This window comes from Temnothorax nylanderi, unplaced genomic scaffold, assembly GCF_030848795.1.
Source record: "Temnothorax nylanderi isolate EJ_2023f unplaced genomic scaffold, tnyl_v1.0 TNYL_tig0068_pilon, whole genome shotgun sequence".
Taxonomy (NCBI): domain Eukaryota; kingdom Metazoa; phylum Arthropoda; class Insecta; order Hymenoptera; family Formicidae; genus Temnothorax; species Temnothorax nylanderi.
Window position 1 is genome coordinate 1 of NW_027249130.1, and position 266,587 is coordinate 266,587.

Sequence of the window (266,587 nt, forward strand, 5' to 3'; positions counted from 1 at the left end):
AATAGGGGTAGAATTTCCGGGAGGCCATAGTGGTATAGTTTTTTGAGTACGATTTTTCTGGAAACCGGTTTTTCTAATTTTTTCGATTTTCCGGAAATAATTGACCGTATCTCAAAGATTGTACATGAAGTAGGGGTAGAATTTCCCGGGATTGCCATAAAGTGTATAATTTTTCGTTACCGATCTTTTTGGAAGCCGTATTAGAAATTTTTCCAATTTTTCGGGAATTAAGTGGATCGAATTTTTACCAAAAGTTTTTGAAATAGGGGTAGAATTTTCCCGGTATTAGAATTTTTTCCAATTTTTCGGGAATTAATTGGACCGAATTTTTACCAAAAATATATGAAAACTATAAAGTGTATAATTTTTGTTACCGATTTTACATTTTTTGGGAATAATTGACCGAATCTCAAGAATTCCATATCATATGTGAAATAAATATAAATTAAAAAATAAATATAAATTTAAAAAATTAACAAATGATATCGTTCATAGGTCGAGCAATTTTAAGTGAATAGAAACCGGTTTTTTTAATTTTTCCAATTTTTCGGGAAATAATTGATTGAATCTCAAAGAATTATACATGGAAGTAGGGGTAGAATTTCCCGGGTAGTGTATAAAGTGTACTATTTTTGTTACCAATCTTTTTGGAAACCGTTCCGAATGCGAATCTCAAAGAATTGTACATAAAGTAGGGTAGAATTTCCTGGGGAGTGCTATAAAGTATATAATTTTTCGTAATTAAGATAAATAAGTACCAAATAATCCTGTTTTAGATTAAAAAAGTTTGTGGACGGTTTAGCAATGTGGCCAATTGTACACCCACTCATTGACGATAGATCACGTAACAAGGTAATTATTACCGATAATTATGAGGGACTACGTTGTTAGAATTCTTATAGCTTGATGACGAATTATTATTTATTAATACTAAATACATGCTTTTAATTAACCGAACAATTTTATTTTAGATAATGGAATGCATAAGAGATGACAACTACATATTAATAGATGCAATGATTTTTAGGAAAGTTATGCTTCTTAAACTCAAAATAGAATACGCTCATCTGAAATAATGCGACACGTACATCACTTTCGAAATTTTAATTCATAAATCTATATTAATGTGGAATCTTCATTAATAATTTATATAAATATAATATATCGGGCTAACATAATTTAATTAATGTTAATTAATCAAAACGTCAATGTAATGTTTAATCAATATTAGGTTTAATGTGTATACATCTATAATTATTATATGTATATGTATATATATTATTTATAATTTGTTAATATATAAATATATATACATTTAATAAATTACTAGTCCTGTTATATACATAATATACATCCTGTATTATTACATGTATATTATACATCTATATTTAATATAATGTATACATGGCATCTATATATTGTTATAGCTGTATACATTTATACTTGTTATATGTATATTTTTTATAGACAAATGCTTATAAGACAATATAATATAATATAAAGTAAAACTTTTTAAATTTTGCAGAAATTTGAGTTTTGGTATAAGTTTAATTTCTTGAAGTTTTAAATTCTGTGAATTCTGAATTTAAACTTTGAGTTTTATGTTTTGAATGTCAATATAAATAAAAAAACAATGTAAAACAATGTATTGTACGGAATCTAAAGCCTTAACATAAGATTAAATATATATATATATATATACATATATATATATATATATATATATTATATTTGTTGCAAATACTACACTGCTCAATACATGTTTATTCAAGTAAACGTTCTTATAATGAAGAATATTCATGAGTATTTTTCGAAAAGTTATAAAATAATATGAAAATAGATTAGTATAAAAGAAACATAATAGCGATTAAAAGGAGATTACAATTTGCAATGTGCAATCACAGTATTACTTTTAATACGATTATGAAATACATATAATAAAATCATGATATAATTAAGAAACAAGAGCTGTTTATGTTCCTGAGAGCTAACGATAAAGGAATAAAATGTAATTTTTATTTTTAACTAAAAATAATCTTTCTAGCTTTTTGACAGAAATTATTATAAAATCCATCTAATTATATTGAGTGATAACATTTATTAACTAATAATTGTTAACGACCCAGATAACACGTACGCATATCTTTACGACTTTTTTGAAGATATCTTGAAGACATTTTTGCGATCATTTTTAGACATACATGCTATCCAAAACATTTATTATAATACACCAAAAACGTTGTTAATTTTCGGTTATTTCTTAAAAATGTAAAATCATGATTGTGTAATATTCTGATATTAACTTCACTCTTTATTTTTACGTTTCTTCCGGTTATTGTATCGTCTCAAACGTGCCGTTAATGCCACCCGTTAATGGCAGGTACCTGAGATTATTTTGAGATGAAAATTCTAATACTAAAATGCCAGGCTATAATGCCCGATCTACAATAGCTGTAGTAAGCCTCAAGATGTAAGAAATTGACCAATTACAGGCGAATGTGAGGAGAATAATCGACTGTGATTGGTCAATTTCTTACATCTTGAGGCTTACTACAGCTTACTACAGCTATTGTAGATCGGGCATAATAGTTTTTTAAATAAGAAGTGTTCAAAGTTTAAAGTTTACCAATCTAATGTGTTCGAAATTCGCGCGCTCAGTTATGCACGGACACAGACACGGGGTCCGTTCCGTTACACACACAAGTGGTATGGCTGCATTCCGATATTCACTGTCAGTACTGCAAATCTATATTTTACGTCACGTATACTATAGATTTTCAGGATGCCGTCCCATGCAGGACGGAATTTCGGAAAACGGAATCTCGGAATCATTCTGATTGGTTAGCCTCATAGGGCTTGTACTGTACCCCATGAGGCTAACCAATCAGAATGATTCCGAGATTCCGTTTTCCGAAATTCCGTTCGCATGGGACGGCACCCTTTTAGTACTGAAAGTTGCTGACAGTGAATATCGGAACGCAGCCTTTTATCGACAGTGCCAGAAAATGGGTATGCTAAATAGTTCCAATGTTGAAAATGGATGCGAGTGGCGTTTCAAGCAGTTCAGTATCCAGTAAAACGATACACCGGCGTGGCCCCTCTCAGCTTTCTCTCTGATTATGCTTATCGTGTGAGATTTCATTATTTATCTTAAAAAAAGCAGTAATTTCGCATGTTGGTGATAGCATTTCGTTATTGATTAATTCTGGCCGTCACTGTAATTTAATCAAGGAGCAAATGGAGAGAAAACCGAAAATTATCGTCTTTGACTTAGGTACAGGCAAAATCGTACATGTTGCATTAACAATTTAGATGTGTAACAAATTCACAATATTCTTTTCTTTCTGTTGCAATAAAAATTATTCAGAGTGTGATTTCTGGAAAAATGGAAAGAGCAATTGAATTTCAGATTACACCTTGTGGCCGTTTTGGGTTGATACTCATGTAGATCCGCCGTTTAGAAAAGGGTGCGTGCATTATAAAATAAGAAAACTAATAAAATAATGTATTTTAAGAATTTTTATCAGACTTATATAAGAAAAATTTCAGTGCACAAAATAAAGTAGTAGACGCACATAGTCATACCGTACGCCACTACTCTGATGTACCTGATGTAATGAAACAATTATCAGGAGAAGGATACGAACTCGGTGTGGCGTCACGTACATCAGAAATAAAGGGAGCTAAGCAATTATTAGATCTATTTGGCTGGAAGAGGTACTTTAAGTACGTTGAAATATTTCCTGGTAGCAAAGTCACACATTTTTCTAAGTAAGTCTCGTATAAAACGCATAAAGAATCGTGTTGTACACAATAGCTTAAAGCTATAACTTAACTGAATTGTTTTCAGCATTCATAAAAATTCTCATATTGATTATAAAGATATGTTATTTTTTGACGATGAGGCCAGAAATATCATGGAAGTTGGTAAACTTGGGGTATATGCTGTGTTGGTTGGAGACGGTGTGAATCGTCGTGTTGTAGAAGATGCTCTGCGATCATTCAGCAAGCAACCGTATAAATATTAGTATAATTTGTCTATGTTAATTTATAACTCTGTTTCGTAACATATACAAAATATTTATTGATAGGATATTCTTCAACAACATGGATTAAACAATAATGAATACTGACAAGGATAGACAGTATAAATTGTTATATAAATTTCTCAATATAGGAAATTAAAATCTATATTAATCAGCCATTCTTTGGTAGTATTGTACCGGACTTTTGATAGTGACATCGTTAACGTCGTCTTTGCGTACAAGTTTCAGAAATGCAGTGCAGAGAACTTCTGGATCTTTAATAGATATATTATTTACAAATTTCTCAATTTCGCCTTCAGTTAATGAAGCTCGTAAAAGATTTCTGAGTGCACTCATATCAAAATCCTTGAAAGGACAACCACCCTCGTACGTTGCTCCACTAATACCAGTCTACAACAGTTTCGATGTTTGATAAAAATAGCTCTAATTGTGAAGTTTGTATAAAATTATAAAAGAATTTCTTATGGGTGCGTGAAAATTTTTATACTTACGCAAATCAGATTGCAGTCAGGTGTCTTATAATTTCTCCGTGATCCCTCCAAACCGTACATATGTCTGATACTGTATATGAATTTCTTTTCATTGGATTGCCAATTATGCGAGCATACTGAGGTGCAAGTGTGTGGCTTGGAATATTCCTGCCTCCAAAATACAATTGAATCTTCCAACGTCATTCCTATTTCTTTCAGAAAAAGGCTGTAGTATAAGCGCGCGTAGTGACTGAGACGATGTCTACTTCTTAGTAGAGAATGCAAATGTTGCATGCACAATGGGAATTTCTGTGCTTCCGTCTCTATGTTATTAACAGTTACTTTTCCATGAGCAATGCCTTCTTCGAAGAGATAAGATTGAATTTTCTTATTCAAAATGTGGAATCTAAGGTCGTATTTTACGGTGTGTTGCGCCTGTCTCTTCATGATACTCATTTCACTAGTTACATAATTACTAAATAATGATTGAAGCACTTTTTTCCAATTTGAACAGTACGTGATGATATTTCCATTATTAAGGACTAGTTCTCTCTCTTTCACCAAGTCCGGTACTATCTCGAATCTCACTGAAATGTGAAATAAGAAATATTAATTAGCTTATTTGAAAATCTCTTGTATGCAAGTGATACTCTGTACTCGTACATACCTTTGTATTGAAAGTCATTGCAATCGTGACAATTTGACACAAGATGTTTAAAAACTAAGGGTTGCGAATAAAATTTGCATAACTCAATCAGAGTTGTGTCAATTGCATTTTTCTTGTCTTTAAACACTTGCAGCTTCCATATAATTTGCTTTAATAATTTATGTAATTGTCTAGGCGATATATTATCTAATCTATGCTTAAATAACAATGATTCTTTGGCTATCCAATACGTACATAAATCTGACGACGTGGAAGCTAATAATCTAAAACAAAAAATGGCAATCGTTAATTAATTAGAAATATACAATATTTTTACAATTCTGACAGTTGTTCAATTCTATTATTTAGAACACAAATTTTTCTTTATTGTATATTACTATTACTGTTACTAATATTACTTATCATCCTTTAAATATTCAAGTCATATTGTATTTAATATTAAAGATTGATATACAAAATTGTAACATGTGCTTACCGTAATACAAAGTGTCCAATTTTATCGTAAGCAGAATTTTCTAATAAATATTCGAATTTCCCATCAAATCCATTAGCAGATCCTTCACTCAGAAGCCTTAAATAATCTAATCTGGTCAAAATACAATCTTCCAAAACATAAAGTGGTATCTCACCATTTGGTGGTATGATATAAAACATGTCTATGTCTATGTCAATCATATCAGATAACTTCAAGTTTCGTTACACATGAAAATACACAATATTTATAAAAATGCTCCAAATTTAATTTTTGCGAATGATATAATTTTTCCTTCGGAGTAGAGATGAAACAGCCTTTCTTTTTCTCTTTTTATGAATTTATAAGTTAACTCGTATTTATAAGTTAACTCGTTTTTGCAAGCATTTAGTATATCTCGTCTTTTACACGTGCATCGTGTATACGTCAACATTCTCATTCCGAGTTTTTCATTTACATCCTATTCAATTTTCCTACGATGAATCAAACCCATTTCTGTAATTCATGGATAATATTCTTAAGATTACCATTTCTTCAGTTTATTATAATAAATAAACAAATTTTTTAACAATACATAATAGATATCTTCTTCTTCAGAAAGACCAGCACTCAATTCCCAAAAATTCCAAACATAATTGATATGTGTGACGATTCATGCATTCGCTCACTCAAGCATCGAGTGAATATTATTAAAGATCTGCCAGTCGTATGAGTCGCATAGCTTGAAAATCTGACGCCCTGAAAATCTAACGCCCTCTCGGCAAATGTTGTAAAGGAAGAAGCGGGAAACCAGAATGAGCACGAATGATAAAAAGGAAAATAAAATCCTCTTCTTCTAAAGAAGGCATGAAATCTCGAACTCGAATGTATCGAAGTCTTGAAGCCTCTTTTCGGGATGCTGACTGATCATCTCGCTTGTGTGTTGTGTGCACGACTTGCTTCGCATGTCATCGCGCGAGATTTACTTTTGACAGTTTGACCGAATGTCGGATTGGAAGATTACGCCCGTATAGAAATAAGGTATATAAATTTTTACGTCGATGATGAAGACGCGGTGATAGCATTCGTCCATAATATTAATTCTGTTATTCTTCGTGATGAGGGTATCATTAATATAAAGTTAAAGAAGACGAATAAAAGAGGAAGAAGACGAGAAAAATCTGCTTAAGAGAAAGTAAAGAGAGAGAGAGAGAGAGAGAGAGAGAGAGAGAGAGAGAGAGAGAGAGAGAGAGAGGGAGAAAGGGAGAGAGGGAGGGAGGTAAATATTTCAAAAATATTCAAATTTATATTGTGTATATATATTTATATTATGTATATTTATCTCATACTTAATATGTTATATTAAAACAATCACGTCAAATTTGTTTATTTCTGACAGATTAACTTTACGTCCCAGTCGTTACATACATTATTTTTATCAGTTATTACTTTAAAAATTTGTATGTTATCTCGATCGTGTTTAACACGTTGATTGTCGCGTCAGTCACCGGTGATCGATGATCGTAACCAACTGTGTATAATATTAAGTTAAATATATAGCTGATGAGATAGAAAGGCAATGAAGCGATCTAACCAAATATTATTATTATTAATATTATAATCCAAACTTGAATTAAGCCTTAAATTTTCATTTTTTTTTAAAATAAATATATCAATTTATTATTAATAAATAGATATTAATATATTTATGTAATTAACTAAAATAATATCTAATACATACAATTATACTGTATATATTATATCACATGTTATCATTTTTATTAATTTTATAGAATAGACAATGTATAAGTACGATATAAAATAAATAACTTCCAGGCACATGAAATAGGTGATTTTCAAAAAAAAGTGCCAACAGTACGCGGTGTTCCCAAACGGTCACCCATTTAAGTACTAACCGCGCTCAACGTTGCTTGACTTAAGTGATCGGACGAGAACTTGTAGATTAAAACGTGATTTGACCGTTGGCGAAAGTGTCTTTCTTCTAAAGAGATGACACACTTCTTCATCAATTTTCATGTTACATTTATTATATTTTTTTATAGATATATATACATATATCAATTTATTATTGATATTAATAAATAGATATTAATATATTTATGTAATCAACTAAAATAATAATATATACAATTATACATATTATATCATATTATCATTTTAATTAATTTTATATAACAGACAATAATGTACATGTGTTAATGTATAATTTACTCTTAAAAAAGCGTTAAATCGAATCAAATCCATTGTTATATATGAGAGAAAAAAAGAAACGACAGAAGATTGATAACTATACATATAGAGGCAGGAACGAAATGAGAAGATACCAGCATTAAGGAAAGGATGGAGAAAGGAATTATAAAATATGCAGAGATGGAGTAGAGGACATACCTATATAATATAATATAATATAATATAATATAATATAATGCATGTCCTGACATTGTAAAGCAACAAAAGACAAAATGCAAATAGAGGAGTTTTTAAAAGAAAGATGGAATATTTAATTTTATTTTCGATTTAAAGTTTCTAATAATACGTTTTTGTTTTTTATTAAAGACAGAAGTATAGAGATTAATAAATTACGTATATTTAAGTTAATATTATAATGTGATATTGTGTTTATTTCATGTTTCAATTCAACTTTTAAGCGAATTTAAAAATTTAAATATTGATACAATAATATATTCAGAAGTTAAAATAGGAAGGAAAAATATTATTATGGATTAGTATGTTATGTTTTTGTATGTGGAAACTAGAAGTCATTTAAAGCATCAAAATATATATATGTAATATATAATTAATTACACGTGCGAATATATAATATACATGTTATTAAAAACATATAATACTCGAAAATAAATAGCGCGCGCAAAACGCGCGCTTTGTAGTATTCTAGTAAAAAATAAAATAGAAAACAAAAAATATATATAGGAAAATTGAAAAAATAATTTCATTTTCTGAAAAAAAATTTCGTTATTTTCAAACAGCATGCATTCTGTATTTCTCAGCGCAATTATTGATTGTCGTACAAATCAGCAATATAAAATTAATGCAAAGAGAGTTTGCGGGATGATAGGACTTCCATGAAATAAGTAGCGTAACTTCGACTTTCCAATACAAATAGATTTTATCGTTGTGCTTCATGAATAATGGATAATGGAACTTACAAGTTGTATGTTGTTTCTTTAATGATATACACATGGTAATTATATAAATGATGTGTTCCGGTCTACGACGCACAAAAGTTTGCGATCCTCGGTAGAATTTGCCCGCACCGTATACGCAGCGATCGTAATCGAGCCGAGTAAACTTTGTGGCAAAATCGAAATTGATAATAATTGCTTGAAAAGTTCGACCGTCACCGATCGTATCAGTATAATGTATCTTTTGTCACCTCTATATCCAAGCAAGAATAGTCAAAGAACAGCACACGTTGCATTTTGCATTTGTTGTCAGGGATACACTTTAATTTATAAAGTGTCGTACATGACTAGTTAGATTCTAGATGTATAGTATATGTATATATATGTATAATATATATATATACACGGCTACTGAATAACATGTATACTTTTATGATTTGTCCCTTAATTGTCGTCTTTTTAATACAAATAATTCCTAGATCGTTGTACATTGTTACGTTACCGATCCGCTCTTACGCGAAATTTACTTACAATCCCTTCGCTCGCTGCCTTACGACTAAATAAAATATAGATGTATTATAAATACCTGTATTTATATATATATATATATATATATATATATTTATACTTTTTTCCCCGTTTATATATAGTCTACTTAAATCGAGTTTGTTCAAGCTTTATTACTCATAGACAATCTGCTTGATATTTACAGAGATTAGATACAAAATTATAAACAGTTCTTAGTACAAAATAATTTTATGACTATAACGATCAAGGTTCGATAGCGTAGAACAGGCATGGGCAACCCACCGTGGCCAGTGGTCAGTTTCGCTGCGATTCTCCTCTTGTCCGAGACCGAAGAGTTTCTTTTCACTGAGTCAATCCCGAAAATTTCGTCTATCGGATAATTTCTCTTAGGAAAGAAATGTCTCCAAAATCATAGTGCAAAACGTGGTCGTAGCCGAGTGATATGGCCGTGCGCGTTGCCCCTGCCTAGATAGAAAATACAACTAGATGAGCTCTCCCCCCAGTTTACCCACGATTACCTGTAAATTCCTCGCAATTCCACCATAGAGGTCAACAATAGGGTATATCGAAATTATATTTCGCTCATGTACGAAAGAAAAATTTCATCCGACGTTTGTATATTAATTCCATTGCCACGATCTTTAATCATGATGATATACCACTTTGTACGATGCAGTTTAAGTTCATCTGAAATGACATCTAAATTAAGCATAACGCTCGTATACAATATACGCGAATGCATGATATTAATGCGTATCATTATGTCATCCATCATTAATGGAGCTATAAAACGTCCGTTTCTATCCTGAAAACGTGATAATTGAAATTATTTTAATTAGTATATTATTCGGCTGTCACGTATGAAAAAACTTAATGATTTCCTTCGCGCTAATAAAACTATATTTGTTTTCGAGACTCAAAGTTAATGACAAAGATCATGATCGTGCCTTAAATTATTATAAAATGTCAATTCTGTTAGTGATAATCGTATTTTAAAAAAGTCGCGAGATTGGTACTAAATATACATATTTTCTAAATTCCGAGGCAAGCGTGATTGTCAATCATACGCATATAAAATGTATATCGAAGAAATCAGCAATGTATACAGCAAACGATAAGGATTTGGAACTATCGTTGCAATTAAAATGATAGCTGAAAAATCGAGCTTATCGATAAATAGAGCTTTCTTCGAGAAATAAAGTTTCACAACGATCTAGCGTGTTCGTACCTCACAATGCTCGAACAAAATATTTTTACTCGTCCCTGACACTGTAGTTCCGAACATTTACCTCCAGTGATGCCATTGACAGAGCTCGAATTGTCCGCAAAGAATATAATTAACCACCATTGGAAAAAGGGCACGCTAGGTAGAAGTAAGTTGTCTAGGTCATAATAGCGAATCTTTGCATAGAGAAAGGATTATGCATATCTTCTTATCTCATATTAGCCTCACTACGCGCGACTTCTAATAAAATTATGGAGCAGCTGCATTTTGGATTTATATGGTGAAGCTGCTAGATCCTAAGGTAGGATCCGTATATTCTTCATCATTCCTTACAATTATCAAAATTTTTACTAAGAGAATCGATTATGCCAATTTTTTATCTGAACTACTACGATCTATAATAAAAACAACGTATATTCGGAATAATCCTTTCGCCATGAAGATTTTCGAATTGGTATAGGTACAGGTAGATACGTAGAAATATACTAAATTATCACATGAGTAGACAAGTAAGTTACTCGTTAGCAGTAAAGGGCAACAATATAGCCAAAGGCAGCGTTATGCTTATATTGGCGAATCTAAACGCAACTACAATTCATTCTCTAGTATCATCTAGAAATACAATGGCAGTCTGCTTCGGACTAAAAGTGTATCGACGATAGATATTATTGTTTCAACTCAGTCACAACCGGTGCGAAAAATCGATTGGCCAAAAATTTCGCGATAGCACGAAATTATACAATACGTCTCTGTTGATCCGATACTCTTACATGCAAAATATAAATTAGACTTAACGATCTTAGGCTTAATCGATTGGCTATTTACTATTTACCTCCGGCAAGATCAAAAATTGGTATTGCCTATTTTCTATTACCTCGTAAATTTATATTACGCGAATTCGTATCTCAGTGATTCTCCTCCGCTCGCTTTAGACTAGACGATCTTGATATCCCGGTGATATAGAAGCAATTCCAGTTACGTTTAAATTCAACGCGTATATTTTAACTACATATGGCTATGGCCTCCGTACCGTCTCTACTCCTTACGCGGTATTACGTTAATTTATATAAATAGTATTTTAATGATATAACGGTAACATCGCCTATCCGCTAAGTATCGCATAAGTTATAATAGTGTCCATCTGGTATATAAATACACGAAACTTAAAGTCGAAATATATTATCGGAGTCGAGAGTACACGGTGAAGACGCGCAACGGGCGTAAGTCCATCTCTTCTGAATGTTTCCATGTTACGACCACTTCTCTGTCCTCCGCGCGTTTTTAAGTTTTATAAGAAAAGTACGTTCCGATATGTCAAACTTTCGCGTCAACCTTATTACCACTCGCTACGGACAACTTATCGGAAGCTAAACAATTGCCATACGTTTCCACATTAATATCAAATTACAAGCGAGCGTGTTAACGCTATCTCAAAGATAATTCGATTTTCACCCGTCACTCTTAAAAAAATGTGATGATGACACTCCTTACTACGGTACGCCTATATATACAATATTCTAATTTCATTGATCCCGCCTATCATATAAAGTTACAATTATGATGTGTCATAGTCATGATACGTAGTCTATTACCGTCTTCCAATGCAGAATAGATGAAACATTACCCTTCGCTTCTACCTTACGCTTATGACGTATGATACTCGTCTATGTTATGACATTAACAAATCCCATTCACGTTAACTGCGATTGCGGTAGCTATATTCGTTCGAATAAACATGTACTATCGAGAAATCTTTACAGTCACTTGACTGCTTCTGAAATTTAACGTTCTCACGTGCGTTACGTTTCCACACAGATCTCTGTTCAGACACGAACCAAAAGCAGCGTTGAAAAGACATTAAATTTCCACACTATCGGAAAATTCGTCGTTGATGCGCGATAATCATTTCGCCGTTTTGCGATATGTCCTATGACGATAAAGAATTTCGCGATGTAAATCACACATGTAGATTCGTCTCACAAATAGGCCCAGAGTGTCTGGGCGATACAATATACGTTGAAAGAGAGTAAAGGAGAGCGATAAAGAGAAAGGGGGGGGGGAATAGGCACCCATACGTTCATAAAACACACTCAGTTATAATGCTTCACGATATTAACTCGAACAGTTGTGCCGTAGCGTCTAATATCGTAATTGCTATATTGCCGTACGTCGAATGTGATTCACACATTTCTTTTTTTTTGTCATCGAACCCTTAATCAAAATGATATAATCCCGAGGAAACCTTAATTATTCTCCTTAAGTAACGACTCTTCCTATTTGCGTAATTGTCTAATTGCGCAGTATAGGTACCCATCCGTGCAGGAATGTTCACAGCTGTATTACAGTTACATGGTATTGCTCCTAAGTTCCCGACGATTGCGATAGGATCTTTCACGGTCCTCACAAAACGTCCAATCTCCATCAAACGGTCATCTACGACGGGCCAGGTTTTATTTCGCTCTCGTCCGATTGTCGTGTTTTTACAAATTCGCGTCCGTTCTTGTCTTTCTTCACGTCTTCGAAGAAGAGCCTATGCCTACCCCGGGGGATAGATCTTCGCGCGATACTCCGCCGCGAGTATTCGCGTCGAGATCCAACACCCTCGTGCCCTAAATCGATAAGATATGCCTCGAACAGTCTCTCGCTACTGAGAATTCTACGGAGATCAGTTGCATTCGCGGCACCCCGAACTATTTGTACGACAAATCCGGGTATATCGTAAGATATTCTCAAAGCCCGCACTTAACTCTTTCTACCTATTCTAACTTAGTTTCATGTCCGCTAATACTCGTTGTCCGAAAAAAAGGTATACGAATCGAAACGAAATTGAAGGACGATCGATTCCTGTCGTAAACTCCAAGTTCCACACCCTCGTTTCGTTGACGGACAATAAAATTCCATTGTTGTACTTATCATTTCGATGTCGCGATACATAATTGTCCTTCGTTCTTTTCTCATCAGTCGTTCCTTCCTCTCACTCGACCGTTACACTCGCTCGTTCTCGTAATTCCTTTGAGAACGTTGACCGTCGTTGCACGCTCGTCGTTCCATTTCGGTAACGAGCTTATTCCGATTCGCGGTATGACTATTAAGAACGTCGCGCTCGCTGAAATTCGGGGCTCAATATCAGGATGTTGGAGCGTATCCAAGATTTTTCCGCTGCAGAAAGAGCGATATCTCACGGAAGGTCGGCCTCTCGGTCTCCTCTCGTTGCCAGCACTCGAGCATCAGATCGTAGATGTCCTTGGAGGAGGCGGTGGGTCGCGGCAGGTAATCGAAGCCGTTTCTGGAATCCTCCTTGCAACTGTCTTCGGGATTGCCGGCGTTGCCGCAGTCGGCAGCGTGATGCAGCTGCCGCAGGCACTGCACCACTTCCTCGTCGGACAGGTGCTCGTAGGGGACACGTCTGCCGAGATTCAAAATCTCCCAGAGAGTGACCGCGAAAGCCCACACGTCGCTCTTGGTCGTGTACTTCCCCTGGAAATCAGACATAACGCACGTTACTCGAGCATTTCGAGCAATTGCCAACAATTTCGACATATTGCGAAATATACCGTGGGTAGAATACAGCCCTATTCCTATCGCCTCGTCCGCCCCGATAAGAAAATATTTATAAAATTATATGACGAAATCTGGCTGAAATTGGGAATTCTGCAATTGTCTCAATATTTGCAACAATACTAGTAGAAATTTAGACCTTTGGGCAAATATTGATAAATATTCGCACAATTTATTTCTAAATAGTACTTCAGTAAGACAGCAATGTTATAAGAAATCAACTTTGCGGAATATTTGCAAAATTAAATTTGGAAAGAAATTGCGAAATAATTGAGAAATATATTTCAGTTTTATTACTGTGTGTTTTATAGTTGTTACTCCTGTATTACGTACACTGAGAAAAAAAATTTGTTAATCTCAAGAAATATTTAGTCCGATACGTTCAACTAAATATTTTAGTTAGTTAACTAAACATTAGTTGAATTAATTAATTCTTGATTAAAGAAACTAAATAAATTGTTGAAACACCTAATATTTAGTTAACTAACTAAAATGTTTAGTTGAACGTATCGGACTAAATATTTCTTGGGATTAACAATTTTTTTCTCAGTGTAGCATATTCTGTGTTTGCTGGACCATCGATAGATCCTTTTTCGTACGTAAAATATAAACGGTTGTATATATGTAACTGTTATATATCGGTGTTTGTTGGAGTGATTTTGCTTCAAAATATCAAAATACTTGTTCAAAATTTAAACCTAAAATCGAATATCTCAATTTTTGTGCAAATATCATTCAGAAATTTCATGCCAGCAAGAACACTACGTTATGACGAATCATCTTAGCGCAATAATTGCAAAATTCCTTTCAATTGAATGATGCAATTATTGTACAATATTTACGCAATTTTCCTATCGGGGCCGAGGTCACAACTTACCAAAAATATTGACTCCCAGGCCATCCATCGCACCGGCAGTGGCATAGTTCCGTCGACCTTGTAGTAATCGCAGGCGTACAGCTCGTTGTCCGTGCCGAAGTCCGAGATTTTGATATGATAAGCCTTACCCACCAAGCAGTTTCTACAAGCAAAATAATGACGTGTGAAGAATGCGGAATTATTTCATCTGTTATCGCGTCGAGGGGGGAGAGATTCGCGCCGTTTTACATTTATTTTCGCGCTGCTCGATAATCTTCGCGAATCGTCGATCTCGGCGCCCGTACAATCGATGGGAATACAACGCCCGGACTTTAGGATAGCTCGAGTATTTCTAGAAACTGAACGGAGCGATTTTTCCGTCGCGACTCGCACGCGCTAGCGTGCCGGATTGATATCAGCCGGATCGAATATTTTTCCGAACGGCTTGTCTGACAACGAAAGAGGCGCAGTCAGATTGATCTCTCGCCGTGGTACGTGGGGCGCATAGCGCGCCCGCCAATCTGCATACGCGTACGCATTCTGTGCATGGCAGTCAACCGGAAGCGAGAATGGTTGTCTACATGTAACATTTGCTTGCATATGTGGTCGGGCTGCGTTTCCTGCCCAAATACACGCGGGTATGCAATTATACTCGACGCGTCGAATAAACTTTCTCCGCGTCGAATTATGGTGCAGCCATTATCGTAAATCGTTTCCTACGAGAGAAAGGCTTGATATCAATTCATCCGTTTGACAGTATCCGCGGAGATAGTTATAGTATTATATTATACTGGTGTTTCAGGTCAGGTCAATAAAACTTCAGAGTTTTATAAGAAATTGAATTTGGAACAAAAAAGTTCTTATAAACATAAGTCCGGAAACGCTTCGTTAAAAAGTTATAGCTAAGAAACTTCAAAAAATCACATTTTTTAGTGATTTTTAAAAATAACTAGCTAATTGTTACGCTAAAGCGAACGCTACGAATGCAGTGTTTCCAAAGATCGTTGAAAGGTGGTTTTTTCAAGTTTCTGCTTTTTTCGACGTTTTATTTTGTACTCTTTTGTACGCCTTATCAGAATTAAATAAAATTGGTAATTTAGTTTGTTATTTAATTACTCCTCAGATTTATTTCGTTTTTTTTTCAAATAAATAAAAAGGGTTTTAAAGGGTTATTTTAAAAAATGATAAAAAAAACGTGATTTCTCGAAGTTTATTAGTTATAACTTTTCAATGAAGTGTTTCCGGGTCTATGTTTACCGGAACTTTTTTGTTCCTAATTCAATTTCCTATAAGACCCTGAAGTTTTATTGACCAGACCTGCAACAGCCTGTACATCATACATAATAATCTTAATATATGGATGTAATTACTTAATCTCTCTTATCGCAAACGCGTCTGATATTTCATCTCGTTTGTCCTTTGAGCGCGGGTTCCACTGGAGATAGAATTCGAGCATTTCCCTGAGGAGAACTCAGAGACGGATAGACATTCATGCAACTTCCGCTCAAAGCCTCCAGACATTGACCAGTTCACTTTAAAGACGAACTAATCTTCGCCATCTGAGAGACGACGACCAGTCAAAACGTTGTTCCGTAGTAGCGCATGGGTATGGAATAGATAGAATCAATTAATTTCGTCGCCGGAACAAAGCTCCAATTTGGCGGCAGAACCTGGTTAATTAGGGGCGCTTTATCGATCATTGCTATTGGCTACTTCGCCATCGGGCTACTGCGTCGATGGGGCTGACCCCCTCTCCCGGTCCTCCCTATATTGTAGAGTACGACGGTAATGCAATAAGCCGCGTTCACGCCTCGCATTGAAGCTGTTGCAGTATAAATCAGGTGATGATCTCCGCTCCCCGCAGACTGACGGTTAGAACTCTGATCGCTTGCATTAATATCAAAAATAATAAATCGTGATGACAAAGATCCAAAATCTGTGTAAAATTTATATATCTTATAAAATTTTAATTGCGTAATATCCGGATTAGGTAGTAGTGCTTATTGCTAATATATTATTTGTAATAGTAATCTTAGTAATCTATTATATATTATATTACTATATTCGTAATATTACGATATAAATTTAAATAATTTTGTCTGACGACTTCAAATATCTTGTAAAAAAATTTAAAAACATTAATAGAGATTTGTTGCTACATATATAGAAATTTTGCGCGTATATTACTTAAATATGTATATTAATACACTGAAAAGTACTATACTTTATGCAAAGCCAAACTCATTAATTTCTACTATCTAAATTTTAATAATTCATGAGATTATGACAGCAATTATTCAGAATTCATGAGATCAGAGAACAATTATTTTAATCTTCGTTGATTAAAATAATAATAGGATACAATTAAAATAATGTTAGTTTCTCATCTTATTTTATTTATCTTTTATTTTACGTGTTACAAAAGGGAATTTTAATCTAAAATTATTATTATTGAGGAACGAGGATATCAGCGACATTACAGCTGCAGTTGTGTTATGAAAATGTAAAGAAGCGAATGAAAAGAAAAAAACGGCCCGAAATCAGACTATATAACGAGCTATATGACGAAAGGCCTCCTTCGCGTCTGTAATCGAAAGCGGAACAAAGGCAGGCTTTCTTGGCGGAGAGCGGAATGTCTACATTCAGCTTTCGCGACGACTTCTTCGGTGGATAAAGAGAATCACCTCTGTCATTGTGCAAGTTGCAAGTCGAAGTTAAACTCGGAATCACTTGGCCATTTGACGCAAGCACGGGCGCCATTGTCAATAGGAATAGAAACGTTAAGTGTACTTGGCTGATTGACGCGGTTGTATAATTGAAGTCGAGGTTCCAGCGTATCAACATTGAAGTCGGACGTTCGGCGGCCCTCCCCCCTTAAGTTAGATTGAAAGTTGAATATTGGATATGCGTTGCGAGAGAGAAGGAAACAAATGAACCATCGAAAGGTTTTTCAGGCAGAAATACGGCGGAGAAGAAGCCGAGACGCGGAAGAAAAGCCGTCTTCTTTGAATTTTTAACCGGTTGTTCGAACGCGTAAGCTCTCGTCAGCGGAGAATAAAATTCTTCTGCGCGCCAGCCTTCGGTATTCTCGAGGGTGGATAAGGAGAATCGTGCGGCCTCCTTTATCGCTCGAAGTTGCATTCTAAATCCCAATGTTGGGATCGGCGAGGCCGAATGATTGCATTACGAGTTAAAAACGCGCAACATTTTAGTATTAAAGTTTGCCTATACTCGCTGCAAATAGAAGCTTACAGCTTTGCTGCAAGAGAGAGAGAATACGAACGGAAGTATTTTCGGATCTCTTAGTAAAGCATCTGAACGTATATTTTCCGCGGAAGAGCAGAAATGTTCATATCATATTTTTGGCTAAATGGAAGTTAGAAATTGCAAAACTAAATTCTCGTAATATTTTGAATGTAACAATCACAATGGTATAGAAAATATATTAAACATATTAATATTGAGTACTATCTCTACACTTGTTGTCAGAAAGGAAAAACGAAAGAAAACTCGTCCGGTACATTTGCGATTCAAAATAGGATGAAGGAAATCTCTTTTACCGGAATGCGAAATACCCACACGCGGGAATACAGAATGCCAGGGCTTTTGCTATTCCTGCTCCTTTAGAGCAACACGTTTATTCGCAGGATGCCCATGCTATCGCCAATCTCCGATGTCGCACATTAATAGAGTAACATTATCAGCGTTATTGGCGAGAGTCGTATTATAACGCGAGATTTTATACCGTCGTTCGTATACAACACCGATCCTGATGTTTCTTCCGGTTGGACAAACACCCCTCGTAACTGCAAATCCACTATCCTTTCCATCTTTAAAGCATTACATAGAGCAATCGATCTTCTCATTCGTCGGTATTCTTTTTCCATTCGAGCCAATTGAATTGCATTACCGTTTGATCAGCAATCGATCCCTTTCTCCTTTTTCACTCGACTTGGCCCCGCCAATGACTCTATAGCTATACCGCGCGCTCGCGAATGAAATAAGAGGCTACGATGGATTGGCAGTTTGTCTCGGACGAGAGAGGAGTCGGTAGAGAACATTCTCTCGGTATACCCGACCGACCGGTTCCGATAACGTTTTAAACTCTATAGCACGGAGAATCCCACGCCGGGTTCGATTTAAATGAATAAAAATGTTTCGCTTCGCTCTTTCTCGTTTATCGCGCGATAGATAAATCGCGCGCAAAGGTCCTTCGATAGAAAAGGGTAAAAATGCATTTTGAAAGTATCGCGCGCGCACCATTGATACCCGCAATGTCCATTTCTCTTTTGACGCCGCCAGTCACGGAAGAATTTATGCCCCACGGTGGAATTCCCATACGGTCGCGTATTTCACTGAATATCGTCGGTTCGTCACGCTGACGTGTGCCATCAAAGTGGAAGTTCAGCGGTGGTGTGCCATTAAATTCTGATTAAATTTTGATTAAATCCCGGCGCCTATACAAAAGGCATCGATCTATTTGCAACGCGATCGGATCGTATCCCCGCGCTTTTTTTTCCTCGCAAAAGCACAGAGAGGGATAACGCGTCGCAGTTTTGACGCGAGTGTCGCTTAAATTTTATAAAAATTCCGCGCGCAGCTTGTTAAAAATTTAAACAAAGGATTGGCCGCCGCGATCTCGCAGACGTCGACGTTCCACGAAAATATTTTGAAATTTGCAACACCATTAGCACTTTGTCATGAAAATGTGAAACAGCGTAAATTAAATATCTCATTTCGAACATCAACCAGCATATTATAGTACCTACATATTATTAGTATAAATTTAAAATTATAACTCTGAATTATACATTTCAAATTACTTATATATTTCATATTTCTATTAATCTTAAAATAAACATTTTATCGGTTTAATTGTGCATGACGGTGAAGTACGTGAGACAGGGGACGACACAAAAGTTCTGACGACACTACTGAACGATATTTCTGCAATCGACGGGTCGAATCGGTGTCAAAAGCCCTCAGGAATGCTGACAGGGCTGATATCGTTCATGAAAGCTTCGCAGGAAGTGTCTCTCGCTATACATTAAGATTTACGAGCGAGGCGTTTGAGAGACACTGTCCAGCCGGAAACTAGGTCCCACGTGCTACGAGAGCTCGGCGGTTTGTGCGCGAATGTGCGTGTGTATATGCGGAAGATATACATATATGCACATATGTGCATCTAAACGTCCTATCGATTCGGCGAGATGGCCATTGCATTTCAATAACAGCCACGTAGATGGACTTCGTTCCATATACGATGTGTACTTTGTATTCGTAGATCGATGATTACCGATACCGGTCACTGTATACGTTATGTGCGGCTTATGAAGATCATCATAAATTTACTTATGCAATATCAGAAGAGCTTGGAAATTAAATGGAGCTCGCTTGAAAGCATACAGAGAGTACGAAGAAAAAATATAAAATGTACTTTTCAAAGTGTGTCGCGGTAAAATAATTAATTAATTAATTACGCAACTTGTGAAATTGATTCAAAAATTATAATATCTACGAGGTAGATCGATCCAGCCCACATTTTATTAACGCAGTATTTTCATTAGTTTTACTGACGTCTGCGCGTTACTCGTAGTCAATGGAAAATTCAAGGAGAATAATCGGCAAGTTCCGGCATTAAAATTTCACTACTAGCACAGGCTTCTTAAATTTTAACCTCTTGTGCTTTTAAGTTTAAGACGCGTTTGGATCGAAATGTATAAAAAATACACGCGCTCCTTTTTTCAGACAATATCTCCATAATCGGCCCTTCCCCGACAATCTCGATTTATACTTAATGCGTACGAGGGGCGGAGATTCCTTTTAGTGCCTGAAAGGAAAATCGACCGCGAACGTGACAAATATTAGGCCATTATATTGGACTGAGAAAGGTGGCTATTGTGTGCTCGAAGTCGCGCGCACTTTGGGATTGCTCCTGCGAAAAACTCCGGAGGAATCACTCCGCGAGCAGTCTGAGAGGGACACAGTATTAGAAGCTGATCCGAGATGGCTACGACGATTGAACGCGGTCGAATAAAAATAAAATAAAACGTAGAAATTTTCTACACACCGAGGCCCGGACTACCGTTCGCAAACTAGCTGGCTGCTCTTCTCGCTGCATTCCTCGCGACGATTCACTAACAAATCGTTGATTTCCCATGCGGTTCCCGGCTCCGTTTGTTTTGGGGCTTATGGAAATGCACTGCGGGGGTTGGTATAATTCAATTTCATCGTGAGAGTGTAACGGGGGGGGGGGGGGAGAATCGATATCGGTGCCCCCGTCTCCCGTTTTAACAGGTTCTCGACGTGGTAAAATCCTCCCTCCACACGTATGTACACGTTCCCGGTGTACAACCACACACCGCGAGAACATCTCTGTTAGTTATTAGACTGTGCCAATTAAAGCGGACGGCACAATCTCTCGAGCGAGATCGCAGCGAAAGGGGGCACATATCCGTCGAAAGATAATCTCGATTCGCGACGATTTAAAGTCGATAGCACGGACCGCGGAGAGTCTTGTTAACCCGATGAAGCGGGAAGCGAGACGGGGAAAAAATACGCCCGCGGGGGAGAGGGGTGAGTGAATTTACGTCAGGAGATAAATCAAGAGCGGCAACGGATCCCATTTATCCCTTCCGCAATAACGTAAAAACCATGCCGCGACATTCGCGCCATACCTCTTCCGTGCGTTTGATTTCGCGACCGACTTTCGAAATTACTTTTCAATAAAAATCGCGTACGGCGGGGGGGGGATATACATCGCGTTTTTCAACCGGTTCCCCTCGCGACGGGGATCATCTCCAGGGGTGCGCGTTAGGAATTATAAATCCTGCTGCATATTGTTGCCGCGCCACGGAAGCGTTTGTAATTTTCCTCGCGTCACGTCGACCGAGAAGATTCCCTTGTAATCTTACATCTCCTCGACACGCGTCGATGCATTCGCGCGAGAAAAAGCTTCATATTCACGTCTGTATTCAAATCTCTGACTCTCGTTTTCCAATTTCGTTTAATCTAAGGATCGCATGCGGAGTATAACAAGATTTTTACACACACAACCGTCTATAGAAGATGTGATAAAAAGATGTATGCAATATAATCTTGATTTTTAACCCTAGCTAGCCATACTTATTTTCGAGTCTTTCATTCGTCACACGCCGGTCTGTGAGACCGCTCGACTTCGTCACATTGTCATTTTAATTTTAATTATAATATTTTTAAGCTTGTACTGTAGAAATTGGAAATACAGACTTTGAATAAGATGTTTATGATAATATCAGGCCAAGAAAATGATTTGAACTTAAACTGAACTTGTTATAAGGAAACTAGAAAATTGTGTTATTATGTGAAAACTAGAAAACCGAAAAACGTTCAGCGGTCCGCTGGAGTGTGGCGAGCTAGGGTTAAAATTATATCAGATAATTAATATGTAAGAAAATTCTTATATAATTAATATATAAAAAAAATTATATAGAGAATTAATAACGATCGTTTGCCCACAAGCTTGTGTCGCTTAATGTATAAATCGTATACTATGCAAACCGAAGGCGAGAGAACCCGAGTGTTTAGATACAGAGTGAATACTGGTCGAGGACGATAAAGCCTCCCCGTATACGTAAGTTTATTCTCGAAAGATGAAAGCGAATCCGCGGGAGATTTGTTTCGGCAAAGTCCCATTGTACTCACCTAGTAGCCAGATCCCGATGAACGAAGTTCAGGTTCTCCAGATACCGCATGCCCGATGCGATCTGCGCCGCCATGTAGATGAGACAGTTGAAACTGAAACGACGACGAAGCGGCGTGAGTTTCCTGACGACGAAGTTAAGGTATTCGCGCGCACTCGAATACGCCCGACCGCCGCCGTCGCCCTCGGAGGGATTCTCCTCCGAGGTGTAGGTCGACGGAAATCCAGGGGGGGGGGCTGCGTCAGGACGCTGTGCGTCGCTCACGATTAATAAACGCGTCAAACTCTCTCTCGCGCGCGGCGCGCGGGAGAAACTTATTGCGTGTTAACTTCAGCGACGGCAGCTCGTTGGAAATGAAACCGAGCTCCGGTTCGTTAGAGACGATTGCAGCACTTCGGCTGCCGTAATCTTGAATACTTTAAGCTCGGTAACAACAGCGCGTTGCCATATCTACATACATTACGGTAGTATACTCATATATCTCAACGTTAACATTACAACAGACGAGTCATCGAACAATTCCAGAGTTAATGAAGAATCGGAATTTCTTCTCGGATTTGTACGGCTAGATAATGTAATTAATTTTTTTCTAAAAAAAATTGCGATTTTCTACGACACGATATGACGGTCTTCGAGATCTCAACGACTCGAGATTAGACAATATGAATTTCTCTGATAATTTTCAAGCAGAATACTTGTGTCGGCGTACACATTACGACATTTGATATTTTTAGAAGTATTGAGAGCATTTGATTAGTCGATTTCAACATTTTTTTTATCTTTCACGAGACTTCGGCGGAATATCAGCAGTTTCAACATGCAAAATTAAAAGGTCGATACCGCGATTTTTTATTGGTGCTACAAGGAAATCCGGAATACGTAAATTGGAATTTATAATACCTATCGTCGCTAAAGACGCGATCGTGGATTTTTTAAGTACTTTGATGCGAGGTAATGAGGAGATTAATCGTCATGATATTAATATTTAGCTGCGTTTTCAGGGAACGTCTCATATAATGATCGAAAATCTTTATATCGCATTAGCCAAATATATACATACATGTATATATGTATATATTTTAACAAAGCGGGATATTGCTTTCAAACGCACATAGATATGTGCGTTTCATGACTTTTTCACAATTTTATTCACGAAAGGTACTCCAATTTGATATTTTTTGAAGATATTGCGTTGCTTTTATTTGGGAACGTTCAATTTCCGCAGCGATCGTTACATGAAACATCCTGCACGCGTGCCATTTTTTTCGGAAAAACGACAGCGAATGTTTTGATAAACATTGCTCTTTCACTATATCAATAAAATAACAAGTCAGCAGGAAAATAATTGAGAGGGCGATACAGTAATTTTAACGAAATAAAAGAATATAAATTTATAGTGATTATCACGACAAATTCAAGAGTAATTTGTCTCAAATTTAGAAATTAGCGATTAATAGGCATTAATACTAATTAACAATTTTAAGAAAAATTAGTCGTATATGAGGAGGATTATACCGAGTGCCGAGCCTTGATTAATCCCAAAATGTGTCGCTGGAAAGTTACCTGAGTGTCTTGACGCCAATTGGCATGGAATGCGCGTCTTCGGCAGTGATATGCGTCTTGAGGAACTGGCAAAGATCCCCGTGCTCCAGATATTCCATTACCACGCAATACGGTTCCTCGCGGTAACAGGCGCCCAGGACCCGTGCGATATTGCGATCTTCCAGAGCAGCCAGAATCCTCACGTCTCTTTGGAAGTCCAACCTGTGCGAGATTAACCCAGTTCTTCGATGACTTATCACTAATACTGTAATTAATTAATCTCGCGGAAACTTCTCAGAATGAAAGAAGTCTAATTTCATGTTCGATTTTGCATCAATTATTGAGATGATTACGTTATACAATTTTGAAGACAGATCTTCAACCCTCCGTTCTTTTGCACCCTCGAAGTGTACACGTGGGTCTGTCACGTTCGACGCTACAAACGCTATTTTTCTCTACCTTAAAGTATTTAAAAAAATCTGAAAAAATTCATGAAACATCTGCCTACATTACATTTGACGATTTTATAGTCATTTTGATAAACATCGTTTATTTAATATTTTCTGGCAGACTTGCAAGTTTTACAGTTACGAGCAGAAATTATTTTGGCTCGGACGCCGTAGACCCACGTATACAGACGGAGGATTAAAACGCGAGACACGAAATGTATATTCATGTGTTTAGATATGTGAGAAATACGAAATATATAAATATATGTGCAAAATAACAAGGCAACGGCAAGTAAATTTGATATTGCGTTAAAGCAACAAGAATCACCGCGTTGTCCGTCCCAGATAATGACTCTCATATCGCGTTGCGCGCTCTCTGCATTGTGATCCCGACGCTCGTACAACGTTAACGACCGCAGTCGCCGTCCAGTTCGTCGGGTCGCGTACTTCCCGGATAAGGGAAGGCGCTTTCCAGCGCTATAGAGTACACATATGCGCGACGCGCCTTTCCACGCACAGCATCGTTACTCCGGCCTTACTTACGATCGGCTTGATAATGGCACTCTCGCGTGATAGTTTAACGCGACCGTTAACAAAACTGCGGCGCGCGGCGCCCTGCGTATCGATTCCCCGTAAACTAAGAATCCCGCTGGCGTCGCGCGCGATAGTCCTTCGAGCCCGGCAGCGTGGGCGAAACACATGGTCCTGTCGTTGGCCACTATATGCAAAGTAGCCCGTTTAGCGTTACCGCCGCTCCTAGGGCAGGTTAATGACTTCGCATTAGCCGAAAGTTCGTATTCGCGGTTCAATCTTCCCTCCTCTTGTGCCGCTGACATCGGCGGTTATGCAGAAATCCCCCCGATTCTGCATGCGTTGGTGGTGTTCACGGTACCGCAAACGTGATGCCGAATTCGTAGTTTAATTTCGATCTATGACTGCGAGAATATCCTTTGTCTTCTCGACAACGATTTTTATCTTAATGGCATTATAATAAATATAAATCTACAAGAGCATTGTACTTAAGATAATTATTAACTTAAGGCTATTATTAACGGATAACTTTCGAGAAACGGTATAAAAGCATTAAAAAAATTGCACTTGGATTTAATTATAACTTTTTGAGTTACAATTCTTGAAGTAAAAGTGGAACTTGCGCGTAGCAAATAGATCTTAACGAATTAGCAACTTCTAAAGCGACGAAACTTTATCATTGTGATTTCGATAGCTCGCGGAGATAACGAGTGATAACCCGTCGAGTAAAACTTTTGTTTAGGGAAGGCACCTCCAATGACCTTGTCCTTCACATTTTTTATATTATGAAGATTATCCTTCTAACAAGTAAACTTCTAAAGGTTTTAGTCGTTGCTCGTTGTTTATTAAAAAGTTGTTAACGAAAAAAGTTAGAATGCTATAGTATACGATATGAATCAAAAGGACAAAAAGAAGTAGTCTTGTTTTTTATACTTTATACAGTTTTTAATTTTATCATACAAATAGTAAGTACTGTTAAAAAAAAATAAAGCCAAACTTTTGTAATTTTCATAACAAAACGATATACTTATATAATAATATATATTCTATATAATACATTCTTTAATGTACAAAATAATATACGTACAAAACCAAAATTTTAAACTATATTTGATCAATCTAATGGACACATAGAACTCATTACCTCAAAGAAAGCATCGATGCGTTCATCAAAATCGTATATTTTTTGAAATAAAAATTCTGCAAGATAAATTGCGAAATAATACAATGAGATAAACCTTGTTATAAAAAATTTGTAAGTATATTTTTGGGCAGGACAGGATGCGAAGTATATCTGTTGCTTGTTAAGATGTAAATTTATACACGTACATTTTTAATGAGTAACATTAATGTCACAATGATATAGGTTGAGTTAGGTTATATTTTATAGCCAAAAAATATACTTACAAATTTTTTACAAACAAGGTTTATTATTGTACGATTCACGTATGTACGTAAATATTTTCTTAAATGTACATGTGTCAGAAAATTACGTTCTACTCATCAAATTTATTTTGTTAATAACTTTTTAATAAACAACGATCGACGGCTAAAATCTTTTGAAGGTTATTCTGGAGGGTGACTGCTATAATATATGTAATATATATATGAAGGACAAGATCATTGGAGGTGTCTCTCTTAAACAGGAGTTTTACTATCCGTCGTTTGTCTCGAATGAACACAAATCGAAGCAATCGAGCCGATGCATTATTTTTAATAAAGTATCACTGCGCGAGTTGCGCACTGTGATACGCATGGCGTATAAAACATTTCTTATCTATCGTTAGCATAGCGGTAGATGCGAGCATCCCTTGTTGTACCTTTTTTATTTATAATCGCGTAACAGACCCTTACGATCACCTGTTAGACTCTACGCAACGATATGCAGGCAATGTAAATTTTGCAAAAGGATCGATAAAACGCGTAACAGCATAAATAAAAAAATCAATCTCAAATATATTCAACAAAGTTAGAATACAAAGTTAATTATGCAGTAAAAATGTAATTAATATTAGGATAACGAATTGACACGGCAAAGATTCCCTTTAGGTATCTCTCGCGACATGTTGCATGCACTATTAAAGGATGAAATTTAAACCAATGTACTTTGAGTTAAATAATATTTTGTCAGTTTTAATTACCATGTGTGTTGAAATTTATTATTTTAACACAGAACAGTATTATTTTAACTCCATTTTAGTTAAATTAACATTGGTTTAGTTAAATTAACGACATATTAAGTAGAAGAAATGATTAAAAATGATTCAAATTGAGTATAATTCGACACTACAAATTTAACGGCGTACGTGTAAGAGTGCGGATTTGCAGTTCCCATACGTCGCAGCAGTTGCTCGCGTTTCGACGCGGCGGGCGAACTCGCCGATGCAGTCACGAGATGCTATAAGTCATCCGCGTGATAGGAGCTTGTTGCGTGAGCGGATGTTGAGGATACACCGAAGATCTTTTGAAGATCTTTCTCGCGCGCGAGATAAAATACGACGGGTCTCGGAAACAGTATGTGTATCTAGTCGTTATATACGGGATCGACAGAACTGTCACGATTTTTGTCCGCGCAGATTGTTCCGGCAATCTTGAAAGTTGATCTTCTTTTAACTCAAATGTTCAATAAATTCTTTACATTTCTTTACACTTAATTATTAGCACCGATTAACATCGATTAGTTAAATCGATTATCGGTTTAAGTGGATTTATTGTTCCGACAAAACTTAGAGCTGTGTGTTTCAAGACCAAAAAATCTTCGGCGCGCAGTTCACTGAATTGGAATATAAAATAAAAATCACAAAGAAATATTATTAACGACACAAACATCCTGTCACGGCTCTAAGCCCTTTGTTATTTAAGTGATCTCAAATGTTCAGATTATACCTATTTATTGCTCTCGCTTGAGTTTCGCATTTTTGTAAAGGTTTAACAAATGGATTAATTATGTGAAAATTGATTCTCCCGGAACTAAATAGCGAAACGTCGATAAAGCGTGTCGATTGAGGTAATGGTTAACAATACATAAATTAATCACTTTCGTAAGATGCTTGTGCAATCACTTCGCACACAACGTGATGCATCATGCCGGTGCACTCTGTTACGGAATTGCAATATGCAGCGAAACTCCTCGTACAAGTAGACACACTCTACTGCACGCTAAATCAGCCAAATTGCTCGCTATTCTCCGTTCACATCGTCTGAGACGTCCGACAGATTGCTCCGTGGACGGAGTCGACGAAATTTCTCTTCGGCTTCGATGCCAGGAGTGTACACCGGGCGGTGCGGTATCCAATGGGGAGGGCCGTCGATTTTCGTCGATGTTCGTCGGTGGGAAGCTTTGTCATCTCCGCTACGAGGTCTCCCGCCCTTCGTTCCGCGCAACATCGGCCCGTGGTGCGCGCCAAAGTCGGACCCGATACCCTATCTCCCTCCCGGTCATTGTATGCAAATCCGTTCCATTCGTGGAATCGAACTGGCCTTTTTCTGATGTCTGACGCGAGATAGTCGCGAGAACGATCGTCCGGGAACGGTATATCCGGACGTTTCGCCGCCGCGGGGCTTCCTCGGCGGACGTCGCGCCGCGACGCGGGTCGTCGCGTGCATTCGGACGGAGAACACGAACGGGGACTGCTCGTTCTCTATCTCCAAATTCGATGTATCACGTGCTGTTACCACGAGAACGGTCGCTCTCGTATAATTTAGTTTGCCGCCCTCTTTTTCCGCATTTTTGGACATGTGCCTTATGCTGTTACGCGAACTCCCGTTTCCATCTCGCGAGAAAATACTTCCTCTTATGTAAATTTCGATACCGCGGGCTATCGAGCTGAAAATTGTTTTCAACTAACGCGCGCGCAATGGCCGAAATAGTTCTCTAGATATATTTCGAATGTGTATTCCGAGAATGCACTATTATACATTCGTAGTGTCAAATTATACACAAATTGAATACTCAATTTTAGTCGTTTTTAACCATTCCTATAGGTCGCCATTACTCCTATTCAATTTTAGTCATTAAGTTAACTAAAACAATGTTAATTTAACCAAAATGGAGTTAAAGTAATACCGTTCTGTGTTAAAATAATAAATTTTGACACACATGGTAGTTAAAAATAACAAAATGTTATTTACCTCAAGGTATTGGTTTAAATTTCATCCGTTAATATTTATTAGTGCATAGATGTTATCTAATGCATAAAAAGTTTACTAAATCTGATGAGTACTTCTTCATCTAACATTTTACGATCAATTTGTCTCACGATGAGTCTGGATCGCATTTTTTTAACGTCGACTATCGATCGTATCTGTTCCGGGAGTGAAGTAACTTATGATCTGTGTGTCGGTCGATATCAATAACGATACATAAAAGTCGCGAATGCGATCGGATAGCAGACGTGGAAACGCGTCTCCACATAATGGACGTAAAAAATTTATCGTTGTACACGTGAGAATGAAACGGATTAGAGAAAGGCATGCTCGCGTTCAATCGAGCGTCACCATAACGAAACAGAATGCAAATTCCCGGTTCCACATGGACGTGTATACTCACTTTTCCTTCTCGCTGGCTTCCGGCAGTAAAAACTTGACGGCGACGAGTCGCTTGCCGAGGGTAGTCGTCGTTCCGTATTCCGGAATCCCTTCAGCTTCCGCCACGTATACCTTTATATGCATAATTTGTTTGAATTGCGTTATGTACATGCATGGAAATTACTCATGATCGGGGTAAATTTTGTAGAAATAACCGAAATTCTGTCGTAATTTCGGTGAAATCTCGTCGTACGTGATTTTGCATAAAGTCAACTCTTTGCTAATTTTATTTATCGATTATATTTTATCCGTTTAGATAAATAACAATTTTGCAAGATCAGTAATTTTTACTTGGTTTTTCAATTATACAACAAAGCCGATTATACTGAAAAAATTCTTTTGTTCGATATTAAAAACAATAACGTGCAGTATCGAAATTTAAAAAAACTATTTTTTATTTAATAAAAAAAACTATTTTTTAAAATGTTCTTCTCTGTTTTTAATCTCAGCGTATTATTTAAAAAAAAAATGCAATACAGTAAAATTTAAATAAATACAAACCAAGAGAAATTCACACAATTTACTCTCATATTTTATAGTTCCAAGAAAAGTCTGTCTTGCAATTTTATCCTTCCCTTACTTTACGATTATGATAAAATTATGATGCGATTATGATAGTCTTTTCATTAACCGATAATATATAAAACTACATTCAGAGAACTTTCTGAGCCGTAGTAATCGTAGCCTACAAGTCTAGAACGGAAGTAAAAAAAAATGATCGATTATCGTATGCATCGCGTAACACATTACGATTGTATCCTTTTGCGACTTCCGCGTAAGAGATTCGACGATCTCGCAAGTCGACCGGGACTCAAGATCGACGTGACCGATCTTGCGTACTCGTGGGAAGTCTCGCACGATCGCGTCTGCATGCGGATGCATCCGCGTCCACGGAAGTCTGACGCGGCAACTGGCGAACTGTGCGAAACGAACGAGCGAACGTTTCGGCGATCCTCCTCCTCCTCCTACTACTCCTCTTCCTCCTCCTCCTCCTGCTCGCCTGTCATCATTAACGACGCGTCGGTACCCGAGGCAGGAAACAAAAGGGAATTATTAGCCGCTCTAACGCATCCTAAACTGATTATCCTCGACGACCCCGACGAGGTGCCATTGTGCCGGCGAAGAATAACGCGTCCCGGGCACTTCATTAATCGACGTATTGTTGCGCATCCTGTGCACGTTGAATTGCCTGTGCGCGCTGCGCCGCGCGGCCAACAAACGGATTGATTTCGCGATCGTCGACGGAGGAGTTGCGACACATCGCGCAAATTCACGCGGGATAGGACGAACTTGCTTTATATTCGTATACAATTATACGGCAACGGATAACGCTGATAAATTAATTGTTATAACGGCGTAAGGCGTAACAATTTTTCTACGTTACACTAAAGTAATTCCATGTCTCTCAAAATTACACCAGATAATTTTCAAAACAAATTAGAGAGTATAAGTTATAATATACTAGATGCACAAATAGTCACAAAGCTGTTTTTGCAAGTTTCTAAAGTTGCAGTTTCATCAGCATTAACTTGGTAACGGGCGCCTGGGGTTTTTACACCTCAGTATCAAAAAATGAAGTTCACGTCACAGTAATTTTAATGTGCTTCTTTTATTTTTTTAAAATATTTTTTTGGTTTTTCTTACTTTTTTAAAGAAAATGTTGAGTAAATCTATATTATCCTTAAATACTAAAAATCACTAATAAATCACTATCAAATACTAATAAATTATAGAACAATAAAAAATATACGATATGTAATTAATAACAATAATTTTTAATTGGGGTGTAAAAATCACCCCAGTGCCCAATCACGCAAAAAAAAATCAAGCGTCCGTGCGATTTATTAGCGTAACAGACGTTACACTAATCAAGGTTCGCTGATGGATAGTTTATCGATTTATCCACTGCCCGTGTCTAATTGGGAATATATACTTATTATTCGCGGGGTGTAATTGTGTAATAACAATGTCAATTACCGTTCCGAAGGCGCCTTCGGCGAGTTTAGAGAGCATGCGAAGGCGATGCCGTGGGAAGAGCGGTACGCTGGTCTGCTCCAGACGTCTCTTCAGGGCCGAGAGTACCTCCTGTTGAGTCGGCGACTGCAACACGAAAGCGCAAATGCATTGTGCGGGCTATCCGACGATAATCAACGATCTGTGATCACGCTAGTCCCGCCAGGGCGCACATCGTGGGTATCGCAGAATCTATCGGCCGTCATTCGACAAACGGCCTTATCCCCTTCGATCCTTCGCGTTCACGTCTGCGGATTATCGAGTGCACGAGAGAGCGAGCACGCGGAAACTGTAGCGCAACTTACAAGTGTTCTATTGGTCGTGAAGTATTGTCGATTGGTAAAAGCCAACTCGTAGAATGTTAGATGATAAAACGCGATATATCTCGCTCGCTACTTTCATCGAAATACTTTTCCGCTCTTGGATTATAGAATATTTCAGTGAGATACGTGAAAAATTATAGGACATTGCAATAAAGCGTTTTAAAGTAAAGGGAAATAACATATAGAAATCTTGTCGGATCTCGTGGGTCGTTTGAAGGATCGGAATACACGAGATTTATAAATATTCCGTTACACGAATTGTTGCTCACTCATATGGAAAATGGACGCACTCGTGCAACGTATGGTCAATACGCTGTGCGCGATCGTCTATTTTCATTCGGGGGATACGTATACGTAACTGATCGCGGAAGTCGTTCTGAAACCTGATGGTCTCTCATAAGTGAGAGTGACATGAAAAGAAATATTGTCGAACGCGTCCGGGTGTATACCGCCGAGTAATCCCCCGTTTTACGGATAACAGTGAATCCGCCCGGAGAAGGATGATTGGCATTGCTACGAAGCGTCAAGGCCAGACTCGGCGCGACACGGGGTGAAATGTTTTGACTGTTTCGAGTGGCGCTGTCGGGTGTCAATCACGCGCAGACGTCTCGACGTAGACACGGGCACTTTCGGATCTGGAGCGTCCCGTCCCGGGGAGCATTGTGCCCGGATCAATCTCGATTCACGCCGCGGAAACGCCGTATACGCAAAGCGCGATTACCAGATGTGTCCATCCGCGGGACACATCGCGTATCTCGGCGCAGAGAAAGGACTCACTCGACAGTGAAGAAGCTGTTCGTATTCATGGCTTCGAGGGAATCGATCGTGGAACAGGGCGGCAAATATGCTTATCAAGTATTCTCCCTTATATCTCCCATAGAATCCCGATCCAAGGCAGAATATTGTGCAATAAAAAATACAAAACACTTTGAATGTCTAAGCCGTCCGCCGCGTGATTATAAATCGAGCGACCTCTCGCATTCGTAATAAAGTAATAAAGATTGTCACAATAAAAGGAATTAGGTATGTTACGCTCGATGAAAGTAACAGCTAATTAAAGCGAAAAACGGCCAATTTTCGAGCAATAATAAAGGTGTTAAAAGATAAATTAAAACAAACTTGTTTATTAAAAATTTGACAGTTAGAATAAGCTGTTTCGGTTTTCCAGTCTTCGCGTAATAACATAATTTTCTAATTTCCAAGATCAGTTTAAACTCAAATCATTTTCTTGACCTAATATTATCTTGAACATCTTATTCAGACTCAGTATTTCCAATTCCTACATTACAAACTAAAAATATTAATTAGAATGAAAATGACAATGCGATAAAGTGTGGCTAGCTAGGGTTAGAAAAATAGAAATAAAATAATTACGTCTATTATAATTATATCTGATTTAAAAAAAACGAAAAAGATTGTCACAATTTTTCATCGAGAAATATGCGCGATATATTTTACTTGGTGACTGTCGAGATTTTCTTCATGAAAATGCATTAATAAACAGATAGTCGCGCGCAATGTTATTTCTAAAATATATAATTGTATATACAATTAAAAATCAGCCATTTTCTTCTGCGGAAAATAATTCATCTGTAACATGTACCTTCTGTATTTTGTCGCCACTTTAAGACAAATTGGGCGTCACACGGCTCTTAAAACAAGAGATTACTTGCGTCATAAAATTTTGTACGGGCCGTATGCTCTCGCCGACACTCGATCCCGGGATGGTTGGCCGTGAAATCAACCCCTACCGCGCGATATTTTTGCAATGTCGACTGGATGAGCTTCACCGCTGGAGGCGGGGAGGCGGTTGGAAACGTGATTACACGACGCGCTTTCTCTCCGCAATTAACGGAGCGGACTGAACCGAAAGCCACTGAACCGCGTAATGATGATACATTCCATGAGGGTTGCAGGTTTGCAGCGGCGGCGGTCGTATCCGCGAGAGGACCCCTGTCGACGTGTCCTGTCGACGGGAGTTCGTTTACAGGCCGTGCGACGACAGCGATCAATCGATCGATTTCGCGGACAACCCGTTGACTATGCCGCCAGTCTCCGGCTCTATTTCCGACGCGTGTGGGACGAGCCGCGATAGCGATTTATCGTCTAAGCAGAGCGACGTCACACGCCGGCTGTTTTGCCGCCCGTCCCGCGTTCGGCGATTTGTTCCAATTACCCTTTTCCGAAGTCACGTCGCTCCTGTCGCGTTAATTATTTGCGTTGTGCTAGGCGTGGAAGTTACAGTCGCGCAGTTAGGTATACTGGGAAAACATGACGAAACAATTATTATTTTTATGTGTCAATCACGGATACTGAAAGTGATGAAGATAACGATAATTCAACGAAAGTTACGGAGTTAGTTAACAGTAAAAGTTCAAAAGATTTCAATATGTTTAATTTCGACAATGTAAATAATTATCTAAACGTTTCTTTACATTTTTTTAAAGATTAGTTATAGAATCTAGATTAAAAAATATTACATATATTTGAAAAATCTTATAAGACTCGTAGAAACCAAGCATAACTTTGATGCCAAACACCAATACAGATTCGACCGTTGAGTATTTTTTATTCAGAGATCATAAAAAGTTAAAAAAAATTTAATATGTTTAATTTCGACAATGTAAAGTTATCTAAACTTTTTTTACATTTTTTTTTAGAGATTGATTAAAGAATCTAGATTAGAAAATATTAGATACATATATTTGAGGAATCTTGTAAGGCTCATAGAAAACAAGCATAACTTTGATACAAATTTCACCAATACAGTTTCAATCGGTTTTTATCCAGAGATCATAGTATGTAATTGCATGATAGAAGGAACGTCAGATGATATTACTTATAATATATTATTCCCATATATAAAAGGTGCGCATAAACTCGAACGGACATTTCAAAGAGAGCTTTTACTGCATGTGTATCAAGTATTGCCGGCCTCCAGCAGCGAACGGTATCGCCGTATTGTTGACACCGAAGAAAAACATCCGTCAATACCGATTATACGCTCGCTTTTAACTTGATCTTCGGCCGCGATCCCGTGATTCTTTTCATGTCGATAGAGAGCCCAGGGGATCGTCTCGCGTGCTCGATGTCGGTCCGGAGGGGTTCCCGCGCTCTTTTCCGCCCTCGTATAGCGCTCTGGCATTCTGGCATTCTGGATACGAGCTACGTTATACTGTACCCACGGGAGGTATATCCGCCCCAAATGTTCCGTTCTCGTTCCACCATATTGATTTAAATTATTAATTGCGAATTTATCTCCGACCGGTGGAAAGTTACGTTTAATGGCACGACAACGGCGCGCACTTTTATTCGGCTTTTTATTTATAGAGCGCACATTAAGATCAGTCGGCAGTATTCGTTAAACATTAATGCCATCGCCTTTCCTTTTCTTGATTAATATAGATTCTCATCGTCTTGCAAAACCCATAATTATATAATATACCGTGCTAATTAAGCTAAAGATACTTTTTCTACTCTATTTATTGGATAAGTAAAATATAAATGTTAAACGAGAGAGATAATATTAACGTATGTGTACATACAAAGAGCCAAAAAATATCTTAGGTTTTTTCAAGCCTACGTTTTCTAAAGCCAATTAATAAAGATAAATAATTTGATTTATATTAAAAATTGATATTTAATGGAATATTTTTTCTGCATCGGATCGTTATTAAAGGACCCCGCACGATTTATATGAAAAAAACGTTTTCGGTCAATTTTTTTGAATTTTTAATATGTTGAAGTACCTAATAGCGAATAACAGTTAATATAGTAAAAGCACGAATAAAAGCCGCAAATTTTCATAGAAGAAATGCAACCATAGAATCAATTGAATGAAAATCATGCACCCCATTTTCCTAGATACAAGGGAATGTTTGGAACTCATCGGTCTCTCACCGATTTTGGATATGTTTGGATGGGCTTTGGATATGTTTTAGAGTAGAGAAAAATAACAAACGCGTATTTTTTTATCGGCTTCGAAGCATATTTAGGAGTTAAAACAACCCCTCGAAAAAACTTTCATGTGTTTGATTACGAGTTGAATGTGTCTGACACCGTGAGGTACATGAAAAAATGTTTTAGACAAAAAAGTTAGGTGTATTTAGATATTTTTAAATGTTGAATTTTTGCAAAAATAACACTGAACGGTGAACGCTATTTTCAAATGCCTATAACTCAGAAACTAATCATAAAAAGTTGATAAAATTTGTAACTTTTCATCAGAGACACAAGTGCTACAACATATTAAAAATTCAAAAAAATTGACCAAAAACGTTTTTTTTCATATAAAATATTATAAATCATGCGGAGTCCTTTCTTTTATAATATTGATACCATTAAAGTTAACGAAAGATTTCATCTTGTTCATTTTAAAATTGCAAAGTTATTTCTGTTACATTCTGGTTTTCGAAATCTAGGTTCGTGGGCTTGACGCATATATCATTAATTAAGGCTCCTGGGTACTCGTCGCGGCCATGTTGGAATGTGACGTCAGAAGCGAGAAATGACACGTTGAAAATTCTTGCGTAGTATTTCCAAATAAAAAGATATTTGCTTAAAATAACACTACAGATCACTTCAGCACACTTCGAAAATACTCCGAGTTGAGGTTAAGTCTACCCCTTTCCCTTGACAATTAATCAACAGCCGTAAAACGAATGTGATACGATGCAGGCTTGTGCGCAGGCGCATGACTAGATTTCGTATTACATTCATTTTACGGCTGTTTATTAACTGTCAAGGGAAAGAGGTAGACTTAACTTCAACTCGGAGTATTTTCGAAGTGTGCTGAAGTGATCTGTAGTGTTATTTTAAGCAAATATCTTTTTATTTGGAAATACTACGCAAGAATTCTCAACGTGTCAATTCTCAACATTTCTCGCTTCTGACGTCACATCTCATGAGATGTCGGGAAAGAGCCCAGGAGCCTTAACGTCATTAAAAAACGAATATAAAATTATCTCATAAAGTGCTAAGAGATATGAATCTGTCACCTTCTTGTCCTCGGTCTTCGTGGCCCGCGAGCTCTTGGAGAAGAAGCTGTCTTGATCGCCGGTGGCGCTGGAGACGGTCGCCCCGCGGCCGGCGCCGGCATCCTGATTGAGCAGGGGCACCGTGCCGAGTTCCGGTACCGCATAATCGTACGACGTGTCAACTGCACCGTTCGCGTACACCGCTGCGGATGATATAGCAAAGGAGAAGCGAGCGCAGAAGGGGATGGCGTATTGATTGCGGTCAGGGCGAATGCTTTGTTGCCGGGACCGTATGTAGGTGCACGGCCGTTGGCACAGGAGCCACGGCCGTTCGAATGTGTGTACGCGGAGTGCGTACATATGTGTGTCTGCACGAGCGTGCGCGAGTGCGCGAGTAGTCGCGAGTAGATATAGGTATATGGATGTCGTGTGTAGATGTAGGTGTAGACGCGTTCGAGCGCCGCATACCTGAGTGATTGATGTTGGTGCCCTTGTTGTTCAGCATCATGTCTTTCATCTCCATAACGACGGTGCTGTAGCTGTAGTACGGCGCGTACTTTAGCGCCTGATACGGCTCTTGGTAGTCGTCCAACTTCACGATGTCTAGGAGACGATTCCCGAGATCGCGGGGCAAAGTCGGCAGAGAACCGCCCGCGTATCTGAAAGAGGAGCGATCGATTAATAGCTCAGATCGCGTTCCATCTCTCGTCAGATTACGATGGCTGATAATTTCTTAGCTACGTCACTCGCGCTCTCCGATTATAGTCGCAAAGAAATAACGGTGCAACATGTATTCCCTTTTGGACATATGTGACTTGATACTTGATATATTTATCATATAATCTACCATTTATTTACTCCAATTGCAGTAGGCATCTTTTATCAGTCCCTTACTCGAGCTGTGCATATAATACATAAACAGCCTCACTTAAATCGTAATATCAATGCGGTCGGATATTACATTCGACCCGCCTCGCATTTAAAGAGAATTACATATACAAAATGTATTGGAATAACTCCGACTTTGCGGATTGTACGGATCTTTGGTTTTCAAGGGCAGTATATATTTTCCGCTCGAGAATTTTAGTATCATGTGTGCGGAGCACACGCGGTCCGTCAAAGGACCGGCGGCGCAACATTCGCACGCCTACTTGAAGTTACACGTTACACGTTCCTCTCTTTCGCTACGAAGCTCGCAACCTGCAATATCGGATTGCACAAAGCGGACAGGAGGGGGGGGGGGGCTCGGGAGGGGAGGGATCGATGCCGAAACCTGGTGCGGGATGCTTCGGAGTTACGAGGCGGCCGTAGGATCTCTCCTTTGGAGACATTCGTGCCGCACAAACTCGATATATTGCCCGAGGATGTCCGTTATTGGACGTTATTGGACGTTCGCTAACGAGCACGGTGGATGGAAAGTTTATTGGAAGGCCGCTTCCGTCATCTGAGCGTGTGGACACAAACTTGGAAGAAATGAGGAGAGCACGGCTTCGTACGACGCGGTCGTGTATTATCGTTAAACACGCTTCGCGATGCAAAAGCGAGTATTCGTATGGTCCTATATCCGGCTGTCTAGACATCCATGGTCACGCAATAAATAAGAACCGACTAAAAGTAATAAACATCATTCAAAGTTGCTCCATCTTACTAGCTAACAAATTTAATTATTATAAAGTTATTTTCTATTAAATTTATATTTAATTAATTACTTAAATTATTATAAAGTTATAATTATTCAAGATATTATTTCATATTTCAATTCGAATATTGTGGCTCAATGTTGAAGATTATTTTAAAATCATGCGATTTTATTTTATCTTTCAACAATTCGCGTATTTTAATCGTAAAAAAAATCTATTAATATATACGCGACAGAGAAAGAGAGAGAGAGCGCATCGAAGAAATTACATCCCGGGTTTTTCTTACGTTGTCTAGGATCGCACTGTTCTTAGCAATTTCGTTTCCTCTTTATACGTTATTTTTTTTCTTATTTTTCAACAAGTAATCGATTGTACCTTTCATCGTCCTCCAAGGTGTACGCCATCAGAGCCGCGCCTTTCTCGACGGTGGCGCAGGTGGATCCTAAATGCGATGGGGCTTTACCGGTCATAGGGCTGGCGAAGCACTTGCGTTGCCTGTGTCGCGAAACAATCAGAAATATCGCCACGGCGAGTGAAAGTATTACGGCGGTCAGCACGCCGATCACGATCGCCATGTACGTCGGGTCGTCGTGTTTCGCCGTCGAAACCGGAAGCTCGCCCTCGGCGGCGCCGTTCTTCTCGACGAAGACATCACTCTGGATAGGCGATTCGGTGGTCGGGGCCTCCTCGGGCGTAAAGTTGCCGTGCGCTATATCTAAATTAGAAAAGGAAAAAAATCAGTTTCTCTCTCCTTCAGGATCCTTGAAATATACATCATATATCTGTGTTTTCAGTCTCGAAATTTTGTTGTCCAAATTCACGAATTCTTCAAATATATTTAAAGGATTCGACATATTTAAATATATTAAGAAGTATAATATGTATTTATGTATACTCGAATTCTTCATTTTTTAATACATGATTTTCTAAACACGCTGAATGATGTAAATAGATAATCCACTGTAGCGTACAGCGAAATTTGATATACGGCAACGCTTTGTGGTATCATTCGTAATTATTATGCCAGTACGATTGCAATTAATAACTACCATTATTGTTACATACAGTGCTATTATCTCTGTTATTATTATGTTGCCTGTTATTATAATGTTGCACTACGTGTATCACTACGTGTGTCATTATTATTGAAACGCATCCTGAAGTCCTTGAGAGATATTATTAGAAAAAGTTTGTTTTCCCATCATTTAACCATTTAACGCGAGTGGATAGCCACTGGATAGGTATCGTTGACTTGAACTTTGTGTACATAGCACGAGCGTTAAGCAGCTCCCCTCACAGAAGGGTGAGCGTCTAATATACGCGCGGAGAGATCAAACTAATCGTGCATAAGGTGCGCAAAGATCTGCCTTTGAGGACTAAGGATTACAAAACATATGCGCGCGAGATAGATATAGGTGCGTGGGCCGTGTGTAAAGAGCGTATGTAGAGCGTATAATATAATTAACCTATACCTGCGCTTTGACATACGACTTCACTAAGGATGCTTTGCGAGGATACACGAAGGTTCGTTACGGGGAAGGGTCGTTTGGTTTACTTCTCTCGTAAACGCGAGAGATAACGTTCCCTATTTATTATCATCGCGATATTCGCATGAAAGAGAGACCCCGGGCGCGCAGCTTTCAACGTGTAAACATATTATATTACGCTTTTGTCGATGGGCTGTTTTGTGCGCAAAAATTGCGTAATTAAACCCCCCGCTGTTTGTTCTTTCAGAGCGTAATTATACACGTCACTCTCATGGTGTTTAATAATGCGCTTTAACGAAAAACGATACGCGTCCTCTCGTCACCGGTAGCAGGGGGATTACGTTTCATCTTGCCATAATTATGGGGAGAGAGAACGAGAAAGAGAGAGAGAGAGAGAGAGAGAGAGAGAGAGAGAGAGAGAGAGAGAGGGGGGGGGGATAGGGAGAGAGGGAGAGATAAGGATTATTGCGTTAGAGATAAGGATTATTTTTCATGCGAAAGATGCATTGATAGTATACACGCCTCATGTGTGCACGTTCCATTATTTATGATTTGTCTGTCTCGATTTTTCATTTTACAAGATTAACACTTGGACGCGTCGAAGATAATCCCCCTTCTGACTCGTCTCTATTCAAATACTTGAATTATTACTTTTTACCTGAATTATTACCTCTCGATACGCTCGACGATTTTTAAATCCCATTTTCGTCACGGTCGACGTGCGCCGTCATTTCGTCGAATACGTGGTGTCACCCCGTTTCTGTCGTTGCATTTCGCTCGCCCGGCGCGGCGCGGCCGACAGAACAAGAAATAACATACACAGGAAGAAACGAAAAAGAATTACGCACACGGGAGCAACGTGTGGTGCACGGATTCACGGCGTGTAGCCTCCTAGTTTGCCGTTGGAGCCTTTTTGTTGCAGCATTCGCATGTGGAATTCACCAGCGAGTTCTTGCTCGAATTTTTTTACGCGCGGGAGCGCGCTACGAAAACTCCACTTCGTCGTTTTACGCGCAGTAAAATAACTTCGTTTTGATGCAATTTCTGCAAGATTGGGTCGGATTATCCTTCTAACCCCCGCTATTTCCTAAAGTTTCGGAACAACGTGTTTTCCGTTAAAATTGCGCATATTGCGAGCCAAGGAGCAATTAATTAAATTGATTAATTGAACGCGTTAGCATAATCACGATTTCTACCGGTGTATATTTATATGTCGACGTTTCGCATATATTAGTAAATCGAATAAAGCATATTATAAACGTCGGTAGTTTTAGTAACTCTTCCTGGTGCACGTTATTTCATTTATCAAATAATTTAATATTCTATAAACAACGGTAATTGGCATCTTTTTAATTGGTCACAACTAACAATTCATTTAACAAATATAATTTCCAGGCAGATATATGCTGAATGTGAGGAGAAATTAAATTCTGCTGCCGGCGATGTTTGCTTAATCGACTAATAAGCTCGTAACGATATACATTTTATTGACGGTTTATGCGTAACTTGGAATCGATTCCAACTTGATAAAAATTTGACGGAAAGCCATTACTGCTAGAGCTTTCTCGTCTTTCACCGTTAAATATTTTAGTAATTGTTAAATAACGAAATATTTTATTAATCCCCACTCGAATTTGAAGAACATTTTGCCATAATTTACAACATATCGACAGACGTGTAGGAGGTGTAGGATCCATCCCACACCATTTTATGTAATTCGTGAATATGGCATGTGCGAGTGCTGCTATTCTCAGTGCCTTTCCAGGAACGTAATTAACTTCTTCCGAGTCACTTCGCATTCAGCTTGTAATTACACAAAAAAAAAACATTGCAAACTAGACTGGGATATAGTATACACCCCACGCGACATAATCTGTACAGTGAAGAATAGACAATACATGATTACGGTAAGTGTCTCTGCCATTGAATGTATATTTATTTGATATGATAACCTGTCATATTAAAACATATGATATAACTTCAATGTCGTTACATTGTAATATTTACATAGCATGGTTTCATTTGTGTTTTCATATTTTTTTTACTTTATAGGCTGTACGGAAGGTTTATGTGAATGAATTATTAAAAACTATATGCGAGAAATGTATAGAAATAAGTAAGAGTGATGATTGAAAGTTTATTCATTCAAAGTAAAATTAACTTTTCGTTTATTTCTTTTATTTTTGTAATAATTACGACTTTGTTACTAACAAAGAAACCTACGGAAGTGTTCCTCTCCGATTTTGATGAGCTTTTAGTATGTTGTTCTCTAGATAAAAATAAGAAACACATATTTTTTTATATGTGTTCATAGCGTGTTAGGGGGTGAAACATTCCTTTGAAAAAAATCGGTTTTTTTTCTTTCTGGCTGAATATCTCTGGAATTATAAAAGATAGAAAAAAATTCGTATAGAAAAAAATGTTTTAAACAAAGTTTGAATGGTTTGAAGAGTAGGGGAGACCCCGGGGTGGAGTTATCATTACAATTATCTCGAAATCTGTATGTTGTGTGAACTCGCCATTAATATTGTAAACACTACTTATGGTGCCTATGTGACTAACGGAGTTTAGTAAGATTATATGCCATGTTGTAATTTTCATTAAGGCAAACGTGTTTTCGGAGGTCAAAAGTAAAATTTTTTGCGCGTCAAAAATTTTAAATATTTTAAATATTATTTTCTCTCCGAATCTCGAGATAAGTGATTCTGAAGAGTAATGCATGCTAAACACAAATCCAGTAAAATTTTTTTATTTTCGTTGATTTCTAATATTTCATGAGCGATTAAACTTAAAATCTGTGTCCGGGGCGAAGTCATCACCAAGCCATATCATGGAGGCTTCGGGCGAAAATCAAAGTCAAAGAAGCAACAATGGTCGGATTCGGGCGAGGACTTGGATAATATGTGCTGCGTGTGCTCAGAGGTGACAGAATAGAGCTGACGAAAAACAGTGCATTTCGAGCGTAGGGCACAGTGCGAGCGTAGGGCACATAAGTGTGTGCGCTTTTCTTGTAGTTATTTTCCGCCATCGTGTTTTTAATTAATGTTTCCATTTTTCTATTAAACAATAATTAATAAAATGTATCCTATCATTTTTCATGATCGGAATTATGAATTTTTATTTAAAATTCAGTCCGAGAATGGAGTGACGACTCCGCCCCGGCAATTTTGACATTTCAATTTTTGTACCTTTGTCGTTTTCACTTTATACCAGTTGAACAAAGCGACGTAGACCAAAAATGTCCGTATAAATTTTGTAGCCAAGGATTCACTCTTTACAACGGTATACCACATTTTACTAAAATTATTTGTTTTGTTGTTAAAAATCGGCACCGAAAAAATAGTGACAACTTCGCCCCGGTCTGCCCTACATCTTATACACTTTTCAAGCAGAAATCGGTAATCCCTTCACCGATCCTCGCTAAATTCAATAACAATCTTCCTTTAATGATACTCTATATATAAGATTACACGTATAACTTGTACACTTTTTAGGCAAAAATCGGTAACCCCTTCACCAATCATTGCCAAATTCAACACCAACCTACCTTTAATGATGCTCTATCCATAAAAAAAATTAAGCTCAATATCTCAAAATTTGCGGAAATTATAATAATCATGTAGATTTTTTTAGATAGAAATCGGTAACCCCTTTATTATTAGCAATTTTTCTAATTCTATTATATTCTTCAGTTTTTTCTACCCCTATTTCATATATAATTCTTTAAGATTTGGTTAATCAGTTCTTGAGTTATAGAAATTTCGGTAAATTTGGCACACACATACACACACACATACGGACATTTTTTAAAATTGCTATTTTCCGACGTTTTAGAACATTCTGAACACATTGGCATTGAAAACTAAAAAAACAATTTTTTCTTCGGTCTTTTCTACCCCTACTTCATATATAATTCTTTAAAATTTGGTTGATTAGACCTAGCTTTATATGCGATCAAAGGTCCATATACGAAGTTTATGAAAACAAAGCTTCCTCTATGAGGAAGCAAAAATACGTGCCTTATTTTCATCTGGAGAACAACATGCATACTAAAAGCTCATCAAAATCAGAAGGGGACACTTCCGTAGGTTTCCTTGTAAGTATATCTGTTATTTTATTATCTTTTTCTATAAAAATTTTATATCTATACTATATTTTCAAACAATTTTACAGATTTTAGAAAGATAAACTACAATCAACATGTATGTATGGAAAATGTTCGGTTTCTAAAGCAATATATAATTTTTATTACAATTTTTAACTTATTTTTAAATTCTATGTTTATTTTATTTTTTTCCTAATAAAAATTTTGTATTTGTAATTTACAATAATTTTACATAACTTCTAAATATGCAAACTATGATTAACAAAAAATGTTCTGTTTTTTAAATTAATATATAAATTAAGATAATAAATAAATATTTATTATTCATAATTACATGTATTGTTTTGTTGAATCTTCTCCTTTATATAACAGTTAAAAAAAGTTTTTATAGTTAAAAACGTAGATATTATTTTCTACATAATTATAAATACAGCAAAAATTGCGAATTTAGTGCTTACTTTAAAAAAATGTATCCATGTTTCCATAAATTAAACATCTCAAGATCGATATAAAAACGTTAAAGTCTTCTAAATATATGTCCAATTGTTAGGTATATTTAAAAAAAGTAAAAAATATTAATTATTTGTGCCACATATTGCATATTTTACATGAAGTGAACAATACATCCTATGCGATCATTTATGTTTTAAACCGCGACTGTAGAAGGGTTAAAATGATTTCCGTTTAAAATGTTTTTGCTATAATCGCTATAATTCAAGATACCGTTTTATTAAAAGAGAACTGACATGCTTTTAATTCCCTAGAAATTTCGAATTCGTTTTCGAGGTACGTCACAATTTCAGGATACCCAGCGTTATCGCGTTTACATATTATTTTCAATTATATTAAACATACTTTCGATATCCCGCAAAGACGTTCCTGCAGGAACGTTGGAACGTCCGCATCGCGTAGCGGCAAGATTCTAATTTAAGAAAAACGCGACGCACGCGCCGTACGCATACTTATTTTCGCGAGAGGAAGAGAGAAAGGAGAGATACGTCTCTCGAGAAGAAAGCATAACTCGTCGCCCGTCCCCGGATTTTCCGCGCGAGTCGTCCTGGAATATCCAAGCCCAGGAATATAAATTTCTTCGGATGCAATCCCGACGCGCGCGCTTTGTGAGTCGTCGTCGTCGTCGTGATCCGAGACGGCTACCTAGAAGGACGAAGCGTAACGTGCGCAGGAGCGCGAAGGGAGACTAGCCGGAGAGATGACGGGAGGTCCGAAAGGAGAAACCACGCCGGAGGAGCTTCGTTGCGGGGCTCTCTCTCGCAACCTCGGAATCTTCGCGCGCGTGCGGTATTCCGTCGCGGAATTCCCGGCGGGATTTACGCCGGACGGAAACAAAGCCGTTGTCGCGTTTGATATGGCTGGCCGGGCATCATTCATGACGGCCGCGGCGCGGCGGGACGACCCCCGACGAAAGGCCCGTTTTCTCAACGCATACCCGCATGAAATCTGATATTAAACATTCTTTGCGCCGGCAGGTGGTCGTGTGGATTTGAATTGAAAAAGGGTGGCTCTGCCGCCGGTGTCAAGATATCACCGCGCGATCTCACAAAATTTGACCGCGCGCGGTTGCGATATCGATGATGCAGAAACTCGTATTTAAAATGTTGACGAATTGTTGGCGGTAAGAGATAAAAATGCGGGAAGAATGATCATCCCTGTGATCCTCGTATTCGCGTTTATGCGAATGAAGCTTATCCCATGGAATTCGTCGTGTGACGGAATATTTTCACATGCGTGCTGTAATCGAAAAGAGATTTCGTAGTCGCGAATAAAGAATTCTATAGCGCTTATATTTGCGGAAATATCAAATCGGATTACAGCAACATTTTTTTCACAAGGGTAGATTAGTAACAAAAATTCTCTAGCAACTGAAAAAAATAACAAGTATTATTATAATATCTTACGTTGACAATTGATATTTATAAAACATATAATATTGTTTACTGTATCGAATACATAACAAAATATAATATTACATTGTTTAAAACATTTATCTTACTTTTATATTTTGATTTAAAATGTCTGTTACTAATTTAGTTTCGCTTATAGTTTTAAAATATGAGAAAAAGCATTTATGATATAAGAAAAATTATAAGATGCACTCAAATCTGTTGTCAGAAAAGGGAAAGAAATATATGTTGCAAATTTGTCTCAACATATCAAGATGATCTTGGCGATTAGTTTGCCATTACCTTCGATTGAAATCGAAAAAAAGGAAACAGACGAAATTTGCATTTAACCATCCGATAAGTGTGCTTTTACCTCGAATAAATATTTTAAAAAGCATTGTGAAGCCCGCACAATATCGATTATCCGTTTAATTATAGCATTACGTCGTACTGCGATTATTCTATCATCTCAAAACAATATCCTATATAAAAAGAAAGAAAGATAAACACTATCTCTCAAAAGTATTTGCCATCTTAAAGAAATTTGATCAGAGATGAGTTTATTAATAAAATGTTAATGAAAAAATCAATAATTTGCTACATGTCTTTATTGCATAGGTAGTTACATGTTATTTAAATAATGTTAAACAATGATTTGACAAGAAAATAACATCATTTTAAATTTTCGCCTTATTAATGTGGCCATCACGTTTTTTTTTATTACAGGCTTACACAGTTTTTGGCATCCTGAATTTTGTAATTGATTTTTGGCTTATTAAATACATCAACGTGATGGTCTCGGAAAATGTATTTATTATTTGAGATTTTCCGTGCGCAAAATAATTACATGAAATTAGGAAGTAAGGAATTAAAGGATAACAACATAACATAACAGTTTTGTATAAGGTAACAATGAGTACATGCCATGCAATAATCTCTACTTTAAATTAAGTTTGATGCAAAAAACTAGAATTTTTTCTATTTTTTCTGGGGTGGCAAATACTTTGGAGCGGTAGTGCATATGCATTTACACTGTGTACAAAGATTGTATTTAACTAGATTTACGATTGATCATGTTAACTGATCGTAACAGGTGGATCGGTAAATTACGCCAATCTTGCACATAAAACATTGTCAGAGAATACGCAAGTTTTCTTTCTTTCCGTGTTCTTTTTACAAGAAAAAGAAAAAGTAACAACAAGGAAAATCGAACGACGCGACGGTAGAAGAGAGAAAACGCATGGAATCCGAGACTCATCGTCGTATCGCACGTGTTCGCGTCTCTTTTGCAGCTTAGTCGAGCGTGGATTCGACGCTGACAAGACATGGACATCGACGACGACGACGACGACGACACGGTGCACATACAAATGTGCGCGGTACGACGCGACGCAACGCGACGCGACGCGGATGCAACGCGACGCGACGCGGATGCAACGCGACGCGACGCGGATGCAGCTGACGTTTCAACGTCAAATGCAACTAAATGCGCGCCTTGATCTTGTGTGCCCGGTGAGTTTCTCTACGCCGCGCCACGCCGCCGGCATCGCCCCGCTACTTTTTTAACCCCGTTGATTTACCGTTCGAAATGACGGTGCAGCAGCGAAGCTGCTTGACTCCGCTCGTGACCTCGCTCCCGATCCAGAGACCTTAATCGTGGCGGCGATCTCGTCAACGTGGGATAAGCCCGATTGTCCGACGAGATCACCGCCGGTGTTCCGATCACGTCAAATATGTCACCGGCAATCGGTTGCCGCTTTTCGTTCGCTCGCGCCTGACTCACTTTATATTTTATTCCCCCGACATCGGATAACCGCGTTGGATAGAGCATTGTTTTTGGGCCGCCACCGCGCCGTGGGCACGCGCGACGGTTCGCTCGCTAAAAAATAACGCGCGGAATGATATGCGGTTGTCAGTAGGTCAGTATTTTCGAAACCCGCCACGCACGAGTTAATCCTTAAACTCGCGACATTACTACAGCGTTCTATTTCCTTCGCACACAGATAACGTGAGGATATTCGTAAAACCGTTAATCGAGAGGTAAGTATCTTAACTGGGAATTAGATAAGCGTTACTAATACGTTCAAGAACAATAAAATGAAATAAGAGCATAATATGGATGAAACTAGATATTGCGAGTTAAAGTTTCAAAACAACGCTGATGTTGTTTTCCGATAAACACTGCGATCGATAAACTGTGGACGGTTTACAATGATTCTGTCTGTTTAAAAATAAGCGCAAGCAACGCCGTTGGCTCCGCGCTCGGCTAGTCGTTATCGGTTGCCACGATACTTCGGTCTACAAAGCCGCGCAAGAACGCCGAATAATTACGCGGTAATAATCCCCGTCCGATAAGGATAAATTAACTTCGCCAGGAGCGCCGCAGAGCCTTTACGCAGAGCGGCGGAGTCCATAAGGATAATATTAACGAGCCAAGTTTAAGTACATTTTTCGCGTCGCTCCCGCCTTTGTCAATTAATAATCGACTACCTGGAAGAGAGAGCGCATTAAGTTAGCCAGATGAAGGGAGTTCTCCCTCCGATAACGCTCGAAGCGACGAATCGCCGGATGTAAGAGCTCGTGATATATCGGGACAGGGGGGGAGGGCACAATATTTAGAATATTTAAGGAAACCTCCGGCATGACCGATCGTCGGCGGTGAATTCATTTTTACAACGGACTGAATAATCGCGATAGAGGAGGCGGAAAACGACGTGGCATATGCGAGAAAGAGAGAAGGAGAGAAAGAAGAGAAAGAGAGACGGTGACTTTGGCTCCACGGAGGAAATCCATGGCCAGTCTCCTCGTATTTCTTTGTCCAATTATGTCTGTCGACATTGGGGCGAGGGGAGAAGGGGCGGGTGATGGGGTTGGAAATCCTTGCAGGACCCCGTACGCGAAGAGGAAGAGGCCGCGGGAGGTGCATCCATTATCTTCTCTCCTTCGGCTGCATCCGGAGATGCATCCATTATCTATCTTTCTCAAGGCGGAATCGGACGATATATATATCACTCGCCCGGTAAATTGCGAGAAAATATACGAACGATGGTCGATAAACTTTTAACGAGTTCCTTTTGTGTTCGGGCGCGACAGAGCCGCGCGAATATCTATAAGTCTCGAGGATCGCGGATCCGATTTGATGAAAGTCCTCGTTGACTCTCTCTCATAAAGAGGGTCACTCGTCAAATGCTCGAGGCATAAAATATTTGTAAGTTTGAAACAAAATTTTTTTTCTCCTCATGAATGAATAATTAAGAGGAGAGAATCGCAGTTTGACATAATTTACTTGATAACTGTAGTACAATGTAATTTATATCTAAAGATATTTTATATCGTTCCGTATTTTTTGAAAATGTTGGAAAAAGATCTAGCTTTAAATGCGTGTAACAAATATTAATAATTGTTCACGTTTACTATTGCTACTTGCATAACAAAGGTACGTCATAACGTCAACCACGATACCATAACATCTACTTTTCAACGCGAGAGAAGTTGTGATATCAGAGGGTAATCACGGAAAAGTCTTGTCATTCCCGTATGAGAAACGGATACCTACATCTTCGTAATGTCGTTTCATAGCCCGTCGTGCTGCGGGCATTCGTTTGAAATATCATAATGACATGCTACCGGAACCCTTCCCTTCCGATCCTGCGCGACCTTGCGAAAATCCCCACAAGGGAACTCGAAATCCCACCGAGGAATATGATTTCCTCCCTCGCGGACACGAGTCGTAATTTGCAAACATCCGTCACGGGGCGGTCATACTCGTGGGATGTGTCGTTAGCCTGTATCATTTTTCTTCGTCTTCCGCTGGTCCGCTGCCTCCCGCCGGTCCCTCCTGTCTGTCCCGCAGCCAGCCCTTTTCGAGGCTGTATGTGTCCTTTTCATAAACGAATTCGGGGCGATTCGACGCACAAGCGATTTCACGCTGCGTACACGAGAGAGAGATTCGCGCAGAATTATCCATCGAGCTGGGCTGGCTCTCCGAGGGTGGTCCTCGGTTATCGTTCGACCAAAGATCGTACGACCAAACTGTTGAAACGAAGATTGAACGAGGCGCTATTACGATGGATCGCTGCATCGAACGTGCAGGTTGCGCGATTCGTCGCACTTACCGAACTTGTAAGATGCATCGATTCCACACGGAAAAAAAAGATTAGCTACTATAGCTAAAATAGTCGTAATATATGGATAACTAACATTTTTTGCAGCGAGAACAAAAGGTTTTGCTACTATTGCTAAACTATAGCTCTCGCTGCAAAAAATATAGCTCTTGCTGCAAAAAATATTAATTATATTCAAGTCTCGTTCTCGCGATTAACCAAGTAGTACCGCCTTCCACGCTCAGTGGCGCCACAATCTTTAGAGTGATTTTTATTTTCTTAGGTTGTCCCTACCCATGCCCGATGCCATGCTTCATAACGTTCTTTGTGCTCGTAGGAGTCACAACACAGAGTGTAGAAGAAGCCGCAATCGGTGTTTTTTTATTGCGGCACAATGTCCAAAAGGAAGTTGAGCGACGGAGAATTAATGAATGAGGTAAAAGAGCAGATGAGGAGTCTGCGTAAAAAATTGAGGAAGCTCAAGCGGACGACTGGGGAGGTTAAGGAACCGCCAGTCGCCGCTATCGATGCCACGACGCAGAATCGTGTGGAAGACAAAGAGAACGGTGAGTATTAACAAGCCTTGCCTCTTTCGTATGTGTCCTGGCGATGAGCCTTCACCAGAGGAAGGACAGATCGCATGTACGGCGATGAGCCTTCACTTGAGGAAGGACATATCGCACGTTTAAAAATCTCGAGCCTTCACTCGAGGGAGGACAGATCGCACGATATAGCGAGTCAGCTGCTTAATTCTTGTTGGTATTGTGGTAGCTGCCACGAGCGAAGCAGGCGCTGTCGTGGAGGAGGACGCGAGCGAGGAAGTGAATCTCGTGGAGGACGACGTAAGTGAGGAAAAGTCGAGTTCCTCTACGTCGGCAGAGGCATCAGAGACGAATGAAGAGGCAGGAATTCCCGAGGACGCAAAAGAAGCAGCAGAGACCGCTGCGAGCCTCAGCAATGAGACTCGACAGACGCTTTGTTTAAAAGCAGAGCCGGCTGAATCGACTGATGTTGCCTTGCATCCCGAATTAGCGGCCGAATGGTCAAATTGGATACGAATAGGCCTTTATGGAGGAGACGAAAAAGATGAAAAAAAAGGGAGGAGGAAGAGAGTAAGATACGGGAGGAGATTATGAGAAAATTCCCTAGGAAGGGGGTTCTACAGGTAGAAGCCCCCAAACTCAATCCGGAAATCATAGCATACATGTCAGGGGCGGCGAAAAGCAGAGACAAACATTTCGTCGCCTCACAGAATGCGGTAGGTTCAACAATGATAGCAGTGGCTAAAAGCATCTCTCTGATCCTCGAGCTTGAAGAAGGCGAGATCTCGAGTACGCTCTTAAAGTTGTTAGGAAATGCAGGCAAGTTGCTAGCAGGCGTGCACTACCAACATTCAGTAATGAGGAGAGCGTTCATTCTACCTGGCATTGACGAAAAATACAGGGAACTGTTAAAAAAGTCAGACATAACGGACGATTTATTCGGCAAGGACTTGTTTAAGAGGCTCAAGCACACGAAATCCGTGAGCAAGGTAGTGGAGGACCTCACTTCTCATCGGCAAACCAACCTCTGAGGACTTCCAACTGGGGAAACCGAAAAGGCCTGCCGTCGAGTTCCAAGGGCCATTCGCAGCAGGCTCGGAAATGGCCGCACAGCAGCGGGGTCCCACAAAGATTGCTGCGGTACAAGGATTGGCAGAGAAATTCCCAGTGGAACAAACACGCGACCACGAGGTCGACAAGGCCAAGCCAACGCAGTCGCTAGAGGTGAGAGGTGTAGCCGGACGTCTAAAATTTTTTTATAACAAATGGAAAGAAATTACTAAAAATAAATTTGTGCTTAACTGCATTAGAGGTTACGAAATCCGGTTCACGTCTCGGCCTTTTCAGGCAGCGATACCGACAGCACCGCTATTGCAGGGTAATCAATCTCTTGATGATGTTAAGAAAGCAATAGATAACCTGCTAGTTTTAGAGGCCATTAGACCTTGTGTCTCCGAGAATCCACGGTTCGTGTCCTCTTATTTCTTAGTCCCCAAAGCTGATGGAACTTTTAGATTTGTCTTAAATTTAAAAAAGTTGAATGAATTTATCCTAACTAAGCATTTTAAATTAGAAGATGGCCGCACAGCAGCAAAATTAATCTCCGAAAACGATTTTATGGCAAAAATAGATTTAGAAAATGCTTACTTTTTGATACCTGTAGACGAAGGTTCTTCGAGATACTTGAGATTTATTTTCCAGGGCCAATGTTTTGAATTCCTGTGCCTGCCTTTCGGTCTCAATGTGGCTCCCCACGTATTCACCAAAGTCCTGAGGCCAGTAGTGAATTATTTGCGTAAAGAAGGGTTTGCGTCAGTGATATACTTAGATGACATGTTCCTCGTGGCGTCATCAAAACGGGCATGCGCAGCTAACATAAAAGCTTCGATAGAACTTTTAGAAAACTTAGGTTTCGTTATAAATTATAAGAAGAGCAGCTTAGATCCCAGTCAAAGGGCGGAATTCCTAGGCATAACCTATGATTCTTGCAAAATGGCATTAGAGTTGCCAGAACATAAGAAACAAACATGCTCAGCCTGTTAAAAGAGTTTAAGCCAGGGAAGATTTGTTCTCTTAGACAGTGGTCGAGTTTTGTGGGGTCAATTAATGCATGTTGTCCAGCGGTTAAATACGGGCGTCTATACACGAAAGAATTTGAACGTATCAGATATTTAGAACTTTTGAAAAATAATGACGACTATGACGCAAAAATCTGTCTTCCGAAAAACCTCGAGTCGGTTTTCAAATGGTGGGAAGAAAATATCCCCGTTTCTTCGAACCCTATTAGGCAAGGTAATTATAAACTCGAAATTTTCTCGGATGCGTCCACCACAGGGTGGGGCGCCTTTTCTGAGGGAGAGAGAGCTGGAGGTTTTTGGACGGAAAACGAACAGAAGCTTCATATTAACCGTTTGGAACTCAAAGCAGCCTTATTCGCCCTGAAAAGCTTTGCTAGTGAGTATAGGAATTGTGAGATACTTTTGCGCATAGATAACACCACGGCGGTGGCTTATATTAATAAAATGAGGGGAGTACAACATCCGAACTTACACAGGATCGCGAAAGAAATCTGGCAATGGTGCGAAGTAAGAGATATTTGGTTAGTCGCCTCATATATCAAGTCTGAGGATAATGTAGAGGCCGATCGAGAGTCTAGGGTAAAGAATATAGACACGGAATGGGAATTGGCAAGTTATGCTTTCCATCAGGCTGTGAGAGCGTTTGGGCTTCCCAGAGTTGATTTGTTCGCCACTCGGTGCAATACAAAATGCAAAGAGTTCTTTGCATGGAAAAAAGACCCAGAGGCATTAGCAATTGACGCTTTTACCGTCAATTGGGGTTCGCTTGGTTTATTTTGGGCGTTTCCGCCATTTGTTCTCATATTAAAAGTTCTTAAAAAGATCATAGTAGACCGGGCCACAGGCATAGTGGTAGTTCCTTACTGGACTAGTCAGCCGTGGTTTCCCTTGTTTAAAAAGCTATTGATCGGAAAACCACTGATTTTTAAGCCTTCGCCAACTTTATTGTTGTCCCCTTGTAAGTCCATTCGACATCCGCTAGCAGAGAGGCTGTCCCTGATTGCAGGCAAATTATCAGGGAGTCGTTCAGAAGAAAAGGATTGCCGGACCCCGCCCTCGGCATCTTCGAAGCTTCGTTAACGGAGTCGACCCATAAACAGTACGCAGGGCCTTTAAAACAGTGGTGGTCCTTCTGCTTAAGTCGGGGACTAGACCCCTACCAGCCGAAAGAGGGGGACGTCATCCAATTTTTAACAGAAAAATTTGAAGAAGGGGCGGCGTACGGATCCTTGAACTCGGCGAGATCGGCGATCTCCTTGATTAGTGAAGGGAATTTAGGTCAGAATAGGAATATCGCTAGATTTTTTAAAGGTATATTTATGCTTAGGCCGGTAAAACCAAAATACGACAGAATTTGGGACGTGGATATAGCGCTTCGGAAAATCGAAGAGTGGTTCCCCCTGGACGAGTTGTCTCTTGATCAATTGTCCGAGCGTCTCGTGTTACTACTGGCATTAGGCACAGCGCACAGAGTGCAAACGTTGGCTTCGATCAAGTTACCGAACATTAAGCGTAACTCTGAGGGGTATGAAATAGAGATACCCGATCGAATTAAGACCTCTCGTCCAGGAGCATACCAGCCCTTATTAGTTCTACCGTTTTTTCCGGAAAATCCCAAATTGTGCATTGGGTCAACGTTAGACACATATATCCAAGAGACAGCGCAAATAAGAGGAAAAGTAGATAATCTCCTTTTAACAACAAAGAAACCATTCAAAGCGGCATCAAAAGCAACGATAAGTAGATGGATCAAGACAGCGATGTCTCGCTGTGGGATAAGCGGAAGATTCACAGCTCATTCCACGAGGCATGCGGCGACGTCGTCAGCTTTGAAAAAGGGAGTAAATTTGGAGACAATTAGGAAAACGGCAGGGTGGTCAAAAAACTCGCAGGTTTTCGCCAAGCACTACAATAAAATTGTTGTTTCGGCAAGTAGTTCCTTTGCGGAAGCTGTTATGCATTAAAAAAAAAAAAAAGAGTAAAAGAGAAAATTCCTTGCAAAAGCGGTTATGCACCAACGATGTGCAATATGTAAAAACTATGTTTGTTTTGTTCGTTTTAAGTTGCTAGTCGAAAAAGTCGTTCTTTCTTTTCTATAATTGGTAGACAAGACTAGTCATATTCCGTACTTATTACCAAAATATGTAACAAATAAAAATTACTTGCTCTAAACATCTACTTGGTTAATCGCGAGAACGAGACTTGAATATAATTGAAAGATCAAACGATCTCATAGAGAGATGTTCGATCGTAATTATATAAAAAGTCTCGTTCGAGCGATTATTCCCACCCGTTGTAAACACATACTTCCCTACCCGAATCGTAAGATAATTTTTATTTGACAATAATGAATTCATTGAGCTCTAAACTTTATGAAGCATGGCATCGGGCATGGGTAGGGACAACCTAAGAAAATAAAAATCACTCTAAAGATTGTGGCGCCACTGAGCGTGGAAGGCGGTACTACTTGGTTAATCGCTCGAACGAGACTTTTTATATAATTACGATCGAACATCTCTCTATGAGATCGTTTGATATTTCAAATGTTATCCATATTTTACGAATATTTTAGCTATAGTAGCTAATCCTTTTTTTCCGTGCACGAATTTTTAAAATGTAGTTTCGAAAAAAATGGAAATTATATTAAAATATTGCACTTATAAAAAAAAAATAATCGAGATATTTTGCGGCATTAAAAAACCACCAAAAATTATCATCTTTTAATGCTACAATAGTGTTAAGATATTACATGTAAAATTTAACGTTAATAAAATTTCCTCAGTAAGCACGTTGTTAGCAAATATATAAGTTTTCTTTTTTCCGTAAAAGGCTCTTTCGATTCTTACATCAATTAATGGATTTTGTGCAATATTCTTCTCATGACATTAATGTCTTTCATCTATATACCGACCCGCCCTGAAAGACGCGTATTTCGATGGCATATTATGACGTACAAGGCGTAGGAACATTATGAATGTACTAGGGGCAAAGAGTTTCAGATTCCCTCGCTCGGTTTATGTGATATCTTGTTGGCAAATCCGCTTGACAAACAACCCTCTATACGCGAATATCTTGAACGAGGGCAGGATGCTCTTTTATGGAAGCTTCCTAGTTACATCATTATCGAGTAATAGCTCATAGTTATCTATGAGTACATCCCGCCGGAAGCGTACGAGTTTCTTCCGTGAGACGCTCCTTCCGAGGTTGTTATCAACGGATACTTTGAATAATGACGGACGTTCCCCGATGGCGATCATTATCGGTGTAATTCGGCTTTCAATTATAATCCATAATTCGGAGAATATCGCATTTGCGCGTCCACCATTAAATGTCGCCGAAAGAGACGAGAGAGAATGGTGATTCCTATTAAATTTCCTTTGTGTTTATATATGTACGAGATTCATCGCCATCAAGCGCAGTCGATGACAATTCGCGATTGTGAAGTATAACTATATTAATATTGATTGTCCGGGTGTTCGTTACCGCAACGAGCTTGCTGTATTATTTGTTCCCGGCGTGTATGGCAGGTCTCGGAAAGTTTCTTCTTAATTATAAAGCGATTTGTGTTGTAGGCAAACAACACGGTATACCCAGTAGTTCAACACGCACTAGAATCGATCGGATAATTAAATTACCGTAATGACCGCGTTGGGGAACTGTTGAATGGGTATTTTGCATGTTAACGTCATTGTTCTTATTGCGATTTGCAATGCATTTTATGCGCCTGCGAAAGCGCCGTCTGGCATGCATTTTTGCATATACTCCTTTGACGTGGAAAAAAGAGCGCGGAGCAGAAGGAAGGCGGCCAAAGAGTTTCGTGCCCGCTTTATGATCTCGTCGCTACGTCGCTAAGTCCTCTCGACAAACGACCCTTTGTACGTAAATACCTTGAATAAGAGCGGGGATGTTCTTATCTCCCATTAGTTCGTCGCGTAATTTCTCATTACAATGCGAAGATTACGGTTTCCTCAGCACATTTCTGAATTTTAGTCACCTTCTCTCTCTCGGTTAATTTTACTTCCGCTCGAAAAACGCCATTAGTACGTGATCTCTTTACACTGTTATAATTTATAGGGTTAAATTATACAAATATATACATATGTATAATGCAAATATAATTCTTCTAATTAACGAACGCTTTTATATCGGGATGACTCAGACAAGTAAAGAAAACCATCTTCCTTCGACACTTGTATCGATCCGGATTTCTTGCGCATCGCATATTCGCATCTCTGGGAAAAATAAAGACGGTTATAACCCACTTTGGGGCCCACGATTATAGTAATCAAATTATTTGGATATCGTAACCCTAATTATGGTAAAATTTTGGTTAGTGCCCCTTAAGTGAAAATTATCTTTGCGTAACTGAATATCGACAGAAATAATTGAGAGAATTGACTAGTATAACTTAAAAATCTTTGAAATAGATAGAATAGCTAATTACGACTTTTAGTTACGCGTAATCGTGGACCCCAAAATGGGTTATAACCGTCTTTATTTTTTCCCAGAGATTATTCGTCATTTATTTTCTACATTGAAATTTTTTCTCAACAGAGTAAAAGTACAGCGGAGATAGTAGAACGTGTTTAAAACGGTTTAAAAACTCGTGTTGTTATTATGTTGTCTATACAGAGTTACGCGGTACGATTAACAAAGAATTCTACGCGCGAATCGAGCGGAAAAATCGAGCTCCGTGTCATTAGCGGTCTGTCATGAATAGAAGTTTTTGGCGATATAAAAGCCCCCTAAAGTTACCCTTGTCACGAACGATGTATCGGATTTATCGAAAATTTCGTGCCGTCATTGCCGTTCGATGACTCGCTCACCTGCGCGAAAGCTTCCCGTGTGCGTTTCCGTGCGAAAGCTCTTCTTTTGTCAGGGGAAATTGAAGGGTGACTTTAAAGGATGAGGGATGATCGCGATCTCCCACCTTTGTGTCGCGTTTCCGCTACACGTTTGCTACGTATCGTAACACGCGACATCGCTCGTAGAATTACTAATACACGCTTTTTTACAAATCAGACTCGGCAAGCAGTGCTTCGACGATTTTTCTATGGTATATTTATCATATTTATGTCGTTTTAGTAAAATAATTTACGCTTTCGTAGTATTCGTGTAATGAGAAGCCATGTTATACCGAGCGTGTATTGATTATTGATTTGCAGAATTCAAAACTATTTATATACATGTAGATACGTTCGAGCTTCTCTCAAGAATCGGACACTGAACCGCGAGAAATAAAATTCATGCTATGTCTCGTGACAAATTTCATCGGAATTCTTAAACTGAATCCCGATTGTAATGTATCGAAAATCAATTTTTACGTTTTATTTATTGAACCGTATCTCTAGATTGATTTCAGTTGAGTTTTGCAGCGGGCTATAAATGCGACTATAAAAACGGAGTTTAGTCATGGTCGTTTGTTCCATTCGTTTGCAGATAGATTTTCTTTTTTTTTATAAAAAAATGTTTTACGATAGGACAGAGAGAGAGAGAGAGAGAGACTTGAAGAGGTAAAGAATAATTTCGCAGTTTCGCAACGTTTTGACCTAATTGTTCGATGACCCAACTGTATTATTTTTTTACATTTGTGACTTCTCAATTGGTAAATGTGAGTGTTATGTAAATCGATGGAGCGTACAGTTTCGCTCATATTGAATTATTTCAAAGATTGAAATATCATGACCTGATTGCCTAGTTTTAACATTCTCGTAATATCACTCTCTTGGTTCTATTATTCAAGCTGTCCCGGAATTGTCCCAGAATTGTCGTTCTTAATTTCAATTTGAGATTATTTGAGATAATGCGCGATGTATTATCTATATATATGTAATGTTCCCCCGAGATAGTTTTGTGCAAATAGACAACTGCGAAATACATTACGCAATTTACAAAGTGTACGATGTCAGTAATATACATATGTCCCCTGCATTCTCTCTACTCTACCTTGATTATAAATCCTTTTTATTCGGCAGTCGCATCGTCCTGTAAATGCGAATAAACTCCTCGTAAGATGCGATTCCCATCGAATCCGTGTTAAATCAGACGGAATGCGAGAACGGTGGGACGAGGTGAAAGTCGCTTTTCAGAGAATCGCGCACACTCGATATGGAAACATATCCCGCGATTTATATCTCCGCTGATAAAGCGCCGTCCCCTCTGTCTAAAGCTCGGTCTACATAGGCCGCAGTTCGCAAAACGCAAGACACACGCACAGTCTACATGTCAATCTAACCTCTCTGTGTATAGATGTTAGATTGACATGTAAACTGTGCGTGTCTTCAGTGTCTTGCGTTTTGCGAACTGCGGCCTATGTAGACCGGGCTTAACGTTCACGCCACGCAGCGTTTCTTTCCCTCAGGAAGCCGATCGCGCGAGAGGAGGGAAGTCGATTTCAATCAAGTGAACGTTAAATCGAATCACAGTCGACTTTACTCACTTTACTGTACGCATGATGTCAAAACCGGGGAGAGATGCCGCGTAAGGAGACACGATATAGATTATTTGCATGCACCTCTCTCTCTCTCTCTCTCTCTTTCCACCCCGCGAGCACCGTCCGTTTTGAAATCGCTGCCTGGCAGATATACGATAAGCCATTGTCAATTACCGCACGTATCGGTTTAAATCAAGTTCGAGATTTATTTTTTCGATGATTGACAGGCAGCAATCGGTAGCCGAGGGAGCAAAGACGGAGAGAGAGAGAGGGAGAGAGAGAGAGAGAGAGAGAGAGAGAGAGAGAGAGAGAGAGAGAGAGAGAGAGAGAGAGGGAGGCAAGTGGGATGGCGCGGAAGGTGGGTTACGGCGGTTCGGTTGCGCCGAATTGGAATGAAATGGCGGAATCGCAAAAAGAAAATACATTCTCCATCGGCCATCCCTTCCCCGCCGCGCCGTCCTTGCCAACTACGGTGAAGGCCTGTATCACGAAACGATTTCGCGTCACGAGCAGAAATTTTCGTCTCTAGTTACGCCGCGACGCGATGTCCCACGGCTCTTTTTTCCCCCCCGGCCATTGTTTTTGTCCGTTATGGCCGCGCGGATCAGCGTGGAAATATATCCTCGTTCGAGGGTTTTAATGTATTCCGGAATTTCGACCGGCACGTCCTGCTGGGGGTAGCTGTCACGGGACGGATGGACGAGAGATGATGGATTCAGTGAAATTAAATGACGGATCGCGCGGCATCTCTTTTTAACTTCGTCATTCTTCCTCCCTCCTCCTCCCCCCCACCCCCACTCTCGCTCGTGAAACATCGAACGAATAAATTTCTATTGCCCTAGTTGCTTCGATCACATATTATGGAGATTTGGAAACATTGAATTTAAACTGTACCGTTTGTGTCAAACGGTGCGCGCGCGTGAGTGGACTGCGGAATAAAGTTTCATAAATTCCTTAAGGGAAAAACGCTGCGCGCGTTTTCGCTGACTTTGCGTTCAAAGATAATGCACAATTTTCTAAATTGGTACGCTTCTTACATTTTGACGATTTCATTAGGCGTTATTATTTCTTTCTTGAAACTAGAAAGACGGAAAATTATTGTCCATTTAAAAAGGTTCTCTGTCTTGTGTTTAAAGAGAGAAAGAATTGTTTTTAAGGGGAAAGTTTTGTTCTTCTCTGTGTAATATTAATTCTCTCTAATATTAATTAAATGTCTGTAAAAACGTAGATTCCATAATTGATGAGGAATTATTTACTGAAAGGACTTGCAGAAAGATAACATATGCCCACATTTTTACGCAAAGTGTATACAAAGAAAAATATTTTGCGGGATACAATTAATTGTCTCACCAGAATCGAAGGTTACTTCGCTGACCATGATCCATCGATCCGAGAAATGCAGTCTCAGCTTAACGAATTTCCCGACTCGGTGATGAAGCTTGATCGTGATGTTTCGAGAAGTCTCGAAGATCTTGTCTTCCATGTACGTGTAGGTAATGGGTTCCCCTGTGTAGTATTTCCCGCCAATACTGAAGAGTATGTCAACTTGTGAAAACACCTGTAATCCGAAAACACATGAAGATATTCCGAGTGTTATACTTCTGAGCGTGAAATAATCCTTAAGTACAGCGAGAAAATTCAGAGGATAATTCCTGAACCAATTTTGAGACGAAAAGCTCAAATAAAGCTTTGTCCTTAACGACTTCGTTTCGGAGATACAGTGTGTTTGTAAAAAAAATTTATTTTCCTTAATATTTCTGAAATGCATTAAGATTTTTTATGAAACTCGGTGTGCGTAATGAGTACTCAAAGAGTATTTAATTTTTTTTTATTGAACACTGTATCTCCGAAATAAAGTCGTTAAAGACAAACCTTCATTTGAGCATTTTGCCTCAAAGTTGGTTCAGAAACACGGAAAAGAAATTAGCTACCGTAGCAAATCTAGTCGTAAAATATAGACAATTAACATTTTTTTGCTGCGAGAGCATATTTTTAGTAATAGTAGCAAAATATTTTGCTACTATTACTAAAAATATAGCTCTCGCAACAAAAAATGTTAGTTGTCCATATTTTACAACTCCTTTTTTTCCATGAATCACCTCCTAAATGTACTTAGGCTTATCCTATATAGAACACACATATGCAAGCAGATACGAATAACTGCGTGAAAGTAATGCAGGTTGCTGCAGTTAATCGAAGGAATTGTTTATTAATAAATAACCCTAAGCCACGAACGGTAAGGGTATACGGATTACACGGTGAATAAGCCAGCTCGAGTGAAATTTATCATACGTATTACGCGCATGAGTGTCTCTCGTCGGCGTGAAAGGGGGGAAAAACACAGTACATATTTCGCAACGGCAAAATTCCTATTTCGCCTCTCCCGAGCTACTTTTTCACCTCCTGAACAACCGCATCGCATGCCCGTAAATTTTTGACCGCGGATAGCATTTTTCAGGGTCTGACTACTTTCGTGGCCCGTAAATTCACGGACGACGACCTGACAGGAAAGGAATTTCGTCGTCACGGAATGCCGGGCCCTTATACTTGCGCCGCTCCCTCGAAGCGAAATTGGGGTCGATGGAGATCGCGGTCGTAAAATCGCGCGCGCGCCCGAAATCGATTCCAATATTGATCGTCGTATTTGTGTGATTAACTGCGACCGCGATCGCGCCGCGCCGCGGCGCGCGGAAAAAATGATTTCTGCTACGGTTAAGTGAGTAGAGCGCAGGCTGATATGAAATAAAACGGATTACGCTAGTGGATATTAGGTAAAATGGGTGCCGTGTGCGCCGCGCGACGTTGATGGATAGAGCCGACTCTCGAAAACCTCACCGCTCGCTCGAAGAAGATTTACCGACAAAGTAGAGTGCGGATCGTTCTCCGCGCGCGCGGTCGGAAGTATCACGAAAGACCGTTATACTTTTGAGAACGTTATAAAAGTTTAATGTGTCCCTAAAGTTCGATGGAGTATATGATCTGACCATAAATCACTTATTATCCGAGGTATTATCCGTGATCGCGCGAGCTTTTTTTGTCAGTGGAAAGAGTGTGTATCGAGATTGCATCCATACAATATACTTCTGCTCGTTCGCCGGGCTTGACTTTACGATCCGTTCTTTCTTCCCTTCGTGTTGTTTATTTCTTTCTTTCTTTCTTTTTTTTACAAAAGTCCACGTAAAAATATCATTTTTCGCGTCAACGCGCGAGTCGCGATCCATTGGTGAAGCGCGTACGAAATCGGATTTCACAGCGTAAATGCTGGCGTCGAGTCGGGAAAGCGCAGCGCGATTGTCTAAACAATATCGTGTGCGAACGCTTTTGCGTCGAGTGTGCGAAGTGCCTGTTGAATATTCGTAAGTCACGGTCCATTTGAAATTCCGAATATCCGGCAACGACGACGACGACGACGACAACGACGATGACGCGGCCACGACGACGCGACGGATAATCTGGAATTCCGTAAGTTTCGATTAATGTTGAATAATTCCTGGGGAAGGTTCTTAAGTGACGCTGGACTCCGTTACTGCTGCAAGCACGCCCGCGGATGCCTTTCTCTCTCCCTGCCCCCCTCCCCGTCTCGACTTACGCAGAGTCCACGGGCGGACTTGGCGGACCCGAGTAATTTGTCGAGGAATTCTGTGTGCGCCGTATTCCGCTGGAATTGTAAACGGGGGATACATCATATCGCGTAAAGTTGATATTGTTAAAGAGTATAGCCCGGAGCCACATGTAACAGCTTGTAAGCGTCGGCCCTGTATAGAAGTTACCGAGTTACCGAGTTTGTGAGCGATAAAGCAAGTTTCTTTGTACTTGCTTTCGGTGAATGCATCTAATAATAAGAATATAGAATAAGTTTGCCTGCAAAAATCCTTATGTCAAAAATTTTAATATTCTTAAAAGGAACGTCTGTTATTCGACAATGCGTACATTTTCTCTCTAAATTTCTTGGAGTGGGAATAGCGCCACTCTCCGGTGAGATTTCACTCTTTTGGAGTAAGATTTCACTCTTTTTGGAGTGAGATCTCACCGGAGTGGCGCTATTCCCACTCCAAGAAATTTAGAGAGTTCAATGTATTATGTAATACAAGCTTGAGAAAGAAAAGAATGAAAACTAGAAGACTAGACAATCGTACCGATTTAATTGAAAAATAATCAGACTTGTCGATGTGATTTTTGATCTGGCGTCATGTCCGAGGTACAAAATTCAACAATGCTTCTAGCTGCGTGCAGACACGCGAGATAATAAAGCGCCGCCGAATTTCCTGCGCGACGTCTGTATCTTCTCGTTTCGTATCTTACACATTCGATAGTACAGCTCGTGCCAGAGAATACCCGGAATACATTTCCAATGATGCGACAGACAGGGGGAGTCGGCCTATCAGATTCGGTTATCCTAATCCGCGTCATGTAAATCCAATTTCCAGAGGTTTATCTCGCGGCAATGGCAGCCGGGAGCGATATACCGTGCGGCGGGAAGACGCGAGATTCGATAGTAACAGCAGGTAGTATCGACATGTCGATGCACCTTGCCTTGCGCGTGGTGGGCGCGTAGGTGGTGCATGAAGATAGGTCGCCATAAAACTCGTTTGAGCTTTCCGTGCTACGTTACCGTCGAAAAGTAGTTCTCTTCGGAGAGAAGAAGAGATATATATATATATATATATATAATGCACGCATGCATGCGTGAACATGCGTGGGTACGCACGCGACGAGAAGTCATATTATGCAATCCGACACGTAAAATATAATACGTAAAACAAAACATTTCTTAGAGCATGTTAAAGAAAATCCTGCAAATGTGAGTATTCGCGAAAAATATATAAATGAGCAAAACCAGAATACTTATAACGTTATTTAGAAATTATATTTAGAAATTATATTTAGAAATTATTTAGAAATTATTGAAAAAAATACCATTACAAAAATTTAATACTATAAGTGAATACTATAAGTGGTTATTTATTTGGTTAGTGATTAATTACTTATTTTGAGTATTAAAAGCATTAAAAACAGTGCTTTTAATACTCAAAAGTAAGTAATTAATCACTAGTCAAATAATTACTTACAGTATTAAATTTCTGTAAGGGTATTTAACTGCGCATCTATGAGTATCTCAGCGCTGCCATTGCATCCAGACCAAAAAAGTGAAAGAGTGACTGCTTTTTGACAAAAAAAAGTGACAAAAAGTAACCTTCTAGACATTAAAATATTATAGTTAATTAAAAGTGACATGTTTTATCAAATTGTCAGAGTAATTAAGGCCATTTAAGCAAAAAAAGAAAAAAATAAAACATTTTCTCTTATTTTCTCGGATCTACTGGATGACTGGATGACAGCGCCGGTATCTAAATAAACGATGTTTTTTGACATATTTCGCATATAATTAAATAATAAAAGTTAAAGCACTTACTGAGAGATAGATACCGTGGTCAGGAGACGCGAATAAATATACTTTATCGATAGAGCGTCATGTACCGAATTATAGATGCAGCACTCGAAAAAACGAAGTAGCGGACTGTATTAAAAAGAATCCTAGAATAATTGTGACAACACGTGTATATTTCATTTCGTTCCATTAGCCGGCCATGGAGTTTTATTCATTACGTTGAATAGATAACGCTCTTTCGTTCGACCAAATACGTGCCGAAGGGAATGTCCGTCAGCAAAACGGATTCGAAAAAGGAAAGAGCATTCCTAAATAAAATCGGCACGCCGAACGCGCGGAAGACCGTTACATCGACCCGCCGGGCGTGCAATCTACGCGAATTTATGCACTTTGACGAGGCGGCACGCAAATGAGAGAGGAAGAGAAAGAGAGAGAAGTATTCCCTACTGCAAGTCGGAATATCAGACAACGAAAGAATTTTCGCGATGAGCGTTCCGCTTCTTTTATTATCTCTTGCGGAACGAGAGAGTAACACGGGTAAATTCATTTTTCGCAAATAAGCAGATTCGTCTCCCCCTTTACGCTTATTACATCACGACGCGCGGAGCGCACTCCAGAAAATTACCTGACTCCGGAATGATCCGCGCGTGCTATTTCGAGCGGATTTCCAGCCTCGCCGCGGCGCGGCGCGGGCGCGGAGCCTGTTTTGATGGCTAGCCTGTATATCGCGGTTCATTATCGCTCGTTGCGGACATGTTTCATCGGATTGCTCCGCCGAAGGGGAAAATGTTATTTGGGATATCAAAGATGCGCCCGCAGAGAGACGGCGAGGCGAGGAGTGGAGAACCCGAGAGAGCGAACCCGCATTGTAAAGCTCGGGTTTATAAGCTCGCGCGCGGCGTCGTCGCCGGTATATAAAACCAGGCAACGTGTGTAAGGGAATTCGGAGGACGATGATCGGGTGTTGGGTGCCGTTACGTCGAGGTTCCCGACCACGAAGGGGGTTGCAACGTGGCCGTTTTGGAGGACCGCTGACCGCTGCATCAAAGACCCGGCGGCGCATTTATGGCGCGCCGCCAGTGTGTGTGGCCGCCGCACCGTGCCGTAGTTTGTAACGGTGAGCGTAATGTGTGTATAAGGGACTTTGTAATTATTGGGTTTAATCGAAGGTTCCGTTCGATTTTTCAGTACGTCCCGATTATCCGAATTGGTTATCGAAAACCCATTAGTACGCTCTCGCGCGATGAGGCGGCCGCGTTTTTATCACTCCCTTTTTTTTCCCCCGCGAAAGGATCCGAATGTGCCGCTCATAAATTCAGTAATAATTCTTCCATGTATCAATGCCCAGGCTTTTAGTATTCTCATAAACGAGCTCGAGCGCTCCTGAATAAAATACTGATTCGCGAGCGCGCATTATCTTGTACCTTGCATCTCTCTACATGTTAAGATGTCTATTGATATTCCGTCCTTTTAATGTTCCAGGATAATATATATTTTTGTATTTTCCTGTTTATACATATATATATATATATATATATATATAAGGCAGAGAAAGCAGGTCAATGAGCGCTCAATGATTCTTTTACGATTGGTTTCTAATACACTTGGATCCAGGGAAGAACTAAAAGCAAGGTCCAGTCATTTTAAAAAATTACTGATCGCTCGCTGAGTTGCTTTTTCTGTTGAACGCAACCATTGAAATTCATTCACGTCTCAGAAATGTTTATATGATAACACCATTTCTGAAATACGAATAGATTTCAATCAGGAATCACTTCTTCCACGGTAAGAAATTCAATCACCGCCCTTGTCTGTTACGCGTATCTAAAACACACCAGTTTGAACTGTTCGATCGTGTAGTGACACAGTAACGTCTGATCACAACACCACTCAACATAACGCAACTAGAGACTTCAAGTAACAACTCAGTGAAACGCAAAATTTTCTATGGCGCCAGATTCGAAAGAAAAATATTAGGAGGCATTACTTTCGTACCGACCCTCGTAGTTGGGCACGTAGCTCGGATTATAAAGTATATAATCCGATCCATTTATGGTCCATCTCGCGTATGCGCACATTTTTATGTTATCCACCGTGCGTGCCACGCGATAAGGAACGAACACCGCTCGCGGTATACTCGCAGCGGATTTCAACGCGCGGATACATTCTAATTTACGTTTAACAGGCTATTAAAGTTTATATACATTCGGCGGGAATCTGGGGTGAAGTTGAATCGTAATACGAACACTATGGAGGAGGGAGAGGGGGAGGAGGCGGGGGCGTATTTGGAAGGGTGATCACTGAACCCAGCATCAAAGAGCTATACCGGGGCGTTTATGCCGGATTGCTCGCCGCGCGGCTGTATTTGCGCTTTGTGCAAGATATTCACCGTATACGCGAACCAGTTCGCGAATGCGAGTGCGTGCGCACGCATGACTACGCGCCCCCGCGCATTTTTGACAGGTGCCAAAAATTTTTTTTTCGATTTTTCGCGGCAATTGTTTCGTCAACACCGCCGCTGGGGCCGGATGTGTACGGCTCTTCTGGAAAAAAAAAACACCCAGCGGTGTCAGTAGCGCAAAACTAACGGGAACACGTCCCTATTTGAAGGACCTGCGCTTAACGACGTACTCGAAACACTGCAGATCGAAGTTCGTTATCGTTTAGATTGCTGGATCAAAGAGCGCTTTCATTTACAATTTTCCATACACCGAAGCCGACGCTGCGTTCTCTGCGCGTAATATTCACTCGCGCGCTCGCGGTTTTATCCGCTATGCAGTATCCGCTGTTCTATTTTTGTGCCGAATTTTTAGTATAGCGATTAGAAAATTATTTGCATGCTTAAGTATAAGTGCACTGTTCAATATTAAAAGAAAATTTAAACCAGTACCTTAAGTTAAACAACATTTTTAATTACCGCGTGTGTATCGAAATTTATTATTTCAACACAAAACAGTATTATTTTAACTTTATTAGTTTAATTAAATTAACGACATATTGAGAAGTAGTGACAATCTAGAGAAATGGTTAAAAATGACTCAAATTGAGTATAATTCGTAAAAACACTACGAATTTAACAGTGCGGCACAGCGACTCTTCATTAATCGATTCAGGAGAAACTCGAAATGGAGCAAACAAAGCTGGCCTCGCTCTTCCAACCACTTAAAAAAATGAGTAATATATAAATTTACGATTTATAAAAAATAATAATAATAATAGTATTTTTTAATAAAATATGCTAATACTAAAAATTTCCCCGTTGTACAATAATAGCCGAATTTTTTGCATAACACGCGGTATTACGACGTAATCTCTTCTCTCCCCCCTGCGATTTTAACGTGAAAGAATTATTCGGGGCAATTTTACTCGGATCAAAATTCGGTGCTTCCGTTTCTGACAACGTTCAATAATCTCCCATGCATATTTCACCGCACGCGCCGTCGAGCCTCTAAACGAACTGTAGCATATGACAGAATACGCGCGCGTGTTTAAAGCGGATTTATCTCGGGTAACGATGAAACAAGCAATATGTGCGGTATGGACTCTGTGTCGTCGGAGATCTCGGGTTTTCATATTTTCGGTACGGTATCATTGGATGATCGTTGCGATACATGATTTACATGTAACACGCGATAACACATGTCGATAACGAACGATCATACGTTACAGGTATTGCCGAACCTACCTCCACTCTCTTTCTCGCTTCGACTCGTAATTCTTCGCCTAATGATGGGTTTCTATTCTCGCATCGTTGTGTCTTATCTCCTAATATAATCGAGGTATCAAATCGCAATGAGAGAAAAGTGCATCGCGCGGTGCTTCGGTATAATAAAACACGCGTGTCTGTATGAAAATCGCCGCGGGCCGAGTATCATAATCCTATCGAGTCATCGGATCTACGTGGGATGACGCGCCGAGGTCGCGATCCGTGGCCACACACAAACGAAAATTACACAGCGGGTCGAATTATAACTCGGCGGCGAAAGAGCGAGGAATCCTCTCTATAAGCCGCCCCCGCGAACTCATTTCCGCGATTACAACGCGCTGAATCACGGATATGGCGAATGATGCGAAAAGTTTCCTACCTGCCTCTCAAGAAGCATCCGGGAATTGTTTTTCTTCCATCAAGTATCTCTGCTCGAATTTTCCGTCTACCCCTTAAGTTCTCCGCGAGTAAAAGTTGAAATTACGAAACAGAGAGAGGTTACGTCTCTCAGGGTTTGATGAGGGGGGGGGGGTGTAAAATTCGCGGGAGAAATTCCGCGTCTATCGCGAACAATCACGACAGGTAATAACGTTGGTATTTGCGCAATCAGCGAATAATTCACTCGCGATCTCGCGTGCTTAGTGTAGTAAACGCGCGATTTATATATCACGTTAAATTTATCATATCAAAATCATTCCGCGAATATCAACGGTTTTCGGCGCTTGAATTCCAACTGAAGGCAGTGTATGTCGTTGCAACGTGTGCATGAATTCCCCATTGAGATTCGCAAGATTCCTCGTGAAATAACGCGGCTAATAGCCCGACTCAGTGCCTCAGTGCGATCATCGCACCGTGAGAGAGACGACCGTGATGGCAGATATCAAACTGCCGGAATTGCTGCTTCCACGGTGTATTGATATTCAACGGGCGTCCGCCTGATAAAGCGTCGAGTGGAATATTCAATCAAGCGTGGTGGCGAGAGGGTGAGCGGGAGCAGGAACGGGCGGGGGGGGGGGAGGGGAGGGGAGCGCATCTTGCCGACCAGATGCTGCGCGACGACTAAGGTAGACGATGACGGTAAAAGGTGGAACAGGAGATCCACGCGAAGAACCGTGAGGACGGCGAGCGTGTTGATCGACGCTGCTTGCGCATTCCTGGCGAGGACTTAAGGAATAACGTCGCTAAAGCGAAGGTAAACGATTCCTCGGCGTCAACGAGTTCACGAGGGGAAGTCCTCGGCTGGAAAAGTAATTCGATATAGAAGCGGCGCGTGCTCCGTCCTGATCGCGTGGATTCTTTAGGTTTCTTCCCGTGGTATTACCCCCGGCGCGGAATCGCGACGAGCGGCCCGAGAGATTAGATGTGTGTTTAAAGTGAAGTGTATTTCGTGTATTTCTAGAAGGACGGGAGAAATCCTCTCGACACGCGCTTTTCTACCTGATGTACCGATCCAGCTTTTAATGCAGGCCTATCGCGCGTTAATCTTTCAGTAAAGAGGATTTATGTCATATATTTCCACCTCTATTGTACAAGGGTAGCAATGTGTTACTGTCAAGCGGTTATACGTTCGCTCTGCGTTAAAGCGACGCGTCGGTACAAATGTAACGAGTTGTATAACTGATTCGAGATTGTTCTTACACAGCGGGCAAAACCCGCGTGATATTCAGTTACACCTATTTTTGTAGTCTCTCATTCCAATTATATTCTTGACTTCTTGAAAATAAAGATATCCATTATTTTTTTGTTTACAAATATATACTGTTTGTAATGCACGAACCTGAACACCTCGGGTGAATTCGTTATTGCAGTAGATATGGACGGCGGAGAATTCCCTGACTTTGTCGAACTCGAACTTGATCTCGACCGGCTGGCCGCGGCTGTCGTTCCTCCAGCCCACCCAGCCCTGGGCGCGATCGTTCTGTTTCTCGTAGTACATTTTGAAATTATCAGGCCCCGTTCTGCCGTCCGTCAGCTGACCCAGGCCACGGCGCAGCTCGCCGTCCCAGTGCCCGTCGTAGGTCGCGTCGAAGAATTCCCATCCGTTGCCCCTTTTATCGCCCTGGGGCATCGAGTAGGATACCACGCCGTCTGCGGGAGGAAGAGTCAAGATACGTTGTTGACCTTTCTATTGACGATACTGTCTCCGATTTGTTCGGGAGTAAATCACACGACCTTTTTTTATTTCTTTATGACAGATATATAAAATGTACATTAATACAAATAAGTAATATACATTTTATACGTGGTATACGACTTCCAATAATATTTTTAACACCTAGCAGCATGAAATATAAACTAAAATTGCTATATTTTGTAAAAAAAAACGTGATATCGAGTTCGCTTACGAAATTAATTATTTACCTACTGAATATGATAGTAATATTACACATAATCTAATGTTATACGCAAATACTTTTACGCGTTGTATTAATCCGAATGGGCACCTAATTTTCTTTGCATAAATGGTCACCTGTAGAGAGATTTTCACACCCCAATTAAAAGTTATTGTTATTAACTATATATATTGCATATTTTTAATTGTTCTATAATTTATCAGTATTTGAGGACAATATGTATATAAATTTACTTAACATTTTTACTTAACAAAAAAATATTTAAAAAGCAAAAGAAGCACATTAAAGTTACTGTGACGTGAGCTTTATTTTTTCAATACTGGGGTATAAAAATCACTCCAGGCGCCCGTTCCCGAATTAAGTGTCGAGAATATGTAAAAAATCAGAGATTGATATCCTTTTCTACATTTTAAGCTCATATTTGATCTTTTAAGCTACTTATGAAACAAACTGCTCGTACAAGCGCATTTGTGCGTTCGCCGAGTGACTTTATAGTCTAACACGCGCACTAATAATTTACCGCATTTCCGGCATTGAGAGCACACCCATTCGACGCCCGTATAACTAATTCGATTTCCGGGCGAAAACGGAATTATACGAGCAAGATTTTGAAAAGCAAATTTGCTCTGGGCACGCCGGTATCAGGGTTAATGGACAGTCCGGCGGCGGCGGCGGCGGCGGGTGTACCGGGTCCGCGGCGCAAGTTTCACGAAAATTGGCGAGTGCAAACAGCTTACCGCTCCAGTAACACCCGTAGAGCTCGACCCGCATGCAAACCGTCCGCCTGTGATAGCTGTAGGGTAGAAAACGGATCTTGCTCGCCCACAGAGGCGGCTCCAGCTCGCGCTTGGACTCCAAATACGTGTTCGTGTTACCCGGTATTACCTGAAAGCACAGAAAGCGTCGGTTCAAGTATAGGACAATTTCAGTTTTCGGTCCGACAAACGGCGTTTGAGCTTTACCAGACACACCGCCACTGGTCGGCGGAGTCTCATTAGCTCTCTTTCCGCAACGGCGTTACATTAACCTCGGACAGTCGGATATTTGAGCACGTGCGCCATTCCCGCCCGTGCCATGCCGCGCTTTTTGTACCGCCGCATATCGGACGATGCCGCCGATGTATACGCGAGTAGCTCGTGGATGCAAAACAGCGGACTTTTATGTGCGCCAACAGTCTGCGAGATAAGAATTTTTAATATACCGTACATTTTTGAGCCGGCCGATAGCTGTAACTTCAGCGCGGCGTCTTATGCATACGTAAAAGGGAAGAAGTCTGTACTGTCGATAAACTGTCTCGGTAAAACCGAATCTTGCCGTCAAATTTTTCGCTACGTTAATGAATTTGTGACGTTCTTTGCAAATCCACGTACAACGTGTCCTCACGTGGTATATCAATCGGATATAATCCGGCAGGTCGGAAAAAGCATCGGACGCGTTACTTTATATCCCCGTTTGGAACGTCGCGATTGTCTGGCAGTAGCCGATGACATTTATATCGTCTGGACAATGCCTGCGAAATTCAGCAGCGCGAAATGCCGCCTCTCCTCTCCTTTCTCCCGGACTCGGATATGTCCTGTCCGGGGTCCTGTCATAGAATGGACATCGCGTTCCACGGGATCAGACGGGGGCTAAGGACTAATTTCACCCTACATTCCACCGCATTAGGTCCGACAGAGACGCACGGATAGAGAGAGAGAGAGAGAGAGAGAGAGAGAGAGAGAGAGAGAGAGAGAGAGAGAGAGAGAGAGAGAGAGACAGAGAAGCCAGCACAGACAGGCAAATCGAGAAGGGGCGCGAAGGGTTCGCGCGGCGCGGCGGGGGCGCAGGCAGGAGAGTAACCGAGAGGACGAGAGAGGGTTGAGTTAAACGTCCGCCGTCCGCATTCCCTGATCCCCGTCGAGGCAAGCGAACGTGTTGCCGTCGTTGACGACGTCTCTCTCTCCTCGAGTGTGCCGGGGCGACGGTGCAATATTGATTCCACGTTGTGGGTTTATGAATAAAATAAGCGGTTTATCCGGCGGTGGTGTGTAGGGTGGTGGTGTACGGTGTACAGAGGGTGCGGGGCGCGCGCGGGCGAGTGGCACGGTCCCACGGGATCACGCGAAGTGGCGTTGCCCATGGTGAGTAGATAGCCAGGTACGCTTATATACACAGGTACGTGTGGTGTGCGCATACACATACACATACCTATATATGCCGGGTTAGAGGGCACATATTATACAGGGTGTATCGGAAGATATGTGTTTTCTCTCCTATAATTATAAACTCTCCGACGAGCTCGAAGGCAATGTCTCTTCGGCGCGGTTAATTATTGAGTCGTTGGACATTGAGAATTAAGCGACCGAATGGAAACAAGATAACAAGAGATCGATTATACTTATGTGTACTTTGACAGAATCTTAATTTGAAGCTTGGTGAGCGAGATGCTTAACGATAAAGATTGAAATGTTACTAGTTATACAATAACGGCAATTTTTAATCACTCTTTTCGTAAAAAAAAACCACAATTTCGAATTTATTGAATAGTCTTTAACGAGAAAAAAATATACAACTCCACGTGCAGACACATACATTCAAGCGCACGTTTTCTCTCAAAGTAGGCGTAAATGATATATATTAATGTTCATATATTAATGTTCAGCTATGAACGTGTGGATGCAGGACTTCGTCCTGTAGCGAGGAGCTCGCAACAATTGCGCGACAAAACGTTTTACGGCAGGCGCAACGCATTCCGCTCACGTCTCGTGGCTGAACACACGTTCCTAGCCTTTAGCCACCTTCTACCACTTTTCGGTGCACCCATGCGCCGACCTCTACTACTATACTACCGTTGACGTGCCTGCGCCGCGCGGGACCCCGTGTCAAGATACCCTAACCGTGGTCCTTCGGGACATCTTTATGGGTTTAGTACCGCCATATATCGCGGGCTAAGCAACTGACCTATTTTCACCCTGTTCACCCATCGGCTCGGACTTTATATTTCCTATTCCGCGGTCCCAACTCTTCGGCCGCTCTTCACAACTCGCAATTGCTACCTTCAAATGACGTTTCTATGGCTCTACAATTTTCGAAAAACACTATTCGCCCCCCGCCTCGAATCGCTGGCGTATAACCAGCCCAACTTGCTTCCGGCACACATATAGCGGAGTTCAATTACCGAGACGTAAAAGCGTTTCTTGGGTTTTCACTGGCAACCTTTGCTTCCCTACCTTCCCTTCCCAGATCCGCGCTACCGTTCCCTCCTTTCCCAGAAACAGACATTTCGAAAGTACTCCCAAAGGCGCGCCCTTACCGCCTTACCACCGGATAGCTTACTGCACCCTGGGTGAAAAACTCTTCGTGTCCGGGGGTCGATTCTTTCTCATTTTATGGCAACGAGGGACCTATTTCAGCTACGCGTTATGTTGCCGCCGGTTTTCGCAACAGGGTAACATCAAGATCTTGCAGGGTGGAATAAGTATTCGAACGTATCTATTTTTGCAAACAACTCGATAATATTGAAATGTCAAAAATCAAATTAAAACTCATGTTTGTTGGTGCCGTTAATATTTTTGTTGCAGGTCCAGAGAAGCTAAACTAATTAATAAGAAATATGATGAAGTAATTTGGATATTGTCAAAATATCTCATATGTTTGGCAATATTATCAATCATGAAATTAACTGGACTGCAGCAAACTTAATTATAATAATATTAAATACGTATATAATATCTGTCATTTTCGTTTTATATCGTACTATTAATTTGCATTAGATTGTTGATTCATGAGGGTAATTACCATTTTCACGAGCTATTAATCATCTAATCATCATATGTAAATCGTCGAATTAAATGCGCTTTACCCTGGCGTCATTACACAAATGCACAATGATTCATGATATGTGTACATGGTACCGTTACGCATCACGATATTCGTATGTATTATTTAAAGAGCCGCTCGCGCGAGATAAGCAATTATTTCGTGTTATCTGAATTACGAGAAAAAACGTTTCGAAAAGTTTAGCGATAATTTTCATTATAAGATACCGCTGCGGATAATATCTATACGTGCCTTTCCAACGTAATTTCCCGCTTCTTCTATTTTCACCCTTCGTGCCTGCGTGTATCCACCTGCGTGCCCATAAAGGTCAAATGTTAAGTAACGATTATAGGTATTATCGACCTGTAATAGTCTCAGGGAATGTTTCAGACCTTGTATCACGAGAATATGCATATTTAACGTTACGTTATTGTACTGTCATGTACAGAATTATAGACAACAATTCGTAATGTAGACTGGTAATAGACTGGTAATAGGGAATATGTTCTTATATTTAAAAAATATAATTATATATATATATATATATATATGACAATAAAAAGAGTATACAAGTAAATCTCAAATACTTTTTATCTCGTGAATTATTCTCAAGCAGAAAATGGATAATCGTGATAAATTTATCGTAGATAAAAGACGTCGGAATCGTTAGTATAAAATGCATGAGGGAACGTTGGACGGAACGTAAGGCGCTTTTCTATGTCAGGATTAAGGAACGTCGACGGAACAGAAAATGAAAACAGCGAGCCATTTTGCAAACGAATGACAACCGGATGACGTGACCGAGCACGAGATGGGACATCTGTCGGCTCTTATACGTCTATCGCGTTGCACCGGGCGGCGCGGGCGTTGCAAAATTATGCAGCTGGCACTTTCTCGAGACAGAAACAAGTGCACGGCGCGAGCGATGGAAATGGGCGGTGCACACAATGTAAAAGAGTCAAGAAGATGCAGCAGCAGCCCGATGGAACTTTATCGTGACGGCTTCTTCAAATCGTAATGGCTGCACGCGCAGTTTACGGCGGAAGTGTATCTCGTAAATATGCATCTCCGATGACGTCACGATCGAAGTGCATTTCGAGGATGCTAGATGCGGTTATAAACTTTCTAAATTCAGATGCCATTTGAGAAGTGAGTCGCGCTCGCGAGACTTTATCGCGATCGTCACGTAAAAGTTGGCCATTCCAATTTTTGCGCGTATCCGTAAATATAATTTTCAAAGCTGTTTAAAAATGGCAAGAAAATAATTCTAAAAATTCAAAAGATAATTCAAAGCAAGGAGAGTTCTACGCGTTAATCTTGTAACAAAAATATTTATTTATTCGAAACCTTTCAAATTCTCAATATACTGGACACAAATAACATCTCCCTTCTGTCGAATATACGTAATTTAAATTTCTTAATACTCTATTTATTTTTTTTTACTTCTCCGCGTAACTTTTTACAACCTATTTCGCGAATGCTCGCTCTGACGGTTTGATTACGGTTTTTGGGCGCTTTAGGTGGCATCGAAAGGAGGTCGACGAAAAAATTTGGTGAGCCAAGCGAACCTCTGCTCTTCTTCTTCCTCGTGTGCGATTTTGAAGTGTTCATAACTTATGCCCGTGTTCGTTTTTTGCCTGTCGAAGCGCCGTATAAAACGAATTTATTGCGTCGGCGCATGCATGTCGTGGCGATGGCTGCCTCCGCGAATATTTTCGTGCACTTCTCTTGAATGACGCTATCGGAATTTCGTTCGTCGATGGGCCGATATTTTTAGGACGTCATACCTATTACCGATTATGGTTCTACTACTCCGCTTCCATCGAACTTTTATCTGCAAAAAATATTCGTCCTTTTTTTATTAAAAAAAAAATGTGTGTTGCTTGGACGATGTATGACCCGATTCGGTTCTCTCAAATAAAGAGAAAAATTCTTCGTTTGGTGGGAGGAAAGACACAGTTCCCTCGCGTTTTCATTACATTCTCCGTCATAAATTTCTTATCTTTTGCATCTTAAAAGATTTCCTTTTATAGGAAATAATAAAAGAGATCTATGACACGTGAATCTCGCAAAAACTGCGAATAAGCCTCTCAAACGTTATCTATAATTTAATCATAATATTCTTATAAAAAAATGGTCTTATATCGAAACTTTATCTACCGTCAAGAGACGTAATAAAAATAAGAGGATATTCCAGAGAAAGACTGCCACTTTACCGTTAACTGTGACTGCAATCTTCTCCAGAAGCGGTCCTACTATATTCCTCTCGAAAATCCGCGCCTACCTTTATCTCCTATTAAATCTGTCGGCCTTGATGTGCAATAAAAGCGGAACGTTAACGCTCGCCGTTATCATGATTCGAGTTATTACGCAATATCGCATTCGCAGGACATATCGTAGTCGCCGTTGATCAAGCGCGTAAACGCATCTCGTTTCGACGACAGAGCTATCGCTTTCGTATCAACGTACCGGCCGGGCCCTTGGTTACACTTGCAATTACAATTATACGTATGTACACGCCGCGAGTGCCGGGCGAGCGCGCGCGCACGCGTGTGTCGTGACGCGCGTGAATTATCCCGTGGACAGAGGCGAGCGTTTTGCTAATGTTCTCGGCTTCCTGTGCGTGCGCCATCGCGATCCCCGGGGCATCATCGCAGCGGCCCGGCAATATCGCTCCCTTGTCTCCTTTAATTTTTTTCTCCGTCCTCCACGCCCCCAGTCGTCGCGGCTACCTGGAAACAGTGCGTGATTTACCGGGATCGGGCGCCGGAAATCAACGCAAGAGCGTCGGTTGCGTGTCCGTCCGCTCTGCACGCACACATCCGTCTCCTCACGCACCCCCAGTCGCACGCACTTATCCCCCCCGACAATTATCGGATTTCCGCACGGAATTCCCTCGCTCGACCTCACCGCGGGGAGGAAAGCCCCGACTCGAAGTCGGTTCGTCACCGGACAAGATAATGATGGATCAAGGGGCTCTAAAACCTACCACTTATATATATCTACCGTCTACGAGCATCCCCGTGATCATCGCTTTTGCGAGAAGGTCATTACTTCGAAGTCGTGCGTACACTTTAATTATAGACGATTCGACTTCGCTCGGGGAGACGAATGTGTATCGTATAATCATAGAGCGTAAAAGTCGGCGTAATGTACGGTTGTTACTGGAGTGAGTGTTTTGCTCGACTTTGTATCGATTAACCATCACGTTTGATTGAGTTACGAGACTTTTAAATATTTAACTCTAAGGGCTCGTATAAATCCAATTCATTTGACTTTAACGGAATCGTTAGACTTTATTCAGATCGACATTTAAATTTTATTCCTAAGTCTTTTTGCTTTTACATATTAAAAAGAATTTTATATTTATGATTAATAAATATTAATGGAGAATTTTTTGACATTTGAGTATTACGTCAAATTGAATCAAGTTCTATGTACAATGTTGCGGGGAATCGATATTATCCACTTCATCGATAGCCAACTAGAAAAGCGTTATTCGTGCCGCTGATAGTCGCGTTACTGCATGAACTTCCGTGATTAAGTGTCGTTTTAAAATGTAACGCATAGAACACTCGGCGTTAAAATCTGGTGGAAAAAGAGGGTGACATGTCAGTTGCCGCGGGTTCGTTGTACTCTCCGTCGAGGACCGTGATTAAGAGTCGTTTCAAAACTGATGGCATATACCAGATATGTCGCTTCTTTGAATGTTAAATGGGGCCATTCTGATTAAGCATACTTTTTTACGAGCGTTGTTTCGAAGATTTTTATCACTTTTACATGAAAGAGAAATTGCAAATCCGATATATTTGTCGTTCATACGCTTCCCCGTAATAATCCTATTTTTATATTTTCGTCACACAATCACGAGAGTCATATATAATATACACCGACATTTTCAGTTTAGTTTCACGAAGCACATATATATTTTTTACGTTCCACGCCAAAAGTGATTCGTCACCGTCACATTATTCCGACGTCTCGAATATGCTTTTAACTTTTGACACCTATTAAAAGTAGGACGTCTCTTTTTAACTGCTTACGTCGCGCTAAACAAGATAACGAGCTAAAAGGTAAAAAAAAGAGGCGCGAGACGCTCATTAAAAACTATGCAGATAGCGGGAAAAAATAAGTAGGATAGTTTCTCGACGCTACGAAGCACCCTTCGCGAGTCTGTTTGTATTTTAAGTGTGGCGCGCACACCCTGCAAACATCATTGGCGAAAATCGCCGGTAAACACGTTATTAAAATGTTTACCGACGTGAATGAGCTGTTCGTCGATTATATTTTTCAAGCAGTTTTCCAACGGTCCGCAAGTCGTCCGATAATCGATAAGCGGTCCTCGCCTTTTATTTTTCGGCCGAAGACAGAAAACAAGATACAATAGTTGCGAACGTGAACATTTTTAACAATATAAGCTCGGTCAATTTGTGGATGTTCTTCCGGCGTATGTCCAACGACGCAACGTGCGGTCCGCAGGGAGTAGAAGATATCCATATGTTGTCCTCTTTGTGCCCAATGGACAGGATCTTCCGCTTTTATTCTTCCTCCGACGCTGTCCTTTAGAAGATTAAGTCTGTATTTTATTGCGATCGAGAATAATTTTTCTATCATATCGTATACTTTCTCTTTAGCAATAAAAATATACATAAATAACGCAAATATTAGAGTCATATCTTTGTTCAAACAATCGACGTTTAAAATTGAGCAGTTCAAAAAATGCAAACATGAAAGATACACTACACGTGAATTTAGAATGTATACCTTAACTTATTTGCAATCAAAATCCACAAACTGTTTTTGGGCAATATTTGTCGCGCTAATGATGTTTGCAGTTTAACGAGTGGATTTTGATGCGCTGATTAAAAGTACGCCGATGTCGCGCGTGAAACACGAAAATGTGTGCTAAACATAAAAAGTTGCCACTAAAGGAGTAATTAATGCTTTCAAGAAAAAGTTTAGCGGCAGTATGCCCGGAATAATGTAGGTAAGTTTGGAAAATTAATTACGGATGTTGCCGGGAAATTTAGATAAGGCGTTATCTGAAAGGAAAAAAAATGCTCGTGTAAAATAAAGGAAAGATAATAATTTTTCACTAAAAAAAAAAAACTATGTACTTTTAATAAATAATATTTTTAAAGCATATATCTTAACGCCTTTTTTCACCGTGCATTCGTTTATAATTATTTTCTACCAAACTCTCGTTCGCGAATATATTTAATTACGTTAATTGCGATATTTTGATGGCACGATGACGCACGGTTGTGCTCAAAACCGGAACTACGGTGAGAAAAAAATATCGTCGTTTCGAGAAAGCTTCTCTACGCAGAACGTATACCATTTCCTGCGGGCTGCGGACTGCGCAAGCTGCGCTCGGGCGAATTTAACTGCACCGGAGAGAGATTCCAAGAAAATCTATTTAATCTCCCGTCCGTCGATGGAGTGCGGACGATGGGAGCACGCCGCGCCGTGGCGCGCGTAGACTAATGAGAAGTGGGGTCGGTTTTTGACGTGGGGTATTTATTATTGAGACGAGAGCGCGCTAGAGAGCCGGTGGCAGGAATTGGATGGTGTGTTTTCTCTTTCTTGGCGAATGAGCGCGCGCGGGCGCGAACGAGGGTGAAAGACGGAGAGAAAGTGCGAGAGAAAGATCGCGGCCTCAAGCTTTAATTACCTCTGGCGGCCTTTTGAAGCTGGAGTGCCTCCGTCTTTCGTCCCCCTTCGCGTGACAATTATTATTAGCATTACGTGGTACTATTCACGTCATTTTACGCTGGCGCGGGCGCGTATATACGTGTGCGCGTGTGTACGCGTTATGCGACGGCGTATGCACTTTGCATCCCACACGCACAAGTGCACACGTCAGAATACGTTAGCGCTCCTCTCTTGTCCCCGAAACTGTTAAAGACCTCGTGGTTTCTTATCGTCTCGGCGCAGCGCGCGAGTCTTTGTAGAACGTTTTTTCTCTCCTTCTCTTTCTCGTCCGGATATCTCCGCAAAACCCTGGAAAAACTTCCCGCGGCGCGTGACGCGGGAAAGGGAATATTTGCTGTCTCGGGTATATTTGCTGCGGAAGCAAAAATTTCGCTTCCTTCTACGAGCGTCTGCCTAGTTAATCTCATTTCCTCCGTACAATAATTAATCGGATTTCTCTCACAACTACTTCATGTCTACCCTTGGAGAAAAGACATTCCCTTGATTCTCGTAGGGAAAATTGCAATATCCGTCCTTTGCTTTGTTATTTGCAACACTTTGAACAAATAGCAGTGGAGAATGTTTCCGCGTCAAAGTCGCGTCAATGTGTAATATTAACATAATATTGTAATGACAAATAATTTCCAGAAAAAATTTCATGTATATAAAAATATTTAGTAGCAAATCTGTTTAGCAATTTTAACGGATCATTTTCCTGGCTTTTTTTTCCAGACGCAGCAAAAAGTAAATTAATCCCAAATTAATTCTTAATCGTTAATGGATCTTTTCCATAACGAGGAAAAATGAATCAAGGTTAGTAATCGGATCGTGTTTAGCGGTAAAGCGGTGAATAATCATGGGATCGAAGAGGCTACGCAGCGTTTGCATGAAATTACGCGGTCGAGCGCCGATGACGGGTAGACAGCGTCTTCGGCAGCGTGCGACGAAGACGCGCAATCCTCTGGCGCATTAGCGCCGGTGCAAGCTGGCTATCAATATTAACAAGATAGTAATCGGATGCCAGATGTAGAGACACGTCCGATCGATAACGGATAACTGCTCTCGGGGGTGACAAATCGATACGATACCGAAATAATCGCGTCATTGTCGTTTTTTTTTCCTTTCCGCCGATTGGTAATTTGCGTAATTTTCCGCGCGAGCAACTCCTCGCATTTGTTGCAAAAGGGCTAAGTACGCCGAGTTGATAACAAGGCCGTGAATAGTGACGAGCCGGGATATGTCACATACTCGAGGAACTATGTTCGCGGCGCAGAATTTTAGATTCACGTCACGTTAGCGCCTGTCCAATTACATCGCCATTAATCACGCGTTTGAGTTAATAATGTTCTCGATCGTTTTTCTCCCCCTGACATATTTTCGAAGTAATCGAATTAAGATGGAAGAGCGTATTAAATTGTTTAGCAGAAAGATTATTGAAAGGTATATCAAAAGCACTTTTGTTAATTGAAGTAAACAAATGAAATGGGACGGAAATGTATTAATCTCTATCATTCAACACGTCTATTAGACTACATTTAGATTCATTTTGGAGCAGCTTAGAATTCGATAGCGAATTTAAATCCAAAATTCGAGCATATATATTATATAAATCTCATTGTCAGTCCGATCGCGATATTCTACACGCTACGCAAACCGCTAAACCGCTACATTTCAGATTCGCCAAATTTAATCGTGCCAAATTGAATAATCACGAAGTTTCGATTGCTGACCGTATTTTCAAGAGGGTCGCCTGCGAAGCAGAAAACCGAGCGGGCTAATCATTAAGTATTGAATAATCATGAAGTTAATCGTGCGACACACGCGAGGTGTCTTCCTCGCTGGCGAAGGGGAACGGCGAAGTCGCCGCGCGCGGTCCCTCGACGCATTAGCGCCGGCGCGAGTGGTCCATCAATATTAATAAGATCGTAACCGGACGAGAGCGGCGCGGCGGGGACGTATAGGGAACGGGCTGATCGAATGGCCAATTTGCCTAGTGGTTAGGCGAGCTTTTTCGTCTCGCCTTTCAGGGACGTGTATCGCCGGTCTTCTTAGTGTCTCGTAAAGCGAGACGGGGATCGTCGCCGCATTAATGAACGGGATACGCGTCGCATCGCTACAGGGAATCGTGCCCGAGGGGACGCGCCGGCGAACGAGGCTTAAAGTGTCGTAATAGCGACGGCGACGTGGTCCATAAACATTACCCCGACGACGGTAGACGACGTTGAGTTCACCGGGAACGTGTCCCGTCGCCGTCGGCGATACTCGTGTGTGCGGCTCCCTCAAAGGTAAACGGTATCGGGGCACATTTGATGTTTGCGGTCGCCATCATGTGGACAGAATCTACTCCGAGTGATCTTGCCTGATGATCGTTTGCGGACGGATGTGTGGGGTAGCCTTCGTTTAAAACACTACCCGTACCTTGAATCTTCGTTTTTCTCGGAGACGGTTATTCTCTCCGATAAGAGAGAATGGCTCGGAAGGGAAGAATTTCCATCGTAAAATTATTTCGGCGAAACGAGTCGTTTATCGAATCGTCGTATAAAAATGATTGTCAGGTCGCTGCATTGTAGTGAGATTTTGAAAGTCCTTAACATTTGTGAGAAGTCCAATCTGGAGAATGCCCTATAAACGTAGTAATGGCGCATCGATCGCGGCTCGTCGCTACAGATATGAACGGAATATACTGCCGCTAATGCATAGTACACGGTAATGCCGGTATCCTAACTTTACGGCGTCCATCACGAACTCGTTCCGCTCACCGCAGCTGCTCCCGCTAATACTTCAACGTGGGCTTCGCCCGTTAGTCGAGAGACTCCGACTCGGCAGCAGATTCGCTCGCGAGCAGACGAGCGGAAGGCTCAGAGGCATCCTGGTAGAACGGCGGCGGCCCGACAAAGTGGCGCACACCGACGGTACGAAATTAGCTTACGGATTCGCGATAAGCGGCTTACGTTTCGAGCAAGGATAATCCCGCGCCCCGCAATCGATTCTTGATCGTCGAACACTTTGAACTCGCGCGCTCGTCCCGCGCGCGGGCATATATACGCGCTGCTTTAACCGCTCTCAAATAGAACGGGCTGCATATCCTATCCCAGCTCCGGAATAACGATCTCAATAGCTTAGTCAGAGGAACGATGGCACGATTATTTTGGGTCAATGAAATCGCGGGTCTATTTCGATCGTTTCGTTGCAATCGCGGCAGCTGCGGCCTCAACTGGCGCGGGCGCCGGTAAATGCGCGAATCGGCGGCGTCGGCATCACGTCATAAATCACGATAGCGGCGAATGTTTTTGCCCAAGTGGTGTGCCTCGCGTGCATCGATCCGATGCGTGGTCTGTCAGTTCTAAAGAACCATCCGTGGTTTTTCGTACCGCGTTATGCTGTCTTGATGTTCGATATAAAAATACGAGAAGTTGGAAAAAAAAGTGTTCCAGTTGAATGAAGTTTCCATTTTTTCCGTAATTATCACACCTCTATATCGCAAAGTGCTTATGAATTGCGAAATATATGCAGAAGATATATACATAATTAACTAGCCTAATTAGAAGTAAAGACTTTTCGACCCTACTAACAATGATTATAAATCGTGGCAACGATTATAATCGTCATGACAAATCGTCATGCCGTTTCGATTCTGATGACCATGGATTCTGATCCTTCTAAAATTGATGTAATTTAGATGCTTATGTTATAAGCATCCTATTTGAATAATTTAATTTATTTTACGAAAAATATTACCTCAGCCAGGGTTCGAACCTCCCTGATTCCGTGATGGGTGTCGTATCAATTCGACCACTGAGGCATGTGGTAATATTTATCGCAATAACATGTATTAAGATGACAAACAATATTTATTGCCAGTAGGGTCGATTAAAGTCTTTACTTCTAATTAGGTTAATTATTGACTGGCGAAGTAAATGCTACTTATTCGGTAATAATTAACTAGTTATTTTATTTTTACTCGATCGTTATTTAAAAAAATGAAATTGAAAAATAAAACATACATCATATAGTAAAAGAATTGTTAGTACAATTTTTCCATTTCTTCTTTTTCTTACACAGTTTACGAGTTAAATTTCCAATAATTTACGATACAAATTGTACCATTAGGGTTAATAGGTGGGTAATGGAGAATCCAATCAGTCCGATTTAGGAACTTGGTCGGAAAACGTCGAACAACTTCGCGGCAGTAGTACTCTATAGTGGTGTCCGTAATCTAGCGCCGCGATAGAGAATCTTTAATTAAGTTAAGGCGCTCACCTCCTCTCCTTTGATGTCTCTATACCGAACCCATTTGCCCAGTCGCGGCCTCCAGTATTCCAGCAGATAGTACTCCGCGAATTCAACACCCACGCCGTTTCCGAAACGGCCCTGGGTAGCGGTGGCCGTGATCAAGTGGATAGTGTGAAGGTCGATCTCCAGCCACTCCCGAGCTTCCTTGGTGATTTGGTTTTTAGGACACCAGGCGCCACCGAGATTCTCCGATTTCAATCTATAATCATCGACAATCGAGTATCGCGTTAACTTTTGCTTTGGTTACATTGTACCCTTAAAAGAAACATTAATATATTAAACATGTATAAATTTTTATTTATATACAAATTTCACACGAAAGTATTTTCTGCTATTTTATATCAATGTATTTTCATGAAAAATTCGAAAGTAAAAGAACGCGAAGAATTTGATAATTTACTATTAAATAACCGAGATTGAAAAACACACAAACTACCAAGAAATTCTGAAAAATCGAATTTCAAGCAGTCGGCACCTTCAGCTCGGCCCCGTCCGCTCATAAAAGTAACAATCTAATTAGACGTGAAAGTATCGAGTTAGTTCCTCGCCAGCGCCGTTCATCTCGCGCTATCGGAAGATCAACCGACGCGCGGTCGACCATCGAAGTCCTCACACCGAATTCCGATATTATCGCGTTTATGTGCGCGAGAAATCGGAGATTTTGTGCTCTCTCTCTCTCTCTCTCTCTCTCTCTCTCTCTCTCTCTCTCTCTCTCTCTCTCTCTCTCTCTCTCTCTCTCTCTCTCTCTCTCTCTCTCTCTCTCTCTCTCTCTCTCTCTCTCTCTCTCTCCTCTCTCTCTCTCTCTCTCTCCTCTCTTCTCTCTCTCTCTCTCTCTCTCTCTCTCTCTCTCTCACTCTCTCTCTCTCTCTCTCTCTCTCTCTCTCTCTCTCTCTCTCTCTCTCTCTCTCTCTCTCTCTCTCTCTCTCTCTCTCTCTCTCTCAAATGTTATTTTATTTACGTCATACGGGTTATAGGCAATGTAAATCCGAACTGCATCTTAATGAAGCTTAAAAGATCTACACTGAGAGCCAAAAAACAGTAATAGTCTCTGAATTTTCGTTCATTCTCAACTTTTAATCTCAATACACAGATGCTTACTTAAAAAAAAGTAATGTCTGCTGAAAAACACAGTAATATCTAAAGATTAAGATCGTAAGCGATATACTGTCTGAAAGAAATAATAGAAAAGAAATAATTACTAAGAAGTTCCATTATTCAATCATGTGCGATTCTGTAACCATTACTGTTGGCTCTCCATATTCGTTCTATCGCACGAGTTCAGAGCAGTTCAGAGAGATATATGAGATTCATAATAGTTATTGTAGAATAGATTGTTAGCTCAGCGTTAGCGTATATTAAGCTATCATTCCGGAATCTTATGTTCGAATCCCGTCTCCCGTCAATGCGTTTTCAAAAATTGTAAAACAGTGCGTAATTTTAATTAATAAAATAGAATATATGCAGAACCACGAATATATACAAATTAAACTATAAAAATATTATTTTAGAAAAAAATAAGAACTATTTGAAAATAAAAAAGAATTTTTTTCGTTAAAATATTGCACCGGAATCATTACTGGTCTTTATCGTAGTAGTGCGTAATGGTTACTGCAAGAAAGATTAAAAGTTGAGAGTGAGCAAAAATACAGGAATTATTACTGTTTTTCGGCTCTCAGTGCAGAATTGGTATAAAAAAGTACCTCAAATTCCTTGGTTTAAAAAAAAAAGGAATTCGAGGTACATATGCTAGTATAACAAAAGGTGTTACTACAGTATATCGTCGTTATTATGTATAGCTTAAATTAAAATAGATGTTATTTGCCGGTGGAGTAAGAAAACGCGAGGGAAATGATGAATAATCGCAGATATATAAACGTATAGGAATTTGCTTTCCGACTCGCGCCATTCGCCGAGATCATCGAAAATCCGGAAGCTTATCGAGATTTCCAAAGGTCCGGCTCGATAACCGAACGGATTTACATAGGCGGGAAATCGTGAGAGGTATTCGGAGTTGACCACGTATCATCCCCGCGCAGGTGATACGGGTCGGACGGGTAGTATATACGCGCGGCCATTTATACGTTCAAGCTGTGCCCGCCTCGTGCTTCGGTTTTAATCTTCGAGGGGTCGAAAGCAAGGCAAGGAGAGAGAGTTCTGCGCCGGGGCCGGCATGAATAAAACATGAAGCGCGAAGCGCCTTCCCTAATTGCGTGGACCGTTTAAATGCTCGACTAAGAGTGGTGCTCCTTTTCGGCGTTACGCCGAGGATAGGTAGGTATAGTTATATACGGCCGGGGTGTGTATTCTTCTTAAATTGCAGATTAGGAATCGCCGCGTGAAACGTTCTCGCAGACTTAGCGCGAGTTACGCTCTCGGCATACGAATATTCTCAGCGTGAGAAAAAGGAGGATCGGAGGAAGACAATAAGTTCACGACAATTGCGCCGACGCCGCGACGATGGGATGGCGGTCGGTTATGCGAGACGCATTTATTGCGATGAAATGAGATATCGCTTGTAACGAAATGGCACAATAAACCTGCATTATTACGGCGCGGGGATGATTATAATAATCTTCCTCGATAATGAAGAACATAATAACGGCAGAGCTATTTACGATGAGTACGCGTGATCGAGGAATTGCGTCGCGACTGATCCACGAGGTGCTAATAATCATACCTCACGTTCGTCATTAACCGAGCACGATAACACGGCTGCGTTCTCCACGGCAGTGCGGCTGATCGCGCGGTTATAATGGCTGCTTTCGCGAGATTTACAACCTGCGTGGCGGAGGCGCCTCTTTATCGTTAACAACCGGCTCGTTCGGCATGATCAGCCGAAGGTGGAGTAGCAATGACAAGACGCAGATTTCACGAGCGTATAACGCACTTTTCTATCGTTACGAGAAAATGAGATCAGATCGGATGTCAATCTATCTCAATCTATAAATATTATTAAGAGAACTGTTAAGAGAATTCTTTACAGTTATTTAGATGCTTATAGCATCTAAGTTAAATCGATATCGATTTAATTAGAGGAAGGAGAGGAGATTTTAATGTTCCAACAATAATTGTGTTTTAAGCCCGACCAAGAATCGGCGCGCAATTAAGTTGGCAAATGTGAATAATATACACACACATAAATAATATTAGTCTACTAACAATGAGATCTAAGTTCGGACCATAAGTGGCAGTTTATTCTAATTTCAATCTGTACATTTTTTCATTGTGACTAACAATAATAATTCCTTGTTTGCGAGCAAATCCCGAAATTTCATAAAAATGTTTAAAAAGAATCGACTCTGAGTGAGTCAACATATGATCGTGATCATAAAAGATATATTATTTCGAGAGAAGTTATATGTTGTGAGATGTTTGTAGTAGATATTCGAATGAATACATTTTTTTATTTACAGGACTTTTTTTGCGAATTTGTAACAGATGTCGATCGATGGTATTTATTTAAAATGTTGCTGCAGGGTTTTAATTTCCGCACAATATTGGAGTATCGATAATAAGGATCCGAAGTGAAATCGAACAACGTGATTTCAACAGAAATAAGTAATGAATTAAAACAAATATGTGTTCGATCATGTTAAATGTAATATAGTTTCTCTTGCTCGATAAAGATACGTATTATGAGAGAAAATAGGCAATGGAGTCTATTTAAATTGCAAACAATTACAAACTGTTATTTTATATATTTAAAGAACCAAAAGTAATTTCCTCGCAAGATCTCGCGGGATATACATCAAATAAATATAAATTATGAAAAAAATATATTTCAAGAATTTAGTTCGAAATAAATACTTTAACCTTTCGGAATATTATTTTTTAATAGAAATCCCATCTAAATTACAAAATTCCGCTAAATTAAATGCAAATGCATGCAAACGCGAAGTTATTTCTGCGAAGACAATATCCCGCTCCGTCCTTCGCGCGTTGTCTCTTTTATATCGTCAAAAAATTCGCGACGGTGCCCGAAACCGGCTCGCGGGTTCTATTTATAATGACTTTCCGTGAGTGTGTCGCAGGGCGAGGAAGGATCGAAGTGTGTGGTCCCCCGCGCGCGCGTACCCCAAAAAGACGATCCGGTATAATCGTTTTCTCGGGCGGTGGAACACGACTCCGAACCACCGAAAACTCCATGTCGTCCGCTCCACACGGCTGACACGGACGGGTGGCATTAAATCGAGCGAGGCGAGAGGAGAGGATGGCGTGGCGAACTTAAATTTTCCATCGTGTCAACCGCCCCGCCGATTCTGCATTCGCCGGTATTAACGGGCGTGTGACAGCGGGACTGCTCGCTATCTGCGCGCGTTAACGCGCTCGCATTATGCAAACCATCGATCGGGAAGATTGACGGACATCTCAACGCCACGCCGCACCGCCACGCCGCCGCGCCGGCGAGTGGCGGAGCATTGCTGGCGATTGCGGCGATCGATGGAAAAAGATTCGCGCGCGATTTCGTACGACAAAAGCACCGTCCCGTCAGCCGCGGTCAGAATTTAATTTCGCAGTGAGGAAAAAAAAAGTCGTCGTTATTACCGTTTCGACGATGACGTTGTCGGTCACGGGAAAATTGAATCTGTCACGCGGCGGAATTTTTATCGTGCGTTATCGTTACGAATTGAATGATCGTCGCGGAGAAGAGAAGTTATTTTTCAATCTAATTCAACGATCTCGGATTTACGTTACTAGCATAAAAGAATCTCTCGTGTTATGCACTAGTTAATTAGATTAAAATAGTTTTAATTAAGATAAATCGGAGGAAGATGCCAGTAGGTCGAAGATGCCACTTTGTTAATATTTCGTTCATTTATCCGATAGATGGTAATGTTTTCTAGTCGTTAACGTGAGATTCATACAACGAGTGACACATGCAAGCTTCTCCAATTTTATTGTGTTAAATCCGAAGAATTTGGGAAGATCTGTTCAAACCAAGTAGGTAGTGAGCAGGCTTTTTATAATATTGTATTACAATATACTCTTCTTTGTTAAGATCTTTTATAATTTCTTTTCATTGAAGTGGATTTATTTAATTTATTTAGTTTGAAACCATGTGAAATGACTGTCTCATGACCTAAATAACTATTTATTCTATGACGTCAGTGTGCGCAGTCAGAGGTAGCATCTTCTCTTCATTACTGGTGTAAGATGCCACTTCAGGAAAAACACCATTGCGTGACAAAAACAAATAGCGTGACGAGCTATTTTATTTACATGAATACTGACGTACAATTTTTGTATTCCTATATTCAATTTTAGTTTTTTAAAATATCGTGAATATTCGATAAATATATGTCTAAAAGAAAAATATTGATTTTTCTGAAATTGTATTTGCTAATTGTTTATAGTTAAACTTTATTGTTAAAAATAACTCTATGTTTTTGTATACGTATTATACACGTCATTTATTGAGTGCTGCATGTTTCTCACAGTACTTGCATCCTTCCCTTTACAGGTGGCATCTTATTTAGATATAAGGGTAAGATGCTAGTTTTATATAGGGATAAATACATATAATCAAATTACAACATTTTAACGATAATTTTTAGGGTGGTTATTTTCAGCTCTGCTATGTGAAGGCTTAAAGTATCATATCTTGCAAAAATTCCGAAGCGGTTGTGACTATTAGTTTGTTCATATTTCTGTAATATTTCTTAACTATGGCATCTTATCTCAACTTACCCTATGTAACATATGCCGCGTCGAACGATCTTATATTTAGATTGGAGAAGAATATCAGTTCAATGACTGAATTTATTAAACGAAATTATTCTTCAGGCGTATGCTGCTTTGCATTCATCTCTTAATCATATCTTTTCGATTTCGTTAAGTCCGCCTCAAAAATTCCGCTTTTATAAGGCGGATTTCAATTCGGCGAATTAAATAAGTATAGCGACGAAGTTCTCGAACTATTTCACCGCGAACGAATAAATAGCGAAGCGCTGAGATAGAACGGTCAGCCTCCTTTATTAACGTAAAATACTTATTTACATTTTCAAACCAAATGCTGTGCAACAAATGAGTCCATATGATAATTGTGTAAGATGAGCAGCGAGCCGGCTGTTTCTCGCGCAACAAATATTATCGCGATACTACAGCCAGAAGAATAAAGTATTATATCTCTTTAAAGAATCGTTGGTTTCTCCGTCGCGAAATCAGGGAAAGATGATCCCGGCCACTCACTAATCGAATCTTTACTGGCATTCGCTGTCGCTATCTCTAGCGGGATGCGAGATCGATGCATCCATAGCGCAAATATCGCAGAACTAAATCGAGCTCTAAGACTACGGGATTCAAAACGCGATTATCTTCTTCTTGAGAAAAAAAAATATTTTGTATCAATTGAGGACGTTGTGAAATTTGCATGCTTTTAGAATGCTAACTTAAATAGAATTTTGAAGGAATAGCAAGGTATTTTTATTTTTATAATGAATATTAATACACAATTTCTTATATATGTATTTATCTCATGATACTATAAAGAGCTGTTTCAATTAAAAATTTTTTCGAGGGCACTGTTTCGCACTGGAAATAAATAAATAGAAATTATTTTACTGATTCGTCGTTTGCAAAACATCAGACAGATCAGAGGCTATTTTCGGAGAGCTCTTCGCCTGTGCTGCTCGAGGCGTCTCTGTTCCAATCATCCTCTGATGTCTTGACTCGATGTTGAGATGGAGTAAGATCGAAGATGGGGTCCACTTTGGCATCGTTCGACGCGTAAGCGTAATCGGCCGCGCGACTATAACCGGTGCGGTCTGTCTCTTTTAACCGCCGTCTTATCTGTGCTTTTCTAAATTATAGCGTATCAAGTAATGGCTCTAAGTAAGAGCTATTACGGACTCGTAAAAATTCGCTAACTCAACGCCAGCACGTTCTTTCCGCAGTAAATATCTTGTATCATGCAGTTTCCTGCCGTTCCTCTAGTTAGGAAAATGGTTCGTATCATATTTCCAGCCAGTTCGAACGACGCGATTCGTATACGTGTACGTGGAAGTATATAATACATGCTGCGGAAATAATCATTGCTTATCGTTTCAAAGCTATAGTAACATTAACGACGTGCATTTACAACGTCACGTAAACAATAACAATTAAATATTTCGCTCTCAACGTTGAAAATAAACTCGCGAGCTTAATAGTATGCATCGACGTAATTAGCACGTAATCACAGTTACGCCCGGCGAGATAAATTGAAACGCGCGCTATTTTCGTTTCGAACGAAATTACGCGGCGAAAATCGTCTCGTGATTTCTCAACAGCGGCCCTCCCCCCAACGTCCAATTTCTCCCGAGCGAGGTATCTCGCCCGTTCTCTATGTTCCTACTGGCGTCTTAATTGCACCCATTCTAGAAATGCCGTTGAACGGAAGAACACGAAGAAAAGGAATGGCGGAAACGTGCGAAAGAACTTGCAGCTGCACGATTCCTGAAAAGAGTATATGGCATGCGGTATACGAAATATTACCAGCGCCCGGCCTTTTCAGCGCCGATTGTACGTCAAAAATTTTTCACTCGATAATTGGAAAAAACGCGCTCCATTAGCTCGCCGCGATACGCATCGGCGAAAACTGTTTATTCTTTTATTCGCGGATGATTTATCGCGGCTCGCGCGGTGTTGTAACTCGAGAATTTTCGATTTTAATTGAAATGGACAAAATGACTTTTGTTATATTCGAGGGAAAAACGAATCTTTTCTCCCTGTATGCCTTTCTCTCCTGTATACATCTCCCACGTACTTTCCAGTAACTCACAAAAGACATTTTCCAGTTACGCCAAAATGGCCATCGGAGAATATCCTGCTGTCTAATACATTTTTATATTAAAAACGTCAATCGTTACACAATGTTCAGACTACGAGCCATTTATGTATTTTATGTTCCCGGTGTTTTCATTCCGAATGATTTTCCTCGTGTAACCAACGCATCCCCAGGCGCGTTGTTTTAATTCGCGACGTTTCCCAGTATAACGAGAATCCACTAACGGGAAAGCGCGCGCGGAACCTAGCTTCACGTTATTTTTCCTCTTTCTTTTCTTTTTTTTTCGAACGCGCCCGCCGCACCCTCGACGTTCGCGGCGAGCGAGAAAGAAAAATACGCCATAACCGCGGTAATTCGTATCGGGGCGCGCAAAACGTTCGTCGGCCTATCGTCTCGCGGAATTTCGAAGAAAATGGCGAGGAGCAATTCCCTCCCTTTTTTTTCGCCCCCGTGAGCACGAGCACGAGGACAAAGGAGAGCGCGCACCGCGATTGTAAGCGTCTGCGGCACCTCGCACGCCCGAGGCCGGCCTGTATTAAATTAGATGGTGACGTGCGCGCGGCCGCGTCGAGGAGGATCCCGGGCGCGCGCGCGCGATGCTGCGCGGGGGCACGGCGGAGCTCATCAAGACTCGGAGGCCCATTCAGCCGGTCATTGTCTGCGGTAATGGAATGTATTAATATCGGAGAGCCCGCGGGGCCGTCGACCAACGCTCGGTGTATACTCCGGTGTGCCTGGTGGTGCCGCCGCGCGCGCACCCGTTCGGTTCTACAACCCGCGGTCTGCCGGGCTGGGGATACGTCCCGTGGGATGGAATACTCGTATAAACCGCCGCTGCACTGCAAACCGCCAGCGAATACCGGGCCCCACGCATTAATATCTAAACGCGAGAGCGCGAGAGCGACGGGCAGTCAACGAGAAGCAAAGAGAGAGCGAGCGAGAGAGAGAGAGAGAGAGAGAGAGAGAGAGAGAGAGAGAGAGAGAGAGAGAGAAATGAAGAGAAAGGTAGAGCGAGGTCGAGAGAGGGTGAGGAGGTAGTTGGCGCGCGTATTCTGCCAGTTGCATCTCGTATTCATGCGTTGCACTAGCGGCCAGCAGAGGCGTTAGACGGCCAACCCTTTTACCACTGGTCCAGGTGTAATATACTTTTTAGTTCAGGTATGATACGTCAAAGGTCCTTTTGTGATAATTGCATTAGAGAATGGGAGCCTCAGCCTCCTGCGAGGCATGTCCGTTGAAGGCGCTCTGTTTTTGCGCCGTAGTCATTTCGCAAATGTTTGCCGGGGTAGGGAAAGGGTATACGAATATGACGGAACAGCGGGCAAAATGTAGATGGTAATGCAGGTGGAAATTAATTTGGAATGGAATTAATTCCACCGTCGTGCTTCATCGTTTATTAACTATAAGGAAAAAGTAATGTTAAATTCGTTGTTACTCGTGATTAAACTCATACTCATGCTGTAACATTAACTTGCGACGGGATATGCATACGGAGGTTTTTAAGTTTTCGACGCGGCCGGCAACCGGCAACGTTGTCGTTGTCGTAAATAATTACGCGCGCAAACAGCACGGCCAAGGGACGTATCGAATAATGACGTAGAAATTATTAACGCGGAACAGAACGCACGCGCGCAGTATGTAAATCCCCGATCGGTCGTAAATTCATGTTGAATAATTTTCGTCAGCCACAATTAAAAATAAATTCGTTTTTAAACCGAGGAATAAACCGGCGCTCAGGGAGAACGATCAATTTAACAGCTCTATAAATATTCATTTCGCGCGCGCGAGAGCAAGTGCCAAACGAGAAACGATAGCTATCGGAAAGGGGTACGCGGATTACTTAATTATATGTTGTTGCAGCCGTGAATTTATTCTCGCGGGGATAGGCGTTAATTTATAATTAGACTTCATAAGCTGTCTCGCGCGCGCGCCCAGCCGGTGCGCTCTAAATTTTTTTCGTTTCACGCGCGACGCGCGACGCGCGACGATAAGAGACGTCGACTAATCTCCGTTAGCTGGTCTTTGCGCGTAAACGGGGTTATAAAGCTACACCCGTTAGATTAGAAATAATTACGTTCGCGGCGGCGTTGCTCTCTTTGTGCGCGCGTAATAACGTCTTTCATAGGACATACAAACCTGATATTCCAGATTTTACGTATTAACGAGCAGCCGGGCGTTCCTGGGGACTTTGGTATTCACGCGCGCGCGCGCTCGCGCGCAAAGCGGAGGCGTCACAATTAACACGAGGCGATATATTTACCTCGTTGACATAGAGCTTCTGTTTTTCTTTTAGAAAGTCCCTAAAAGTAGAGCGCGGCGCTTTCAAACTCGTTACTTCGTGGTAATAAAAGCGCGACGGGACGAAAGTGACGCTCTATATCGCCTATATGAATATTCCGCTTGAAGCCCGGTTTTACGCAGCGGAAGACTCCTGGTAAAAGACGCGGGCGGGATCAATTTTTGCGCGCGTTTACGCCAGCGTCCCGCGATATCGGCGGTCGCGGCGGTCGCGGGTGCGTCGAACGTAACAGAAGGCGCCGGTAGATACCGAGTGATCGATGGCGGTCCGGCAGACACCATCCGAATGAAAAACTGTCGCTTACCGTGCCAGGTGGGGTCCGACGTTTCCGGTGTCGAAGCTGGAACTGGCGTTGATATCCGTGTCCGGGATCGCCCCGGACTCCATGCCGAGCGGCGCGATGCATTGGGCTGCAACAAACGAACGTGACGTCGCCGAGGTTAAAGCGAGCTTTGGATTTATATGCGCCTCTCTCCTATAGGCGCATCACGGGCCGGATCATAAACGGCTAAATAACCAGCTAACCGAGATGGATCCGCGCGATAGCCGGTTTATACGGCTGCCTGTCGTGCGGTGGAAGTTACGGTTCGAGGGCGGGCGCGCGGACGAGTGTACCTGCGAGCGGAGGGGTAAAAAAAGGGGGGGCCCGCCTTCCCGTATCTCCTGGACCGATCTAATTGTTTCATAGGTGAACACAGCTGCCTCGCGAGGACCGCTGCCGTCTGCACCATCGACGCCGGGAACGAAGGGGTATCTTTCGCGTGCGCGGAATATTTACTGCGCTGCACTGTTGTGTATAACGTCGATCGCGTATATCGCATCCTCGGGGACGGCGACGAAAAATGACGCTGGCAGTGGGAGGGAGCCTGAGAAACGGAGCGCATATCGCGACAACGCGTTACGCGTGCAATTTTTATACCCCCGCAGCCGTAATAAATTCGTGGCGTTTTCAGGCGTGGCCAACTTGGACTTTACGGGCCCTCGTCGTCGTGACTGCACGCTAATGAGGATCATAAAACGCTTTGTCTTCCGGAGATTTAATATCTGAGAAGAGAATATCTTCTCCTGTGCGCGGATCGGTCAGCCCCCGCGTGTCCCGCACCAATGACAGGGTTAAGGACCGTCAAAGAAACGACACCGTCTACTTTGCATACATTACTCCGACCTCGCCGGCGCACGCATTTTCGAGAGGCGTTCCCGCGATCGGTCCGGTCGCGCAATAAAGTCCGAACAAAGTGTATGACGCATGCACGCATTCGCATTCGTGCCGTTCGCGTCACGGCGCGGTGTCATTAAGGGACGACAGTAAGGACCCGCGACATTTCGCGTCTCTCGTTTTTAAAGCGCCATTAACCGCCCACGCCGTTATCGGCCGTTTGTCTCGGCAGAAACGCGAGGCAAAGAGCCGCGATTATCCAGCCGCGAGCGTATCGGTCGGTTCACTCCAGCGGGTCGGATGCTCCGTCGCGTATTACAGAGTCAAAGCTGGTAAACTCACAGACGCGTGTACGATACACACCCGGGTCCTTGCAATTCGACAAAGGAACGCATATCGTAGTGTAACTAATCCGGATATACGACAACTCGAATACGTCTGCTTCGCTCGCGGCGCGGCGCGGCGCGGCGCGCGGCGCGGCGGAGCCTCGTGTGTGCATGATGCAGCACCGCGCCGCATCGATTACGGTTTACGGATTCAAGTAACGATACCCATTACGCGATACGGAAATTGCTAAAATTTGAAGTAGGTAGCCCGAGCCGGGGGAGTCGGACGAGGTAGCAGGTACACGTAGCCGGCAACGATAATGCCTAATGCCCGGATATCGAGTGCAGAGGCAGCGCGCGCGAGCCCCGCTGGGCGCCCGCGCCGCTGGGTCGCCGGGACGAGGGGGAGGAGAACCGTAGTAGCTTCGTACCGGGGAGTGTAACGGAAGGAATCCGCGCTAAGCCAACGAACAGAACGGGCATGTAGGTGGCCATTAATACCGGCGAAAGTTTGCAGTGTTCTTCCGACGATACCACCCCTCTCCGCCCACCCCCCGCCTCGTAATTCCGCGCCCGGCCGGCGTCGGCCGTTGTGAAATGTGTATTTTGGTCTTACGTTTTAATCCAACGTATTTTATTGCCGAAATGGAATCTCGGTAAAGCGTGGATTCCGCCGACGCGGTTTACAAATACATATAATACTCGCAATTTGCGCGGACGCGTATATCTCGATGATGTACAATCGGTATTTTCCTTGAGTTTGTAGCTAGAATAACTTCGGCGGGCTTTGTCATTTGCAACTCGCGCGGGGAGAGATGGTCGGAAACGATATCGAAGGAATATCCATCGGGGGGGGGGGGGGGCACGATACGTCGCTAATGCGCGCCGCGATTTCGATCGTAATCGGCAGCGGATGGAAAATTGCGCACGCCTACAAACGCGGCGGCGTCGCGTTGGGAACCGGCGAAATGGCCGATCGGATTAATCGCCGTTATTACTAACGGAGCTCCTCTCGTCATATCGCGATTCCGGCGCTCTAATATATGTATGTCCGACTTCCTCGGACCGCGCACCGCGCCGGCCGATTAGAATCAGCAGTAAGAGAGTCGAGTCGACAAAGGGAGGAAATCGGCGATCGGGCGCTCGTGCGGACTGGTCGTCGTTATTAATGAAAGCACTCCCGATATGTCCGCCGCTAATATATGTCCTCGGATTCCGAGGAGTTGCGCCCGGCATCGATAGCGGGAAAGTCGCGTCTCGCGGCTCCCAGAGCGAGTACGCGAGGAGCATGTTCGAGATCGTCGCGACCGCGCGTGCGACCGGGCCAACAACTCGGTATTATTATTAATGAAGGTCAAGCCCGATACATCGCGATCCCGTCACTAATGTATGTCCACGAATTCAGGCTGGGGCAGGCGATTCGAATCAATGGTAGGAAAGTCGTGCCAACAAAGGGAGGGAATACCGATCGAGATCTTCGGCTGGCCAACATGGCGAGCGAGAATCGCTATTATTATTAATGAAGGTCCAGCCGATATATATCGCCGCGTATCGCGCACCCTCGCCGGAATTCTCACGGCCGGGGCGTCCTCGATAAAGTTCGACCGGAGCAGAATCCGTTTCCTTTGTCGGCGGGTCCGGCCTAACGAGTCCCACCGTAAGATATCACGCTAGTAAATCGATCGTGAATAAGGGTGAATAAACGCGACACCCCTAGTGACTTTTTCGAGACGCGGAGACGCCGACCTTTCTCCGTTAATCCTCGAGACGCCTGATGGCGCGCAAGACGCCTCATGATTCCACATCCCTTGGAGGATGTCCGGTAAAAGTCGCTCGTCGTTAACGGGAGGACTCTACTCGAGAAAAACACCATCGATTACTTTCCGGCTATTGACGCTAAGATAGATTACGAGGAAAGGGAGAAAATCGCCGAGGATGTTGTTTGGAAGGGCTCCGTGAGAGGCGCAATTATTAAGCTTTCCATTATCGCGACTACGATGCAATTTTTCTCTCCTACGTCCGGAAATCTATTTCTATTAAGCTGTTTCTCGCGAACGGGGCTTCGGAACAGAGCGATTACTTATTATTAAATACGATAAGATAGGGTACTCCGTGCTATCTTGAGAGCAGGATTTTCTTTATGTGCAGGGATTTTCTTTATTCTCTTTGATTTTTTTATAAGGCTATTCTTTTTCATCACAGCATATATATTCCAATTAATTATAGATTTATTATTAATTACAATTCTAACAACATTGATTGAAAAGCATGGATTAATTTTTATTTCGATTCGTAATTTTTTTGGAAGATAATGTATTAGTAGTTAAAATTCAAATAAGATAATGATATTAGTCTTTTATTACTTATCAAAATGTTTGCGATAGTTAAGTACATTATCAATAATTTTCTTGGCGGTTGATAATGTTCAGGTTTAGATGTTCAAGTCTCGCCCACTCGAAGACCCCACGGGACATCGCTAAATATAGGCGCGCGCGCGCGACTCAAATGATAAGACGCAATGTCCCCAGATAGGTACGCAGGATACCTAATGACCACGGTCAAAGCCGATCCCGGATCGAAAGTTCGTCGACTGCGAGGTAAGTTCTTGGGGTCGCGCAACCTCCGCGTCGTTAATAACTTATAAACGAAACAACCTGTGCGCGAGTCTCCGAGCCAAGGAGCTATAGTCGAGCGAAGTTTCCCCGACGAGACGCGACGGGTACTATAAGGCCTGGCGGATTAGAGCTTAGGAACTACTTACAGAGGTCCACGCCGTGGTAGGCGGGGGCGAGCGCGAGCAAAACGACGAAAAGGTGGACAGCAGGTGGTGCCCTTCTGGCGAGGAAACCCAAGCTTTTCACCATAGCTCCCTTTTCCTGCGAGGGCTTCACCCTCGCCCTTTCCTCACCGAGACTCCCGCCGTGCCATTTCTACCTCGTCAACCTGAAACAAAAAAAAAGAGCGCGATCGTTATGTCATGCTTGACGATTGTCAAGTTGGGTAGGGCGAGCGACAAAGGGAGTCGTTTCGTTGACTGCTCCCGGAGAATGAGTTCGCCTTGGCGGAGAAACGCGACACGCGCAATTATCGCGCGAGAATGTCATTCTGAATGCTACATTGAAACATGGGACTGATGTTGCGTGTATTTAAAAACCATAACTCGCGGCTATCGCGCGCAAGAGAGACATTGTCATTGCAAAGATACCTGTATTAAGAGAAATTTATATTATTTCACCCTACAACTATGAGTATTTTACTTACAACCTGCAATTTTACCTACAACCTACAATTTACCCTACAACAATTACATACATGTTACAACATTATATAATTGTTGATATTATCATGATTCAATTATTTAAATTATCATAAATATTGAGTTTCGTAACAGTTGAATATCGGATTCATCTAGCCATATAATTTCTCAATTTAAGAGAACTTTGCAGTATCAAAATTCCGCAGAGAACAATGCACAGATGACATCATGTCTTCATGCGATCTGCCTATAATCCTCGTTCAGTTTTCCGTCGATTATGCGCCGCACGTGAAACCGTTTCCTTCCTGTACGTACCGAGGGCGGGGCTAAACTTCCTATACGACTTCCATGTCATGTAGTTTCCAGGAAGAAATGCACGAGAATTGCGACGCGCGTCAGTTTTGCATAAAGATGTCTTGTAGACGTCGGTAATTTTTAACCTGATCCCCCGATCCGTGTACATACCAATATGCTCGTGAGCATATTTCGCAGAAATGCCGAGATCGAGCTCGGCGAGCAGAACGGAGGAACGTTCCGTGAGTGGCGCGATAACAGCTCGTTATTGGCTTACGAGCCTATCGGCCCGATAATGCGTTACTCCCATTTTGCGCAAGCTCCGGTACACGTCAGACATGTGCGCGAGAGCGTAACACTCGCGGCTCTCTCTCGATACCCCCGTAGTGAGATAGGTGTCTCGAGTTTGATGGAGTATCCGTTGGTAATTGCGCCGACGGTGAATAAGTAATGCGCGAGTACGGCAGTAAGAAGTCATTCGGTCGTAGGCCTCGCGTGCTCCGCATTAAACATACATACCGCAGCTTATAGCCGCGACGCGACGGTGCAAAATCTGTTCTACGGCGCGCGTCTCGCCGTCATTTCTCTCCCTCCCTTTCTCCCTCCTCCCATTCCCCCCCCCCTCTCTCTCTCTCTCTCATCGTAGAACCGGTAAGAGCATCGCTCCTCTTGCAAAGTCCTTCACAGCTGCGTGATACTACTCATTGTAGATTTTATTTGACTCCAGAGCGGCATGATATATTATGCTTGCAGCTTCCGAGCATGTATCAATGATGATTATATCAATGAGTTTATTTTCTGTAATCGAGCAATGGAATATTTATGAGGTATAAACAAGTCGCGTTCGAATATTTTTCGCGCGCGGGAATAAATCCTTCCCCATTACGAAAAGGATAATAAAATTATACGATTTTGCACTTTACACGAGTAAACAACCTTTCTTCTTTGTTATTTCACGCATGAAAATGTATATCTGAGATTAATATACGGAACGATGACGAGAATTACTGGAGATGAAGTAATGGTAAATGTATTTTTCTGAAGTAATTGACTGTAAGAAACTGTGGTAATCGAAGAATTAAGTAAAGCGCGTTTCTCACAACGGACATAATTATTGCGGCGACGTTTAATTAAGCGTAACGGTACACAATAAGACCCGTTGATTAGCGAGACGCCACGACGAAACGTTCCGTCTCTCGCGTAAACATTTAATCACCCTAAGCACTAAGTGTTAAATTAGAAATTATCGGAAAACGGTATCGTTTATACGTCGAGTCGCCATAAAAGCTTTATCTCCTGATTGTATTCATGAGGGACTTAACGCTCGCGCGATGCGCGCGCTCCGTCCGAAATCAATTCCCCGGACGCCGGTAAGCACTCGGGCGGTGGCCACAAAATTATTCATCGATTGTTTTCTTTTCATCTCCCGCGGACTGCGAAGGGGAACAGATTATCGCGCGCGATCGTTTCAGGCAGGTGCCATTTTCTCGTCGTCACCGTCCTTTTGGATGGCCGGCCAGCGTTGTCGTCTACCACCACCGGGAAAACGGAGATTTCGCAATTATTATGCCGTCGACGCGACGAAGGAGATTCCGTTTACGATCGGTATCGTTTACGATACACACACACACACACACACACACACACACATACGTGCGCGTATGTATCCATCTATATATATTTATGCGCGCACACCGCGGCTTGTGCACGCGGAACGGCATGCGCCCGCACGCGTGTTCACGTATAGGAGTTCGTTTAAGCCGCGACGTAAGCCGCGGAGGCTTTCGCGTGATATCCTAGTTCAACGTCGAATCTCTTCGTTTGCATAGGAATGAGTTTATGCAGATTAATACACGCGAGACGTCCGTGTAGGGTACGGCCACGTGGGATGTAGCCGCGGCACCTACACCGAAGCCGCGAGTGTGTACATGCATATTTTATTGGCGGCATCGGGGCGCTTACGGATTTCCGATCGCGCAAACGCGCGCCACACACGACGCGGCGATTCGCCATTCCGCGCGAGTTCCCTCTCGTACTTACCTCGTTTCGATTTAATCGACGTTACTCAATATCGATATCATTTAATTTATTTCTAATGCCGGTAGAAACGCCAGACGCTGTGTGACGGGGGGTTGTCTCGTATTCCTGAACGATTATTAATTTCATTTCCAATACGCAGCTTCGAGAGGGCTCTCCTAAATGTTTGACAGTTTCAATCTATAATTAATTCGGTATTATTTATAAACTAGTTGCGAGAAATTTTTATCAAAACGGCGACATAATTTACTACGTATCGAGTAGCATGTTATTTAATTGCCGCGTAGCCGAATTTAGGACGCTTTACTATTAAATAGCTGGAGTTTTACGATATACCCGTTGCCTTTTTCCTGTTGGGAGCGCTCTCTGAAAGATATCGCTCCCGACAAAACGTCGAGTTGACCCTAATTGCGCGGAAGCCAAGGAGAAACGTTGTCGGCGACATTGGAGGCGAAGTCCTCCGTACAAAACGAAGCCAATGAATTTAGTAATCCGCTCTGTCGTCGGCAGAGTCGTTGTCCAGGACGAGGTCGGGATAGCGGAGGTACGAGGTACGAGGTACGAGCGGAGCGGGATGTCTCTCGGTGGAAAAGCGATCCTTATCAGTCGTAAAAACACCGTATGCACCGACTCTCGCAGAGAAATACGAGCTAGCCGCGAACGTAACCACGTCCGACGAATGGAACGTTAATGTCAGTTAATTATCTGTTAAGTCCTCGGGAGAGAGGGAAGATTCGTTTTCGAGCGCGGCCGTTTGTAAGGCGTGGGCGAGCCGAACACGCTTTTGTGGAAACACATAGAAACGACGTGCCTCTCCCCTTGATCTCGTCGTCGTCGAAAAAATGCTGCCTGTTTACGGATTCCGGGAGAATCCGGGAGAATCTGTTAACTCGTCGTCGAGCCAGATGAATCGAAAGATTATAACGAAGCGATCCTGCTAGGCGACTCTGCCAGCTCGGCCGAAAATATCAAATTTTTTTCCGCAATCTGTTTTCTTCGTTAATAATGGTACACGTCGGTGGTATTAATAACGATGAATTTATTAATCGATACCCTGAGAAAAATATATTTAGATCCAAAAAAGTATTTATTTAGATTGCTGCCAAGAGCTTATTTACTCAATATATAATACATTGTTGTCAAGAGCTTATTTACTTATAATTCTTATTTAAATTAAGTAAAAATATCTAATTCTAAATAAATATGTGTATTATAAGTAAATAAGCTCTTGACAACAATCTAAATTAATACTTTTTTTATCTAAATATTTTTTTCTCGGGGTATCGATTAATAAATTCATCGTTATTATATAGAATTGTCTCTATACTTACAGATTCAATTCGTATATTCCGCAGAAATTTGCTTGCTTTAATTTAATACAATTTAATATTTTGTACATATTTCTTACACGCGATTTAATTATAGAATTGATTTACCCGCAAGATCCCGCGTGAACGTTCGCCGAACGATTTTTATTCCGAGACAGCTACCAGATGTGAAAATTGTAAATCCAAGAAGATAGCGTGTTACGCGGGGAGCAAAACGCAGCGGAGGATACGAGCGAATTTACGGATTGATCTCAGCCATGATCGCGTCCATGATCCTCGTGTCGCGTTCGAAAGCACGCTTCGATGACTCAGATCCATTCTAGTTAGGATTTCGCGTAGCTCGACGAGTGGAAGCAACAGAGTCTGTACGCAAATATAAGTGCTGCAGTGCGTTTTATATTTTCACAGATACCTACTGCGTTACACTATCGAATTTTATCTTTTTTGACAGATTTGACTTCAACGCGATTTTTGCAGATGAAAATTTATGCATTATCGTTCTTTTACACACCGATATATACTTTTCTTATTTAGTTGACTATAGAAGACGCGAGATTATAAATTTCTCGTGCGAGATATTTAATTCGCCTCTATTCTTCCATTTTGTTGAATTCAGTTACTCATTGAGAGAAACTGAAATACAAGAAACCTTTCCGAGTGTTCACCGTTCACCCTATCGACAGATAAGGTAACCCGGATAAGATAACCCGAAATTATAAAGGGCTTTATTCGAGGATCGTCCATCACGCGACGTTTGGATTTATGGCCGCTGTATGTAGCGGCCGGTCGACTTTCCATTTATCCAGAATGCGGTACCTGTAGCATTTCGGGCGCGCGGATGGCCGTGCGAAACAACCGCAAACTTCGATCTCCCGCGAACAAATGGACGGAGTCTCGCGGAAAGAAACGGAAAAATCACAATGGAAGGCAGTAGTCGGATGCTCCGGCATTCCCTCCCTATTGTCCGTCGACTCGTGAAAAATGCACGCTGATTTTCCGTAACAATGCTGACGAAAGGAGGATTTTACTGATCGCGCCCGACTAAAGAGACCGTGAGATATTCCGGCTACGTCCGAGATATGATATCCCAACTGTTAGATACAATGCGTAATATATAACGTGCAATATATCGTAAGAATATTGCGTTTACTGTAAAATAATAGGTACTATTAACGTTTTCTCTCTTTTTTTTCTGCAAATGGTTCCTACAATATATATTTTAATTCCTTCTCGGTTTTTAAGATGCTTCACCCGCGAGTCTTTCGCGTGCTCCGTATGAATGGAACGAGATAAATCAGAAAGAGGTGTCTAACAAAAAATATGAAGTGTCCTTGAGAAGAATTCCGGCGCAATTCAAATAGATACATTTCTCTAAAAAAAGATTCTGAGATAAAAGGGACAATAGTCTAGCGTTTGTTCGCCACGGTCGGAAGTGGATATTCATGGTTTTGATTTGTGTGACTTCGTTGTTTTAACGTGGGACCACTCGATGTCCCTCGAGTGGAAAGAGCCGGGAAGACGTTTGCCGTCGAGAAAAAGAGACCCTCCTTGGCTTTCACCATGCAACTCTTGCCGTGTCCTAGGATGTCTCTTCTTGCCCTTTGCCGACGACTCTCTCTCAAGAGATTTTTGTTTATAAAAATACTGTAGTAAAGTCGTCCAATAAATCTTCTGGCTGTCTGCAGTTACGTCCATTGTACATCTTGTTTCGCGGTCACAACATGTACGTCAAAACTAGAATACGAAATTCCTCTTCGTAAGAGAAGATACGGTATTTCTTTACGTAACGTAACTTATATTAAAGAGAATCTATATCCGCACATTTTTTCCGATGACATTTCAAAGCTTCTATTGCGGCGATTTTGTGACGAGTTTTTGCATCGTCACTTAGCAAATATTTCGGAAATAACAAGACACTCATTGAATGATTCTTAACTATCGCCTTGGCGTGTTCGCGTGATCTAAACTCTTTGAAAGGTCCGAAAGGCAACACGCATCATCAAACTGGACCCATTCCCGTCACACGTCACTCAGGATCGTGTCCGATCCGCGTAGCGGAGAACAATGCTACCAGATGATCCAGCACCTTTATAGTTCGAGACGGATCATAATCAGCACTTAAGCCGAGTACTTTTCGTGACGGAACGAAGGAGGCAGGTCCGTCCCTCATTGTGCCTCGTAAACGATTTTATTTGACCCTCGGATTACCGGGTTGAAAAGGAAAGGCGCGCGCAAACACTCGAGAGGACTGTTTAGACGCGCCGGGGCTCTGCCATTAAAGTCCATTATTGTAGGCAAGAGGAAAAGGATTGGTCATTAGAGAGACGTTTTGGAAGTTGCCGGATGATGGCAGCCGGACTCGTAAAAAGTACGCACGGAGAGAGTCAATATTTCTTCGGGCACCCCGAATAGCGCGTTTGTCTCCGTCGAGAGACGTTCGTGTCGGCGCGAGGATATTACACTTCTTTTTTTATTACGCCGCGTTTATTTAGGTATCACCGTGTCCAAGGGAGCATTACACGTAAGTTCTTTCCTGAGCGGCGCGTGTGTCAGATTTGTCAGTGGCATAATCGGGCTCGTAATTAAACGGCCGTGAGCGTGATGCATTTTTTCCGCTACCGGCGAGCCGATGCGTCGGCCCGATGATCCCCAAACGATTGATCGTCCGTACAAAGTGCATTAGCATAACTATACGATGCGGCTGTGCCGCGCAGTGACATCGGCATTTGTTCATCTTGACTCCTAATCTCTCGCGCTTGAAACGAGTCGTTAGTCTTTCTCGAGCGGGCATATGCCCGCGCGTCGGTCTAAGAAACGCCCGCTGAGTCATTCGGCTGACGTAGTGAAAAGGCGGAACAAAGCGTGCAGGCGCAATCCACGTAGTTTGGGACATTTCCAAATGTAATTACCCTTACGCCCGCTGAATTACGCGTTGACCCGCACACGTTCCCGGGCACGATCTTTACCGTCGCGTGTTTAATTAAGCTGACCCGATAATTTTCCTCCCCAAATATTTAGAACGCGAATGTACGGTAATGCACGAATGCGGAAACGCTCTAATCATTAGTCCTGTTACGAGCTTCAGCTGTGAAACGCAATATCGTAGAGTAGTTGCATTATACTATGTTAACAGAACGCGCACCGCGCGCGCGCGCGCTTTCATGCACGATTAGTAAACAAATTGGCATTTATTCAAATTAATATAATTCGCTTTGACTCCGTAACGCGCGTTAGAATTACTGCATATGCATACAATGTCGTTTCCATATTTCGGGCTGCCGCGTTTCTAGTTCTAACAATGTCAAAGGAGAGGAGAAGCTTAATTTTTACAGAAAGATATACCTACTGAGAAAAAAATTGGTTGTACGGACTAAATTTGTATAATTGTTAATCCAACAATTATTAAATTACACTAAAAAAGGTATAGTTCATTCATGTCAACCATAAAAATTTTGAAATAAAAAATTAGTTAATATAACTAATGTTTAATTATACCAACTAATGTTTAGTTGAACGTATCGGACTAAATATTTTAGTTGATGAAACACATTTTGCATTTTTCAACAAATTTTTTTCTCTTTGTAGCTATTACTGAAAAGCGTCTTCAGTTCTTCTGTATATAATTATAAAAATGTAAAATCTGACATTTGTAATATAATGTAAGTTACATCAGTGGATTTCACACCACTTTTCTCCGCTGGTGTAGTAATGCACGATGTAAAAAATGTCTTACGTTACTAGAGTTAATAGCCGACATTTTTCAATGTCGCCGTGTTAAGGGACGCCTAAAAGCCGATAATTCTGTCAGCGTCAATCAGTCTCTATGTTCTTCAACTTACGGGTCGTGTACACAATCCCTTCGCGCCTAATTAATCACTTCTATGGATCGTAGATTTATTTACAGGTACTTTACAGAGAGCGACGCCCGATTCACGTTCTTCCTTTGTATCCACAGATGCACGCGGCACTTATTAGTCGTTGTTGATGTGATTTATCATTGCGTGATGAACGTGCAAGATAACGAGCGAATGGGAAACCGTCTAAATGAACCGTAGCTGCCTAGAAAGATTACGCACGCGAGAATATTGTCTGCTCTCTTTGTTCACTTTCATATGAAGAACACATCTCGAAAGAGCAACATACCATTGACATAGGAAAACTATGACAAAAAATACAATACCAATTATTTAAAAAAATCTAATTGCTGTTAAAAATATTCGCTGGCGGTTTTGAGACGTCCTGTATATGGAAATGAAAAGAATATTCGCGTACGCGCCCCTATCGATTTCGTTACTATTTACAAAAACGAACCTAATGCAAATAAATGGATTTTCGATGAACGAGGTGAGCCGAAAAGTGCATACACCGCGAATCGATGCGCTGCGGGGGACACAAAAGCGGGTGGAAAATCGAACCGTCAATACACATACATGTATGCGCCGCTTATACATGCATCTATGCATGTATATAGAGTGTCCTAGAACTGTCATTACGTTTTTATTCACGAGAGAAAGAGAGAGAGAGAGAGAGAGAGAGAGAGAGAGAGAGAGAGAGAGAGAGAGAGAGAGAGAGAGAGAGAGAGAGAGAGAGAGAGAGAGAGAGAGAGAGAGAGAGAGAGATCCTTGAGCAATTTAGGGTTAAGTGCAATAAAAATGTGAGATGAACACACCGAAGTATCTAGAGATTCAGGCCGCAAATTGATTAAATAAGAAAAGCGTAAAAAATACTTGATATTATTTACAATAATTACTAAATCTTTAAAGAACATAAATCGATTTTTTTTAGTATTCTTTCGGAGAATTGCCTTAAATTACTTTACGTATCCATTGGCGTCTCTCATTTTTACTTGCTCTTAATATAATAATATATAGTAAGTGAAAATCACGACCGATAACCATCAAGTAAATAGAAAATATGCCAATATACTAATAATATAAAAAATATTATTAGGCACAAAAGATTTAGCCTGACCATATATTGGCACATTTTCTATTAACTTGATTCTTAATAAAATAGTTATTGATACTTGGATAATGTAAACATTTTCTTCTTTTTAGTTATCTTCCAGTATCCGCTATTAAAAGGACAATTCTGAGACACCCCGTATGCGTCCGTTCCTATACGTATATCGCTACTTTCTGCAATAAAATACAGTGACGCGCGTAAAACGTCGATGCGTCCGGGGGCAGCAAAGAACAACAAGCAGCGACTCAAGCCGAGAGGCGATTTACATGCATAAACTGCAACCCTCGAATCCTCTTTCGTCTACCCCGTGTTGTCCCTTTCTATCAGTCGTGCCATAATCATTGCCAGATTGCTTTTACTTTCGACAAAATTTATTATTCAATCTCGCTGAGGGGTAATCCCGCATAGCTCATTAAAAACGTACGTCCTCGTGGAATAAGTAACTCTCTAACAAGGCTTGTTTAAGCCGTTAATCAAAAGGCCAGCGAGCGCGTGCGTGCGAGTATTGGCGTTTATTTTATAGACGTCCTTAGCTTTCGTAGTATTTCACCGGAACAGCCTGTTATCTTCAAACGCCTTTTAGAGGAGGCCAGTTGAGTGATGTCGGACAAGCGAGAAGCAATAAAATCAAAGCGGTCTCGCTGACTTCTAGTAAAGGAGTAGCGCAAGGGAATAAAAGAAGAACAAGGTGTAGCCGGGAGGAAGATAAAGTGCGCGCAGCAGAAGGGGTATTATAAGATCTCGGGATCCGTGCCCTTTTGCAGTTTTCGTGCGTTCTTAAAGGCAGTTAGTTTTCTTTAGAGCGTGTCTTTTGAAAACGAAGAATATAATTGTGTACTTTCCCTGAATGATAAATTGAAACCACAGAGAAATAGCTGTCACGAGACTGCATTTTTACATTCCCGCGCTTTGTGATGTCCTCGCACCGCGTAACTTACACGGACGGCGGAATTTTTTTAAGCGAAAGTGACGCGGAAACGTGGGAGAAATTCTATCAGACGTAATGCGAAGGAAGGAGATTAACGCGCGCAACGTCTCGTTCGCGCAAAAGTAACAAAGTGAAAGACCGTGGCGGCGGCGAAGTCGAAACGAGAACCGACGTTTCAAAGGGAGAAGACGCGGCGAGGGGGTTAAACTTAAACCGAAGGCGAGGGAGAGGGACTCGCGGTTCTTAAACTCCGCTTTTCATGTCGCCGTCGCGTCTTAATATTTCCGCGCGCTCGGAATCTCGCGCGTTCTCCGACTACGGCGCGTATACCCCTGGCTCGAAACACTTGTTTAAACGTCGCCGTGTACAAGCAAACACACGAACAAAGTGCCGTCGAGTGGCTGGAGCACGGCTCGATGTCTGAAGGATCTTGCAAACACACAGTTCACGGGATTAAGTTTAGCTTTAGAAAAGACGACGCGTTTGTCAGGCTATTATCGAAACTTAACATTTATTATTTAATAAAATGAAAGGGGAGGAATAAGAGAGAGATGCAATAAAGCTAATGCAATTATTACTCAGAAAAGGATCCATATATCTTCATTAAAATTTAATCTACAATTATGATCGCTTACATGAATCTCGTATCACAGGTAAGATAAAGAATAAAATTTCACACCTTGAAACTTAATATTTTTGTATGTTCATTAAAAATAAAAAGTATATTCTGATGAGAAGTGGAATAATATATCACTCACCGATGTGGAGTTATGACTACGTCGAAACTACGTTGAACTACAAAATAGAAATATATGTAAATTATAGCAATACACAGAATAGTTATTATTTAGAAGAATTGTTTTCTCGCACATAAAATGATTATAAATAATCGATTCCGCAAAAACAAAATAGAAAATAATGATTTACTCACCTACATGGTCGCTCCACCGTCGCCTGATGCCTCCCCCTCCTCTTTTCACTTGTCAGATTCATTCGTTGCACTCGCACAACACAATACAACACTTACGAAAACACGGTTATTACCGTACGTACTAATTACCAGAATGGAATAATTACACATTGTACTACAACTTTGTACAACACTCCTTGTTAATCACGCGTGACACGCTCTTTACCAGTACGATGAAACAATGCGAAAATAGTACGAAGATCGTCGCATTAAGTATTATCCGCTCGCAAATCTCACAAATTAGCGCGATAAACGTAAATGAATATAAATTAATCGAAAAAGTTAATTTATCGTGGCTGATAATTGTTAATTGTATGTACAGAGAATCGCGTATTCTCTTAGCTCTTGTCGCGATCCTGTTTCGATGGGTAGTGTGACAATACACGTAGCGGTTCATGCCCGCTCTCGGGTCTCGCCACTCGAACAACACGGCGGCATTGCGTACGCTGGGAAAACAAACACGGCCGGATCGTGCCGGTTGTTTTGTCGTCCCCAAAATATTTAACGTTTTATAAAATAGATTTATGTCGCATATTCTGTTCTTCGCGTTTCGAATTACTTATTGCCAAACGTTCGATATATCACGGCTTTTCATAATTTTAATTATTCGATTCGTGCGTTACTCCGCGCTCTCGATGTGAAATTAATAAAAAGCAAATTAACTCGATGAAAAATTCAAAGAGCGTTGTATAATATATTGCAAATAATTCTAATTATTGTAACGATCGTGATGAAATAATAATTTGTATAATAATTTCTATTCTCTATTGTTCCGGTTCAAGTAAATAAATTGCGCAAAATATTTTCTTTAATAAAACCTTTTCAATAAACCGTCATCTTAATATGTGTACGAAACGCGGATATCACTTGCACAGGCTGAGCTCTCATTCGTTAAGAGAATTATCTCGTTTGGAATCTCTCTCTCTCTTGATCGCGTTTCGAGTGGTAATACGACGACACACGCGGCGGCTCGTATCGCTACCTGCCCGCTTGAACGTCGTCCGAATGACAAACAGGATGCACGTCGACATTACGTATGTACATACACGCATGGTATACTATAACAACAAACACCAAAGCTGTATGTACGTCAGGCAGTCTCGCCGCGAAATATTTAACGTATTTTGAATTAAATGTATTCTAAATACTCTCTCCGCGCGTTTCTCCAATTCTAAATTAATTATATAACACGGAATAGCTCATGCTCACTCTGCTCTCTCGAGTTTCGCTACGTAAATGATAATACAGTGGGCGACAGCATACGTCGTAACGTGTTGTATGTTACCAAACAAACAGGCTTTGTCAACGTACAAGTCCAGCCAATCCTGCCAATCTTGTTGTCGCGAAATATTTAATGTGACTATATAAATATTTAATGTTGTCACGTAATATTTACTAATAAACGAAACATAAATGCCGAATATTTATTTCTCATATTTTAAATTAATTTCGATAAATGAGATGTTAGTATATATTTTGCGCATTATTCTCTGTGGACTCCGTACCGTCATTTAAGATAATGTTTGATTGAGAGTGTTTAGAAATTACTCAATTTCTAATTAATGGGAGTATTTGTTTCAATTTAGTTAAAATACGTTTATAAATGTATATATATTAATAGCAAATTTGTTTTGTTACACGCAAATTATTTCTTCTTTTAATAATAATTAACATGTGTTAATTATTATTAATTATTAATTAATTATGTAGGATTTGAATAATATATTTTATATTATAATGTGTTGTACAGCAGAGATAGATAATCGCATCGACAGACGCACGTCGTAACTCGCTCGCTGTTCGGACTCGACTCCTCCTCACGCTCCGCTCGCCGCAATCACAAAAGATAACACCGCCGCAACGATTGTCGGTTACCTCTCCTTCTCGTCCTCGCTCGCTACAATAACGCACGCATTTTTCGATAACGCAAAGCTACGCTTATTCTTATATCGCGGATATTACATTTATATTAATTATTTTATTTAAAAAATATTATTAAACTTATTGTTTAAAGAATACAATTCAGCATTGTTTTAATTAAAAAATTATTTATACAGAAATTATTATCTTCAATAAATTAATTTATTATTATTATTACTTCTAGATTTTTAGCCAAAATAGGAGAGTGAGATTGTACGATTTTACCTAATGTTTATACAACTCTATATTTGTAAGTTCAATTTCTAATAAAATTCATAATATTAAAAATTAAAATTGCTTTGAACAAAAGTCTATGATTAATATTAACAAAGCTAAAAATTTTACACAACTACTTCAATTAATGATCATTATTCATTCATAATATAAAAAAATAGTTGAAATTCTCAGAAATCCTTTATACGAACTGTAAGATTAAGAATAGCTTGAAGTTTCCCGGACACGCTATCATTAGTCGCATACCGATAATTAGCGACCGCCAACCGCGAATTACGACGGCGAGGGGTTAATATTCCTGTCTGCACAACGTATGAAATCTGTCGCCGGGGCTTTTTTGCATCCCGGAGAAAAAGAGAAATCGCGTGGCACGACGACGACGACGACGGTAACGCGAATCAAAGCTATTATAACCCACGGAAGCTCCCCGTGCAGCTGGTCTAAAAGAAGAAGCACATTCGGCAGAGGATAGTAGATAAAGCGTGTCGGGCGGAAGAGAGGCGAGGCGAGGCGAGGCGCCTTCGCGCGAACACTCCGACTTCTGTGCGCCTTCGTTTAACTCCCCGCATTCCATCACTCCGCGTCCGGGCGTCTTAACAAGCCTCTAATGAGGAACGGGTGTTACTCGTGTCCGTCGCGGTACTTTTGCGCAATTACCATTTATCACATCTGCCTCTCCCGCTGCGTTTTGTGTGCCCTCCCTTTTTTTCTCCTCCTCTTCCTCCCTTTCTCCTCGTCATCACTGTTCCGTTCTTTCTACGACCGCGCGATGTCCGCCTTTTCTTATTTTCGTTCCACGATAGGAAGGCTCTACGAGGTCGACGATGAGACGACATATCCGGTGTGCGCCACGCGCCGACCTTTCGCCCTAAATGCGATGCCGACGGAGGTCGCGGATCGTTTAAAACGTCGTAAATTGAGTAATGTGGATTCCTCATGGATTCCATTAATTTATGGGCTAGCGCCCAAGCTTGCGCCCAGATTTATGTATATCCATGCGAGAAGTAATGTAAATCGCTTACTAAAGAGTAGATTTAGTAAAATATTAAAATTTGAAGCGACGCTAAGAAATGTCTTTCAAAATTATTCACGGGATTTCCATTATGCACTTTTCTTTTTGCAATGCGACACGGAGTGCAGAACAATAATGAAATATTGACGCGCCAACAAGGTAATAAATTTACATCGTCGTACAAGACGGTAGAAATGTCGAGTCACCGGCGCAATTAATCCACGTCTTGAAAGGTACGGTTTATATTCATCGAGATCGGCGATCTGGAGATAAACTCGCGGAAACATTATTTATGCATGTAAACGAATAGGATAAGCACTTTGCGGCGTATAAATCCGCGAGGTTTGCGGCACTGGAAACTCGATCGATCCCCGCACGTTAACCGTATGTTAATCCAAACGGATCCTGTAACTATCTTAAATTCGTTATTGGAGAACTGGCCCGGGCAATACGTCGTTTGTGTTCCAATTAGCTTTGATTTGAAATCGTTATCGGTCTATGCATCATGCATACGCGCGCACGAAGGTAAATTCCGCCAAGTGTGCACTTGGCTTCTATCGTATTGATTATTGTACGTTTTCGTGCTGTTTGCGCGCCGCGCCGGGACGATTTCCGATTTCAGCGCGTCGAGAACTTTTCTCCAGCCGCGAGAACGCGCGAGCGCGTCTTTTTCGATCGGGAAACGAAAACGAAACGTAGAACGACGGCAAAAATAGCAGGGAAAACGGTAGAAGTAGGTCAATCGTGGGTCGGGAATGAGCCTCGCACAATTTTGCCCAGTATTTCGTCGAACATAGGAATTTCCGATTCGACGATATCGTCCCGGACGGTCAAACAGTATCTGCACCTCGGCGAAAAGTCGGCCGAGTTAGCGAGCAATCGGTTCCCGCGGGGTGGAGGGGGGGGGGGAGAAGGCGGAAAAATAAAAGGGATCGGTCTGAGAGTACATTGTTTTTCCGGTACGGTTATTTCCTCTCAAAATTCCGGAGCGTAAGATAGAATTCGAGAAATCTCTTCCCCGGTTTTATTCGCCCCGGTTCTGATTTTACAGTGCAGCTACCGGAAGCGAAACGATCATAAGAAAGCAGGTCGAATGCCTAGGTGAAATCGAAAATCAGTTTTACGCTGCGGCGATCAGCGATTCTACGGCGGTTGTCGATCTCGGGGATTTTCCCAGACGCGCCGACATCATTTCTGTCGGTTCGTAACTCCGATCGTAATTCCGGTAGTTAAAACTCGCTCGCGGAACTGGCAGTTCATTTGTTTGAGAAAGAAAGGGACGGTGGAATCAGAATGTAAATCAGATAAGATGGATTTGACGTCATTTTCTACCCATTAAAACCGTCACTGGTGTTAGACGTTAGTAAATTTTGATTGTCCATCCTATATACTCAATGCTCTTTTCTTCCAGTTTGTTTCTATGCGAGACAGCTTTCGTCTTCGGACATATTTATGCAAGAATTCGGCACCCTTTAATTAAACTATTAATTAAATTATTTGTCCATAATTCTACACTAGAAATTGATGAATGTTTACGTTATAGTTATTTATCACAATCAATATTTAAAAATAAAAACATTAATATATTGTATTTATTGCATTAGCATCATAATAAAAAAATTTACGGCAAATGCATTTTGTTACAAGGGTCATAAAAGACTAATTTTTTGAAAAATAGATAAATTAAATTATATTATGCACTTGCAGATGCTTTATAAAATTATTTTCTAGAATAATATTCATAGCTTCTTCTAAAACATATTTCGAATTTATATTTATAATTGATTTTTTTTGTCAAATTCTCTCTCTCAAAGAAAGATGACGCAGTTTTGTTTATCCCAGTTATTAACACTAATTGATTATCCCATTTACCGGCAACAATCATTTTGAATTCGACAACGTTCTTTCATGCTTCCGTGATGGATGTTCCATTCTTCGGCACGCGCGCGGTTCCCTCCGTCCAGGGATAATCGCGGGGTGGGAAAGGGTGAGAACGTGAAATGGATGAAGTAAGCGGTCGGGAGGAGAGGATGGACGGAATCTGGAAGTAGGGCAGGACCAAATCGGAAATCAGGTTTACACGATCAGGTTCAACGTTTTTACAATCCCGGGGAAAACGCGGGGATTCCCGCTCGGCTGTCGCTATCGTTCCGGTTGGCTAGAGCGAATCTACGCCGTTGAAAAGTCGACCGGCAGCTTCCACGGCCATTTCTTCAGCGACGGACAGAGGGGAGGGACGTGATAAGGGACGTTCGGCCGTGGATATAGATCCAGGGGATTCTCTCGAAACGGTTATTTCCCCGTTCATTAACTTTTACGGACTTCGTCCTCGAGCGAGTTCTCACTTTTCGCCCCGATGTTTCTACGACGACGGTTGCTTCGCGATTTTCAATGGCGTGCGACCTCATTACCGAAACGGCGCTCATTACCGTTGTAAGCGCCGGCGGATAGGCGGTGGGACGAGCCAGAGGGACGCAAAGAGGAGCGTGCCGGCTACCAGGGTTGGCGAGTTTTGTCACAATGTTACACACCGGGGTAGTCCCCATAAAAAGGACCGCTCGCTTAATGACCACGAGTTATTCAGCTGCACATATAATCGTTCGAGCGACTGCAGGATGGGAAGAGCAGGGTGGCACGGGAGGGACTATTGAATCCGAGAATGCCGAGGATCCTTCGACGCGGACGAAGTTTCACGAACCGCTCTGAATAAGAGACGGGAAAAGTCCGACGATAATGTATCTCGATTTGTACGCGTCTGGCTCTAGAGTGACGTTCCTAACGCGCGGAGATGCTCGAGCGACGCACAAAATGGTCGTCACGCGAGAAAGGGGAGGGGGAGGGGGGGAGGAAAGGTCTGCTTTATACGGCAATGAATACGGGAGCAGGCGGATAATTAAGCGGGTGTTTAAATCTTTAAATGCCGCCGGCGCGATATCTTCATTACGTTAGTCGCGTACACGGGTATGTCTATTTTGGATGAGCGCGCGACCTGCCCCGTTTTCCCGTTACTTCATCTGGTATAACACAGTAGAATAAAATTTATCGTCAGCGGCGTGCACATCAACAAATTTTCATTTAGCTGACGCGTATCAAGCTTGCGCAACAACGTGCATCACGGTCCCGTCTGCGGGATGTATATATAAAAGCTTCGCGCTCGGTATATATTAAATACAAAGTTCGCGGCACGTATCGCGGAATATAAAAGCAGTAATTTTACCGCAGGTTGTAAAAATATTTTATTACAGTTTTTAAAAAAATTAATATTAGTTAAACGCTTAAGCAGAAAATATTTTATGAACTAACCGACAAGAGTGAGATTAAGATGAAAAGCCTTACATTTTCCTTCGTTTAATGATAAGAAAATAGTCTCGAGATGACGAAGACCTCTTCTCTTTCATTCTGGCCCTTTCTGTCGTATCATTCTAAAAAAAGATCCAATCGATCTTCGCATGTCGAAGGTCTCTTCCCCCGCGTGGAAAGAATCTTATCGGCGACATGCCGAACGTCCCGTGTAATTCGAGGGGGCATATCGATAATCAAGAGCCCGAGCCTGGGGAAGAGATTAAACATCAGGTACACGTGCAAGGACCCGAGAGAGAATGGCATTTGGCGGAACTTCTCTCAACAATGCTGCTCTCCCTTTCTCGTCCTCGCTTGCCGCTGCTCTCCGTTCGCTCCGAGCGTCAGCGCGTCCTTCTCCGTGTTAAATAACAATGGGATCGCGCAAGTGGGACTACTCGAAAACATTTGCCCGGTTCCTCGTCCCTCCTTTTGTCGCGATTCATTCGGGCTTCCGCATAATGACGCCTCGCGTCTACGGAGCAGCCACGCAGTTCGCATTCACGAAGGGTGAAAAAGGACGTGCGCCGCCATGCCATGCCGTGCCGTGCCACGTCGCCTTCCGTCCTCTTCCTCTTCCGGCGATTTAATTGTTGCGCTAACATTTGCCTCGCGGGTATCGACTCGGCTGTGCAGCAGAAACGTCGTCACGTAAATAATACAATTACGGCCAAGGTAACGGCGTATCGATTCGTAGTCGTCTCGTCGAGAGCTAACCAGGTTCTTTCGGTCGATTCGTGCCTGCCGTCGATTTGGGCGAAACATTCAATTTGATGAAATTTGTCTTGCCTGTTAGGAATATTACTACTTACGTCAAGGGAATTGCGCGTTACATATTTAATATGATGAAATGAATACATTTCGCTTTTCTAGTCGAACCCATTAAACTTTCAGAGATCAATTAGGCTTTTTTTGCCATTACATAAATGAGGTCAATCTAATTCCATCAATAGTAATGAAGTAAATATTAATTTACTGTATGTAGCTTACTAATTAACTCCGCAATTAATGCTGGTGATTTAAGATAAATAATTTGTATGACATTATAAATGCAAAGTCTATGAATACCATCATATTTGTTTGGTAATAATTAAAAATTTGTTCATTAGCCTCAGGTTGACCCACGCGAGGGCTAATATGCCGTAAAGCCTGCAGTTTACCTAGACCAAATTTGCATTCGCGTATATTATGTTCATAGGTTACGGTTGCTGCATTGTAAAATCAAAATACGGCCGTGCTATTATGCATAATTTCGGGGGAATATTTCACGGTGGACTCGCCCGCGTCCAAAATTTGACGAAGGTTTTTCCTTTTATCGCGAAAAAGCGGAGAGAAAGGATCTTTGCATCGTTGGGTGGCGCATCGTTGAATAATACCTCTCGCGATTATTCGTAAACGATCGTATAATCGCGGGGCGGGTGATCGCTTCCGCAAGACTTCGCGTCCGAATACCCGACGGCTACGCCCATGGCTCGGTACACATGCCTACATGTATGCGGTCCGGTATACGGTCGAATAAACCGGGGAAGAGTTTGTGCAAGCCGGTCTCTCATTAGGTTAGAGCAAATTAGCACGCGAACCCAAACACACACACACACACACACACGACACACACCAGCGGGTTAGCCCCCCCGCACACGACCTCGCCGAGCCAACCCGCGACCTCTCCGGGGAGACGTTCCGTTTCGAGATTGATTATCCCCTATCGGCTCGTGTGTGCAGCGCGTTTCCTCTCCCGGTCGAAACTTAGCGGGGCCCGGTATCGATAATACGGAGAGAACAACCGACGCGGCGACGGCGGCGGCGGCGGCGGCGATGGGCACAGGCGGTTCTGGTTTCGGATAGAACAGGAAGTGTAGAGAGACCGTAAATTTTCCCTCGGTCGGATCATAGACCGCGCTGCAAGGATATACAAAGCGGGGCATACCAGGTCGGATAAGCTTTTGTGGCGGGCGCGCGCGGTCGATCAATCGGCGACGACTATTCCCATAAGACGCGCCTCCTCTCTTCCCCTTCTCTTCCGTTCTTCCGCAAAGTTTCAGACAGTTTGTTTAACTTGCCGTCGCGAAGGTCTCGCGTTATCGAAGCAGGAGCGAGAGCGGGAGAGCTTTACCAGTTATGCGGTAATTACTTTCCGCGATATTGTCATCGGTTTTGCGCTTTATTAAATAAACAGCTTATTGTACACGGTGTAAACCTTTACGAGATTTTATTGCGAGAGAGCCAACCCGAGAGCTACCTTTCGCGCTAACCGGTTCCCTTTTCCGCCGCGACGCGCGTTATTATTCACCCGGAGTCCTCCGCGGTACAATCAAGTTATTCGCGAGTAAAACAAATCTCACGACTTCACATTTCTGAGGAGATGCTCTAGAAAAAGAGAGCGGGGGAAAAAAAGAGGAAACTTCGCCTTTATTGCGTACCGCTCGACTGGACAGGATAGGAAGTAATACGAGAAAGCAACGACAAAGGGAGACGGATAATTGCCCGGGAGGGATACGCAGAAATTCTTTCTCCGCCTTTCGAAAACCTTATGCGACTGTATGTAATTTCGAGAGAGCGGCATAAACGTCGGTGGAAAAACTAATGCTCGTCGTGAGACACATGTACCGCGGAAGATGACGTTGATAAGTCGCGAGAGAGAGAAAGAGACGTACTCCGAGAATAGCGAGTGGGCGGGAAGATTGTGATGAAGGAAAAGGGGGAACGCTCGAAAAGGGGCCGAAGACCATCAAATCAGATTTCCAAAGCTCAGTTAATGTATACGATTTCCAAGGGGCGAATTACCGGGCAAAAAGCGAAGGACGTGGGGCGCGAGGGGAAACGGCTTCCCGCGACTGAGATCGACCACATAACTTTGAGATTAATTAAATTTAAGCGCTGTTAAAAGGATTAATTAGTAGTACGTACTTCTGCGAGGACACCGAAGCTCGGCACAGAATTATGCCGAGACGAAAGTTTCGCCGAAGAGGGATGAGTCGACGGTTAAAGTTAGGGGTTCGTTTGCGCGCTGCCCGAAGCTCGGAGACTTCGGACAGTTGATTCCGAGCGAATGGCTCGAGCGTCGTATCAATTGCAACTGTAAATGTTTTGCGAAAGATATCTCGAGGAAAATTAATAACAGCAAGAGCAAAGAGGAAAGACGAAGAAACATATCGCAATTTTGATATTCGAGTTTGCTAATCAAATTCGTGACTTTATTATATTTTTCAACCGAGTATCGACTTGAAATTATACTTCAGTGCCATTAATCTCCATGAAAACACTGGCCGCCGAACGTCCGACGCACAGCATAACGTGATAACAATGAAAATACGCTATATTGCGCGTTGGCTATTGTAGTGTCAACCTATTGTCAATCCGAAGTTCCCAGGTATTATCTTACCAAATATGCTGCCTCGCTGCGAAAGTGATACCGGGCAAGAACCACTCAAACTCGAGTATCTTGTACCTATACCTCGCAGGAGTAACGGCTGAAGTACTCTCTAAAGGCGGGCGGACCAAATGCCGAACGGCTCAGTGTCGGGACAGCCAATTCCAGTCTGTTAAGTATGCTTCGCGGTTTGAGAACTAATACTTGCCGGGTATGTTACTAGCTAGCCGGGGCGGGGCGTCTCATCGCGTTACGGGGAAGTTCAATTGCGGAAGGATGCACATTCGTATTCTGGAGGTCGGTTTACGATCCGTAGGACACTGGGAAAGGCTGTTTCAATGCTCGCCCGATCCACCATTTTCTTTCAGGTGCGCGCGAGTTTCACGTATAGGAACCCTGGAACCTTTTTATAAAATCTATTTTTGCAGAATCCGCGGGCGGAGAGGCAATAACGCGCGCGAATGGGATATAAAATATTATTCCGAAATTATGCAGGTTAGCCCTCTTACTACGGCGAAAGATTACTTCAATTTTTTGAATCCATCGCGCGACGGAAAAGCCGAGCGCCGTGATTAATTCACGAGCTCGCAAAGAGCTCTACAAAGGTGGGCCCTTTTATCTCTGTCCAAACGTGGAGCGGCCAATTCGTGTGTGCCTTCGTGAAAAGGAAAAGAAATGCTATCTCGTTCAGGGAAGCGTTTAGCGCAACGTGCGTTTTAAAATAGGGGACAATGGCCTCGCTAATCGCTTAAAACGGTGAACAGTGCGAACACGGGAAATCTACCCGGAATATCAATAATAGACATCGATGGTACTCGATTGCCTTTAGTTACCTATTATTTGCACGGTACGAGCGAAAGGAGCGAGCGCGAGAGAGGTCCTCCGGCGGATCGCTTTCGAGGCACGTCTCGGAAATTTTCATCCCCGCTGTTTACTTAGCTCGCGTCGGGGGAAAGAGGAGGGAACTTCCGATTGTGTAGACTTTCTCGCGGCTCGACGGAAAGTCTCTCATCGCGGTTCTCATCGTCCACCCCATTTTCCCGACCCGCCGCCGATTCGCCGTACGCGCATTCTTGTTTCTTGCCGTTCGCCGTTGCTCTGCCGGAATAGTAAGTAAGAATGGGCTCGCATCCTTTTCGCTCGTATAACGTTCATTTTGCCGGGGAATGCCGGGAATGGCGTTCGAGAAGGAGAATGCGGAGACAGCGAGAAGGAGAACGAAATAGGAGGGAGGGGGGAGGGTGCTCAGCGACGTGAAAGAGAGCGAAAGAGTGAGCGGTGTGGCCCAAGACAGCGGGACATTGTTCAAATTGCGGAGAGTGGAGACATCGATCACCGTGGTGCCGCCGCAGCTGAGCCCTGGGGGACAGACACAAGCGACCTATCCATCCCCCTCGAATCTCTTCTTCTTCTGCCGGTACTCTCGCCATCTCTCTCACCTTCATCTCTTCACCTTTTGTTCCGTGCGAAAAGACAAGATTCCTTTTCACCAGATTGTTGCACATTAAAAAATCTGTTTCGTTCGAATCGCCGAATTTTTGGAATTTTATTACACCAAGTGACTTAGGATATATCAATTAACTTATCTGTCTTTTATTACGTGTGTTTCTATTTGGACTACTGATGCACGTTTATTTATTTTCGTGCGAATTGTAATTATTGCATTATCATTATAATAAAAAACTCTTTATATACGGTATATATTTTTTTAGCTATCAGTTGTATTTAACTTCTTAACTACTGTCAATGATTCTTGAGAGGATTACTCTTTTAGAACATAATATAAACTGCTCTCTTCCCTTCTCGGTCTTTTTGCTCTCCTCCTCTTCTTTCGCCCACGTTCCCGTCTGTTAAAGCGACGCACTGGGAAAGGCCACGTTGATGTCTAAAGAACAGCCATCCTTGTTTCGCCACGATCGACCTTAAGCACCGTTTCTGAACTTTCGTTTAGGTACGTATAGCCACCGTCGAATCGATACACCCCGTATTCGGGGGGTCAGTCGATATTCACGGGAGATCAAGCGGCGAAATTCGTAGGGCAGGAAGATTTACGGGCGAAGGGCGGAGAGAGCCGTGGATCAGGCCGACTCTTCCGGGATGTGCGAGTTAAACTTTTATTTCCGGTGAGTTTGCATGCGCGACGCGACGCGACACGATGGCGGCACTTCCCTATCATGCCGGGTTTGGATTATATACTCGTGTATTTTTGACCTGCATACGTCGCGCGACTGCCAGAAATGGAAATCTCGTCGCGCGCTATCCAAATTTTCACAGCTTGCAGATTCTATATTTGTAGATCAAATTTATTAACTGTAAATTATATAGATCGAAGCACCTATCGGCACGAGCATTCCGTTCACGTATCAATACGAGAGTGAAAACGCTCTCTCGAAGGAAAAAAAATATATCCCGGTATTCGATACCGTCAACTTAAAGTGGAATCGATGTCCGGAGCCATCGATCACGCCGGCTAATCCAACTTGAGAATATGCGTCACGTTAGCCATCTCGCCCGCGGAGTCGTGTGTCACGGCGCTCGATTCCTGCAAATCCCAGATAGGTATAAGTGGCACGGCAAAAAAAAAGCTTGACGAGCAGAAGCGCAGCCGTGCTGATGCTGATTTGTGCACAAACGGACCTCGCTTTTCGCGATTTCTGCCTGTTCAGCGAGAGGCAAAAAAATCTTACGTTCGGGGAATGGGCGTCGGCCGGACGAGAGACACACCGCTCTCGCTCTCGTACACATCGCATCGGAATATCCCGAACAGCACGGATAGCACGAGGAGGAACCGGGCCGGCCAGCCCGGAGAGCATCCAATCCTAATAACGTTGAAATTTTTATACGCCGACATGGGCGAATAAATTCTTGGATCGCGGCCCAATGCAGCGGCCCGACGCGAGATGCGCGCCCGTTCTCCTTCCCTGTTCTCTGATTTATTCGAGATCCATTCCGGTATTTATCTTCCTACTCCGGATACGACGTCGATTTACTTTCGGCTGAATATTCAAGGGCGCGTTGTGCGCCTCCCGCGAACTCCTCGTTGCCCGGTTATTAGCCGTCCTACTTTCGATCGCGGTCAAGCGCACGGCGAATTATCGATCGGCAATTAGCTTAATTATCGCGAACGATAACTTCCGTAAGATACTCGAGCCGTTCCTGATTAATTACGCAAAGCCCGCAAGATGCGCCGCTATGAGGATGCAGCGAGCGGTTCTTCTTTGCCATTTGATGTGAAATAAAAGAAACTCCAAAGGGCTCTCTCTCTCTCTCTCTCTCTCTCTCTCTCTCTCTCTCTCTCTCTCTCTCTCTCTCTCTCTCTCGGATATATTATTTATTTCATTTCGGCGCCTAGAATCGATCCGTTTCTGACCGTGAACGCGTTCGCTCCGTTTCGCTCCGGTTCCTAGATGTCGGGCTATCGAGTGAGATTACGCGGTTACTTCGAGATGCGAGAGTATGTTTGCTCGGTATTCTCGGCACAATGACGCTCAAAAGCGTCTGACAAAGGGCGCACGCATACCTAGAATGAATGGAAACAATGCGACGGAGAGGTAGTCGATGGCGAAGTGAATTGTGGTGGCAACTTATCCGGGAGTTTACGCCCAATGCACCACGCCACACTCGCATTTCGGAAAGTTTAAAAGCGAATCCAAGTCCTCCGTCTAGCGAATTTCTCCGTGCCCGTAATTACTCATATCACCGCACCGGTTTTGTCCGGATATATACGTATCGCGTAGAAATACGCCGCTTCGTGGCATTAATTCAGGAATGCGCGCGGCGACGAAGTTATTTCTCCTAACTATGCACTGCCCCAAATTCAACGCTTTTCCTTTCGAATGGAAGACATTACAAGAGAAATTATGTCAACGTTGGGATATCAATGTTATTTTGAATTCAAAGTAATCGAAAATCTGAAGGGAATAAAGTTTGACAAAAGAAACAGTTTTATCTTTTCATTTCAAATAGACTGTACGAAATTTTTTGTTTAGCAAAAAAATAATCATAATTCAAATTATAAAAATACTAAAAATATTGCAAATTACAGAATTGTAAAGAATTATATTCTTGTATCATTTCTAAAAAAGAGATTTAATTCAAGATTAATTTATTAAAGATTACTATATCGTTAAAGAATATAAACGTCGACAAGGAAATAAACTGAAAAAGTAGCCTGTAAAAATTCTGCTTTTCACATTTCTATGTCTCTTTGTCTCTTAAAAGTATGCAAATAGTCGAGGCGATTTTTTTATATTTTCCATACGGATCTTTCTTGAGAACGTTACTCGAGAGGAGGAAGAGACAGTTCGTCGTCGTGGTGTAATTTTAATTCCGCTATTCGTGAAACGCCGGATTAGAGCGGCTTAAGGGCGGCTGTTGGCTGCGCAACGCGGATGTTCAGTGCTTACGTTTCGACGCGATGAATATTTAGCTGCGGTGTTTCAAAACGTTAAGACGCCTCGCAGACGAACTACTGAATCCTAAGGTTAACCCTATCTCCACCTACGAGAGCGCGTTTCGCAGCGCGATGTAAAGGAGTACGTTTCCACATTAACGTTCCGACAACGCGGAATTCGCCGCGAACTGCCGTCAGCGCGGACGACGATTGCAGCTTTATACTGCTGATGTTTGCTTTAGTTATGTACCGCGACACTAACTCTAACGACACTATTGCGCGATAACAATGAAAATTTCTGTCATTTCTGATTGTTAGAATATTGAGAGACGCGTTCAGATATGTCCATGTTGTAATTTCCAGTTTATTCTTAATCTTTCCTGACTTTTCTACTTCAATCCATTATAGAAGAGTTTAAGTAGAAATATTAGCGTTATTATGATTAGTGAAATTCTTATTTTGATTAAATCTGCATCGTATAAGGAGAAAGGAGACTTAAATATTTTTGACCTTTTGCAGATAAATATGTTGGATTTTTTAGATCAAGTATATTAGGATTATAATTTTTACTGTTTCCATTTTACAAAAAAAAAATTAGAACAGATTTCAAAATTCGGAAAATGATGATTTATTTGTTTGAAAAAACGAGTATGAAGTGAAATTATTCTCTGATAAATGCTTACAAAGTCAGTAAATAATCTAGGACAATCTCTTTTTAATTAAATATGTCGGAAGTCCAAGTCATTTGATTTCAATATTAGTCAATAGTGATTTAGACAAGTGATTTTAATTGTGCGCCGCCGGATTTGATCGAAATGCCGCGAGTCGCGACGCGGAAAAAAAGTCAATGACTCTCCAATCGATCTTCTTGGGAACTGTGACACACGAGTCGGCGAGCCATCGTGGATTTTAATCCGCGGTGTTCAATTAACGAACGCTTGCTGAGCCATGACGCGTCAGCCGTATCATCGCGCGTAACGATTGCTTTCGTTGCGCGACAATGCAGTGCCGTTCGCAAATTGGAAAGCGACGCGCTTCACGCTCACGCGCCGGTGGCCGCGCGGTACGATTAACGCGTTAATTATACAGATCAAGGGACGCTGCGTTGGGTGTATTTTAGGTAATTGGGAGCGCTTGCCGGAATCGTCGCGCGCACCCCCTTACACCGCCGCCGTCACGCCTCTGTAAAGTGTCTGTGCACGCACGTGTACGTTTCTCCTGAGCGTCGACGGTGAGAACGGCGACGGAATGACAACACGAAGCGAGATCGAATTGAGGATGTGTTCCCGCATTTTTCCCAACTTCATTTTTCATATCGAGGGTCTATCAACGCAAAGTTGATAGATACTTACTTGTTCAAAGTTATTCTTTTATTCTAGCGATATATTTTAGATATCAGAAATATACGTACGCGAAGGAAGAAAGCGAATAACTTGACATTACATATTGAAAAAGAAATTATTATTTGCAAGAAAATGCATGGATTTCTTTGAATTTAGTTTTTTTAATTCAAAGAAGTAGATTCGAGAAAATATTTTAAACTCAGAAAAATGTTTTCTTAAATCTATACTTCTTTGAATTAAGGAAATTAAATTCAAAGAAATCTATTTTCTTGCAAATAATAAATTTTTTGTAGAATGTTGAGAAAATCAATCTTATATTTTTCTAATTAATACTTATCGCGCAAATAACTTAATAAAATATATCACAGCTTCAAGACAAATTAAGTAAATATAAAATCTAAAAGAAAACTGGAGTCTGGACACTTTACGAATTTATAACGTGCTGACTTTCAAATATGTAAATGATGTAAGACGCACGTGCGAAAGAAAATGTTTCGACGGCTATCAATTTCGAAGATTATCTCGAAAAAGGAGTAACGGCATGCATCCATTTGACGCAAGAAAGCGTACTACAATAATTTCCGTGTAACGACAGCCAATTCGTTTATCGATCTCCGCGGCGGGCGGTCCCTTTTTACCTAGGATGCAGCGGAAGCGCTCATCCGGCTGGATATCATTTATTTAGAAACACTCGTTCGCTCTCGCACGGCACGATGTGCCTTTATTATTCACAAGGCCTCGATACACCGGCGAGACAGGACGATACGTTAAGTGATTGGAAATTATATGAAATCGCACGGAGGTGGATGTGTGTAGATTTAACGTGGGCCAACATTATTCTTCTCCGGCAAAAGTCGATCGAATCGACGCCGCGCGATACGTCGGCGTCGGGACGCCGAGGCCGGAGGAAAAGTTTTCCCTCACGCTATTCGCCGATCCGTTTGTGATTTAGCGCGGATGCAATCGCGCGATCCCGCCGGCTTGACGCGGTCGGGCGGCGGCGGTTAGCGAAAGGGTGTATAGGTACCCGCCGCCACCTATGACTGCATCCACCTACCGGTTTGTGCCTCGTGGCGGATGACTCTCGTAGACTGGTGTTAGGGATCCATTAGCTAATGGCCGCACCAGCCATCTGCTCGACATAGCTTTTATTCACCCATTGCATCCCTCTCTCGCTCTCTTTCTCCCGCGCGCGAGAGAGCGAGCTCTCTTCATCTTTTTCCCGCCGGTTTACTTCGCCGCGGCTTAGTACGGCCCACTATACGAGCCAATGATTCATTTATTCATATTCTCCTTTTTCCCATCTCGCTTGGACGAACAGCGCGGTCGTTTGGCGACCTACACTATGGTTTTTCCATAGTTTTTAAACAGACGGGAGGGAATGGTCGGGAGAAAAGAAGTCTCCATTTTCGCTCGTATTGTCTATTTGTATTCGCGTTTTCCCACTGTCCGCTCGTTCCTGCTCTTACGAGGTGAATGTTTTCAAGAATCTTGTGGCGCTTATGACTATGGCGCAGGCGGGGTTCCGCAGGGAAAACCATAGAAAAAGTGTTCGAGTCGACGATCCACTTGGCACAGCCAGTTTGGTCGTTACGCCTTACTTGGCGAGAAGAGTTCGCCCGATTCCCGAGGATAACGAGAGCGGGAGAAACTTCCCGCCGGCGGGTCCGGAAGAAGTCTCGACACGTGAATGCCGGGTACGATGCGGCCTTTAAATATCGCTCCAATTCGCCCGTGCGAGTTTGTACGACCCCAAACGCGTACTGAGTTGCAGTTTCACCGCAAGAGTCTCTCGGCGAAAAGGCCCTTATCCCGGCCGCTTAACGAGGCTCATTATCTCGTCCCGTGACGCGATCGAAGCTTTGGGAACGTCGCGCGTTGATGATATCTAATGGGAATCCGGAATATCGTCGCGGCATCCGCGAGAATTATGCCATCGTGCAACGGATTGAATTACGAGAGGTCGACATTTAATTAGAAACAATTACCCGTTTGCTTATTAATTAAATTTTCATGAAATAATATTCTGTCGAATATCGAAAACAAAATTTATAATTCAGTATCAGAGGTTCACGATTAATAAATCAACTATCAAGAAGTAAGGAGCATAGAGCCGCAACTGGGTTAACCGTGTTAACGTTGAAACATTGTATTTATAAAATAAAACCGAACCTATATAGGTACAATATACGTTTCTGTTATCAAATCATCTTCAGTATAAAATTGATAATGTCAAGGATTAAAAATTAACGGTAAAATATAAACTAACAGATAAAACATAGTTCACATAAACTCGCAACATTAATAAGCGCTAATTACTTCGTTGTTGGGAAGTCGAAGAGTGGAATCGAAGAGAAAGTCTGGAGATTTCGTTATGGCAAGTCATGTTGTAGAAGGTCGTACTTTATGTTATCATAAAACGTTTGGAGAGATGTCAACTAATCTTTTAAAAATCTTATACTATAAAATGGGTAAAAAGAATAATAAAGAAAACACTTAGCATTTTTGCAAATTTTTAAAAGATAGAGTTCTACGCGCAGAATAGTTGAATTCAAGCCTGTATCCTGCGTTTTACGTACGCGACCTGCGTTCCACGTTCATTATGAGCGCAAATACTACAGATAGTCCGTTGCGAGCGATGTCCTCGGTAATTAAATGGGGTACACTTCACGTGCAAAATGCCATTACAAATTTAGATGAGATGCGCGTGTGACGACGCATAATTCGCGCTATCGCGGAAAATATAACGCGCGAGCTTTTACGCCATAGTCGTCCTCGTTGTCGCCGTCGTCGTCGTCGTGCCCGTCGAGAGTGACAGAAACACATGAATACATTCGCGGGTAGCAAGAGCCGAAGGAGATGCGCGCGGAATTTAATTTCCGGCCGCTAGTTATCCAAGACCGAGTGTCGTAGAAACGAATACTTATATCTTTACGATGAAGTGTCGCGACTTCCCTTGTAGGATTAATAGCGCCATTGCCCGGCGATACTTAATACAACGTTTCGAAGAGGCGAATCTTATTCCAACAATTTAAACTCTCGCCGGCGCGGCGATGGCTCGACTTTTAATGGACTTCAAACTTACTTTTACGCGCTAATCAATCATAATTTCGAAATCAGCTCAATCTAAAGTTAACGATAAATTAAAGTTCTACTTTGTAATAAATCACCCACGATTTCGCGCGCTTTACACACAAAACGCAAAATCGAGAGAAGCGACATTCATTTATCGCGTATCAAAGAAAAACTCTTCGCGCTTTTCGCCGTGCGTGCACTTTGCAGATGTAGATCGTCATCGTTTTTAATCTTTTCGTGTTATCCGTGTTACATTTATGTGCTTTTCCCCCCAGCCGTCGACGCGCACGTTACAGCAAGAAATTACGCGCGAGCTTGTAAAAAACATTTTCACATAAATTTCTGTGATTACAGCGCGGACAAAAGCGAATGTGATTCGCGTGATTTTATTCAACGGCCGATCGGATCTCCCTGACTGCGCGTCTTTGTTTGATGGTCCGGGGGTCCGCTGTTAGGCTTACCGAGGCTTACGGTCAAAAGGGATCCGTACCGGATACTTAAACGTGTGATATATGCGATATATACGCTCGGTGCTACCCACAGGTACTCGCCTGTGTACCTGCTCGCGGGTATACGAGACGAGGAGGCCTCTCCGCTGGCTCCGCTCTCTAACGCATGTTCGCCTACTTTACATCCCGGTGAGTAATGCGCGACGGTCCCGGCATTAAAAGGGCCCAGCAACGTCGGCTTCGTGGCCCGGAGGCCACGGGTATCCCGGCGACCACGTCGTGGAAACCCCGTACGTACACCAGATGATAGACGAGCAGGTATAATGGTAATAATACCCCATTAAAGCGGCTGTTAAAAAAAAATCCTGCGGCGCGGGCGTCGACGGGGCGATTAAGGCGAACGAGCGTTCTCGGCGCGCTTTCATGACTCGAATGAGTCTCGCGCGATAGCGAAAATTGCTCCCTGCCAAATTGATATCTCGGATCGGCTATTATCGACGCGACACGTCGAACGAGAGCGTTATTTTTAATCAATATTTTATATGACGTGCCTCATCGCGACGCGTCGCGCAAGTTCAGACACGTGTATTAGTTAATTTGTATATAGGGACGACATGCGATAGACAGGGAAAAAATATACTTCATGTGGAAGTATCACATCGTAGATTTTTCGTCTTTAGCATTGGGATAAAAATAGCATACGTTACGGCGGGGTTTTCGATAAATCAAATTCATCGAGAGACCCAGATTTTTTTTATGGCCACCTTCGACATACGAGAGAGGATGCAAGAAGAGCGGTCCATATGGGAATTGCGCATATGATACGAATATGTGATCGGATCATCCGTCGTTTGTCATTTTTATTGTCATATGAGAACTGTGCTAACAAGTGTGTCTTTCATATATACATATATCACAGGATAGTACGTCCCACATTTGTAAAATCTTTATTTATCGTAGATATCTTCTGTGAGAAAGAACGGACTCTCGTAACTCGACGGTCTATGGTTAAATAAATCTTGCGCGCATTTCTTATGTGCAAAATGTCCCCGTAATCATGATACAATATTTTAAGAATGTATTCTGAAGACTAATTAAGACAGACATTCCAATGCGAAAAAGCTATAATAGTTTTCCGAGTTAGGAAGTGATTGAGATCGGCCAATAGTCACAAAGTGATTAATTATTCTATTTAAAGAGCATTATTAAATCTAATAGTTATTTGATGAATAAACTTTTAATTAATGAAAGATTTGGGAAATATATAAAAGTATTCGGAAATATAAAAATCAATTAATAAAAATTGCTATTTATTAAATAATAAAAATTTGAAAAGGACTAATAATAATTCTCTCAATTGAAAGAAAAATACATTTTATTCTTCAAATAGACATTAAATTTAATAATTCTTTTTAAGCGAAGTCTCGTATATAGTATATAAGATTTCCAAAATACACTCAATCGAGCACAAGTTAATCATTATCTTGATCATAAGTGAAATTAACAAGTCCATAAAACGAAGCACATAATGCATAATAGCTATCGAAATTTAAAGTACCAGAAACAGGGTATATTCGGAATATTAATTTATTCTGTATATTAACTAATAACACGTATCGTCTATATTTCTTGGAAGCAATCTTGGCAGACACGCGGCGCGCGGTGCTTGTTTTTTGCCACGTATGATGCGCTGTGTTTACGAATGATCGCCGCGCCATCATTCGTATTGTGAATCTCGAGCCGACAGGTGCTCAATTCTCTTCGCATTATCGCGCTAAGTACCGCGACAAACAAAATAATTTCCTATGAACAATTAGGGATTGTCTAGCTGCGTGACGCATTTATTTGAAATAGGATTTGTAGCGATAAGAGACGAGAATTAGTGCTGTTACGATATTACGCTCTGAATTTACCGTCGATTTAGATGTAATGTTGTAGATCATTGCCATCGAAAGAATGAAGTATAACATACGAATCGCTGAATCGCGTGACTTGCGCGACGGAAAAGTATGACCGTTTATCAACGGTACTTTTTTGCAGAATCTACATATACGCGTTTGAAAATGTATTGCGTTAGGGATATCAAGTATCGTAGTATTTCGTAGGATAATATCATTTTTTACATTATCTTTCCCGTCTCAATGCAATAAAATATGCATCGCGTGAGCGATTAAAGTCGGGAGTGCCGTGCCAAATGCCGTGCGATTGCCGTATTCTGATTAGTCCGTGCGCGATCGTAATTAACTGTTTTTTTTCAGCGAGTGTTGTGTTGTGTATCGCAATCAAGGAATCTGAGAAGTCTAAAAAGCATCAGGCAACAACGGAGCAATCACCCACACAGCAAAATTAATGGGGTGAGTAATTGCAGTTATTCATTTATTATTCGTTGTTTATGAAATTAATTATTTCTCGAAAATAATATAATTATGAAATGTTTTCTTGCTTGCGAAAAAAAAATAGAATTTGATATGTGCGCGCAATGATTATTTTTTAAAATATTAATTATTTTGGACACTGTTGTTTAATTTTGATGCTTATTTTACGAATTTACGTAGCTGTGTTGTAACTCCGCCTCTGCGCATCATATCCATAAATTATCTGTTTATTTTAATTTATATGATAATGGATCTATAAGAAAGAATATTGCAGATAAATATCTTATTTATCTATCGTCTTAAAATGGGTGGACTAGGATCGATTAGTGATAACTTTTGATCCTGGAATGTGCATAAATAAACAAAATGTAGAAATTATTTTATTAATGTAATAAAAATACTAAGACAAAAATTATTTTACAATTATATAGCATATTCTCGTTAATTGATGCAATGAAAAAATCGCAGTAAGAATTATTAAATACGTCCATTCTTATAACGCGTCAATTTTTACTTTTTCGTTCATCCGTATTTTCATTTCATATCATTTGAAACAAAATAAAACCGAATTCTATAATTGTTTTATCACGAAATGAAAAATTATGCATTCATATTATACGTGAATGTCTTGCATCGACCTAGCGTCAAGGTAGAAAAAGACAGATTTACAGTATGCTCTGATGATTAATCCTAATGGAGATCGGTTCAATCATATTATCAAACAATTGTGCATCCAATATATACACGTAACGATGTATGTATATTGTTCGAATGCAGTGGGGGATTAATTTTGCTTTGCGGTTTAGTGGTAATATCGAGCATATCGCCACCTAATTTACTAATTGAAGAATACCATAGTTTAGCCGCATTCGATAATAATAGTTAGTACACAATGACCGCCGGTTATCGGTTGCGCTTTTCTCATAGAGCGTATCTAGTATCTACTAATGCCTTCACGCTTCGCGATCACACGCACTTGAAAGCTCTTAATGCACGCAAAATAGAATGGATTTCTGCAACACACAATGCGCGACTTGTTTTCTAAAATGTAAACTATGTATTATAATAGACGTATACGCAATTGGACATATAACTATATAAACAATTCACATTGTAGAACATAAGTTGCGCATATTATGATACAGAATTAACTCCACGTGCGTTTTACTGTTTCGGGAAAAATTACGTTACTTTTTAACGCTAATCGTGATCATAATTAATCGTAAATTACGTTGATAAACGGAGTTACGTGGAGAAATAATTTTTACCCGCGGGGCATGACTTTTAAGTTATCGTAACTCCTGCTTGGCGCCGGAGTAAGTACAGCGTACAACTCGGCATTGTTGTCTTAGAGTCTCGCATTACACGTCTGCTTTCCTCCAAGAAGTGCACCTACTAATTACTCCCTACGTCAGTCTCCTCGTTAGCTTTAGATGAGTGCAACGTGTAAAGGATAGAGAGAGGGAGAAAATTCTGGGTAAAAGCGCACTGTATTAACGCATTTGATCGACGCTAACTATGAGTGTTAATGAAAATTTTCCATACGATGATTCCTTGCATAAATAACAGAATTATGTTATCCGTTATAACGTTGTTTCTCATGCAACACTGAACTCCCCTCAATTATATCGAGATTTATTATTTTGAATAAAATATCGCAATTACGGGAGCCAGCTGGTAAACAGATCGATCGTATGAGCGATCGTATGAAAAATCTGTGTCTGATTTTCCCCTGTTAAATTCTCGCAAAGTTAATAATTTATAAACACGATACGAGATCCGCAAATCATAAATCGCGCGAATTGCAGACGCGCCGACGGTCGTCTTTCGCAAAATTGAATGTCGGGGATGACGGAAGCAAATAGGTTGTCCGCGAGAATACCTTCGGGAAAGGCAAATACCGACAATCACTGGCAATCGAGATAACCAGCGATCTAACACGATTCTCTCAGTTTACAATTACTCGCTCATCCGACTCGGTGTTGACTCTCGACGATTGTTTCCTTCAACAAGTGCCTCTCCTAATTACTCGTCGACCGAGAGTCCTCGTTAGAGTTCGTCGTAGACTGGCGGAGATGGAGACCGGTAGTAAAGGAGCAGTCTCGAGGAAAAAAGAGGAGACGGTCTCTCGCGGCGGGAGGAGGTGGCATTGGTGGCAAAGGCGGGCCGTGAATCAGACCGAGAGAGAGAGAGAGAGACACGACAAAAAGAAGTAAGAGGAAAGGAATGAAAAGCGAGAATGCGCGCGGTCGGGTTCTCGTATCAACATAGATTCCTCAAATTCTTCTTTTCACTTGGCGTCAATTATGACTGACGCGTCGGCGCGAGATAAACGTGTGCGAAGGCGCGACGAGAACGAATAAAGGGAGACGAGCATGAATTTAACATTTTATTCTACACGACTCTAGTCTATAATAGGGAAACCTGTAAACATCTATTATATTTTTATTTTTCTCTTTGACTTATACCCTAATTGAATTGAAATATTATGCAATTCAGGATTAGCGCGAATAAATGTTAATAATCAAGTGGAGTAGGCTAGAGAGAATTAATAGTTAAGTATTCTATATCTTCGAAATGATCACATATCGCGCTCCATCACCCATTTGAGAGATAATACATAGGACATTGCGACGCGTAATCGATTGAGTGACATTAATAGTGGACGTATATGTGCATACATAGCATTGATAGAAACCGCACTGCTAATGCCGTTTGTAGAACCTACTCTCTTGCGAGTATAAATATAATCGATAGAGACGCGTTACACAGGGAAGGTATTCAGGCGAAAGCAAAAAAAAAGTAACCCGAAGATACAAGAGAAACCAAGCAAATTATCGAAGTAATTTTATAGTTGCGTTTGTTGCATCGAAGGCACGAGGCGAGTGTAAAAAAGGGGGATACTCGCGCAATACCGGAAGAAAGGCAGAAGGACTGAGCGGAAGGGCAGGAATGTTATTCACATCGGTGTCAAAGCGCTCCGGAACGGGCAAGGGCCGCCTTTGTTGTGTCCCTCGGGACGTTACTTTATTAAAATTGGCCCTGCGGAAACACTTAACGGCTTGACGAGTGGCGTGTCTCAAGGCGTTCTGAAATACAGCTCTCGGTCGGGTACCTCTCCCAATGGTAGCCACTTGGTATTTCTCTCGATCTGTTTTCTCTCCGCTCGCTCGTAACGGCGTCATAATATTTACGGTAATGCCATTAGCGAAATTCCGTTATACCTCTTTATAAATTCGACTTCATCCAATTTCAGTTTTGTTCAACTTGAACTTAGAAATTGATAGATCGTAATATGTTTTATTATTGGATAATATCTATTCGAATTCGCGGGTGAATTTATAATCTGTCCTGCCAATAATTATCTCCAATTATATTTTTATTTCATTATTTTATTATACTTTCTAAAAGTCGAAGAGTGAAACATCACTCGAAACGAGTGAAATGCAAGCGTAACGAAAAGTGAAAATTGAGCCTGTGCACTTCGAATGATTCGCCATTCGAAGAAAGAGTGCTCTATAAAGTGCTAAAATTGCTCTATGTTGGAGTAAAATCGCACTCCATTTGAGTGAAAGGGCACTCTTTTCGAGTGCAGTACATCAGTGTCCATAAGAGTGAATTATGTCACTTTACAATTTTGAGTGGAAAATTTCACTCTGTTAGTCATTTATCAGTCAATCTTTAATAAATCGTGATTCACTGTAGCTTTAGAATAAGATCGTATCACTCGGTAGAGTAGCCGCTCTAAAAATTTGAGTGAAAAATTCACTCCTGCCTTATGAGTGCTCGCATTTACTCAAATTAGAGTGACAACCCTCTCTTTTGGAGTGACTATCGCAATCACTCTAATATATTAGTGGCGAAACCACTCTATGAGATTTAGAGAGTACCGCGGAGTAATGCTCCTGCAAGAGTTTATAATAACTTCTGTCAATATATATAATTTGATAACAATGACCTCGGTATCTTCGTGTAGGATTAAGTTATGAATAATTTCGCGTTAAGAGCTCTGAGAACTATTTCAGATCGTCTCGACGTTTTCGAAAGAAAAGAAAAAAAAGAAGAAAGGATAAGTAAGCGACGTTTACGGCCAAAAACGCGCGAAGTTTCGAGGCGCGTACGAAACGTGCGCCGACTTAAACGAGCTTTTATGACATGTATAGGAAGTCCCGCGCGGTATGCACGAGTACTATCATACTCGTGAAGGCACGACTCAGCTGCCCTTTCTTGGAAGCGCGCGAGGCAATCTCGAAGACGCTTCTACTACTTTATCTGCGCATTCACGGGCTATGACTGTGAAGACGTGGAACGGGCTGTATCGAATGTCCCGGCTTGGGCTGATTGCCGCAATACCGGGAAAAGGCTTAACGAACGGATTGTTGCTTCGTTGAGCGGCGGAGTGTGTGACCGTCACGCGGGAGGATGAATGTCTGACAAGTAATAAAGCGTATTCTTTTTTTCCCCCTTTCCCGAGCGCGCGCGCGCCCGCGCGCGGAGATACGGCTGAGATATGCGCAACGCCGTATCTCTGCACGTTGAAGCGCGCCGCGCGAGAAAAAATGGACTTCGAATTGTACTCGGGCAAACTGACGGACAGTGATTGACGCCATCAGATCTAAATTGTCAAGCTCATTCGCCCGCAATATTATTGAATGATTGATATCGAGTGGATTACAGTGATCGTAAAAAATCTTTGTTAAAAATAAACGATATAAATAAATATAGTCACGATAATATATAGGATCGTTGATGATGTCGCTTTTTTTTAAATATCGCATTGAACCATTGTGTAATAATACCGACGCTATCCGGGAGTCGATGAAAAATAAATGAGAAAATTACTTTAGTAGCGACGCAATCGTCGGTATATAAGCTTATATACGCTATATAACTCAATATTGATATCGGATTAAGCAACTTTTTATATACAAGCAATCAAGGTTTACGTATTAAAGCGCGCGCGGGAGGCGCTTACGAATTCAACGGTGCGGTAATCACACTTGGCATAATGCGCGAGACGATATGCACGTACAAAGAGCACGTTTGGTTATTAATTTCTTCCCGTAAATGGGCGCGTCTGTGCTTTGATGTGCGCGCACCCCGCGCGTATATCGAGGAAGGAAATACTTGCCGATATTGAATATCCGCCCATCTAACTGCGCATCCCGCGGTGTACGAGAAATTGCTTAACGAACAGGCTATAGACTCACGTAACGAGGTACACTAATTCGCGCTCTCATCTATGGAGCGCGCGCGCGAGCGCGCGATCCTTAAGGAAGCTTGGCGGGATAATACGCAATACTGGGGCTGTGCGTTGTATAGGTGGAAATTAGATTCGTGTTTCGACGGAGTGAATTATATACGAAACGGAAAATCGAATCGCGGCTCTCGTCGGCCGAAAACGGTTTTCATTATTGCGACTTACCGCGCGGCGCGGCGCGGCGCGGCGCGCGTGTATCTTGAATATTCATTTCTCTGTGTCGCTTCACAATGCCCTATTGTTGCATCCCAATAGAATGCTATTCATTGTTCATATAACGCTTGCACGAATCACCGCGGCAGGGCAGGGCGCCACGCCGCGCCGCGCCGCGCCGTTTCGTAAACACTGACGAATGTGGGAGCCGGAGTTGCGTTTTCGAGTTGCTTTCAGAACAACCTGATTTTTGCGCCGCCACATGCAATAGCATTAACTCTAATCCCTTTTGCACCGCTCCGTACTTTCGCTCCCCGGTTTTCGAGGTTGCGCAAGTCTGGTCCGTTAGACGCGGCGTGGCGTAAGACGAGGCGATGCCCGGCGAGGTTTACCGGACGAGAAAGACATGATTACGTTCCGTTAATTATTTCGTTGTTGGGGATACGCACGCGAAAAAACACAAATCCGCTCCGGGGAGAAGGCGCCTCCACATAAAAAATTTACCGCTTGTTTCGCGGATCAGAGGGAGCGAAATGAGATCATCGCGGAGGTGGGATGAGATCCTAAATGCCTTCCGCCGCAGTAATTTTGCCTCGCTACTGATTAATGCCAACTTCCATTTGCACCGCGACGGGCGCCACTAAGTGTAATTGTCCGTTGTGTCAATCAGTCATTTCCGCGCGAGGTGGCCGGCAAATGGGATTCTTTACATCGGAACGCGACGCCAATGAGCAAATCCCAGAAATACTCCGTTTTGCAAATAAAATTATATCCGCGATCAATTTTCTGAAGAATTCATTACCGACGTATTCAAATGAAATAGTAAAAGGAAATGATTTTGCGTTAGTATTTTAAATATACAACACAACATGTACAATGTGTATAATCCACGTGCGCAACACATGTATATGAAGAGAAGTCACCACGCTCGGACACGAGTAATAGGACTGAGGTATTTTAAAATAAATATTATTATACCTTCGAGCTCGAAAACATGGACGAGAAATCTACGGTCGGCGGTCCGAGGTATTAAATTCGCGTTAGATTCCCGTGTAAGTTGCTCCGTGTTGTTTGTATCGATGTATCGGGCGAAAATTCACCCTCGTTCCCGGAATAACGAGGCTCTCCGCGGCGGCGTTGTATCGCATAACGAGTGCATAACGCCGGGGATGCGCATCACGAAATATCGAATTCGCGCCGCCCTCCTTCATCCTCTCCAGCACACGCTTACAAGCGGGAATTGCTTAATGACGATACTCGTTCTCTCGTTCACTTAGTTTAGCATGATGCCAATGGGGAAACCGCGACATAAGTGGATGGTGTCCTGCGTGCTTCCAAGCCCTCCTATGGTTAAGTGCACCAAGGGCGGCTGCCGGAGGGTGCAGTCACACCATCCATCCACGAGTGGGCGCAAACTTAAGGGGGACATTACGACCGAGCTACGAAACGTATGGTATTTTTTTTTCGTACATTTCGCGTTATCTTGTTCTCTCTACTCTTCGCATTTACGATCTGTATATTTAATCCTGGTCTGAAAATTACACCAGCGTGTAATTTTAAATGCCTTTTTATCTGTTCGAAAGATGAAATATTTATTGAGATTTCTACGATTTTTTCATCAGACCTATCTCTTTAATGTTTAAAGTATAATCTGTTATTTTGTACGAATGTAAAATTGTATTAAAAGTTGAAAGATTGAACATTAAGCGGAATATAGACGGTGACGAAACTTTAGTTGACTCCTGAATAGAAGCTCCTAAATAACGAAAGAGCAGTTTATCGAAATTTGACGTAAAATACGCGCGTTGCTTAAGCTGAACATAATTATTTCGTAAATTTTGAAAATTATATAAGAGCTTAATACGCTCCCGGCTATTATCGGCGAATAAAAGTCGCTGTATTAAACTGCTGCGAGTGCCGAAAATCGTGCATAGCATAGAGGCGGCGAACGACATTGGCGTATGTAAAAAGTTACTGATATGGCACCGTTTGACGACATAGTTCGTTTCACACAGGATCGTTTCCCGCTCGCTTCGTCACTCCCGTTCTCCCCGTGCCCGTCTCCACGCGTCCCTCTCTCCATCTTCACCATTTCCTCCCACCTCTTTTTATCATCGAAGGTAACGTGGGCGGAGAGGTATATGCGTTGTCAGATCAAAAGCATGAAAATACGGGGGATTCCGCGGCTGCGTCCGGCAGAAACAATGAAAGCAAATACGGGCAATGGAAAACTAGCGGGTACAAAAGAACGAAAAAGCGGTCATTGCGAGTTACAAAGGACCGCGTGGAAAAGTACCGAGGATATCCAGTTTGGGCAAACACGAGGAATACGAATAAAAAGAGAGGGGGGAGAGGGGAAAGAGAGAAAAAAAGAGAGAACGGAACAGACGTGCGCGCGTCCTCGCCAACTACGAGCGGCGTGAGCGATCTCCGATATTGCCGAAAACCACCGACTTCGGGACCGATATCGACAGTCGCAGACGTTACCGTCATACGCCGGGTTTTTCCGGATGTCCGACGAGCGCGGAGAACGGGGAGGTTGGCAATCGATTGCGGCCAGAAATAATCTCCAACCTTTTGAGCCTGACGTCTCGGCGGCCGTTTTCGTAAAAGAGGAAAAGGGCGCGACACGGTTATCGAGTTTATTTGACCGGTAAAATCCGCTCGATCTAATGCAAATCCTCGAATGCGCGATTGTAACGCCGTTCATGCACGAGGCACCGAGACTATACGCTTCCGCATTATTAATGCAAGATAATAAATTGTATATATACGTCGGCAAAGCGAGACGCAGATGCGCGAATATGAGAGGGTCGCAGATGCGAAAGGTGAAGCTTCGTACGAGAAGCGATATCGTCGAGCGAGGGTATCGTATTTCGTCGATACATTACATATTCCGCGTGTGTGATTGAATCAACATACGCGCGAAGTGTCATAGTGAAGTCGGCCATGCGCATGGATTGCATAAACTGGCGATCATCGCGGAGAATCGGAAGATATTCGGATGTGGTGGGTAGTTGTAGCGCGTACAGCTCGCGGGCTCAATTATAAAATCGAGCGTTTAATAAAGCGACAAAACCCGATTTGTCTCATTATCACGTCAACGCGTAGCGGGGAGAGAACCAAAATTCTTTTCCGACTGTTAAATTAATTTTCAAACAAAATAACGCAATATTTTCGCGGACGATGCTTTTTGATCGTGCTTCTCGATATGTAATTGGATTCAACATGCGCGAAGTTTGCGCCATCTCGTGTATATAACGGGCATACGTACGGTTTTGCGTCAAAGGCACCGAAGTAATTGCGAAAAAGAGTTATTCTGCCGCCCGGCTGGCTTTCACCGAAAGCGCCGCCATCCCTTCCCTCCCCCACCTCCGCATCAGGGAGAGAAAGAGAGTGAGAGCCGCATGGCATTAAAGCCTCGAACGTTGCTTTTCACCGAGATGCAAATCCACGGTCTTATAACTAAGCCCTTCTCGAACGCTACCTGCGCCGCGCTGCTGCAGACGAGGGCTTCGCGAACACGCGACGTGCTTTAGGCGATTAACTCCGTATCGCGGTTCATTAGTCGTGCAGTTTTATAAAATAATAGCCCTCGGCGACGCTCTCTCTACATTTTCGATATTTATGAACGGGGGTGGATCGCTGCCACAGAGATACGGGCAATATTTCCAGAAAATATCGGCCCGGCGAGGAACTTGATTTTTTTCCCTTCCAGTGGAGAGCGCGCGGGCTGTCTATTGTCTCGCAAAAATTCGCGCGAACCTTTTTGACGTCGTTGAATCGCGATAACTGTCTCGAACGATATATTAACTGGTGAAAACGTATGTATGATAAACGTGTGTAGGGGAGACCGGGGCTCGTTGGCACAAGGGACAAGTTGGCAATGCGTTCCGTTTATGTATTTATAGCAAAAGAAACAATGGAAAAGTTATCACAAAATATCTCTTTTATGACATAGGTACTTTTCCCAAAGTTTTATTTTAATCAAACAAGTATTACAATAGAAAAAGAGAAAACTCTGATTCAAGAGGTGCATGGCAAGTAAATTTTCGAGCGTTTCAAAATATCGTATTAATGTTCTTCAGCTTGAGAAGAAAATCAAAATGACGTATTATTAGTTAAAAGAAAGAAAAGTTTCTATTACTATACGACGTGTTATTTTGAGGAACAACAATAATTTAATGTAATGAAATGACTGAAATTAAACATATGTAGGGATGGGGTGTGTTGGTTCATATCAAGGCACGCTTAGCTTGACTTGTTGTTGCCGCGCGCGTGAGACCTGTGTGAGTATGTGATTTGCTACCTACAATGATAAGAGATAGATATATATTTATGTTAATATTTTTATATTGAAGAAAGCTACATCTAAAATAGTTTACAATTGTTTTTCTCGGTTTTTCTGCAACAGCATTTTACTATTCGATCATTACAAAATAACTTTAAAAGATACAATTTTTATCAAGAAGTGCATATCTGTTACCCGTTTTGTGTTTCTATACGGTTTTCATTAATTTATCATGGACTTTTGTCGCATAGCCAACTTACCCTATTATCGGGGCAAGTTGGCTGCAATGCAGCACGTTCGTATTTCACTTATTACAAAGAAACTATACAGTATACAGGAGTGTTCCTGGCATGAAAATGTAGGGAAAAGTTCTCTCTACCATATTAGTACTGTTTAATCATAAAAGTTAATTGTTTCAAAACTCAAATGCCGAAATTGTGAAAACGGTGCCAACGAGCCCCGGTCTCCCCTATTCTTTTGAAAGAGTTTTTATCGTATATAGAAACGCGAGCATGTGTAAAACTGGAGAAGTTATTTATCTATATTGTTGATGCAGGATAATAATGTATCTAACTGCTTGCAAGCACGTATTATTGCGTGTTATTGTCTAGGCGCACGCATCGAGTCTTAATTTACAAGACACGTGTGCTGTGACAGATTCGTATTCTCCATTGAAACGCGCTTTCCAATTGAAACTCTCGGCGAAGGGTGCGTTCGAAGTATCGAAACACTGCACTGGTACTTATTCGCAATTGCTTTCGAGTGTTGCATACTAAAAAAAAATTCGGTCGTCTCGAGTCTATTATATCCGACCGGCTCTCGTTTGCTCGCATTGCCAGTAATAATTCGTACGTCTGGCTGTATAAGGGTGAGAGACATGGGGCTCTTGAGCGAGTAGAATAAACGACAAGCGCGTAACGATCTCGCATTCGATACGAAAGATAGGTTTCTATACCGCCCTTCGCAGTTTATGGTAACACAGTTTTACGAACTTTCCTTAAAGCGTTTCGCGAGAGAATTTTAGTCACTTCAATATAAGTAGTAATATACTACGATAATGCAATATGAAATGAAATAGAATTTTTTAAATAAAGTTGAATATTGGTAAAATTATTTAATTCAAATATTCGATTGCACTGAATCTATCATTGCATTATGCTGTTAAAATAATTTATTATCTTATCTTCCTCTCTCTTTGTTATTGTATTATCTATTAGTTTCACGATACGTGTGTATAACTCGCTTTTTAATTATGACACTTAAATTGCTTGTACGCCGGGACGAACGCGGGCGCGAAGCGTGGAGCATGTGAATTTAATAGAAAATCCGCGCGACACATTTCAATAAATTAACGAGACGTCGCACATGCGCCGACGGAAATGATTGCATTCGCGGATAGCATCCCAGGGTTTTTAAGCACATCGAGCGTTGGAATTGGAGCTCAGGTGCATACCGTTCATTCAGGAAAATCCCTGCCGGAGGAGACGAGGCAAGTTTATTGCTCCTGTCGCGGAAAGGAGAGGAAAAGAGTGTAATCGCGCGAATACTGTCGATTCGTTTGGACTCTCATATCTGAAATTGCTGTCGCCTCGAATCTATTATATCCGAGCTGCTGGTGAGGCCCGAGCGCCGGATCTCTCCCTGTAATAGAAATCCGTGGCCGAGTTCGTTAATTCGCGCGGGCATACGCGAGCGTGCGAGAAGGGAAAGCGGGAGAAGCCGAACAGAGAGAAAGGGAAGAGAGAGAGGATCGAGCGACCTAGTAATAGAGAAAGGGAGAGAGAGCGAGCAGAGAGCAGGAGGATGAAACTCGAAGGGATGAAAAACGGAGTAAGAGATCGGCGGGGATGAAGCTTGGAGCGCGACTACTCGAGAGAAGAGAGAAAAACTGGGGTACCTACGATTCCATTGACCGGGGGCACATCTGCCGCGTTGCATTGTGCTGCATGCTGCACTCATCCGCGTCATCCGATCTGCTCGACGCAACCTCGAACCCCTTGAGAAGAAAAGAGCGAGCGAAATAACGAAGTAGATCACGAGAGGAAACGAGAGAGGATGTATATAATATATATATATATATATATATAGAGAGAGAGAGAGAGGGGGGGGGAGAGAGGAGTTGTCGTCCCCCTTTGCTCGTGCCAGAGTTATATCGTCATATCGTCCTACCTGCCGAACGATAAATCCGCCCGATCCCTTTCGGCGAAGTACCTACTCAGATTTATGAGGGAATTAATAGTAGATCCGACGAAAAAATATTGGCGATATATCGGTTACGCGATTATCTACCATGAGTGAAGCCAAAAAGAAAGGCACGCTGCCTTTCGAGAGTTTAATCAAATCACGAATCTGACACAATAAGTAGCTTTCTTGAAAATATTTAACAAATTTTGATTATTTAATGTAAATTAAATATTCCCAGGATAAGGGGGAAATGGATTTTTCTCCATTTAATATTCCGCAATATATAGATTCGAGCATGTGTCGTCGAATAATTTGACGTGCGTCGCATAAAGTTGCACGTGATACTGTTCGTTAATCCGTTTGCGTTCTATTTACTCTCACCGAATTCAGATCGAAGTTGTCGACGCGAATTACTCACGCTGAAATTTAATTTTACGTTTTAATTCGATGAAAAAAAAATCGTTCATCGCCGGCGCAGATAAAAAATTGTTAACTGTTTAAACGCTCGCCGCCCACAGTAAAGTGGTGTGATATATTCCTTTTTCGTTGCGCAAGCAACGTTGGAAAATTGGACGGAGCAGGATGACGGAAAACGGCGCGGTATAAAAGAGAGCGCGCGCCCCGCCCTTATAATCCAGAGTACATTTTTCACGCTGGCACGTTATATTACATATTTATGTCACGCTCGATGTCCGACTCCCTTCGCGTTACGTTGGATATGCAACAACTGTGCTCTTAGGACGCGGCGCCCATTAATGATTCAGCGAGCCGAACAAAATACGGTGCTTGAATTTGTTCATGCCTTCGTGGAAGAGAGCCGAGAAGCAAAAAAGTCCACGACGGAACATAGGTTCCGAAAATTTCGACTCCCGTTTCCATGCGCATATATGATATAGAATATATTCACAAAAAGCATTCAAACAAAAAATTCACCATTTTTAATGCCTATGTGGTTATTAATGTCTACATTGAAAATATTCCTGTAAAGTAGGATCCGCTGTCTTGGTAAAGTTTAAATAAAATTTATTGAACGTTGTCTCTTTTGTTTTCCGTCCTGTAATTAGAACGTGTCAAGTTTAATGCAATTAATTAATAATTTATTATTATTATTATTATTACGTTACGTTGTTCCAATCATACTTATGTGCCATACATTGGGATAATATAATTTTAAGATTTTCACGTTTCTCGAACTTATAGCCGGTATGATTTAATCAGCGAAATGCATCGGCTTTGAAATTTGATTAAATGCACTACTGCATTGCGGAGTGCTTTTTCTCTGGCATCGCCATCCAGTTTACCTTTTGTCATCCTACGTTTCGTGTAACTATACCCCGCAACAACACCACGTACAGTCTCCCTTGTATCACGATATATGAATTCTCTTCCTCATTCCCACCGGGAATTCTGACTGACGGGGATGAGGATTGGGGGGCTTACACGCGATTACAAACCCTCCAGCGAAGCCCTCTGGCCAGTTGGCCTACTTTCATATAACTTTCGACGTGCTGTTCGACCGTTTAAATCTAGCTATCCGCGCGAGACCGGGATATAATATCGCCGGCTCCATAAATCGAAACGCTATGTAGGAATATAGGTCCAAGTCGCACGTAAAGAGCACATTCTAAAAGAAATGCAGATATTAAAAATTAAAAAATTCTATATATAACTCAAATAACAAATTATTACAATTATACAAATAATAAGTTTTTAGTAAAATCACGATTATATTTAAATTTAGTAGATACATATTACATACAATAAACATAATTTCCAATTTTTTATGGGAGCAAATATTCTTGTGGCTTTTCGCTCTCGACGACATACATGCTTTTCTCCTTTTTTTTAAATTTCATTACGCTGATCATCTACGCGGCAACAACGTACATATGTGTATAATTTAGAGATATATCGGTAATATTATAATATTATGATATCTACGCAGAGATTGGGATGAATATTTTGATCGGACAATAAGGGCGATAACGATTGTCCCCGATTGCATTGTCTGGCCCGAGATAATTTATCACATCGACGAATTTATGGCTACTGCTATGGCTAGTGCGATGAGGGGGTTAATTGCATATCCTAGTGTATGTTGAGTAGTTGATTCTATTATTCGAATAACGGCTGCTTCATTTACATGGATAATTAGGTAATGCGATATTCGAAGCCCCCTACATGTTACTGATACATCTGTATTTGCGATCGCGTATGATATGGATAAATATCGCCGTTCGATTAATAAAATCATCGTTATGGATTATTGCTGGCTTTCTTTGAGTCCGCTGCGAATCAGTTTTGCGCGATTAGATTATATCCTATGTGATGTTGAATTATTCGTTCCTTTAATTTATCGGATCGATACCCTATCGTATCCGTACTATATTTTCGTACTGGCGAGCGAGGGAGTTAATAATAACACAGATGGGGCGAACCCTGTCTAAGAATAAATACAATTTTTCCAGGAAATTGATATAAAAATATCTGAGATATATGAGAATATGATCGATAAAAGAATTACTTATTATATTTATCGTATAACGAAAGAGTGTCGTGAGTAATTAATTCGGTCGTGCAGGCGTCACGTGGGAGCGGCGATATTCAATTCTCTTATCTGTCATCGGACATTCGGAGAAAAGCGTACGCGATTATGACAGTCATCGAGTTTCTCGGTCACGACGAACGCGTGAAGCCGCCCCCTCCCCCGCCCCTCCTGTGGCGCATACGTACGCCACCGTGAAATCCTATTGAAAGGGTGTGCGCGATCACGATCGAGGGTCGTTGTATTCAAACACTCTGATCGCACGTTTTTCACGTGTCTCGAATTTACATATAGGGTTACGACTCCATTCGCGGCCTAAATGAAATAATCTCGTTATGTAAATGGACGCCTGCAGGCGCGAGATGCAACGTGACGCCACGGCGCGGCGCGGCGCCGTGTTCTCGCAGCGATGCAATGCTGCGAATCGGTCGAATCTCTCTTTCCCCCGTCATCTATCAGTCTATCCCCCGAACTTAAAAGCGCGCGCGGCCGATAACTCAATGCAAAAGTCATCGCGAATTTTGCAACCCACATATCACAGCGCCAATCAGCTTGGATAATTATTCAGACGCTTTACTCATCATGCTTCAACCGGCACGACATGCAATTTGAGCGGTTTTAAATATTCGATAACGATGAGTAACACATATGATTGGACGTACGAGAAGAATGGCGCGTGTGCAGAAGGGGGGCGTATCTAGACCGAGCGATCTCACTCGCGTCAAAAGTGTGAATTATTTGAGTATATTGTTGAATAAACATCAACTCTTAAGGCTGGCATCTCCACCGAGTTCCGAGAACAATATCTTGGAAATATGTCTGCTGTCTGTCTAAGAAACACGCAACGTGAAAGAATGATGCATTCAAATGGTCAAGCCTGCAACACATACCGCTGCATACATACCGAGTTAGATTTGTGGAATAGAAAATGAAATAGCAAACGTATTATGTGTCTTCAAAGGGAGTTGCAAGTATCGCAATCATGAAAGTCACATATAAGAAATTCGAGATAAATTTTTAAGCTGTCTTAGATATTCTCCGGAAACTCATTCAAAATTAACAATATATTTTGAAATCGCTTGAAATGAAAATTGCTAAATCGAGTAAACGTGGTTTTCATTATTTCACGGATTTATAAAAAATTATGTAAGTGTATCGCTTACATTAGAGAAATTTTGAAACAGTCGCATCAATTGCATAAATTTCTCGCGAGAGGAAGCGACGAGCTTTTACGTTAGGATGACTTAACCATGCAGTTCCGTCAAAGAAATTAATCGAAGTTAGTGCGATAACTCATTCTTAGCGGCGCGCGGCGGCGCAGCTCGGGTTACGACGTTACGAGCACTCGCGTAATCGTCCGTCATGAATTGGATTCGTCGTGAATTATGGGATGAAGCCATGTGTTCGCGCTTGTGCAAGGAGATGTGACGGCGTCTCGTTATTCTGTGCATTCACAGCACGAGATGTCGCGGGTCGTCCAGTCTTATTCGCAGACGCGGCCCGTGCGCGATTCATCGTAAATTAAACGAACGAAGGGAGCAATCAGCGATCCCGCAATAGAGATAAGACTCGTCGTGTCGCCGGATCTCGTTTAAACGCGAGTGACGGCATCTGCCGCGGAGGCTGCCGCGGATACAGAAGCACATCAGGCTCGTTCTCCACATCATTACTCGTCCGTCGTTAAGAAAATCCGCGTCTATTGTCCCGGGTCAGTGACGAGACGAGACGAGACGAGATGACGGGACGCGCTCTTTCCGCCTCCCGTCTTTTCCTTTTCACTTTTTCCGCCCGTCGAAAAGGAGAGTTCGAGAGATAAATGTGTAAAGAGTCGTTGGCCTCTCTCTTACCGAGAAAAGTTCCTTTCCTGTTACACGAGGAGATGCATATGCATGGGCGTTCGCGGGGGAACGTCGTGATTCTTCGCGCGAATCGGACGTTTCTTTCTATGCTCTTTCTCTCCTTTCCTCTGCCTCTTCCATTTCTCCTTCCACTTTTTCGGCCTTCTTCCGTCCGCGAGATAAAACAGCTCAAGTCGGCTTTCGCGATAAGAAGGAAAAAGCAACAACGTGTATCCATGTACTCGAGATTATTTTATCGTGGCGCATTGCGATACACGTGGGATTTGGCTGTTTTCCTCTCTTTTTCCTTCGAGAACAGATAAATATCTCTTGGTTAAAATTTTGCCTTTCGAATTTTGCCGATACGCCATAATATGCAGCGCTATCGTCCTTTAATTTCGCTTCATACATTTAGTAGATAATTAAGAATGATTGATCTAATTAATTTGCGTGAATTGAATGAAAAAATTATACAGAAGATAATATCTTTATAATTTACATTTATTACGTAATCATTTTGATTGGTTTTGATAAGCTATTATTATATCGTAACTTTATTAACCGTATGTCTTATTAATGAAAGTGCATGCATGTCGTATGCCGTAATTACAGCCAATAGGAGTTTATGAATATTACGTCCGTATAATAGGGATCAACCTAGAAGCGAAATGAGGTCAGCTATAAAGCGCATTATCAATTTGTATTGAACGTAATTAATGACGGAATATGGATAAGCGAGCATTATTAAGGAGGACAGCTGCAGATGCAGCTTCGACGGTAATCTAAAAGACACGTGATTATTTTTTTCCGCCTTATTCGCCGCTCTTGATTAGCAGGCAATTAATAAAACCGATAAACGGATGCAGGGAAGTCAGTTGGCGCCCTGTAATTTGCGATAAACGGCCACGGTGATACGGGTACTATAAATCTATACGAACGTGAACGTTACACTGCATATCGGTGATATGTAATAATATCGCATAAAGATATTCTTTATGTCAGTTAATGCAATTCGAGGTTTATTCGATCGGATTATTCCGCGCGATTCTATGCCATAAATTGAAGCAACCCGAGGCACACCTTTTCGTTAAATTGATTTTTATACGGTCATTTACATATTACTGCGCTGTAATATCGATTCTCTCTATCGAACTGAAAACGGATCGTCACGCGGAATATGACGCGGAGTAAAATTAATCTCCCTCGTTAATAGCAGGCGGAGAAGGCATTTGCGCGCTTACGATAAAAATCTCTCAGACTCAGCGCGGTCGGGCAAGCGCTCTCTACGAATAAGAGAGTGTCTTTCGTTTGGGAAATGAGGTAATAATACCACGATAGCACGGCCGATATATTATGTTCCATTAGCGAAATCTCATCGCGCTTCGCATTGATTATCATTAACGCCGGCGAAATCGATAGCGCGTTCTCGTCAGGTTTCATGGAAACGGTCGATAAGCTATCCGGGGCACGGCATAATTCGTAATGAGAGAGAGAGAGAGAGAGGGGGGGGGGGAAGCGGGCAGGAGGGAAGAGCGAGATAACAAATCGCGAATCGCTCGACCATTCATGAGAGTTTATTCTTTTACACGGGCGGCTTGCACATGCGTGTAAGCGCGCATGTAAAATTCCCCGGCTTCCTCACGAAGGTGCCCCCTTCGCGGAAACGAGAAAACGTGGTTGTACAGAAATTGCTTTGCCGTGTTTCGCCCGCGTACGATCTCCCGCCCCTCCTCCCGCCATCGTATCTCCCGTGCTTTTTCCTCTCCATTATCTTACTTCGGTGACTTACACACTATTCTCTGGGCCGCGCGTATCTCGATGGGATTCATGGCGGAAATGTAATAAGATCGTGCTTGCGCCCAACGATATTTCCCTACGAGGACGAACTCGTACGTTAGATCAGTCGCAATCCATTCCCGTGCAACGTACACCGCATTTCTCGATAACACCGAACGCGATCATGAATATATTTCCAGCTTGCGGGGAGTGCACCGCGCGCTCTCCGTCCTCGTCTAATTACGTTGCTTGTTTCCTTCGTGCTTAGACTTTAGACGTTGATACGATCTGTCGGTACAACTTTCAGTGTCACGGAATAAATGGCTTTTGCGCGCTTGAATGCGATCCGTAGAAGCCGATCGTGTGTGTTATACGATAATAATATCTCAATACTTGTATTCTCCGTGTGATATTATTTCGATATTTACGATAAATTTCATACTACACGAATAAGTAGTTCGACAGCGGTTTAAATGTCTCGATTATCGTCAATGGTCCAGTTTTTAATTTTCGCGGAAGTAGCCGGTGGTTGCACTCCTTTCAGAAAGCATTCATTCGCACAAACGTTTCGAACAGTAGCGATAAAATCTCGCGGTTTGATAACTCTTTTGATCATTCTCGAGTAGGTACTAGTAGGCGCGGTCCCTTTCCGAGATACCCTCCCCTTCTCCCTCCCCCCTCGCAGTCCGACCCGCATTTGCCTTTCTCTCGGTCGAGGCCTTCTGCTCTTTGCCGCTTTCAAGGAATATTAATTACGACCGCCTCACAAAAGACACCGACCGGAAGTTTTCGCCGGCTATCAAATGCAGAACAGGTTAATTAAATTCTCGCCGCCGCGTGCGCGGTCGGCGCGGCGCAAAAGGGCCCCGCGACGCACGGCACAATGCCGGGGTCAGAATGCCACGGGGCACTGTTAATTAGGCATCCGCGATGAATAGCATTGCGATATACATCCGGAAACACTTCTAGTCAGCGTCACGGTGTCTGTCGTCCGTCTGGCGTCGAGTAATTCTAGAGAACCTGTGCAATTTTGACGCTCGAGGATATTAAACAAAATTATATGTTCTTGCAAATTGTTTAAAATGAATGAAACAGACTAATACAAAATCACAATAGAAGTAAAAGTTAAAACATAATTGTAAATATGTAATTATATAGATATAATACCAACATTACAAGAAATTTTTTGTTTAAGACCAGTTATTTTACTTCATTCATTATAAATACAAGTAGAGAAATAATAAATTAAAAAGAAATGTTAATTATATTGATAGTAATACTTTTATTTTTCACATAAACTTGTAGAAATAGAAGTATCATAAAAAGTTCTTAATAAAACTAAAAATCCATCGCCATGCAATTAATTTTAACACATACACAACGCGAACTTGTTTACAATGTTTGCATCCATATGATTCTACAATATTTTATATAATTGGTATTATATCTGGATAATAGAGAATATGTATATGTATTGTTCTCTTTTTGTGCTATACGCTCGCAAATATTTTTGACAATGCAAAAATTGAACTGGACGCCGGCAAACAGGAGCGCGCGTTGGTTACGCGGCTTGGAGTACGAGACCATGTAAATGGCTTGTTTTTGCCGGCGGCTATGCATGGGCGTATACTGCACACGCGGCTGCCGCCGGCTTCTGAGCTAATTAGGCGATATCATCGATGCGCGGCCAATGAGGATTGATTTTCATGTATGCGCGGGCAGATCCGTACGAGCTTAATTGGGTAGAGAATGCCACCGCATGCAGTTTATATTGATCGGAATGTTCACATCAACGATGTAATCATATTTGTCCAGGCATGCTTTGGGAGAGAGCCTGCCGTCCGTCCCGTCGTGTTTGCTTAATAATTATGGATCGATTTTGGGACCGGATAATATTGACCCTCGATACTGCCGTGTAACGCTCCATCGTGGCGCATGATGCAGTGCCACGGTGCACGCGCGCGTGTTAACCGGAAATCACACGTTGACACACGGACGTGCCAGACTACACGCGGGGGAATTCGCCGGCACGCTTTTGTCCGGGAGCCGGGTCCGGTTTTTTTTTATTTCATTTTCGAATTAAGCCATTTCGACGATTCCGTAATGAACGCTGCGTTCCTCATTTTTTTCCTCGCCGAGCGCACCGCTGTAAATAAACCGAGAGAGAGAAAGAGAGAGAGTGTGTGTCGACGCGATAACTCTATCGGTGCGCTCAACTGCGAGAATCGTAAAGCGAAGTTTTCGTGATCGAGAGATATTCCCGTCGTTGAACACTGGAAACAGCTACTAAAAATGCAGCGGGTTGTCGGGTTCGGTTGTCGCGAGGACGCGGTGGCTTTTAATTAACGACATGGTGGAGGGACGGTCGGCGGGGAGACCCCCGACACAGAGCGAGAATCCAGCGTCGGTGATCACCGCGGAGATATGTAACGCTGTGTACGCCGCGATGGTGGCCTATAAACCCCTGCGGGGATTACACGTGCATACGTGCGTAAACCCGAAGCTGAATGGCCGATGGACGCCGCGCTGGCCCGTACAGCTATTCCGTCCGTTGGAAATGCGCGAATGAACGGACAAGCCCATTTATGTGTACGCGGACTTCCGAAAGCATCGCGTGACACTGGCGAGCTTGTGCTCATTCGTCAAATTCCAACTGAAAAATATAGCGGAGCGCAATTCCATTTCGAGGTCTGATTAGCCGGCTGGTATTAGCGGCAAGAACCTCGCCCATTTTATCAAGGGGTTTTGGACCATAAACGCACACACTTGACTTCTATATGCATTTGTAGAGGAAAGGTTGATGGAAATAATAATAACATTTGTCTCAAAAACGTGAAAAATATTTTCTGGGGCGTAAATTTCGCATATTACCGTATGTAATATTAACTAATAGGTACTAAAAACTTTGTACTATTTAAAACTTAAATATTATAATATCACTAATTTTATGTAAAATAATATTTTTTATAATATCGTCCAGACTTTCTTGCGCCCAGAGCACTTTCCCGTGATGACAAACGGTAACGAACAAACTTATTGTTTGTTCGGCTAATTGTAAGTCAGTCCTAACGGCTGGTTTGCATTTTTTGCTGAAAAAAAAAACTTAAACGCAAGAATCAAGCTATTATCAGAGCATATTGAAAATATTTTTATATCATTTTCTGACAGTTCTGACGGTGAAGGTGATGATAATGAATAGGTATTAACACTGGCAATTTAACCGGTCATAACTTCTTCCGCCCAGAACTTAAACTTATTTTTCTAATAATGTACAACAATACCTACAAAACGGCATATGATTCTATGTTGTGTGCCAATGGCCCATTTTGGGCGAGGTTGTTTGAGCAAAAAAAAGTGCGGTAAAATAAAATCCGCGGTCCTGTAAAAGCAGCGAATATAAAAATATTTTCTTCTTCCGTTAAATATGTAATAGGTCAACGTTATGCAAATACCGTAGCTTTTTAAAAGCATATCTTTTAAAACGGTTTTATCAAGCTGTTAGATTATTTTAAACTACAGTCCAAATACGTCAGGCTGCAATTGCATTTTGTGGTACAATGATAATGGAGTTAGAATTGCTGATATTAAGCAATTAAGTGCATTTAGATGTATTATCGCAAATGCACGAAGCTGCCACGAGTGCTTATTGATCGGCGATATATTATCTGCATAACGTAACTAACCAATAGTATTATATCTGTATTTAGCATTTATTTCGCCTGCCGTCCAAACGAGTCGAACATGTTTTCGATACGAATGCCACTGCGAGACATTAATTCGTACGTTGAATATAATGAATTACATTTGCAGTGTCGCGTTAGCACATTATCGAAAAGTGGTCACTTCGAGTTTTCCGACTCATTATTTCGGTAATTAAGACCGGAAGTTACCGGCGCGGTCGCGGTCGCCGAGATTCGACCCGCGTGTAATTCTAAAAGCACTATTATCATATTATCGCGCGGGGTAGCGCTAGTAAAATAACTTCTATAAATGGTGCACACGCGTGCACGTTTGTGTATGCCGGTCTGGTGTTAAATGCCGAAAAGTGTTCCGTGCGCATGGCAGGGTGTAGGTGTTACACGTATCCCAAGAGGTACCGGTGCATGTCGGGCTAATTGATTCCCAACGACGACAACGGCGACGACGGGGACGAGGACGAGGACGTGCACGTGTCACGGGCACGTATCAGCGCAGTTCATGTGCATATGCATATGGCGAGGCTCGTTTATGTATATGAAGATCGATTTTGCGATCTACGACGTTGGATAAGATGTCTTCTTCGGATCTAGCCGTTGCAGCGTTGGTAAAATTCAAATGCGACGCGAGTAGATGTCGCGCGAATTTTTGCTTTATTTTTATGTGAAAACCCGGGACGTACCTACATCGGATTTTAATTAACGCGCGATATCGCGTATTCGAAAGTATCGCGATACATCGGTAAACGCCGCGCAGTAAACACCGAGTTAAGAGCCGGAGGAATTAAATTTAAATCGCGGTTTAATTGCACAATTAGCACGCAACGCGACGTATCGTATATTGGAGAGAGTGCGTTGATATATTATATGTGTATCTCTATACACGTTACGAATTAGAATTAAAAGCATACGCTTTTTCCATTGTTACCATAAAAATTAATTTTTTAATATCTTTTAACAACGAAGTTTCATATATATATATATATATATATATATATATACACACACACAACAGAAATATAATACATTTATTTAACGATTTTTAGTGCAGGTTACAACGCAGCAATTATTAGTTTCAATCGCTTCTATTTTTCTCTACATAATCTGAATCCTGCGAGCTCAATGATTTTGTTGATAAACCCTTTATTATTTGAAACGCAAATTGTACAATTTAATATAAATACCTCTGCACATTCTCTCTTTCTCTCTCTCTCCACGTGAATCTATCTTTTTGTCGTATTCAACGAGGATTAATATCGCGCATCACACCTATCTCTAATTATTTCAATGATTATTATTACTGATCACTGTCATTATTATCTTGTTATAATTATCGTTACAATGATCACGATTATATTAATTTTTTCCTTATATTCTCATGGAACAAAGCCTTTAATTCTTCCACTTCACATTCATATGCATGTCACGTTCCGTAGGTAGCAATTAATAATATCTTCACATTGCGATATTCGACTTTATATAATTTTTTTCTTACAGCTTTTTTCTCGTTTACACGGATATATATCAAAAGAAGCGAATACGCGTGTACCTTCGACGTACAACCTGCATTTTATTAGAATAGTTTGGCTTCAAGTTTTTTAATAGAACCCGAGATACGGGCTGGGCCTTTCTTGCCTATTATTACGAACCGAGAGACTAAAGTTTTTACAGTGGCGCGTAACTTATGAGAAAAGTGGTTAGCGCGACCGACACTAAAAATTTTTTAGCTCGAGTCCCTCTATACAAGTCAATGTTTTATTACACGATAATAAAATTATGTTTTAACTCTAACTCCATACATTAATATCTTATTTTTATACACCTTTATTCTTTAAAATAACTGTCTCACGCTAATCTATCCAAGGCTTATAACCTGCTCCACTTAGAGACTAACTCCATTTTGCAAAGATTCAACAGTTTAAATTTAATTTCTGAAATAGTGACTATTTTTTCTATATTGTTTAGATACTACCGGTTCTTTCGTACAATAAAAGAATTCTTAAGGCGCATATCCTTGGCACAGTGCCTGATAGCTAAATTATTTTTGTGATAACATCGGTTATTGTTATTGGACGCGATAGGGATATTTGCTTCGTCGAGGCGTGCGGAATCCGATACGTCCACCCACCCTCGCCCAGTCATGGCGAAATTTGTACGTTGCCCGCTTTGGCAGTTTACGTCGACAGTTTGAATCGTTTCCGCGAACGGCTATCTTTCATTCACGGTAGGCGATATTTGGCCTTTTCATTAAGCGACGAATGCCGCTTGATTAATGGAGTTTGGTTACCGCGCTTGTCGTTGGTTTCCATCGCCGCGAGCCGACAAACGCGTCAGTCACTACGCGCTCGGAGTTTGTGGAAACGAGGGTAGGAGCGAAGGTTTTAGCGGAAATCCACGACGTGGATTGGTGACGGAGATCTGGCGAAACGGGTTTTCACGTGACGGAGAGAGGCGGTTTTGTAAGGCACACTAAGAGAACTTACAATTAGAGAGGAGAGTGTGAAAGTAATAATCCCTTCCATTTGAGCCCATCAGTCGATTATCAGATGTTTTAATAAGTCCCATTTCTTTCGAAGATTTGACGTGTTTAATAAAAAAACAAGGAAAATATATAACATGTAAAAAATATAATTTAAATTATATCATAGAATACGCAACAATGATAATTTTCAAATAAAACCTTAGATATAAATACCTACGTCTTTTAAGTATAGAATTTGCCAAAAATGACATACAATTTTATGCGGCTCAATTTTGACCATCAGTTATTAAAAAAACCTTTCTGGCGAGATGTGCCAGTACCAAGGAAAGAAATATTGGCCTATCCCGTATTTCACGTAAATGAAATGCGGCATATTGGACCGTGAAAAAGCGACGTATACGATAGCGCGCGTGCTTCGTTGTATAAAATTGCTTTCACTTAGATCACTGCACGTCAAAGGCGATTTAATGATCGAAAAAAAAAGTCGGACGCTCGAAAAAGGCTCAAAATTATGCACAAATCTTATACTAGACTATATACTGCGCTTGTTTTATTTTCACAGAGAGAGAGGTGCATATACAGTATATAGTATATATAAAAGCACGTATATGCGATTACCGGTACGTGGACAACTCCGGCTAATGAAAAATGTTTGTGTGAAAGGGATGTAAGTGCATTATATCAAAAACGAAATGCGATCCTCGACCGGTGTATAAAATACCCCCTCGCGCACGCGGCGCGTGCGCGTAGACGACGATATCTATCTCTACCGCATATGGGAATGAAGCGGCGCGCGGAATAACCGTCATCGCGACTCTCGTTTCCGCATAGTTTTCGTATATAAAAAAGTTGACGCGAATTCAGCGCGGTAGATAAATACGCGGATCGACGAACGATTTCGCCAAAACGAGACCGCCAACGTCGGCGATCAACGTCGCGTAACGTGCGCAACCGCGCTCAATTCGCGCAAGGGGTACGGCGCGATACGTTAAAAATCCGTTTTATAGCAAAGCGAATATGTACGCGTGTATCGCGTGTATCTTCGCCGACATTATAAAATACTTTTGCGCCGGTGCGCATCAAAAACGGAATTCGCGTTTGTTTCTCCCTTGTAAAAAGAGCACCATCGGTACGCACACACGTCGCGCGCGTATATTTCCTTCAAAGGGGCAAAGAATGTCTCTCTGTGTGGCGGTGCGCCCAGACAGGTATGCGTATACGCGCACAGATACGCGGACACGCGTGTTATAAAACACTTTTGCGCAATGTGCGTGCATCGGTGGCTGTACGATCCACATGCGAGCAGACCCCTCCGGCTCCTTTTCACGAGTGCATATAATACGATCTCATTTTATTCTGCATCTCTTCCTCTCTTCCCGGACCCCTCCGTTATCGTTTGCGTGCGTATAATGTCGGCGGACGGCGGGCGCTACGCAGCGAGAGGAAAAAAGCTCCTGGCCTTTTCCGACGTTTCCTCGTTTCGCAGGTATTCGTCCGTATACCCCTGACGTACCTCTGCCCCGGCTTCGATTCTCGTTAACCCCCGCGATCCTAGGAGTTTTCTATCACCGAGCCAGTCACGAGTGAGCATTTTCGTTTATACGCGTAATTAAACGAGAGAATATTTTTTTGAAACAAGAATTATTTAAACGCTGCAGTAGACTGTATATCATGACATTTTGAACCGTCCACTGGTACTTGAAGTAAACATTAAATAAATTTCTGAGAGAATCCCAGAATTAATATAGTTTTCTTTTATCAGGCGATTTTTTATCCTTGTTTTACAATGAAACTATTCTATTCATGAAAGATATTTGTAGTAAAAGAAATATATCCATTCTCTTCAAGATTTAGAGATTGCATTTTTTGATTTTCGATTTTATGACATAATAAAATGACCAAATAAGAAAAAGTCAACAGGGCATCTTCTTTTAAAATATTTATCTTTCTATCTAGCTTCTGTCTCTTATGCATATAATCTAGAATCGTGTGTAAAATCGCTTTTCGACTAACCGAAGAACACGACAATGGCTGAGAGAGATTCGAACATAACTCGGGCATATAACGGTATTCGTCGTTTTTGAAACTATTACATCATCGATGGAACGACGATATGCTCGCGGTATAACTACGTTGTCGTTGACGTGGTCTGGCCACGAGGGTAGCGGGATGGCGATCGTCGACGGTCGTCGCAATGATAATCGAGAGGTTAACGATCGCGTGTGCGGCGTGGACGGAGGTATAGCGTAGAAAACAACGTGACGCGCCGCTATTGATTGTTACGTCGCTCCGCAGCTACGGCGGCGGCGGTGGCGGAGTAACGTCGTGCGTGAACGAGCGAGACGCCGAGGGGGTGGCCCCGAAGGGGGTGAGAAAGGGAGGAAACGGATAGTCGACGAGCGAGTTAAGAGAGAGAGAGAGAGAGAGAGAGAGAGAGAGAGAGAGAGAGAGAGAGAGAGAGAGAGAGAGAGAGAGAGAGAGAGAGAGGAAGGGAAAGGGAGAACAAGACACGAAGACGGTGGGAGAGAAACAGCGAGAGAATGCGCGAGAGCGTATGCCGTTGCAGGCTTCGACCCTCTCGACGTAACAAATTGTTTATTGCCACATGCTCGACTCTCACACCGTACGGAATAGGGGGGTTGCTGCTCGGCCTCGCGATTCTGCCGGTCCTGCCGACACCCTGCGCCGACCTTTCGCCCATCGGTATCGCGAAGCCCATTTCCCTTCCTTCCGACCATGTCCCATGTCACGGCGTATACACGCGCGCACCGTGAGCTAGTTTCGCCACCACCCTCCTCGAGGAGAACGGGAACGGACCGTTGTTTTTTTATTACTCGCTGGATCACGCGTGGATTCGGCACCGCGCGCGCGGTCCAATAATGCGGACGCACAATGCGCGATGCGTAAGCACGGGGGCTCCTTTTCTCCTTTTGTCCGCTGGCATTACGTAGGCCGGATGGAACGACCGGAGAATATCTGGAATATTCTCTTTTCCCCCTCTCTTTCTCTCTATCTCTGCGCTTTGTGGACATTGGATAGAGGATATGGAGCGAGGGATCTTCTTTCGAGAGACACGACTCCATTATGAGATTCATAAGAACGCAATATAGACGTTTTTAAGGCTCACGATTTCGAGAGGATTCCGACCGAGAGTGCCATAATCGTCGTCGACCGATCGTCGTTCGGCATTACGGACTTGAACTGGAAGAGGGCGATTCGCTTTCGACGTGCTCGCGATTCATCCGGATAACACGCGCGCGCTCTTTCGGTCCGCAAAACTGGTATATCGCGCGTAATATCATTCCGGATACCTATCTCCGAAGCCAGATCCGAGAATGCATCGAGGCGCCTAAGTGTCGGCAGAAATAATCGGTGGAGGCGCTTAAGGCGCTTAAGGAAATGGTTCCGCGCTCGATCTCTAATCACTAATTACTCTGACGGCTGCCGCTCGGAAGAGCACTTAGCTCCGATGACTTTAATGGCCCGTGATTGTTGTTCGGCAAAAATTCAACCGCTAACTAACCGATATAGAAACATCGGCGTTGTAAAAGGTCAAGTTGCGAAGCCCCCGAGGATTCTCAATAGAGGAAGTTCGAACGAATGAACGGGAGCGCGGTTCTTGCAGGAGCCCAGGTTATTTCAAAGAGGAAGAACCGAGTACACCAAAGAGTACAGCAAGACCGGGGGCTGGGGAGAACAAAGAGAGGAGTCACGGGCGGGGCGGGAGGAAGAAACAGGAATTGAAACAACCGGGGGAGAGGCGGGTCGAGAGAAGAGACCGGGTGCAGTTCACCGGACAGTCGTTATCTTATTACCGATATCGCATCGCCACTCGCACCTCCGCCGCCGCCGTCGCTACCGCTTTTCCTCCCCCGTCCTGAACAAATGTTTGCGCCGCGCTGCCGTGGACAGATAGCGGCGCGAAGCAACGGTAGACTGGTCCTGCAGGGAACCGCTTCCTGTTTGCCTTCGGGTACGCCACGGGTGCGCACACACACATGCATACATAATACAAGCATCGCGCTGATCGCGCGCGATTTCACGCGGATCTGCCGAAAGAAGCTATCCGGCAGTCGGTTACCCTCCGTTCGGAAGTTTGCATCCGTTCGCGTGTACCGAACACTTCCTACGGCGATGCAGGTTACATGGGGGATGCGCGCTTTCGTAATACGCCAGGTGAAACGTATCGTACATCCTGCGGCCTAACTTCCTCATCTTGTCTGAGCGAGCTAATAGGTCGGATAAACGTGTACTTTTCGCCGTATCTATTACGTCCAAGTGCGCTCCTACATTATTTCATTTTAATTGTGTATAGTTTCTCATTTTCCACTTATAGTACAGCAATACAGCTATTTTTCAGAGAGAAGAGATTTTTAATATATTTTATATTAAAATATAGAAAGGTTTATATATACTTGTAGACAGTATGTAAGTATATGCTTGAAAATAATTTTCTTCGAGTATATTTGTTAGATTGATTCCCATAAGAAAACTACATTATCTCTATAACACAATTTAATAATTTATTTTTCGTAATTATACATATTATTAATTTAAAATAAAAATATTATACTTTAATAATTATTAACTTTTGATAAATTTCTTAATCTCTATTGTATTTACGCGAGCTATAGAATCGAAAAATATCGTATAATAAGTTATATTATTATAATATGCAAGAGAAAGTACGTCAAAGACTTTTCTGCACTACAATACGCTATTAAATTACACTGAGTTATCACGGTTCGGAAGTTTGCGCTTGCCGACTTCCGATGCAGCTTCGGTATAGGATGGATATGCACTTTCATAATCTATCGCTGATATATGTAAGGCGCGTTTAGAGTAAACTTCCTGATTAACTTTACGTGTGAACTGTTTCATAATAATGAAGATAAATAATATTCATATTTTTCATCGACGCGAGTTCTGTGGCAAGATTTGTGAAGGAATCTTTCTGCAATACGTTATATCAATTTTGCAGAAGATATCCGTTGAAATTCAGTATTATTGCAACACGAAAATATACGATTTGTAATTTATTTTTCAATTTTCTTTAGAAACTTTTGAATCCAAAATATAAAAGTAAAAATTTTAGTTTCTAAAGTTTACAGTAATGAAAATTTGGACGCAGTTCAAATTAGAAAGAGTAAAATGGAGAAAGATATCGATTTAGATACCATTTTCTAGGGGAAATTGTGAATTAAACCGAGTTATTGCGTTACGGAAATTTGTAGCTATTTTCACGATGACGCTGTATAGAAGCATTTTGTACATTCATAATACGCATTCATAATACGCTATCGCTTTAGCTATAAATATATTATGCGCGCTTTAAACGAACTTTCTGATTATGTTTATGACCGAGCTGTCGCTCGGTAATGAAGATAAATACACGCACGCTTTATCGTCGCATGATTTGTCGACAGCTATACGGGAAAATGCGTTCTGCGGGAAATTATCGTAGATAATTACGTCGACAAAGGGAGCCCGTATAAGCGAACGTGGGCGTCATACTATTTTTATCGAAAAGGGCCCAAGTTATGTGAAGTTATTGTACATTTGAGAAAATTGCTTTTCTCAATATCGAAAAGTAAAGATGTATCAAAGATACAAATTGCAAACCGTATTTTCCCGGAGAAAAAGTTTACGAACTTTAAGAAAAATAAAAAAAGGGACAGAAAGAAAGAGAGCTGCATCGTTTGTGCGAGACAGAGTAACTGTCTACAGAAATTAATTATCCGCTGCGTGTTACTTTGTCGGCGACGTTATCTTATTATAACAGCCTAGTCGCGTATTTCTTAATGATACGTAACTCGTACTTTCACGGTGAGATTAATTGAGACAAATATCAGCGGAGCGCCAAGCGACTACTCCTTACGCCATAAACATGGCTAGCTAAGTCCTGCGTGTCGTCCTGAACAGGCCTATACTTGTAAGCAGGAGTTTGCACCTATATACTCGCGGGGCCGTCGAGCGCTTTCTACGATGACGCAATCCTCAAGTGAACACACGCACTTTCGTAATACGCTAACCACGCGCTCGTATATATTTTCGCGGCGAATGCGTACCGTGGAAAAGTTCTCGTTATGCACGGGCTAACGACACCGAGGAAGGCGGACACGTGCGGTACCGGTTCGCGACTTATGGAGAAGGATTAGATCTGATAAGCGATCATTTTAGTAGAGTTGAGACGGTTCATCGTCGGGAAAACTGTATTTTGCCACACAAGAAGGATATGCGATCCGCGAATTGCACGATAACGTGCGTGCAGCGAGGGAAATTTAATGGAGCAGCGTCTAACACGGCGTCTCTCTCTCTCTCTCTCTCTCAGATTTTATTCCACGGCGACGCTTTCCTACCAAAACTCGGCGATACGCAATCTCGAGGAGTAACGATGGCGAGGCACCGATTTTAGGTAACGTAACGCCACGCCACGCCACGCCATTACCTGCCTCAGTTGCTTTTATATTGGTGGAACGAATCGCTTTACTGGCCGTCCCGCGATCTGTGCGAGGCTGCACGCTGCACTGCGTTCCTTCAAAGTTGAACGACAACTCGAGACAGCCCCGGGAGACGAGATCAGCGGCGGTAAACCGTGACGAACGAATGCGCGAGCGCTTGTCAGATTATCCGGAAGGTAGCTCGCGGATACGGGCATGCAGCCTCGCGGGAGATAAACTGGCGCAACGGCTTTCGCCTAATCACTAACGTGGGCTGCTAATCTTGCGCGACGAATAGGCCCTCGCGGATTTGGATTAACCAGTCCTTTCGTTGTGCGGACTCGCGCGACTGTCGCTCCACTTTCGTTAACTGCCTAGTAAAATTGGTACGCGACGCATAAATTCAGCGAAACGTGAATGGTATGCAGATTTTATAGAGCGAAAGATAAAACTGTAGGAAAAGTAATATTATCGTAAATGAGATATATAAACACCTCGCGTAATTGAAATCGTTCCTAAACGTGAGTGGAATTATCTCCGAGTGTTATGCTCGTAACGTAACTTTCCACAGGAAATTAGATATCAGAATATTTTTCAATGTACACACGAAAGAGACGCGATTGCGATACTTGTATATTATTAATGCGATCGTATCTTACCGATAGAAAGCATAAGCATACGAAATGGAGTCAAGAGTCTCCGGAGATAAATTACAAAAGTTTGCTTATAAGCGAAATAAAGATAGTTGCGAGAACGTCTAGCCACTAGAAATCCATACTTTAATCGCACGCCGTACCGAATGATATCGAGCAGAAAATGAGAACGTAATCACGCGGGCATGATCGCATGCGGAACGAGTCGATTATTCATTAAACGAGCGCTATGAATCGTTTCGACGTGACGATGCGGCGCGACGCACGCAATGGCACTTCACGACCGGTCATCGGTTGATTATACGATAAATATTTCCTAGGCGGCGAGATTAGATTAAGTTTTGGCACGGCGCCTGTGATGCGGCGGTTCATGATGCTGCCGGCGTGAAATGCTGCAGTGAATTGCGGAGCGATTGCGATTACGTGCCGACGATGACCCAATGTCGTCACGCTTGCCGGCCGACCTTATAATTGCCGCCGCGCAGATACAATCGCTAATAACTGCTAGCTTCAACAGTTTTTATCCCGTAAATCATTGCTCGACTCTTCTCTGACTGACCAAATGACCGCTAGCAGAGTGAAGCGATATTAACAATTATTGTTATTCTTATGGAAATCTTAATATCTGTTCTTACTACACTGAAAAAAAATTCATTACTTGCAAGAAAATAGATTTCTTTGAATTTAGTTTCCTTAATTCAAAGAAGTATTGGGTAGATTTAAGAAAACATTTTTCTGAGTTTAAAATATTTTCTCGAATCTACCTAATACCTTCTTTGAATTAAGGAAACTAAAATTCAAAGAAATCTATTTTCTTGTAAATAATTCTTGCAAATTTTTTTTAGTGTAGTTGAGCGATTTAATAACAGAAATACAATAAAAAATAAAAGAAATAATTAAGATACAGGTAATACATAAATAGATGTAGATAATGTGATAATTTCTTCAATAAATATTTAATGAATGCAGAAACATTATATTGAATTGTACATGAAGCAATTGTTGAACGCAAAATAATTTCGACGTCAAACTATTGATTTTCCAACTCTAAATTTTTTAATTCAATTTCACATTTTGTATAGCTTTTGTGAAATCTAATTATAATAATGTGTATTATTAAAAATGCTACATTAATCCGGGACAACTAGAGAGGCAAAGTATCGACCTACCGAAAATTCGGTCACCTTTTATCAGAGACTCAACTTATTCCGCTTAAATTCTTAATCAAAGATCGGTCTGCGCCTTGGTAACAGCCACCTCAATCCCGCGGTTTGCTGAACATCCACTCGAGTGGGTCTGCTTCCCTTCACCCGAAAAGACACCGCAGAATTTTCCGAATTTTCGTTCACTCAGCTTTTGTAAGGCAATGACGATAAAATAATTTCGTATATACATATTGTATTACCATCCCCAATATTTTACAAAATTACGTACAAAAAAAGAATCCCATCTCTTTTCAATACAATGGCATAGAACGAAGTAGATATTCGCGAAGCGAAATGAAGTTTCCCCGTTGGAAAACGTCCATCCTAATGTTTACATTTCATTTCGTAATTAAAAACGCAGCAATTAATTTTAATCAAGCGACGCGCAAGATGAAAAACGCGGCGCCGCGCGCCGGGCCGCGTTGATTTTTAATCGCCCCCGCTACTCTTTTTTGTACTTTCATTGTGGTTACACCCGTATTTACCGTATCCAGCCGAAAATGAACCGTTGTCAAGGGAGTGCCATTTGTACCGGAAATGTATATAGTTCGACTATACATTAGAGGCACGCGCGAACGTGCATGCACGCTCGCCCCGTCGGAGCGTTAATTTCATTGTCCTGTTTATTTCCCGTGAATGAAATTAAAATAGCTTCTCTCGGACACGAGAGGGCCATGACACGGGCGGGATGTGCGGCGCGGCGGTACGCGCGAAATGGGGACGGGTAAGGGCCGGCCCAGGAGGTAGAAGGACCTTATTGTGACTCCACCTTTTTAATTAAAGTTTGAAACTGAAGTAGAAAGCGCATGCGAGAGGCGCTCTCGAGGCGGGCGAAGCGCGGGCGCATAAAATAGTCAAGTGTAGCTTTCCCGGCAGCATAGTGAGCACTGTCATCTCGCTTGTTTAACATTCTGTCCATTATAAAATGAGTGGCTGGGCTGAGTCGACCGAATATCTCGCTGTCGAGATGTAATTTCTGGAAACATGTAATTTACCGGTAGGTTGTCATGTTTAGCTGATATATATTCTCCGATGATGGAAGCGGCGAAGAAAAATTATCGAGAGAATTTCTTGTCGACGAAACAGTTTGAATGAACTTCTGCATACGCGTCGCCGAATATAAAATAAATTAAAGCAAATGGTATTATCTTTTTGCTATTACTCTTCTATTGAAAGCGGATCACGTAGAGACCGACATAAACACGCGCGCGACTAGCGCAATCTGCACCGGTGTCTCGTATCTAATTCGCTTTCTTAAGCTTTATAGCGCTATTCTATTGTCTACAGGCACCATTAATTTCGCTAATGGTTAATCGATAGACAGGCGAGTTGTGGCTACCTATCCTACGGTCGCAGTTCACGTGTAATTGTACGGATTCGAGCGATCCGCAGGAAGCAAGAAGTACAATAAAGCTACAATAAAGGTACTCGGCCTGGGGTATGCTCTATAGCTATCAGGAACGGCAGTCGGTAGTTAGACACCTGTTCTCTGCGCGGCACAGATACTACATACAGATGGTATACGAGAGCGGGCGCGCGTGTGTATGCGCGCGCGCGCGATCGTTGCGCGAGGAAAATGAGAAAAAGGCAAGCCGACGAGAGGGACAAGACACGAGGAGTGATCGGGAAGAGGAATTATAACCGGCGAGAACGGAAGGTGCTATTTATTATCAGCCTCGTGGGGCACAATGGCTCTCGCAACTGCTGATTGATGTTCTCGCCTTTAGTCACTGTCGGACGTGTGCTATATTTACAACAATCCGCCTAACCCCCGTACATCATCGAAGAAAAGCACCCGCCGCGCGCGAGAAGCGAGTACGCGCGGACCCGCGCCCTTTCGCGAGATTCTATTATTCCCCCCATCGCGCTGATTTGCGCTATAAACTTCGGTAATTAAAGTGATAGAATTATTCAACGGCGCGGTGTAGCCGCGCCCCGATATGAATCCGTATTCGCGCGGGAGCGAGCGTGCGTGCTCTACGCTCGCTATTTACACAATTTCGAAATATACGTCCGGCGGTACAATTCGCCGTTTGTCCACAAAGAGAACCTATTTTGATGGAGCGCGCGCTACGTGCGGGTAAACGGGCCGATTGCCGAGTTAATTATTTACGCAGCGAATTTATCACGAAAATGTTATGACCGATTAATTACACGGGAGTTAAAATTCAGAGAAATATACACGACTGGACGGTTGTATCGAGCGCTCTCCGATGCGTACAAATCGGACCGTGGACCTAGAAATATCGCTAATCGATCGACCGTCAGTAAGTACAATCAGCTGAACAAGTCGTCGTCCAACGGCGACTAGCAGCAGAAGCCGATTCTACCTAGAATGTGACGTGTGCCACGCACAGGAGCTTACGTGACGAGAATTAGTTATCGCGTTGGAAGCAACCAGTGGCGTAGATCCCCCCATGCGGTTACGTCGTAGACCTCGCGGTAAACGTTCGCAAAGCGTCTCTAAAAAGGATCTTAACGCCCGTGACTCCAACCAGGCGCGCGTTCGCGTAGCGAGGATTTTATGCAAATTTCTTCTTTTTTTTACGTTTCCGCCCGAGAACGCGAAATCTCGGAGTGTGTCGCGATGAATCAGTCGGAGTGGCTGGCTGGCTGGCTGGCTGGCGCGCGCGCCGAGGATGCGCTTTCCGCGTCGTCACTATCGCGATCATTTAACTCCCCGAGCCAGGGGCTGGATAACGTAAGCGCGCGGCTCCGCTTTATCTCGGTCCTATCTCGCGAGGCCGCGTTATTAATTGCGTGCCGGCGGAGTCGCTCAATTGCCGAGAAATTGTCGGCACAAAGCGATCCTCGGAGAGAGAAAGAAAACCCGACGCCGACGAAAGAGACGCGTGACGCGATTATCGCATCAGTGACATCGCCGAGAGTCTGCCGCTAGCTCGCTCGCTCGCTCGCGTCGAAAGGGCAACACGTTCCGCGCGCTTGACCGTGCTCCGAGCGCGTAATAATGGAACGCAAACTGCGCCGGTGTTTACCGTGGCCGGTGATCGTTCAGGATCACGCGAACGCACGCTTCGATCTGTCACGGTGACAGCTGACTTCCTTGACGACGAAGGATTCCGCATCCTTCTCGTATCACGTTCTCGAGACACGTGAGCACATTTCCCTTTAAAAATTATCATTTATTTTTGTCAATCACGACGTACGTGTTTCTCTTCGAACGCGACGATCGCGCGATGTTGCTCCGAAAAGTTGCGGGACGTTCTCTTAAGGAGCTACTTGAATATCTCTCTTTTTATACGTGGCATATCAAATAATTTGTATTGAATCATAAATCTTCTTATCTTGTCGCTAATAATAATTAGTCCGAGAAAGGATAATATGGGGATATAATCGTACTTAAGGACGACTGGATGTTCTCTTTTTAGTTTCTTTAGCAAATTCCGACATATCTCTTTCATATTACTGAGTTAATTAGATCGAAGTCAATCATGTTACTCAGTACTACAATTCATCATGTTACATATCATGTTGCAATTTGCAAAGTTTTATATATGCAAGGACTATAATGATTACAAATTATACTCAATTTGAATCATTTTTAACCATTCCTATAAGTCGTCACTGCTCCTACTTAATATGTTGTTAATTTAACTAAATGGAGTTAAAATAACAAATTTCAACACGCATGGTAGTTACTAACAGAATGTTATTTAACTCAAGATATCGGTTTAAATTTCATCCTTTAATATTTAACAGTGTGGAGAGCGTTTTTCAACAATCCAGCAACTCACGAGGTGTGCCTCTTTGCGGCAAGCTACTAACTCTCCGTCATTTAATTAAATGCTTAAGCAACTGTAATTAATTTTAAAAAAATCAAGTTTCCGCTCGACACAACAACAGGTCTATTTTCTGTTGCTGCGCTGCTGAACTAGTGCACACTGGTGCAGTAAGTTGGAGTGAAACAAAATATACTTGTCTCATTCTAACTTATTGCACCAGTTCACTAGTGCACTAGTTCACCAGTTCAGCAACAGGAAACAGACCTAATGTATGTTGAGATTAAAACGAGAAGGAGAAACGCTTATGTGCGAAGAGTATCGCATTCTCGAAGTGCAAAAGGGTTTAGTTTCATTCAATATAAGCGGATGCGGAAAGCGAGCACTCACGTTTAGTGACAGTCGCGTACGCCGCAAGCTCCCGTTATCGTGCCGCAGTGTGCTCACCGGTGAGATCTTCCCTCCTCCTCCTGCCACTCTCGCACTGCCACCCCGCGATTCGCCGTCCGATTATCGCGTTTCACAAAGTGCCGTCATCGCCACCGAGCACACCACACTCTTTATCGCGACGCGCGTCACCGAGGAAAACAATCGGGACGCGGGCTGTCAGCGCGACGAATACTCTCACGCGGCCGTGTGCTTTTTCGCGCGTCCGCGCGCGACCGTACGAGCCCCGGGTACGGGCGAACCGACGTGAGCAGTGCGTACCCCTCGCGACCCCGTGACGGACTGAGGATCTTGTCCGTTGTCGACGGTGCAGCGCCGCCGTGACCCGTGGCGACACCGCGAACTAAATCCGCGCCCGCACATATACGCGCCGCGAGTATCACCGGCGCGGCGCGGCGCGGCGCGGTCCGCTCCGCTCCGCTCCTCGTCTCTTCCGCAAATTTTAACCCTTCGGGTACGGCGCGACGGTGCTCGCTGGTGCCCGGGTGCCCCCTTTTCGTCCCCTCGAATTTCGGGGCTATGATTGAGAGAGGTAAGTATGCGAATTATCTGCGTTTTATTTACTACGTGTTTGTCGTCTTGACTTTAAGGCGCCTCTACGTAAGTCGCGATTCGCGAAACATAGTTCGCGTATCACGGCACGCACGATACACACAGAAAGGTTAGATTGATATGTAGACTGTGCGTGTATATCTTGCGTTTCGCGACTTGCGAATTATGTAAGAGGCGAAATTTAGAGTAGGAATGACGCTTTGAGTATAGGTATATATGTCCTTCAATTTAGAAAAAAAGGGGGAGGGATTCGCTATTCGGAGTATTCGGACAAAACGAGAAAGATGAAACGGATATAATGCGGCATTTTTTTCAGCTGCACAGAGCGTGGAACGCGAAGTAATCGAGTTTTTGCAACCGTCGAACCGGCGTAGTTTTTGCATTGTTTCTGCTCCCTGTTACCGAGACCGTAAATATACTATCCAGCAGAGTGAATATGAATACGACTTCATTACCGTAGTTATGTGTACACTTTGCAAAATGAATAAAATGTTTCAGCAGCGGAGCGATATTACCAGACAGACTCTGCTGGTAATTAATACGTAAAATTTACATGCGCTATAAATAAGTGATGTAGCAGTATGTGCCCGGTACGAAGTAGCGGGCCAAAGTTATCGAGGAGGAAAAAAATACGATATATTAATTTTACAATTTTAATTCGTATAAGTAACATAAATTTTCTATCTTCAGCACAAAATGTTTGCTATAGTTTGTATCCATACAAACTATAGCAAACATTTTGTGCTGGGAAAGGTTCGAGAAAAATATGATAGCAGAATCGTATTCCTCAACTAATTTTAATTGAGCAGAACTTTAATCTAAGAACGCTCTAGTGAAGAAGTTATATATATATTTCGAGTTATCAAAAAGCAGCAGAAAAGAGAAGCCGGCGTCGCGAATTAATTTTTTTTTCCTAAGAAACAATCGATTTATTAATTTTACAATTTTGATTCGTATAAGGAACATTTTCCTATCTTCTATAACGAATTGATTTTTTTTCCTAAGAAACAATCGATTTATTAATTTTACAATTTTGATTCGTATAAGGAACATTTTCCTATCTTCTATATAACGAACTATAGCATTTTGTGCTGCGAAAGGTTCGAGAAAGATACGAAAGCAGAATCGTATTTCTGCTTTCGTTCGACTAATTTTAATTGAACAGAACTTTAATCTAAGCGCTCTAGTGAAGAAGTTATTTCGTGGTGGATATTAAAAAGCAGCAGGAAGGAGAAGAAGCCGGCGTCGCAAATTAATTTTTTCCTAGGAAACAATCGTCTTTAAATTACTCAAGACACCGACTTCCGTCCTGTGGACGGAAGAAAGCGCGGGGACATTTTGCATAATGCATATGTCATAGACGTTGATAGGGTTAAATTTGGATGGAAATATTTTCCATCGTGCTTTCTAATGTTTCCAGCTTGCGTCTCGCCGCAAGACGTTGGCGTGGTGCGGTTTCGCGTTGCTCTTTCCCACCGGGTTTTACGGGCCACGGTTCGAGAGCGAGAGGAGGGCCGACGTGGTTCGTCTCGTTCGACGAGCGGCGAACGTCGACGCGCGGGAATCCGAGCGGGATGGAGGACTCTCGTGTAAGTGGCGCCGTCGTCGTTCCGAAATATATATCGTTGCGGTAGGTCGCGCGGGAAGATCGTCCGTGGTGCCCGGAGAACGAAAGACGCAATTATCGGTTAGCGTGGCGCGCCCCGACGACGCTGCCTCGGTTCGGTTGCTTACGCCATTTACCGTATTGCTTGTACATTACCGCTTTTCTTCGGGACTCGGGCTTTATATATTTACCTGACGTTAAACTTGCGCGCAGACTCCCCCTGCGATTCTGTATTAATGAAAAGAGGCAGGATATAAAAGAGAGAAGCAAGGATTATTCTTTAACAGAAACGTACCATTATTATATAAAATATATGAAACTTATTCTCTCCCCTCGCTCGCGGAGAGACCGGGAGTTAAAATACTAGCAAAATTTCGATTGTAACGGATGAATCTTTCCTCGGAGAATAGAGTGGGTGATTAGGTAACTTTTGCTCCGGAGAGGAGAACTTTGAAACACATCGCGCGGGACAAAAATGAAGATTCTCGTTAATGAAAGTTTGTAATTCGCCGATTCGTCGATAAAAATTACTTTTTGTGCATCGAGCTGTATCGCAGCTGTTTATTGAGTTTGCGATTTATCTCTCCCTCGAAATGACCCAGATTTTCAGGGTCGTCTCCAACTCGGCTCTCCTCGCTTTTTCAAACCACAAATCTCTCGTACCCGCAGATGTGGACACACGGTGTAATTTAGCCTCTCCGATTTGGGTCGACATCCATTGCGCCGAGGAGGTACTAAACGGCTGATCGGAAACATCGGCGAGCATTGTGGCGACACGGATCGAGAACAATATCGCGTGTCCATGAATCAGGCATACCCTCCACTCGAGACGTCGGCGTCGATCCGCCCGTAGCCCGTGTGTACGATAATGTCAGCCGATAGCGCGGGATCGGCCGGCCGAATCAATCAGCAGATATATCTCGCGATCCGCGAGGGTCCGTCTAGAATGGGCATAGTTCGCAGTTCAGGTTCACGGATGTAGGATACGCGGGGAGGGCGAGTCTCGTTTCATTCCGAGATGCTGCGCGCATATTGGGGGAGGGGAGGAGGGTTGCTTCGTGCAATCTGCCGCGACTCGCGTTTCGTGTCCGTTGTAAACTGGGCATGTAATGTATTTGGTGGAGGGGGGGGGAGGTGGGGGCTATTGCTTTCGGCTGGAGTTACGAGAGGAGCGCGACCCTCCGGAACGACGAGCTTGGTCTCGTACGAGGCCAAATACGAGGCACTTAAGCGGCGACCGCGCTGACCCGCCGCCGCGTCCCCGACTCCGTTTGTCTCGGCGAGCCATCGCCTTTGACAATTCCCCTAACTTGTTCCGAGAAGCTCCACCGGAGCATTGCTTACTCGCGACCGTTTCGAGACTTGTGTGTCGTCTCGTTACGTAAGTGGTACGTCTTCGCTTTACGACGCTCGTAAATCTATGGAGTCGCGACGAACGTCGAATTCTCATTAGTCGCTCGTGTGGCGCGCGACGATCCGCGTCGTACTTTTTGCGCCTAAAATGACGTTAGGAGCACTTATTTCACCGGCGAATCGAAAGAATCGAATATCCACCGCGATGCAATCCTTCGCGGCCAAAGGGAGCTTTTTCCAACGAGTAATTCCTTTGTGATTAGTGGCTCGGGGCCATCGGCTTACTCGGCCACGAGCAAAAGAAAACGTGGGATTGTTTCCTCGAGCTGCTGCTCGAGCCGCCGTTGTTACCGCGCCCCGCTCTCCTAAAGCAAGCTTAGATTTAGTGCCACGTGGAAATAAACGCTTTCGCCGCGGTGAACAACAAGAATCGTTCGTTACGTTAATGACAGGTTTCTTCGGGCGAATGGGAAACTCGGAGCTCTCTCTTTCTCTTTCTTTCTCTCTCTCTCTCTTTCTCTCGTATCGGACAAAAACTCGCGCCCCTTTTCATCGAAATGAAATATCTTCGTGCGCCGCGTCGGCCGAATACCGACGCAATTAATCGCGCTGATGCTGATTAATCCTCTGTAATTTGGTAAACATCGCGGAAGCGACGCACACCTTCTTCGACCCGCCATTAACCGGATAACGCAAAATCGTCCCCTCCCCTCTTCCCCCCCTTCCCCCGCGCCACCATCGGAAACAATGTTTCTGTAGTGAGAGAGCGACCATAAATCTCGGCCGCGTCTTTCGTTCGCGCGCCCCGGAAGTTTTCGCGTCTTATATTCGTCGGGTTTCGAAGGGCCTGGCGCGGCGGCGCGCCCGCTCGATATTTTGTTATGCCATTAATAACCACTGTGTCTCGCTCCTCGGTAACAGGCTTTCTCAATTAATCTACGTTACGAGTGTGCCGAATGGCGAATGGCGCAGGGGGGAGAGAATGTAAAAGCTCGAAAATTAATATTAATGCGCGGAGCGCGGAGAAATCCATGCCATTCGTAGAACACGGGGCGAATCGATATTTTACGCGGCGATGTCAATGGCTAATGAAAACGTCGAATAATCCGATACCGGGCGTAGGGTATTCCTCGTATTGTTTCGCACCGCGGCGCACCTTTGTCGCCGCGTCCAATAAAATTGTTTCACCGACAATTTGCGTTATGCCAGTAAATTGCTCCTCCGAGTAGTTATGCGACGAAAATCGTCGAAAAGTGAAACTCGTTTGTCGCCTCGTTTAAATTCGTCCGCGCGCGTCGCGCGATCGTAGTTCGATATTCTTCAATTAATCCATCGTATACCCATTATATTGAAACGTTCCCTTTTTGCACGATTTGTGTCTCTGATCCGTTCGACAAAATTGTTGACTCACAAAACTAAAAGCGACGTGAGGTGGCGGAAAATCGGCGTCGATAGGAAAAGGAGAAAATATCTTTTTTCCCCTCTTTCCGAGAATCGAGTTGTATGAGTCACGGTCGGTTTTACTCGCTGCACGAGAGCGAAAAGTTACATCGCAAATTTTAATGCGGTGTCCGCTCGAACGAATGACTTCGTATAAAAACTGCCGGCCGCAGAAGGACCGGTAAAACGGATCGCTTTTTTACGTGTCACTGCTTACCTTGGATTCACGACTCTAACGGAGCGTGTGCACGTTATTTGCACCTTGTACGCGGGGCAGGGTTCGCGTGAACGAATACGAATTGTTACCGCGGTAAGCAATCTCCAGCGATTGTCGGATAGGCTCACAAATCACAATTCATTTATTATGGTTCTTACACCCGCTTCAATTTCCAAACAATAGACCGTTTCCAAAATTGTAATTCGTAAAGCATTTCATATTCATGCCCATCCTCTCGTAATTCGGGTTATTTAACGCTTTGCTGCCCGGTGGAATATTATTGAGGCTTCGTTTGATTTACATAGATTGCATATGGCAGTAGTATTAATTAATGCAATGATTAAAAGACCGCTATGAAATAATTCAGATAATATTAATTGCGGCACATGTTATTAAAATATTCACGTCCCGCTGATGAGTTTGCAGTCGCGCCGATAATGCTTTTGTACGAATATACCGTTTTGATACCGTTGTACATTCTTAATGTCCGATCACGATAAAATGCGACGTTTAATCCGCTGGTCAGCTTTCGTATCAGAGCGAATCCTGCCTCCCTCCTCCTTCCCCTCCCCCCGATAACTTGATCGACTGTTATTCCACATTAAACGCATATCTTCGTCAACCGAACTGTGTTCGCGAGCGGTGTACCGTTGGGCTTCGTACATTCGATGAGCCGCGATATTTCCATATTAACGCGCATCAATGTCAGTTATCGGCTGAAATTAGTCGAATAATTTGTTCACCGATGCGGAACGGCGCGGATAGCACGGCGCGGGGAAACACGGACGGAGAGAGCGTGGGAGCGACAAAACGTGGGACGAAAGAGCGAGAGACTGCGTAGAGATCCGCGGTTGTTGTTGGAATTTCATAAAGGCCCATTGAGTCGCAATCGGTACCAACTGCGGACAAACAACCTCCGAGGTCCTAATTTTTTTTTCCTCTCCGTGCAATGGACATCGCTTGCTCGTTTCACGTTTATACTCTATTTAAACTTTCTCGATGACTCTATTCGCTTGTGGCTGCCACTCGATTTTATACCGTTCGCTTTTCGAGTGAAAATTTTTTTAGGTACCACTTTCAACGAAAATACTTGTTCGTACAATACACTGGACGTACATACGTGGCGCAACAGCACGCAAACATATGGACATGTATGGCCCGCGTCGATAATACGGGATACTTTTGTACGTATTTGCAATTTACAATAAGTAACAGCGTAACGATATATGAGCGCAAAATATCTCGTGGTTGGCTGGTGCCGGGTGAGTGAGTCGCGGTGAGGGTTGACCTGGCAGTCGGATCGATCCGGACTCTCCACGTAGAAACCTAGCTTCCTCTTTCGCGTTTGTGCCCCTGCGTCGCGCCTGCTTGCGCTCATGCCAGCCGCAAGGTTCTCCGATGTTTTGTATCCGCGTTCCGGGAGCGCTCGCCGAGGCCTCGCTCCAGATACCACCGTCGCCAAAATACTTCCAATTGACCCAGTCAAGCCCCGAATAAAGGCACAAAGGGCACAAATCGAGTTCCCTCCATATGTTCGCGAAAACGTTCAAAAATATCGAGACGCGAGATTCGTGGAAAGCTCTCGCGGAAAATGTTCCTCTCGTCTCCTCTGGCGTCGACGTTGTCGAAAAATAATTGGTCCGGCATTCCGTCGCTATGTCTACATGGAGCGCGCGCGTCTTCGCCGCGCTCCACACCTGTTTGCTACTCCTACTCCGGTTTCGGCCTACCGGAATACGCCGGCGTTGTATCCGCACTTGGGAGCGTTCCATCTATCCGCGGCGGCGACCTGCTCCAGATATTCCGGCCGAACATTCCAATTAGCCCGGTCATGCGCCCTCGGACCACATAAAAGGCTCGAAATTCCGCGTGCGGATTCGGAGGTTCTGGGTCAGGCAAACCGTGGAGCGACAAGCTCGTCTATTGTTCGCGTTCGCTCGCTCGGTTTGCGCCCGAGCTACGGGAAGGAAAATCAAGAGGGTTAGCGTTATCGTAGAATTGGAGTTCAGCGAATCGAATTCTGCAGCCGGATAGCGGTCGAAGATTCCGCTAAAGCTCGTCGTAGGACGGCGCGGCGCGCAGATTGAATCACGCGGTGAGTCATTCTTATGTTAATTCGCAAACGTGTACTTGGTACTCGTTACGTGGGCGAATGGATCGAAGGAGCTTGACGATATTCACTAATGCGACCGATGATGCTGTCATTACTAACTTGGCTCATGTTATGAATTTTTTTTATCAAACTTAATATGACAATTTTTCGCACACAATTTTTCAGAACGGATATTTGATCGCGCCGATCGTAAAACATTTCATACGCCTTTGCAGGTGCTCGCTCTTTCGCGTATTCCTAACGCTCCTTATATTTCATTTGGCGCGGCAGCGATTCTCTTAAGTACCGGAACTACTTTAGGATCCGAACTTCTCCCGGCCTTCTGAATTGCTTAATGTCTGGAAGCAGGGACCTGACCTATATTCAGGCTCTCTCTATCTTCCCGTTAAATATAGGCTATCCCGTCGTCTAAGACTGTCCTCAAATGCGCGATATCGACGCTATAGGCTCCGATGTCTATAGCGTGTCTATTATGGCTCACTTTACGCGGTCAACGTGCCTCAACGGCGGGATTCCGCGTAACCGGTATCGACAGGTTATTTCTACGGAAGGGGTAGCTTCGCTGCTATCTCCATCCTCTCTCTCTCTCTCTCTCCCTCTCTCCCTCTCGATGAAGGGGTTTAGACCCGCATTATTGCCTTAGAACTATGATTACTGTATCCGACGTGCAGGCTATAGCGTCCGACGTAATGGCAGGCAATAGATGAACCCGCCTCATTACTCAACGAGTATCAATTGGATGCCGATATATAGAACAGATGTGGCTCGTTAAATCCCATCGCTTGCTTCCGCGTACCGTTTTTCTCCGTGATTTCCGATGCATCCGCTATTAATCTCGTTCGCGAATCGCAAACGTATATACCTTCTGTATCGCGAAATGTATTTCGTGTTTTCCGTTAATTAAGACACATCGATCGCGATGCCGTCGTACGACTGACGCATGGCGATCGATTACCGGTCTCTCCTTGAGCTTCTCGTAAAGGAGTGAAATAGGGAACGGCGTCTGTCGTGAAGACGGGAAGGGAAGACCGTTGCTGGCGCATAGGCGCGAGATAGGCGAGGAAGTCTCGCCTGGACTTTAGTAGGCAATATATCGAAGGGTTTTCCTATCGGGATCACGGTGACAGAGCGGCGTAATGCGGACTGGCAACGATCCGTCCGTCGGTTGCCGTGTCGGGGTGTACGTCGGGAAGGGAAACGCGCGCTGCCGTTTCGCGCCGGGCGCATCCTTTAAAGCCCGTCGTATCCCGTCACGACGACGACGGCACGAGGCCAGACGAGGCGGGCAGGAGAGAGGCTGCCTGCTCGGTTGGATGGCGCGGGCTAAGGTGCCGCGCGGAACGACGAGGTGTTTCTCGTTGTTGCGGGTGTACTAACGGGGTGGGGGTTGTGGAACACAACGAGGGGTCGGAACATTACGTTCGCCGCCCCGTCCCGCCGCCGCGCCGGCTCCCATCCCCGTCTCGCAACTGCCGCTCCGCCGCCCGCCCCTACGCTCCCCGCGCTCCCCCCGCTCACCCCCCTCCTCGGAAAACCTGTGTGGCGTAAGCGCTGTTTATGGAGACCGCAGGCGGCATCTCCCGTCGAGCTTAGCGTTACCACCGCGCTCAGCCAGCCTCGGTTACGAGCGAAGGGATTTTCTGCCGGATGAGGATGCCATCCCCGACAGCCGCTCGACTTTCTCTCCCTCGTGTCCCCTTCCGCGCCCCCGGATCTCGGTTTAATGTATAAAAATAAGCTCGTTCGACGCGCATTCTATTCCGCGTACGTAGGGCGTCGCGTGCGGCGCCGATGTAATCGAGTATATTCGTGCGTGTTACGGGATAGATGTTAAAATTGCATTTTCTTGTCGCGAGTCTTGTTCATCCCGCGGCCAGTTAAATCGAGCACGCCCGATGCGTTTTAAACGGGACATTTTAAACGCACGGGCTAAGTGACGGGGCGATTCTTGCGAGGTTTTTTAGTCGCTTCTAATTGCGCACATTACACGTAAATATAATCGCGTCTAAATGTGACAGCTGACACGAGTCGTCAGCTTTTGCTCAACGATTTAATGCCGACCTTATGAGGAATCCGGCGAAATAGCCGTTATGCAAATTTTTACCGCGCGCTTCTTTTGCAGCCGCGGTTCTCTCCCGTGGTCGGTTCAATGTACGAAAAGTACGCGTGCACCCCGACTATCGCGCGAGTGGTCTCGCGTGTAAGGGACAACAGGTATCACAAGCCTGCATACCGCCATAAGTACATTTGAATACGTTACGGCCACGTAAACGTAAGGTGAACAGTTTCTCCGCCGAAGAGACGTCTCCATCGTACGCGGATTTCGGGCGCCGCGTTCGGAAAAGTACGCGAAGCGTTATGGATATTTATGCAAAGCGAGGGACGGAATATTGTTTTCTTTTGTAGATGGAAATCGCGCGCGCGGCCGCGAAATAAAAAAAATTCCCCCCCCCCCAGCAGCCCCCACGGTTTCGCGAAGCACGCGGCGTTATAACCCCTGACATTTACGTACGGGCACGCCCGCGACAGTCATGCGTGCGCGCGTGTTACAGTACGCGCGCATATATGCCCCGTTATTCGCCGATTTAATACCACAATCTCGAAAAATCCGGCGAGACAGCAAAAAGCTGGAAGGCGGGAGGACGGGAATGGGGGAAGCGAGGAGAGAAAAATGGTTAGGGCGGTAGGTCACCGCGAAACAGGTACGACGAGAAGGAGGGCGGGGAACGATGGATTAAAACATTTTTATACATTTTTTCTCCTTTCTTCTTTCCTTCCTTCCTTCCTTCCTTCCTTCCTTTTCGCCCGGCTGTCGGGCCGACCAACTACTTAAGAGGCATTGCTTCGCAAACCGCGCCACGCGAGACAACTTCCGGTCTTCCCTGGATTCTCCGTCCCGCGGCTGTTCTTTTCGCTCTTCCCCGTCGCTCTCTTTCCTTGGGTTGCTCATCCGCGGACCCGGCTGTTTCGCCTCCGGAGAGATTATTTTCCTCCGGATGGACGGGTGAAATGTGTAAGGTGAGCGAGATTGGACAGACGTCGGCTTTCGCGAAACGCGGGCCACTTAATAGAAAAGGATTAAAAAACGAAGAGAGATAGAGAGAGACGCAGCAGCTGCAGGCGAAACATCCGTGCGCGTATGCGTATCGCGATTTAAAAAGGAATTCGTCAGAGAAAGGTATTTCATCACGACTCTTTTGGCAAGGGGAACCCGTGCCCGATATCTTATTTTAACCGAGAAGAGACATTTCTTGCGAATTATTTCCCCGTCTTTTCCGTCGCGTGCTCGTCCCCGCGGTAGAGAGTTATATAAGTTTGTCTGTACGTTTGCACGCCCCGCCACGATCATTGCCATCGGCTTTGCTCCAATTAGTGTTGCCAGTCCGACTTAATACTTTTCGCGTTGCCGAAGCCGCCGAACGGTTTTTAACCTTCTTCTTAAGCCACGGAGAGCGGAGTTCGAAACCTGGACCCGGAGGTTTTCAAGCGCGGTGACCCACCGAGACGGATTAAAAGCTGCACGGAGAGCTTCCCGGCTCTCTTTCTCTCTCTCTCTCTCTCGCTCGCCCCTCTTCCTCCCGCCCGTTCCCGCGGGACCCCCTATTCCGGCTGCTTTTTTGTTCCAACCTGCACGATATCTAACTGTAGGTAAGAGGCTTTCGCCTTTGAAGTCCCCTCACTTTTGCAACTTGTATTTCTTTCATTAACGTACTTCGTTCCCGAGTATTTTCGCGGTGCGGCAGGGCAAAGCCAGTGGAAATAACTCCTCCTCCGTTCCTCCCTTCAATCCTCTCGCGCTATCCTCTCGCGTTGTACGGCGGGCAGCGTCGTAAAAAATCTTCAAACCGCATTTCCTGGGCCACCTTGTCGTTCCCCTTGCCGAAGCCTGCCTCGCTTCTTTATCATTAATTCTGGAGGTCCCGACCGCCGTTAATACCCTTCCTTTTTAATGCAGCACCTGGACAAAATCCTTCGTGTTTTACAATCCGTTTGGGCCCACGCTAATATATATGTGAGTGTATATATATATACATATAGAAAAGAGAGGCACGGATATATTAGTATATTTCGGCTTCTGTACGATGCTGCCCGCCGCACACGTCGAGGATAGAAATACCGGTAGCTTCGGCGAAGAGTGGCGGCGCGGCGGCGAGGACGCACGGCCGGGAGTGTCGGTGGGCTCAGGTGTTTCCACCGGCGTAGCTCGGTATAGCGGGGGCTAAAGTGGTGTGGTCGATATGACTGAAACTACCCCTCCCCTGCAAAATCCTGCTGATCTCCCTCTGTCGGACCAACAGCATCTCCTTTCCGCCCGCGCCATTCCTTCTCTCTCTCTCTCTCTTTCTCTCTTCCGTCCTCGTATCCAGGACTCCCCCCTCCCTCCCCCCCCAGCCGCCCTCCTTCATACACCTCTGGATCGCGCGATAGTGGTGGCATTCGTGGAATTTTGCTTTTATAATATTTAATCACGTTGAATATTGGAGAGCTCCCTCGAAGTGTGCGCTGTAAATTATTCGGCGCACAGGGTTTTTCAATTTAGGGATGCCGTCTAAGTGCCGCAGCTTCTCGTCCGTTTTTTCGAATTTAGCGCAACACATACGAAATAGATTCAGGACTTGAATACCTCGCTACTAAAATGTTGTAAGTAAGTGCGAGAGAAAGATTAAAATTCCAGGCCAAATTGCCTTTTAAAATAATATTTATTGCTCGTAAAAGATACAATATTCTTCATATTTATTTTAAATATTACAAAGAATGTCGTAAAAATCTATAGCCTTTATTATACTACAGTCTTTAATGCTATTAACTTTGTCACATAGATTCTGTTTTAATATGAAAGCAATTTTAACAATATGATGCTTATAGCTTTTTACCCCTTTTTCAGCCCTTTTAGGCAGCCGGGTTCTTAATTATTAATTATAATACTCTTATCATAATGAAACAAAGTAATCAGGACTTCAAAAGCAGTGCATTTTTAGAAGGCCTTGATGTGTAATGTCACAACAGTCGCAAAAATTTAGCAATAAGATTTTATTTATAATAAGATTTCAACTAAACGAACGATGTGATCAATTCAATGTGCATAAGAGTGACCGAATTACGAAATTTAATCCAGTTGATATGCAAAGTTTGAAGGTAACAGACCACAGATTCAATTTTATGCTGCTGAACCATACCGAATTCTTCCGATTCTATTGGGAGCACGGTCGTTTTTTCGACGACCGGCCATTCGGAAAAAAACCCGAAATACATGGCGGCGCTGTCATGGGAAATTGAAACATGCTGACTAGCAGACCAATTTCGTCCTAATTAAAGGAGTTTTTTCTTGCTCCCGTGAGATTTGCCTATTCCAAATACGAATATTTTCATTGGAAAAACGCAGCGTTTGAAAACGAACCCGTACTACTGTACTACGATTCTGTACTTTTTCACGTGACAATATAGAAATTTTAATATGCGCACTCATGATAGTTGCCGAGAGAGACGGCATCGATAAATTACGTACTAGTTATGCAGGCGAATGTCAGAAAAGTCTTTATCCGTACGTTCTGTACCTATAGATACGAGAAGAGGCTTTGTTAGGTTTACCCGAGTTTTTTACTTGCGATTAAAACGTTTGCCCTTCTCCGCCGCTGCTCTGATTGTGAGAGAGAGATCCTTCTTTTCATAAGTAATCACGTATACTAGATATGCATGCTCGTTATATCCATTTCCTGCGCTCGGTTAATCGTTATCATTAGAAGAAGTTATGATAGCCGTGAACAGTTGCGAACGGAGAAGGTTCTTTAACTCGGTGAATTTGTATAGACGAGGTATACAAATATCCGAGATTACTTTTTTTGAAAAAATTCCGCAATAGTATACTTGGTTCCTGAGCTACGAGATTATTTATGATCTCTGACATAATACTAAGTTTTTCTCATACACTCATTCAATATGATAATTATCTTGATCTTTTTTCTCTAAAGAAGAAGGAAATTTTCTGTCTAATATATATAATCTTTATATATTTATATAATCTTTCTTTTTGCTTTAAAATACGTGAGAATTATATGTAGAATATATGAAAATTAAACTTCCGATACAGCGGAGTGTTACATCATCTATAATGAAATATGATAAGCGTACGGGACATGAAAGCACTAAACGTTTAAAATAGTTGGCAGCGCGCGATACTGGCGATACACTCCGTATGAAAAAAAAAAAGCAATTAACTTCATCGATGTGCAATTGCTTTCATTATTTTGAATTAACGCGACGGAGCGGATTAATTTCGTCATCGGCGTAATTTTCACAAAAGAGCATCGATGTTTGACACTCGGTTTACACAAGAGGATTACGAGAGTGTAAATTTGTTATACGGTCAGTGCACTTCGTTTATTCCGTTCCACGAGCTTTATTTGTTGCCGATGATTATTTTACGCAAGAAACGCTTCGATAGAAATTTTCAATAATGAATCTTTATTCGAGGACGCGCGCGCGCTCGTGAAGTTAACTGAAGACAGTTTAAATGAAATGAGATCGTACTGTGCAGCTTTTATTTAAAAATCGCAGCAACTTATAATCGGTTTTTGCTATTTCGAATAATTAGCCGCACGATTTATTACTTTAATTATAAGCAATTTAAAAGATCAGGAATTTTTATCTCATTTTATATACATATATTGATATATGTTTGTTTATCAAGCTTTTTTGGAGCAATCGTATGAATGCCGAAAATAGGAGCTATTATTCATTAATCTCTATAAGGTTAATTTTGAATTTCAGATCTCGGTATTATTAATAAAATTTTAACATATATATTTTACAATATAATGGATCTTAATTTTAATCCCGGATCGGGCGCGCTTTATTTTTACTTATTTTATATGGTAATAAATGAATAATTAATAATACACGCACACATGGATAAAGCATGAAGTTTTGGCATAGTGGCGATTATATCGGCGGTGAGTGAGCGAACACGTCCATCGCAATCCCGTTTAGGGCGGTAAGCTGAAATCATAACTTTTCGGCTCGGGGTATTAATTTAATAATCTCGAATAACTCAATATAAATCTGCGGCCGTCTGCCAGTTAACTTTCGCGACGGAACGGACTACAAGGGTGCTAATTAAGTGATTCAATTACAGCCGCAGGAATTAAGATTCGCCGCGGAAAACTAAAATTCAAAATAAGGCGCCACCAGCCGTTGCCGGAATATTAATAACTAGAAATCACTCTTTGAGAATTGATACGCAATTACTTTTTTATTGTTGACGTTATTACAAATGGCGCAAAAGAGCGATAATGAAAATGCATTGCCCGTATTGAGCAATGCATTTTCATTATTATTCTCTAAAATCCGAAATAATTATTTTTTAATAGCATTTTACCATTATTTCAGCGACGTGGAATTTGCAGAGAATATTTTATTATTGAAAGATAAATATTGCTGAAACGTAAAATTTGTTATAATATGTAGCCCGAAACACAATTTTTAGTTTCAATCGTATTTTCACGGGGAAAGATCATTCTTGTATGAAATTTATAAATTTTCCGATACATTTATTCATTTAAATCAACATAACTGTAACGGAAGCCGGTGTAGACAATGCTGCATGTTAAATTAAAATAAATGTATTATGCCGTTTAAATGTAACTAATATAGGCTGCCGAGACCCTCTTTGCACAGTCCATTAAATCCAATCGGCCGTGATGGCGATAAAAAATGCTTATTAGTCGCACGTGCGCGATTCCTTTTTAAACGATCGGGGCTTTCTAAAAAGGGGACTCGCGCACAAGCGGATATTACAGCGCCGTATAAATAATGGTCTCGCAGTTTTCACGCCAAACAATAATTAGCTCTGGCAGATGGAAAGATGCGATGGATGCCCTCCGTGCGGGCTGCTGGCGGAGAGGGTCCATGAAACACGCGACACAATGTAGTTTTTGCAACGCGTGTCATTTTATGCACGTTTACATATATATACACATATATATATATATATATGTATATAGATGTATATATATGTATATATATGTCCGCTGACGCTGATGTATTCATAAACGATCCATCAATTTTCCGAGTCGAGTCAGAGAATATCGAGGAGACGAGTTTTGAGGCGTGGGAAATACGGATGGGCCTCGGTGCCCTTTAATGCGGTCAAAAAAATTCTGCGGCTAAGCCATTAAGTTTCCTTGAGGCTCTCTCCGCGTCATCGATGATAGATGAGACGCGGCGCGGCGGACAGCCGCGCGGGATCAATAAATTAAATCAAGGCACGGACTGGACCCGGGCTTGAAAATGATATCGATTGAAACGGGGTGGAGGCAAAACCGTTGGTATAGACCGTGGTAAAACCAGATGGCTTATGACTGATGATTACAGAGTGAAACGCAGAAATTCGAGATCGAGATCGTAACAAATTGAAAAAGTCCGGAGGGCGGGGCGTATCCGAAAATATATATCGCGTCCTAATTCAATTTAGATGAGATTTGCCGGCGTGCCGCAAACGCGGGGCTCGTGTTAATATTATTTATATGCAAGTATCGCTTTTCCGATACGACGCGCGGTCCGTCGACCGAAACGCGATCTAAACGTCCCCACGTAACATCCGGGCCAAAAAGTCAGCGACGAGATGAAAGGCGTCCCACTTGCGGCGGATGTAAAAAGAGCGAGGAAATAAGACGAGTCGGGTTTGAGGGTCAAAGCGGACATACAAAGAGGAAGGACTCGCAGCCTCGTTCGCTTTATACCGTCCACGATGTTGGCTCTCGTCGCGGTGGACAAGTCGGCTGACTTTAATATGCACCCTAGAAATTGAATTCTCTCCCTTTTCTCACCGCGTCCCCCAATCCCCCCCGATCTTTCTCGCTTTCTCGGCCTCGTCCCGGCTTCGGGCCTGAGAGAGGAACGCAGGTGCGGCGGGATCCGTAATATGGATTTAAGAACACTCGGTGATATTGACGGATATGAGCGCTCCCGCGGTGGCAAACACCTCCCTCCCTCCCACCCTCCGAATGCCGCCGTGTTACGCGATGGGGAATCGTGGCTGGGAATGCACGTTTGTACATACATATACATTCGTGACGTCAGACGTGCAGTGAGTCACGCTGCAGTCGCAGTGGGTGTTTTTCTCATTCCGGCCAATCATAAAGTCTTATTCTCGCGGCTTAGCGCCGCGCCGTATAAGCGGCACGGGGTACATAATGACGAGGGGTGAGTTTATCCGATGACCGTGTAATCCATTATTGCGTCTGCCACTCTCGATGACGTGCACCGTGTGCAGGAATCCAGAATTGATCCCCGGCATTGGTGAACGCGTCCCAATGCCAAGTGTCAACGGGAAATACGCGGAGGGTGGTCGTATTAGAGCGGTTAACCTTCGAGTGTAATTACGATCAGAACTGATCGCTTACTGAAAACGTTACAAGGGTACAGAAAAACAATCCACTCTTGAACTTTTTTCAACTTGACACTTGTATCTTTTGGAAGAGTATATCTTTTGTGGAAGTAGGGGAGACCGGGGCTCGTTGGCACAGTTTTCACAATTTCGGCATTTGAGTTTTTAAACAACTAATTATCATGATTAAACAGTATTAATATGATAGAGAGAACCTTTCTCTACATTTTTATGCAAGAAACGCTCCTATATACTGTATAGTTTCTTTGTAATAAGTGAAATACGAACGTGCTGCATTGTAGCAAACTTGCCCTGATAGTAGGGTAAGTTGGCTATGCGACAAAAGTCCATGTTAAATTAATGAAAACGTAATAGAAATACAAAACGGGTAGCAGATATGTACTTCTTGATAAAGATTGTATCTTTTAAAATTATTTTGTAATGATCGAATAGCTTAAAATGCTGTTGCAGGAAAACAATTGTAAATTATTTTAGATGTAGCTTTCTTCAATATAAAAATATTAATATAAATATATATCTATAGTTTCTATCACAGCATTGTAGGTAACAAATCACATACTCACACAGGTCTCACGCGCGCGGCAACAACAGGTCAAGCTAAGCGTGCCTTAATATGAGCCAACATACCCCATCCCTAGATACGTTTGATTTCAGTCATTTTATATTACAATAAATTACTGTTGTTCCTCAAAATAACATGTCGTATAGTAACAGAAACTTTTCTTTTAACTAATAATCCGTCACTTTGATTTACTTCTCAAGCTGAAGAACATTAATACGATATTTTGAAATGTTCGAAAATTTACTTGCCATGCATTTTTCGAATCAGATTTATCTCTTTTTTTTATTGTAATACTTGTTTGATTTAAATAAAACTTTGGGAAAAGTACCTATGTCATAAAAGAGATATTTTGTGATAACTTTTCCATTGTTTCTTCGCCATAAATACATAAACGGGACGCATTGACAACTTGCCCCTTGTGCCAACGAGCCCCGGTCTCCCCTACTATTCGATTTTATCTGGCGATATATACGAGACTTGTATATGTTTTTTTGTGATTTTTCTTACGTTGAATCTCTCGTTTGTTGATCATCACAGTCAGCTATTTTTCACAGTTATATAAGAACACTTGTACGTAGTATTTCACTTGCGTTTGCCACTTTCATCATTCAATTCCTTCAGTCGGCGTTAAACATCGCGGCAAGCTGATTTATTTTCCATCCTACTTCACGACGAAACCTTACAAAAAGCACTCGCCGCTGTCTAATCTTCCAGATACATAAATAATTTTGCGTTTTCAAGTGCACTTGGTGTGAAGATGAAATATTCATCGCGAACGTCATGTACTTCAGCGTACCGAGCTGAAGTCTGTGTTGCCATTATTAGGAAAGCACTGGTAAAGTTACGATTGTCTTAGCAAGTGCGCGAGAAATAGGGTCAAAGTAATGCAGGGGATTAGGATGCTTCGTAATAACAGGTGAGGAAGTTTATCATAACTTGCTCATGTAATCGGCAATAATACTGGCGAAACTGTCATTCACAGCAAAGTAAATTGGAGTAATATCAACTTGCTCGTGTTTTCTCTCCTATAACAATAGCATAAAGTACATCGCCAAGTAATTATCTAATAATTTGTAGAAAAATATTTTTCATATAAATTATTTAATTATCAAATTTTATAAAGTTAAATAACGCACAATTTCTTGTTTAAAATTATGAAATGTTTAAATAATAACGGTGCGCGATATTGCGATGTATAGTATTTATATTTCGTTAATAATAAAATTTCCGTATTTAGTAATTGAAAGCTATAAATTACCGTTATTATTACGTGTATTATTGAAGACTTAAACGAGGATATTATTTTGAAATTTTAACTTTTCTTTGTACGTTATTTACCTTTATAAAATTAGATAATTAAATAATTTATTATATGAAAAATATTTTTCTACAAATTATTAGATAATTAATTGGAATATGGCGATGTATACTTTATGCTATTGTAGAAGAAAAAAGTTAATAAATAAAATGTAATTTTCCTCGGTATTTTTCTCTTAAAAGTATTAAAGGGTTTTGTGGACTCCAGTACCTTTGGATTTTCCGACTTCGGTACTTCAATCACAAGCTGAATGACACTTTCAGCGGGAACGGTGACGGAAGTTTCGTTCTTTCATCTACACCCGTTCCTCTCTTTCGACATATACAGCGCGTATACACATCCTCGAGTATCCTGATCCAGAAGGGTAAACTTTGTTCCCCATCGCCATATGCCGTCTGACCCGTGTCTGATGTTCCGGAGTATGCTCCGCGATTACTACTCGACTACTCTTCTCGAAGTAAGTCCGGCGTTTCGGGATTCACATACGTTTCTGTCAGATCGCTCATTCATCTAAGGGGCCCGAATTTCCCCGAGCTTTTTGCTACTTACCGCCAAATCCGCTAAGACTGCGCTCGAAACGAGTCCGACATTCCGATAAGAAGCATTTGCGATGAGTTGGACACATCTGTACACAGAGAGGTTAGATTGGCGTGTAAGACTGTGCGTGTGTCTTGCGTTTCGCGAACTGCGAATTATGTAGACCGGGCTTTAGATTTCTTTCCCCAAGCTGTTTGGCTGTCATCGGGATAGAGATAAGATTTCGAAAGAGTGACCAAAATAATGGATATCGCAACGTACGTGTTATACGTCATGACAAATATCGTATTCTAAGGCCAAGCTTTTTAGAATAATTTGTACGCACGCGTCACAGCAAGTATGAGATACATAAATTAAAATACAGTAATGTGAAGAACAATTGACATGTTCTTCTTAACAATTGACATGTTTCTTTTTAATGTCAGAAAGCTTGAGTCTTTCTTTAAATGGTGATATACTATACTATACTATATATGTACTTATTGTATCGTAAAATGAGGGAATGCTGCAACGCGCTGCAGAAGTAGTGAAATATTAAAATTAGATAGATATATTTGATGACTCGTGTCTTCCGGGATGGCGAGATTTATCGATGTCGCTTGTACCAAGTTGGTACACTCGGACGTATACGGGAGATGTACAAGGCGAGTCTGGCGGTATTAATATTGAATTGCGTCTCTGCAGCATTCGGCTCATATTAAATGGAGCATTGTGGGCATTTCGAGGAATCGATCGTCCACAAAGTGGCAATCACACAGAGAGTGAGACTCGATCACGTGATTTCCCGTGGGTGCCGTCACCGACAAATGACCCAGCTGCTGCAACGTGGATGCCGGTTCACCTTTGTGGATCGTGCCGCGGTTACTTCGATATTATGAAACGTCCTGACAGAGCGAATATTTTCAATAAGCTGTATATCGCGATTTCACGATTGAATGCAATATCGTGTAAAAGGGTAAAAAAGGTAAAGAGAAACGCGTAATATCTGTAAAATAAGAAGTAATCGGTATTTACATGTTATTTACATTACAGTTGCAACGCCCTTTCGAAAATGGCTATTTTGATCTTTTTCCTTCGAACATCGAATCTGTCCAATCGATATTTTTTCACGAAAATCCATACAACTCGCTATTTTCGTAATTTAACAAAGTTAAAGTTAAGTATGATAGGCGGAAGCCCCGCGGTAGAGCAGGATAGGGAGGAAAATACGATAATGGGCACTAACTATTAATTAATAATAAAGTCAAAGCATTTTCCGCTAATCAACCATTTGCAAGTTCGCTCCGAGCGAGCTTCCCCGCGGAAACCCGATATTTACCAACTTAAGTATCGCATTATAAGCTCCGTGAGCGGTATCGACGGATAGTTCCATGAGCATTAAATCTAAGGATACCTCCGTCGGATCCCCGCGTTTTCTCCGCAGCGCGGCGCGCTCCAAAGTGAATTGATGCAACTTCGGGCTTGCGGATAAAGTAGTCAGTTTCTGTCACAACGACGCGGGATTCGTCGTTGCGACGCGACGCACGTTATAAATAAACCGTACGCGTTACACAAGCACGCTTGCCGTTTATCTAAGCGTCCGTGAACATTACGGTCCATCTGTGCGGATATCGCACTGATTTTTTTCTCTCTCTCCCATTCATCGTTTCTCGGTCACGGTGTAACCGCTGAAAGATATTGCATACATAATGGCGATGTATCGACAGGCGGCCTGGGCCATTGCCGCGCGCCAGGGAGATTTATTTTTCGATGCGCCGCAAAACGCGAGACGATTCTCCACGGGAGTATACCACGCGAGTGTGGATATAATTCGTGGCTGACGTGCATTCGCCGTGCAGCTCGTCCGCGAGGAGGATGCTGCAGCCCTCAGATTCCGCGGTGTACCTTGAGATCCGGCGCAAGAACGGATCTCTCGCTTTCTTCGATACCTTATGTTGAATTTTCCTGAGTGTTGCGCGATCCTCTCGGATGAAGGACGATGCTTTTCGATGATCGGCTATTCATTCACGACGAATACGCGTTGTTGATGCACATGCCACTTCTCTTTATGTCCCCGCGCGGAGCAAGTTGCGTAACAGAAATCCAGCTGTCCCATATTATTCGTGAATAATATGGGACAGCTGGATTCTCGTTCGTATCTCATCACAATAGCTTTGTGACGCATTATACGGACATTGCGTAATTAATTAATGATTAATGCGGTTTTACCGTTTCTGACAATGCTGACAGCGGTCATACAATGAAGTTTTTTAAAAAAAAGTTATCAACGCCGTTTTAAGATGTTCGCACTGTATGACGTATTTCACAGGAACGAGATTAAATTTAACGGCGTTCCTCAAAAATACATAGACGCGACACAGACGGCGCGTTATACCGTGAAAGCCGTTGAAAGTTTCGCGGAAGACTCGCGGAAACTTTTAATTTACTTTCGAGCCTTGGTTTATGCAGCTCGTTGTCAAGTACATGTGTGCCGCGCATAAACGGGAGTTGTTTCTCTTTCTCTCTTGGAGTCCTCGGGGAAACTCGATGACGTTGATGACGAGCGCGACGACGTAGCCGACGAATTCCCCTTCAACAAGTCTCTTCCTCCAGCTGGAACTCGTCATGATTTAAAAAAGCCTCCCCTCCCGTTTCTCTCGACTTCTTAATCGGGAGATTGTTTGTATAACGTCACGACTGATACAACTTGTGCAGATGATTTATTTTGACAGATCACGTATCTCTCTGTTCTCATCGCATGGACGCTTCTTTGTAAATTCAGGCCTTGTTTTACAATTGCCGTTTCCAAAAAATTTGACAAGTTGAAAGACCTAAACTTATGGAACTTAATTAAAAAAATATTTTCGGTAAAATATACGAAGAAATCCTTTTGCCATGCAGTGTTACGAATGTGTGACAATAAATATAATATACGCTCATGTATGAGAATATTATTATCGATAATGTGTCACGTATTTGAATTTTTTGTAGACGGTAGCCAATTACATACTAATTCATTCTTCGCGCACAAATCTTTTCTAATTTTGCGCATATTGCACTTTCGCAATTTTCCGTTCCACGTTGGAAATCGAAAAGGTAATTTAGAAAAATAGTAATTGCCATTTAAATTTTCAAATAAACGATGATCTTTGTAACTATCCCGGTATTGTTGCACGAATATTGCGGGGCCGCGCTTTCATCGCGGTTTTTACGGTAACGACGTACTTTTGTATTTACAAACGGGCAACAGGCGTAATCAACTTTCTGCCTTCGGGCGATCGTCGGATGCGTAGAATTCGCGAAACGTTGTATTATCTCGCAAATATGATAAACGACCGGTTCACCGTAGCATGATAATATTTAATTGAATCCCTGCTGTTGCGAGAGCTGCGCTTTGTTTAAAATTTTAACGACCCGCGCCGCAAGTGACCGCACGTGTCATCCGTAATTAATTTTTTACCTTTTAGCAATTGCAATGCGCGCAATTCGCGAATCGTTGTAGAGAATTTTAAATATTATATATTATCTCGCGTGCGCGCGCGCGCGCGCGAGCAGCGGCTTGTACGCGCGGTGCATTGTAGTGGAATAATGTTTAATTGAATTTTCGACGAAGCCGCCGGTACAGAAGCTGTCTAAATTTTAACGGCTGCGATGCCGCAAATAGCCGCACGTGTCATCTGTAGATCATTGTCGACGGAGACAATATGATATGTAATGTAAATGACGGTGTGGGGGGGGGGGAGGGGGCAAAAGAGGTCAATGGAATTCGCCTCATCGCCGGGATCGCGGGATCGAGATCGCTGAAGCTGCCAGCTGCAACGGTCTCGAATCAGATTTAATCTCGCTTCGTGCATTGACTTGACAATGGCTCATTGTCAATTGACAATCGCTATCGACACTCGCGTGGCTCTCGAGGCTCAAATCGAATGGTCAAATCGAATTACTCTTTGTACTGTTACGGCAATCGCAATCGGCGCTTAAAGGGTGGGCTAGATACGGGAAACGCTTATATATCTCCCTCGTTATATAATCGCGTGCTTGTCGATACTGTCCCGGCTGAGATTATTACGATGCTATGCCGGAAATGTCAGTGGATATTACGCAAGTGATGTAATTACGCGCGCGTAGGCGAGTAATACAACATTACGCGTCATCTCGCGAATTATTCAAGAGAAATAATTTTATAAAACATATATTCCGTGTGTTCCGTTTTTACGATTAATTATTGCAGGTAATAATAACGGTAACAATATTGTCGAACGTAAAAAATTTCCAATATAATTTCGCGATTATTATTTCGTCGCGTACTTTCGGCAAACAAATGGGCGGGGAGAGGGGCAACGTTTCATTATTGAGTCGTTAGAGATACGTATGACCGACGAGGATGGCTTCGGACTCTTCGGAGACGTGAAGGGGGTCCATCCTTCTCCATCCTGCGCCACCTGACTTCTCTCGCTACCTGCGGTGCGCGTCCTGACCGGGGGTTCTCGAAAGTAAGTTGTAACTCGTAAATCTCAACGTCGACTAACAAATGTCTTCGGTCCGTCGCACGTTAAGCGTCCCGGAGCCGGTTTTTATGAGAATACGCGATATGTAGCACCTATGTAAGCACACACGCGCGCGCGCGCGTACAAGCATGCTTGGCTTCGCGCAGCGTCTCTAATTTAAACGATACCAGGCCAAAAGATCCCATTAGTCACAATTGATTTTTTGATTGAAACGGTATATGGCACTTGTAACTTGGCGAATTTATAACATCATATTGTACGTATACGCAAATCTGTCGGTTACACGTTACACGCGTCTACGTGTAACTGTACATCCTTGATCAAGAGACACGGTAGTGTCTCCGTACGCCAAGTACGCGCGGAGCGAGACCGCACCGTGACTCTTTTACGCGAACGTAAATATTACGGCGATCGTTGCATACAAATCTGAACTTTCTCCGAGGTATAACATTGGTAAACACGCTTTCAATTCGGTACGTAATTAATATAACAGCCGCGTGATTTATCGGGGCGCGCGCGCACCGGCGCCCTAGTGTGTCATATATAAATATATTTATATCCATTATATCGACGTATTTCGCGCGCGATGGCGGACGCGCGCATCTGTATTCCGGCGGCGCCCTGCAAAAATACGATCCTAAAATTGTTAATGGACTTTCCGTGTTTACAGTCGCCGGCGGATGCCTGTTTCGGTTACGTCCGAGAGGTTGCAACGCGCCTGGGCTTTTCCGCGTCGCGCCCGTCGCGGACGCGTGATAGAAATATACGTTTCCTTCGAGGTCGATCGCGATCGTCTTTACGGCCGCGGGCCGGCGCGGCGTGTTAGCGGGATGGTGGCCAATACGAGAATCCTTGCTTGTTTCGCCGTCGGGCGGAAAATATATGACACGCGATATTTTAATCGATACCCCGTGTTCCTTTAATGACTCTCGTAATTCATATAACGGCCAGCGGTCTCTCGCTCTCTCGCCCCGTGAAACCTGCGGCTAGTCCTGCTATATCCGATTGAATTAAAACAAAAACAAAAAAAAAATAATAACCGAGCTCGCCTCTCGCGTATCTTGCGTTCGGCCGATACAACAATAATGCGCGAGCGCCGTAAAAGGAAGTAAAGGGACGCATATAATCGAGTATAAATAACAGTAATTACGTGGCGCACAAAAATAATGTTAACGTGCCTCGCGTTCACTGGAACGGAGCGTTCGCTCCGGAGTATCAATAATTTTCAATTAATATTTTGCCCGGCACCGGCGCGTCTCGTTTGCTTTAACGCATATTTATGTTTTGTTGGAAACAGCCGCGACGGCGTAAATGAACGTAAAATAATATCACGTTATTCGTGAAAACAAAAAAAAGCACACAGCCAGCTTTCGTCTGCCTTCCGTACCTCGGTATCAGATATCGGCGAACTCCAGGAATACCCCGATATTCACCCGGGGGCTAAAAAATTCCGATACTTTCGCGAAAAATATGGAGGGGGAGTTTGGAAGTTTGGCTTTATGCTAGTTTAATCGGAAGAAATAATTATAAATATTGTACTAATGTTGTAACCGGGCGCAGACATTCGTTCGCGAACAGCGGCGGATACGTTTCCGGACTTTCATTATGTGTAATAATTATTTTGTGATATCCGACATCTCTTTTAATTGATATGACCGACGCCATTAACTATTTTCCGCGTTTTCAGCGTGCGAGAAAAATTTGTTTGTGAATGTTTAATAGCGTAAAATTGCATTACGTTTACGCTCGCTAAATTTTTATTTTTGGAAAAAGTACGTAACGAATTTGTATGTATGTCTTACTGATATTTAATTCTCGTTGTGGGAAATAATTATCAAACGTATTAAAATATTATATTACGTATATAAGTTTGTGTAATCCTCTTTTACCGTTAATTTCATGCAGGAAATGTAGGATATAAACTTGTTTTTCATCCATTATGAAAGCGAGAAGCAGGAAAATGTAGCTAATATTATACATTATACAATTAATTAGCATTTCTTGCCGGTATTCATTTTGCTATGGTAGTCGTGCGGCAGTATTGAAAATTAAGCTGCAGTAAGATTTAAGGATCGTCCGCTCGTTGTAGTTTAGAATAATTAATCCGTCCGCGTCACGCCCGCGGGAATGATTTACGAACCAGTTTACGCGGACGCGAGAGGATGCCGGGATCTTTTTTGCGGGTAACCTTCGAGGATTTAACAGCATCCTTCTCCGTGTCGACAGCGGAAACAAACTTGCGCGCCACGTTTCTCGGCGCTGAAAACCGCGCGTTAGACGGACGCCGGCGACTGGGAGGAACTTCGCGGCGGACGCGGAATATTTTCGTTATTCATCGCGCCTTGCCGCGCCAGAGCCCGAGAGTTGGACCGGAACTCATCCCTCCCTGACTCGGCACCGCAACGACGTTCCCATGTTCATACCGCAGCCGGATATATAACCCCGACCCGACCCTCTGTCCGTCAAACGTCCGCAGCGGAGTCCGCAACGCGGTATTGTCGTAAATAATGAGCAAGCTTCGGTATTTGTTTATTCAGGGGGCACTCAACGCTCCGGACCTCTCTCTGGCCTCTCCCACCGCCTCTCCACGTGGCACCTCTCCCCTCGATGGCCGATGGTGAACTGCGGTGCCAGTAGAGATCGTTCTCATTATTTACGAGGCCGCAATTAGCCGGGTCGCGAGCATCTATCCTTCGCACCCGAGTAGGCTTAATAATTCAATTAAGTGACGTACAGGTGAGTGGGCCGCGACGCGTCCGGAAAAGGGTACGACGCGGCGGCGCGGCGGCGTGTCATCGAGCTCGCCCGGTATAAAAAGCTTAATTTGTTACGGGCTACTTGAAATTTCATGGAAAAATCGATTAGCCGGATAGAGAGAGAGAGCCAAGCGCGGTCGTATGAAACATTCAGGTTTGAAAATCGATGGAGCTGTCCGTCTAGCGCGATGTCGGACTGAGCTTTTTATCGGCTGGATGACTCTGTCAGGTCAAATAATATTGGCTCACGCCCGATGGCGGCCCTTAGATTGCGCATCCTCGTTGGGGGGCGTTTAAAAAATTCACAGACAGGATGTGAACAAATGGTGAAAAATGCGTCCGGTGTCGATCGTATTCGTATTTTACATTTCAGTGAAGGGTGCATATAACCGATAGCGAATATAGCTGGAATATAAATCACTCAGAATTTCATTTCTGTTTTGCAACGAGGGATGTTTTGTTTGACGTGTCCGGTTGAGTTAAATGATGTCGTTAAGCGAAATGCTTCTACTTGAAGCTCTCATATTAGCATGCAGTACATGTTCCTGTTATAACATTTTTTTCTCTTTTATAATAATGGTAGATATTATGTCACACACACGACAGATCGAACGTATTTCGCAGAGAACAACGACTATTCCACCTGTCGTAAGAGAATTCTAATGTTTGAGTTATTCGAGATTATGAAAACGTAATGAGAAGGCGGCCAAGAAAATTGAACTTGATTGATCTGATCTAATCTTATTGAAACTTAATTCAATTTAATTACATTTTATGATAACAAAGTTAACCAATTTGAAACAATTATCGGCAGGTCATTACGATGTGGATGAATATTTCAAATATTAGAAGTGACTATTATTAGTACTAAGTCGTTGCATTAATTATTTTCATTCCATTGAAAGTAAAATAAATCAGGGATGCTCGTACGATCCGACATTCGTATTAAATCAGCACCCGCGCTGTTTTTATTGTCAAGAAATATCGATGTTTGCCAAATCTTCCAGCGAGAATCAAAGCCGTAGTTTACGGTCAACATAAATTGCGACTAGTATCAATTTGTTTCCCGCTGGCTGAAATTTTCCCGCGAAACGCGGGAAAATACACGGGCGACACCCCGTGCGCGCACAAATAACGATCGCGACGCGCGATCGTTCGTCATTGATGGCGTATACGCGGCCGGGCCGGAGAAATCCGCGGAAGATGGAATCACGGCGAGGTGCTCGCGACGGACAAGTGGAGAAATTCCGCGAAACTTGCGCGGGCGAGTCGCCCGCAGGAGTTTCGGGCCGAAAACTTTCGGTCCTGTCGGGTTCGGTCGTCACGTTACGGCGGAACTTTCGACTGCAACCGGTGCGCCGCACCTCGCCGCGCCGCGCCGGTAGAATAATCGGTTCTATCTCCACCGAGAAAGAGAGAGAGAAAGAGAGAGAGAGAGTCGGCGGGCCGTGTAATCGCAGATATAGGCCGTCCGAGAATGCGAGCGACGAGCGACTCTGTTTTAATGCCGCTTGAATTCAGCTCGGCGGGATTATATTGCCAGGTGGATGTTGCCCCGCGCTTCTTCTTTAATCGTATTAGCGGCAACAACTTACAACGAACGCGAACGTATAGGAGTCGGCCCTCGCTAGCGCGCGGGAGTGTTTCCCGGGCGTGTCGAGTGGTAACTGCTACCACAATCCGGTTTCATAAAACTGTAAACTCCATCCACCAGCATCCGTCGCACGTTCGTGGAAAATGTTGCCGCGCCTGGAAATTGTGAACGTTAGGCGAAATGTGTCTGACGAGAGCCAGGCGCGCGTCGCCGTTTCGTTTCACTGATCTCTCGGATGGGACGACCGACGAGGGATGTGTTCCCGAGATGTAGTCGCGTTTGCACGAGTCGTCGCGGATAAATTTTTCAGCCACCGCCACTGTCACGGTAAGATCGTTACGGAGGATCGCATTCTAACGGTGCGCGGCACACGTGCGTTGCTTGCGTATATACGGAATACGGATTTCCACGAAGAAGCTCGTCGGCCGTCCTCGCGCCTTTCCGAGACGTACATAGCGGCCACCGTGAAGAAACATAATTTTACATAATACCGCGCGCGCGGCTCACATAATTCCCGGCTATCCTGTTTAAGCGCGGGGCTTTCTTTCTCGCGCGAGCAATTTACACTTCGTAGAAACGCGGCGCGGCGCGCGGCGCAGCGCGCCCCAAACCCAAGCTCGCGGCGTTATAAATCCTCGTCATAACTTTACATTTGCGGCGATTTCAATCCCCCGGCGCGGCTTTAGCGCGGGCACGTTAATTCGTAATTATTATTAACGATCCGAGGGGACCCCCGTCGCCCCGCCTACCCGGCACTTTTTGATTTTAATCTTAACGCGTGCGGTAGGTAGGTACGCGTTTCCGTGCCACGCGTCCTGCCGCGTCATCGAAAGATGAGATATACGGCGCGTCGAGGAGAGCGAGACGCGCAAAATGAAAGAGGCTAAGAACGCCATTATCTCGCTGTACCTTCGGCTCAATGCAATTGCAATATTTATTAGCTAAATGGGAAAGGGGGGAAAGGGCACTCCGGGCGCTAGTTGGAACTCCACGGGGACTTTCGGAAAGACAAATAGTTACCTCGAACAGTTAATAACCAAGCAGGCCGTTCTTCCGACTTTACGGCGCACTCGCTATTTAATTTTCATTTTAACTTCGCTTAGGAATTTATGTTCTTCCGCGTAACTTAAGATTTTGAACGCTGAGTATTATCAGCGACGACGGCGGTTGGCAGAGCATTCGACATCCGAAAGCAAATAGCTAAATTAATGGTACTGCCGATGGCAAACAAAATAAGACGATAGATTATAGTTTATAAAGTCTCGGGTTAATTCTTACAAAATTAGTGACAAATAAGAATAATTGTTCTTTTAATATTATAACGAAGTATTCAACAAAACAAAATTCTTATTATAGAGATACGACCGCGTTAAGTTTAAACGTAACGTTCAGTGAAGCTAGTGAGATAAGCTCAAGTGCACGCGCGTTTTCAATACTGATACATATATAGAGCGTCATATCTCAGTGCCTTCGGGGCATTCCTTGATACTTTGATTGCCCCACGTCTGTGTGATTTCATTTGCGTGTCCGCTGGCACATGGAAAATGGAGAGATCCAACATAGTTCCTCCGGACAAGTTAATAATCTTTTTCTTTTCACGTCACTCGCAGAAGTTCGTCGTGTGTTGTTAGCGGAAAGTTCTAACGTTATCTCATTAAAATTATGATTCCATCAAAATCCTACGTGAAATGAAATTTACAATTCGCGCGACATTTATGCTTTATTCTCCATTTATCCGTTCTTATTTTATCGACTAAATATTCCAATCACTCCATCGACGAAAATTGTTAGTTACTATTTATATAAGATCCCTTTGTTAAATTGTTTTCCTATCTTCATAATCCTGCATTTCCTAATTAAGTCTGCGAAACTGGGAATTCGCGAGAAAATTATTAGACGTTGAAATGGAAACTAACGGCTAATGCTTATGCGCGTCGAGCTTGTGCACGTGCCGAGAACCATAGCAGTTTGCAGCTCGGCACGTGCCGGAAGTGCGCCGATCAACTCCGCTTAATGTTCCCGCCCGGGAAAGCTGCCGGCTGGAAAGGAAAAGGGATAACATCTCGGGCACAGGGCGAAATAGGGTTGCATCACGCAGCGCGCGATATTTTGAAGCGGCGATCGTGGACGGAGACGAAACGGGATTACTCCCGTGGTTCAACGATTAAACCCGCTAAAGCTGAATGCTCAATCTCGCGGAGTGTCGTCCGCGTGAGATCGTAAACATGTCATGTAGAACGTAACGTACCGCTCGTTTCCCGGAGCCAGAGCCTGGTATAGAAAACGACGGCGGCGGCGGCGGCGGCGGCGGCGGCGGCGGCGGCGTTTCATCCGACGACGTCACCTGCTTCTCTAACGTCAGTTAACTTTAACGACGGTTTAACTTGCTCCTTGCCTCTTTCTAATTCGAAGCTTGAAGAAAACACGAGCGGTTGGTTTAATCTCGATTACCGGAATTAAATTTTACGTTTTAACGTCGCGTCGCGAGCCATCGATCACGTACACGACCGTAACAGGACCGACGAAACTTGATCTAATCTTTAAATGAATGAGATACTTGCCAAAAGAAAATTGTTCCGCGATAACCCGCCTCGTTAAACCAGCCTTGTGCATGCACCTGTGATCGCGATAGCTCAGCCGAGGTCGAGCATTTGGGTCATGGCCGTGTCAGTCAACTATCTCGTCTTATTACGAACGTCACACCGGAGGCATAATGAAGGAAAAAGCTGGGAAAAATGAAGAGACTATAGGCGCTGTCAATATGTGAAGCTATTGAATGCCGATAGGAGGATAATAATTTCCAAAGAATAAAAGTCTCCTTTTTGAAATAAGAAACACTTGAAAGTATCAGCTATTGTATCTTTTTGAATGTAATTGTTTGTTTATAATTTTTATTACGTGATGCAATATTTGTGCGGAATATTATTTGATGCTCCAAATTATAACAGCAAATTTTATTGCTATTTTTTATTTCTTTCTTCAATTTTTCTAATTTTATAAAAAAAAAAAAGAATAAATTCAAGTTTGTTGCAAGAATACGAGATAGATCTCACAATAAAATAAATGATTTTCGGTCTTTCATGAAAAGTATAATTAGATAATTAATTTATTATTTATTCGCACAAACTTCTTCAATAATGATAGCAAACATTATACGAAATTATTTATCAAGAATTTTAACGAAAGAAAGATTTAAGCCGATTTTTTTCCCCATGGATTATTATCGTTTGGTTTGTAAATAGAGGCGTAGTGTCAGCTCTTGACTTTTCATCACGCGTCTAGTGAAAATTCAACCCGAGAGGTGATTCCTTAGACTCTGTCATGCCGCAAAAAAACTCGGCCTTTTCCGTGTCGCGGGACTCTCTCGCCGAAATGGGATTACCTTTGGGCCGGTGGTTAGAACGCGGACGCTCTCGAGCGGTCCATCAGAGCCGCTCATGAAAGACAAGCAAGCAGTCCGTGAAGTGGCACGTTAGTCACGGGCGGCCATAGCTCTTCCGCGTCACCCTTCTGACTCTCTCCCCCGCCCGCATCCGACGTTTTCTCTCATTTTCCTTCCCCGTTGGACAGCACAATGCCTCGCGGGGGATATCCCGTGTTTATAAAATAAATCCCCTCATTGTTGCGCAGCAAAGCATGCTCGAGAGAGAAAGACGGATAAAGAGAGGAAAAGACAGGGAGAAAGAGAGAGAGAGAGAGAAAGAGAGAAAGAGAGAGCTGGCCCGGCCAGGCTGTAGCTCGATGCATAGCGTTTCGACTGACAGGATAGAGAAAGAAGAAAATAAGGGATGAGAGCGCGGGAGGGAGGGTATGGCGGAGAGACGGAACTTTTGTGAGGACGTCAGCTGCCACGGCGCCGGACGAGGCGCGTAACGTCGAGAAAGGGCGGATTAGAATATTTCTGGGGCCTCGGCTAAATGTTATCTTCCACGGCGCGGAGGGCTGCCTTTGCCCTCCCTCCTACGACTGGGCAATGTGTTCTGGAATCACGAAGGAGAACACTCCCCCACTATACCGGTATGGTTAATCTGGCGCCCGCTCTTACAGCCTTTATCGGGTACGATCTGATTTTATTACATTTATACGAACCGTAAACTCGACAAGGAATACAGATTCCTGCGCGAGACATGATTTATCCGCGCGCTCTAGAAGTTACTGGGACGCAATTTGCATATAGATCGTAATATTGACCAAGTTTCCGCGATGCTTATTCTATTATTTGGATTAGCGTGGTTACTTTGGGGTTTCAGGGTACTATTTATATGCACAGACATCATAAGCATCATTAAATTTTGCAAGTTTTGATTACGTTTTGAATAATGAAATCGTTGCGTTAGAATTTCTTAACAGAGGTTTCTTAAGTCGCCGGTATAAGTCAGATACTCGCGTCAAAATGGATTATACGCAAACATTTACGGGACTGGCGCGTTTATCGCAGAGAGAAACCAATTTCTTAAAGTTCATTTCTGCTAAAGAGGAAGAATTACGGCCATTTATAGAAAAAAAGTCAAATTAATCGCTTCGCAGGGTGAATACAAACGATTGAAATCGTTGATTTAATTAACGCAGCTTTTTAGTGAGTTGGACCCTCTTTCAGGAATTCAAAGGAGCAAAGTTTTGGGTAGGTTAGTCTCTTCGAAGCTTTTAGCAGGATGAAGGTAAACGTGAAAGTCGCCAGGAGGTCGTGGTACGTGCCGTAGCTCCCTGAGCTCATCAGTAACGATAGCGCACTGCCATAACTGTTCCCATAATGGAATTCGTTAATACAAGATGTTGTTCGAGACACCTCGTTTCTGTAATCTTACGCGCAGCCCGCACCGCGTTCGATCCTAGACGATTAAAAGCAAAACAAGAAGAGGGATACGAGGAGAAAGAGATATGCAATTTCCTCTCGAAGCTCTCACGAGATTCCACGAGCAAATACTGTAAACAAGCACTTGAACATTTCCTTTTGCCGAGAAATAGAATATTTTTTCATATATTTACTTGCGCAATAAAAATCTGTGCGGTAAAAATATACGTATACCTAGATATGAGAGAATCTTGTGAACTTTTCGAGAAGATACAGTCGCGTGAGTGAGTTTGCATGCCGCGCGAGTTGTTTAGTAGCTGTGTAATATCCACCGCCGCTATCGTTGACACGCTCCTCTTTTTTATTAAAGGTACAGTTTTGCGCCGCTTTTAGATTGAGATTATACTCGGCGGTGCATGCGAAGAAAGAATTTCAATATAAACGTGCACGATTCTCCGCGCCGGCGCCGGCGGCGCATCTACTTCTACGAAGTCCGTGTTCGTGCCACGGTGTAATAGGCGAAGGCGAAATACGCGGTGTAGTTTACGATTTTACTTTCGGTGTCCGATGCAGATGTCAATGCGCATTACGTCGGCACGCGCTTACTGTCAATCACGCACGAGTGACAGGTTATCGCTATGGTTGATACACATAATGCCGAGGCTTAGGGATCATGGCGCGCGCACACGGCCGTGCGATCGCATCAACTTGCGGATGGGTTGCAATGGTGAAACCCATGCGACGTTCAGACCTGCAGGTGGCCATAGCGCGCGAGTGGCCGGCCGGAGATTACCGCGGCATAATTACCCCCGCACTGTGTACCTGCGACCTCTGTTTAATCTGCAATTAATGTTTCAAATTGCCATAAACCCCTGCCAGTAACGGATGCCACTTATCAACGATGATAACCGAATGCATTATATCAGCGATACAATGCGGACTTTCACCGTAGCGTGCAAGTGGGTTTTCGCGCGGAAACGATCGTAACCCCGCGTTACCGTGTGCTCGCATAATTCCGCTTAACGGTCTATTATCGTAACGAGTATTATTTTTCATGTATATTCGCGTTTCTTATAAATGTAAAAATATCAAATGACGAGAAAGATAATTGAATGGAAGATGTAACAGATCTCGCAAGATGTAAACCATTTATAAATCACTTAAAAATCGATCCGCAGAATATATATTAACCCTAGCTAGTTACACTTAGGCCCGATCTACAATAGATAGAGTAAGCTGTAGTAAGCCTCAAGATGTAAGAAATTGACCAATCACAGTCGATTATTCTCCTCACATTCGCCTGTAATTGGTCAATTTCTTACGGCTTGAGGCTTACTACACCTATTGTAGATACGGACTTATTTTCGAGCCCTTAATTCGCCACACTCCGGTCCGTGAGACCGCTCCATTTTGTCGCATTGTCATTTTAATTCTAATTAATATTTTTAACCTTGTGATGTAGGAATTGGAAATACAGAGTTTGAATAAGATGTTTATGATAATATCAGGTCAAAGAAAATTATTTGAGTTTCAACACTGAACTTATTATAAGGAAACTAGAAAATTATGTTATTATGTGAAAACTAGGAAACCGAAAAATAATTCAGCGATCCACTGAACCGGAATGTGGCCACAAATCCTCATCCGCATGATTCTTCCCAATTGGTAGTTGGTTCTGCAACACGAAGCCCACAAAAATCTTTCGACAGTTCATGCGTGTCTCGCAAAGAATCCAAATGGTGTACATATTTTCTCGGTTTCGAGAGATAGCAATGGGGGTCGAGGGGCTCGATTCGTGGTTATTATTCGTTTACACGGAACTGGTAGGGTCGAAGACATCCGAAATGGGGTTCCTCTCTGCCATACACGAGGAGGCGTGCGACATTGGGCTTCGTATGTTATTCCAGCGAACTATCTACTTAGATGCTTTTATATTCAATACATCCGCGAACGGCGCGGCTGGTAGGGGCGCCTAGTAATCCCATAGGACACACAGGAGACCCATCTTGGGAGAGGCGAAACCCGCCATAATGTCGGCTTCTATCGAAGGGTTACTGCCGTCTCTGAGGAATGCAAAATGTATCGTGTCTGTTTTCCAGACGGGCCTAGTAGTATAGTATTCAAGTTAATGTAACAAATAATATATTGCGGGCCACGAAAGCAAAACTACAAAATTACTATTTAGAATAAACAAAAACTTTTTTTTTCTTTTAATGTGGCATACATCGTAAAAAGAAAGTAATGCAGAATCTAGTCATTATAAATATACAGATTGATAAAAATATGAATTACAGGAGAAAAGATAACTTAATAAAATTATTAAAGCCATTAACCTTTCATAATTTCTTTTATTTTACAATTTCAGATCGAGGAATGATTATGAGATATCACTTCATATGCGACAGTTTACATTAGATTTTTATTAGTAAGTAAGTGAAATATGAGTATTTCAATTTATTACATTACGTATACGTAATAGGAGAAGTAAGAAGTTTATGCTTTACCGTCTTAGACCGATATATCATTCTAATATTAATGGTACGTATTTACAAATGCTTTTATGTGCTGTACGCTCGTGAATGGTGCTTGTAAGGGATGTCTGTTGATCCCTCAGGACACACGGGAGAGCCATCTCAGAGGCGAACGAACCATAACATCGAGCTCTACCGAAGGGTTAGTGCCGCCAGTAAGAGAGTTGAAATGTATTACTCCTATTTCTTCTTTTTTTTTTCAGCCAACCACGACGACATTGATCCCCATCGACGCATCCGTCGCCATATACGTGAAGACGAAGCCGAGCGGGTTGATAAGCAACATTTCGATTGACATTTAGTGCAATATCAAAATGATTTTTTATTGCGGCGCAGCGAGCGCGAATCCTTATACGAACCGACGTGCACGAAATTATGATTTTAGTTTAATAGAGGTCTCTACGCGATTCTACGTGTAAAAATGTGAATAATGATCCGTAGAAAAAAGGGCTAAACATTGAATGATAAACAGTTAATAAATAAGCTTGTAGACGTCATCTCGATGACTTTTACGAAACATTTACGTGTTATTATTTTATAAAATTCCTATTGCTATCTTATTGGATTAATTGATTGCTTGCTGCGTTATCTTATTAATAACACTTTTGTATTGCAAGACGAAAATAGTATTAATATGATAAAGTTATTTATTGGTTTTAATTGATACAAGAGGCTAATGCTATTTATATCGTGTACGCAAATATTGCAAAAGCTGAGCGTGTTTCAAGCAACTACTGCCCCTATCATCAGTCAGTGAGCGATGCGATAGGAAATCCAGTTTTTATTAATTACTTAATTAATGCATCTTCGCACACGGAACCTCGAAGTCATCGAACATCAGCTATATCTTGATAATTTATTCATCGGCGTTCGTCTTATACCTTAGCTTCCTCGACTGTTAGAATTCGTATTTTATTTTCAAGCGCTCATTCGTCACGATAGTCTTATTTATACTTGCTGAAAAAGTGACATTTTAATGGCTTCCGATAATTTAATATCGGAAAAATATTATATTCCGCACTCAGTCGTGTCTTTGTCAATTGCATTACGTCTGACACCAACGATATTAAGTTTTTCTTGTGATAATATCTTGATGCTTGTTTATAGAAAATATTTGTATTGAAAATGACATTTTAAACAAATGCTTCTGTAAAAATGTATTTCAATTAATACCTGTAGGAAGCTTATTTTTCAATATTATACTGAATATATTCAATATTATACCTGTAGGAAGCTTATAATTTTCAATATTATACTGAAAATTATAAATACTTTATGTCGGGGTAAGAAGAATGCGTGTGATGTGCGCATATACAACATATTTTGAGCAGAATATTTTCATTAATTAATTCCATTATGCTTGAAAATTTTTCTCAAGCTTCAATAGACCACATAAATACCGCAAAAATGATCAATCTTGCTCGGCGTCCCTTGCGATTGTTCTCAAACCCTTTCCCTACGTCTCTTGCAAATCCGCAAGAATTTCCGTCCACAGCCCGTGACATTCCTCATTGATTCCACAATGAAGGGGGAGCTTCCGAGCTGCAAACATATTACTTCCGGCAAAAAAGGGGCCTCGAGTGTGCCTCGTGCCCTTGCACAGTCGACAAACGCGGCCCGGTCTGGAAGCTCGTTAAGTAATTGCTAAGTGACCAAAGCTTGGAGGTCACCGACGTAATGCGAGAATCGTGTACGTACCTCGATACGCAACGCGACAAGGGTAGTCGGGAGGGAGAGAAAGGGGCGAGGGAGAGTGAAAGACGAAGAGAGAGAAAGGGTGGTGGAAGGACGTCTGTTACGACGAGGCGAAGGGTGAGACATGGGTACAATATACATATAGGTACATGACGGTGCCAACATTGCGGCCTCCTTCACTCGGACGTATGTATTGTATGCGTAGCGCGCGTATTAATGCGTTAGCACGAGGGGAGGGGTGCCGGCATATAAGGGTCGAAGCAAGGTTCTCCACTCCCCTCCCTCTTCCTCTCCTCGGTAGACAGGAAGGTAGGAGACGCGGAAGGGTGTCGGAGGCATCGTACATCGGTGCCAAATGGTAACACTATAGCCGAGTGCCGGCAAATTAGATTATGCGCGAGCTCACGACCCCCTATCGTCGACACCAACCCTCAGAACGCGAAGGAAAACAGGATGTCCCGCGTAGACTCTAGCTCGAAGCCGCCCTTGTTTGCTGATATAGCGTTAATCGTTAAGAAAAATGGTGGGAGGTAGATTTAAAAGTTTCCTCTTTACGCCGTAGGCAGTGATTTACAGCCGCGATTAAGAAATTTTTTCGCCGAGTGGTTTCCTGAGATTACGCGTTTAATATTGATTGTAATTGTGAGGTGACACGTTTGACTGTTTATTTTATAATTATTAAGAAAATTTTGACCAGTCAAATCTTTCTCCGCAAGTTTTTCTAAACATTTTTTAAAATTGCGACATGTTGTTATCAACAAACTGAATTAAATAAATACAAAATAGAGATTTTTCGAGGTAAAAGTAGACTGTTTTTTTTCGATCAGATCTAGCAAATTGTGAAATCTATTCATACAGTAATCTTAAAGTAATTAAAAAAAGGATCATATTTTGAAATTCCTATTTCTTGAATCATAACAATAAATTACGAAATAAAATGTGTACATATCAACTTCTCACGAAGTTCTCAGCATTTCAATAACTCGAATACGTTCTGAAGTGCGTACTACGCCTTAGTATCTCACAGTAACGAGCAGCCGCCGGAAATTCGGTTTCAATGCGAAATCACTGGGCTGTCGTGACCGTGCGAAAAACATTCGCACGAGAGAGTGCATCGATCGAGGCCGCCGGCCACGGCCTGTATCGACGTATCGCACAGCCGATGCAAACGATAGAATAATACGTTGCGGCCGAACACGGGCGTACCCGCGTAAGAACGGCCGCGTCATTCCGATGTAATTATCGGCGATTACACGACGCGTGAGGCACGCAACGTTACAAACGAGCGTCGGTCTATCGAGCGCATTGGCGGATCCGGATCGTCGTGCTCGTCGAACCCATCCTGCCACCGGCGCAAGTAGTATCCCGCTGAAATTTCCCGGGCGGTTTTTTACGCGTCTGCCGCTCGTAGAAATAATTCACCGTCAACGACTCGTCCACTCGACGAAGGACGACGACGACTTCATCGCCAAGTGCGCGCCGCGCCGCGCCGAGAGAACTGCCGTTCGTTGACGCGACGCGATGGCGAAAGTTGGCCCTCCGCGCTGACGGGAAAGCTTTTTATTTCGAGGGGCACGCGTGAGGAAACGGCCGTACTACCAGCCCGGTCGAATGCATTATGCAGCGGCTGTTTGAAGTCCGCCCTTCCCGTCCTTTCTCCCGCCGTTTGGCTTTACTCATTCTCTCTCTCTCTCTCTCTCTCTCTCTCTCTCTCTCTCTCTCTCTCTCTCTCTCTCTCTCTCTCTCTCTCTCTCTCTCTCTCTCTCTCTCTCTCTCTCGGCGTCCGTCTCTCTCTTTTTCACTTTTATTCGCTCTCTTTCGGCGCGAAGCGGCGAGCGGGGGGCGATCCGCGAACTAGCATCGCTGGCGAAATGCTACTCGCGCGTCGCGAGGATCTCGAGAGACGGATATTTCGCGATACAAAGGGGAAAACGTTTCACGGCGAAGTGGATTGATTATTCGGTTTCGCGGAGCAGACAGAGAGAAGAGAGGAGCGACGATTGTTAAGCCCGCGCGCGCGCGGGGGGTGAACGCGAACAATGCTCGGTCGCTCATTTGCGCTTCTGCCTCGATGAAAGGATGGAAATCGCATTACTTTAATCACCGCTGAGATAATAAAAAAATCACAGCCACTGTTTTACCAACGCTTCTCGCTTTCTGCCGCTTCTGCGGCCTTTCTTCTTCCTGTGTTTTTCTTTGCCGCGCGCGTTTCTCCGCGCGTTTGTCCTCGCGCGGTTATAATCGTCGTTGTGTAAGTGCATGCATATGCACTTTCCCAACGTCGTCGCTCGAAAAGCGACGTATCCTGAAATCAGAATCCTGTAAATTGTAGATGTGTAGATCGATGTAAGATTCCGACGTGCGATTCGGCTGTCGCTGTATTAGATGAGAAAACGTGATACATTACGCTACATGCGTCGTTAAAATTTCCATTTTACGTAGCGCCTAAGATATATTGATCGCGCACAAGATTTCATCGGAATAAAGTTGTTCGTGCACGATATTTCCATAAATACGAGCGTCGGGGTGTTAGTCGAACGTTGCGGTTTCTTACTTAATCAGTACCTCGCGTGTTTGTCATTCTTCATCTGCGTCGCCAGATGTCACGTGAAAAATGACAAATTAAAAGCAATGGAATTAATTTGACGTACGGCGAGAATTATAACACGTGACTAGGCGACAGCGACAGGCTTTCTGGAGTCACGATATCCTTTCCTATCGCTATCTGAATCTACAATTCATAAAAAAAAAACATTTTCTTTCGCTACCTTTTACGGAGAGAGCTATACGAATGTTTTGAGATTTACTTCGTTAGTAACTTCCCTTATAATACTTTTTACTTTCTACGACATATATTGAATTATCATGATTAGATCGCGTGCTATCATAATACACGATAATGATGGGATTAAGTATCTTATAGGTTTGAATCTGTTGGCGCAGTTTTAAACTCTCTATGATTACCTCGAAAAATAAAAGCAATATTTCAAGTATACTTGAACCTGGATGAAATGGGTTCGAACCCTCTGAGAACCTCGAAAAACAAGAGGGTTACTTCCAAATAGACTCGAACCTGGATCAAATATGTTCGAACTTTATTAGAAATTTAATGTGTGAAGCATAATATATATAATGTGTGTACACACACAAATATCTTGTTATTACAATTTTATACATTATAACTTATATATTATGATAACATATTTGAATACTACTTGTAAAAGATTTCGATTCTTTACGATAAAAACTCAAATTTTGCAGGCATTTTAATATTCTAAACTAACTAATCGGGATTCGATATGACTATTAGTCGAACCTAAGGAAATGAAACGATTAAACGGAAATGATTATTCGATTTTACTCGGATTTTCAAGTACATATTGAACTTGATTCCATCCCCAACGCACGACTAAAATAGCCGAAAGATGGGCGTGAATAAGGCGATTCGACGTGTCCGACTGTCTTCGGGCGACACGAAGCAGAATTAAATTCTTTCTATGAAGGGAATTGTGCGGATGGAATCCAAAAATGTTGCAACACTTTCTCGTCCGGCCATAAGGCGGCGGCGGCGGCGGCGGCGGCGGCGGCGGCGGCGGTACCATTAATCACTTGCCGAAGGAAGACACGGTGAAAGGTCGTGTACACGCGTGAGATTACGAAACGCGATCCGGGGACCCCGTGTTGAGAAAGAATCACACGAGATAGCCACCAACACGCGGACAAAGTAGACACGTGATGTAGATCCGTGACACGACGGATAATTTATCCGCGCGCCAGCACGGGGAGAAGGAGCGCCACACGAACTTCCTATAACTCACGAAACACGAAAATGTTTCGCATTGGGAGGTGGTGACGCCGACAATCGCGGCTCACGCGGGCGTTTCATCGTCTCACGCGCGATTTTCTCTATCGCGCTTCGTTCAGTGCAGTTCCGCGCGACGCGTTTCCGAAAGGGTGGGCCACCATTTTTACGTTATCGTCAGAGATTGGGGGCGAAGTGGTTGTATTAAAATTCACGTAATTCGCCGCGCGAGATAGTGCGAGCGATAAAAGGGGGGATTCGTTGTGCCGCGCGCCAGTCGCGCGTCTACGGCGAGGAAATGCGTTGTGATCACAAGCACACTTTTCTCCCGGTATACGGCTCTTACGCGAGCATGACGGCATTGTGCCGGGCGGCCGCGTTTTACGATGCATACGCCGTAATTACGGCGATAATTTAAGTGAGACAGAAGGGGGCGTAGGAATTCTCCCGGGAATCGTAATACCTGACATTACTTTGGGACCAAAAGGGACAAGGGTTTTCCCGGTCGCTATTCTGGGCCTCTCGGTATGAAATGTTTAGCATATTAACCAACGACCCTGAAAATATTTGTTTGTTACCACCGCGAGACTAAAGCCGTGATTACGTTACCTATGAAGGAGGGTAGGCGTCACGCAAGAGATTTGCCGTGAAACGTGAATGCGGCAGCGAGAATTCAAGGTCTTTTCGGTAGCGTGCAGCATTTCGTAAATTATATTCCGTCCTTAGACATATTATATTATTATTAATTGTGTTTGACTAAACACTAAATAATTGTGTTTGATATTTTAGGGGCAACATTTTGACGAAGAAAGTAATTAAATTAGCGTTAAAATTATCGTGATGAAAGTAAATTAGTTTGACACGGTTTCCTCTTTGCGCGGACGGAAATATATTCTCTTCCTGAACAAAGTGCGGCGTTAATCAAGCGGATGCTTGTAAGTGGTAACGCGTGACTCTTTAATGCGATGATCGGGCAATATCGCTTAAGCCGCTATAGCATGGCCGTAATTAATGGGTGCGAACGAAGGGACAATTTCGAAATGGCTCTCGGCAACCATGCCCAATTGCAATTGCATCGAGCGGAAAGCCCATGGTTCGATTAATACCTGAAAAATACTAGTTATTTTTGACAACATTGTAGATCCGAAAATTAACAAGGAAAAGTTACGCGATAAATATCGAAGTATAATCAAGCGCTCTTGTTTACGTCACAAATGTTCGGAGAAAAGTGAGGATATTAGCTGTTATGCAAATCTGCAAAAAATCAGACGAAATCATCAGCTTTACGATTAACTTATCAATTATTGTCTCAACGACAATAGATATTTTTTGTATATATAATTGCACATATTATAGATATACGTGTATATAACGTTTTCTGCTCGAGTGACTACATCGCCCGCGCGTGTACCATTATTTTACAATTACAAATGTGCGTCGGGAATCTCGAATAAAAGATACAGAACGAAAGAGAAATGGTGATGACGATCAAGTGTACATGGTTTGAGGAGGGGGGGGGCGGAAAACGAGGCGGGGGTGAAAAGAGTCGCGTGTCTCGCGTGTCACCATTCGATTTGGCACCGCAGCCAGTGTCGGCCGGCAGCTGGGCTTTGTCCATTTGTAATTCCCTATATGGAGTACGCGACGTATGCACGTGGCTATATTGCATCGGACACGGGAATGCAACACGCACCATTTCGAATTACACGGTTGTGGATGGGAAAAGAAGCGCGGGACGGGGGAGAATCGCCAGAGTTGTCGAAACGTTGACGTGTTCTGTACCCTCTCCCCTCTCCCCCTCCCCCAAACGTCCCCTTTTGCAGGGGGCGCGTTGAAAATTCAAGCATCTCGTCCCGCGGTTATTCGCTGGCGGATGATATCCCGAGGGTCGTGCGGAGAATGGAATTTTCATCTAACATAATGCCTCATAAACCTACTGGCTCCATTTTCCGTCTTTTCATGCACAGAATCACCATCATAGCCCCCGACATCAAGAAACGTTTATTTAGGAAAGGGGTGTCCCAGAAGTAACCGCATCCCTTCAAAATCACAGATGTTACGGTATATCTAGATTTATAGTTACCTACAAACAATGTGAATATTAAAAAGTTTTTATTTCCACATTAGATGTTCAAGATTAATATACAATTAAGTCGCTTTCTTTGCTTAATTTTAGATAAAATTCATTTCCACAAGATAATAATATTTTCACTAAATAAGATCGATTTCAAACTCGTCGAAGAATCTATAATAAAAAAAAAAGAGTTTAGATACTCATTAGGCGTATACCCTAATCTCAAGTCTAATCGATAATTATATAATTAAATTTCTATCTTAATTAACGATCTTTTGTGATGATTACAAGATTGCCCGGTATCGCTCAAGGACAATAAATCGGCAAGAAAAATCGCGTCAATGTACTTTTGCGTAATTAAGTGCGTCGGTAGGGAGAGAAGGAATTTTTCAAGATATTCTCTCGGTAGTCGCGTCGGCGCGGGGTTTAGTAATTACCATTAATTGAGCCAGAAGTGAATCCTCGGCCAGGCTGGGGTCCAGATACATTCGCGGTGCTCTCATTGAAGTATATTATTGTTTGTTCGTGTTTGTTTGCGCTCGTTTGCTTGGATCCGGCTTTAACGAACGTTCGCAGTTCGCCGTCGTCGTTGTCGAGCGTGCCAGAATCCACGAAGCGGATTGCACCAATTTCGCAAATGCGTTCAATGCCCACTTTCGTAGTGGATACACAATCTCGGCCCTTACAATATTTATCTCCGACAATAGGACACGCATATATCGTCACTCAGCTACTTCTTCAACGAGGGCGAAGGATAGACGGTCGTGAGCGAGGCGGAACATGGGGAACAGAAGTCCTGCGGGACTTTCGTTCGGAGGAGAGCGCCTACTCGGCGCTAGACGGCAAAGTAATACTCGCTGCCTTTGCCTTTGTGGATTCTTTACGATCAAACGAAAAATGTATCGTGCGAGGAAATACGAAATATACTGCTCGACGAGATGCTTTCAACGCGATTAGGAAGATTATACGCTGTAATATTTAGGAAAGAGATTTCAAAATTATAAACCCCGAAGAGAGTGTCGGGCTATCGGGAGATTGGTCTTATCAGTGAAGCGCTGAAGATTTTCTCCGACGATAATTTTTAATACAACGACCAATTCGTCATAATTTCGCTCGCTAAGGTCGCTGCGTGGGCTATTAAACACGCACAAAATGATTCATGAATTTTTCCTCTTCCTGTTCCAACCGAAGCGCGTATATAGAGACATGGACGCGACAGGTAATTTGCATTAAGTTAATTGAACCCGCTGCCGGCTACCCTTTTTTTTACAAGACAATGCACTTACACCGGTTTCTTACGGGGACCGACGCCGACGGTGCGCGCGAATCGGCCGTGTATGGTAAACGGCTCTCTCTCTCTCTCTCTCTGTCTCGCAAAAATATTAAATGCATTTCCCTCAAAGAGACAAATGCGGCCGGTGGATTATGAACTCGCGTGGTCGGACCGCCGGCGCCGCCGCGCCGGTAATTAATTCCGAGCGTTCTTTCATATTATCCTTCGTTTTGCGAAGCGCGGCGCGGATCGGCTCCAGGGATCCGCAACAGGAATGCGATAAACGTGAAAAATTGCGCCACCCTTGTAATGTATCACGGTCTGTACTACGAGTTCATAGCCCGCGAAGCGGCCGTCGGCGACATTATCAACTCGCGCCGTGAATTCTCCCTGGTTTTCGAGAGCGCCGACGCTCTCGAAGAGAGGGTAGACTGCCGGTGACGTTGAGAGGTCGCGACGTCAAGGAGTTCGATTCGGGTTGTAAGTATTCAGCTCCTTACGTCGAGACACGCCCGGCCGAGTATCAGGCGGTATTTTGGAATTAATCGTCGCGATGTCCCGCGCGTCGTATATATCTAATACCATGAAGACACCTTTTTAAAAAAAGGTAAAAAAAGGCGACAAGTATTGTGTTCTATTGTGCGTAGCTATTGCGCGAAACAATGTTGTTTTAATCCATTTTTGCCATAAAAGTAGTGATGTCAGACATCGTGCCAAGTGAGCATGAATTTATATATATTATAAAATTTAATCCTTTCTCACATAAATAATTAAATTCTTCTGTTGTACTTACACTAAGAAAAAAAAATTGTCAATCCCAAAAAATATTTAGTCCAATACGAGCAACTAAACATGTTAGTTAGTTAACTAAACATTAGTTGTTTCAACAATTATTAAATTGCACTAAAGAAGGTATAGTGCATTTATGTCAACCTTTAAAATTTTTAAATCAAGAATTAATTAATTTAACTAATGTTTAGTTAAACTAACTAAAATATTTAGTTGCTCGTATCGGACTAAATATTTTTTGGAATTAACAAATTTTTTTTCTCAGTGTAATAGAATAATAAAATATTTAATGTAAAAGAATTTGTTAATAAGCATGAAAAAATATGTAAAGGCAAAACAATATTGTAGGCGTAGTCTCCATTACGAAACCGCCGATATTTTGCAACAGTTTCCGGGATACGTTGCAACTCCTACCTGTAATACGGTATTTAAAGAAAAGACCTAGAACCTTGACCCGAAATTAACACGAAAAACATTTGCTAATAATATCCAATATTATTAATGCAACATTATGAAAAATAATTTAATTTGTAATGACCGAGATTGAATAGGGAAATGAGTCGATCGAATAATGAAAAGGGTAGGTAATAACAGATTCTTGTAATTTAGATGTAAAAGGCAAAGTGCAGATATAACAATATTTTTCAGAAACTTTTATAAATAGCAGAGATCTAGACTTATATTTTAATTTTTACTTTTAGTATAATAATCTGGTACGTTATTTATACACCTTACGGTCTATTGTTTATCTATATAGTTTGTATCGCATATGTGAATGCATTCTTACATATTCTTCAATAACATACATCTTATTTATGTAATTACAATAATCGTTTTATTATGTGTGTAAAATAAAATGAAATTTAAGTCAATATTATGCTGATTAATCTTTTATTTTAGTTTTACAATTAGCCAACCACCAAGTAAAGTTATATTTCCAAACATAATTTATTTATAAGTGCACAGAAAATATCATATTTTATTAAAGTGCAGTTAAAGTGCAGTTGTTTATAGAATTGAAGCAAGAGAAGAATACATCAGACGCAAGAAATAACGTTGTCTTAGATCTAAAGTCCAAGTTAGAATAGCCTGTTTAGTAATAATTTCTCGGTGCTAGTTTAGTTCAAATGCTACTCTTCGGCACTTGTTGACTTAGACTGATCCGAGGAAGAATCTTCTCCCGAATCTACAAAATAAATCGAAATTAACGATTGGCAAATTTCTTATTTAAAAAATATATTTATTAGATATCCTAGCGTGGAAATGCGCGCGTACGTACCACTTGTAACCGATTCCGTCGAATTAGATGAGGCTAGAGCATAGCCCTGCACCAGTATCATCATTATTAAAGAAAATATGACCTGAAACAGTTGACAAAGATGATAGATTTTTCGAAGTACATTCGACATTATTAACTTGCAGAAGTTGTACCAATTTAAAAGGTACGTACACCTAAGATATGAAAATCGTGTATCTTTTATATTCGTGTATCTCCTATATTCTATAAGATGTATGTTGGTACTATTAAATTCATTTTTAATTTAAAATGTGATTGTACTATACTAGTTTAGTTAAAGATTAAGTTTCAAGACCGTTTGTAACAGAACGTGATTTGCTAAAGCGAAGTAATGTACATAAATTTTACATGAATAATATCATTAAACTACCAAGATCCAAACCGTAAAATGACGTTTTTCCTCAATTAATCTTTAATACCTTTATTTTTTATTTTAGAAAGTTTATTGTATAGACCAGCAGCGAGGACCAGCAGTGGAGGGATAAATCTGAGTAAGGTAAAACACGTTGTTTAGTCACATTAAACTTAATTTAAAACTTTAAATGCGCTTTTTTGAAACCGCGTGTTTCTAAAATCGGTACCAGATATATCTCGAATGATATTGCCAGCCGAAATAGCCACAAAAAACGCATCTGCAATTAATTTATTTAAAATTTTACATGTTTACTCTACATGTTAAATGCTTTTAGCATTGTAAGGGTTTTTTATTTTATACATTTCTTCGTCTGTAATTGCAAAATTAATGATAAAAATTGGTGAGTAAAATTGATACGTCTGTTTTAAACATCTGTTATTTTGTTTGGAATAAAAATCTTTTAAAACAATGAAAAGATATTTGAATATTACTTTAAGAAAAATCTCTTTATTTTTTATTGCAGATGCTTTTTTGTGGCTATTTCAACTGGTACCATTTTCAAAGTCGGTTTGTAATGCTTCTGATGTCAATTGCTGTAGCATCGCCATTTAAAAAAATCTTACAATATAAAAATTAAAAAATGTTTTAAGATACATATGTTTTTTTAATAATGAAACCTTGTATTAATAGATTTTATACCTATAGAACAGAAAATTACAATAAAGTCAAAAGACGTTAAAATGATGGTAAAATTACAAAGAATCGTCATTTTGCCGTCATTTAGACATTATTTTGACTTTATTGTGACATGTTGTTCTACCTGGGTATTTTCCTTAAAAAAATTCAGAAAAGTGACTCTCTCTTTTCCGTCGTTTTAGGTGTATGTACGTACCTCCTTAAATAATAATTACTGAATAGAACTTACGACGTATTTTAAGAAAGCCATTTTAAGAGATTGCTTCCCTTGCTTTTCCTTGATCTTCTACAAACCGATAATTGCAAAAAATAGAGTGGAATAATAATGTATAGGTATGTTAAAAGTTTTTAACACCAATGTGTACAATATATTTATCTAATATGTGTTACCTAAGACGACTGCTAGCTCAGAGAAACGCAACGAGAATAGAATACCTACTATTATACCGTATGTTATTTCTGTAAGACGTATATATACTATTGCTGACGTCATAATAATACAATATCTAAATGCAGAAGGCCAGACATCTAAATTACTAGAAAGTTATATATATGAATCATCGAAATAGCCGTCATTTTTTAAGTAATCGTACAATTTTTATTATAAGTGTGCGCACTTGTCTAAAAATAGATGTATAATTTGTGTAAAAAATTCCAGAATAGTTATTTTTTTTTAGAAATAAATATTTTATTGAGCAAACTAAATTGAATATTAGAATTATTTCTTACTAAAACATTATAGAATTATTAAAAATTCTATATTTAACTATTTTAGGACATAATTAACTTTTTAAAATATTATTTAATTTTAATAATTTTTTTCAAATTTTCTTTGGCAAAATATTTTTAAGTAACATTTTTATTTTAAAGTTATAATATAGATAATGATAGCAAATAGGAATTTTCATGATACATCATGAATTCGTGATCTTGTTTCTGCATGACTAATTTCCACCGTGCATTTTCAGTGCAATCTTCAACAAGATTGGAAAACCGCACATCGTTAACTTTTCATTACCACACAAATAGGATATAAAACTGGAGAATAGATATAAATAAAACTTGATTTTATTCATCGTTCATTAGAAGTATCTTTTTAAAGAATGAACGATACTAGCAGGTGCAACTGTTTTGTATTTGAACCGAGTATTTTCTAATATTCTCTTACTACACAGATTTTTAGATGTGATCATCGTGTCTCCGCTCAACTCGATGCTCGAGAGACACTTTCGGTCTCGCTGTCCGTAGGTACCGCTGCACGCTGACGCGAACACTTGGCGCGAGACACTACCGTGTGCCGTGTACCGTGTTTCTTGATTTAATCATCGTACGTTTTGCCGGTTCTCCATCGTATCGCTCAACGTCGGGGCTTGTATTAACTGAGAAAGGATAACAGCAGAAGTTGGCGTACGCGGACGGTGATATCCGGTGTAGCCGGTCACGTTGAAAAACGATACATTCAGCCGATCTGGTTATCGCTACCAGACATTAAGCGCTCTCCGTTGCATGTCGACGAGGAGGGAAACCGGGCGCAACCTAAAGGGCTGCGCGATCATCGACGTGCGCCGTTAATTCATTTCGCGAAGCAATTTAGATAATCCCTCGGAGGTTGTGTTTTGCTTAATCAAGGGGCGGGATCTCTCCTGACCGTGGAACGGCCGAGGGGATGCATATGCTTTGGCCGCCGGGCTGCGTGGCGACGCCGACGTGCGCGCGTGCCGGTTTCATTCGGCCGCCCTCCCCTGCCACCATCCCCGTGCCCGAAACACGATGCGTTTCTTACTTTTTCGCGCGGGGGTTGCGCGTCGAGTGGGCCGTTCGTGTATCGGGCACGGTCGTTTTTCGTTTCGACCCTTCGCACGAAGTCTTATCTCGCGCGGGCCCGCATCCTTGGGAAATCATGCGCAGAACCCGTACGGCGGGCGATTCGTCCCCCCGAGCACTCGTCTCGGCCGAATTTGCATAAACACAATTAGTTGCTCTCATTGAATTATTCAAAACGGCCGGAACTATCAGCGAGGACAGCAGCCATTATCGTGCCCGTAGTCGAGCCCCTTCTCTCGGCGAGGGTCGTCTGTATCGTGCGCTGTACACGCTGATTTTCACCGAATACGAACTGCGAGATTATGTGACGCTACGTCGACGGTACCAAATGGTATAGCCACGATACTCACGATAGAGCCCGGCTCTGTTAATACGTATCTTGTAGCTCCGCGCGTTAGAAACGCGCTGTAACAACGATATGATGTTTCATCATTTTCACAAGATATCTTGTAGGAAATATCAAATAGTAATTTGATATTCCGCTCGTGGACGGAAACTCGAAATTATTACTTCATCCTGACGTTTTTCGGAGAAATTCCAAATCTGTGAGTTTGACTGGAACCTTAAACATGGTTAAAATTTACCCAGACCAACTTTTCAAACGTTATCGCTCTTAAAATATGAAAAGCGCTACACTAGGCCTAAAAAAAATTAGTTTATTAGTGTCTCTATTAGAAAGCATGACTTAAAACTATTTTGTCACCTAAGCATTCTCGACAAGGAAAACAACAAAATTTGGTTTGGGTAAATTTTACCTGTTATTTTATCTATGTTTATCCAGGGTTTTTGTTCAAAAATTTTTTTAATTTATTTTTATACATAACATAATTCTTTTTTTTACTTTTTTTAAATTTAAAACTTAGTTGAAGACTAAAGGTTTGTCCAAAACCATGACTGTTCTGCTGATACAATATGATTCTTATATAATGTAATCTGATATAATATTTATATAATATAATACAATGTAATTCTGTCTTTTTATTTTAAACTAAAATGTCATGTTTTCTTATAATAGAACATTTTGAAATAGTGAAATAAAGTTATTCACTAAATAAACCTTTATTCACTAAATAAAGTCCTGTTCATCTTTCGTTCAAAAAGACCTATATTTATTTCGTAAAAAAATAGTTTTTTAACAAACAGCGATCTGCTCCTAAATTTTTTTAAAGAACTAACTTTCTTTAAAATCTCATTGGCCTCATTGTTTTATCCTTTATTGCTAAAAAGTTATGATTCTTTTAGAGAAAAGCGAATGTTGAAGAAACATGTGTTTTTTATTATAACTTTTTTAAAACTTTTTTTAACTTATTTAATCGCAAAAATATTACAAGAATTATCTTTCTCAATGTTTTCCACACAGATTTAAAAAAAGGCATTGAATTTTGATCACTTTTCCGGATGTTATGAGCAAATAAAATGTGCTGGGTAAAATTTATCCATGTTTAGGGTTTACGTAAGTTTTAGATTCTAAGGTTTAAGGTTCTATAGGGTTAAACTTTTATTAACAGCCGAATAAATGATTGAACCTAAACACGGGTCATGCAAGCGCGACGCGTTTATTTTTGTTCGTAGTGAATCCGCTATCTCTTTATGGTACTGTTATTTCAAATTGCACAGTGTATTCCATTATATATATCTTTCGACGTAACTGCGCCGGTCAATCGCATCAGACGAGACTTCCTATCGCCGTTGCCGCAGAGTGCACAAATATTTTCCATGTAAGCATCCGCCGGTCGATTCTTCCAGCGTGGCTAGTGGCTAGGCGTTATTTACGGGGTAACGGTTAGAATCCATTAATTTCGGACGACTCCTGCGGACATTCCGGACGATAATACCGCGACAGGTGTAGCTATTCACGGGGCACGTCCGCGTCCTCAGGATATTACGCCGAATTCAACGTGGAAACCGGTGCTGCGTCACGCGGGTGGAGCACCCCCGTCAAGTGGCTATCCACGACCACCCTGACCGAGGATCTATCGAACGGGGGTGGTCGACTCTGACTACTCTGATGCGCCGCGGGAATTTCTCCGACGAAAGAGGCGTGTTTCGAGGCCGCCGCCGTGTGAAATTTAATCGCCTCGTCGGCAGCAGTCGCTTTCGACGCCGGCAGCCTAGAGTGGATGTGCGAGGGGGACCTCGTATCCCTTCTCGCCCTGTTGCGATCATGTATCGTGACCGTGAATAATGATGACGAATGATGATGCGCGCGGTCCCGCGCAGCCCGCGCGCTCGCCGAAGGTTTATTCGGATTGGTCATCCGAAGCGAAATTTTGGTCTCGAAAACGGTTCGCCAAATACGCACTAAGGGTTTACGCTTAATTGTTTTTTTCTTTTTAATTTTGCACCGCTGTAAATTTTCGGCCGGTAGACAGATGTTTTAATTTTTCTTCCCGTTATTCTCGGGGAGGTAAAATTTTTGCGTTTCCCGCTGTCCGAGTCACATGTAATTCTGTTAATGGATCGCGCGTTATCCGTGCGGATGCGTTGCATTAAACGTTGCAACGCTGCTGTATAAACAAAATGGAAAAACACGAAAGTCGCAGCCACGGACCTCGCGTATCGGATGAATTGCAGCCGCGCGGTGCGGTTCACGAAGGGTGAGACACTTGTTCGGCTTACGCATTTATCCGTAATGAAATTTTCCGTTCGCACGGACAAGGGTACGGATGCTACTGCAAGTGCAACCTTAGAAGGATACTGACAGATGGAGGAGCGCTGCCACGCGGACACCTCACGCGTCGCGGAACAGAAAAAACACGGAGGGAGAGCGTTACCCCGCACACATATATATACATAGGGGAGCTGAGCGCGCGCGCTGGCGTCCAAACGTCCCGCAGCGGGTAACTTTAACCGCCCTTCCAAATATTATTCCTCGGCAATCAAGAGTTCTTTAAATCTTCTTTTTTTCCTCTCCCCCTCTTTCTCTTTCTCTCTTTTTCCCCGCGACCGCGTCACACTCGGCCGCTGGTGACACTGACGAAACGCCACCTTTGAATATTTTCGTAACCCTTGGCGAATACTGTGAATACGTCCGGTCGTGTTTTGACAGAAAATAAGCGCGAAAATTGAACGCGCCCGCGAGAGAAATTGGAATCATCCCTCCCCCAGGAATATTTTTCTAACAATTCATGCCTCTCTCTCTCAGTCGCTCTCAGTGGAAGCCGGTAACGCGCGCGCAGATAAGCGGGGGGGGGGGAGGAAGAAGGGGTAACTCTTGTTCAGTGAAAGACGATATATACCATTAGCCGAGCGGCGAGCGTTAATTGCGATACGACGCGTATCGGTTGTCGGGAGATCGCCCGCGTGTATATATCGCGATATATACAAGTCGATATTAAATCACGTACCGTCGGTTTATCGAGGTTGCTGCCGCTAAGAACGCTTCGCATGGCATTTTCATGACGATTGAATTATTCGTCCCGTTCCGCGCCGCGGATCCCCCCGCGCCGTCCCTGAAAACAATCTAATTGCTAACCGGGGAAAATCTCGAAGGACATTACGCTCGTCCACCTGAGCGACAGGTGCGTTGGAAAGAGAGCCCGAGAAAGACAGGGATTTAATATTTTACTTATAGTATCTCTCCAATCTGGCAGCGACAGCTCCGTAACTTGGAAATGAAAATGCACGTCTCCCCTTTCCCCCTCCTACGGCTGCCCTGCCCCCCCCCCCTTGATGGACAGCCCTTATAAATATTCAGAACAGAATGCGAAATAACGTGACACGCGAGACTACACAGACATTTCTTATCGCCTCGCGGCCGAAACGACGCGCGACGTGGCGTTTCGCGGTGCGTACGCCCTATATGCGTTTTATCTCACGCATTCCCGCCTTGTATCGACCCGCCTGGCTCACGCTCGCGTTCTCGCAATCTCGCGGAGGTTTCACTTTTCGGTCGCGCAGAGCCGGCCGCGTTTTCGGGGATATGCCGCTCATTAAGTCGGCCGTGACCGTATATACACGAAGGCCAGGTTTCCTCGGCGAAAAATGAGTCTCCTGTTGCGCGTTAGGAATAATTTCCGCGCCGCGAATGCACGGTGTGCCGCTACGAGAGATAGGAAATGCGAACAAGTCCGCGAATTATCTTCATTTTATCCGCCGCAACGAACATTCGTCGCATTACAGGGGGGGGGGGGGGAGAGGGGGAGGAGAGCGCTTGCCATCGCTATTGGCTCGCGTATGAAAAATGAGTCTCCTGCCGCTCGTGCGAAATAATTTCATTCGCGGGCATCGCTCCTGCGGATTTCGTAATAATAACGCGCGTTTACGCTTAAACGAATAATGCTCGTGCGACTCGCCGTGCTGTTCTCGATGCGCGATGTGAAACATTTACTTCGCTGATGATCTGCTTTCATGAACTTTTAGTACTTCCGACAGATGTGAAATAACGTTACGTAGTTATACTGTAACGTTTTTATTTTATTTTATTTTATTTTATTTTATTTTTTTAACGAAATTTTCATGTATTTCCGATTTAATCCGTTGCGGTACGGGAACACGTTTACATCAATAATTCACTAGTTTACAACTTTTATACGATAGCGTCGGGTGAATATTTTCAAGAATTCACGTAGAAGATGCCGTGTAACTTTCAAGACGGTAAAATATGAATTTCTCCAGGTTCCATCAGAAAAGGCAGGATGTACTTGAGACGAAACTGCATACGTGCATCTTCGTAGAGTGCACATCAGGGCGCAAAGTGCTGGAACACTTACGTGGAAGTGTCACGCTGTTCCGCATCCCATGTCGAAAGTCGAAACGTAATGACGCATTCGCGATATCGTAGATCCTCGTAAGCGCTTCAACGACCGAACAATCGTGGGCCGTTTACATCGCCGACCGAAGAATCCAGGCGAGTTCGAGACCCCATCGACGAGAATTGTCTTTGTTCCTTCCGGTATTGCGTTCTATACTGCTGTTTCGCCCTGTTTGTCCGGGTCGCGTCGCATCGCGTGTCGGTGGCCGGCGTTCACGCGATCCTGCCGGGCCAGGATCCATAGACACATTTTCGCCGGCGATAATAACCGACGGTGAAATAGCGGGTCGCGGATGCGCCTCCGGGAAATGCAATTCCGTAACGCGGTCCCGCAGGGAAGCCGCGGGAAAGCGCGCGCGCGGCCGGTTACGCACGCTCTAAACCATTTTACCGGCCTGTTGCGAATTCGCGGCGGCAAACACCGGGACCGGACCGGTGCGGATTCACCGAACCGCTCATTTTTCATCGATTCGCCCGAGATCGATTTGGCCGGATGCAGGAGAAAAGCGCGCGGCGTTTCTAGCGGGCGTACTGGGGTGAATTAAAAATTCTTCGCGTTTTCGCGCTGTTTGCCCGCGCCGGGGAATATGAGAGCGATAGAATAGGACGGGATAGAACCGTACGCCAGTTTATTTATTTTTTTCAAAAAGCTCTTTTTCGAAACGCAACCGTGGGTAAATCCAAACAGTTGGAAAAATGCGCCATCGACCGCGATACACGGATGGAGAAGTTAATTTATTTCATATCCAGATATATCTCATTTTATTAAACTTAATAAATGGAGCTAAAATAATTGTTGAAACATATATAATGTTGCCGAGCTAAATTCAATCGCATTCGCGGAAATACATTGTTATATTAATACGAGACTTATCATTAATATTGGAATCACAAATTACAATGATTAAAGCAGTGCGTATATAATGCAGAGAATTATTTCTGCATTCCCTTTGGCAGATGCCTGATGCTCCAGCCGACAGGGACGCCGCGCCGGCTGCTGGACCTTCCTTTTTGAAATAAATATTAATTGGAATTCCTCGAGCTTCATAAATGTAGATACGGGGACTGTACTTTCTGACTTGATAATGATAGGATAGGTCTCTGAAATACTAATTTTTTCATCTATTCCCTTTGCTCCGAGAGTTCGTTGCTGTAATCAAAGCGCTTATTCTAATTACGTTTCACGTGCAAAATAATTATCCTGCGCAGCTCTCGTTACTTTCCGAGTTTCTTGTTTATCCGTTATCGTTCAGTAGTGTCGTATATATATATATATATATATATATATATATCTTACGCTTATTGCCGATAATGACAAGGTTCTGGTAAGGTTTCCTTCTAATTGTTCTGCTAGCTTTCCGATTCGAGCGCGGTAGTTCGTCCCCGCCGATAGCGGATAATTTCCCTCACGTAATTACTTCGGGAAATATTCGCTTGTAAGTATAGCTGCTTACATTACCCGCGATACCGGCTAACGATAGTGCCTTACGTGTCGCGAGCGATACATGGCAACCGCGTAAATATATGGGGCACGTAATAAATTTCGCGAGGATCATTACGAATAATTATACCGCTTCATATTTTTGCAATTCTTTTATCGCCGCGCGGTAATCACGGTTTTACGGCCGGCGTAATTTTTGCGTCGCGTGTTTATAGCGGGTGAAATCGAAAGAAAAAGAAACCGCGATTTGCAACGGAGATCCCTCGCGACAACTAATATATAGCGCGATAAGAGACGCAGATCGTAACGGAATAATATGTCAGCGTCTCGTATATAGTAGTAGGCTTTTCGACGTTCGTTACGAGGAGAAACCGAGCGTAATACCGTATTAAGACCAAAAATTAAACGTCTCTCCGATACCGGCGGCGGGGCACGACTTTCCAGCTAAAGCACCGAAAGAAGTACGCCGATTGCTCCGGGAAGCAGCAATGTTTCTCCCCCGGCGACAAGAGCCGGAACAATATCGACAGTCGTAATCGAACGACCGTTGGTGCTCTCGAAGCTGCGGTGATAAAACGCCGGTATCCGTGTGGCACGGCGTCGCGTCCATTAAAACCAGCACGGGGCTATTTGTACGGGTTAGGCCCTCAGTGAAATTTATTTTCAATCCCGACCGGGTATCTTTCTTTCTGCGAGGGTGGTGCTCGGCTAACCTGGCATAAATATACTGCACCCGCGGGCTACGGCGGCGCCGCGGTACGGCACTGTGCGGAATTCGCCTTCGTGTACCTTCGGGGCGGCAAGACAAATGTTGGCGCTACAAACAGAAAAGTATCAAGATATACTTCCGGTCGTCGAGTGTCCCGACGCCCGAATATCTCATATATCCGTTATGTTTGGTCAGAGCAATTTCAGAAATTTCCTGTAGGACAGCCATACACGTTGCCGTATTCAATATTTAAGTTTGCCTCGAGTATTGACGGCATTTTGCGTTACGATCGACTGCACTTTTTTTCATCCTGCCTCTTTTTCTATATTTTTATATTTCTGTTTTTACGATTTACACATTTTAATTGTATTTCTCCATAATTCTCCATAATTCTGTGTCCAAAACGGGAATTGTCAATTTATCTGATATAAAATTTATGTATAACATAAAAAGTAAACTTGTGTAAACTTTGTTGACGGTGACAAGAATTAGATTGCACGGGAATTGAATGGCAGGTGAGAATAATTTTTAATCAGACGTGCAGCTTTCGCACGCCACACGTATCTACGTCGTCCGGGACTACGTCGCGTGAGTTTCCATTTGACGCGGCAGCGAGACACACGCAACGCGCATACATTCCCGGATCTATCAGCGGCTAGATGAAGGATCGTTTACATAAATTTCAGATTCTCGCATAAGCGGATATTAGACGGGTGCGCGCGGGACGTGCACCACCGCTCGTCGTCGACGGGCGGACCCGATGCATCCACGCCGAGTGGCGTGCGGGATTTCACGGGGTAGGTGCCCCGTGCTCCGCCATCAGGTGACCCCCCAGGTCGTGCGTTATCATATCCGGGAATTCGGACGTGCTTTTTTTTTTCCTTTACCGAGCGCCTCGCGACGTTATCGCGCGCGATCTATGAAACATTGATAGTCTGGCAGTCACGGGGGGGAAAAAAATGGACAGAAGGGGGCCAGAGGGTTTCGCGCTCGCATACGGAGCGCCCATGCATCATTGTTCGCGCCTCATCCCCCTCGACGCGACGCGCAGGAGAGCGTATCTACCGTTACGGGCGTGCACGCGCGTGTTTACGTATATACGTACGCACGGGCGTGTTAGCGCATAAATCGAACTTTTGCATTTCCGTCGTCGACATCACCATCCCCGACCGACCCCTTGCCGACGCCCTCATTGGCCGGGCGTCGCGTGCTACAAACAGGAAACATTTGGTGGCCTGCCATAGCTGTTTCGCTTTTCCTTTCTCTCTCTCTTTCTCCTTGCCTCTATCTCTCTCTCCCTTTCCTCTTTTTTGTTTTATTTTTTGGTTTGTCGCGTATAGCGAATTTATGCCATAATACCCAGTCGCGATTGTAATCCACGCCCAGCTAAATATGGCCGCGATAATAATCCCTTTGCGATGGCGAATAGTGGATGAGTGAAATTGCATGCATCAGGGTAAAGCGGCTTGCGTTGGATTCGATGATTTATGGAAGTCGCTAAAACAGGTACCGCGTCAAAGATAACGAGATACCACCATTTACCGTGTGTTTTTGCGGAAATTATCCCCGATTGCATCAACTGGCTTCGGGATGACGGGTTCCTTCGGGGATTCACGGGATTTCCTGTTTACAACGTTCTCGAGTAGCGAAATGAATTTTTCCCGCTGACGTATCGTTCCTCTAATTTTCATCGGAGATAAGCTTGCATTTCCGTTACGGCCGATTAAATACTTATAAAGCGTAGAACAAGCGTCAATATTATATCTACTTGGACATTTCCAATGCAATTGCCTCGTTTCCTGTTTGATCGCTCGGCAGCTACGGTACCTATACGTGTCTGAAGACTGAAGGATAATACGGGGCACGTTTTTTGGCGCTAGATTATTAATGTGAGGTGCCGAGGTTAATTGAATTTCGAATTCAAACGAAACTAATTTGGTCAGGATCCAGATAGCGGCTGGAAGAGTTTGACCCCTTCGAATTGGCGCGCTACCTTTCGGCGGGTCAGGAAGCCGGGAGCTTGCGAGCTGCGGAGCTTTTCTCGGTCGCTCCGGCGAAATTAATATTTAATTTTCTATCCCTCATCCGCCACGGAAGTTCCTACGGCTCTCTTGGCTTATACGCCAACGCGGTCGTGGTTTTATTGCCCTCGTGGCTGGGCTTACACGGTGCTCCATTGTTTCGCGGCTGTATTATATTGCCACTCGAAACACGGGTGCTTTCTTCCTTATTTCCACCCTGCTTTTTCCGTCTCCCTTTTCCCTCAGGTCTCGCCTACTGCCGCCCTCTCATTCCCGCCTTCGACCCTTTGATTGCGCCAACGAGACCCACGTACGCGCTCGAGCGCCGCGCGGTCACTTCCAACTGCTGGGTGTGCCGACATGGCGAATTAACAACCGAGAAACCAATAACCCAGAAACTCCTCAGTAGCTATATACGTAGCCGGGGCTTCGCCGATTCTATGAAACTTTCAGTATACGTGTCGTACGCGCGCGCGGCGCCGCGCGGCGTGTAAAACCCGGCGTGTTTTAATTATGGAAAATAATTTACGTATTTCGCGCCGAAACTGCGACGACTCGCGCGGTCGGAGAAAATTAATTATGACGCGCGAATAACGACGGCGATGATTGCCGATGGCAATTGTCACGACACGCCGATAAACTCGATGCCGCGAAATTCTCGCGCCGCTCGTGCTCGTTCGACGAGGATCACTCGACGGGCCCCCGAAATTATACGACAGCGATCGAGTAATGATATGTCTCGTTCGTGGTGCGAAAACGCGACCGTTTCGCGTCGATCCAAAATTGCCACGCTGTGTTCCAGGGTCAAACGGGGCACCGTTCGCCGGGGCACCCAGGTGTGTCCCTTCCTAGCCGACGTCATCGCGCTCTGTAATCTTCCTGGCGGACGCCACGCGCGGTTTCGACAATTCGGCACCGGCGACAATTGCATACCCGTCTGTTTACGGGTCTCAAAAGAAAAAGGAAAGAGGAACGCGGGGAGAGTGTGGGCGGAAACGAATCTGAGCGGTGAATAATGACGGTTCCGCGCTCGAAATTAGACTTCGACGTTTGCGACGGCGGCGGCGCGGCGGCGGCGATCCGGACGGGCGTTGTCGGTCCTCTCTCTCTCTCTCTCTCTCTCTTCTGGTTGCCCCGGAATGAGAGACACAAGTAACCTGACCATTTCTACTCGTTCCTCGCCTCTCGACCGCCTTCACGACCGCCGCCAGCAATGGCGACCATTACTACCATCTTCCACCTCCTCTCTGACGTGGAACCTTGAGGTTACCCACAACTAATACCGGCACTCCGGACCTTCTGCGATGTAACCTCTCATCACCTTCCCATGTCTCGAGCGTCTTGCCCACTCTCTGATTTGATTAGCATAATTGCACTTACCTTGGCCCCACCGACCGACCGCGAACTTGACGGAGGTAGACTTAGGGCCGAAAAAGAGGCCGAGTAAGGACATGATCTGGTAGATCGGAGAAGGCATGCGAAGGCAACCAGATAGAGATGGGTCCAGATAATAATAACAATAATTATTTTCATGTTTACGGTAGTAATAATTAAAATAATTAAATAATTAGTCGGGAGACATGGGGATATATTTTGACACTTAAAAAATTACAAATAATTAAGACAACACGAATATTACAAGTTTTCATCTACATTTTTATATCTCCCGAAATCTTTCGGTTGATTAACGTGATGTCATTTAACTTTTCTTCGTCAAATTGGAACCGCATCAGTTCCTAGTGTTTGACACTACGGTTAAAGAAATTCGATGTCGAATGTATTACAATTATGTACATACACTCTATCGTTTTCAGCACAAAACATGGATGAGCGCGCGAGGAAAATAAATATAATAGAGAGAAATGTCAGATTTTGCTAAAATAGTTTGGAAATTTAATCAACGGTCGGAACGTTTCCGGCTAAAGCGGCTTTCCCGGCCGGCCATGAAATATTTTCTCTTAAGTTGGCGCAATAAGTGATACTTTTATTATGCATTCGCAGGCAGAATGGCGCCGTCCCGTTTATCGATTCGCCGGCGGAGTAAATTAATTATTTCCCTTCGCGCGTTTCCCGGTTATAACAGTTAATGACATTTAGTACGATAACTAACGTATTTTCTGCTATATCGTTTGCGCGACACTAAAGCAACACCATATCGATTTTAATTCTCGTTTTTGCTAATTAACAGTTAGTCTCACGTTTTATCATCGTGCGATTTCAACGCGATGTATAAAAGATATACTTAGGTGAATGGGCGGAAATTGTTACCGGGTATACACAGTCGTACGGCCGGATCGCGTTACGGGAAATGGCATGACGTTAGGGTTACGTTTCCATCTTGCAATGAAATTTCCAGCCGGCGTTAAAATTCGAAGGAAAGACGATACGATGGACAAATTGAATGTTTGCGGCACTCAAAAGATACCCCATGGGATGCCCCATTGTCCGTCTCTGGAAACGGCGGCGGCTCGAATATCGCTTGAATGGAAGTCTCCGATGCGAGACTACGTCTTCAATTTTTCATTTTTGCGAAACGCTCGTATTCTCCGTCGTTTTCTATATTGTTAGCTGTGCAATCGTGCAAATGATCGATCGAGAAAAAACGTGCGGAAACGTCACGGCGACGCGGAACATATTTGTCTGTATTATTTGGCTGCGGACGCGAACTTAAGAAATTAAAAGGATGATCGATCGCCCGCGGTCGTGGCGAACGACGTATTAATATTATTCGAGATGGTTTTATCAATGCGATATACGTGTCCGCAAGTTTTGCGAAATTTTCCTCTGTTCTTTCAATGCACCGCGCGGGAAATGAAAAGTTCATTATATGGCTTGTCAGTAAATTTGCAAAATCGAGAATGATAAATCGCCTCCAATTTCAATTTCAATCGAAGGTATGAAAGAGAATTACGGCACGCGGTAATTACGATATTATTAATGAATATAATTTTCGTGACTAAAATTTCTTATATTATATTATATAATATAATGGAAATATATATTTATGCCAATTATTGCGTTATCAACATCGAAAGAAATGATCGGAATTGTTTTCTTGAATCTATGATAAATTTACTTATTACAGTTGATTTCAATTGATTTCAATTATTAATTGTATAACTAAACTAAATTTTTTATATAGATACAAAATATTTATATAAATATTTACATTTTATATTAGACATAAAAATATATTTGGAAAATGTAATTATATAAGAGAAATGTTTCAAGTGGGACTTATATATCTCCGACTCGATAACCCGTAGCAACCCTGTAGCAACCCTCGAAGAACGTTGAAGGGTGCTGCCACCCTACGAACGTCCGTTAAACCCCGAGGTTTCTGGAAACGGGGAAGTTTCCTTTCGCCGGAATATTTTGTCGACGCAAAATATATCTTACCGCGTTTGATACGTAAGCAGTTTTATCTACTATGTACTCTTCTGATATTCCAACGTGGCATCGAACGAGAAGTCTCGAACAAGCATCGACCCGGTTATTATATTAAATTACATTAAATTATTATTAATTATATAATTCAATTTATAAGTTACTAATAAAATATGATGGCATATAACGGACAAATAACCGCGTTTGTTCTAAATTCTTTTATTCCTATTCCTGTAACGAAATTTTATTTCAAAATTTAGTAAAATTCTAACAACGGCGCTGATCTCGAAATAATTTAGTTAATTCTCGAGTCAACGAAAGTATATGCTGTTATTAAAATCGCGTACGAGGACTCTATATACGGAATATTTCAAATGATAGTCCTATACAGGTGTCTCTTTTTAAAAAACAAGCTAAAGAACGAACGCATGCATTCTCACCATGTTTTTCCCCGGGGGTGCACGTGCCATCGCTTATAATTGAAAATCACTGTAATCCAATATATTCCCCGCCGGGAGGGAGACGCGACGTAAAGTCTCGCGCAGATCCCGCTTAAGATCGTGCCACCCCAATGAGCCGACAAAATCCCGATGCCGACGAATAAGACGGCACCGCGACGGACCTGCAATAACAGGAACGCGTTTGGGAGCCCTTCACCCTCCGGGACAAACCGCACTGACACCGCTACATGCCGAAATCCGCATATATTGTTTCCCTATGGCCCTATGGGATCCCGCGTGGCCGTACATCGGCGAGACGCGCGCCGCGCCGTAGGTCTTTCTACTTTTACGTCGCTTTATTACGACCGACGAGGATGTTCGCCGCGACGAGGTATTTACGGCTTAGCCACGCGCCCGTTTTCGCTAACGCCTTTACGACACGCCGACGAGAGAAAATAAACGGCGACGATACAGCGCACTAAAAACGAAAGTTATTAGCGGACGCGAAGACGTTAGCGCACGTTCGAGCTAATAATTCGTTCCGTCAGAAAGAAATATAGTGATGTCTGGGCGTATCTTCTCTCGTTGTCCTCTCCCTCTGTGCGCGCGCGTCCCGTAGCTAATATTAAATTTTAATTATAAGATAGAAACGAGAGTCACCCGGAAAAGAAAAGGAAAAGTTTATATCTCGTGGAATTAAATACATAATTGCGAGAAAAGAACGGTGTAACGGCGATGTACGAGGCTCTCGGGGGAAAGAAACAGCCGAGAAAGGAAACGTCCAAACGTCAAAATCTGTAAAACAGCTGGTAGCATTTTTGATGTCCCTTTTATAAAACAATGTGGAAAGTCACGATCTTGAACGCGAAATAACTCAACGGCCGACGTTCTTCTCTCCCTGTCCGATGCTCCGATGAAATATTCTCGTGTTGCATTTATTTAACCACGCGACTCTGAACTTCGCGATTCTACGAAACTGCCAGACTTACGCCGGAGAGAGAGAGAGAGAGAGAGAGAGCTCATATCATCCACTTGACTTCTCGAATACGCTCGCCCGAGGAGGCGACTTGCCGCCTCCTTGCCACGTTTCACTACGCTGTTGCTTGGTTACAAATGCGAACCTCTGTATTATTCGTGGCCCCGACGATCCCAGGGGTGACGTGAAGAAAACTTAGTCCGCGACGCCCAAACAGCCCGGTTGTAGACGGCAGTCGGGGATACGCGTATCCGAGCGCGAATGATATTTCGTCTTTAAAGTTTTCAGCATAAATCGTCATTCGTTCGCTACCCGCGGCATAGGGGATAACGGGGGGAGGGCCATAACGAAAGCCCCGTGTACCCGTAACGTTCGTTGTCCCATGCACCAAGTCCGCGAAGAGACTTCGAAGAGAGTCGTGAAAGGAGAGTCCTTTTTCTTCCCCCCTCCTTCGAGACGTCTTCCCGACCGGTCTTCTCGTAGGGTTTTCAACGTGCGGAAGTAGCCCTCCGGGGGGGAAAGCGCGCAGCATCTATTTTATAGGACTGAGAAATATCGGCGGCATCAATAACGGTTTATCTCGAATACAAATTGCCGCCCTGAGAGGGCCACTGCCTTAAGAAAACACTCGTAATCCATAGGAAGTGAGGGCAGGGACGTAGTGACAAGTCGATGGTGCCCATATCTATTGCCTCCGGGTCTCGGGCGACCTTCGGTGCTTATACGCGACGCGTCCCGGCGATACGACAATGGAAATTAATCTCGCGGGCCCCTCCGCGCGCGCCCCCGTGTTCGACTTATCACGCCAGTCACATTGGATCCATGGACTCTTAAATATTCCTGGTGATCCTCGCGCGGCAGTGATGGACTGGCTTGCGTGCAAGATTGTTTTTTCTCACAATAGCTACGTAAACCACCGAAGATGCAGGTTAAACAACATCCACGTCCCCCAGGGGAGCGCGTGTTTTCTTAGGAAGCTAAGGTTGCTGACGCGATATAAAACGACACGGCAGGAAAAAAGAAAACGTTAATCTCACGTAGCAATAAGTGAACCGATAGTGTTTTGTATTAATTTTATATGCTTTATACGACAGTTTGCCTCAGCTCTTTTCTTCTATAAACGAAGTCACCGTTATGATGTTGCCCACATTAGCTGCGTTCTTAATAAAAAAGCCTTTCTAACAGGGGAAAGAGGGAGGAGGTGAGGTCTTTCCGTTTTTCCTCGGCGAAACGTCCCGTTCTTCGTCTATTCACGTTGTCGGACGTGATCGTGGACGGACATGGCCTAATGGCGGTGCCGTTGACCGCGATGATGAATGACACGATGGGAGACATTCAACGCGATCCGCCGTTTCAAGAGGTTTTTTGTCGCGGTAGCTCGTTACGTTTTGGCACCAGCCTGGACAGCAACTATGTGCTAGGTGTGCAAGCTCGGTTAATCGCTTTCCAAAACTACGCCGAAAAAGCATTCGCCGTCATAGCGTCGGCCCGGTTTTTGGTGCGGCGCCGCCGCCGCCGCGCCGCCGCCGCGACTGTTGGACGTCGTTAGCTTTTTCTCGCCTCGATATTCAATGACGAATCACCATCGCGATCAGTGACGGTGTCATGCAAATATAAATCCCGGTCATTACGTGCCGCAAAACACATTAATTGAAATCGTAGTTTCGAAATTATCGCGCGAAATCGATAACGCATCGACGACGTGGCACGGCATTTGCCGTAAAATGCAGTTTTAGTTGTATGTCTTAACGTTCTCGACGTTGTTCCCTGATATTTTTAATAAACGACGTTTGTAACTACCTGTCGCATCATCGTCGCGTCTCTGGCGATTATTTCCGCCGCCGTGTCGTCGGATTTCTTTTCGACGATGTATGGGGCCATTCTATTCGATTCGCGTCGGATGCTCCGCGCTCGCGTTTACATCAACGTGAATTCCTGTGTACAAAGCCAACGTGAGATAGCCAGGGCCGGTACCTCTGGCGCTTGTAAACCGAATTACCGGTATTAGTGCTGGCGCACGTTTACAAGCATCTCGCGCTTAGCCGGGGATATTACGGTTGTTCGGAATTACTTGTTTGATTGCCGCGTACGGCGCCGCGCCGTACCGCGCGCCGCTGTCGTAGTACGAGCGACAAGATTAACTCGGTTACTCGAAACTACCCTCGTGGTAGACACTACGGGACCGCGACTTTCCTCCGGATCTCTTCTAGATCCGTCCTCTCATTCCCGCCGGCACGTTCAGTAATATCGGTGTATTATCTTATCTTGATTTCCCTTTCCTGTAAAATTACGCTTTGCATTTATCCTTTGCTATTATTTCGTTGGCCACTTATGATAATCGTTCGTACATTTAGCATAAATTTGGATACTTTTATATTTTAATATCTCGAAAGGAATGAGATTTTAACGATACCTATTATAGATAGAGTCTATTTCAGCGCTCATTCGTATTGCTAAAAACGTCTTCAAAATTGATGTTTTTGAACAATTTAATATTAATTATTGGCAATTTTTCTAATTCTATTATATTCTTTTCTGCCTCATCTCAGTCTTTTCTGCCTTTATTTCATATATAATTTTTTTAAATTTAGTTGATTAGACCCAGAGTTATACGCAATTAAAGTTGTAAGTTCCACATATGGACAGAGTAGCTTCAAGTGGTTGAAACTTGAAGTGCAGCCTTTAGGGATAATGATTAATTATCTCGTCGTCAATTTTTTTTGATACGCCGTTTTATTGCCGGAAGAGCGCTAATAAATTGGTGTGGCACTGCAACGTATACTATAGTTTTAACCAGTTGAATCTGAGCGCTCAATAATTCGGGCACAGGTTTATCGGTTTATTTGCCGTATATTGCTTCTGTATACGCGTCATTGCCGAAATATTATTAACATGAGTCCACAGAGATGGCGGGTTCGCGGCGAGAGAGAATTCAGTAATATACGGGGAATACACATATGCGTTTTCACTCTCATAGAGGCGCGATATCGTCCGATCTCCCTCACGGTGCAACATAAACGTGATTGATATATTATTAAGGGCGTCCATTAAAGAAAAGCACCGTGGTCGGATGAAATATGCCTGCTTTTCGAGGGGCGAGGGCTTTCCAACTCGAGCCACCTCTCCCCCTCCCCCCGGAATACGTCCGACGCAATGCGAGGAAAGAGGAGCCGGCTCAATGTGGCGGCTCGGCCCCGCGGGGGGTTGAAACGGAATAAGATGGAAAAGAGGGAAGTACGCCCGCGTAAATTTAACCGTGGGAGGGGGAGGGGTGAAAGGGAAGGATGGGCGGCGTGACGAGGCCGCGCCACGTGGCGCCAATCCCACGGTTCGGGCTCGCACAAGTGCAGCGCCGAGGTCAGAGGGTTACGGAGAGCGAACCACCTTACCGTCCCTCCGGAACGGGGACGGTAGTAAGTGTTCTCGGTACGTCGAGAACAAAACGAGGAAAGCTCGTCTTTCGACGAAACACGATCCGCCGACGCTGTCATCGGAGACGTTTAAATAAACTTAGAGGCGACTCTGTTTGATTAGGAGGACTTCTTCGCGACGAACGACAGCAAGTTTCGGAGTGGCGTGCGCGCGGGAAATTGCGTACGCGACACAAGTTCGTTAAACGTAGCGACGACCTGTAAAATAATACTCCGCGGATGGAAAAGATATGAATTAGAAAAACTTAGTGATGATATTTTTCTTTGATTATAATTAGAGAAAGGCTCTTTGATTGTGATAGGAACTGATTTAATAGGTAATAGGAGGTGCATATTTTATTTAACAAAGTGCACATTTATATTTGCGGTCATGCCGGAAATATAATAATAAAAATGCAACAGTCGCGCGGGGACAACGACTGAACGTCAATAACGAGGGATGCAATGTCAAGGTGAACCCTTTAAAGGACGTCTAGCCGGCACAGACGAGTGTACCCAGCGGTAACATTTCGGGACCGAAATTTAATATCTTCGGGAAGTCGGAGGGAAAACGCATCGAAACGAACGATTCCGGTTCATGTTGAACAGTTTAATATCCAGCGGGGTCCCACTGGAGGCGATTTCCTTCGTGGTGGGTGAAAGTATTCCGGAGGAGTCACTCGCGTTCGCTTCGCTCGAAGGAGCTTATACGCTCTTCCTTCTCTCTCTTCCCCCTAATCTCCATGGTTCTCGTGCAGTCTGTGGAAAGTGAATTCGATAGACAAAATGAACTCTATAGGGATCTCGAGTCGCAGTACGAGCGCTTGTTTACCAAACGACGAAGCGTCCTTTCGCATCTCGATCCGTGCTCGCGCTCGAAAATTATCCAACAAAGCAACAACGAACGCGTTTGGCACGGTCAATACGGAAAGAATTACCATGAAGAGACGCGTGTGAGACTATCCACAGATAAATTTAGTTTTCGTCCCTCGATCACGAGAAGACCATCGCTTTTCACGGGCAGTCTATCTTTCACCGGTGATAAATGGCACTCGATATCGCTGCACCGCGGTGGGTACTTCACCACCAATTTTCGCGATGCTTCAGCATCCTATATACCATTTCCTGCGAAACATACGAGCACGTCGAAACACGGTGGCCGTTCGCGCCGGGAGTTTAAATATTTCGCCGACGCTCGTCGACGGGGCCGATTTGAAGAAAGTTTCGCGAAAGAGGCCGAGCTAGAGGTGGAATAAGGATGAGGCGAGGAGGCAAGGGAAGAGGAGAACGACGAAGGAGACGAGATGAGAGAAGACGAAAGGACCCTCGGCCCGTGTCGGCTTAATGGAACGGAATTGAAATCATTTGCCTGGCGACAGGCACGGCACGTCGTTGTCGTCGTCGTCGTCGTCGCCGGTTCCTGAGCTTGGCAGTCCAGTCGCCAACGACACGCGTGTCTCCCTTTCCTTTCCCGTCCGTCCATATAATTGAAATTCTCGAAAGAAAAAGAGGGACGCGGCGCGGGGTGGCAGCGGAGTGACGGCGGAACGGTCGGTCGGTGGCGCGAGAGAAAAAGAGAGGACTCTCGCGCGAGACGGATAGCACTACTAATGGAGCCCTGGTTAAGCGTCGGTTCGAGCTACAACGTTCATTACATTTATCTCCCTAGGTCTGCGGTCCTCCCCGAATGCCGGCCGGAGGGTCCTCCCCCAGAGCTGAACATAAGGCCGTTAAACGATTTAATTCAATTCGCGCGGCCGTGCGCGCGGAGCAGGGAGCACACCAGCGGCGGCTTCATCGAATTTAACGCCTCCGCTGGTTCTGCGCTTTGGAAATCGCCGGCCGCCGGCGCGCGGATTACCTTGCCTCAGCGTTTTAACGCATCGCGCCGCTATTCGCTTTCCCCTACCGGATTTTATCGGCTCGGCCCTCGATCGCGCTCGATAACGTGACGCTGCCGAATAGCGTATGACCAATTTACCGTGGCAACAGGCGTCTCGTAATTTCGCGTGATCGACGCGGAATAAGCTGTTCGAATCTGAACGTGGAGCCAAAATAATCGGCTTGAGAAGAAAAAAATGTGCGTTTATATAAAGAAAACAATAAATGTTAATTATTTTATTGATGTGAATTATTTTCTTACATATTTTTTTAACAAATTTCTATGCGAGATGTATAAATAATACTTTATTTTTCATGAATTTTAGAACAAAAACAAAACTCGACAGAAATTATGTAAATTAATTCCGATATTATTGCTATTATTACTTTAATTTGTCATTACTAGTTATGTGTCATTCAAACTTTAAAGAATATTAATATATAATTCTTATTCTCTGCTGTTGTCTCACTGTTTTAACAATTCGGCATTTGGTAGATAATAATTTAACTGAACTCTGAGAGCCCTTACGTTCCGGGAACCTCCTCTCTCCGCCTACCGGTGGAGCTTAATACGCGGTTGGAACTATATTTCGAAAGTAGTTGGCAAGTCGCTTTACAATTATTGCGTACCCTAATGCCAACCTTGACGGCTGGCGGACGGGTGGCGGGTTACAGTACGCGGCAATGGAGCGTGGGCGCGGGGTGAAGTTAAAGAGAGGGTGAGAGGCACGTAAAGCAACGTCTTCACGGCACACTCTCCTGAAGAGTGAAGAACAATGCGAACTTTGGGATAACTTCGAGGAGCGGGAATCAACATGAAAGAGGAAGTTTCCATCTCTAATTGGTATTTAGGAGATCCGAAACAGAGCTAAGTTTGAATCGACCTCCCCGTACCCTGCGCGCGTGTATAATCCATGTACAGCCCTTCGTTGCGCGCGTGCAGATTTAAACGCTTCCTCTCCGTCCGCGCTGGGGGGGGGGTGAGGGGCGAGGGGGGAGAGGATGTTCTTCTGGCTTTCAGTCAGTCAGCCACTTGATGTTTATCATCTGGTTCGCGGGTCGGCGAAAGATTAAATTATGTACGCGTCGATGTGCCTTAAAAAGGTAATCTGGTCTAACTTTCGTAGAGGAGGAAAGGGAGGAGAGCAGAACGGTAGGCAGAGAGGTAGAGAATCAACGCGTATACGACTTCCACTCGAGATCCGGGGGGATTTCACTGCGGGAGTTAGTATAGGTACGCGAAAAGTACGGGTAGATTGTGCGAAGAGAGGCGTATATCTCAAAGGAGCGCCTTGTGTCATCGAGTCTTCTACGCGCGCGAGTCGTCACGGCAGTTAATGCACGCGCACGCGTGTATTTGCCGAACGTGTCTGTGAAAGAAGCGATTCTATTATTCACGAAGCCTTTGTAAGAGATCGAGAGATCTCTCGCGTATTTCAGCGATCCTCTCTTCGCGAGGAGAGGAGAGGAGCGGGAGGGTCGTTGCGCATAAATAATGTTATTTAGACAAACACACCTAGTTCCAAGGGGGATATATCTTCTGAATTTTGAACACGCGAATTTTGTGCAGTGCCGCGATGTTATCGATCGCTGGATTGTCGTTGTCTTTGTTCATGCTCATGTTGCGCGATGTGCGATATGCACGATGATGCACGTTCATGCCGTACGTAATGCGTACAATACTTTTTCAATTAATTATAATTTTTGGAAGTTACCAAAGAAGAAAGATTATCGGAGATGATATTTATTAACAAAAGTTAAATCAGCCTCGTAGGTAACGCGAAACGACGGGTTCGTTAGATGGCAGCAGATACTAAAGCAAACCACAACCAGTTTTACGCTAATTATCCGTTTTAAACAACCCGCTTCTGGACTCGCAAGGGTAGGTATTTAAGGGTGACCGGTTTGCGACTGTTCTGTACAGATGGCGCCAGGCTGCTTTTACCCCTCGCGCAAAACTATCCCCAAAGGCAACAAGCAAACAAGCGAGTACCGAGGATCCAAAGAAAAATAATAGCGTTGTAAAAATTATTATATATTCCTTTCAAATAATTAAGATTTTAATTTTAATTACAACTTATGTAGAGATGCAAAGTAAAAAATAATAATTTATTTTAATTTAAAACTTATCGATTAATGTAATTAAGACTTTATTAAAATCTACAATTATTATCGACAATCTTTTTGTTATACATTCTTTTTCTATCTTCAAATAATTAAGAAGTTAATTTTAATTGCAGTTTATGTGGGAATGCACAGTAAAAAATAATAATTTATTTTAATTAAAAATAACGTATCGAATAACGTAATTAAGGACTTCGTTAAAGTCTACAATTATTATCGACAATCTTTTTCCACGATATTCGTTAATGCGACATCTTTATATCGTTGACACTTATATTCAATGTTCAATTACATTATTTAGATGAGATATATGTCAGAGTAACTCGTGAAAATAATATTAGTGTAAGCCGTGACTTAGAAAAAATTTCAAGGACGGGAAATAGTCGAGCCCCCACAATCATAGGTGGTCAATGAAGGACCACTTTCTCTTGGCACGTGCTACCACCCTCGAAATGAGCTTCGGCCTCTTACGTATGTTGTTCAGTGAAAAGAAATAAAGAAGGTGGTCGACCCCTAGGAGGGGTCGATCGACTGCCATTAATGGACGAGCGGTGAAAGAACGTGGACAAGGACTCTAGTAAACGTGTAACGCGGTCTTTTGTGCGAGCACAACGGGAACGGAAGTGCGGAAAAGAAACGAGTTTTTACGATCAACTTAAGGATTGAGCGCAAAACTGCTTGGCCACCTTTTTTTCCTTTCCCTGTGGTCCCTTTTCCTTCGAATTCCATTTCTATTCTCGACGCGTCTACACAATCGAATCTAATAAAACTTATTATTAATTAACATTTTAATTGGAGTTTGATAATAAGGAACCTTTCCGATGAAAGATTTATCATACGGGATGCCTCATTCTTTAAGTAACATCCAAACAATTAATTTTAAGAAAAATTTTGAAACAAAACAAAGGATAAAGTTTTTTAAAATTCGAATAAATTAAAAAAAATAGTGAATTGTTTTTTTATATATATCGCAGATACTTGCTCACAGTGTGAAAATGTGTTTAGTGGCGTGACTGATGAAGTGGAAATCGATTGAATAACGGCCTTACATCACAGAGGTCTAAATTTGTCCCGTCCTAAGATAAGATTTGGGATTCGGTCTATTCGTCAGCGGTGTCTTCGACCCGTCGCTTCTCCGTTCACTTTTCCCTTCGTCCCTTTTCTCTTTCTTTTCGCCTCCTTCTTATTTCGAAACCCGAAGCTCTATTAGCAGTTTCTTAGAGCGGTCCCAAATGGCATTCCTATTGATGCTAGCTGTGGGGTGTACCTTAACGCACGGGGGAGAAAAGAGCGCCATTCTAAGGCAAGAGAGAAGTTTATGGACTGCGCAATGGCTACTGCATTCTGTTCGAAACGGACACTGGGGCTCCGAGATCCCCTTTTATATCGCCTCCATCTCCCTAGCCTCCTCTTCGACTCCTATTCCTCCGTGCAATTCCCGGCGATTTCTGTATCGCGACTTCGACGTGCGTCATCGTGTCTTACGACGATTATCGCTAAACCGATGAATTCCGATCTAAATGGATTTACTGAGAATTTTCTCATCTGGATAGTAGTAGCTTTTTTTTTATTGTTACAAGATTTACCGTTTCCCATCTTTTTTTCTTTCTTGCAATACTTGGGAAAATTTCAACAGATAATACGATCTTTGCGCAGCACATGAATAGTAAAACTTCATCAATATTTGACGGTAATATTTTGCAGTAGTGATTTAATAGTAAATTTAAGAACATTTTACTATTTATGTATATATCTATAACGCAAAAGTATTTGCTAATTTTTATTTTTAAAAATCTATTATAATTTTCTGCAATAAAATAAGAATTTAAAGATTTATGATACATATATATACCTGAACAAAAACAACGAAACATGCGCACATAAAACTAGCTTCAATTTCTTAACAGAAAGTTACTAGAGAATGTAAACGAAATTTCCAATAGTGCTTATATGTGAAAATAGAGGTAATTTAGTTCAATGCTAACATAAATGTCTTTTTAATGTGTTTACCGCCGAGCTTTTATCGATTGAAATTTTTCTCCACAAGCTCGCGTGGTATATAGACATTGGTATATCCCATATACTTCGATTTTCGCTGAGAAAAGTCGTTTCGGAGACTTCGTCAGCCGGAAGAATTGGACGATTTTCCACCAGTTCGCCGCTCTGTTCACTTTCATTCACTATACTCCTGTACGTAACTTTTTCGGACCTCTTTCTCCGTTGTACCCTTTGTTTGCCGTTGTCATTCGATTAGCTGCAATCGAGACGTACGCGAGAGTTTCGGGCATATCGATGTATCATTCAGTACGCGGATGTCTAAGAGAAAAAAATAATATTGTCGTTTCATCCAGCAGTCGTCTCACGTCGGCTCTTAGCGACGAGCGCGGCTCCTCGGCTCGGAAAGAAGAGCGCAAATTGGATTATTCTCGAGCGAAGTTGCTTCGGGAAAAAGTCAGGACCGGAGGGTGGCCTCCGATATGCTTCCGGGAGGTGGCTTAGCTTGAAGCCACCACCTCTCCTTTTTCTCCGCGAAAGTAACTAGTGTTGTCTCTCGCGCGTTGAGACCTCAGACGGCGCGCACATCCTCTCTCGTTTTGTCGCGCGGTTGATGGATTGATATTTTTAATGCGAGGGACAGGAGCGCCGATACGGCTTGTGCCGGCGGAACGATTTAACCCCCCACGAAATAAGATGTTCCCCGAGGCGTTATTGCTCCTTCGGGGGAAGGGCCGACCGCCGAGTTTCGGGAATCGTCGGTATTATTGCCTAAGATAATAAGTTTTCTTCCGGGAAAAGGCAGTGGGCGGAAGACCGATCGCCTGTTCAAATATTGCGCGAGCGGCGCAATAACCAAAGTGCTTCCGGTGACAGAGTAATAGAAATGCGACCATGCGCTAAAAATGACGGGTTAAAATTATATCGTGCGGAGAAAAATGAACGGGGAATCAAATTCCACCACATTATCGATCCTTTTCAGTATTTATGACCAACCGAATTATGAGAGCGCGATAATTCACGCTTTCTGATATTCACGAATGCACATAATGCGCAAGAAAATAGCAAAAGTCCAGAACAATAAGCGCATTATCCGCGTCCTCTGAGTAATCTCCGCATTCTTGCGTCCGGTATTCGCCGCTTGCTATATTTCTAGCGTAGTCGCAACGAGCAAATTAATAGCACCTCGTGCCGCGGCGCGGGGATCGATATTTGGTCCAGTGGACTCGCAAGAACGTCGTGAATTGCCGGCCTATCGTTAACTCCCCTCCCCCCTCCGCCGAGGAAGCAATACCACGGCGACCACGTCGACGACGATGGTCGGTGCCATTATTTCCTGAATTTCCAGAGACCTCGCCGACCTTATCTCCCGCTGTAACTCGTTAGACTGGACAATGCTTATACCAAACTCCGACGCGTTCGAAGTTGGAAATATCGGCGCTGGCCTAACGCCAAGGCGCTTCGTAATTGCAGGGCGACACGTATGCAGGGCGAACCCCAAAATTGCAGGATATGTAGCTTCATATTGCGAACGTTTATCGGCATTGTTTCGCCTCTTCCTGAACTGATCGCGTGACCGCGCGATTTCTAAAATGAATATACGGAGGACTCTGTTTGCGGATGTCTCCACATTATAATTCAGGTGCCTTCGAGAGAAACACTAATTTCGCGGAAACCCTGCACCCATTTGCAGTTATCCGCCAATTAGCGCATACTTCTGCACCACGAATCACGTAGTATCGTGTATGTTCGTATCAGAAATTATTTCAAGATCCATCATCGTGTTTATTTCGTAGTAATACTCATTGTCAGTCGAATATATTGTGTCATAATATCTAATCATTTATTTTGGAGTACATTGTCTGCAAATTGGATTAAGAGGGTGTTCTGGTTTGAAAGATCTAAAAAAAGGACTGTTTCAAACATTTTTTGTATAGGGAAACAAAAAAGCGAATAACGCTAAAATATCTTCCTTTACAACTTTTCAAACCAGAATACCCCCTTAAGAAAGATCTAACATTGAAAATTTATTATTTTATGTTTGCTTGATGAAAATTCGATTAAATGTTACTTTGTCATCATATTTTCGTCCTTTACGTTGAATATCTCTGCAATATAGAGATGCCGTGCAATATGCACGGAGACCAGTTCTATCTCGATCTGATTCGACATAATTACAGTCGGTTTGGAGATGAATCGATACCGAGCTGTTTGGTCACATAACCGCGTATATAGATTCGTATAAAGTACAGCACGACGAGAGGGCAGGCAGAACCGGCGAAGAAGAGGGTGGACGAGGGCAGCAGTTTCCGGAGGAGGAAGAGAGAGGGCAAACCGGGGGGCAAGCTGCATCTGCGCGTGACGGTCGGGTGACAGGTCGAACCACCAAGCTAAAACGGAATCATTAGCGTGGCCCCGTTAAGGGGGTTACGAATTAACGGGGCTTTTATCCGGCGGAACGGACGAAATTCGACGAATATGCGACGGACTAGAGTATTCCATTAGCGATTTCGCGATGCGTCGTCGCACTGGCGTCGCCTGGACCAACGTCGCCGACGCCGAGACGTAATTTAATATGTCGATATACGCACGCACGCACGTGCATACTTTGCTTGTGCGGGGGTGTAAACACATTTACGCGTCTCCGATGGAAGAGGGTGGTAGAATCCGCGCGAGAATGCCCTCCTATAAAAACGTCATTGTGTGCCCGGGGTACCGCGGGCGGTCGTGAAAACGGAAACGCTGCCGCGCAGTTGCTTCCGGTGGTTGCCAGAGCGACCACCGTCTCGCTGATGCCCGAACATTTCAAGATTTCCAGCTTTCCCAGCGACATCTCGCCGATCGGCCGAACGGGCTTGGATTTTTTTGCTCGTTAAGCAGAGATGACATGTATAATTTATAAGATTCCCTTCGAGCGAGGGCCGCGCGAGGGAGTGCTTCTTGCGTCTTTCCGAGCGCGCATGAATGCTAGTGTGTGAATTCATGAATTTGCATCGGTCTCGCTGGTAATGGTTCTCAAATATTTGGTCCTCATCGATGTGACTGAATAAAAACAGATAGCGGAAGGAGATAGAGAGCTCCAGCGCCGCGCGTTCGTCTGTTCTAATAATTCGTAAGTCTAATAATTCGGTTTACTGGTGGTCCAAGCGAACTCGACCGGTCGCGTTATTCGCGAATCGAAATAAAAGATATCACGACAGCGAGAATCTGCCGTTGCAAAATGATACGAGCTACGTCAATGAAAAAATAATCGCGGTAATGGGAAATGCCGATATTTCCGGTGAATGGGACGATTCATTCGGCGAAATAATTAATATGCGTTTGCGCGCGTGAAATTGCACGGGAATATTGATCGCGCATGACGGAAAAACAATGCGGCGGCAGTAACATAATATTACATGATCGTATTTTTAAATCGGAAACGCGAATACGAAACCGTGTTTCAACACCGAACACGCACGTGTAAATATACGCAATGAGCACGTAAAAAAGTGCTTTTAAAGCCACATTATTTATCGTACTGTCAAGAAATAGTTTTCGCTACATTGAACGTTACACTGAGAGAAAAAAGTCGAAATATTCAGAAACAAATGTTATTTGTGATATTTTCTTCGATATTTATTGGCTATAAAAAAAATTGATTACGATGACAGAATATACATTTCTGTGAAATATGCCTAATTTTTCTTATTAATTGTAAAAAAATTTTTATTTATTTATAGCTGGAAAAATAAATCTACTTGCGGCAAACTTACATTTTTTTATAGCAACAAAATATTTAGTTATAATAGAATAGGATTTATAAACAAATGACATTTATTTCCGGAAACTAAATTTATGTCTTGGAAACAAATGTTTCACTTGTTTGGATCAAGCTTAATTTCTAGCTTACTGATTCGCATTGCATCGTGCAATATGGCGGACTAGTGGTGGTCGTGGCGGTGCGTTGTCGTTCTGTGGTGACTGTCTGTGATTTATGTTGAGTGTACAGTGTTTTAAGTTGAACTGTTAGTTCAAAAAGTGAAAGACAAAGTGAAACAAATCTTAGACACATTACATTTAGAGCCTGTTCACACGAGGTGTTTCTGTCTCGCGGATGCCGCGCGATTGCCGCCGTGCGTCAACGTTCGCATGAGTCGCACGTTATGGCGAGGCAAAATGCAAGAACGCGTGCATACCCGCGGAACGGCGTACGCGCGACGGCGAATGTCGTATATAGATCTAAAATGCCGCAAAGCGTATCGTAGACGCTCGTCGTCGCGCGTACGCCGTTTCGCGTACACGCGTGTGTTGTCGCACCTCGCCTCGCGACAGCGCGCGTCTCGTGCAAACGTTAACGCGCGGCAGCAATCGCGCGGCAGAAACGCTTCGTGTGAACAAGTTCTTACAACGATAAAGCCAGAATCTAATAAATAAGTTTGTAACATAATATCTTACTCATTAAAGCAAAGTGAGACGGCTGTCAATATACAGATAAACTTTTGCTTTTCTGCTTTGTTGGCTGAGGACAAATGTTCTTAATGTGTTAACATTGAAAGGCGTCACTTTGCTCTAATGAGTAATATCTTATATTGCAAATTTACTTATTAGAATCTTGCTCCATCGTTGTGAATTGTGGCGATCTATGCCACTTACAGAACGCATCCGTGCATTTTTAACTCGGCGGAATTATATATACCAGCAACTAATTCGCGACGACACCGTTAGGCGGCGCATGATGGAAAGCGTTGCTCGTATTTAAAATACATTCAGCCATAATATATAAACAGACCCCTTGCGAGGTGAGAATAGCAGCTGATAGCAGCATCGTCGCTAACTAGTTGCTAGTACATATGATTCCGCCAAGTTAAAAATGCGCGGATGCGTTTTGTGAGTGGCGTAGGTCGTCACATAAGTATAATGTTGTCCAAGATTTGTTTTAACATTTCTTCATAATTAAATTGTGAGAGAAAATTATAGTTATTTAGTAAAATTTAATTTACTTGTCAGAAATATATTGATTTATAAAAATTAAAGAAAGTTTAATATTTACAATTAAACAACTCATGCCGAAGAAATAAACAATTATTTCTAATAAATAATACTTATTTCAAAAATTAAATATATGGTTTATTTACTAGAAATAAAATTTTATTTCGCCGTATTTAAATAAGAGATTTATTTCTATAAAATAAACCTTACATCTCACAAATAAATTTTCAAGTATTTTTTTCTCAGTGTATAAATGGAAATTTTTAATCCTATTCGACGTGAAAATTCGACAAATACAAACTTGATTCAGATTGTTAAATGATTACGTTGTCAGTAATTTTTCTCTCTTCGAAATTCGATCACTCTAATTCTAATAGAATCAATTTCTATTTACGAACCGTGCAAATAAATCGTTCGATGAAAAATAAATATATTATCCTCGTAAAATATGCGAAATATGCGTTAATTGAAAAACCTACACACAAGCGAAAATGTGAAACGCACATAAAACATGTTACGCCCGTGCGCGTCGCAAATTTTTCACATACGAAAACGTATTTTCCTGCTATTTCAACTATTTCACATTTTGTCATTATCGACTTTTAATTTTTCACGCGTTTTACGTTTCTAAACGATCGCATTTTAATGCAGATTCCAAATATTATTCAAAAGTCAGCCGAACAAAATTTTTACGATATAAGTTACACTCGAGTTACACGAAATAAATTATTACACAAAGCGCTACTAATTAAGATATATAAACAGAATAACTATATATTGAATATCTTGTGTAATATAAAGAACGTATGAGGATCCGATGGCACCTGGGAAAAAGCTTACGATAAATCGTAATTTTATAATTATAAACAAATATCGTTCGACTGCAGTCAAGATCACGCGAACAACATAATTTGTTGCAAATGTCGCGACTACCGTGGATATCGCAACTCGTCCATCTTCCGCTTTTCGCTCGAGCGATTTCTCTTTTTCGTCGTAATCTTGTAGAGTTACCGGGGCGGGGCGGTATTGTCATCGCGGGAACGACACGCCGCGCCGCGCGACCGCCCCCGCAAGTGCGGTTTTGACGTAAGCGAACGAACCTCGGTTTAATAGCATTTCCATTTGCCTAATGATCACGGCGACCGTACCCGCGTATCGTGGCCCTATCCACGCTCTTATCGCATTTCCTCTCCGGTACACACGAGAGGCGCTGCCGCCTCTCTCGTGCTTGTTGTTGGGTCGTTGCCGGTTGTTGTTGGCCGTGGTATCGCTCCTGGGTATCCGCAGCCGCCGCCGCCGCCGCCGCCGCCGCCGTCGCCGCCGCCGTTGATTCCGGAGATTCCGCTCCTCATGCAGACATAGCGCGGCCCATTGTGTGGAAGCTATTCGGCAAATAAGATTATTACTGTGTATATAAGTCGCTTACGTCATGCGGGATTACACCCGGTGTAGAGCCACCGCGCCGCTCATTTTGTGCGGCGTGCGTGTCTTCGCACGGAAAATCCTGTCTGCGTGCCGGACGTGTCCTTAGTATCCTTACCGCGCGACCGATGTATCTACACGTGGGCAAATATATGCGGAAGCACCCAAACTGGTTCCTACGCCGCAAACGATGTTCGGCGGCCGACGGAGCGAGTACCGATCTCGATTATGCACCGTGCATTCGAATGTCGGGTATTCAGGGCGAAGGGAAGGGAGATAGGAGGCCTCGCTGACATTTACGGACCGCGCATCACGATCACTCGTTCGTCGCTTTTATTCCCGCTGCAGGCACCTTCCGATAAGCTCTTTTACACAAACCGTTACTTCTTTTTCCATGGCATGGCTTCGTTCTCGAGAAATCATATAAGGTTTTAAATCTCAAGAAAGTGCGCAAATATTTTTATACCAAGGATATTAGAAACTAAATTTAAAAAACAGCGATTGGTTCAATGTCGAATGACAGCTTCGGAGTTATAAACCTTTTGTTACTTCGTCGTAACTGACAACAATTCTAATCTCGATAACAGTGGACGAACAATATGCTGACATATCCCTCTCGATGCATATGTCATCCACTTTGCAAATTCCCGGCGCATTCAAAAACTGTCGCTTGGCTGTTCGCTTTTTAATCGTCCCATTGTATCCGCGGCATATACGTCGCGGTAATTGCGGCCCGGTATCGTCTAGCACGGTTAATATCTCGCCAACGCTGCTCTCCAACATAATCTCCGACTCATTGAAACTTCGCCACGTAAAAGCGATACTGGCTTTAATAAGCACGCCTAATCTGCGTCAGCCGACAAGAGAAGCTCTCGTATTATGCATATGGTACGTCTAGCACGTGACGTCCAAAGTAGATTCTTTTTTTTTTTAATATTAAAGTTCACTAAACTTGAAGTTAGTTTTCTTTATTCTGATTGATTAAATTTCAATCCAATCTCAATCCCAATCCGTAGTCTGATCACGGCTTTTTATTACTCTTCCCGCTTTTAATAATAATCGGTCTTCGTAAGAAAATAGTTGTGTGAATATCTATAATTAAATTCATCGGAATTAATTATGGGAGACTTTTGGATTTGGATTTTGCTATTTTAGAGCGATATCTAAATATCTAAATTTTACTATAAAAATAGCATTAATCTCTTCATTTACGTATAGCATGTATGATTTCTGACGTAGGTGGTACGGAAATATATGATAGAATTATTCTGGAAAGTCAAAATCCATTTTACTGATTACTGAAATACAATCACGTTTGAATTTTGCAGTCGCGAGGATCCTACATTCAACGAAGCTAAAATATTTTTATCTCCAATAACGAATTGATCGCGTATCCACGGTAACTTTCCATTATTCCAAAATAACCGCAGAATCCTTAATAGAATTTGGCGTAGTCACAAAGTTCGTTGTCCTGAAGCTGTTTGATATTATTGTACAATAATTTCATTTATGCAATTTAAAATATTAGTTACAATTTTGTGCCATTTAACCTTTAGAGGCCGGGGGTGGTCGAAATATCGACCACCCAAAAAACACAAGCTATTTTATGTTTTCAGGCAAAATTTGTGTGTTGAATAAGAGGAAAATAGTAAAAAAAAAAAACTCTTTAAGTCCTTTTCCCGGCCTCTAAAGGTTAATACATTCTATCAATAAGATAAGATAGTTATCGGAATATTTTAAAAGTATCCAAGTATCTTTCCTTGTGTTTTACTAATTTTTTTATTACATTAATTATATTTCGTGACTAAAAGCGATAAGCTGATAAAGAATTTTAATAGAAAATTTAGGTATGAATTTTAATGTGAAACCCAATCTTCCAATTTATTTTGCAAAAAGAAACGGGAAAATAGATTTCCGTGATGAAATATATGAAAAAGAATTAGAATATGATATGAGAGAAAAACAATGTGGACCTATCTCTGATTTGCATGAAATTCTTTCCGTCGAAATGAAAAACCGGGCTTGAATATGCAGCTTACATCGGCCATAAATTTCTCGCGTACTTTCCGGGTCAATATACCGGAAATTTGTTTTCGGCAGCAGTTCGTTCGCGTGTAAGACTTCATCACCTCTCACAGTATTGATCGATACTGATCGATAATACACGATTATGATGGAGAAGCAAAAGGGCTCATAAAACTCGGCCACGGATGCAGTCTGGGATGCTCGAACCTCCTCGAGAAACTTTAAATGCCTTGATAAAGGTGCTTTTACGCTTCGCGTAAAAGTTTAAACGTACGCCGCTCGTTATAGCATATTTTGTTCAAAATTATAATTGTCTGAATGCCGTAAGTTCCAGTCTTCAGATACTAGAAACAACATAAACAGGTGTTCGTAACAAATCTTATTTTTTTTTAAATATGAATTTTTATATTCCGAGCTTTTTTTATTAGGATATATACTTTATAATTTTGTATCGTTTATGAATTATAACATCACGTTCGAAAAAACAATTTGTGAAATATTATTTTAATAATACTAGAGACACACACTCCTCAATCCTACTCGTAAATTATAAAATAGACATTAAATTTTACTTGATATTTTTAATTTAATGACCCATAAGAGATACTTATGAGAGATATAAAAAAGAACTTGTCATAGTACCTATATGCAATATATTCTTATGTCTCATCTTAGTTTCTTTCTTATTTTATTGATCACAACTTTTCTCGCAAACAACATCGTTTTATTCCATCTTCTGTGTTCTCATTACTATAAATAATAATAAAACTAAATTGATTATAGAAAATTATAGAATTAAAAATTATTCTTTTTATTTTATATAATAATGGAAAACTATTTATTTTGAGAGGAAGTATATCATATTAAGAAACAAACTGAATAATATACTAAAATATATACTATATGTAATACAAGTGGTATATAATATGAATCAAACAAAACAAAAGAGCTCAAAATTTCTTTATTTGGGGAGCGCTACTCGTTATATTCTTTTGCTTAACAATTACGAACATATCGATTTTTAGGCAATAACAATACCAAAGAAGGAAGGCAATATGCGTACGATATGGAGTAGCAATTAATACGGAATGTTATCGTTACGTATTCAGTGCGGCACGTCGTTCACCTCCGTGGATCCGTAGGTGTAACTTGAAGACCGTACGCGCCTGTATTGCGAATATACGCGTGTCATGTATCTTCTATGCTAGAGAGGAACGAAACGCGAGCAAGTTAGCAGGCATTGGAGTAGACGCTCTACGACATGCAAATCATATCACTGCCGTCTACTGTGCGTCTCTGTCAAAGCCCCGTGAGCGTGATATCATAACGGCGTACACGAATATGTATAAGCTGCGACGTTGATCGAACTTAATTTCATTCATTATCGTGACGTGACGCGGAAGCGGTATATATACCGGACAGCTGTACGATTGCAAGAAAAATTGGCGACGTGATAGCGTTTTAAGGTAGACGTTAAAGTCACGCTATAACGTTAAATCGTTATATTTCAGATACCGTGATATCAACTTCATAGATTTGAAAGGCTGTATCTTGACTAATCAGAAAGCAATCAAGTATTTCGTGGTATATTCTTTCTTGGGTCATGTATATTTTCTTCTTAAGCGAGAACATTCTTGAGAACCTTTTACTAAAAGAAGAATACTATTTCTTTTAATGCTTTTGGAAAAAAAGAACGAGCATATATAAACCATACATAGAATACACAACAATCTTTCGAAGTAAAATAGACCCAAATATGATCTATGAATGGACATTAAAACGCTTCATATCAGAAGTATTTCTGCGGAAAGACGTGTTATTTGCCATCTGAGATTTTCGAAGAGACATCTCGCGATCTTTCTCCCTTTTTTTTCTTTTTAGCTATACACTGTCCTTTTTGTCACATACTCGTCTGAGCCAGTATCAATGCCGTCGGTTTCTCTCGAGGCTAGGATAGAAAGGTTTTTAAGTAATTGCACGCAGGATTCCCCGTCTTACCTTACCTACGAAAGCGGACGTTCCACGGCGCGCGGCGGTGCATTTCTGCGAAGGTCGGAAGAACGCGTGGGAAGAGACGATACGTACGTCGCTACGGTTATGGGTATTGCTCTCACGCGTCACGTCGGACACAATATCTCTGATGACGTGAAGTTTATCTGCGTGCTTTTTTGCCGCTTTAACGGTAATGGTACCAATGGATCTGTTTGCATATGTCACATCTGTTTAGCGAGGGGAGAGCCGAGAAGACGGCTTTGCTTCCTCTTGTTCGACTGACAATGCCGAGGCTTTACTTGCGACTGGTTTGTACCTATAAAACGCGACGGTATACGCCTGGCGCGGCGCGGCGTGGCGGGAAGCCGCGCGCGCTGCCACTGTTCGTCTCGCAGTGTGCAGCCTGGCGATTATGTAAATGTTGCTCATGGAGGCGCAACAGATGCCTTTCGCCGACTATCGCACCTCCGGTTCCTCTCCTTCACCGCGTGTCGGGGATATACGCCTACACCCTAATCCCAATATAACGCCTTCAGCCGCGACGCCTTCGCAAGGGATATTGTTTAGATCCTCCAACGAAATTCCTTAGAAATTCCGGAGAAGTGCCGAGGCGATCCGCTCCTAACACCCGTGAGGAGGGTGCGAATTGAAAGGAAAACGCGATCGGAGGCATTCTCCCGTATGCGTGCGCGCGCGCGCGCGCGCGCTCACCGCCGCGCCGTTACACCGCCGCGAAACTTGCCGAAACTTCGTAGGTACTTGTCTACTCGATAGATCGTGGTTCGCAGCGTGCGCGCGGCGATAAGCGCGTATCACGTACAGAGAGCGCCGCGGCGTACTGTAGGAACGCGTGATTATCGAGCACAGAAAGTTCCGTGGATTCTAATCAGCGAGACTATACGGTTCCGCGATGCAATCTCGATTGTCCTCTCGTGCGTTGCGCCCTTTCCTTTATAGGAGCTGCTTAGCTATATTGCCTTAAAACCCGAGCTTTCCCGCTGCGCAGGTCGCCCGCGTGCGAGTTCCCTTCGAGATCGGTGTCTCAACCCGTTCCCCAGGTCGCTGACGAATGATTATCGAGCATGCGAGAGAGATTGGTGTACCGGCGCGCATTAGGTCACATTAATATATCGATTATAGGCACGCCGGTGCGCCATTACCGTGCATTAGCGCCTCCGATTCACGTTCCCGGCGAACGGCGATTAATATAAAATATGCATCCGCCCGTATTATCTATATATTGCCAATAAGGAATGTCCTATGAATTGTGTATGATGTACGCTCCGTGGTGCGGCTATTCCGAGGAGGACGTGTCGCCAATTACTCCGTTCCCCGGCTAACCGGGCGCACATGAGAAAAGAGTGGTGTGTCGTCGCTATGTGCCATGCGAGCACGAAGACAGAACTACTCGTGTTACCTCGTGCGTACGGCAATGTATCCTGGGGATAATGGATCCGGCCGAGATAAATAGCGCCAACAACGTCTCGTAACGGCGAACAGGTCGAAGGCAGTATCGATATTATCTCGAGTATGTAGGATAGGAAGGTGCGAGGTGTCGTTAATAACTGCCTCCTCTCTCTCCAGAGGAATGCCAACTCGGTTTAATCATCCGCAAGCCGCTGAGCGAGAAGCGGCACCGATGCGCTATTATATGGATATCTTACGCGTTACGCGTGTGCGTACCATTTCAGCTATGCGCGTCAATATTCATGACTGTATCACATAATGGTATGATAAACAGACCACGGGTAAATTTGCATATTAGTATCAATCACTCGGGATTAATTCGCACTTTTATCGCGGTGCCGCGCCGTCGTCGAGGAATGATATTTTAGCAATCGGAAGTTATCTGATGGTTCTAAAAGGACTATTCCGACGGTTATTTTGCATATCGGATTATCGTCGAAGAGCTCTTACACGTCTGAGTGTGTAATTGCGATACGTTGTACCAATTATATATACATTACGAGACTTTTAAGGAATGTGTCTCCCGCATGTATCTCGCATAAATTTTGAGCTCTAAATAATAAGATAAATAATGAATCTCTATTTATGGATACACCGCATTTAGCGTTTTTTTTTATGAGCCTTTGAAAATCTTCTTCGTACGTCTCGAAAGTGGTATACCTGTCTACTTTGATGAGTAAGAAATTTGCGTTATGATGGGAGATACGTACACCAATTACCGGTGGCGCGTCCGTAATGAAAGAACACGTCAATATTCATGGCCTCGTGTTCCATAATAATATGGTAAATGAGCCTCATCACTTATGGCTTTACGAGCCGCGAAGTGCCAGCGCTTTAAGAGTGACATGATTACTTTTACGATGGTTGATGACCCGTGCAGGACGAAGATGTTAAGCTCCATGCGGAATGATCGCGTCGTACGACTGAACTCATTGCGCGTGATTATGCATTTCATTATATTCGCGACGTGAATAATTCTTTTCGATAAATTATTTCACTGCCGCCATGCAGATAAGACCGTAAGGATATGTAAATAAGGGAAAATGCTTCATAATCTGTTTCTATTAAAACATGACACATTTTAAGCTTAAAATTAAACTTTATCGAGATTCAAGAGAGAAACTTTTTACGGCAATGCGAGATTTATTGAATTAATTTTATGATATGTCTTAGAATAAAGAGTCCATATAATTCTTCCAACTTGTTTTATTAAATAGCCGTTCTTGTGGGGAATTTAGATTTCCATTACTTCGCCGGATGTCTCCCCCTACAAGTTTATCAAATTTACTTTAAGCAAGATTAATTTCGTCCGCTCGATATACTACTTTTTTCGTCCACGGGGAGTTGGATTTGCCCTCTCGTTATTTTGAACCTGAGTGCCCTAGTACCTCATGGGGAGGATAACGCTCTCGGCAAAGCCACAGCTATTTATTATACGTTGGAAGTCACCGGCGGGGCCCCAGGTTGCACACGATAATGCTCCCAATGCACTGATGACTCATTCAGGAAGCCTCAGATGGTGTCGAGCCTGCTTCGCGCGTTTCGCCGATCACATCGCAAATACAGCGAGATCGTTTCGCTCGATGGAAAAAAATGATACGGCTATTATTCAGCAAGCTGCTAGTTTGCGGAGAAAATACTAGAGATCGTTAAATTATATTTTTCCTCTGATAATATCAATTTCTATATTTTCATTTAATATTTATTTAACGTTAACGAAGCACCCTCGAACGTTTGATTAATTATCTATTATTTATATTACATAGTACATTTATAATACATTCTATTATTTATACATATAATTGCGCGACGGTATCTGAGAATAATTATATATTTTTTCATAAGACAGTAATGTCGATTTATAGTAAAGATGCACCCATCATGGATTGGAGGGAGGTCCAAATTCGAACCCGACTAGGATGATATTTTTCGCAACACATTTTTTACAGTGATTTAAACAAGGATACTAATTAATATCAAAAATTAAATTGATTTAAGTATGTGGATTTTCTAACGGAGAACTGTGTTTCAAAACTCAAGACTGACAAATAATTGGCGCGTAGTTTGCAGAGTTGGAAAAGAGTATACAAAATTCACACAAAAATATTATTATTAGGCTATCCAGCCCGATCAAAGATGGCACTTTTCTCTACTTTGAATACCGATTTACTTTTGGTTAAAAACATCTTTTTTATAAATAAAAGAGAGTATGATGTAAAATCGATTTGTGTGTGTGTGAAAAAAGCTTCGAAAAAGATTAGTAAATACCAAAGAGATAACCAAGAATAGATGTTGAAGATCAAAAAATCCCGTGGAGCGGTGAGATAGACTATCTGTCGAGCTATTCTCAGAAAATAATATCGAGAAGATGGCCTTTCAGTTACAGCGGTGTGGCAACCTTTATTTCTCACGATTGGATCGGTTTTATCAGCTTGCTTTCTTTTTCGTATCCCGAGGCCTTTAAAAATACAGGTATAAGTAATAATTTTTCCGAGTTTTCACGAAACACCGGATGGCAGTTCGTTTTTCAGCGGTGGAGGAGAAAAGTAAGTGGACGACGCCGATGAAGGACGGTAAAAGTAAAAGGAAGATGGCACCATCGGTACATTCTTTGACAAGCCAGGTGATAATGAATTATTCAATCGTATAATCACGGCCGTGTCGCGATTGCGAATTAGTCACAGTCGGCGCGAATGTGTGAGTAAACATCTTTGCGTACGAGCGACTCATCGAAGCAGCCTACGAGAGGGTCATTCTCTCATTCCACGGTCATTAGTATTTCGTACATGCGCCTAATGACTACCGTTTAACGATTACTAATTCGCCGTTGACCTTGGTTAATTGGAGAGTATTATATCCTTGTCGAAGATTTAATGTCTAGGTTTAAAGGATTGTGACTTAACACAGAGCAGATTATGTGAAGACATAAATTAAGTTTCCAAGTTCTCATGCGATAAATCCTTTTTTGTAAGTATTTCCGCGGAAGTACCTAACCGATACGTATATTGGTAATATATTCACTCGCGCAAATTTAATACACCCTACATCACTGCTTTATGTCAAGAAATATAATATTTCTCGTACATTGGAGAAAAGTTAAGTACATATGCACAATCTTATTATGTTATGAAAAAAACGAGTTTTCTTGAGGAAATGTCATTAGTTCGCAGCTCACACGCGTCAGACCAGTCTCTACCTCGTCGTTACATCGTCCGCCGCTTTTTATGGCACCTTTCGAACATTACCACGTAATGTCGTAAACGCGGCAGGTCCTCGCGCTCATAAAACGACCAATTGACACGAGGAGGCATAAACAACCTTCATCATGGACAGTGCCGCGATGATGAGAGGAATAATTCCTTCGCCTCGCTTTTATTCCACTGTTTCCACGATAGTTCGTTTCGTTTCTTTTATGCCTAGATCAGATATTTTGTGTGTCGAGTATACTTTTATGTCAAGTACCTACATTACGAGCGAAACATTTCGAGAAAAACAAGTGTACCAATGAAAAAATTAATAGCATTATATATATTTATTTTATTTATAATTAATAAGAGGTAAAAATTATATTACTTTGAGAAATTTTTGTGGGACACTTGCAATTAGTTTTACGAGGGAAAGAGGTCGATTTTGCATCGCCATTTTACGTGCTGCACTCGCGATATCTCACTTATCTACGAAACTAAGACGAGTTTCAAAAGGATTAAATCATATTGGGGTTTGTGAAACGACCCCGATGTAGCCCGTGGCTGTGTTTGTCCGCGCCATTCAGCGCTTCCGTATAAACATTAAACGCCTCTTCGCGGCTTTAACGGACCCTCGTCGCATTACCAGGTAATGTCGTAAGCGCGGCGCGGTGCGCTTTTGCGATCATAAAACAGGCGGTCGGCGACGAGATAGGGGATGAGGGAAAGAGGAAGACGGCCACGCTTTTCCCTGCTGTTCCTTCCGCGGCGCGCGGATACTCTCGAAACGCCGAGCCCGCCGCGGTCGCTCGTGTTCTCCAACGTTGGCGAACGCGTGCCGTCGGAAGCTGCGACACGGTTTGGCTCTCAGAAGGACAAATAGAAATGGCCTCCGGGGAGGAAGGTCGGCCAGATAGGAGGGAGCGAACGTGATAACGACGAGCGGGAGTTTGTTGTTTGTCCCGTACAATCCCCGCGGATACCTGAAGCCCGTCGTCGTCTCGTTTGGACCGTCGTCGTCGTGTCGGCCACCACCGACACTCGACGCCCTCTTAGCAGTACCGCCCTTCACTCAGCTATTTTGCGCGAAAGCGCAACCCCCGTGCGGTTCTGCGGTTGTGCATATCTTGCGGTAGCGCGAACCGGAGTCTCCCAAGTGCAAGAATAGTCTGTTTATCTGTGATTTGACTTGCGCTAGTCGCCATCCCCGATGCCAATTCGAAATAATATCCTTGCCTATCACGCGAAAGATTCTACGAGTAATTCCCATGGATATGTGTTAACATTATTTATCTCAACCTGCTATTGCAAATATTACATGTTTTTATATGCGTAATATTTTTACGAAAAATATTATAGAAAATTAAACGAAACTGAATATCACGAAGAAATAACGATATGCGGCTAGATAATGACGGGAACGAACAAGCTGTTGAATCTGCAAGGCCACGCGCATATTCGAGATACATAGTTGTCTGAGTTTCCGCCATACCTGATTCGAGCGTCATCCCGATCCCGTCGTTATTTCCCCGCTTATGAATCCTCACCGCAAACTATGTATGCGCGTCCCTGGATACAGCTTGTACAACATGAGCCCTACGGCGATGTATTCTGATATGTAGGAAGTAAAGCAAACGATAATGTCCATGTAAGTTATAAATAAACTCTGGTTAGTAGAGTTACGGCACTTATGGTAATAGGCGAATAAGTCTACCTAAAACACGGAAGAGAACTTCGTTTGATATGTGTTTATATAATTACGGCGAATGAACGTATCGGAAACGATAATTTGATCCGATTAAGGCAATTTCTTATTGTCATTATTATTATCGTTTAATTACATTTTGCCGAATGCCAGTAAAAATTGTGAAGGATTCTTGTAAAAGTTTTTAAATCGTGACAAATAAAAATGCTAAATATAAATGATATATTAAATGATATATTAAAATTTAAATAATTTATGATAAATTATTTAAATGGATCCAAACAGCGTATCGGCGCTTTAATGGTGCTTCAACAAAACGATAAAGAGTATGCATGTATAAAAGCATATGGAAGCGAAGATTCTCATCCTTGAGGCGTACAGGCGTGAAGAAGCATCGTGATCTCAACCCTCATTAGTCACTCGACACCCTTGACCGATGACGATCAGCGTCATGCGGTAAACACGACCCTACATTTCGGACGATTTAAAAAAAAAACAACTATCTCTTTTTTTCTCCCTTCACCTTCGTCGCAGGTTATCGCAGGTAATCCAGTAGGTTCCCGAACAGCTTTGATTTTTATTTTCGGGACCAGCTGGTACGCGACGCGAAGCCTCGACGAGGCGTGTTTACGCGAAGGGCTCGTTGGTAGAATCACGGTGACGGTGCATAGCGAAGGCGTAGGGAGCGGAACTCGCGAGCCAGCAAGCGCGCGAGTCGTCTCTTGACGATGATAATAAATCGTCAAGAGAACGATGACGCGAATGTTTGAGAAAAGCTCCGGGTCGGAGCATGAATCGGGCTCCTCGACAATGGGCCGCTCTGCTACTGCCTCTCTCGCGGTAAAGGTCCCCGAGTAATAGATCTTAATTGGATCCTTTGAGAAACATATTTCATAGTCAATTACCTTAATGGCCGGCATGCTCGAGCATGCTACTAATCTTGCAAGAACCTTGAAAGAATCGTTTTGCAACATTTCTACGCATTTGAATTTGTACAGGATTTAATGGGCTTTAGAGGCCATTTGTTATGTAAACGAAGACGTTCCCGCGAATAAGCGAGCGCGATAATCATAGTTGCCTCCTTTACAAATAATTGCTCGTTCTGAAGATTTTAGTATCCCGCATTGAATATTATTTATTTTTTATAATTATTCTCATTGACATGGCATTTTAAGCTTTTAAAAGAATTAATTTTCAATTTCAACGTTCATATTTATAAATTAACAGCGTAATCTTTTCGCATTTTTAATAAAGTTCTCAATTTTATAAAATAATTGCATGTGAAGTCGCTTGTTCTATAGAACTTTTCCTGTATAATTATCAATAAATAGATTTAGATATTATTTTTTCTTGATATGGTGATTACTTATCGAGCAAAAAACTGTTGGAATTATACGTTAAAATTAAACATTTCAAGAGTTTATTCTATTAAATTTTCACAAGTTCCTATTTGACCACACGGAACTGTGTCGACTCGAGGCCGTTTTACTGCCGTGTTTACTCGATAAATTACTGTTTTACTGGCGACTCAAGCCTAGTTGTGACTTCGTGAGTATATTAAGGTAGCTCTACACACGTTCGTTTGAACAAAATATGCTTGGCGAAAGTTTATCTGGCACGAAAACATAATTTCAGAGAAATTTACCGATATATAGTTATCCTTTTAATATCCTAACTTGTGATATGGAGCAGCATATGGCTATCCTGTGTCAATTTTCTACGCCAGATACATAGAAAATTTTATTTATAGAGAGCTCGAACAATAAATATCTGTTTAAATTATGTATGCAGACACATTATTAGTCAGATCATAAGTTGACTAAGCGAGAATCGTCAGGATATTAAGTGACGGGATTCGTGGGACGTATATCGCGCTGGCGCTCTTTCATCGGATATATAATCTAATTTCCTTCTCGCTCCTGTGAGATGTTTATATCTCGTGGAATTATATGCCCTCGATTTGGATTTATAATAAAGAGGCTTCGGGATCGGAGCGTGGCTCATTCGGAGAGGCGCGAGGGCGCATAAATTATGGTAATCCAGTCGATGTGCCCAGCGGCGCGGCTCTCCAAACAATTTAAATTCAGTTAACGTAACGCGTTTGATTTGATGCTGGCGGTGGCCACCTGCCGGTAAATGGCCACCGATTTTAAGAATGAAATTCTTAACAAGCCCTTGAGATACGTTCCCTCCATACCTGCTCCACAAAAAACTCTTCGGATTCGTGACCCACAAATTAAGTAAAATTATACGTTCCGTGCGGCAGTTTGCGTTTTTGCTTCTGAAACGTCGTTCTGAATCAATGACGATATTACGACACGCACGAAGAATTTGTTCCCTAAAATATAGTTAATATAAAGCTAATGACTACTTATTACTTATACTTAGATATTTCGTGATTATGTATACGCATGAATATTTAATATCAATTAAGCTTAATACTATTACAGTTTCACTGAGAGAAATTAGTGACAACAAACATTTTGATTTGCTGCGGGTAGCAAACCTTTTGTTGCAATAGCAAAAAGTTTGCTATCCGCAGCAAATCAAAATGTTTGTTGTCACTATAATGACAAATATTTGCTAATACAGCAAATTCTTTTTCTCAGTGTTATATTGCGTACTATATACTAACTGAAAATAATTAATTAAAGTGCCGCAATTATTGTGGCAAAAAAATATAGATTTATGCAAAACGTTCTACATTGAAAATGTCCGTACAATTTTTGTGTTATCTAAATAGTTGCCTTTAGCTGAGTCACGAAATGCCGCGAGTATCGAGCGAGATAGTCGAAAACTTTGTATTTATCGACTAATTAGCTAAATTTATTTATTTAGGATTTTTTCACGTAAGACGCCGCGGCGTGCTTGTAATCCTGACGGGAAATTACCCGGTAAGTTCTTTCGTATAATCGGAGCTGAAGTTTAGTGGCACTAACTCGCTGCCGTGGCGCTCCAAGGAGCCAATTAATTTAACGAAGTGCGCCATTACCTCTCGGTGTCGGATAAGCAAAATCAAAGGCCCGCACTGCTCGAGAGAACTCCGTTCCCTTTCTTTCTTTTTTTTTTTACCAACGGGCAGGCAGACGGCATCACGCGCCTCTGATGCGAGAGGCGCGGCTGAGCAAGGGATTTCTCAGACACGGCGAACGCGCACTCGACACAGATTCTCGCGTCTCGATCTCTTTTTTTTCCATCGATCGTCTAAAGCGGCGTCGGATTCCATCGCGCGTTCGAATATTTCAAAGCTCAGCAGATAGCGTTACGCGGCTTATCTGCGCCATGCCCGGTCTGTGTTCGTTATTGTTTGCCGCCGCCTCCTGCATATCGATTTAATGGAATTTCGATAAACTGCGTAAAATGCGATAAAAATTTTACGATGCCAATATTATATCGCCGTAATGGGGACGTGTGAAACGCGACGGTGCAACAATAAATTGCAATCTGCATTAACAGCGTTTTTAAAAGTCGAGTCGCAGCTGCCGAACTCGAGAGAAAGCAGGCTAATGGGTTGCATAAGCTGGTAGAAATGAACACTAATGGGGTAAACATTTCCCGAAAAGCATGCCCGTTCAGGCAGTTCTCTATTTCCAGGAATAATATTTATGCAACGACTGCTTGCTCCCATGCAGCGAGTCCGCTTCTTAAAGCAGGAAAATATTGTCGTCCGGAGTAAAACATGATGCCCGCATCCCTCGAGTTACTTTATCTCCGTTATAATTAGTTTGCAATAAGTTTAACTTAGGTTTAGTCGCCAACTGTCCATTCGTAATTTCGCTCATTATAAATGTACATAAATATTTATCAAATATTTATCAAGATATTTATCAAAATATTTATTAAGATGTATTAAATATTTACAAAAATTCAGAGTATACATATTTTTTTAAATCATCACGAAAATTGAAGCTGTAAATGCCATTTCAATATATGTAATTCTTCAGATAGTGGTATATGTATTCTTTTATATAAAAAATAATTTTCGTTCTTCTCCCTCTCTATCTTTCTTAAATTAATTGCGTTTTTCTATTTTTTCTAATTAACATTGAATCTCTCCAAGGATTTCTTAAAAATAATACTCTATAGATTCTCTAGAATGAAAGACAGAATTATTATATTAATAATGACTGATTTTCATTTGCGCATATAGTATCTATTGTTGCGAGTTTTGTTGCTACATTTTACAAGCTATTCTAGCTATATAGTTTTGAAGTAGCCATTCGAATAGTTGCGGATGTCATCCCCGCAACTTTCCCGCGAAGTGGTAAGATTTTTTGGTCGTTCGGCCGTTTCGCGAAGGAATGAAACGATGATCCCGCTACTCTCCACAAGTCCACAACGTCGATGGTTACGAAGAACGGAAAAGGAGCGGGGAGGACACTTCGAAGAAGGTGGTTTACTACGGCCGACAAAACAATACGGACGGCCGCAGGAAGTTCTGTATATTTTAAAATGCCTCGGAACGTCGCGAAACTTTGGACGTAAGCATCGAACGTAACGGCGCTCTTATTGGAGATTTATTCGCAGAAATACGAGCGCGCAATGATGCGCGACTCGTAAACAAGAATCATCCTCCGTCCAGAGAACATGCCGAACTCAACGAAGAAGCTTTGCAAATTTTATCGTTTTATTATACTTAATTATCATCGGTTATATGGGTTTTCTTCGTGCTTTCGTTTGCGGTCGGAGCATCGTCTCAGAGTCTGATGTCAGCGATCCTATCCGCGTTCGTCCAGTTTCGTCCAATGATTAATCGACATGCTGTTGCGCGAAGTAAATTCGATATTATCTGACGAATAATGTTTACAGACGTATTCGACAAATACACAGGAAGCAATGCAGACGATCGAGTTTTTAATGGATCTCTTTATTCGGAGATTCACAGAGATAATTGATATTACGTACTGTGGATATAAGCATAAGTGATACGTCTCAATTCTTGACATTTCCCCCTCCTCCCGTATACGAAAAGATATTTCGTAGATAAATCCAAGCTAATTCATTTTCTCCTTGAGACAAATTTATGCACGTAGTTTAATGCGCATCGAGTATTCCGTTGCTGTCCCAGTCACTATACGATACTGCCGTCGAGAACATGCGTCTTCCAACCTTCGTCGAAATGATCGATCGGCCGTGGCCCGCAAGCGGTATAACCGTTTTGTCTCTTTGTACCGTAGATATCATCTTGCTGCGTGTATTAATATGCTGAAATGTATAATGCATGGAAAGGAAAAACGACACTGGATACGATACTACGACACGATACGCATCCCACATGTGGCGCGCGTTATAGATACACGGTGTTAATGGCAACTTGATCCTAAGAGCCCCTTAGAAATGAATCAATCGTCAATAAACGTTAATGAGGATGAGACGCCGACGTAAATTATCGGACGCTTCGGGCGTCGCGTTTATAATCGAAATACTTTAGCAACTTTTCCCGGTCAGAAGCAGACCGATCTTAAGCGTTTTCACATTACACGGACAACACGCAAAAATTATTATAAACACAAATAAGTAAAAATAAGTAATAGGAGTGAATGTGTATAAACGACAATAGGAATGATTATGCATAAATACATATATGTAATTAAGTAATATCGAATGCAATGAATTACAAATTATATACAGGAGAGATTGTAATTGAGATTGCGCGATTCCAAAACTATTTACCTCTTATAGAAAACAGATATTTCTTTGATAAAACCGATAAGAGTATTCAATAACGTATAAAATCAAAGGTCGACGGCGACAATCGCTAAATCGAGCCCGACGATTAACTATACAATCGTACCGATCGAATACGTACACCGTCCTGAAAAGAAGTCGTTTCTTCTATGAATAAATTATAAACGAAAGATACCTTCTCCAAACGCGACATTGAAATGCGCAAGGAGGGAGGGAGGAGCTGAAGGATAACGGTGTACATGGATAAGGTGACGGCGGAAGTGAAGGAGGGCAGGGGGCGAGAGAGGATAAAAGGATGAAGACGGGGGAAATATTCTGGACGGGTCTATCGTTATGCCACGGCCCCCCGCAATCAATATTGCAGAAAAGGTGGACGGCAAGGCAAGGGCCGGCAGAGTCGGAGAGGTACGGTGGCGGAGAGATCCTGAGCCTGGCATTTACAATGAAACGAAGAAAGGATACTCCGTCTTCTTCCCCCGGCCCCGTTTTTCCTCCCTCGTCTCATCGCCTCCCCTCGCGCCCGCGCCGCCCGGTTTCTTTTCCCTCGCGATGCACGCCGCTTGACTCGGCGCTGTCGTCGAAGTTCACTTTATACCGACGTTCAACAAAGCCGCCTCCCGCGGCCCCTGCGGGGCTTTATTAAAAATTGAGGATGCAATTCACCTCGCGGGAGGACCGGCGGGGGTCGTCTAAATAAAGGAAACTGGCTGAATGGGCGAGCTCGGTTTTTGCCACGTATACGATTCGCCGGTACACACCGTCCACGGGACGAGAGTCTCTCTCTCTCTCTCTCTCTCTCTCTCTCTCCGCGCGGAGAGGCAAGACGGCGAGAGAGATCGGCGTAAAGCACGAATTTACAATACGTGCGATGGAAACAAATTTGCGCGGCGAACGTTTGGTGCATGCATAAAGTATAGACGAGATCGGACGTACGCGATCACCTTTCCGATCGCCTACGAGCGATCGCAAGAATGGGGACGATATACGCGGGACCCCGTAAGATGGAGTACGTCTAAACTGTTCGACGTGAGTTTGTGCATCGAATGTCGATCATCGCGTGTGCCTGCGTTAGGATCTAAACGGCCGCGGCGTCCGCACATTCTGCTGTTACGCGTGGAATATTCGCGCGACTTGCTTTCAGAATTGTTTTCTAGGACAAATCAGATCAAAATAGTTTTTTTTCAAGTTATTTTATCATTAAAGAAACTCTGTCCATATTTAATGAAACTTATACTTTAAACTGGCCATTCTTGTTTAACGATGTTATTTACTATGTACAATATAAAAAATGTGATCAAGTTTGCGCCTTTAGTATTTGTTTAATAATTTGCATAAAAAATGCAAATGTTTAGACATTGATAATCTCTGGAATAATAAAAAACTAACTTAATTTATAATAAATTATATGTAGATATGGCAATGACTCATTAGAAATGATTTAAAGTAATCTTTATTGTAAATTATAATGCAATTAAGCATCCTGTTATTTGTATGAATAATACACTGCAGTATAACTTGCCGTAATAAAATGCTGGCACAGTCGTAATAACCCAACCACGGAATATATATGCAGTAAAACTATAAGCTACAAGCGACTTCTTCTTTCGTCGAAGTTAAATTTCTTCTAAGTAAATTATGATCAAAACAATAAGCCTCGGGTCGTTCCTGTAGAAGCGGCTTACTAAAATCCCATCCGTAATTTCGCATAGTTAAACGCAGTCCCGTAATTAGAGGCTTTTCATGGCGTCTCACACATGCGGTCGGGACACTGGCGCGCTAAAGCGAAGCTAAAGAGCGAATCAGGGAAGTTTTAACCACGTCGGCAACTCCTTTTGATCCACGCTGTGCGCGATATAGTACTGTTCGGAGACAGACGGCTTTCACGGTACTGCATTTCGCAAGATAAGCTACATTCCTCCAGGTCTCCTGTGCGTAAACTTTATTTTTCACTTTACCAATATTTTTATAAATATAGTTGCATGATTGCTAGATTGTTAGGCTCGTTTTAAAGGCAAATAGTGATGTGGTAAATAGGCCAACAATACGATCTAAATAAAATGATGTTAACTTAATAATTTAATTAATCATGCAGTATTAAGAAATTTAAAACAGTGAATATTATTGTTGAACGTATGTGTCAAATTATGATCTCTTATAAGTAACATTAATTTATACTCGAGTCTTGTTTGGACCATTATGTTTTTGAGTCAATAATTAAATAGAAAAGTGATTTATTTTTCGTTGGAAGACGAAAATATTCTTGTCCGAAATGTCCAATAAAATTGTGTCACGTTTTAACAACTAACTTGATTTACCACGTGACACAATTTTATTGGATATTTCGGACAAGAATATTTTCGCCTTCCAACGAAAAATACGTCACTTTTTTATTTAATTATTGACTCAAAAACATAACGGTCCAAACAAGATTTGAGTATAAAAGAATATTCTTGCCTTCCAACAAAGAATACGCCACTATTCGCTGGTAAAACACAAGATTTCGCTTTCTAGGGTTTAACTATACTGCCGTATTAGAAGAGAGTGCCCTGATCGCGCGAGGAGGTCCGGGATTTTATACGAGCGCGTCACGCAAACTCCCGATCCCCGGCAACGACCCGAAAAATTTGTCGAGCCAATCGGCTGCCGACCTACCGAAATTTCGTTTAATTTAAACTCAGCTGATTTCGGGGTCGACAACCGATCAGCTGTTTTCGCTGAAGTCTCTCGCCTTGTCCCGGGTGTTTACCTCGTGTACCGAGGCCCCGAGACAAAAGGAGAGATCCAGCACACGCAGAAAAAGAGAGACAGTTTTTCTGCCTCTCGAAGATTCCGAGAATAACGTCGGTTATACGCGAAATAATTCTAAGTTTATAGAGATATATAATTTAATACGCGATTCACGCAATCGAGACTGATTCCCGCGGAGATTACGTGATGAAGCCCGCGGGGTTTACGGTGCTCGGTTTCGAACAAACAATAAGTAAAGCTGAAACGTTTACTTTTGATTATTTCTTATTTTTTAGTTATGTCATGTAAATAAATTAAATTATTAAGTTAACATCTTTTTATTTAGCTCCTTGGCCTAATTTATCACATTATATTTGCATCAATGTAAGCATAGCTGGTATTTTCTGCATTAGAGAAATGCAAGTTTCATCAAAGGTAAAAAAATCAAAACATTATTTAATTACTTGTTTTCATAAAGTTCCTGATAGTGTAAAAAATCTGTGTAAATATTTATTTTGCTAATAAATTTTAACAATTTTTTAAACAATAATTATTTTGTTTTTAGGTAAGCCGATACTTTCTAAACTAAAAACTAAGATCGTCATTCCTGAAACATACTTTACGTACTGTATCGGTCTCTCTCTCTCTCTCTCTCTCTCTCTCTCTCTCTCTCTCTCTCTCTCTCTCTCTCTCTCTCTCTCATCGCCGAATTAATGCCGCGGATGTTAATTGTCGTCGTAAAGGCGTAAGACTGTGGCAAGTCCGCGCGAGCGTTTAATTGCCGGCGATACATAAATTCCGCGGCGCGATCGTCGTCGTCGTCGTCGTCGTCGTCGTTGTCGTTGTCATCGTCGATGTCGTTCCAGGCTCTCCGGAGCCCGCGCGCCGCATTACCTTATCCACATCGGAATTCCCCGCGGCGCTTCTAATTTACGATAAGTCCGCCACGTCGGTGGGGGTTTCGGGAGAGAAAGAGAGAGAGTGAGAGAGGGGAAGAGGGAGAGGGAGGGAGATCGGTGTCGAGAGCCGGCGCCTGAAAGGGCGTCGAAGACGCTCCAGGATATC

General features: G+C 42.4%; 3 protein-coding genes, 1 long non-coding RNA gene and 1 pseudogene across 6 annotated transcripts; 2 read left to right on the top strand and 3 right to left on the bottom strand.

The window, feature by feature from the left end:
• Positions 1 to 3,065: 3,065 nt before the first annotated feature.
• LOC139773761 (magnesium-dependent phosphatase 1) lies at positions 3,066 to 4,191 on the top strand. Its single transcript, XM_071708467.1, has 4 exons — positions 3,066 to 3,274; positions 3,410 to 3,467; positions 3,550 to 3,771; positions 3,851 to 4,191. Exons 1-4 carry the CDS (start codon positions 3,238 to 3,240, stop codon positions 4,026 to 4,028), a joined length of 495 nt encoding a protein of 164 aa, XP_071564568.1. The 5' UTR covers positions 3,066 to 3,237; the 3' UTR covers positions 4,029 to 4,191.
• Positions 4,060 to 6,324, bottom strand: LOC139773760 (uncharacterized). Of its 2 annotated transcripts, XM_071708466.1 has the most exons (5): positions 6,230 to 6,324; positions 5,659 to 6,150; positions 5,184 to 5,446; positions 4,538 to 5,103; positions 4,060 to 4,436 (listed from the first exon to the last, which is right to left on the bottom strand). In XM_071708466.1, the coding sequence occupies exons 2-5, from the start codon at positions 5,856 to 5,858 to the stop codon at positions 4,194 to 4,196; spliced, it is 1,272 nt and encodes a 423-aa protein (XP_071564567.1). In that variant the 5' UTR covers positions 5,859 to 6,150; positions 6,230 to 6,324; the 3' UTR covers positions 4,060 to 4,193. The 2 variants fall into 2 exon arrangements, with proteins under 2 accessions (XP_071564567.1, XP_071564566.1); XM_071708465.1 differs by having other exon boundaries at positions 5,659 to 6,293.
• A 1,177-nt stretch (positions 6,325 to 7,501) lies between these two features.
• Positions 7,502 to 7,621, bottom strand: LOC139773783 (5S ribosomal RNA; annotated as a pseudogene).
• Positions 7,622 to 8,763: 1,142 nt separating this feature from the next.
• LOC139773758 (discoidin domain-containing receptor 2) lies at positions 8,764 to 168,405 on the bottom strand. The gene is made up of 16 exons (XM_071708462.1): positions 168,078 to 168,405; positions 98,899 to 99,080; positions 94,960 to 95,065; positions 84,559 to 84,790; positions 71,544 to 71,691; positions 70,230 to 70,540; positions 60,708 to 60,915; positions 39,084 to 39,423; positions 37,537 to 37,727; positions 37,090 to 37,271; positions 31,734 to 31,856; positions 29,719 to 29,828; positions 24,211 to 24,411; positions 22,649 to 22,741; positions 14,987 to 15,128; positions 8,764 to 14,028 (listed from the first exon to the last, which is right to left on the bottom strand). The coding sequence occupies exons 2-16, from the start codon at positions 98,999 to 99,001 to the stop codon at positions 13,678 to 13,680; spliced, it is 2,841 nt and encodes a 946-aa protein (XP_071564563.1). The 5' UTR covers positions 99,002 to 99,080; positions 168,078 to 168,405; the 3' UTR covers positions 8,764 to 13,677.
• Positions 168,406 to 168,474: 69 nt separating this feature from the next.
• On the top strand, positions 168,475 to 203,895 carry LOC139773762 (uncharacterized). 2 transcript variants are annotated; one of them, XR_011718421.1, is made up of 4 exons: positions 168,475 to 168,666; positions 203,233 to 203,296; positions 203,461 to 203,540; positions 203,602 to 203,895. It is a non-coding gene; the product is annotated as an uncharacterized lncRNA (long non-coding RNA). The 2 variants fall into 2 exon arrangements; XR_011718420.1 differs by having other exon boundaries at positions 168,484 to 168,666; positions 203,233 to 203,292.
• Positions 203,896 to 266,587: the final 62,692 nt, after the last annotated feature.

Excerpts from the sequence above, each read along its gene's own strand:
- LOC139773761 (XM_071708467.1), top strand. The coding sequence starts at position 3,238 with ATGGAGAGAAAACCGAAAATTATCGTCTTTGACTTAG. Across the intron at positions 3,275-3,409 it reads AATTATCGTCTTTGACTTAG|ATTACACCTTGTGGCCGTTT; the intron begins GTACAGGCAAAA and ends ATTGAATTTCAG. Across the intron at positions 3,468-3,549 it reads GATCCGCCGTTTAGAAAAGG|TGCACAAAATAAAGTAGTAG; the intron begins GTGCGTGCATTA and ends GAAAAATTTCAG.
- LOC139773760 (XM_071708466.1), bottom strand. The coding sequence starts at position 5,858 with ATGATTGACATAGACATAGACATGTTTTATATCATACCACCAAATGGT. Across the intron at positions 5,447-5,658 it reads ATTGGACACTTTGTATTACG|ATTATTAGCTTCCACGTCGT; the intron begins GTAAGCACATGT and ends TTTTTGTTTTAG. Across the intron at positions 4,437-4,537 it reads CTGACTGCAATCTGATTTGC|ACTGGTATTAGTGGAGCAAC; the intron begins GTAAGTATAAAA and ends AAACTGTTGTAG.
- LOC139773758 (XM_071708462.1), bottom strand. The coding sequence starts at position 99,001 with ATGGTGAAAAGCTTGGGTTTCCTCGCCAGAAGGGCACCACCTGCTGTC. Across the intron at positions 95,066-98,898 it reads CTACCACGGCGTGGACCTCT|CCCAATGCATCGCGCCGCTC; the intron begins GTAAGTAGTTCC and ends CGTTTGTTGCAG. Across the intron at positions 84,791-94,959 it reads GTCGGACCCCACCTGGCACG|ATTGAAATCGGAGAATCTCG; the intron begins GTAAGCGACAGT and ends CGATGATTATAG.